This window comes from Chrysemys picta, chromosome 9 (genome assembly GCF_011386835.1).
Source record: "Chrysemys picta bellii isolate R12L10 chromosome 9, ASM1138683v2, whole genome shotgun sequence".
Taxonomy (NCBI): domain Eukaryota; kingdom Metazoa; phylum Chordata; order Testudines; family Emydidae; genus Chrysemys; species Chrysemys picta.
Window position 1 is genome coordinate 98083649 of NC_088799.1, and position 288358 is coordinate 98372006.

The 288358-nt window shown below is 43.9% G+C and overlaps 3 protein-coding genes and 2 long non-coding RNA genes across 19 annotated transcripts in view; 3 read left to right on the forward strand and 2 right to left on the reverse strand.

Moving 5' to 3' along the window:
- Nucleotides 1-1630: 1630 nt before the first annotated feature.
- Nucleotides 1631-17214, reverse strand: LOC122173801 (uncharacterized). The gene is made up of 3 exons (XR_006174667.2): nt 17098-17214; nt 3195-4979; nt 1631-2867 (listed from the first exon to the last, which is right to left on the reverse strand). It is a non-coding gene; the product is annotated as an uncharacterized LOC122173801 (long non-coding RNA).
- A 3649-nt stretch (nt 17215-20863) lies between these two features.
- Nucleotides 20864-42080, forward strand: LOC101935651 (uncharacterized). 3 transcript variants are annotated; one of them, XR_006174663.2, is made up of 4 exons: nt 20864-21045; nt 31043-31135; nt 39708-39843; nt 41378-42080. It is a non-coding gene; the product is annotated as an uncharacterized LOC101935651 (long non-coding RNA). The 3 variants fall into 3 exon arrangements; XR_006174662.2 differs by lacking the exon at nt 20864-21045 and adding an exon at nt 21051-21134 and having other exon boundaries at nt 41378-42079; XR_006174664.2 differs by lacking the exon at nt 20864-21045 and adding an exon at nt 22193-22324 and having other exon boundaries at nt 41378-42079.
- Nucleotides 42081-61925: 19845 nt separating this feature from the next.
- ATP11C (ATPase phospholipid transporting 11C) lies at nt 61926-179916 on the forward strand. 9 transcript variants are annotated; one of them, XR_010590302.1, is made up of 31 exons: nt 93078-93313; nt 106670-106789; nt 114000-114089; nt 125810-125890; nt 127017-127124; nt 130110-130238; nt 132592-132695; nt 133429-133479; nt 135781-135845; nt 137437-137518; nt 138117-138267; nt 139365-139562; nt 142335-142496; nt 143698-143852; nt 144780-144851; nt 146153-146226; nt 148837-148940; nt 149933-150114; nt 151898-152161; nt 153014-153188; nt 154651-154753; nt 156620-156765; nt 157239-157298; nt 158924-159051; nt 161828-161963; nt 163367-163432; nt 164816-164919; nt 169243-169396; nt 174792-174882; nt 176079-176192; nt 178874-179860. XR_010590302.1 is itself a non-coding variant. In XM_065556717.1 (30 exons), the coding sequence occupies exons 1-29, from the start codon at nt 62269-62271 to the stop codon at nt 174879-174881; spliced, it is 3381 nt and encodes a 1126-aa protein (XP_065412789.1). In that variant the 5' UTR covers nt 61926-62268; the 3' UTR covers nt 174882; nt 178874-179916. The 9 variants fall into 9 exon arrangements, 8 of the variants coding, with proteins under 8 accessions (XP_065412789.1, XP_005294663.3, XP_065412790.1 ...); XM_065556717.1 differs by lacking the exons at nt 93078-93313; nt 176079-176192 and adding an exon at nt 61926-62295 and having other exon boundaries at nt 178874-179916; XM_065556716.1 differs by lacking the exon at nt 176079-176192 and having other exon boundaries at nt 178874-179916.
- A 12621-nt stretch (nt 179917-192537) lies between these two features.
- The window catches only part of MCF2 (MCF.2 cell line derived transforming sequence), a 118702-nt gene continuing 22881 nt past the window's right edge, over nt 192538-288358 (forward strand). The window contains exons 1-31 of one of the 5 annotated variants that reach the window (XM_065556719.1): nt 192538-192781; nt 213757-213825; nt 214565-214679; nt 218769-218859; nt 231114-231233; nt 233963-234079; nt 236230-236379; nt 242314-242438; nt 242993-243107; nt 244093-244212; nt 246146-246337; nt 247845-248036; nt 248182-248353; nt 256060-256148; nt 257541-257629; nt 260415-260481; nt 262487-262602; nt 262714-262783; nt 263310-263402; nt 263909-264001; nt 265975-266100; nt 267101-267322; nt 270887-270979; nt 272525-272603; nt 272908-272949; nt 273243-273306; nt 274125-274231; nt 274361-274470; nt 276571-276683; nt 277737-277837; nt 283016-283928. In XM_065556719.1, the coding sequence (XP_065412791.1) occupies nt 192673-192781; nt 213757-213825; nt 214565-214679; nt 218769-218859; nt 231114-231233; nt 233963-234079; nt 236230-236379; nt 242314-242438; nt 242993-243107; nt 244093-244212; nt 246146-246337; nt 247845-248036; nt 248182-248353; nt 256060-256148; nt 257541-257629; nt 260415-260481; nt 262487-262602; nt 262714-262783; nt 263310-263402; nt 263909-264001; nt 265975-266100; nt 267101-267322; nt 270887-270979; nt 272525-272603; nt 272908-272949; nt 273243-273306; nt 274125-274231; nt 274361-274470; nt 276571-276683; nt 277737-277837; nt 283016-283056 (3402 nt within the window). In that variant the 5' untranslated portion in view covers nt 192538-192672 and the 3' untranslated portion in view covers nt 283057-283928. Of the gene's footprint in view, nt 192782-213756; nt 213826-214564; nt 214680-218768; nt 218860-223172; nt 223495-231113; nt 231234-233962; nt 234080-236229; nt 236380-242313; nt 242439-242992; nt 243108-244092; nt 244213-246145; nt 246338-247844; nt 248037-248181; nt 248354-256059; nt 256149-257540; nt 257630-260414; nt 260482-262486; nt 262603-262713; nt 262784-263309; nt 263403-263908; nt 264002-265974; nt 266101-267100; nt 267323-270886; nt 270980-272524; nt 272604-272907; nt 272950-273242; nt 273307-274124; nt 274232-274360; nt 274471-276570; nt 276684-277736; nt 277838-283015; nt 284970-288358 lie in introns of those variants that run through there. The other 4 variants (XM_065556720.1, XM_065556722.1, XM_065556723.1 and 1 more) reach the window with 4 other exon arrangements.
- LOC135973469 (coagulation factor IX-like) overlaps nt 287833-288358 on the reverse strand; it is a 22724-nt gene continuing 22198 nt past the window's right edge. The window contains exon 8 of the mRNA XM_065556725.1: nt 287833-288358. This exon is cut by the window's right edge and continues 151 nt beyond it. Within this exon, the coding sequence (XP_065412797.1) occupies nt 287965-288358 (394 nt within the window). The 3' untranslated portion in view covers nt 287833-287964.

The following is a 288358-nucleotide window of genomic DNA, read 5'->3' on the forward strand; positions in this document are numbered from 1 at the left end:
GAAGGAAAAGGTTCAAGGGAGCAGGTCAATTTCTTAAGGGACTGTATGATGTCTCGTGGATCTTGGACAGAGAAAAGAAGAAAAAGACGTTTAAGGGCCAGTGGAGGGAACAGGACTATGGGCATAAAAGTGGTAAAGCTACAATCTCAGATTGAAAGCAAATTGCCATTGCTTGATCCAAGGAGTCTGATGTGCCCAGATGGGGTACAAGCCCTACAAGATGAGATTGTAAAAGTCAGGGAAAGATCCTGAAGACTCTCAGAGGAACCTCCAGGTGAAACATTCCAGTCTGGTTTCTTTCATCCTTTCCCTGCGTTAGGCTGCCAGGCAGGAATTTTCAATGGCCTCTAAGGGAGTTAGGTTCACAAATCACACTGCAATTCAATGGCATCTGAGTGCTTAACTTCCTTAGCCCCTTTGCAAATCCCAGTTTGGCGGCTAACGGTTTGCATGCTGTGGCTATATAGGCACCCATCAGACCAGTCAATAACAGGACAAACTAAATAAAGCACTGTCTGCAGGACTCAGGCAGAGAGTTGTGAGATGGCTGTTGTGGCATATACACGTGTAACCACTGGGTACAGAAGTGAGTTTAGCTGGATGAGAAGTCTAGGAAAGCCAATATATATGTAAAAGATGGACATGAACACAATACGGCCCCTGAAAATGCTTTATCGGTTTTCTTTCGCAGAGAGAGCTCATACATCCTGTGAAAGTATTTTTCAGATCATGGGAGTACTTTTCAATATCCAAAAACAAACGCAGCAAGATGCCCTCAGTTATTTAAATTCTCGCAGCTCTCTAGAGGATAGAAATACTTGTGGTGTGAGAGAATGTTTCCCTGATCCTCTTTTCTTTGTCCACTGCACTTTAGAACAATGGAAGTTCACAATAGAAATGTTCAATTAACTGTTAAACACTCTCATCAATTCAGGGATCATTTCCACATCTGATGGATGAGTTCAAAATATTTAATTCATTATAACCATCAGGCGTAAAAACAGCCCAACTTCTGAGGAGAAAAAAGCAGATGAGCATTTAAATGAACTCACATATCTTCAAGTGGTATGGTGCAGAGGCGACACTGAGTTATAAATGTGCAAAGTTTCTGAGTGTGTACGGTGAGATGAATAATAATGGAGAATGTCTCAAGTTAAGTATTTTCTATTTGTAACTTAAGTTTGATACTATTAAAAAGCACTACAGTGTGCTATATATAAATGAGAAGTGACGTGTAATTATACACGTAGAATAGAATTACCTCTTACAATGGTAAAGAAAAAATCATAGTGAAATACAGAAAAGTTCAACTACGTACAAATAGCAGAGCCCAAGAGTGAGGACTAAAAGAGAAAAGAGAGAGGATATTATGTATCCTTAGTAAAACTGACTGGTTGGAGAACTTAAACAAAAAATGGCAATTTTCTGACGTTTTGCCATTTTTTTTTTGACCCCGGTTTCTGATCAGCTTTGATGCTTTGAGATGGAGACCGTTGAATCAAAGAATAGACTTTTTCTAGAGCTGTAAATTGTTACAGCCTGTGACTCATTCAGAAATGGATACCATCGGGTGAGTTCTCCATTTCAAAAAGATGATTCATTTGTTCGTAGCAATGCTCTTAGCATTTATATTTTCTGTTTTTGATCAATTAACAATAGGTTTATCTCAAATGCAAGTAAGTGTTGCAGGGTGCATTTTATTTAATTCTGTTACATTTTCCTCCAATTCTATGACATGTATTAATATTAGAGAGACAAGGTGGATGAGGTAATATCTTTTATTGGGCCAACTTCTGGTGACAGAGACAAGAGACAAGGCTGGGAGCTTAAATTCATAACTTTGCTAGACACTAAAAATCATGGATTCAATAAAGAGACTGGATTTATGGCTCATACAAAAATCTATAACCCACTAACTCGCCTTTGTCCTGCGAGTGCAGAGGTGTTAGCTGCCCACTTCACCTTGAATGGTCTCTTGCAACATGTGTTAATTTCTTACGCTTAACAACCTGTTCCTCCTTGTATTTAGCTGTGACACTCTGACCTTTCCCAGACCTGAAGAACAACACTGCGTCAGCTCAAAAGCTTGTCTCCTTCACCAATGAAGTTGGACCAATAAAAGATATTACCTTGTCTCTCTAATATCCTGGGACCAAGAGGGCTGCTACAGCACTGCAAACAACGTGTATTAATATGCTCACTTAATTATAACTCCACAAGATTTTAGACTCTGGTTTCAATAGTTACAATTAAAAATAAATTCTAAAGTTGCTATATTATGAATAATTCAACAACAACAAAATCAACAGATGATGTGATAGGGACACAGTCCTCTGTTGTATGTTAATGTCTCTACCCCATTATTTTGAAGTTTCCACAGCTGGAGTTATAATTGTGATAAGGTGAAGGATATAAATGGTCTGACCAGGAGAGAATAGAGCAGCGGTTCTCAAACTGGGGGTCGGGACCCCTCAGGGGGTCGTGAGGCTATTATGTGGGGGGTCACAAGATGTCAGCCTCCACCCCAAACCCCGCTTTGCCTCCAGCATTTTTAATGGTGTTAAATATATAAAAAAGTGTTTTTTATTTATAAGGAGGGGTCACACTCAGAGGCCTGCTGTGTGAAAGGGGGCACCAGTACAAAAGTTTGAGAATCCCTGGAATAGAGTATCTCTCAACAGCCCCCCAGTATTGCTTAAATTCACACTGCTTTGTGAACAAGGACAGTATCTCTTTGTTTGATATTTTTAATAATAATTTGTATCACAGAGTAGTACCTGGAGATCTTAGTCAAGAATGGGGCCAATTGTGCTAGCATTGCACATATGCATGCCCAGAGATTGTAAACTCATCAGCGCAGGGCCAATCTAAATAGAGAAGGCAAAATGTGGGAGACAGTCAGTATTATGAACTGAGAAACAGAGGGATTAAGTGATTCACCCACAGTCACACAGGAAGCAAGTGGCAAAACCCAGAACTGAATCCAAATCTCTTGAGTGCCAGTCCAGTGTCTTAGCCACTAGACCATCATTCCTACACCTAGAATGGCTCAAAAGTGATTTCAGCAGTCTCAATGTCTGGGTTATTTTGAAACTGTAAGAAGCTAATTGGTGAAAGGTACTAGAAGGGACAGTCCTGGAGGATGGGTCCCCATTTATCCATAGAACAAATAAAACAAGTGGTATTGAGTCTACCTTTTGGGCCAGTGCTCTGTTTCCATCCTAACCTAGGGAGGCCACTGATGGAGGTAAGGTGATAGTCCTTGGTGTCTCTGCTGAGACTGCTGATGTATACCACTGGTGGAAGATTGTCACCTAACTTCCACCTGCAACGGGCCTGATGCTACCAACGCTTTTACATACAGGTTCAGAAAACAGCTGGTAATGCCTTCTGGTCACTCCCAGCCTGGGCTGGGTTTGAACTGATGATCTAGAGGAGGAAGGCTGTGCATCCCAGTGCTGATCCCCTTAGTCATTCATCCTGCAAGAAAATTCAGAGATCAGATCATTCTGTTCTTAACACAGCCTTGTTGTGTCTTTGGGTATTGCAAAGGTCTGACAACATTTTGTGAGCTTGTGAGAATATCAATCCTATAATATCAGAACACAACGGTTTGAGTAATGGAGAGGGGTAGCCTCAGCTCTGAGTCGTGCTTGTCGGGGAAAGGTATAGTGCCGTGCGTGCTTTGACAAGACTCTGGTCGGTGCGTTAGGGTCTGTGGGCCAATCAAGAGATAGCGTTGTGGGGCGCAAACAAAGAAGAAGGTGAATGTTGGGCAACTGACATTGCCAATCCTAGCTTATTAATGGTGAAACTAACTTTCACCAGCACCCAGCACCCTGGGACAAAGTCTAAGTAAACAACAGGCTTTGTGTCAGGCATGGGAGAAGTCAATCCAGCCCACTGGAGCTCCCCTGTCCCTCTCTGAGGACCACTTAGATTGTCCAGGATCTAGCACGATGGGGTGCTCTGGCTCCCAGGTGCTGCAGTATTACTATTTACTGCGATAATACCATGGTAAATACTATGTCTAGAACCCAACCACTCCCTGTGCATAATTGTTGATCCTAAACCACTTCTCCCGATTGGGCTATGCACAGCTGGTGGAGATCCCCTTCCTGTGGTGGTCCTCTGTGGGCAGGAGGGGGGCGGTCCCTGTGCCTGCCATTTTGCAACCATCCACCCCCCGTGGTTCTGCTCCATTGGGGGCCTGCCTGAGGCCCAATACCACAGAGTTAATCTGATTCTGTGGGTACCTAATACGTCACCAATGCAACACTGACCACGTTTCCCATTATTGTTTGCCTGGTGTAAAATAATGTATGTGTTGGGGTATGTGGACACAACATACGTTGCCAGAGAATGGCAGTCATGTATCCTGTCTATATCATTTCCTGTGTCCTGCCTATACCATTTCTTGTTATTCGTCCCCTCTAAAAGGGAACAGAGTTCTTTTAATTCATCCAAATGTGAAGTACTAAAAATTAAAAAAAAACAAAGCAATTTGCTGATTCTTTACAGAATAAAAATCTCTGTCTTTGACAGAGCCTGATTTTCCATTTCCCTTGACACACTGACCCCTCTCTACTGGCCCCTTTATTAGTAACACTCACTTTGGGGAGATTGTAATGTTGCTGAAAGCACACAAAATACAATTCCCCTGGCCATTAATCCTTGTCTTGGTGCTACCTCCACAGTACAATGCTTCTCTATTTCCCCCTTTCCCTGCTTCTATTTACCAGGATGCAGCCACTCCAAGAAGTAATTCCCTTTGTGGTCAGAATGCCACAAACTAACTCCTATTTATGCTGGCTGCAATTTTCAATTACACACAAGAACTTAACTTTAGCCGTCGGTCCTACAGAATCCACAGGCTCACCAGCATCCAACACTTGGGAGTTGGATTCTCCTACCCAGCTTCGGACTTCGAAGTTAGGACGCACGTGAGAGTGTCGGCTTGGCTTATCTGGTAAAAGCATCTTTAAAATAAGAGGTTTCAAGCAGAAAACACATTAACATAAAGGCTCTGATTTGGGAAAAACAAGAACACGTGACCAGGGAGAAAAAACAATATCCTGAGTTATATGCAGGCCTGGCAGACAAGTTGACGAGTTACCGTTTGTACAGTACAATAGTGTCAGAGACGTAACAGAGCTCCTTTTTAAGAACAGCTTTTAGGTTTTCAATATAAAACAAATGTATGTTCTGTTCACTTCACACATAGTTCTTGTGAAAACAGTCAAAGGTTCTGTTAGCTTTTAAAAATAAATGGGTTACACTAGAAATTATAAACAGTCAGGCAGCAGAAACCATTTTAATATATGACACAAATCCCACAACTACAAACTTCATATTACACTCTATGTATATAGCAAAACAGCCGCGTAGATCTTGACATTTACTTTTATGTGTGAAAACTAGTGTGGTGTGTGTCATCTGTGTGCTCCCACATACATATATCTTATGAATACACAACTGCTCCTTTATAAAAACCATGCAAGATTTTGCTGGCTAAATGGAGTAATAAATAATGGAGTATCTTAAAATGTACAGGGGACAATCCTGTGTGTGTGATTTGTCCTATCAATCCCTCGTTAGCCCATTATTTGTCATTGGAAGACACTAAAATTTGCACATCACGTTTTACACATCAGCCACAACTAAAAAAACCCTTGCTTTTTAACATTTTCTTTCTCTGGAATTTTGTGCTTAGAATTTGTTGTGAAATACATACATAGCAAATGACATAAACCAATTAATGTCTAAAAATATTAATCCTCGGGAAATGTATTGTGCTATCTGTTTAACGTTTTATTTTTAATTTATTTTTAAAATGTTCAGGAAAAAAGCAATCCGGAAAGATTTAAAGCTGAATCAGCTTAACTACTTTTGACAAGTTTACACATGAGAGACACCAAGATTATGTGTGCTACTCGCTGCTTTAAGAAGTTTCATTCTGGCTTTCTATATAAGAAGTTCCAGCCAAAGTTAAATCAATCTACCCTTTGCTGATTTTCAACATTAGACAAGTCCCCAACTTTTTTTTTTTTTTTTAACCCTGCTTTCAGAGTGACTTTCTCCCAATTGAAATTCAGTCCCTCAATGGTTGGTTTTTTTTCCTTGCTTCTAAACTTTGATAAAAAAGGGTTTTCTTCACTCTCTCAATTTGATGTGACAGGGCCCTGACATGAATAATGGACGCGTTCCTTTCACAGGCAAATCAACTTAATTTAGCATGCCTTTCTACTTTCAATAGCTAAACCACAATCCCGTAAATTCCATGAGATCCTTTAGGTTTGCAGAAATCTTTACAATTAGCAGAAAATGTATAAAGTAAACAGCACTTATTTTGTCAAAATACTTGAATAACTTTTATGCAGGAGTTAGAGATGAATATATCACTTCCTGATCAGATCTTGATTTACAAGCAATTGGGGACGGACTGGCTAGCCTCAGTGAGTCATCCCAAAGCAGGGGGAAATAAATCATCACAAACACATTTAGTGGCACTAAAATGGCAAACTTTCTTCCTAGGCAAAAGGACAGGGATGGAGTTTTGGAGTAGGGTGCTTGTTTGGAGGAGGCCACCTAAGAAGATCCCAGTTCTGTGGCTCTCATATCAGAGATTCTCACTCTGGAGTGTGGATGGCTATCTCTATTGACAGGCTGCGTGAGCAGTCAGCCAGGAAGCAATGGAGAAGGAGGAAAATCAGTGCCACCGACCTACCAAAAACTGTAGGAGGGTGGAGATATGAAACTGGTTCTCTCTCACACTCACATACGCATGTACGTTTATGGCTTTACAGATTTACTGCATGATCTAGCTAGGATGTAATTATTCCTCTTATGTTTAGAGTAACAGCATTGTCTCTTGCTGTGTCACGGTTAAAAGATCAGAAAACGAAAAAAGGACAGGGTTGCAATAAGGAAGAATGTGCCTCCCTCTGCTGGCATGGCCTGCTATGTCCCATGGGGGATTTGCCTGAAGGAGGGCAGGCAGCAGCCCCATTGGCTACTCTCCTTGAGGTTTCCAAAAAGAGCTTTTAACTTCTACCTGGAGCTGCATAAGAACCCCACGGCTGCTGAGGGCATGGGCTAAATCGGTACATCCCTGACGTCCTTAACTAAGCCCCCTCTGCAGCCAGTGTTTGTTCAGTGCTAGGTCCCTCAGGTCTAAGAGGAAGGGAAGTTATAGCACTTTCCACCTCCACAAACCCCCCTCTGCCAGGATCAGTACTGGTGGAAGGCGACCTAGACCCAGGGTGAATATGCCCCAATAATGTTATCATGGAGAAATTGTTGTTGTTATTGAATCATAGAATGTCAGGCAGGAAGGGATATTGAGAAGTCATCAAGTCCAGATCTCTGCGCTGAGACAGGACCAAGTAAACCTAGACCAGGTGTTTGTCCAACCTACTTTTAAAAACCTCCAACAATGGACATTCCACAATCTCCCTTGGGAGCCTATTCTGGAACTTAACCACCCCTAGAGTTAGAAATTTTTCCTAAAATCTAACCTAAGTCTCCCTTGCTTCATAGTAGGCTCATTACTTCTTGTCTTACCTTCAGTAAACATGGAAAACAGTTGATCACCGTCCTCTTTACAACAACCCTTACTGTATTTGAAGCTTGTTATCAGGTCACCCCTCCTGTTAATACACCCATAATGATATTAGCCCTTTCTGCAACTGCAACACATTGTTGAGTCCTCTTCAATCTGTGATCTACTATAGCTCCCAGATCATTTTCTGCCGTACTACTGCCTAGCCACTTATTCCCAGTTTTGTAGTTGTGCATTTGATTTTTCCTTCCTGAGTGTAGTACTTTGCACTTGTCTTTATTGAATTTCATCTTGTTGATTTCAGACCAACTCTCCAATTTGTCAAAGACATTTGGAATTATACATTTTGGAAGACACAAGTCTTCCAGCTTGATGTCATCTGCAAATTTTATAGGCATACTCCATTATCCGAGTCATTAATTAAAATATTGACTAGTGCTGGACCCAGGACTGACCCCTGCGAGACCCCACCATATATGCACTCCTAGTTTGAAGTGAACAATCGAGAGCTACTCTTTGAGTAGGATCTTTGAACGAGTTGCGCACCCACCTTATAGTAATGTCTCTAAACCACATTTCCCTAGTGTGCCTGTGAGAATGTCATGTGGGACTGTGTCCAAAGCCTTACTAAAATCAAGATATATCAGATCTACTGCTTCCTCCCTCCCCTCATCCACTAGGCCAGTAACCCTGATGAAGAAGGAAATTAGGTTGGTTTGGCATGATTTATTCTTTACAAATCCATGCTGGCTACTCCTTATAACCCTATTATCCTCTAGGTGCTTACAAATTGGTTGGTTAACAATTTGTCCTAGTATCCTTCCATGTATCATTAATACTGTTGTTGTTGTTGTTGATGATTTTTATTACAGTAGTACCTAGGGGCTGTAAACTCTAGGTCAACAAATACTCATTCATTTATAGTGTTAATTCTTAACAGGGTTGTTTTTAGAATTAAGACTATAATTTCAGGTTATGCAAAAATCACAGTTGCTAGTGTGACGTCGTGCAGTCTATATGGTTTTATAAAAACATGATAATAAATGAATATAATGTAACTGGGATAGTTTTAGAAAAAATATGGTAATAAGTGAATATAACGTAACTGGGATATGCTTCATGCAAAAGGTCTCTTGTAAGGTATCATTACAAATTTTATAATCTACTGAGTATGATCATCTGATTTGTATAAATGTACCACTCTTGTATCTAAAACTAGAAATATGAAATATAACTCTGAGGGCCTATTGTAATTATGTAAAGTGTGGGCTATTAATGATGGTTTGGAATCTTGATGACTCCCATTAACAAGGACCATTGTCTGCAGATAGCTGTGTTTACCTGTGAGTCTTCCTGTATATGTGTGTGCTGGCAAGTGGGCAATGAAGTCTTGCAGTGACATGTGATCATGTCACCTGAACTGGAATCCATCTTTAACCTGGTGCTTTTCCAGTGAGGGGGGGTGGAAGCCCAGAGGGACAAAGGGTTCCTGCCTTATGCAAAAGATATATAAAGGGGTGGAAGAGAACAGAGAGGGAGAGAGGAGCCATCATGAAGAATCCCCTAGCTATCACCTGAGCTGGAACAAGAGCTGTACCAGGGGAAAGAATTGTGCCCAGGCCTGGAAGGTGTCCAGTCTGAGAAAAACTTACTGAAGCATCTCTAAGGGTGAGATTATCTGTATTTAGTTTGATTAGACATAGATTTGCGCATTTTATTTTATTTTGCTTGGTGACTTACTTTGTTCTGTCTGTTATTACTTGGAACCACTTAAATCCTACTGTCTGTATTTAATAAAATCACTTTTTATTTAGTAATTTACTCAGAGTATGTATTAATACCTGGGGGAGCAAACAACTGTGCATATCTCTCTATCAGTGTTATAGAGGGCGAACAATTTATGAGTTTACTCTGCATAAGCTTTATGCAGGGTAAAACGGATTTATCTGGGTTTAGACCCCAGTGGGAGGTGGGCATCTGAATGCTAAAGACAAGCACACTTCTGTGAGCTGTTTTCAGGTAAACCTGCAGCTTTGGGACAAGTGATTCAGACCCTGGGTCTGTGTTGCAGCAGACAGGAGTGTCTGGCTCAGCAAGACAGGGTGCTGGAGTCCTGAGCTGGCAGGGAAAACAGGAGCAGAGGTAGTCTTTTGCACATCAGGTGGCAGCTCCCAAGGGGGTTTCTGTGATCCAACCCATCACAGCTAGTGTTTACGTAACAATTTCTTGAATTAAGAAAGTCCCTACCCCTTTCCCTCTTTTGAAATAATTAACATAGCAGCTACACTAAACCGGAATCCTCTAAAACGTAAATGCAGCTTAAATTCCAACAGCTCAAATTCAAACGCATGAAACAACGAGTTATATAAACACTGCCATGTTCAGCATAGCTTCAGTAAGTTAAGTAAGGTTCCATGCTTAAAGGGACCCTACATACCTCCAGGTCTGCCTGTAATAAGCAGTTCATCAGCCAATTAGGGGAACCAACAATTACAAATTGGAAAGAGGAGAGAAAGGAAAGAAAAAGGAAATCAGTCAAGGTAGAACATAATCCCTTTGAAAGGGTTTCTAACATTAACCCCTAAAGAATTACTCTCTACCGTACCTTGACTGATTTCTTTTTTTCCCCCCACTTCCCTTTACTTGTTGGGTCAGTTAATTGGCTGATTAACTAGCAATTACTTCTAGGTCTGGCTCTATATAGGGTCCTTTTTACTCTAGAATTTTATTGACAAAGACAATAGATCAAATTCATCTCAGTGTAAGCTCACCAAAGTGAATGGGTTTACTACATCAAGAATGAATTTCACCCAACATGTCAAAGCAACTGTATCTAAGATTTAAAAAAACAAAACAAAAAAGCTTTGATTAGTTTTATCAATTAAAGTTTTATTGGGGATATTTTGGTAGGCTATAATATCAGCTCACATCCTGTTTCCTCACTTTGCAAGAAGAAAAACCTAGTCCTTAAGGGAAGGCTGTCTGGTAGCAGTGAACCAGCTGTAGTGTTGCCACAGGAAGTACCCTTCTCCAGTAATAGTGTGTGTGTAATGAGGTAACAACTACAAGCAGTGACACCCTGCTCTGCTACACATTCCTGCACAGGACTGGACATGAAGGCGGTTGTGTTATCCGTCTGTCACTATTGCTGTTTTGCAGACAGTGTGATTATTTGCTAGCATAGCAAATCATGAGTTATTGGCCCCAATTCTACTCTACTGCTATGTCCAAGCAGGGAGTGGTTATGGCTCCCTGGTCAGCAGCAGTGGGCATACTCCTAACTTCCACTGCTGGCAGAAAGCCCACAATGGACCTCATATTAATGGAGGATCAGATGCACCGGAGCTCCTGCTCTACCCCACCCCCTTCCACCCACTCTGCCTCAGAATAGCCCAACATGATCCTGTCCTCTGCTTACTCTGGGGGGATAGAAAGAATAGAAAGCAGCAGAGATTTTCCCCTGTACAAGAAGAGGGAAGAGACTGTCCAAGAACAGGCTGTTTTACGGCCATTTTGCACCATGGAAATCCCGCCCAATGTGTCTGCTCTAGAGCCGCTAAGCACAGGAAAGGCTAATTGTGGCATCCTGCTTATTGATATAAAAGTGTGTGTGTGTGTGTGTGTGTGTGTGTGTGTCTGCACGCACAATGTTCAGAAGGTTAGATCCATCAGGCACAGGATTGGCTTGGACAGGGATCTGGCAAATTCCCTAGAACAGTGGGACCTTGCAAGAAGAACATCTTGTCCAACATGAAAAGGGTACTCTGTTTCAAATACAAAGTGTGCCTGAGTTAAAAACAGGGGAAGACTAATAGTATATACTGGAGCAATATAGTTTGTACAAGAAACAATGGGGAAAACAATTTACTGTCCCCAAGATCTGCAAGGAGAGCATACTCCAGCTGGGGCACTTTTTCCTGGACAGGCACATGGACTGGTAAAAAATTGACCAGCAGATCCCTAGTGTCCAGACTGTTCAGAGTGCCAGAATTAATGATGCTTGTAGGGAACTTTGCAGATGAAAGGTGCTATATTCAGGCTAAGTTTTAGAAGACTGCAGACGTACAAGAGTTGTGCCTTTGCCAACAGCAGAGAGATTAGTCACAAGAATGGCAGCGGATATATTGGTGGTGGGGGGTGTGGGGGAGGGAGTCGGCAGGAACTAGTATCCAGATATACAAGATATAACTACATCCTGCTTGGCTGCAGCTATGTCACATGCTGTCCAGAATCACTTCCCTCTGAGGGGAACAACAAAGGTCACCAGGTGGTAGTTAAGTATCAGGGGGTAGCCGTGTTAGTCTGTATCTACAAAAACAACAAGGAGTCTGGTGGCACCTTAAAGACTAACAGATATATTTGGGCATAAGCTTTCATGAGTAAAAACCTCACTTCTTCGGATGCATCTTCACTCCGAAGAAGTGAGGTTTTTACTTATGAAAGCTTATGCCCAAATATATCAGGTGGTAGTTGCTTTCCTATAGCTCACTTCCTGGGTAGGAACTTCAGAGGATATCATTAATGACCAGAATTTTAATTCGTGTGGTTCCTCTATAAGTAGGGCCTACCAAATTCATGGTCCATTTTGGTCAAAGTCATAGGATTTTAAAAATCGTAAATTTCATTATTTCAGCTATTTAAATTTGAAATTTCACAGTGTTGCAATTGTAGGGGTCCTGACCCAAAAAGGAGTTGTAGGGGGAGGGAGGTCACAACGTTATTATGTGTGTGTGGGGGGGGAGGTTTGTGGTACTGCTACCCTTACTTCTGTGCTGTTGCGGGCGGCGGCGCTGCCTTCAGAACTGGGCGCCTGGCCAACAGCTGCTGCTTCCCGGCCACCCAGCTCTGAAGGCAACACAGAAGTAAGGGTAGCAATACTGTGACCCCCCCCCAAATAACCTTGTGACCCCCCTGCAACGCCCTTTTGGGTCAGGACCCCCAATTTGAGAAACACTGGTCTCCTCCCGTGAAATCTGTATAGTATAGGGTAAAAAGCACATAAAAGACCAGATTTCATGGGGGGAGACCAGATTTCATGGTCTGTGATGCATTTTTTATGGCTGTGAATTTGGTAGGGCCCTCTCTATAAGGAACTTGGGGTCAGGTGAATAAGAACTAAGACACTTAGGCACTTAAAAAATCCTAGCCCTCTTCTCTCAAGCTTCTGCATGGCTGGGAAGTCAGAGTTCCACCAGATGTAATAAGAGACCTGGGTTGAAGAAACAAGACCACTAGAAAGACAGTTCATGTACATTCTCAACATGGAAGAGAAGATCTGAGATTTGCCTTGGGTGCCCCTGGGAATCTCATTGGAAGAACAGTCTGGCATGATTAGTTTTCTTGCCCAAAGGAGTTACCACTGGGGCAGAAGGGATTTATTTTCCTATCATCTGAAGAGAGCAAACTTCTGTTACAATTAGCTAGTCTTCAGAAAGGTTTATGAGACAGAGAAGCCAATTGGGAACATCAGCAAACATGTTACAATTCCACAACACATTTCTGAGCCCAACGGGCCACTTGATGCCTGGGTTACATCCTTGGAAGAGGGATGGTACAACCCCATGTGAGGAAGGTTAGGGTGACAAAAGACGCTCTTCAAACCTGGACAAAAACAGCAAATATAGTCACTGTGGGGTTGTATTCATGGATTGACTACTACATGACTCATCCCACATCTTGCCATTTGGCAGTGCCTCTATTGGCTTTACGCACAATAACAAAATCATCAGGAGCACTGAGAACAGTCCTGTCCTTGCAGTTGTGAAGAGTTCCTGGTGCTAAGGAGGTTGGATATGGAGGGTTCAAACTACATTCTCCATGAGCAAGCTGGGAGGTGTTGCTCTTTTCTCTCTGGCAGTGAAGGCCTAAACCTACATAGTAGGGGGAGGTTCTTCCCTTTGGGGTTTTCTGTCAGTCTTCATACAAATGCTCCGTAGCATTCTTTGACCATGGGACGAGGGTGTGGATGGAATGACCTGAAGGCTCAGCAACATGTCCGAGGACTTGATAACCCCAATAGGTTCCCCCGGAAATCAAGAGGTTGCTTCCTTTCTTTAGCATACTAGAGGGGGTCATGTGGGTATTTTTATGTGGGTGGGCGAGCTTGATAGAAGACACCTATGGAAAGGTTTGTTAATCCTCCCTAGATGAGAAGACCAAATTAGGAAAATAAGGTGGGTTTTGTAAATTTGGGCCTGGTCTACACTTAAAAATTAGATTGACCTAGCTATGTGGCTCAGGGCTTGTGCTGTAGTTAGGTCAACCTAACCCCCAGTGTAGATGTGACTAGGTCGATGGAAGAATTCTTCTTTTGACCTAGCTACTGCCTCTCAGAGAGGCTGATTAACTACACTGACAGAGAAACCCGTTCCATCAGTGTCAGAAGCATCTAGACTACGGCACTACACTGGCACAACTGTAGCGGCGTAGCTGTAGTACTGTAACATAGACATACCTTTGGTAGTTAGCATGTTAACATGTTTTTAAATGTCCCTTAGCACTCAGTGTAGGCACACAGTGGGGTTCAAAAACATATTAGCTGATCATGGTCATAAGCACATTATAAATAAATGTGTAGGTAACAAGAAATAATAAAGTTCACACTTGTGAAATTTTGTTTTACACTTTTAAACAGCAGCTTCCTAAACTCTCCTCTATTATTCACTATGGACAAATTTGCCTAATTATTTTTGGTTTTAGTAATGGGAATCTGGGGGTGCTTGGCAGGATGTTTGAGCAACAAAGGAACGGTGCATCAGGTACGAGTTATCTATCAAATTATATGGAAGTCCTGAAAATTAATATCCACGTGCATGTATATTGTGTGTGTTGTTTTATTTATATGTGTGTGTATACATGTATATATAATAAATTAAAGGCAAATACTTTTTCAATCATATGCGGACTTCCCACTGACTAGACTCTCCAGCCAGCTAAATAGCCATCTTTTAATGCAAAAGCTTTTGGAGGTAGTTTATCCTAAGCTGTAAACATGACCAATTTTTCTCCAGTGATTTATATTTTGTTCATTGTGCATGTTCAGATTGGAGCGAACGCTTCTGCAGGACGCCAGTCTCCTTTTTCTCGCCATCCCTGAAGCTTGCCCTCCTTCTCCCATCCCCGCCAACCTGATTGCCCAGGAGGAAGACTCTTACCATCATTAGAAATTTAGATTTTTCATTTTGATTAGTACTTATTGTGATGCTTCAAACCCACCACCAATTTAATTTCAGCTCTCCGAGGCCAACATGGAAGTTTCCAGTTAGGCCTCTAAGCCCATGTCTGGGCATCTAGATGAAAGTGGCCTGATTTTCAGAGGTGTTGAGTGACTGCGGTGCCCTTTGAATTCAAGGGGGGAAATTCAGGCCACTTTTGTTTAGTTGCTTAAATATGGATTTGGGAGCCTAAAGTTAGAAAGCTTTAACATTATGGTCCTAATAATAGGAATAAAAATATGAGAAAATAGATCCCTAGAAAAAGATTAGGCTTTGCTCTTCAGTTAATCAATTGATCCACTCACTGGGTCCAATAATAACCGGGATGTCTACATCTCTCTGAGACAGACTTTTCCCCTCCCGCTGCCCCAGAGGGCAAGGGCAGTACATAGTGACACCAGGCAAAAGCAGGATAATGTTGTTGCTTTTTAAAATTACAAAAATCTATTTCTGTTTCTCCCATTTTCCTTCTCGTGCCCCGAGGCACCATTGTACGAGCTTTGAACAGACAAGCCCACTATTACAACGTTGTCAAGGCCCTGCTAGTTTTCTAGTTCAAATCCTTGTTCATGCTGTTTGCTAAGTACTTGTTCACGGTGACAGCTTTCAGCCAAACAGAACACACTGAATGCTTCATTCCATACAGCTCTGTCCTGCTGGGCTTCAAGTGAAACAAGCCCTTCAAACTCCATCATGTGAACTTTTCACAAGGAACAATCTCCTTTAGACAATTCCATTCAGAGATACTATCCGTGAAACTGGGACTTGGGTATGAGGTGACATCAGAGCCTTCCTCCTCTGGCCAGGGTCATGGCCACCAAAGTTGTATTTGTCAGGAAGCCCCCACATGGCATGGGGCATGATTTCCTTAATTACCTAAAGTTTCTCCATTAAAAAAAAAAAATCTTTAAAGTGTATTTGAATATGCATTCTTTAGAAAGGCAAAGCAAATGCTTCTGTGAGGACAGCCAAAGGTTGGGTTGGAAAAACAGAATTGTTTAGTGAGAACATAATTCGCAGGCAACTTAAAGTCACACGTGCCAAAACTGGTAGACCGAAAGTGAGAGATATCCGCTGCCCTTTGGTTTGCGAGTGTGTACACAATGTGCCGTCCCCCTTTGCTCTCTTCTCAGGAGCAGCCAAGGTATTGACATGTACACAGGTCTTGCTCTCCGAAGTGCCCAGACAAAGGGACGTGTGTATATTTCTCTACCCAGAACCACCTGATAGGCAGAGTGGTGTGCAGCAAGCACACAGCACGGGAACACACCCCTATGTTGTGTGAACCATAGTCACACAAACTCAACCCCCTGGTTCTCTTCTCATCACCTTGTCCAGAAGGGAAGTTAGAAATGTATCACTGCTGAACCTTTTTCCAGGAGCTGGAGGTCAAATAGATGGGATTTGGGATACCGGCTTTCCATCATCCCCTTTCTCCACCCTTCACACAACCCCCACCAAACTACCCTCCCCCAGTACAACCAATTACTCCGTCAAACATCCACAACTGCTAGCGCTGGGAGCGGGGGAAGTAAGTCAGTAGAGAGTTGTGTGCAGAAGGATGTAAGGGGGAAGAGTTAAAGTTGTAGTGTGTGGTGTATGGTAGCTATGGTGACCGTAAAGTGTGTGCCTGTGGATGAAGGAGTAGAAGGTTAGTGTGGTTAGGTGGCTTAACTTTTTATTCCTTGCTTTTTGAGAGTTTGTATCAGATATGATGTGTGTGTGTGTGTGTGTGTGTAGAGAGAGAGAATAATAACTGCTTCACAATAAAGCTTTTTTGTGCATAAATATATATGGGTGGGTATGCTTGTCCTTTTAGCACACTGTCACTTCTTATACCATTCACTGTGCATTCATTTTTGCTTGAAACCACGCTCAGTACCAAATTCTGACCTGTCACACCTGTGTAACCCCACTGAAGACCAAGAGGTTGTATGGCTGTAACTGAGGGCAGAATTTGACCTGTTGCTGGGAAAGAGGACTGTAATCCATGACTTTCAGAAGTAGGCCTCTAATTTTGGGTGTGTAATGGCAGCAGCTGCCATTGACTTCATTTGGAGTTGCAAGTGTGCAGCATCTCTGAAAATCGGGCCCTGGGTGTCTGAAATTGGGCCTCCAAAATTAGAGGCCACTTTTGAAAATGTGGGCTTACAAAAGTGAAAGCCGTGAATAGTGCGAGATGTGCTGGAGCACACCAAGCATTCTCATGTCAAGTCCGCTCTTGGATCTGGTGTAACTTGCATCTTTGTTTTTCTCCACAGCCTTCCTGCTCCTGTTCACTTCTACCAAAGATCTGGAAAAGAACTAATTGTTGTCACCTACCTTGGGAGGCTTGTTTGCTACAGAGAGACTGAAGTTGCAGATGAAACTAACGTCCACATTGCTATCCAACTCCACACCACAATGCAGAATGTTGATAGCTTTGAGCAGTCTGACCCTAAATGAAGAAACATGGGGAGGTAAATTGCAGATAAAAGATGACAGTGGGATTCTAGTTAAAATTAAGTAATCACTTCTATGTGCTGCATGTATGCCATGGGAATGATGTGAGGGATTGCTGGTAGTCCTATGAATATATATTCTGCTTTCTTGCCTCTCTTCTGTGAGAAAGAATTAGATAACTCGTGAATAAGTAAAGCATTACATACTGAGATTTTCTATAGTATGTTTTATGATGAGATCCAAAAGTCCATCAGTTGTTAAAGTACTGATCTACTGCACGGAATGTAGAGAACTTACACCCAAAAATGTACCCAACAAATGAGGAGGTATGAGCATAGGGTGGGTGGTCCACTGTTATACCAAACGATTGTGAGAAAACACAAGAACATGAACAGTATCCTTTTTAGGACTTCTCCACCATCCCCAGAAAACAACATAGGATAGCACGTTTTCAACCAGTGGTAAAGAAGTAGGAAGAAATTTCTCCATGGACATAATTTGTAGTCCTCCAAGCACTTCTAAAACTCAGACCCTAGGTGTCTTAAATGGAGCATCTAAAAATGGGCTTTTGAAAATGTCGTCCTAAACGCTTTGTTCCCATGTCCATGGCTGGGGGTAATAAAACATTTTTTTTAAAGGTCTAGTTCGTACATGGCATGAAATTCAAAGTAGTTTCTTCAAATAAAAGCAAATATAGAAAATAACAATCATAAATACCTAACTCTTATATCGCACTTTTCATCAGTTGATCTCACAGCGCTTTAGATAGAGAAATAATTGTATTTATAAAATGCCTTCTTCTGTTGAAGCTCTGGCACACACTGTATATCACAAGAAACCAATTTAAAAATGTATTACAAAGACTGGGAGGTGAGTCCATGCCAATGATTGGATAGTCAGGATCCGGGGATTCCTGGCTCCCAGCTCCATGCTCAGTCCTCTAGACTTACTTTACAGATAGATTTATCCCACCTAACAATGCTTTTCCCCTGCCATTCATTTGGTATAAAGCGGAAGTAGGTAATTATCATAGTTCAAAACTTTCAGATGATCTCAATATAGAATAAAAGCACATATGAAATGTACATACTGTACATGACACGGCTACATGCATCTAGGTATAATTTTGGCCAGTCCAAAACTTGAATCTGACTAATTCTGTTGCCGACCTAGAGTTACAAGGGATAAGGAAGGACTAAAATTCATTTTTGTAGTACTTTAAATGTGTTTTTCATTTATTTCTCCCACACACCAGAATCCCCTTAAAATCAATCCCCTCTACATCATCTGTGTCTTGGGGGCCAGGGAGCCCTCCCACAAACCGCTCCATGGCATTCAGGGGTGTAAACCCCCTTCCCCATACATGGCCCCCAAATCCCATTCTCTCCCAGGAGAGTTTGTCCCTTTATACATCATTACATCTGAACAGGGTGAGCGTAAAACGTCTTTGGAGAAATCTGTTTCACCCACATGGGACTAGAGAAACGTGAGTGATTTTCTCCTAATTTACTCAGATGGGAGAATGTCAGTTCCTATCCGTGAAACCACCAAGCAACTTCCCCTGTCACAACTTTAGCTACTGCTGCTGTGATTAAAGGGGGTACATGTTATCTGCCCGGCAAAGGAAAGGAATCTGACACTAATGCTAGGATTACACCTACCACAGAGTTTTGCAATCTCTCTGAGCAAGGTGCCCTGTTCGGTAGCATCTTTAAGAGGGAGACTCACCAAGCATGAACCTCCCAACAGATTGAGATTTGAGGATTTTGAGCTAGAAGGGGCCATTAAAAAATAAATAATGTTGTCTGACCTCCTATGTAACACAGGCTGTAGGATTTCATCCAGGGACTCCTGTAGTGAGCCCAATAACTTGCTTATCTTCCAGTAAGGCTTCCAGTCTCCATCTGAAGATGAAATAGATGGGAAGAGTTGAATTCCTCCCTCACCCCACCCCTAAGACTCAGTTCCAGAGTCCTAGATGCTCTTGACTTCCCCCTTCTGAGGATCCTATGGCACAGAGAGGACTCCTCGGTGGAAAACTGGTAGGGCAATAAAGAGCCGAGGTGACTTCATTGAGGGTCCCCATCCTCCTTCCCAGCACTTAAAGTGAGCTGAATTATAAAGCTGGACCAGGCAGTGGAACCTCAAGGTGGAGTTAATCACGCAGCTTCAGCAGGCCCAGATCTGCAGAGAGCCCCACCCTTGACTACCCTACTGTTCAGTGACCCGACCTGAGTGTGAGTGGGGTTTGTGGTGGGGGGGACTGATGGAAAGAGACCCTTGTTTTGCATATAGACTCAGAGTACGTGCAAGGGGCTGGGGTAGGGGGAGTTCTGCCTGCAACCAGAGGAGAATTTATTTATTTTCCCCAGAATTCTGGGTGAGGGCTTAAGCCAGTTTTGTTGTTCTTCAAGAGAGACCCTGAATATATTGAACCTGGCCCTTCTTGCTGCCATTAACAAACTGGCATAAGGGTTCTACCTCGTTAGTGCAATGAGGCTGATTTAGCCCAGAAGTCCTGGGAAATGCAAGATGTTGCAGGCTCATGACAACAAAACCAGGTGATACCTAGGGAACTGAATGTTCAGGTTTGGGGTTCACTCAAACCCAGAGGGGGCAAAGTAACAAAGGCAAATGTTCACTTCAGCCCAATGAATTGCTGAGTTACTCAGTCATTTCCATGCTGCAGATAATGGATTTACAAATCGGGTTTTCCAAGGTGGTAATCCAGGGTCACGTGGACACTTGGAAGATCTGTTCAGTATTCAGAACTCCTTTTAAAGCCTGTCCTCGGTACGTTACTCTAAGCGAGAGATGTCCAGCTGGAATCTGCGGTGCACTGCTCTATTGGTGTAAAACTTACTTGTCATTTTTAAGTTCACACGGGCACATATTGCTGATGATTTGGGATTTTGGAACTAAATGGCACCATTCTGTGGAAGTGCCTTTGAGGAGGGGGATAGTGGAATTCACAATGAACCATGCCCTCAGTGGGAAAGTCCCCTTGGGAAGAAGTGGAGGACACAAAGGTGTAGCCTCTCAGTCCCAGGATCATGTAAGTGTGGGAAGAAGGAAACTCTGAATCTTATATAGTGTGGCTTCCCCTCCTGAGAGAGCCCTGCGGCCTTGGTCTACCTCTCTACACTTGCAGAAAGCACTCTGCTGATTCAACAGAAGTATCCACTGCCCAGGAAGGGACGATGGTACTGACAACCAGTCTCTGTCCAGTTAGGGGCTCCTCCACTCACAGAAGCTAAAGGGACATTTGGGACCGTTTAGCTGATTTTTAAACATGATTTTGGCAGCTACGTTCAGATACTCGAATACTAAACTCAGCTACGAGTCACACTGGGTGCACCAGCTGGCGTTCCAGCCTGGGTCACCAGCAGTAAAACAAAAGGATTCTCTCCCCCATGCAGAAGTAACCCAGAATTTATTTCTGCAAAGCAGCAGGTCTTTATTTCTATTCCACATGCGGCCAATGAGTCTCATTCGCCACGACCGCTAAACATATGTGCCAGCTTCTTCAACTTCTTGAAATGTTCCAGTGTTTCAAAACTGGAGCAAGTTAGTAAGGGCTTGTCTATTGGAGGTACGCTGGAATAGCTATTCCACCTTAAATTCACAGCCTCCTTTAATCTGGAATAACTCTGAAGTGTAAACAAGCCCTAAGGCATGAAGAAATATTGGGGCTGATTTTTAAAGATGCTGAGCTACATGTAGATGCCATTGGTTGCAACTTGAAATGTGACTCCTCGGTACCTCTGACAATCAACCCCCCTTATTGTATTGGAAGAAGGGAGGCCACTGTCATCTGATCATATTCAGGTACATCTCTTCTCTCAGCTGAATATGTGCTTGCTAGCGGCTCCTGCTGCAGTCACTGGGAGCTGAGTGGCCCATTTTACCAACAGAAGGTAAAGAATCTTTAACCTCTGTCTGCTAGAAAAGGAAATTAACGAACTCCGTTGACATCTAAAACTTCCCAGACTGTTTGTAAAACTATTTATTATATATGTCCTGCTAAAGCATATTCACATAAAACAGATTTAATATTGAAAGCACTGTTTTATTTTACTCTAGTTCTCCCCAAAAAGTGTATCAGAGAACACACGTTATCTAAACATTAATTCACTTTTAGTAGACTGTGATCAACTGCTAATTTCAGAGCCAATTGGGCATGGAAGGTAATCATATAATTTGGACTGCTTAACCTATGAATCTACATTCTGGACTTTATAACCAATAATTAGCTTCCATTCACTCTGTGGTCTTTAAATTCACAAAATTCCTTTCTATTTATTTATATCTAATTTTGAAAGGACATACTTCTATCTTTTTTTGACTGGTATAACTCCAGACAGGAGAACTGAGCATAAAGAAGTAGTAACTTAATGTATTTCTTTAGGCTGTTTACAAGAACAGAAGTTACATGCTTAGCTATTTTTTCCCCTCCCAAGTACATTTCACAGATTTCAAGTGTGAACAATAATAAATGCAATAAAAGTTCTATTGGTTCAACTTTTTTTTCACGTTCATTTCTCCGTATTTTGTCATCACTCTCAAAATGAGAAATGCACATTTTTAAGTGCGTTTCAGGGGGGAGGGGAGATTGTGCTTTTTTCTATGCAATCCTTGCTTTTTTACGATTCATTAAACCTTTTATTTCCCCCCCAAGCCCCCGTGTGTAATTGGACCCCTCTCATTTACATGCATGAGGGATGCATAATTCTGAGAGAGGCGCAATCTGCCAAAAAAAAAAAGAGGAACCAGCACTTGGGCTGAGCTACAAGATATTCATATAGCCAAGGAAAACTGCAAGAACAAGCTCGTAACCTTGCAGTTCCAGACTAGCATCAACTTATTGCAGCACTAACAAGATCTGTTCTGTGGCCATTCGTAATAATTGTTCTGGGCTCTAGATAGAAAAAACTCACCCTAGAGGTACAAGCAGTTCCCATTTTTCAAATTCGTTTCTCTTATCATAAAAACTGGCACTGGCTTGACTTACAGTGGGACATCAGTCTTTTCTTTTAAAATGTATTTATTTCTGAACTGAAAACCTACAAGAAAGACTGCACTGTCTTTGAGATGGCAGAATGCTCTGGTAAGACTTTGCTTGTCTGTCGGAGAGCCTCTATTCAATTGGTTTCAGCAACTGATTAATTAGTTAATTAGTACCTTCGAGCAGACTAGTGGTGTTATGCAATTTTCATGGCCTACATGGTGAAATCTTGAATCTAGTCCTGAAATTTTAAAAAGGGAGGAGAAACACCATGATTTTTACCTCTGCCTTTTATAAAGACTGCATATAACTATTTGTTGATAAGGTACCTAGTCTGAACTTTTCTTGTAAGAGAGCGTTACACGTAACAGCCTGATTTCTTCCTTTGCATACTGATATAATTCCAGAGGGTGAAATATATTTTAATGAGTTTTCTACTTAATTAATTTCCATTCAGAAAATCACTTTGTATAAATGATATGAACTGCTTCTGATCTCACTCACACCAGTTTAACTCCACTGGGCCAGATCTTCAGTTGATGTAAATTGGTGTAGCTTCAATAAAGTCAATGGAGGTAGGCCGATTTACATCAGCTGAGAATCTGGCCTATTGACTTCCACGAATAACTCCTGATTTATACCAATACTATGGAGATCAGACTAAATGCTAGAAAATGAATAGCGAAATGATTTTTTAAGTTTAATTGACTGTTGCCATTCATTTATAATGCAATAAAAAAACTTGTCTGCATATTTTCAGGTTAAACATAAAAATAATTACTATAACATGCAATTCAAGTTAGCAAATAAGTCAGTAATACGCCCATCACACCAGTGTGTTTTACAAGTTTTTAAGAAATGGAACTTTATGCATTTAAAAAATTGGTCATTTTAAAATCCAGCGAGGAAAAAAACCCACAAATGTGATATTGTTTTATAGTATAATAAGTGAGGCTTTACTCATTGTTACAACCAGTCCTTATTTTAGTTGGGTGGGCAGCTTTGTGTGTGTGTGTGGTGTTCCTTCTTTTTATTCCTAGATAAATTAGTTAAATATGTGATGGTAGAAAAAAAACAAATATGTAGCAACTAATACTTGTTTTTTTAGGTTGCTGCTGCTGAGAGTAGCAAACTGGAATAATTTTAGGACTGAAAAAAAAATATTAAGCAATATTTCCTCTAAGCTCCTTCTGTGATTTTATATACTTGCACCAATTTTTTAGGTTCAAATGCTTTAAAAAATGTGGAAGTAACTTACGAAGGTCTTCGTAAAGTATAGCTGCACTTATGTATTTAAATGTCATTTCAAATAAGGCTTTGATTTTAAACCTTAACATTCATTGTTTTTAATCTGACGACAATCCCTATATATTAGTTGCACTCGCCTATAATTGTACGAGCTAAATAACACAAAACTGGATACACGGCCCTATAGGCTGGTAAATGGGGAGGACTGAAAGCAAAAATAAACACTAACCTTACAAAATAAAAGAAGTTAAAAGATAAGTGTTAAGGACCTTTTTCTTTTTGGAGAATAAAACAAGATTTAGTAGCTTTCCACTTAATTTAAATGAAAAGAATCACTACCTTACATATTGCACTGATAATGTAATGGAGAGAGAAAACAAAAACGTCTTTGTAGCAGTGACACCTCCTATAGTTGTTGTGAAGAAACTTTTCCCCTTGGTATCCGCTAACAAATTCTAATTAATGCTGCACATTCCTCCACTGAAATCATTTGATGCATAACAAGGGGGAAAAGAGAGAAGGGGGAAAAATAGAAGAAATTCTCAGTGCACATGATTGCCCTGTTAGACTTATGGGAGTGAAGGTCTGGGCCTCCTAACTTACTGTCTATTAAAGCAGAGCTTTGAAAGAGAAACACAACCTACAAAAGCTGTCAATCTTCCTTGCCCCTAAAGTCTGGGTTCACATGGATTCAAGTGACAGCCCTCCTCCCCCGCGCACAATACATCAATCTGTCTCTCCCACAAGCACCCACAGCCTATTGTGCCGGCCGCAGGTGCCTATTATGGCACCCATGGCTGCCTCCCACAGCTCCGCCCCTGAGAAACAGGAACTCCAGACAATAGGGCCCTGTGGGAAGATGGGAGGTGGGTGTTTTGAGGGGTAGCAGACAGATGGTAAAGGGTGCCGGGGGGTAAGGTATTTCCAAAACAACTGCGCAAGATTTTAACTTTCTCCACTTGCCTTCGTTTCAGTCAGGGGCTGCTCTCAACAGAGCTGTGCACCGGCCAGTAGGCATAGCTGGGTTTTATTATTTAGTTGTTTGTGTATGAAACCCTTGGCTCCCCAGGTATTCACAGGTTCCCCCACAGCTGCAGAGAGAATCACATTAGTCAAGAGTATTGCTTTTCCAAAGGTCCTTCCTGTGACAACCCACTTTGGTGGATAAGGAAGCACTGGGGATGTGGTGTCTGTAAAGAGTTCTGTGGAGACTTTCCTCCCAGTCATGGGCAAATTCTGTAGGCAGGGGTAAAGAGGATCTGTAGGTGATACAGCGTTTAGCAGTACATATCACTAAGTGCTGCTAAAGAAAATGGGCTTTGGTGAACATCGGTTTCCAGGCATTCCTAAAGGTAATCAATATTAACCATTTAATATTCAGCTTTGACTGAAACTCGGCACTGATCTAGGACTCCGGGCTCTGCCACAGACTTCCAGTGTGACCACGGGCAAATCCCTTAATATCTCTGTGCCTCTCGCTCTGACTCATTTCCCCACTATCTTTCGCCCACACTTTGTGTATCTTGTGTAGTTAGACTGTACGTTTTGGGGGGGGAATGTGTTTGTACAGCTCGAAGCACAATGGGGCCCCTGGAAGGGCCTCCAGGTGCTGCCATAATACAGATAAATAATAATGATGGTGAAGAAGAAGGAAATTATAGAGCTCTAAGTCATGGTGGAAGAGTTTGGGTGCTCATTTCTTCTGTGGGTTTCAGGTCCTTTCTGTCCCATTTATTCCCCTCCACTCTGTTAATTGGAGGTGAGTATTTGTACTCATAGGAAGAATGGGCAGATCTCATTGTATTTAAAGGGGACTTGCAAAGGGGGAAAATGAGTTTTGGCCATTTGATGCTTATAGAAATCCACGGGCTGAAAAGTTTTTATTATTTATTGGGAGATTTATGCTAGAAACTCAGGTCTTGTCTATCCTGGAAGGTCCAAAGGATGAGGGGAAAACCGGGTTATGATGCCAGAGAAACCATGTCAATAAAAGCTGAGCAGGGAGGTGATACTTGTTCAGACTATTTAAAATTCTGTGTGGCGTTTGTTTTTAACCCCTTTTCTGCTGCAGTGCTTGGGAGAACAGATCTCTTTGATAAGGATCACCCCGCTCCTTCAAAGAATGGCTAAGGAAGAACTCAATCCACCTAGGATTCTTACAAAACCAGAGGCGACAACACTTGTATTTCTAAAGTAAAAACAAGCAGAAACAAAAACTTCATTGGGGGGAACATGAGCCTTTCAGTCCTCTTTATACATCAGAAAAAGTCAGAAAAGGGCACAAGCCCACTTTTCAAAAATCTCCTCTGTTGGTCTTCTTTTAAAGAGGAAAGTTGTTTTGAAGATACTATATTATTTTTCCCCGCAGTTTGACCGATTTACTCTGAATGCAGCATATGTTTTATTTCTGAGACTGCAGTTAAAGTCAGCACCAATGAAATGATATTGTTGGTGGTTTCATCTCAGCCCTTCGGTGTGTAACTTTAAAAAAACCCACAAGAATAATTCGGTGTTGAATGACAGTCAGAGATCAGAGTGCTGAGTTTGCTCATTTGCACATAAACATGACAATAATATCTTTAGGCGAGGGCAGGATAAAAATGTCCAGTTCCCCTGGAGAAGCCGAGTGAGTTCCGCTTTGCTAGTCAAAAAAAGATCAGTTTCAGGTTTCTCTTCAGATGTGCATTTTAGAAAGGCAGACAGAAACTGAGGACTGACAACCCTGTACGACAGTCCGACCCGGTAGAGTGGTCCTAATTGGCAAAGCTGTTTGGACCCCACTAATTTAAATAAAGAGAAATCTCTGATATAGACGACAGCAGTCTTGCCTGAAACTGTCTGATCTTTTTTTTAAAAAAAGGTTTTTATTTTTATGTTCTTTCCCTTTAGACTAACCAAGCACCCATCTACCAGCTCTGTGAACCCCGCCAATAACTTTAAATGACAAAATCAAATACCAATTTCAAGCAGCCATCCCTTCTACCAAACAGCAGCTCTAAATAATCCATGTTCACACCCCAACACATTGCCCACTATGTCTATTTCCCCGAATTTTCGTTCATTACCAAGCAAAACAACTTGCCCTGAAGCTCTGACCTATTTCAGACAAGACCCGAAACAGAGCAAATTAGAAAATTCTGTCATTTTTAAAACCTTCCCAAAGTCACAAACATACTGTACGAATGACCTTTCTGAACCATAAAGGCCGGATCCAACTGCCATGGAAGTCGGCGGGAGTCTTCCATTGACTTCAGGATTTGCACCAATAGTTTGAATCAGTTGAAAAAAATGTATCTCCACAGACACAAATATGGAAGGCAGATTTTTAAACATTATCAAGCATACAAGGGAGGAATGTGAATAATTTAGTCTAGTCTAGTTTTAAAATTTTTAAACTGCCCAATTTCAGAGAGAGAACATTCTTGGGATAAATATTTTTCATACATAAATGTGTGTTGAAGGTTTTCATTTCTATCAGTACAAGAAACATTTTATTTTGTGTCTCCAGGGTATTGGCAGGAAACTTGTAAGCACCATCTGCCATTCCAGTTGCATCACAGGTCTGTAGTCTAGCTGTTTGTTTCATTAGATACTGGGTTGCTGATGGATGAGCAGGTAGCACAGTGGTCCCCAACGCAGCCCCCGCGGGCGCCCTGGCGCCCTCTGGGGCATCTATGCGCACCCACGTACTGTCCAGCAGACAAGCATCCGCCGAAATGCTGCCAAGGAGCAGCGTCATCCAGAGGCGTCGCCGCCCAAATGCCGCTCTGGGTGACGCTGCTCCTCGGCGGCATTTAGGTGGCGATGCCTATTGACATTGTCGCTTGTCGGCGACATTTCGGCGGATGCTCGTCCGCCGGCCACGGTCCTGGGTGGCTCGTCGTCCGGCGCCCGCCAGACGAAAAAGGTTGGGGACCACTGAGGTAGCAGTTCTGGCCAAGAGCATGTTTTTTTTTTCATTTGTGCCTGGCAAGAAGAGTTCATGGACTTTATCCATACAGTGCCACCTCAATATTAAATTAACGTACTATGTGAGCTGAAATCAAAAATGATGGGCATCTGTGGAAACATGCCCCTGGTGCAACCTTGGTTTACTTGAACAATGTGCACAATATGGTCACCCACTCCAATACCTTGCACAGTGAGTGCCTTACACTTGTGCTCCAGAATCTGCACTGGCTGCCAACAAGTTGCCACATGGAATTCAAGGGTTTGTTTTAGAGCCCGGTTCCCCAAGAGACCACCTCTCTTTTCTTGCAATATTAGCATCTCGGCAACCAGTGGAGCCCTGTTGCTTTACAAGGTCACTCATAGGAAGTTGGTCATGAAGGGTCCTTGAAGCTTTGGATAGCCCAATTTTTCTTTTTGGTATGTAAGGAAGGGAGGTGGGACAATAGGTTAGATCTGGGAATATTGTTAATTGGTAGGCTGGTTTCATTGTTGATGTCTAGTCACTTCTAAAGTATATTGAAAGTTCAAATTTTTGTATTAAATATTGTTAATTTTAATTTCTGTGAAATATCTAGGGCTTGATCCAAATCCCATTGCAGTCAATGGAAAGACTCCAAATCACGTCAGTGGCCTTTGGACCAGGTCCTTACTATATAAGACAGTTGCTATCAAAACACAAGCAATAAACAAAACCAGGGCCTTTCAGGACCGGCTCTAGGCACCAGCAAACCAAGCACGTGCGTGGGGCGACACAGTTTCAGGGGCGGCATTCTGGCCATTTTTTTTGTTTTGCTTCGGCAGTTGTGCTCTCAGAGTTGTTGTTGTGGTTGTTTTTTGCTTGGGGTGGCAAAAAACCTCGAGCCGGCCCTGGCCTCTCTGCAAAGTGCATCTCTGCCTTGTGTGATCAAATATGGAATACCGCATTCTAGAACGATTCAATACAACAAATAAAGACAACAGTCCCGAACAAAGTGTCTTACAATGCTGAAACTGTCCTCACTGAGGGTATGTCTACACTTAAAATGCTACAGTGACACGGCTGCAGTAGCACTTCAGTGTAGACACTACCTACGCTGACGGGAGGGGTTTTCTCATGGGCATAGTTAATCCACCTCCCTGAGAGGTGATAACTAAGTCAATGGAAGAATTTTTCCATCAACCTACCACTGCTAAACTGGGGGGTTAGTTCGGCATAACTACAGCTCTCAAGGGTGTCGATTTCTCACGCTCTGAGAGACGTAGTTATGCTGATGTAAATTTGCGGTGTTGGCCAGCTCTAAGTGTACTTAGCAGTAAGGGTATTTGGAATTTAACTGTGGTAGTGATTCATTAACCATATATTCAATTATTGCACTGTATTTGCAGACATTTATGATAGGCATTAATTACATGTATTATAATCACGTTCTAATGTTCATTAATGATAAACAATGTGTATTAATATCACTCAGACAAGAACTAAAGATTAAGGTGGAAACCTATTTGATGTAATGGCCATTAGTCAATTCAGAGTGATGCTTGGGAGCCTAATATGAATTGAGACAGTCAATATTTCATCAGGAAGATTCTCCCATCTTCTTGTGAAAAGTTCTTTGTCTTAAAAAAAAGTTACTTAATTAAAAATGCACATTTTAAAAGGATGTATTTTAAATGGTACTGTATTGTTCTATTGAAATATATGGGGCCAAATTCAGGCCTGATCTAACCACACTCCCGTTAGTAGAATTGAGTGCTTGTATCAATGCTGACTTTGGCCAGCGTCTCAAAGTTAACATTTTTAATCCATACAAAATATTTAGCTCCAGTATCATTTTTGAAACCCATCAATAAGAATAGGTCAGTCATGTAGGCTGTGGAGAATTCTCTCTTGATTGCAACTGACCGGTTGGAGTATTTACCTGTTCAGTCCTGATTAATGTTAATAAGATCCGACAGTGGTCCCACACCATGTGCAGTATAGTGAAATACACCACCTGCGTGAAAAGTTTTGTTCACCCTCTTCAGTGGCTAAACTATCAGCTTGCTCCCAGTGCAGACATTAGTTTCCCTCCTTGACATCACTTTGCAATGGCTTTGTTTAGAATGCAGAAGAAGTGTTAGATTGGCAGCCCTGGGTACTGAAATCCTCTCGTAATCTAAAGAATAGATACAGTCAATGGTGCTGGAACTAGGGATGCTGGGGGTGCCGCCGTACTCCCTGGATTGAAGTAGTAATAACAAACTTCAAATACGTGGTTTCCATCATCAGCACCCCCACTATGAAAATTGTTCCAGCATCCCTGGATATAGTTCAGCATGGGCAAAGGTTCCCCAAGTTTCCCCACCATCAATGTGCCTTAATCTTGAACAGAACAGTCACTTATTTGGGGTGGGGGCAGCAGAAGGTAAGTCATTTCCCGTGTCCATCCATTGCTTGTCCTCTCTCCTGAAGGGTGCTAATTATCGCTGGCTTGCAGTTACCCTAGAGATTACAGTAGAGGCATCGGCACTCTCATCACACAAAAAATCAAAACCAGGTTAGTTGAGGAGATTGAGCCAGTAGAAGCAGCCAGTCGGAAAGCCAAAAGAAGAGGACCATCTCCATCCAGCAGGGATGGCTTCCAGGGATTGAAGAGTGGTCAGAGCAAAGGGTGTTCTTCAGCTGTTTGTAGTTCCTTATCTGAAACATCAGGTTTAGCAAAGCTGAACAGCCACCAGGGGCAGAAATTGTGTTTCTCGACATACCAGTTGACCGGCAAGGAAGAGCATTAATAAAAATTGTGGATTATGTTTGTTGCCCCAAAGAATATGTAACTTGAAGGAATTCATTAATTGACTGAAATGAATGGGAGGTGTGCAGTATTTGGCCCGTACCTGGTTTTGGTGTCCTTGTTAGCTACATTAATATATTATTATATTTCTTGTATTGTCTTGGAAAGCAGGTAAGCAGAAGTTCAGACTGGAGAAGGTGAACAAGTGCAGTTAGTCATATAAATGCTGTAACTTTCTCACCAAAGAAGTTCTCTCATCTTGCGGCTGGCACTTGAAAAACCTCTAAAGTGCTGGTGCCTGATCTAATGCCCATTGAAGTCCATAAGAGAAGCCTGAAGAAGTTTATTGATTTTAATGGGGGTTGAACCAAACCCCAGATGCTTACTTAGTTATTTAATTTAGTTAAACACAAAGGGAGGTAGGGTCCAACTTACTTCTTTACCTTTTGCTTCTCTTGTTTAGAAATTTTGTTCAATGATTATAGCTCAATTGGTGACGGTGCTGGCAGCACAGTGGCAAATTTGGAGAAATGCTGGAAAATTGGCAAAATAAATTTGTGTAGACTTGCACATACTTTTGGCGGGGGGGCAGAGAACAGAATTCACACTCAAGATCCATTTTTCCCACTATACAAACTCCAGCTATTTCCTACAATTCAGATGGTAATCTTTGATGCGGTTCACCTGGAGAAGTGACTCCAACCAAATAGTAAAAGACAGTGTAACCCGCTCTCTCTGATTACAGAACATTCTTTTCTAAGCCTATATGTTCTTGGTGATACTTGGTACAAAGAGGACAACTGTCCTCACACTTTAGCTCATCTGTCATGTGTTCTTGTCAGCTCCAGTATATCCTTTTTCTTTTGTTAAGGGCTTCAGATGGGATACAGCAAAGCTGATCTATGCCTGCTACTGCAACAGGTCTACATGTGATTTTTCAGCAAGCTAAATTGCTAAATTTAAGGTAACCCATCTCATTTAACTATTCTAAAGGATTCATTAGCGGCTAGCCCCTGTTCTAGCAATATTCTACACTTGCTACTAATTATAACAGTTAGTCTTGCCTTTTTTTAATTTTTTTTTTTGCCAATGGTAGGAATCAGATTGCAATGTTATGGCTTTGTATAAATATTTTTTAATAATATGTTGCTGGCCATTGTGGGTGGCTGTGATAATGAGAAGGAAACCTATTTTCTACCTGTCTGTTTTTAGATTTGTGCCTGATTTGGGCTCGAGCAAGTTCTTCTAACATTGTTAATGGTGGAGCGCCACCTGCTGTATCCATGGTTATCTGAATGAGACATTTTTCTAGATAGCCTGAATGTCTAGAATAGAATTAGAATATGCTTAAAATTAAATTAACCCATTTGCAGTTACTGAATCCCAGGTAATATTTTCCATTGTACTAAATTGCTGGGGCCAATTTAATGCCCCCTTTGTATGTGACTGGCATACAGTTTGCCCCATGAACAGCAATATTTACAAATAGTAAGAAGAGAGCAGGAGTAGCAAAACATGATTGCCCCCTGGAAATCAATCATAGTGTAAAACCACTGAGATCAGAATGGGCACTAGAGGTCATTAGCTGGGAGCTGATTGGCAGTGTTGTCATCTTCACTTATAAGTTCTGATTCTCCTTTTCCATAACATCAGTTTTACACAGAGCAACTTCGTGGACACAGCAGCATGAAATCACAATCAGGTCGACAATCTTTGGGCTTAGGTTTCAGAGTAGCAGCCGTGTTCGTCTGTATCCGCAAAAAGAACAGGAGTACTTGTGGCACCTTAGAGACTAACAAATTTGTTAGAGCATAAGCTTTCGTGGGCTTTGGGCTTAGGGTGGACCTACAAGTCTCAGCAACTCTAGGAAACCTTCCAAACTGGGAAACAGCTCCCCCTGGTGCTCTCCTAAACATCTTTCAGTTTCCTACTAATTCCGAGTTGCACTTACTTGTCTGCAGGTCCTACAATTTAAAGATCAAAATATGCTGCTTATCTGTGTTGTGTGTGCAATAAACTTATTCCACAGTTCACATCAATTTGGGTGAAAGTCATTCCGTTCACATTGTTCTCTAGGCCTGGGTGATAGTAAAAAACATCAGATCAAATATGTGTTCTTTCATATAACAAAGGCTTCAGCCCTGCAGTCCTCCTCCAAGTAAAACTCCCACCATAGTCTGGGCCTGAGAATGCCTGCAAGATGAGGCTCAAAGCCTTTTTTGAGGCATCTTAACCAACAGGATTACTGTATCCACATTGTAGAGATGCTGTCAGTTCAGGTTAGGCTGGAACTATTGGGCCAGGAAGTCTTTGGACTGCAGGATTGATCCCTATGTTTAGGAAAAAGGGGTTTACACACCTTAATAGCAATGATCCCCAGATCCTTTATTAAAATACATGAAAATATGTTGGGGGAAGTAACCATTCTCCTTGCAACATGGCTCATATAGAGCATGAGAAAAGGAAAGCGAAACCAGCCAGTGAAACTATCCAGGCCAGCTTTGTTGTCTCAGCTGAATGAAATGCCAAAAGGAAACTGACTGCATAAATGGCAAGAAGTATATTAGATTTACACAATTAGTGCATTTTTCATACTCAACTAGTCTAAAATTAGTGACAGAGGAAAGGAAATCAAATAAATGTCAAAACCCAGAAACTTTGGGCTACATCCTCAGCTGATATAAATTGATGCAATTCGGCCCATCAAGGAGCCAACGCTGATTTACTCTGGCTGAGTATCTCACCATCATTTCAAAAGCATCCTGGTTGCTAAGTGACAACCACACACATACCATATCCGTAATCTATTATATTCAGTTTTCTTGAAGATTACGCTCGGCTTTGATGGAATTTAGGAAACAATAGGGATATAGTGGGGGAGGGTGAAGTGTGTGTGAAAGTGTTGGGGGACTGATGGATTTTAGAGGCTGGCTGAATGGTAATGACAGTCTGTGCTTGGTTCAGGGGGACTTGATCAGAATGACTCTACAGAAAGTCTATGACATCAAGTCTATAGGTCTGGATTGTACTCAGGAGATGCACATGCTGTTTCACCCTCTGTGTGCAGATCTCCTCTGTCCTGTGCAGAAATAGGGAGTCTGCTGTCTTGTTCCCTCCCATCTTAGCATCTGGATTTGATACTTTCTTGGAACTGGAGCTCTCAGACAGTCCCTATTAGTTTTTGCTTTTTGTTTACAGACACAGGGCTCCAGGTGCATGTGCATCTTCTAGAGATGAGGACTCTGTTGTGTACGGTGGAGAGGAGATCACAGCGGTCATCACGGGTTGAATGATCACCGTTGGTGACACAGTTCCAAAGATGAAACACAAATTCCTGGATCCACAGGTGGTTCCGTTAGTGAATGTTTTCTGCAGGGCGCAGAATCTCTGTGCCACTGTGATCTCCCACGGCAGCACAGGTGTTTTCATCTTCCAAGGGCTCTTTTGAGCACAATCTTCTGCAAGCAGCTGATTAATGTAAACCTGCTGTGTATGGCGTTACTTCCTCAGTATGCCTATGGCAAAGAACAGTGTTTACAGGTTAGGGGAATCAGGAGGACATATGCCAATAGAAATCATTTAATGTTGATAGCAATGTTTGCTAAGGGCAGTCTCCTTCCCTATCAAACTTTCCCACTCCTAGGTTATGGTTTTTCAAGGGGGCACCTTTATGGAGGAGGTGTTCTGGGAACTAGTGTCTTAAAAGATTTTTGCAGCTAGGAAGCCAAGTAGTTTCTTGTGCTAGGGGAGACAAGAGTGTTTTGCCTCTTTACATCCAGGCGGGTCATGTTGCGTTGCATGTAGTGTTGTATACTTGTGGAGTCAGAGGGAATACTAAAACATTTCAAAAACATACTGAAATATGTGGCTTTTCTTTTTTAAACTACATCCAAGCCATTTAGGTCTATAACCATTATGGAACAGTGACTAAAAAGAGAGTGAAGAAAAGACAATAAGTCACAATGCAATCAATTTAAAATGGTTTGACGGGGGCTGGTTCCACTTCCCAATGCAAGAACTAGTGAGAAGCTGAGTTCTGCTGTCTCCAGCTGCGATGCCGCATGTATGTATCTGAACGTGTGACGACTGTGTGACGACCGTTTTTATAACAAAGCAACTGGTATTTTAAATGATGCTTCAGGCCACTAGAAAATACTCCCCAATTATTACTACCTAGCTTAACACTTAAAGGGGAATATTAAAACACCTGAATACTTTCAGCCATATCACATGGAAATAATCTCTAATCACTGCACAAAGCTACAGTTTTAGGTTCAGCTGCAATGTTAATAGGATACAGAGGCTTGTGCTTTGCTCATGGGACAGATCGTGAAGTTTTTACTCGGACTGTCACTTGAAGCCAATGGGTGTTTTACTTGAGTAAGGAATGAGTGAAAATCCCCAGAGACCCTTAGGATTTGACCATAGATCTTAATATATGGGCTGATAGAAGTGGTGATGACAGCAGAGTAGCGTGTGTCCCTTCAAAAGTTAGGACCAAGGGAGAAGCTATGGAATAATGAGGATAGGGGCTAGAAGTCTAGTCCCCAAAGTTAGGACAATTAGTTGGAGGAAAATGCCCTATGAAGTATATTTGGTTTCTTACGTGAACCTTTATAAAGTTCCAGATATACTGTATATAAGGCTCCCACCTATTAATGTTGATCTTCCAAGACCAATTCATTTTATCCTGGTGCTTGACGCCTTGCGCTTGTCAAGCATAAATGTCCATGAGGCAACATCCCGCTACGGTGACGTGTTAACCCCACAGATATTTGGAGAACTGTTAATATCTGGCAGGCCAAGGTTGCAGGGTGCAGAAGAGCCCCCCCCTCGAATACAAACCATCAGCATTTGGCTGGCTGATAACACTACACACTACGGAGAGTCATTTGGAGGCTCTGGGTTTTTCGGGAGCAGTCCGGGGCTCTCTAGAACAATCCCTACTGGAAGGTGCCACTTTCTTATTTTATCCGGTGACCCAAAAAAAGTGACAGAAATAGTGTCTCCCTCCCACCACCTATGTAAAGGAAGGGTAAGGTTGGCACTTGCCGACATGCCTGCAAAGGAGAGTGAGGGAGCTAGAACTCCCCTTTATTGTCCTCTACTAGCTCCCCACATTGCAGGTCACAGCATCAGCAGGAGAGCAGCCTCCATAGGGCTCCTGCTCCCTGCCCTAGGCAGAAGGGTGTGGGCAAAGCCTGAGCATAGCCCGTGACTTCACTTTGCAATGTGCCAGCCAGCGTAGCTGAACTGACAGGGAGGGAGGAGTAAAGGGCTGGCACAGATTACTGCCCCCTAGTGCAAGGAGAGAAGCAGGGACTGAACTGTGACTTTCCAAATCACAATTCACGCCCTGGTCTGCTCCTGGGACAGCACAGCTAGACGCTGCCTTGACTCACAACACTCACTGTCACAGTGTAGCCCTGACTTTGGGTTTTCATCTGTCTTTGTTTATCTTTTATTGTCTGTCTCGGGTCTTACGCCTGGAGGAGAATGTGGGTGCCTTTCAGAGATCACTGCTATAAATGGAGAGTGGACAAATTTCCTCCCCACTTCCCTTCTTTCACTCATTTATTATGTATTCACACACACACACACACACACACACAAACGCAGCCCCTTGTGGGGTGTGACAATCAGAAATGGTGACTGCTTCTTGGAAACGATCACAGTCACAAGTGTACCAGAAAAGTAAAACAGAAAAATGAAAACTTGAGAGATCCGGCTCATAAAAGTTTCATGATTTTTAAAGCACAAGCAAGTGCTTGGTTGATCGGGTGACCAGATGTCCCGATTTTACAGGGACAGTCCTGATTTTGGGGTCTTTTTCTTATATAGGCTGCTATTACCCCCCACCCCCTGTCCCGATTTTTCACATTTGCTGTCTGGTCACCCTATTGGTTGAAGAAAGGGACGTCGCATACAACAAAAATAAGTATAATGTGCTAGAAATTGTTTTGTTTCTTTTTTTTTTAAAAGCTACTAAACAAAGGCAGTGTTTGAAGTAACAAAAATCAAACTGTTTTTAAGAGCAAATAAATGATAATATATCTTTATATTGGATCCCCTCCCACCTCCCAGCCCTACTGTCCTGGAGACCCTGCCCCTCCTCAACCAGCCCAACCCTCCCAAACCTCCTGCCTCCCCCCACCTCACCATCCAGAAGCCCCTAACTCCTTCCTACCCACCACTCTGACTATCCTGGAGCTCCTGCTTCCCCACCATCACCACCAGCTTGACCATCTTGGAGCCTTTGCCTTCCCCCTTCCATACCTGTCCTACCAGCCCAGAGCCCCTTCCTCCCCCTGCGACCCCCCCCCAAAAAAAACAACCCAACCATCTGAGAGCCCCGGTCTCCCCTCCCCTCACAGCCCAATTTGTCCCAGAGGCCCTCTCCCTGTCCACCCCCCCACCCACCAGCCCACCCATCCCAGAGCCCCTGTCTTGTGGAAAGGGGAAAGGACAGTTCTGACCAATCACAAGAACTGATAAATAATTCTTCCCTTGTGGCTTCAATGACGTTAAAATACCCTAGCGCCCCTGCCAATGATTCATAAAATTATAGGGCTTCCATTGAGTGCAGCGGGCATTTTCCAAGAGTAAAGAAGGAGTAAGGAGTGCAGGAACTGGCTCACATAAAAATAAGGTATAATATAATAGCAAATACCTCCTTCCCCCATCCTTTGTCTGTGTTGTCTAGTTAGACTGTGAACTGTAAATGGAAGGAATGGTCTTTTACTCTGTTTTTACAGCTAGCACAACGGGGGTCCCAGTCACAGAGGGGGATCTTTGAGTGCTCTTGGAATACAAGTTAGCAATAATCAGAACTAGATCATTTCCCTGCTGTATTAACATATATGTAAAAGGAAACTAACTATAGAATTTTTGTAGACAGAAAAAAATGAATGAAAATCAATAAACATATATATATATATTTGTTATGCTAAAGCTAGTATTGGAATGGTTTTTGTTTTACTTCTGAGATGTTGAATTTATTAATATCTCCAATTATTTGCTCCCTGGCACATCCAGGGTTTGAGCCTGCATAAGGAGATTATGCTGTCAGAATGTCTGTAAGAATACTAGGGATGTCATAAGAGTCTAACAGTGACATTAAGATGGTGGCAGTACACAGGATACAGTACATGAATAAACAAGTATGGCTGTTTATTCCATCATCTTTCTCCTCTCCATCTTAATTTCTGGTTGCGGAACAGTCAAGAAAAATGAAACTCCTTCGGAAGGTACAGTGCTCAGCGAACCTTATAACCCCAGGCTGAAGTCAGGCATTGTCTTTAGAGCAGAGTTTACTAACCCCATTTTTAAAGATGAGACATCATTTGATGTCACTGTCCGTAACGATATGATAAAGACCGAGCAAAATGTTCTAGGCCAGTTTGAAAGCTGGCAATTAGGTGGCTAAACTCAGCAAGGGGCAAAAGTAATGGTAGCAGAACTATGAATTTAGAGCACATGTGAGATTTACTAAGGTTGTATATTTTATCCCACTGGAGTCATGATAATATTCGAAGATTCTCAGAACCTCAGTCCATTTGACATCCAGGTACTTGATGTTTAAAACTGCGTCTTTAAAATGTTTTAGGACTGGTTCCGTCCAGGGATGCGTGAATCTCAAATGGTTTCATGCACCTTGAATAAGCCTCACAGAAGATGAAAGCTTATCTGGATTTATAAAAATTATTCTCTCTTTGCACCTTCTATTATTCTCCCTCCCACCAACTCATCCTTCCAGCTCACAATTTTCTTTCTTCACACTACAGCTATCCTCTCCTTGAACTCCAGGGAGTCTCATACATTTGGTGATATCTCACTGGTGTTTTATATCTGCCACTGTCTGGCCTAGGATACACCTGGCTGCTGGGTGCAGAATAGATTACTTCACAGCTTGCTAAATTTAGAGGTGATCCTGAATTACCATCTTACCTTGGGTCTTGTAGAAACTCAAAATAAGTTTAGAAGAAAAAAATTGAACCAGAAGAGACAGTCAGGCCTAGAAGATATGAAGCTTCAGCAGTGGCTTAGTGGCCTGTTGGTATCTGGGGAGAATGAAGGAGCTGGTCTGTCCTTGAAGGGCACCATAAATGTGTTTAATAGGGCTGGCTGAAAAGTTTCCATCAAAACTGGTTTTTGATATAAAATTGGGTTTTTGACTAATTTATCTGTTAGCTAAACAACAACAAAAGAACGCCCAATACTGAAATATTTTGGCCAGAAAAAAAAAATCCAATTTGGAAATGCTGTTGCAGTGTCTTATGGGAGTTGTAGTCTTCCATTCTCCTCTATGGGCTGGGCTTCCCCTCTCTTGGTGCACCATGGCCAAGGACTCCTCTCTCCAAAAGGGGAGGACCCTGGTTGCATTACAGCAGATGTAGTCCATTCACGTATCAGAGGGGTAGCCGTGTTAGTCTGGATCTGTAAAAAGCGACAAGGAGTCCTGTGGCACCTTATAGACTAACAGAAGAAGTATTGGAGCATAAGCTTTCGTGGGGGAATACCCACTTCGTCAGACATCTGACGGGACGGGACGGTGAGGCACCAGAACTACAACTCCCAGGAGTCACCACAGCAACATTTCCAAATCAAAAAATGTCAGTTTTTGAATTTCCGCTAACAATCCATCTTCCATCCCGCACTGCTGTTTAACATCCAACATACAAAGCACAAAGGACCGAATGAAAAGCTAGACTAGCAGGCACCAATTCACAGCTTCCAACCGCTCTGATTAGGTTTGCCCTCTAAACAGACAGTTATGTCTGCCATTCATCCAGTTTTTGGGGCAATCATCATCCCGCAGCTCTTCAGGGCTTTGCGTGAGCCTCTCCAGCACTCTGCGTGCTGCTCTGTAGTGTTTGTAGGTTTAATTAGTGCTTGACTGGCTTGCTCTGTCACTGAGGGAGAGCAACGTAGACCACAGGCAATCAGATGGGCCGGCAGTGTGGTGAGCAGTGCAGCGTGTGGTGGAGAAATTCAGCAGTGGGCTAGAAGCAGCTGTGAGGCAGTGGAAGGAAAAAGAACCCTAGAGATTCTTCTACACTCTCAGCATCAGCCCTAAAGGATAAGATGATGGAGGGAGAAGGAGAAAGGAGAAATGCCATTCCACGCCCTAGCGGGGCAGGGGAGAAAGACAGGAAAGAGCATCCCTCTTCAAGAAATGTGAGAGGCAGAGAGGTGAAACCTTCTCAGTCTCCCCCACTAATAGGGGAGGTTAGAGAGGAGACCCACACTAGAGAGGACAGGGCATAGAGGAGAGGGCTGAATGCAATCAGACAGGTGGTCCTTTCATTGAGAACACTGCACTGTCATTACGGTGTGGCCCCCCCGGGAAGCCATTCATTGCCAGAGTGACCCTTCGGCACCTAATGTTTGAGGAGCACTGGTGCAGCCATTGAAGCCCATGGAACTGGATATGTTCCCTTACAGTCAGGCAGGCCACTGATCGGGGACCACACCGGTGGATACAATGGTACATTTACATTGTTTTAGCTAATACTTTCTTTAAAAAAATGTTATAGGAAAAGAATCCCAGGAGAGTCAGAAGCATACACAAGACCTAATAATCGCTATAATGAGTGTCTTCTTGATAATCTCCCTCCTACTCATTCCGGGCTGCAGTTTCCTTTCTTACAAACTGATGACAAAGGACAACACGTAAGTTTTACAGCGTTCTGTAACCTCCATTCCACTGCATGGCGCATGCTTTGTGTATTGGGAACCTGGGTCCTTCGGGCAGGTTCAGACAGACCCTGCTCGTGGATCTGTTTGCAGCATTGGATGTAATTAATTAGGGGGTTATTTTTCTGGTGCTTTTCGGCACGGTGCTTCCAGGTCTCACTGAGGCCCTCACCCTACCTCTGAGCTTACTTTTAACATACATTATGGCTTCACCATGCTCAAAGGAGTCAATGAGCCAATCTGTATGTGTGTATTAAATTATAGAAAAAGTTAGTAGCACTGCTTATTATTAAGGTTGAATGACACTTCCCATTATAAGACCCTGTTTTCAGTTGTTTATAATTTTGCTAAACTTTACCCATTCAGGTTGAAGTACACGATGGGTGTCTGCCTCGGGCTAGATTTTTCTGAGAACAGTGCAGCTTTTTCTGAGAAGGAGGCTTGTGAAAAATACGTTGTTTGCCCATGCTAAAAAAAAAAAAATCAGATGAGCTTTCCTTTGAATAGCTTTAGTGCCCCCATGCTTTGAAACAGAGATTTGACATTTGGCACGGGGTGTTCTTGTGTCAGAGAGGTGCCTTTTGCTGTCCTCATGAAAATCTACCTGAATACGGGCAAGTTATAAGGCTTTGAGAACTTGCAGATTGCACATGCTCTTTAGAGAATCTTGATATGAGCAGTTGCATCTCTGAAGATTCCATCTTTGCTGTGCATGTTCGAGCCTTGTGCTGGGCCATCCCCACAGAGCAATTCAGCATGCTCCCTCAGGGCTACAGGGGTGAAGACAGACTTTTCTTATGGCTGCTTTGGGCTGGGCAGCTGATTCAAATGCAGCAGAAACAAAACCTGGAGGAGAGGGAGGGAAAGGAGGAGATTGGGACAAGGAGTCTCGGACTGGAGGTGGAGAGAGAGACTAGGACTGGGCTGGGCGAGGAGACTGGGACTGGAAGTGGGAGGAAAGTGGGAGAGGACTGGTTGCCGGCTGGCTGCGGGGGACTACTGATATCGGATGAGGAGCCGGGGGACGGGTAGACTGGGTCTGGCTGGACAAGAAGACAGGGACAAGGAGCCATGGATGGGAGAGCCTGGAGCAAGAAGCTCCGGGGGGTAGCTCAGCGGTTTGAGCATTGGCCTGCTAAACCCAGGGTTGTGAGTTCAATTCTTGAGGGGGCCACTTAGGGATCTGGGGTAAAATCAGTACTTGGTCCTGCTAGTGAAGGCAGGGGGCTGGACTCAATGACCTTTCAGGGTCCCTTCCAGTTCTATAAGCTAGGTATATCTCCATATATAAGGTTATAGCTCCACTCCTGCCTGGCTCTGCCCACATTCTCCCAGTTCTTTATGCCGCTTCCCTAATTAGTAAAGATAAACTGTTATTGCTAGGCTGAGATGACACTTCCTGTTTGATTCCTGCCTGGCATCCTCGCTTGGTCTCTCAAGCTCAATGAAGTTGTGGAGTGGGGGAGGGGGTTCAGCTTGAACTCAAATAGGTCTATTTTTTTTTTTTTAGGACTTTGAAGAAAGAAGTGAAATCTATCACCATCCAGTCTCACTTGCATCATGTTGAAACGAGGATTGTCCTATCTCCTTCCCAGCCTATGCAATTAGCTGCCCCCCAACAGAGGAGCTCCCAAGGAACCTCCCTCATACAAACATCACCGATTTATAAACAGCCTGGCGATGTGCCACCACTACGACCAGCCTCCAATGTATCTGCTGTCAGTTTTGCATACACTGATCCTAGCACTGTTTTCTCAGCACCCATACAAACATCACCGATTTATAAACAGCCTGGCGATGTGCCACCGCTACGACCAGCCTCCAATGTATCTGCTGTCAGTTTTGCATACACTGACCCTAGCACTGTTTTCTCAGCACCCAGGAACCATACTCCGGAAAGTTTTCTTTCTAACCTCTCAAAGTCAGGAAGCCTTTTTTCTATGGAACAACATGATCTCTTTTATGGGTCTTCCAGGAGTTCTTCCAGAGGGTCCATGGACAACCCTGGATACAAATATGAAGATGGAGAAGGAAGCGGTGATTCTGGGAGCAGCATTTGTCCCATTCATGTGACAGACGATCTACCTTTCACCAGACATTAATTATATTTAGGGTGACCAGATCACTGACAGGAAATATCGAGACCGGGGGGGAGCAAAAAAAACCAAAAAACAAACAAACAAAAAAAGTAAAAAAAAAAAAAAAAAAAAAAGCCGTTTTGCAGGTGCCGGGGGAATTAGCAGGCCGCGGCCCCGCCCCCCCTGAGGGCCCCGGGCACATGCGACACGTCCCACCACCCCGCGGGGAAGGAGCCGCTGGAGCTAGAGCCAGCCGGGGTCCACCCCGAGCCGATAAACTTTACATGGCCACTCGTGCGGCCCCGAGCCGCTCTCCCCTGCCGGGGTCCAGAGCCCCCCCCATCGCCCTCCTGGGGGAGCAGCCCCCTTGCCAGCCCGCCTGCCCTTCCAGAAACTGGAAGCCAGCCACCACCCCCTCCCTCCAGGCTTGCCACCATTACAGCAACAAGCCTGGGAGGGAGGAGGAATGCCTCCTTGGGTAAGAGGCAGGGCCAGGGCGGGGATTTGGGGAGGGAGCCAATGGGGGAAGAAGGGGGTGGAGTCGGGGGTGGGGGGTGGCGAGAGCCCTCCAGGGAGGGCAAAATTGCTTGTTTGTCCAGTGTCCCGACCGCACATCGGTCGGGACGCGAGACAAACAAGCAAATATCGGGACAGTCCCGATAATATTGGGACGTCTGGTCACCCTAATTATATTCCAAGTTGTTGTATCACCCAGGCAAGGTATTAACAAACTTGAACAGAACTTTATTTACAGTGGAAATCTCTTTACCAAGCTGTAACTGCACACTCTGTAACTCTCACTCAGCCCCCCCAACTCCTCCCCCCTCCTTCCTGTTTCCTGTCCTTTCAGACTCCCAACAGCCAGTGCTCCCAGTTCTAATAATCACATGTAGCATCTAAACACCACATTCCCTCCTCTCTTAAGAAACTTTCCAAATTAAAATAAACATTGTTGTTCTAACCCCAGGAACAAATATGAAACAAGACACTATACTGTTGGCAGGAATATTACACTGAAAACACTGTAGATACTACATAACATAGTCTTTAGTCCAGGCAGGTGGTCATCTGAGTCTGACAGGCCGTCTCTCAAGCCCCGGTTCCAGTGCAATGTCTTGTTGTATTGGTTCTACTGTGAAGTCATCCAGTGCAGACTAGGTGTTGGCATAATCTCCTCTTGCTGCATAGGCAGGTGCAAGATAAGAAGCATTCCATACCCGCACATCAGAAAGTCAATAGGTGTAAGGGCCCTTCTTCTCTATGATGTTAAGAGGATCTGTGAATTTATGGTCCCCTTTGCGTAAGATTCCAGGTTTTCGTATTCTAACAAAGGAACCACACTCAAACTTTGGTTCCTTAGCACCCCGCCGTTTGTCTGTGAAAGTTTTAGACTTTGCTTGGTTCTGTTCAACTGTCTTTCTCACATCATCCTTGTTTGGGGCACCAGGTCATGCCTTTAACAATCCAGCAATGTTCAGTTTAGTATTCAGCTGTTTCCCATGCAGTAACTCTGCGGGTGATCTTTGCGTTGTGGCATGTCGTGTAGCCCGGTATGCTTGCAAGAAATCAGTAGTGAAGGGTATCCACAATCGCCCTTCCAGTTTAGCTGTTTGCACACTCTCTTTCAAACTTCTGTTAAACCGTTCGATTTCTCCATTGGCTTGAGGGTAATATAGGGATGACCTCCTGTGTAAAATGTTCCTCTCTGCTAGAAAAGTTTCAAACTCCAGGGAAGTAAATTGACTACCATTATCTGAAACCAGTTCTTTGGAGTTACCTTCCCGGCTAAAAACTGAAGAGAGAAACTTAATTACTGTACCAGAAGAAATTTGCGATGTAAACACTGCCTCAGGCCATTTGCTGAAATAGTCTATTAAAGTGATGGCATAACGACAGTCAATTGGAGCAGTATCAAAGGGTCCTACAATGTCAATCGCCACTTTTTCCCATGCAGATTCAGGAAGAGGAACAGGCTGTAATGGAGGGGTACATGTCACTGCTGTCTTATCATGCATTTGGCAAGTGACACAGGATTTTATGAGTGCTTCAGTTTGAGAGTCCATCCCTGGCCACCAATACAGATCCCGTAGTCGTTGTTTGGTTCTGACAATTCCTTGATGAGTATCGTGTGGCAGGTGTATGAGTTTTGACTGTAATTCTTCTGGCACAAGTAGCCGGTGTGTACCTCGTAGCACAGCACATCGAGCAAAGAAAGTTCACCCCGAACTCTAAAATAAGGCAGCAAAACTGGGTCAAGGTTTTTAGGGTTACTGGGCCATCTCTTTGTCAGAAATTCCCGTAGTTTTTGTTGAATTGGACACGCTGAACAAGCAGCTTGAAATTGTTCTCTTGTAACTGCAGTAAGAGTGCTTGTATTAAGTGCAACTACTACATCCTCATCCTCTGGTGGACCATCTGGTGAAGGCAAAGGCAGGCGAGAAAGGCAATCAGCTACCACATTTTCATTTCCAGGCTAATATTCCAGTTCATAATTGAAAGAGAGTAGTCTTGCAGACCATCTAGCAATACGATATCCTGCTCTTCCCAGTCTTTTCGTGGCGAGCAACGTCGTCAAAGGGCTGTGGTCTGTGCACAACTTGAACGTGCGGCCCCACAGGTAAGTTCTCCATTTTTCAGTAGCCCAGACACAATCAAGTGCTTCTTTTTCAACTGTAGAATATTTTCTCTCAGCATTACTTAGTGTCCTTGAAGCAAATGCAACAGTCCTCTCAGTGTTGTCCTCATGAAGTTGTGTGAGGACAGCCCCAAGTCCATAATCAGAAGCATCAGTAGTTACAATTGTGGGCAATGCGGGACTGAACAGTGCAAGTACTGGACTATGTACAATCAAGTCTTTCACCCTTTCGAAACTAGCTTGTGCATCCGTTGTCCACACTAAGGTTGAACTTCTCCGTAGTAATTCTCATAACGGTTCAATGACAGAAGCATAATTGGGAATGAATTTTGCATACCAGGAGGTAAGACCCAAGAAGGAACGTAAGGTTTCCAAATCTGTTGGAGGAGGAGCATTTGAAATTGCCAGGACATGATCTGGATCAGGTTTTAGTCCAGCCTGTGAAATTGTATGCCCCAGAAAGGAGAGTTCAGTTTGTCTAAATTTGCATTTGGACCTATTGAGCTTGAGGCCTGCTTTGCTGATGTAGTCTAGTACAGACTGCAGGTTATTGTCATGCTCCTCAGTAGTATTTCCAAACACAATAATATCATCCAAATAGCACTGAACTCCATGATGATTCTTCAGAATCAATGACATCATTTTTGGAAGGCACTTGGGGCTGATGCGAGACCATATGGAACACGTTTAAAATGAAATAGTCCCTCATGTGTAATAAATGCTGTGAGGTCTCTGCTATCTTCATGCAACATAACCTGGTGGTATGCGCTCTGCAAATCAAGAGCAGAAAACATCTTTGCTCCACGGAGTTCTGCAAATACTTCTTCTATGTGAGGAAGAGGATGGCTGTCAATCACAATAGCTTTATTTGGCTCCCTTAAGTCCACACAAAGGCGAATGTCTCCACCCTTCTTCTGCGTCACTACTATAGGTGAAACCCATTCCGAGGAGTTAATCTCTTCAATAATGTCCTTTTGCACAAGTTTTCTAAGTTCCTCTGAAACAGCTTCCCTGACTGAAAATGGTAAGCGCCATAATTTCTTTTGTACAGGCATCACATTATTCTGCATTTTAACTTTATGCAGAAACCCATGAGCACAGCCGAGTTTCTCCTCAACCTGGAGTTGGGTCCCAGCTGAAACTGGTGTGTGTACCGCAAGAGTGCTTTGCTGAGGAAGATCAATTCGTCCATTAACTACCCTGAGATTAAAAGCAGCTAATAAATCTCTGCCAAGGATAGGAGTGCCTTTGTGGACAATGTAGAACTCTGCAGTTACACAGCGATCATCAAAAGTAACTATTTGATTAGGTAACTACAGGCAGCCATGTACTGGAATATGGTTTTTCAAATAGTATACCAAGTGAAGTTTGGGTTCAGTAAGAGGCACATCTTTAAAGTAACGAAAATAGATGGAATCAGGTTGTATAGATACTGCTGAGCCAGTGTCCAACATTAGCTGAATAGAGTGTGATTTGCCTGAGGGTATGGCAGAAACATTTACAGTGCACTTTATCTGTTCTGGAATATGTGCAGTAGTGATTTTGTCTACACTCAGCACAGTAACATCTGGTATTGTAACTGCATGCACCTGTTGATTGAACTGGCTACTGCGACATACTTTAGCAAAATGCCCAATCTTTTTGCAATGGTTGCACTGAGCTACTTTTGCTGGACATCCTGTGTAGCTTGCAAGATGTTGTGGGGATCCCCAGCGAAAGCATGCTTGTACTGTATTTTGCATTTGCTGATTCAGTGGCTTTTCATTAGTTTTCCTTTTGCAATTGTTTGTCTGCAGTGACAGTGAACTTTTCTGCAAAGGAGTCACAGCCTAGACTGGGCCTCCTGTACCCTGGCTCATTATTTTGGCTTCAGCTGTAGCTGACTCAATCTGAGTAGCAATGGTTATTGCTTTTTCTAGTGTAAGTTGTGGTTCTAGAAGTAAGCGTTCTCTTACACGAAGCATGGTTGTTTTCTCAATGAGCTAGTCTCTAATCATCTCATCTGCCATATTCCCAAAGACACAAGTTACAATCAGACTCCTCAGGGAAGCAATATACTGCATTATAGTCTCCCCTGGTTTCTGGTCACGCTGGCGAAATCTGTAGCGATTAGCTACTACATTCACTTTTGGCACAAAAAAGTTCTTTAATGCAGTGAGTGCAGTCTCATATTTATCATCTGCAAGGGGAAACGTGTAAAATATATGCTGTCCTTCTGCTCCAAGGCAGTGGATTAGCAGGGCACGCTTTCTTACTTCAGAAATCTCTGTAGCACTGATTGCAAGCAGATAAGTCTCAAACATATGGCTCCAGACAGTAAAAGCAATTGGAGGCTCACCTGGGTTTTGCAGAAAGGGTGCAGATGGGTTCAGAGGCGGAAGATCCATCCTCGTCGCCAAAATGTTGTTGTATCACCCAGGCAAGGTATTAACAAACTTGAACAGAACTTTATTTACAGTAGAAACCTCTTTACCAAGCTGTAGCTGCACACTCTGTAACTCTCACTCAGCCTCCCCAACTCCTTCCCCCTCCTTCCTGTTTCCTGTCCTTTCAGACTCCCAACAGCCAGTGCTCCCAGTTCTAATAATCACATGCAGCATCTAAACACCACACATGTGTATCTCTCTGCCGCACTATGTCTCTTTTAATGAAAAATTTAAATAGGAAAAACTTGAGTATTTTCTGAGCTATGTGTGAATGGAAGGCCACACAAAGAGTTGCCTCCCATCAATATCTTCAGTCTTTAAAATACGGAGATCTCCTTTGGAAGTGAACTTACTCCAGTCTTTCCCCAATCATGGTAAGGACTACAGGACCTAATGAATCAAGCTCTTTCCACAGTGAACAGATGGGCTGTACAAACTGACTGTCTGATGTCAGTTTCCAAGAGTACTTCAAATATTAGACTGGGATAAGAGGTTAACAATGAGACTGATCAGTTGTAGCTGTTATTTAAAGTCATGCGAGAAGAATAAAATCACGGAATAAGAGACAAACTTTTCTCAATGACATGGAAAAACCTGTGAATGTTCCATTGCTCATCTGCGAGCCTCCATCCAAACAAACCCCAAATTAGCAAAGGACCTGGTGTCAAATGTTCTTCAAGAGGCCCTTCCCCAAGAGATAAGACTTGTTTTAAAAACTGCCTTCAGTGTTAGGGATGTAATTAATGGAGAATGCAAGTGCTAGAAATTAAGGAGCTGATCTTCAGTGCCAAAAGCAACAACTCCCAATGAGTTGGGTGTCTCACTGCTACCCTTTATGCCTTTGAAAACATCCCCCTAAATGTTGAGCTATTAGATTGGCTACACAGGGTAGGTGGCTAGACATTTAGCTATTAGCAAATTGTGCCCACAGTTTTTTTGCATTTGCGGTTAATTCTTAGTCTGCTGCAATTATTCAGTACTCCATAGCTGAAATTTGAGCGATGTGGATTAGTTGATCACTTATGTGTTGGGGGAGGGAAGGAGGAGGGGCAGTTCTCTCCACATTCAGCTTGTGGGAGCCATTGCTTGAAAGCCTGATTATTATACGGATAGTCCCTCTCCCCATCTAAATCCTTGAACCACTTACTTGTCTCTGCCTTCTCTAGTACGCCTGAGCCCTATGAAATACACTGCCTGGGCCTCAGAAACCCCCTGGCTCGAAGGCCTTCCGAGCTCCCCCTACTCCTGATCTTGTTGCCCTAAACCAGGTGCCCAAACTTGCTGATTCACACCAGCTGAGGATCTCACCCACAGAGCACATCTCCTCGCCTTTCCTTGTGCAAGTTCTTCCGTAGTGTGGGAGATGGTGTGAGGGACAGGTGTGCTCTGTGGCACAGTTTGCTCTTCCAGGGCCGGCCTTAGGGGTGGGCCTCCCGGGCAATCGCCCAGAGCGCCATGGGGCATCATGCGGCAGTGCAGAGGTATGCACTGCTGGCGTAGTTAGAAACTGCTCCAGGCTGGCAGGGGAGCGCCAGGTGGGGGGCGCCCAGATTTCTCCCTGCTCCCTCCCGGTGGAGGAACATGGGGGCGGGGTTAGCAGCAATGACATACAGATACTGCTCACCCCCCCAACATTCCTACGTCCTCCCCTAGGCCACTGTGAGGGGGGAGCGAGGAACAACACCCGTGCGCTCCGTGCATCCAGGTCAGTTTCCCCATGTGGGTGCAGGAGGGGGTTCAGGGGAAATGGGGGGGGGTACCACACCCACGGGGGCCAAGGGCACCAAATACAAGTTCACCCAGGCCGCCATTTTCCCTAAGGCTGGCCCTGTGCTCCTCTGCCCATGCCGCTGGGGCTTTTGTGGGTAAGATGACGATGACCATGTCAAAATATACCAGCTTTTCCCTTCTGTGATGTGGAACCACTAGGGGAGAGGCTATGAGGTAGCGGCATGCGGTGTATTCCCTGAAAGCAGGGTACCGCTAAAGGAGCTTTTGCTGCGTCTGGAATTCATGTGCGGTTTGACCACAGTTCCCTGCAGCAGGGCCCATCACTTGAATGGAATCTTAGAACATAAAGCCAGCCCAGAACATCTCAGCATTTGCCGGATGATTCTGAGACATGTTCTGTATATTTTGTGGTTGGCATTTAATGGGTTGTAGTTGGATTTCAAAGTCAACCACATCTGTTACGGATTAAGAAGAATGGGAAGTGTTTGGATTGGATTTTACCTGCAAACACAAATGGTTTGACCTGATTGTTTAGGCTGCCATCTGTGAAACACGGAAAAGCAGGCCCCCTTCCTGAAATCAGTGGGGCTACTTGCAGAGTAAGGTTTTACTCGCCGCATATAAGGGAGTGTGGTGGGGCGGCTGCCCCACATAGGCAGAAAAAGGCTTAAGGCAGCCTTGGAGAGGCTGCGCAGAACCCAGCCAATCAGGAAAGGGCTCATTGGGAGAGCCAATCAAGAGAAGTCTTGCTGGAGCAGCCCATATATAAAGGGCTGCTCAGCAACAATAGTCTCTCCCTGGAGGGCAAGGGGGTAGGACTGTTTGCTGAGGAGCACGGGAGATACCGCAGTGCTGGGCAGGGTAGCGGAGCAATAGGGGAGCTCTTGGCTGACCCTGGTCAGACTGAGGCCCTGAAGTAAGGGCAGGGAAAGCGTTAGGGCTATGGGGAAAGTGGCCCAGGGGAAGTAGGAATAGGAGGAGGGGCAGTAAGCGGCTGCCAGCTATAGGATCCCTGGGCTGGGACCCAGAGTAGCCCTGGGTTCCACCCCCCATTACTCCTACGTGCCAATGATGAGAGTGACCTAAATCCAGACTACAATTTGCCCCTGAAGTCAGGGGCTAGACTAGAGACTACAGTTGGCTGCTGAGGCAAGTGGAAGGACTGAGGACCACCTGTACCCTGAAATGGGGGAGACAGTGGGGTGGGGCACAGCCAGAGGGCCGTGTCCCGAAGAGGGCGCCGTGGTTCAGGAGCAACACAGGTCCAGATGGTGGAGACAACGGAGGAAGTGGAAGTAACGGGGAGTGAGACACACCTAGTAAAAGGCAACCTGGTGGCCCAAAAGAGCTAATTCCCAGCATGACCAGCAGGAGATGCCACGGTCGTGGGTCTGTACCGCGACAGGGAGGAGCTGGGAAACTGGTATGGAGTAAGGAGGGGGCAAGGGAGATGATAGACGCAGTCATGAGGGAAGCTTGGACAGAGTGCAGGCTGCAGTCTGCATATAATGTTCTCTGCAGCCCTTATTGCAATTGTCAAAGCACTGTCTTATATCAAGATTGGCAGGAGAGGTACTCCTGCTCTTTTGTAACCTTTAAGCAGACTTTGTTTGTCTTTCATGTTTTGTTTTGTAAATTACCTAGGTTTTCTCCACCTCACCCTCTTCCTTGCAAAAAGCCTGTGTTGACCTAATGGTGAGAGTCATTGTACAAAGTATCTCACAGGTCAGACAGTGCTTAAATGTTTCCACTTACGTTATTTGAAGCCATTATTACAGGACTGCATTTCAGTGGGATTTTAACTGGGAGCCAAAGCGAAAGCCTCAAGGTATCTAGTGACAACAAAAGTTATTAGGAAGTCTGACAGCCGCAGTCGCTATTTGCAAAAGCTACTCTTCCCTTTCCATCCTCTTACCTAATATTAGGTGGAATTTTGCAATCCGCTGGCAGCTAGCTGACTATTCCTACAGTGCATGTTAGTTACAGGTTAGTAATCCAAACAATGAGAGATTTATGAAATTTATTTAAAAACCACCAGAACATTAAAAATCAGCATAGCCTTTACATTTCATGTGCTGAAATACAGAAAGCCAGCACCTGAGTGGGAGTAAATTAACATAGTTCCACTGATTTGGATGCAGATATGACTCTTTGCACCAGCTAAGGATCTGGCAAGAAACAGTCTGTTGTGGTTTTAAGGTTATATTTCAACACTTTGAAAAGATTCCCCTTTTTTGAGTTTTGAGAAAATGTTATAGATTTACACAACTTTAATGAAAGCAGAAAAAAAAATCTTCAAAAATCATTGGCTATTAAAAGTCACAACATACCAACCTAATATGTTCCAGGAGTTGATATAGCTGCATTAAAAGGGCCAATATCTCATCATATATTCTTCTACTGGCCACATGATGGCAGAACAAGCAAAGAACATTGCAAACTGAATTAATTAAAAAAAATCAATGTCTCTGCTAGTGTTTGTCTCTAGTTCTGATGGTGAAAATGTTCCCTTTTCTTATGCTGTGTTACTTACATACTTTGTAGAATAGGCTACTATATAAACCCAGAATAATAGTTCAAAGTCCACAACACTGTCAACATTAAAAAAAAGTTGCAGTAGATGAAGACTCTTTAATGGCCTATATAAAATGAGTTGATAGGCTCAGCCCAGTTCCTAAAATTGTCCACTTCACAAAAACTACCCTGAGTTAATGTTAAAATTATATAATACACAGGTTGGGAAAAGAGTGTCTGTACATCTGGGTATAGTGCTTGGATTATCCACAAATACAAACTTGGTTTTTAAAAGTCATATGGTACATATAGTACATAATCAGCAATAACCCAAATTTTGGTGAATACAGTTTAGATATTAGCATCCAAGTATTCGGGTACATCACTCATGAAAAGTTATACAGAGTTGGTTGGGGAAAGCAAAATATATCAATGAGTGAAGATTGTCCCTCAGTAATTGAGAATTAGAGTAGGTTGTCCATTTAGAAAAAACAATCCATCAGGGAAGTATTTCAGTTACTTTCCTCACTGCGCTTCTCATCTGCACTCCAGCTCATCCCTCCTGGCATTGGTGATGTGTTCTATGTAGATGTCCCTCGACCATCTGATAGCATCTGACACCATGAGTTACCACATTAGCTGAGGGTAGCATTGACCCATTCCACATTCCCACAACACTTGCTCGTTACACCCTAGTTAGCAGTTTCAGTAAAGGTCAATAACTATATTCATGTGAAGAATAAATTCTGTCTTGACCCTAGTTGAGGTTGTTCTAGGTCAAATGCTGTGTGACATTCTGCCCTGAGATCTCTTCCCACTGATTCCCATTGATGTTAGCGGGAGTCAAAAACACACATCGGAATGCAGAATTTGAATCACTGGGATGGTACTGTGCGGAAGCTTATCTTACTACTGCCTATACCATACGTGTTACTAAACTGAGGACTTTAGTTTCCAGGGTTATTAATCCAATGCCTTTTACCAATAACATTCACTTGCAAAAATAGACAAACAATAGAGATAGCAAATCTGAGTTCAAATCCTGCAGTTTGTTTCATGCTTAAGAACTCCCTCTGAAATTCATGCGAGTTCCGCTTGAATAGGTACTGCTGGATTTAACTCCTAATAATTAGGAATAATGGTTCCAATCTATGCCTGAACATCATGCCATAGATTCAGGTCATCTAGCTTTTCCTTTCTGCATAAGAGACAGTGTGAGGAGTTGGGCTCACCCCTGCGGCACCTCCTGCTGGTTGTCCTCGGGAATTAGCTTATCCCAGCTCTGGGGCGCCCTCTGCAGGCCGGTGATTCGCCTTACCTCACTCTGGCCCGATATCCCTCCCAGGACCCCGGTGCCCCTTCACTGGGTTTCTGCCCCCTTGCAGAACTGCTCAGTCTCATGGTCTCCCCACCCACTAACCCCACCTCACCTCAATGTATGGCTACTGCAGCCACCATCTAGCCCCACTCCCTGGGGCAGACTGCAGTATGTACCACTTATCACAGGCAAGGTTGGGCTGGACCTGCTGCCTCTCTCTATAGCTGGGCTGCCCCGGTACTGGTCTTAGGCCCTCAGCTAGGCCCACAGCCTGGGGGTTTTCCAGGCTAGAGCTCCCCAGCTCCTCTAGCCTCCCCACAACCCTGCTCCACTCCCAGTACCCTGCTCAGCTCCCTTGCAGCCAGGCCCTTCTCTCTCTACAAGCAGAGAGAGACTCTTGAGCTCCTGGCTCCCAGCCTCTTATATAGGGCCAGCTGAGGCCTGATTGGGGCATGGCCCAGATGCGGCTACTTCCCCAATCAGCCTAGCAGCTTTTTCCCTTCCAACAGCCCTCCCTCAGGGCTGTCTTTAAACCCCTCAGGGCAGGAGTGAGTAACCACCCCGCTACAGACAGTTTTTGTCGGGATATGCTTTTGTTGGTGTCACTAGGCATAGCTACCAGGTAACTCGGGGGAGTGGAAGGCCATAAGTGCCGATGAAACTCCTTTGCTCTGGGTCTAAGTGAACCACAGAAACGTAGTGATAAGACGGGGGAAGACTGCTGCACAGGCCTTGCAAGGCCAAAAGATAAGCAGGCAAAGGGAAAGTTTCTAACATGCACAATGTGTACCTGCCGTAACTGTTGTCTGGAAGGGAGGGGTAGGGGGAGAAATAGACAAAGGCTTGCACAGGAACTGCTTGGAATATAAAAGGGAAAACTTGCTTATATGTGCTGTGCTTGATTTGAGACGTGCCTGTCTCCCTGCACCACTTTGAGATCTCAAATAAACTTGGTTTGCTTCTCCACCCCTGGTGTGTCTATTAGTGCGGCGCAAACCGGGCAACGAACCCCGGTGTTACCCCCTCGGGGCCCTTTAGGCCGGGAACACTTTGATGATATTTTACTATCCTGAGCACTTTGTGAGCTTTTACTGAGGTAAGGAAGTAAATAAAGGTTTGATTGTAATGACAGTCTACGTATTGAAATATAAAGTTTTCTTTATTTCTGTGGAGAAGGCAATTCCTCTGGATATGGTTAGGAGAAGATAGATGGAGGCTTACTGCATCCTGCTCATTTTAAAAGATATGCTAAATGGCATTAGATTGTTTTTCTGCACTTCAACACATTGAGCCAAGTAGGCCCTTTGTTTAACTCCATGGCTAACATCTAGTTTCCTTAAGAAACAATTCAGACAGTGGTTTGTGGTTACTCTGTGTGTATTCCTAACTGTTATGAAAGAGGGCTCTTTCTTAGATGCCTATAGATAATTTTCTTTAAAATTGTTACTGACGATCACGGCCATCTTAAAATATCTAGCTTGGTATCAGAACCTAAAACTTGCGCTTTAGTCATGATACCAAAAACAATTCCAACCATTCATAAAATAACGTAACTTTGCCTGTTAAATTACAGTTAAAGTACTGTTCATGGAGTATATTTTATATAGCCCACCAATTATGAGACAGATTATTTTAAAATAAGACCTTTACCAATATACCGCCATATTTTATGATAAAGAAAAGTGTATGCTAGATTAACCTAATGTTAAAAATAACAAATGATTTATGAAATGCACAGTTTAAAATAACAAGATTTTTTATACCTTCAGTTTTACATGACTGATTAAATTATGCGGTTAGCAGTTATGTATGTATGTCAGTGATGTCATAATACTCATACAGTGATGCAAATGCAATGCTTATTGGCCAGCAAATAGAAACAGTATGAATAGCAAGCCTTGGACAAGGAAGAAAGCATGGCTGTTTACACCATTATTTTTCTGCTGTTCTCTTTTTTAATATGTGGTTGCTCCACAGCTAATAAGAGGGAAACAGTAGCTTCTTCTAAAGGTATGGTGCTCAACATGACAACCTGTAATCTAAGGCTGATGTTTGAAATGATTATAAGCATACAGTATAGGGTTACCATATTTCAACAATCAAAAAAGAGGATACGGGGTTCTCTAGCCCCGCCCCCTCCCACTTCCCGCCCCCCCTCAGAATTCCCCTACCCCCTACCTGTCCCCCCCCACCCTAACTGTCCCCAGGACCCCACCCCCTAGCTAAGTCTCCCTGTCCCTTGACTGCCCCAACCGCTCTCTACATCCCCTTCTCCTGACAGCCCCCCCAGAACCCCCGACCAATCTAACCCTCCCTGTTCCCTGTCCCTTACCTGCCCCAACCGCTCTCTACACCCCCTTCTCCTGACAGCCCCCCCAGAACCCCTGACCAATCTAACCCCCCCGTTCCCTGTCCCTTACCTGCCCCAACCGCTCTCTACACCCCCTTCTCCTGACAGCCCCCCCAGAACCCCTGACCAATCTAACCCCCCCATTCCCTGTCCCTTGCCTGCCCCCCCCCACCAGGTCGAGGGAGAGCTGCGGGCTCCACGTGCAGCCAAACAAATAAGGTGCTGCTCTGCGGGGGAAAAGGGAGCAGGGTAGGGGTAGGGACTCTGGTAAGAGAGCCACTTACCAGGGTACCAATAAAGGGGATTCTACTATACATGTTTTGTGCTTTCATAATCCAGCCCTGCCACTCCAATGATTTAACCCCATTTTAACCTGCTACATGCTGCATTAAAAAAAAAAAAAAAAACCTCTGGTAGCGATTTAACACTCTGTTTTTGTTTTTTTTTAGAAGGCTTCTCAGAAGATCAAGCAGAAGGGGATATTGGATTCATGAAGCGAGACCTAATCATTGCTGCCATGAGTGCTCTGTTGGTGGCTGTCTCTCTAATCCTGGCGTGTTGCTGTTTTCTTCAGTATAAGCTTGTGACCAAGGAAGAAAAGTAAATGTTAAAATTCACTTCCCTCATGAGCCTACGAGATCCTAAATACGGGTATTTTTCTACGTAAGCATTCAGGGACTGATTCAAAGCCCACTGAAGTGAATGGAAAGATTCCAACTGATTTCAGTTGTCTTTGGATCAGATCCATAGCAACGAACTTGCATGGTGGTATGAATGTACAGTTTATTAATTGGCCAACAAAATACTGAGCCCAGAACATTACAACAATGTGTGGCCCAGTGATTACTTTGTGATTACTTCAGGGGGGGAAATGTCTAAATCTAAATGGAAGAGGCCCCCACTTAGGGTCGTGAGCATTCTCATTCGTTAACAATTGTGTTTAAAAATAATTGACTTGATCTGCTGTCCATCTTCGTGTTATTGCTATTGTATTTCCATTCTGGAAGATAAGTAACAGTGTAATCCCAAAGAGAGTGCTTTAAAAAATGCATGAAGGATTCCAATTAGTGCCACCTTTATTTTAAATATGTAACAGAAGGGAGATATTCTAGTAAGGAGAAAGATTTCTGTCCATATAAAGGCAATAGATCTGACTAAAGGCTGCCAGGCTAAAAATGCTGCTTTTTCGTGCAGAGATTTTGCTTGGTTCATCTGCTCAGAGATTAACAGGTTGTAGTTTCTTATTGAAACGCCAAACCATAAATCCTGGCCATGCCAGTGCAGATGTGCAAGGCAGAAAAAAGGGAGCAAAACAGGGAGAACCAGTGCACTATGCAGCATGTGATCGCCAGAGGGATTCCTACTCATGGTACACACATGTCACTGGATGAGCCTATATCTAAAAAGAATGAGGGTGGAATAAAATCCAGAAAATATCCATATTGCCATCCAGAGTATGCATGATCTAGCAGTGAGAATGCAGCACATGCAAGAAGGTGCACCCCAGAGTGCAATATGCACGCAACCTGACCTAGCATGCTGCTAATATCCTGTACTGGTTCTGTGGCCTACCTCATTCACTGGATCTGTAAGGCACCTTACCTGCCCAAGCATTGCTGTTTTAGGCTCCATTTGGCTGTGAATGTCCAGGTGTGGTCCCTCCTGGTAAAGATCTCCGTTTGTAACACGGGCATTCTTAAGATTTCCTCTATTTTCATGTCATTTTATCATAGTGCAAGATTCAGATTTATTCCTTTTTGCTGTTGAGATATCTTATTGGGTAAAAGTTCCGGACAATTCCTGTTTAAATGGAGCAAATCTGACGGTTGGGGTATTTTTTAGATCAATACAGTATTATTCTTGCTTTAAAAAGTCAAATAAAAGTGATCTGTACATTTTTAGGATTTTGAAGAAAGAAGCTCAGGCTTTTGTCCTCCAGACTCACTCAGTTCACAATGAGATCTGTGTCGTCCTATCACCAGAACATAAAGCTCCTTCCAGGGTTATGCCATTAGAACCTTCCCAGCGTGAAAGATCAGCAATACAAAGCGTAGCGAGTGATTTGACATTACCAGCCTCCAGTGACGCTGTTGGGTTGGGCTATAAAAACAGGTGTTGGTCTAACAGCAGTGCCGATTCCACAGCCAGCCCCCGAGCATGTGAAACTTGCATTTCCACTCTCCCAAAGTCAAAAACACATTTGCAACATCACGAGGACTATTGTGTGTGCTCAATGAGTTCTTCTTCAGCATCTGAAAGCGCTGACGCCTGCACATGTGAAGCTGGAGAGACAAACTCTTACGAAGGACATAACTTCTAGCAAAGGCTATCCTTATGCCAATTAACAACGGCAATCCAGCAATGGAGACAGAGGAGTTGTTAAAGATATTTTTGTGAGGCTACATCTCACCTGATTCAAATATTGTCCCTGGTGTTGACTTGTGTAAGATAAGGGGAGGGTCATCTTCATGAAGACAAAGGCATGCAAGTATTTATTTTCTGCCTATGGAGAAAGCTGATGCTAGAGGAAGTCACACAACAACTGTAATATTTCAGAAAATCAGAGAACACATCTCCCACACTAACCATGTCTTCCCCAACCAGGAGGATGAAAAAAAGCTGAATTGCTCTCTTGCAACACATCTAGCGGAAGCTGACAGGATTATTTGCAGGTCCTGAGTTGCTGGGCTTAGAGCCTTGAGAAGTGGCCAGAATCCTTGTTCCCAGTGCTGGCAGTTTGCACTGTTGACTGCCATTGTGTAAGGGCTTGTCTATACTTACGCGCTGGTTCGGCGGCGGGCAATCGAACTTCTGGGTTTGATTTATCGCGTCTTGTCTGGACGCGATAAATCGAACCCAGAAGTGCTCCCCGTCGACTCCGGTAATCCTGCTCGCCGCGAGGAGTATGCGGAGTCGACGGGGGAGCCTGCCTGCCGCGTCTGGACCGTGGTAAGTTCGAACTAAGGTACGTCGACTTCAGCTACGTTATTCACGTAGCTGAAGTTGCGTACCTTAGTTCGATTTGGGGGGTTAGTGTAGACCAGGCCTAAGAGAGACAGACATAAGGAGTCAAAGGGCTCAGTGTCAGCACTGCCACTGGCCTAAGATGACTGACACCCAGAGCAAACGGAAGTGAAGGGGAAAGCGACTTGTGAACAAGCCCTTATGCCAAAGAACAACAAAACAGCCTCTCCCCAGCAAGCCACTAAAACTCCCTGCTATTGTAATCTCCAGACTCGCAGACTAGTTCATTCTGGGCCTAATGTTAGACAGAGAGACAAAGATGCGTCCTGTCAAATTCCAAAGCTTTAAGGGAAAACAGACCCTTTTGGGAAAGTGAATGCATCTCCTTCAGTCAATCTTTGCTTCCATTTGCAAAGGAATGGAAGCAGTAAGGAATGAAGGAACTAATACCTCAATCTGCATCCCCAATGGACAGGAAAAGACTGAGAGACACAATAAACCAAGACAAATGACCACTCCGGAGCCTGCAGGACTGTGAAAATGCTCAGGCAAAACTGAGCTGTTGCCTTGCTGATGACCACTTTATGCAGCAGAGAAAGACGATTGGATGAATTTTAACTGTGTTTGAAGGATGCTCCCTTAGCATATTTTTCAAATTTCGGAGGAAGGGTAATATGAAAAAGATATTGAAGTTCTGAAGACTTTAATTTTAAACATCAACATTCATACCACATGGTGCTTTAGGGCTGACTGTACGTCGGTGGCAATATGAGAATTTTTTTTTAAAAGGTGCCTGATTGCTACTAGCAATAAAACCTAAGTGTATGGTTGGAGTGAAAGTGAGATTGTATGTGGGCATCAGGGGACATATAAATCTAAGCTGGTGACCTGGGTCAACAGAGGCTGGATGAGAGGGAGAATTAATCCCTGATTCTGCAAAGCACTTCATCACGTACTTACCGTTAAGCATACTTAAGTGCCACTGAAGTCAATGTACGTGCTGAAGTGCTTTAGCTCCTGGGCCAGAATCATGTAAAAACAGCATTATTAGAAGAGATTCTGGCATGTGTATTATTCTATATGAGCGAAGATCTGAATAAATGTAATACTCGCAGCATACAATTATATACCAAAATACAAACCTACCTACTATAGTGGTGAGGTTCAGGAGCAATGTTCAGAGATGAGGGAGGACACCGTATTATTCATGCTGTCTAATCCAAATATAGCTTAAGGGAATGGAGCCTGAGCTCCCAGATTGTCTGTATGGTTGAGGTTTTCCCTACAACAATCCCAGTACCACCTTTGCTTTTACCCTAGTCCGTGATATGCCCAATCCCACACTCTGATTTCTGGGTGGGCCCATTCTCAAGGAACTTTCTCCCATTGCAATTTTCCCTCACAGGCCTGCCGACAGGGGGGGCAAAGGGGGCAATTGCCCAAAAAGAGCCAGAGGGCCCCTGGCTGCCGCTGCCGGCAGCACAGTGGGGCTTAGGCAGGCTTCCTGCCCGCCCTCGCTCCGTGCTGCTCCGACTCTGCAGCTTCCATTGGCTGGGAACTGTGTGGGAGGAGAGGTGGGGAGATTAGGAGCTGGGATAGGCAGGGCAGTGGAAGGGGGAGGATAGGAATTGGAGAACAGAAATGGGTGGGAACTGGGGACAGGGTGGCCGCAGTGAGGGTTTGGTGATAGATTAAGAAGGGAAAGGACGAGGCGGGAGCGAGGGCGGGGATGGAGGAGATGGTGGAGACGCAGCCAGGAGCTGGAGATGGGTAAAAGTTGGAGGAGGTGGGACAGCAGCTGGGAAGGAGGGCTAAATAGGAACAGAATGACAGCAGGGGTTATAAACACTGCAGCACACTGAACCAAGGGTTATTGGCTCTGAACATTCCTTTGAAATCTAGCAACCAGCTGGGTTCAGGCCTTGGCTACACTGGCAATTCACAGCGCTGCACTTGCTGCGCTCAGGGGTGTGAAAAAACACCCCCCCCGAGCACGCTCGCTCGCAGCACTGCAAGCTATTCCCCTCGGAGAGGTGGAGTACTTGCAGCGCTGCGAGAGAGCTCTCTCAGCGCTGGTGGCGCGACTACACTCGCGCTTCACGAAATCCGCGAGTGTAGCCAAGGCCTCAGTGTGTGTCTCATCCCTCTCTGGAGGCTGACCTATGATAGATAACAGCCTTCTACTGCTACCAGTTAGACTGTTAGGTCATGTAGGAATGTGCTGTGGCTCTAAAGATCCCAACTCTGCTGATTACCCAGGAGTTACTATATTTCCACATGATGGAAATTATGTTTCTTTGCTTTTTAAAAGACAGGATATTACACCCCAAAAAACTACCTTAAAAAAGTTACAGTTGCAAACTCAAGCACTCAGAACTTAGGAAACGCTAGAACTATGTTTGCCTGTGCAGCCTTACTTTGGCTTCCTTGTGTATATGCATTAGGATACAGTCTTTAATTACATGAGCCCATACTATTTTCCCACTGGGCTCTACACCCTGCATTTGTACATAATATGATTGTAGTTTATATTTTTACCAATAAGAGCAAAACAAATAATGAGAGGGCTTGATCCTGCAATCCTTTACTCACATACCAATACTATCATTATATAGCATTTTTCAGCAGTAGATCTCAAAGCAGGCCCGTATCATTATCTCCCTTTGATTGAGGCACAGAGAGGAAAAGTGACTTGCTCAAATTCACTCAGCAGGCCAGAGCCAGCAGTTAGAAACCAAGCTATCCTGAGTCTTAAGGCTGGGCTCTAACGACTACTAGGCCATACTGATAGCACATTAGAACCTCAGCGTTACAAACACCTCAGGAACGGAGGTTGGTTGTAACACTGGACAAAACATTGTGGTGGTTCTTTCAAAAGTTTACAAGTGAACATTGAATTAATACAACTTTGAAACTTTACTGTGAAGAAGAAACATGCTGCTTTCTCTTTTTTAAATTAGTTTACCTTTAAAACAGCACTGTACTGTATTTGCTTTTTGTGTGTGTGTGTGTGTCTCTGCTGCTGCCTGCTTGTGTACTTCTGGTTCCAAATGAGGTGTGTGGTTGACCAATCAGTTTGTAAGTCTGAATCTACTGTACTTAAGTATATGAAGAACACAGAACAGTTTACTTCTGGTAGTAAGTATTTTGCTATTTCCCTTAATCTTTTCCACTTTGTACTAGATAGTGCTGTGCCTCTTAATGTCAAATAGTCGATACAAGGGCTTGGCACGTCTGTCCAGCAGTGCTCATTTGTATGAATAATTTTTACCCATGTGTGTAGGCCCTTCAGAAGCATTTCTTGTGTGAGAAAAGCAAGCCAGAGGTGGCCCTAGAGACATGCAAAGAAACCCGTACAGCTACCATGTGTCCATACTGACCGGACTGAGGTTGCCAACATAGAGGGTTACAATAGAAAAAACAGATGATGTTGGTTTATTTGTATTTATTTTTCAAATAATCTAAAACTCAGGCGATCTGGTGGCTACCCCTGCCCTGCAGCAGCTGCTACGTTTCGGATGACCAGACAGCAAATGTGAAAAATCGGGACAGGGGGTGGGGAGGTAATAGGAGCCTATATAAGAAAAAGACCCTAAAATCGGGGCTGCCCCTATAAAATCGGGACATCTGGTCACCCGAGCTACGTTTTCTCCAGCGGTATCAGCTCTGCTGGAGAGCACGTTTAGAACCGGTATTTCAACCCCCTCCCAGGGCTGATCTGTTGCCCATGTTTACGAGCCGTGGGCGTAGCAGCCGCTGCTCTCAGGCTGGCGGTGAATACTACACATCCCAGGCTGCTCTAGGGAGGGTGGGGAAGGGGAAGGTCCCGCCCCCTGAGACATAAGCTCTAGGGGAGGTGCGTTTTACTCAGCAAAAGAAAGTGGAAGTAAGCGGGGAGGGGTGGCTGGGCGCAGGGGCGAAGCGAGGGGGGCTCGGAGGCGCTTTCAGTGCGGGAAGCCGCTTGCGCGCTGTGCGCCCTGAGCCTTGGAGAGGTGGGGGCGCTGCGCCCTAGCGCACGGGCCCCTCCCCAGCTCAGGCAGCAGGGCCCCGGGGTGGTATCCGGTGCCGCCGCCGCTCAGTCCCCGGCGCCGTCTCAGCGCCCTGGAGCCGAGCCGGTGGGTGGGGAGCCTGGCTATGGTGCCCGGCTCCCGGCTGCAGCGCCCGGGGAGAGCCTAGCGGCGGCGCCCCGGGAGGCGAAGGAGAGCCCGCAGCGCGGGGCGGCGATGCGGCTGAGAGCTGCGCGCCGGTGACCGTGGTGGGGCGGGGGGTGGGAAGTGGGAAGCTTGTGGCCGGCCCTGGCGCTGCTCCGCCCGCCGCAGTGGTTCCCTGCAGGGGCTTGTACCATCCGGCTGCCGGAATCCCTGAGCCTCAGCCGCCGCCTCGCAATGTTTCGCTGGAACATTAATCGCTTTGTAAGTACAACTCTCCCCCTCCCCCATGTTCTCTGGCGGGTGCTCGCTGTTCAGAGGCGCAGCGGGGGCAGGACCCGCTTCTGGGGCGCCTGCCCCCCAATCCCCGGGCCCAGTGCAGTGATGGGAAGGTACCTATCACGCAGCCCCCTTCGCCAGCCCCCCAGTGGAATGAAATGAAGGCACTGGGCATTGCCCCGGATTAGGGGCTGATCACTGGTCTCCTCCGGCCCCCCAAATGCGGTCCCGCCAAGGGACAGTGCATGGACTCAGCCCGGGAGCCGATAGCCCCTCCAGATGCACCAACCTGCAGGCACGGTGCAGGATGGAAAAAACAACAAAAAACAGGCTGCTTTCCCCTCCTCCTAAATGCTGATTGTAACCTACCAGGCTAGATGGGGGATTGGCAGGTGAATAATTCCTCCTGACCCTGCAGAAATAATCATCTGTCTTTTGATTGTCTGTGCCATCGCTTTCTTTTGTTCCCCCTGCCAGAAGCACATGGTCACCTCCAGTGGTCACTGATACTGAATACAAAGGCTTAATAAGGGGACTTTTCTGCATCTCTTTGAGGCTATGCCTGCAGGTATCACGGGGCTAATGGGAATAGGAACCAAGGCAACTAACTGCATGATGTATCAGAGGGGTAGCCGTGTTAGTCTGAATCTGTAAAAAGCAACAGAGGGTCCTGTGGCACCTTTGAGACTAACAGAAGTATTGGAGCATAAGCTTTCGTGGGTAAGAACCTCACTTCTTCAGATGCCAACTGCATGATGTATGTACATGCTGTACATCCCCTTTACAGGGCAGGCAAAGGACCCGAAGGTGTCCGGAATGGGAAACCTGTCTTAAGCAACCTCCCAACAAACCAGCAAAAATCGGTTGCCTGGTAGTGGAGGAATTTAAAGATCAAAGAAAATTGTGCCAGGAACCTTGGAGATAATTTACATGGTCATGTAAAACAGGGACTTGCCTCTTGGAGGTGGTCCTTAGCGTATGTTATACTGTGTGTCTCTCTGGTAGCGATCTAGGAATGTGGACAAGGATGCCGCAGGGGGACATTGCTCCTAACACCAGCTCCTGGTGTCCATGGGGGAAAAGCTGAGGTTTCAGAAGCTCGCAGTAGAACCTCTAGCATACCCTTGTGCTTGCACAGAAAAGGAACGGGGGTTACATTTACATGAAATGTAAAAGCAGAGTGCTGAGCTCAAAAGTGAGCAAGTTTGGAGCCAGTTTGCTAGAATACAGAGTAACATTGGAGCAAATTAGCCTTTGCAAGCTGTTTGACCAGGTAGTTTTTTTTGCAATAGCTGTTCCTTTCTGCAGAGTACAAATCCGTTATTAATTACACTCTGAAGTTGTGGGCAATTGGATTGTGATTCTTCCAATGATGTGAAAAGGACCTGAATTGGACACTATTTAAATCTTTATGGAAGAAAATTTCTGATTAGCTAACCATTTACAATACCTGATGTAAAGATCTGTTCAGGGTCTAGGGTGTTTTTTTTTTTTTTTTTTTTTACAGTTTACTTGTTATGAAAACATCTTGAAGCTATACTTAGATGATATATCTTCTTGAATATTGTGAATCTTTGCTGATCTTTGACAGAATTTCCATTGTTTTCTTGTTTTAGAACCCAGTAAAAGCCATTTACATCTGGCTAGAAGTCCTGCATCGCTATTTCATGGTTTCAGCATTAGATTGTCCTAGAACAGTGGTTCCCAAACTTTAACAGCCCGCAAACAACCCCTTTCACTAAATTGTGAAATCTCGTGAACCCCCTCCTAAAAATGAATATTTCCTGGGATTTAAGTTTAAATTTCCTCAGTGTGATGGATGCGCTTGCTTTGCTCTGCATAGCTCTTGGAAGTCCGTCCGGAACCACTGGAGAAAGATAAAGTCTCAGGTCTGGTTCGGCATCAAGTCTGTTTCTGAATTTGGTTTTCAGATTTGCATACGAGGAAAATGCTTTATCGCATACGTATGTTGTTGAAAATGGTAACAAAATTGCAGCAGCTTTTTCTGTCAGAAGGGGGTACTTGTTTCTTAAACTCAGCCAAAAGTTGATTGGAGCGCTGGAGTTCGGGCTGCGGGCTCCCTCGCTAATGAGGGCAGGGCTTGGGCTGCCAGCCCAAACTGCCCAGCCCCGCTCTCCTTGGGGCTTGGGCTGCCAGTCCCATGAGGAGCAATGGGGCTCGGGCTGCTGGCTCCCCCGCTGATGGGGGCAGGGCTCAGGCTGCCAGCCCAAACTGCCCAACTGCCGTACCCCACACTCCCTGGGGCTCGGGCTGTCTGCCCTGCAACCGGGTCCCACCTGCTGCCTCCAATGCCCGGGGTCCTCTGGCTGCCATTAGTGAAATTTTTCTGGTGAACCCCCTGTAACGTCTGCGAACCCCCAGGGGTTCGTGAACCCCATTTTGAGAACCACTGTCCTAGAATAACAGATAATACGAATTGAACTTTGTTAAAGAGGCGGTATGGTTTAAAGACTTATACAGAAAAAAATATTAGAAATGTGTAGTTACAAAATGAAACATTTGAAAGCCAAGAAATACTAAGTTAATGTTACAGTGGGATGTGGGGGACGGAGGGAGGGGGGTGTTAAAATGTCAGTGCGTGGAAAAGGTTCTATGGAGAATCTGAACTCTGACCCAGTATGTCCACCTCCTGTTGGAATTTATGATTTCCTTGTTTACATGGGTATCTGATATGGTAACATGATATGCTCAATGGTATGTTGTGTGGCGTGCTTGTACTTTCAGAAGCAAGGTGAGCATGTATCATAGTCTCTTTTCTTTTTTTCTTTTTTTGAAGTGCATTGGGGCGACATTGTGGGGTATTACAACCCCTGCATATATGAGAGGTCTGATCTAGATTGTGCTGCCTTGTTTATAGTAAAGGAGTTGATGGGGAAGAGGGATGTTTCTGGACTGAGTATTGAGGACGACAGATGACACTTTAGTGGGGGGTGGGGGGTGGGGTTTCACTGTCATTGTACCAGCAGCCGTTTCTTGGTCAGGGGCCTGTGTGCAGTGGGTGGGAGATAAGGTAGGTGTGCATTTTCAATATGGGGTTGAGAGGTTGTTTCATGTTGCAAATGCAGATCGGGTATTCTTTATTTGCAATATGGTGGTTCCCTGGGTCATTTTTCAGTGGTCAATGGACCTCTGCTTAAGAGAAGAAACTGAGTGAGGGAGGCAGTTGTAGAAAAAGCTGTTCTGTTTAATAGACACCGTCACAAAATGTGGACAATTACCAGAAGAGAGGCTCTAGAAGTTCTCTGACCTACTACCCAGCTGCCCTCTCCGGGCCTGAGTCGGTATTGTCCTGCACCTTGTCTAGCCATTTACATTGGTGTAAAGAGGGTGTGAAATGCTACCAAATCAAAACAGTAATATTTTGCATTTCCTGTACACCACTATTACATTAATACACAAGGTGAATGGTTCCTTCGGTCAAAACTGTCTGCACATACTCAGAAAGATTCTGCAAAGCTGCCTCTGCAGGTGGGTAGGGACATTAAACATACAGTACCCTATTTAAAGGGCTCAGATTCACCCAAATTTTAAAGGGGTGTTAATTTGTAGTTTCAGGATGGATGAGATTACAGGGTTGTTGGATGAGATTACAGTTAAGGTTGTTAGCAGGACCCGAACTGTGCATTTTTGTACTTTATAACAAGTCTTCATTACTTCATAGGAGAAAAGGTTTTAAAATAAGTCTTTCCGACTTTGTCATATTAAAAGCGTGTATATTTTAAAAAAAATCCTTGTGCATTCCTAATACATTGGGTCTTAAGACTGAATGGTGTTTTATGCTTGGGACTTCATTCTGCTTTGGCAATGAAACTAAGTCAATGAGTTTCGCCTTCTAATTCTTCTTCAGATGTCCAAGGCTGCAGTGTTTGCATTGTAAACATTAGTGCCTATAAACAACAAAAATAAGCTGACTTCATTTGACTTAAAACAACAAAAAACATTTCTATTTTTTTGAGGGGTTTATTTTTTGCATGTCTTTAATTACGGATAGGGTTGGCAAAATTCCATTTTTATTTTTTTTATAATTAACATTGGTTTAAATTTTCACAGTTGGGTCACATGGATTTTAAGCTTTTTTCCCCCAATGTTTAAGTTTTTATCAATGTATATTTTTACGGTGGCAGGAAATTAAGCGTGGGTGTCAGACAGTAATGTATTGACAGTAGACATTGATATTCAAAAAGTTAAAGCCTTATAACTGTTAAAACTCAAATTGTCAACATCGCATATCAAAATATATAAAGTAAATATCCTTAAATTAAATTAAACTCTAATAATTTCTCAAGTAGCATTTTTCTTAATGTGCCTATCTGTCAATTTCAGTTATCAATGGAAATATTTTTTTTTGTTGGTTTGTATGTGAACGGTGAAATTTACCTTTACTGACAAAAATCTAATCTTTTCAAGCCTAATTATGGTCAGAGCACACTAGGGTTCTTAAATGTATATGTTCCTAATCTGTGTCCAGACTTGGTGTCTGAATCTGAACAATTGTCACTACTAAGTTTTGACAGACCCCGTCTCATCTGTAAGAGCAGTTAGCTACTGATTAATCTCAAGAGCATGGACATACAGCTTAATTTAAAGCAGGTTGTAAAGGTGCCAACCAATAGGTCTGGTAAGTATGTCTTGTCTCCAAATACACCTCTACCCCGATATAACGCTGTCCTCGGGAGCCAAAAAATCTTAACGCGTTATAGGTGAAACCGCGTTATATCAAACTTGCTTTGACCCGCTGGAGCGCAAAGCCCTGCCCTCCTGGAGCGCTGCTTTACCGCGTTATATCCGAATTCATGTTATATTGGGTCGCGTTATATCGGGGTAGAGGTGTAGTATGTTAAAGACCTTCACAGTACCATTGAAACTGCTTTGAGATTTTCATTGTGACCTCATTGCTTGGGCTGAATTTTGTAATTGGTCATTTTTCCTGTGCAGCAGTAATTGGGTGGCGCCCAGAGTCTTAGCATTATTTCAGTAGACTATGCCCATTTATTTGGGAGTGTAATTTCTAGCACAGGGCAGAGCTAACAGAACCGATTGGGATTACATCAGGGTTTATATTCTTATACCCGTGTATTGTAGGACAACTGAAGAACTTCTGGAGGCCAAATTATACCTCTCAGCTATAGGTTACTTGGTTAGTAGTATAAAATTGTTCCAAAATTGTTGCTGTTGTATCACTGGACTTAATTACGTTTGAGAGAGAGTTGAGGGCTATATTTGAGGCATTGGTTTGACAAAGGTTTGGACTGAAGTGTGGCCGTAACGCAGCAGCTCTGAAAACAATAATGGCTAGTCTGCACATTTTTGTGGTCTATTTTAAATTTATGCCTGAGACATTGGGTTAACTTCATTGCGCAATAGAAAATACGGTTAGTGGTCACCTTTGATGTTTCAAAACTGTGGAGACAAAGCTGTCGGATCTAGTTGAAATGCACTGAAATATGTCTCCCAGACTTTGACTTGAATTTAACTCGGTCTTGTGCCAAATCTAGGAATACTTCTCTGCTGGCTCAACGCTTTTTTTTGTTTGGCCATATCAAGAAAACGTCTGCTGGAAGAAGTATCCCATCTGCCGCAGCTGAATTCAACTCAGGGGGCTTTTTATGTAATTCGTTAGCCCTTACGGAATATTCAGGCCAGGTCTGATGATTTCTTTTTTTTTTTCTTTTTCGGTGGTTGCTTGAGACTACAGTTCTGGAGTGAAAAGGCTTCTTTCAAGAACTGGCAGACTCGACAATTTCTGTATGAGTGTTGGAGTTGTGGTCAGGCAGACTAGCCATTGTTGTTTTTCAGAGCGGCTGTGTTATGGGCACACTTTAGTCAAACCAGTGCCTCAAATATAGCCCATAACTCTCTCTCAAACTAATTAAGTCCAGTGATCCAATAGCAACAGCTTTGAAACAATTTTATACTACTAACCAAGTAACCTATAGCTGAGAGGTTTAATTTGGCCTCCAGAAGTTCTTCAGTTTACAATACACCTGTATAAGAATATAAACCCCTATGTAATCCCAGTGGGTTCTGTTAGCTCTGCCCTGTGCTAGAAATTACACTCCTAAATAAATGGACACAGTCTATTGCAATAATGCTAAGACTCTCGGGGCTCCCGAGATCTATTCCTGCATTGTCACTGGAGGCTGACTTTTACACATTTGTCTTGTTTGTAGTTTATACCAAATAAATATTGTACTGCACTATTAAGCATTCTTTCGCTCCTCTGTGACCCAAATGGGCTGTAGTCCACGAAAGCTTATGCTCTAATAAATTTGTTAGTCTCTAAGGTGCCACAAGTCCTCCTGTTCTTCTTTTTTCAGAATGTCTAGTTTATTGACAACATTAAAGGTTTAAAAAAAACAACAACCTCTTCCTTCCCCCCCCTCGAATGCCCCCCCACACCACCTTTATAATACACTCTGTGTGAGATCTTCCAGGGATACTGAGATTCACCATCCGTAAGGACGGACTGTAATCTCTCCGACCGAGTGAATTTTTCATGAGTGCAACGTGTTAAATTTTTATAAGACGCTCTTAGCATGGTCTTGTTTTTAGTGCTTGGATTTAGGCAGTGTTAGCCGCAGCACTGGTGGATGTCTCAGGCTGCGCTGCAACCTCGAGCCTGAAATGACTGGAAGCTTCCTCTAAAGCACAAGGGGGGGAAAAGAATGATTGAAAATCCCGGAATGGAATTTTCTCTGATCTGCTTGGCTTGGGGCTCAGAAACGTGCCGGGTACCTACCAGCTGGAAGCTAAACTCTACTAGCTAGAGGCAGGTGTGAAAGATAAAGGTAGGAGAGGCTCCACCAAGGGCAGTGCGGTGGTGAGGCACCAGGTGTTGGGAAGGGTCTGGAGGCTGGAGTTTCTGCCAGGAAGATGTCCCTGGGCACTGATTGTGGGGACCTTCTCCATGTGCTGAATCAGTTTCTGGCTAGAAGGTGTGAGACCAATTTTAAAGCTCTCCCACTGCCCCCAGGTGCTGGAAGGATGAAGGTGCTTTCTCTCTTCTCTCCCAGTCTTCCCCACAGAGAAGGGGTTGAGAGTGGAGACTAGCTTCTTGGCTGTTGCTTTGCTGGCTGGGGTAGGGAGGTGGTGGTGGTTTGCCATTCTGTCTCCCAGCCTTCTTTCCTTTTGAGTTATCCTCTACGATGAGTAATTCCTGTATTTGCTTCTGCTACTGCTTTCAGTTTTGCCAAGTGGCATGAAACTGATTCTCTTGGTTCCCAGGGTTCCGAATAGCAGCAGTGCAACTGGCTGGAGTCTTGCTAGTTTACTCTGCTTGGCTAAGCAATGAGCAGCAGCAGCAGAGGCACTCGAACTGTCTGTGCAGGCTCAGGAAGGCAGCATGGCCATAAGAGAGAGACATTGGAAAATAAAAGCCTTGGGCTGCATTGTTCTCTTGAGGTTCTGGCTGCAACTGCAGCCAGATGGAGTCCCTATTAAGGAGTGAGGAAGGTTTCCAGAGCTGGTGTGGAGGTGCAGGGCTTCTGTCTAGTTGTGCCTAGTGCCTCAGGGATCCCAGGAAGTCTACTAGATTTGGAGGCAGTTCCTATAGCCTATTCCTGGAGGGAGCAACATGTGGGGATCTCTGCAAAGAGATCTTCAGAGAGACGCCTCTTCCGCTGCCCCATCCTGTGGGTTCTGGAAACGTTGGTCTTTCGAGAGACTTGCATGTCACGGCAGCAGCACTGCGGAAAAATTCAGTACCACTATTCAAATGGGAGGAAGATTGTCTGACATGAGGTTAAAGCTACTCTGACAGATGCTGTCGCTTCTCAACTAGATGGTTTCTGCCAGAGGCACATAAATGTCAATGAATATTAAAACCCCATTTTCACATGCATCTCACAGCTTATATATATAATAAGTGTTTCTTCCCTTCTCAACATTGAGATTATTGACCATTGAGATCATTGAACTTGGCTCAGTTTTTTTCCTGTAGGTCAGGCGTTCTCAAACTGGGGGTCGGGACTCCTCATGGAGTCGTGAGGTTATTACATGGGGGGGGGGGTCGTGAGCTGTCAGCCTCCACCCCAAACCCTGCTTTGCCTCCAGCATTTATAATGGTGTTAAATGTAGATTAAAAAAAGTGTTTTAACGTATAAGGGGGGGTCGCACTCAGAGGCTTGCTGTATGAAAGAGGTCACCAGTACAAAAGTCTGAGAACCCCTGCTGTAGATGTATTCTTATGTAAAGTTAAGAATGTTAGGAAATTAACTACCAGTAGCGGGAGAGGGTACAGTCAGAATACGTAGTTTATTTTGGAGCTGTTCCACTACTCTGTCTACATATAAGTAGAACATTTCAGGATTCTGATCTTCATTTCATAAGTGTAAATGTAAAGTGATTTTGCTGAAGTCAAGGACATCACCTTTGTTAGTAAGATCAGAATTGGGCCCAGTACACGGAGGAATCAGATGCACACAATTGTGAATCTACTTTAAGGGATACAGACAGCTTGAAATATAATCAGTTTTAAAAAGTGCATTTAAAAGCAGCTTCCAGTACTACACTGGAGTCTCCCTAGGAATGTTCTGTGGTCTTGCAATCATATTTTTCTTAAAACTTGTGTTGCTAGGAGAAAAGCCACAGAAACAAAGTGGGAAGGTGGCTGTCTATACAGTGAAAATAACAAAGTGCTGTCAAATGGAAGAATTAGAGAAATATTTTTTGTTTCTAAACGATAGTAATTTTAAGTGTTAGTGGTTAAAAAAAAAATAATAGGTCTAAAAAAAGAACAAGAAGTGTCCTTTGAAATAAATAGAGTTACACCACTTGTATGAATGAACTTGGACCATTCTCCTTTTATGGGCAAAACTTGTTCACCATATTCTTGAAATCAGTTAGGTAAATTGAATGAGTAAAATAAGCAGGATTGACCCATTGTCCAAATCAGATAACTTAAAATGAACTAATGCTGCACAGTGGTTAGGCTCTGTTAGCCATGTCCCCTCCGAAATCCTACAGCAACAGCAGTGTGTTTTCCAGTAAAAGATATTTCCTCACTCACCTATCCTGCGACCAACAAAACATATACTTAGGTCACTGTCTGATCTAAAAAAAGAACAGGAGTACTTGTGGCACCTTAGAGACTAACAAATTTATTAGAGCATAAGCTTTCGTGGACTACAGCCCACTTCTAGTCCACGAAAGCTTATGCTCTAATAAATTTGTTAGTCTCTAAGGTGCCACAAGTACTCCTGTTCTTTTTGCGGATACAGACTAACACGGCTGCTACTCTGAAACCTGTCTGATCTAACTGTCACAGGTGTGAATGTGGGCAAATTCCTTTGGCTTCAGTGTTATTTTTGACTTTACATCCTACAAATGAAGCTGGAATCTGGCTCCTGAAGTTTTTCTTACTATCCTTAAGAATGTGAAAGATCTAAAAGTACAGAAGTTGGCATACGCGTTTTAAATCGGCTACCGGCTGATTTGTCAGAATGGTGCTTGAATTAAAAAATAAGTGGACAGCAATTTACAACTATGGTTTATTTTGTCTTAAATTTCACTACCTTGAGTTTACTACCCTGGACTTCTTGGGCATGTTACACTTTGTTGTGTTTGTGCTATGAAGCTATTTCATTGTATAATACCAAATTGATTGGTTTAGTTAGATTGCCTTCTAGGAGTTTTGTTAGTAGTTTCAGAGGGGTAGCCAGGTTAGTCTGTATTAGCAAAAACCATGAGGAGTCCTTGCGGCACTTTAGTGACTGACAAATTTATTTGGGCATAAGCTTTCGTGGGCTATATCATGCTTCATCAGATGCATGGACTGAGGTACATCCGATGAAGTGGGTTCTAGCCCACGAAAGCTTATGCCCAAATAAATTTGTTAGTCTCTAAGATGCCACAAGGACTCCTTGTTGTTTTTGTTAGTAGTTGCGAGGCTTACATGCAGGGAACTGAGCTCAGAGTTTGACCATCTTAAAACCAGTGATACTGTAATGTAACTCCATCAACATCAGTGTGTCTTTTGTGATGTGGGTTGGTGGGAAGAACAGTCTCTGTGATTTACTTTCAAAAACATAGGAAAGAAATTAGTGTTTAGCACTAATGTCTTCAAAGAGCCCACAGATTTCCTTCTTAGCCCATGCTTTTATGTCCAGATGTGCCTCTTTTCTATAGTTTAGATGCCTTTGTTGTTTGAGTAATATTTGTGCCACTCGATTTAAAGCAGCAGCAAGCCCAACAGCTACCAACAAAACTTTCCTTCCCCCCCAAACCTGCTCCTCTCAGCCCCTTCTTAAAAGCCTCAGTAAATAGGCGTTGAAGCATGCCCTGAAGGTCAGCCGACTTGGGCTATTTTGAGCTAAGGCAGAAGCATAGTTCAGTTAAGTTTTCTGCTGTCCTTCAGGTTAAAAGCCCATATGCTGTCTCATTGTCTGCGCTCGGCAATAGATTATGTTCTAATAGATGTGGTTTTTTTTCTGGATGCTATAATAATGAATGTCCAGGAGTGATGCACTGGTGGTTCTCTGATATGTTGCGTGTCTTGCTCACCTTTGGCTGTCTTTTTATTGCCTTCTGATACCCTGTCGTTTCTTTCTTTCTTCTTCCAATTTCTTCACCGCCTCTCCCCTCATTCCCTTCTGCTTTCTATGTGCACGTAACAGATGGGAATTTTCCTGGAACTCTGTCAGATGTATGATTCACAGTGAGGCTGGCTTCACTTTGTCTGCACTAAGGAGTAAGTGAAGGTGGAGAGAGAGAAAATCAGGAATCCCTTTAAAAATAAAGGCAGTGGGGCATTCCAGGGTATGCATTATGACTTTTTGGGCTGCTGAAGGTCGGAGGCCCGTCAGAGCACCCTGGGAATGTAATTATGGCAAAGCAGGGCAGGGCAAGCACTGCTTTATTGCTTTTTGGGAATGCAGCTTTAGGCCGTTTGAGGTGGGAGGCAAAGCAAATCTTCACTTCAGATTAAAAGTGTAAACGTTCCAAGTCAGAGTATCTTAACATAAACACATGCGATTGAATAGGCAGGGATGTCCTCATTTATGGTCTGTTTGTCTTTGATTTTCAGAGGTTCTTAAGCTATAGTCAAGGGTTTATCTCAACTAAGCCCTGGTCTAACAGTGCAAATTTATGATCAGCATAACTACGTTGCTCAGGGGTGATGCAGTTATACTAACCAAACTCCTGGTGTAGACACTCCCGTCAATGGCATCTGCGGGAGGTGGAGTACGTACCCCAACGGGGAAAAGCTCTCCCATTGGCATAGGCAGCATGTGCAGCTGCAGCTCCTTAAGTGTAGACAAGCCCCTTAGTCTCATGCCTTGTCTTCACGCTCTCCTAATGCTCAACTAAAAACCAAACCCAAGTTCAGATCAAAGTTCTGCAACCGCTGAACATTACAACTTCAGACTTTGCATGTGGCAGACCTGCAGCAGAGGAGTGTCACTTTTTTTTTAAAAAACTTAGCTTTATAATATTTGCTTTTATGTATGTGCAGTAAACACTACAGGGTTTTAAGTTAATTATTCCCTCTGCTGGTGTGGGTTTGCATAACTCTGCACTGGGCCAAATTCTGTAGTCCTTATGCAAGCAAACTGCCCATTGACTTTGGTGGTTCTCTTGCTGGAGTAGGGAATGTTGTATTTGGCTATAGCCATTGGTTCCCAAGTGTGTGTGTGTGTGTGTGTGTGTGTGTGTGTGTGTGGCCCCCTCTTCTGTAGGTTCCAATCTCATCCTTTCCCCCACAACTTCCCCCATACTATGCCATGCTTGGTATAGTTACTATCTATTCCCGCCCTTTATGCATTTGCTCAGTGTTCATTGTTTTTCTTTTCTACGTCCTGTTTCCTTCCTTTTCTTATCCTCTGGTTTCTACCTGTACCCTGTTCCCCAGTCACTGCTGTTTGGTTTGTGTCCCGTGAGCCTGGGAGAATACGTGTTCTTGTGGCTGAGTTAGTACCGCTGGAGGGAAAAAGTTCGGTGTCGTTTCTCATACCGCAGTTCTCACCGTAGTATCTGAGAGCTTTTTAGTAGCCTGTTAAGCAACATGATTAACATTTATCCTCTCCCCAGGAAGTGCAGTGTGTGCAGGAGAGTGTCCTGGTTTGGATATTATATACTATAAAGACACACACACACACACACACACACACACACACACACACACACACACACACACACACACACACACACACACACACACACGCCTCTATGTTATAGCAGACGAGCTCAAAGAAAAGTGGTTTGCACTTAGAGTAGAAGGTGATGAGGTTAGTAGTAGTTTTTAGTTCCGTAGCCCACTGGCCCAAGCCTCCAGCCATGTATGTGCACATGAACTGCTCCCACACAGCCAACTGCATTAGGAGCGGCTGCAGGGCTGGAGTCAAGCAGATAACTCTGAAGCATATTTCGGTTGGGTGGGGTAGAGCTACAATCAAGCAGCTTTCCCCACCCGCACCACTCTTTTCTCCGTGCCTTACCCCCTCCTGCCTTACCCCCTCGGGACTTGTCTGGCATTCCCAGGTTGGGAAACACTGCCCTGGGCCGTTAAACACAAACTTGAATATATACTGGGCCAAATTGGAGGTGACACAGTGAGATCAAGCATGTAGATATGGCAGAATTTGGGCCACACAATCTGCCGTACTATTAACCTTTTGCATTAACCCTTTGCATTTCAGGACTTTTATCCGCAAGCTTGCATGAATGTTCTTGGTTTTAATTTATATGCAATACTACACACAACACTACGGTACAAGAACATTATTAAGGTTGCAAAGTCAAGCACTAGAAGGTTGGGAAATGTCAGATGTAAGGCCGCCTGCTTTAATTCAGTCCACTTGTGCATCTGCTTTCTGAGACTCTTTAATTACATGATCACATGGTATTTTATTGACAGCCTCGTTTAGTGCACAGGATGGACGGTGCTCCTGTAAATGGAAAACTGTTCAATATGTGGCTTTCTCATTGTTCAGTGTGTGGCCCTAGGACTTACCTGCTGCACAGTGTTCTAACCCTGCTCTGAAGGCAGAATTAGTAATTTCCAATGGGCTTTTCTATGGTGCTCATCACCACATTCGTGGATTTATTTTCATGACACCCCGGTGAGGTGAGGGGATGCGATTAGCCTCATTTTACAGAGGGGCGGGGCAAGTCACAGAGATCAAGGGAAAAATTTTACTAATTTTAGATGCCTAACCTGACATGACTAGGACTTGATTTTTCACAGTCCTTAGTTTTATATAGCACGTTAGATATTCAAAGCAGAGCTCCCCTTGAGTTGAGTGGCAGCTGTGAGCTCTCCGCACTTAAGGGTCTCAAGTTGGGCTAGGGTGACCAGATGTCCTGATTTTTATAGGGACAGTCTCGATTTTGGGGTCTTTTTCTTATATTGGCTCCTATTAACCCCGCATCCCGTGTCCTGATTTTTCACGTTTGCTGTCTGGGTACCCTAAGTTGGGCAGCCAGAAAATGAGAAATATGCTGTGACGGCAACAACCTGTGCAATGTTTGGTTTTAGTGACGTACTTGTCTAGCATCACCTAGGAACTCGGGGTCAGAGGCAGGGATAGAATCCGATTCTCCAGAGTAGCATTCAGCTACTTCCTCCATTCCCCCGCCTCGTTTATTACACGTCTTCCAACTTCTGCAGCAAATGAGGTAGGGATCCTATAGAAAACAGTCTCTTTTACTATACATTCCTAATTCATTTTGAGAGCAGGTCTGTCACGTGTATTAAATGAGGCAGGGGTCTGTGGAAAAAATATTGTGTGATCACGTAATTCAAGATTGTACTATAGTGCATACGTACAAGAGGTCTGAATTAAGGTTGCACAGGCAACCTTAATTCTGGCATATGCTAATTTCTGAGTGCTTGATTTTGCAACCTTAATAACGTTCTTTTAATGTAGTCTTTTGTGTAACTCCCTAGGAATTTTTTTTTAAATAAGCTCTTTTTTCAGCTTGAAATTCTGTCATGTGACATCATATTGACACCCGCATAGGACATCAGCAGGGTTGTAACCTTTAGATCCACCACCTAGACCTCTGCCACTTGAGATAATGGAGTAACTGATAGCTGTAGTTGGTTGTCCTCTTCTGTGTGGACCAGCACTAAAATGGGATGTGATGTGTTTTGCTAGTGGGTTTCAGAGGTATTTGCTGACAGCAAAGGAATGGTGAGACGTGGGAATCTTGGGTTCCATCCTGGGCTTTGGAGGTTTGTGTGTTCTAGTGGGCACAGACTCTTCTTCTCGCTTCCCCCCAAGCCTGGCCCCCCCCCCCTTCTGCCCTGTCCCCACAAACTCATTTCTGTCCCTGTTTCTCATCCCTGGCTCCTCCTCACAGTCCCATTCTCCTTGCCTACCCAGTCACCGCTCCTCAGGTTTCTCATCTTCACTCCAGTCTTCTTGCTCAACCACTCCACAACTCATCAGGTTGTCTGTCCACTCCTTTCCATCCCCCCAGTCTGGCTCTTTCTCACTCTGTATTTCAGCTGGATGGCTTACTCCTCCACGCTGCCTGGGCGCCAACAGAGAGGTCATTGAGAGTACTGGAGAGACAGGACCTCAGCTCTCAATTCATGTGCATGGCCCCACCCTGGCTGGGAGTGTTACAGGGAAGGTCCTTTTGAACACCTGTAGGTGTGTGCTGGAGCATGCTCGGTCGCCCTGTGGGGATTGTGCATGTTCAGTCTGATTGGCTTGAGGAGCTCCGAGGTGAGGGCACGTGATCCAGGACATGTGGAGATTTCAGCTGCTAAATTCTAAGAAGTTGCAAGCTACACTTCCTCTCCCACCTCTCCAAAAAAGAGAGAAGATTATAAGTTGGCTAAATTTCAGTGGATCCTTCTAGGACCGCAAAAGGCACATCCTTGGGATAAAGATGGTCTTTCTACCAAATTTTAAATATATGCCCCCAAGCATGGGGAAAACCTACGCTACTGGAAGACACCTTTTCTTTTAACATTGCGAAACAGCGTGTTGTTCCATAGCCTGATTATTTATTTAAATCAAAACCTGTTTTTCATTGTGGATCATCTGAAAAGTATGTGTTTTACTTTCCAAGGTGTGGGGTGGGGGGAAAAGGGAACGGTTTCTTGCCTGGCAGGTTTTGCTAGTGGCTTAGTTGGGTGAAAGAAACATAAAATTCCTCAGGGCCTTCTGCCCCCCTCTGCTGGGAGGGCATGGAGAGGAACAAGAAAGGAAAGGGGTTCTGATAAACCCCCTGTACAAGGCGCATGGTAAGTGCGTAGAGAGGTGGCAGTTCCCCAGCATGATTCTTCTCTTCCTCCCTCACTGTCCTGGAGACCGTGGAAGCCCTCCAAGGGGCCCAGGCATGGCTAGGTTGGATGAGGAGAGGATGGGCCTGAGAAGTGGCTGTTCGCTGCAATATTCTTGCCTCTCTTCTCTTCCCAAATATCCTGCTGTGCGGAGTTGACAGATCATGTAAGGACCATTTCAGCGTTATTTGGTGCTCGTTTCAGCAACCGGCACACTGGGGACCTGCCCAGGGAACCAATGGGAGCATGACTCTGCCATGGGGATGGGGTCAGGGTTTTCAGTGTAGTGCAGGGACCGGGCCTCTAAGGCTGCTTAATCCTGCAGCTCCTTTTAGGCAGGTGAGCGAAGGATTTCAATAGGAAGGAAGTTGCTCCTTTAGTGAAGAGGTTAATGACAATCCATCTGCCAAGGGATGTGTGTGTGTGTGTGTGTGTATACCCATACATGTACACTTGTCTCCATGGCACTCACTTCCTCCACTGCTACGTGTCTGGTTTAAGAACACGGTGAGAAGTATGTGATGGAGCAATCGTTGCAGCCAGGTGTATATAGTGTGCCTGCAAAAATATGGGGCTCCTGTTTCTCATGCTCAGTCAAGGTTTGCCCAGCACTGAATGTTTTTAAGCCATCGATCAGACAGTGATGAATGAGTACTGACCAGGAGGATGTAACGTTTATACCCTTTGACGTTGTTAGGAAGGGCTTTAGAGGTTCTGAGCTACAGTAGCAATTTTGCATCATCTTAATGTTTATCACTAAGACTTGGGAGGAGTCTTGAAAACTAATAAAACTGAAGAGCTAGTTTGCTGGAGTCTCTCTCTTTCTCCTCCCCTCCCTCAGGTTTCTTGAGGGTCAATCTACAGTAGGGGTTTTCAATCCTTTTCTTCCTGAGCCCCTTCCTCCCCTCACCCCCAACTTGTTATAAAAACTCCATGGCTGACTTATGGCACAACAACTGGTTTTCTGCAGATAAAAGCCAGGGCCATTGCCTGGGCCCCAATGTCACGGGGGGCCCGGAAAGTTAAGTGGCTCAGGCTTCGGCTTCAGCCCCAGGTATCAGGGCTCGGGGGTCCGGGCTTCAGCCCCGCATGGCGTGGCGGGGCTATGGCTTTTTCCTTGGGCCCCAGCGACTCTAATACTGGCCCTGTTTGGCAGATCTTCTGAAACCTGTTTGCGGCCCCCAGGCTGTGCTGCTAACCGGTGCGCGGTGTAGTTGCTGTTTGTCGGCAGGAGAGAGCTCTCCTGCTGACAAAAAAAGGTCCACCTCCAGCGAGCGGCATTTGCTTTGTCGGCAGGAGAGCGCTTCTGCTGACAAAGCACTGTTCATCCCGGCGCTTTTCATGGACAAAAGACATTGTCTTTCGGGGGGTGTTTTTTAACACCTCTGCACGACAAAAGTTTTGTTGTTCAGTTGCCAGTGTAGATAAAGCTTTAGAAGAGATCACCGGGGCAGTATAATAAATGTATGGTGGTTTCCTGGTATGGCCAGGTATGGATGTTTGGAGCTAGAGCTTCATAAAATAAGGTGAAGACATCATGTAATGCCTTCTTTGGTGTTTGAAATTGCTGTAATTTTTGCATGAAGTTGGTTTTTGAATGTGCAAATACCAAGGGGGCCCAGGCCTTGCTTTATGAACTTATCCCCTTCTGTTTGTTATAACCTTCTGCACATGCAGATACAATTGCAGGATTGGGACTTTTGAATTCTTTGAAAACTAGTTTGTATGTTTGTTTATTTATTTCAAATTTAAAAGTGCTTTGGTGTGCTTTCTCTACTTGTATCTGGCACTGGATCCGATAAAACATAGGAATCCTACATAATTTAGTTTTCTCTTACAGAGTGATATTGGATGCTATGATATTACTGCTGATGAAATCTGGATTTGTTTGCCCCAGTAAGATCTCTTTCTAACGAAGTAACACTAAGATCTCATCCAGTCCTTGTTAATGCATTCAGATCAGCTTGTAGTTTCTGGATCCATTCCCAGTACAATATAAGAAATCCAGATGCTTTAGGAAGGATTAGATTGTAATGTAACTCTGTGGGAAACCTAGGTGTTAAAACCGCACTGGGACTAACTCTTCTAACGAACTGGCTTAGTAAGGATTAGGAGCTCTGGCTTTGTTAAAGGTGGCCTGCAGAAAGAAAAGATAACATTAGCAAAATATTTTACAAAACATCTTTCCTATATTGTATTAAATACTTTCTTACCATTATAGCAACTTTATAGTCTTACAAACATTTTGGCTTACCTTAAAATGATCCTGAGTAGTTTGGCAACAGTCAGATAAATTCTGCTCTTGTACCTGTGTGATTGATTCTGTTTGATTCCAGTGGGGCTGCCTAGGAGTATTTATGAACAGAATTTGGTGATGTATTTTTAATCTTGTATTCAGATTTGTGGGAGATACCACTAATTGCCCAAAGCCAATTCATTCTGTTTTTTTTAAAAGCATTTTGAAATACTATCGGTATAAAAGATGATATACAAAATCAAAATCCACTGTTAGCACATGAGTATGCCTAAAACTATCAGGTGGTCTGTAGGAGGATCTAAATATGGTGCTCGCTGCCTTATTTTCTTGAATCTGCAAAAGCCTTACAACTATGAAAATGATCCGAAGAGCAGTTCTAATTTGAAAAGTGACTGCAAAAATTACACAGTGTGTCCCTGTTACTCCTGGTCATGCTTGCTCTGTGCAAACAAAGGTGGTATTTTATACCTGCTAGCTAAGGAAACTCAGCGTGAGACCTGAAAGTCAAAGTATGTTCTTTGTGACTCATGCATCATCACTAGAGAGATTCCGTCCTGTTTCTGCTTTGCAAACCTAGTGGCTTCAGATTGCAGAGTAACAGAACATATAATTTGGGCCTATAGTCAGAACTTTGGGCTGGTCTACACTAACCCCCCCAGTTCGAACTAAGATACGCAACTTCAGCTACGTGAATAACGTAGCTGAAGTCCAAGTATCTTAGTTCGAACTACAAGATACTTACCGCGGGTCCACACGCGGCAGGCAGGCTCCCCCGTCGACTCCGTGTACCCCTCTCGCAGAGCAGGAGTACCGGTGTCGAAGGCGAGCACTTCTGGGATCGATTTATCGTGTCTAGACAAGACGCGATAAATTGATCCCAAAAGATCGATTGCTTACCGCCTGAACATGGAGTTAAGTATAGACGTACCCTTTGCTTAACAAATCACTTCTTATTTTAGTGCTTGGACAGTGAAAAGAGTAGATACAGATATAATGGGGGGTGGGGGAAAGAACAAAGGACACACCTAAAGCTCTCACTTACTTATAGTGTTACTGGTTTTGCATTTCAGCTGGGAGTGTTTTGGGGGGGGTTTATTCTACAAATTTTTTTATTCACTGTATTGGTGTCACCTCAGAGTTTGATCTGCACTTTGAGTGGAAATGTTTATAGGCAGGCACTTTAAAAAATGTGCGTAAGCAACTTGTTAAGAGCTGTTAATGTTGTACTGTGGCTAACCTTTTAAAACTAGTTTGACCTTTCCGAATAGGAAATAGTGAATCAATGACAGCGATGCAGTTCATGAAGACTAAATTAGAAAGGCTTAACTTCTTAAAGAGGACAAAATGAATTATGCATGTTTGTCAGTGTAATATACTGGCTATTCTTGTATGAGGAAGTTCTCTGTTACTGAATAAAAAAACATTAAACTGCAGCCCAGAGGTTAAACTCTCCAAATCTATCTGTTACACTTGTGGATTTTTAAGAATGCTAGTAGCTTTAGTAAATAACTTTGCCTCCTCTTTGGGCAAAAGTCCTATTTTTGTCAATGGGAGTGTGTGTGTGTGTGTGTGTGTGTGTGTGTGTGTGCGCGCAACAAGAGTACAATTTGTCCTGCAAGCTGATTTGGTGTGAGTAATCCTTACACAAGCCTTCCTGTTGGTAACAGTGGCGACTACTTGCATGCACACAGGCTTGTAGAATTGGACCCAAATTGTGTAACTAATTTGCATCCCACTGAAACTGAGGCAACTATGGGAACAGAACTTTTTTAAAGGACTTCGTGTTTACTGGTCTCTCTCTTCGCTTCCTGGCTATTGCAGTAACTGCGTCCAGGTGTCTAACTGCACGATGGTAATTTTGTGGCCCCATGTGCTCTTGCAGTTCACATTATTTCCTTGTACTGTGGCACGAGAAATAAAAATCAACAAAGCATATCTTTAGGGAACTTAATACTAGACAGGTTAATACTAACAAGGCCAGGGTTCTCTTCTAGTTTTGCTGTCCAAAAGTAACAAAATTTGGTTGTCAAAAGTAAGTATGGCTGGGCACTGATTATACTGTTTTGGTTTAAGAAAAAACAATTCAGTGCTGAGAAATAATATAGAAAATACCCATTTTATAAATAATATTCTGAAAATATTTTTGATTATCCTGCTTATATAAAGGCTCTCTGCAGTGTTAGGACAAGGCCACGTTATTGCTTGCTTGTTAGGCCAAGCAGTGATGTTACATCTCAGAGTTGTACCTCTTGGGCTAAATCTTACTTTTCATTACAATTCCACTGATGTCAGAGGGTTACTTTAATTGCCTAGTATTTTACTGTAGAACTTTCACTCAGTAGCAGGCAAACTCTTAACAAGTTTGGTAAAGTCAAGTTGAAAATTCAGTATTGCTATTCTAGACATAGTTTGCTTTGTTGAGCATACCATATTTGTCTTCTTAGATTCATTGTTTTGTTTTTTTTCCCCTTCCCCTCTCCTCCCTCCCTTCAAGTGACCTTATCAATGTTCATTTAGGTGAATGTGTTGAAATTAGACCCTTTGTCCAGAGGTTTGTCCCATCTGAATTATCTGAAAATTACCTCATTTTCAGTACTTCCCGAAAGATTGTTTCCCTAAACTAAACTAAACTGAATTGATGGAAATGGAACTTTCCATTTATCAGCGAAATGTTCCAGTAATTTCAGATCTTACTAGAAGGGAAATCTGGTGTCAAGAAACTTGTCTTATGAATTGCGGGCCAAGAAATGCCTTATTCCCTTGCTAGAAAGATAAGCTTCAGCAAAGCTTGTGGGAGTGTCTGGAGATAGCTGACTATGCCATAGGGATTGATTCCTCTGGTATATCTCATCAAGTAAGCAGGGTCGTGGTAGATGGTTTGGCCATTTCTTTTCGGAGAGGTTCCCTGACCCTTGCTCTCCTTACAGGGGCACACATAAGACGAGAAATCCCCTTGCTTTTGCTGCAGTGAAAGGAGCTCTTAGGACCGTATAGGACTGAGGCCACTTGGTGGCAGCGGGGGTGGTGGTGGTAATTTTCATGTCCAAAGCATTTACACATGGTGCGGGTGGGAATAGTGCCTAGATTGGAAGCAGCCACTAGGTTATTGCCTTTAGACCGAGGCTAACACAGTCTTTAGGCTTCCTCCGAGTGGATTTATTTTCCTCTTTGGTGCAGTGTCTGTTCTTCGGCAGCTGCTTTTCTTCAGTGTGGTGGCTTTGTCGGTTTCTGGTGAGGCAGATGAGGTCATGTGTTTTCTCCTGGGCAAGGCTTACAGCTGCATTAGCCAGCCTGATAGGAACCGGAGCCCAAAGGATTTCCTGAGGATAAACAACGGGAGGTAGTGTGTGAGATTCCTCTCTTCCGACTGAGCTACTTCCAGTGTGCCATTGCCCTGATATGACTGCTTTTTACTAATATATTTGTGGCAGACTCGGGATATATCTGTAGGTCACTGCATGAGAACCCCAGTGAAACCCGTTGAGAGCCAACTGGGGAGGACGATTGATGGATGAGAGTAACTCTCGGAGGCCCACAGAAAGGAGACGTAGGAAAACCACTGCCTTAAATTATCGCTGGGGAAATGGGATGACGGGTGGAAGCTTGCTCTGCCGTTGCAACTGTCAGTGGGGGCTGACGGCTTCCTGTCTGATCTGAAAGAGGTCATGTTCACCTGACATGTGAAGAATTGAGGTTTCCCCTGAAATCTAGACCCCCCACCCCATCTTAAAAAAAAAAAAAGAAACAAAATAAATATTCAGAAGGAACTAGGAGACCTGTTTTTGAGAAGAAAAGCCCTGTGTCCTGGGAATAGGGTCATTGAGGGGATGGGAGAACATCTGCCATTATGTTTAGGGATTCTCTCTTGCACCACCATCCCAGACAGGAAGCTATGTATAGAGGTGGAGGAGATTCCATGACGTACACAAATGAAGTTAAACCCAGCGTGAGAAAAGTTAGACATAGCCACGTTTTGGGCCAATAATACAAATACTGGCCTCCACAGACAGCTACTGCTTTTGCCATAAACCTGCACCAAGCATCTCTAAAGAGACGCCTATAAAATAGCTCTTGCTGTATGTACAGAGGGCTTTCTGGATACTCAATATAGAGAAGTAATGATCCAGTGGATGAGAGCTGGGAGACTTGGATAATTTCCCTAGCCTTCCACAGGCTTGTTGCATGAATTTCAGCAAGTTACTTAGGCCAACTGCCACGGACAGGCTGGCTACCAGGTGGCTGAAGGACTGGCTAGAACAACATGAATGATTGTTGTGATCGGCGCCTTCTCTGTGAGGGCTGATGGACCGATCAATCAAAGTGACTTAGGCCAACCTTTTCAATCTGTCTTAATTGGGGGTTTCCAACTTCTGAGATGCTCAGGGCCAATGCTGAGCACAGACAACTTGTGTTGCCTTCAGCTGGAATTGTGGGGGCTCAGCGTTTCTGAAAAGTGGGTCCTCGTTTTCACATACGTACGGGTAAATAGACGGTTGGTCTACAGCTATACTAGAATGCTGTACTTTCAGACTGACTAAGCAGCAGGGGTTCCTGGGAGGGAGGTAGGTGTGTGTGTGGGTGGGGGGGTGGAGAGAAGGGTGGTTGGTATCTAGTAACAGGCTGGGTTTCCCCTTCCACTCTTCACTGGGCTTTGTACTGAAACTGCCTTTAAGCACGAGACTGGCCTTGTAAAATAAACTGCTTTGCATGGCAGCTAATAGATAAGAAATTTTGTTTGCTTAACAGGGGAAATAAATGGACTGTGACAAATTCAGGGCTGGGATAGGCAGGCACAAAATACATGGTCTCCGATAGGTGCCGACTTTGGCCCTTTGGCTGTGGGGAAATTATGAACAAAGAGTCAGTGTTTGGGGCTGGAGGGGTAGAAATGTTGTGGCTAGTGAACTAAAATGACTTTAACAAGTCCATGTTTTCTGGGATGTATTTGTTGTTTGTTTGTTTGTTTTTTTTTTTTTTCAATCAAGAAATTAACTGCTTAAATGCTGATTCCCGAGAACACCCTACCCTGCTTTGGTTAATGAAGTGAGCCATGTGCTACTGCAATGTGCTCATTTCTCAGTTGATTCATCCCAATTTGCGTTTGCACTGGGACTTCCCAGTCTCACAGCCCAAGGGTGAAAAGCGTCTCTTTTGTGTGTGGTGTTTTTGCAGTAAACTGAAACTTGGAACTAAATATATCAAGCTTGACCTGATACTGCTCGCACTTACATGGCTGTAACTTGGGCATGAATCCACTGATGCCACAAGAGTGGCACTGTTGGAGAACAGGTGTGAGGTCAGACTCAGGCCTCCTGTTTCACGGATTGAAAATGCTAATGAAATAAGATAATAAAATAGTGAACTTTTGAACCCAGGTATCTCTTCTGTTTCAGAAGGCAGCTGGTTTGAAGCTGTATTAAAAAAACAAAACATAACTTATGTACACCACGGATATAGAAGCTCTTTACACAAGGATGGACTACAAGCTGTCAGGAACAGTATCCCCGATGAGGCCTCCGCACACCTGGGGGCTGAGCTTAGTGACATTGTCCTAACCCACAACCATTTCAGATTTGGAGACAACTTATACCTTCAGGTCAGTGGCACTGCTATGGGTACCCGCATGGCCCCACAGTATGCCAACATTTTTATGGCTGACTTAGAACAGTGCTTCCTCAGCTCTTGTCCCCTAGCGCCCCTCCTCTACTTGCGCTACATTGATGACATCTTCATCATGTGGACCCACGGAAAGGAGGCCCTTGAAGAATTCCACCTGGATTTCAACAATTTCCACCCCACCATCAACCTCAGCCTGGACACTACAGTGCAAATAAGTGATGGTCACATAAACACCACCCTATACCAGAAACCTACTGACTGCTATACTTACCTACATGCCTCTAGCTTTCATCCAGACCACATCACATGATCCATTGTCTACAGCCAAGCTCTAAGATACAACCGAATTTGCTCCAGTCCCTCAGAGAGAGAGAGACAAACACCTACAAGATCTTTATCAAGCATTCTTAAAACTACAATCCCCACCTGGAGAAATGAGGAAACAGATTGACAGAACACGATTGGTACCCAGAAGTCACCTACTACAGGACAGGCCCAACAAAGAAAATAACAGAACACCACTAGCCATCACGTACAGCCCCCAGCTAAAACCTCTCCAGCACATCATCAACGATCTACAACCTATCCTGGAAAATGATCCCTCACTCACACAGACCTTGGGAGGCAGGCCAGTCCTCGCTTACAGACAGCCCCCCAACCTGAAGCAAATGGTCACCAGCAACTACACACCACACTACAGAAACACTAACCCAGGAACCAATTCCTGTAACAAACCTCGTTACCTACTCTGTCCCCATATCTACTCTAGCGACACCATCAGAGGACCCAACCACATGAGCCACACCATTGGGGGGGACTCATTCACCTGCACATCTACTAATGTGATATATGCTATCATGTGTCAGCAATGCCCCTCTGCCATGTACATTGGCCAAACTGGACAGTCTCTGCGTAAAAAAATAAATGGACACAAATCAGACATCAGGAATGGTAACATACAGAAGCCAGTAGGAGAACACTTCAATCTCCCTGGACATTCTATAACTGATTGAAAAGTAGCTATCCTTCAACAACAAAAATTCAAAAACAGACTTCAAAGAGAGACTACAGAACTAAAATTCATTTGCAAATTTAACACCATTAATTTGGGTGTGAATAAGGACTGGGAGTGGCTGACTCGTTACAAAAGCAGCATGCTCTCTCTTGGTATTGACACCTCCTAATCAATTATTGGGAGTGGACTACATCCACCCTTATTGATTTGCCCCTTTCAACTCTGGTTCTCCACTTGTAAGGTAACTCCCTTCTCTTCATGTATTATAATAATAATGTCTGAATCTGCAATTTTCACTCCATGCATCTGAAGTGGGTTTTTTTTACCCATGAAAGCTTATGCCCAAATAAATCTTAGTCTTTAAGGTGCCACTGGACTCCTCGTTGTTTTCATTGACCTCAGCGGCCTTCGGATCAAGCCCTTATATCAGGCAACAGATTACTGAGGAAAGTGCTTCTACTGCAGGTTGTCAGAGGCTCTGGAAATCAAGTCTCTCTTTACCAGCTGACTGACAGATCACAACCTTGCCTCTGGGTGGTGGAAGTGGTGACAAACAGAAAGAGAAGCTGCTTTCTAGGTGATGGGATATGGAGAAAACTGCTCCAGGTGATGAAACAAAGCTGGTTTCAAACCGCGTCCTGGGCAATGCAGATAGATTCCTGTTGGTTCAGATGCAGAGAAATCAAACAGGAGCAGTGGATGGCTGGAGATGGAAGAGTTTTGAGTAAAAACTGACCAGAACCCCATGCAGAATGTTTAGATTTTGTATTTTTATAGTTCAAGAACTCCAGGCTCTCAAAGAACTGGGAAGGGACTGAAAACCCAGCAGAGCATTGCCATTCCAGCTGACACAAACTAGTTAATGGCAAACTTGGAACCTTTCCCCCTCCTCTCCCCCACCAGCAACTTTGCATTCATTTTTGTTAGATCAAGTCACTGGATTTTCTTGGAAATGCTTATTTAGGGTTACCATACGTCCGGATTTTCCCGGACATGTCCAGTTTTTTGGGCTCCAAATCCCCGTCCGGGGGGAAATCCCAAAAAGCCGGACATGTCCGGGAAAATCGGGACCGGCGGGGCTGGGCTGGGGGTGCTGGGCCAGGGGTGCCGGGGGCCGAGCGCCGGCGGGGCCGGGGGCGCTGAGCGCCTGGGGCCGGCAGGGCCGGGGGGCGCCGAGCGGGCTGGGGATGCTCGGCCGGGGGCTGTGCCATGCCGAGCAGGCCGGGGGTGCTCGGCCGGGCCGGGGACCGGCAGTGCTGGGCGGGCCGGGGGTGCTCGGGCCCGGGGCTGGCACCCCAGGGCCCGAGCCGACCCAAGCTGGAGAGGCCGGGAGGGGGGCCAGACTGGGCCACGCCTCCTCCCCCCACAGCCCCATTACCTGCTTCAGGCTTCCCGCGAATCAAATGTTCGCGGGAAGCAGGGGAGGGGGCGGAGTTGGGGCGGGGCTGGGGGTGGGGCCGGGGCCCCGTGGAGTGTCCTCCTTTTGGAGGCTCAAAATATGGTAACCCTATGCTTATTGGATTTCCGAGAGCGCCTGCAAATGGCTGCAGTGGGAGATGTGAGCTGAGCGTGAAAGGGGGTTGGAGCTTTTGAAAAGGGAAGAGACCACATTAGATTTTCTTCATGACTTGTGTACATCCTCCACGACTGCTTTAAAACCCAGCGTCGGTTCTTGTCTCTCAAGTCATCTCGTGACACCGAGCTTCATATGCCGACAACACAGCGGTCAAACTTTTTAGTTTGTGCTGCCAAAAATAAAATAAAATAAAATGCTACTTGTATTGTGATGTAAATGATGGGCTTCACAAGCCAGCCAGCAGGGCAGGCGAAAGAATCCAAGTGTGTTCATTCAAAACGCCATGGCATCTGTGTCAGCATGAACAACATTTTCCATGTAACAGCAGGAATTAATGAAGAACATCCCAGTGTCTGCTCTGGGGACTGTGGCTGGTTTAGTGGTGACGGATGCGATGGGCTTTTGCAACACACAGCTGTCCTGACACTGCAGTTGTGGGCAGTGTGGCATGGTTGTTGGTGAAGAGCAGTTTCCCACTGTTGCTCTTTGACTGTTCTGTTAGTTCAGAGATGTTCCTTTGTTTCCTTATTTTCACATCTGTTGTGATACAAAACAGAGAAGTACACACGCTGCACTTCCTGCTCTTGCATTGCTGCGCTGTTCAGTCGCTCAAAATGCCTTGCGTGGAAGGAGTTGAGTTAAAAATACCTAGAGTTGGGCCTTGGGGCGTGTCTGCCTCAAGTGTCGTTTTGGGATCTGCAGGGAGCTTTGGCTTCACCCCTTTGGATTTGAGGGCATTTGCACAGGGTGGAAGTTCTGTGCTGCTCTCTTCAGTGACCGCTCGCTGCCTTGGTCTCCCTACTACACTGTGGAGCTGCAATTGCTCTAATAGTATGGAGCGGAAGTGAATCCTGCCCTCAATGGCATTTAGTGGCAGAAAACTCAGGTGGAAAGGGGCAGCTTTCCTGTCTCCACCACCCATGGAGCCCTGATGGTTTGCTTTTTGTAAGTGTTTTGAGAAGAGCATGTGCAATCGCATGACTTTCTGGTAACTTTTTAACAACTTGCTGAGCTCCCAGGATTGGATATAATCATGAGTGCTGTGACAGACCCAGACCAGTGGGGTACAGGAGTCTGGTAGAGGGCAAATATACTGGTCACTGGATGAGTAGTTTTCTGTTCCCTGAGTGACCAGAGAAGGGGCTGCACTAGAGTAATCAGGAACCTGCTAAAACCAGTTAAGGCAGACAGGCTAATTAGGACACCTAGAGCCAATTAAGAAGAAGCTGCTAGAATCAATTAAGGCAGGCTAATCAGGGCACCTGGGTTTTAAAAAGGAGGTCATTCCAGTTTGTGGTGCGAGGGTGAGGAGCTGGGAGCAAGAGGCGCAAGGAGCTGAGAGGGTGTGCTGCTGGAGGACTGAGGAGCACAAGCGTTATCAGACACCAGGACGAAGGTCCTCTGGTGAGAATAGGGAAGGTGTTTGGAGGAGGCCATGGGGAAGTAGCCCAGGGAGTTATAGCTGTCATGCAGCTGTTACAGGAGGCAGTATAGACAGCTGCAATCTATAGGGCCCTGGGCTGGAACCCGGAGTAGAGGGCAGGCCGGGGTTCCCCCAAAACCTCCCAATTGACCTGGACTGTGGGTTCTTCCAGAGGGGAAGGTCTCTGGGCTGTTCCCCAACCCACATGGTGAACCTCTGAGGCAAGAAAATCTGCCAGTAAGCACAGGACCCACCAAGATAGAGGAGGAACTTTGTCACAGTGCATAGAGACTGAATTTCAGTCTGAAGTTCCAGCATGTAGTGCATGGGACTATGCAGAGAGATGGGATGGTTCTAAACTTGACTAACGCTGGAGTTCTAAATCGAACAGTAAACAACAGTTCTGCAGAGGGAGACTGCCAGTCGTTGTCCTGAGCTGGGTTGATACCCAGATTGTGCTATTGCTAGGTCTTTGCTCCTGGGTATCACAGGCTTTGGAGGGCACATGCTCATCTTCCCTTGCTGCACCATTGACCAGTACAATCCACATAACGCAGAGATCCTGTCAGGTCACAGGTTTGCGCTCCGATCCCGCTTGGTACGTCGTGTCAGGGAAAACCCTTTTCATTCTCCTCACTGGTTGTGGGACTCCATCAGGGCAGCATTTAAAGACAGGACGTCTCTGAAATCGTTGTTCTGGGGCCAGAGTAGTGAAGAGGAAGGTGGTGCTGGTGGAGGCTTCATTGGTGAAGGTCCTTACCAGGGAAAGGAGCCCAGCCTCCCCACCACAGCTGCTGGTAAGTGGGAGGGGTGCTGGGATCTCTCCCAGGGCACTGTCCCTCGATCTTGCAGAAGAGAGGAGCATTTTCTTTTAGCCTGAGCTGCCCTCTCTATGTGCTGGCTGAGAAGTCTCTCTTCTTGCCCTCTCCAAAGATGTTTAGCTGCTGGGGTGGGGTTGAGTGATAGAACTAGAATAATTTCCACCTCTGTTTACCCTTGTTGTCTCTGAACTGGAGGGAGGAAGGAAGATCTCTATACTCCACTTCCTCATCTCTATCTCTCTTCCCCCCCCCCCCCCCCTTTCCAGGGCATGCTGGTGTGTGTAGTTTTTAAGCTCTGTATGACCTTATAGTTCTAAAGTGCTTTGGGATCCTTTGTGATTAGGTGGTTTACACAAATGTCCAATAAGACTGTGCCCCAGTGACCCTTCCTTCCACTGGGAGAGCTGAGGACCATTAGCCGTAGTCTCCTTTTCTGTGTCTAGTTGTCTTTGCAGCAGCTTGAATCAAAGGCTTTGTTGCTGCAGACTTTGTGATTGAGAGACTATTTCCAGGCACCTGGCCTGGATCACTTCCTCTTCCACTGCACGTATCAGCAGGGCCATCAGACGACCGAGCCAAACCCTCATGAAGAGGAAATCCGGTCTTCCTCCAAGTCACTGTGAAGTCTGCGAAGCGTAAGGCTGGTTCGTCATTTGCACACTCGCTGTTGATCCGAACACAGACTGCTCCCAGTGGGTTCATCTCCCCTGCTAGAGCCCGGCGAGGAGCTGATCCTTCTTGACTGAACACAACCCTTCCTGTTGCCAAGTTCTTTGTTCCAATTTTGTAGTTATTGTATCCCTGCCCTGCCCTCTAAGTAGTTTTGTTTTCCAAGTCAACTTTTCCTGGAATCTCAGGCTATTAAAAAACTCTTTTTTCCCCATGCAAAAGTCATCCTTTCTGAAAGAGAGAACAGCCCTTTCTTAAAGCATTTATTTATGAGGCAGCGTGGTCTAGTGGATAGAGCATTGGACTGGGACTCGGGAGCCCTGATTCTATTCCCGGCTCTGCCACTGGTTTGCTGGGTGACCTTGGGCAAGTTGCTTCACCTTTCCATGTCTCAGTTTCTCCAGCTATACAGTGGGGCCCTCCTTTGTAAAGTGTGTTGAAATCTACTGATGAAAAGCACTGGGTATTTGTTGTGTTGCCTGACATGTTGCACCAATCGCTCTATTCCCCTTTCCTTGTGTTATTCTAAGTCTGCAAATCTGCATGCATTTCCTCTGTTTGGATACTCATTGCCTTGTTTACTGGTGTGCGTTGTAACCTCTACAGGAGAGGGAGAGGCTATGCAGACATTCTAAGGACTAAGGACTTGCCCTGCATCCAGGCAGCTGAGGTGGTGTGACAGTAATGTCCCACTTTGGAGAACACTTGGGGAAAGGGCCCATCCTGTGAAAACAAAGGATGGGGATGGGGAGAGAAAAGCATGAGGACAATGGATGGGCCAAATTCATTCCTGGCTGTTACATCAATGGCACTGATGGAGTTGCACCAGGGATGAAGTTGGCTGAGTGTTTTAAGCCCCTGTGTGTGTGTGTGTGTGTGTGTGTTTCTAAACATCTTCAAAGTACTGACGGTTCATTAACTGCACTAAAAACCTGATGGCAAAAAGCACAGCATTTTGTTTTCGTTTGGTTTTCTCTGTTTCTCAGGCCAGTTCCCCCCGGCTCTGAAAAGAATCACTGATCCTTTCCTACCTACCCCCAGTATATCAGCCTTCTTCATGAGCCCTCCTCAAAGAGATCAAACCCAATGTCCCTCTCCTCCCCATGATCTCGGGGCACATTCCCTTCCCTGATACCTCTTGCTCACCTGTTGCAGCCAGTCTGATGATTTCCCTCGCTAATGCCTTCCTTGATTCCCCGGCAGAACCCTTCCCAGCCCCTGGGATCACCTGCCCTGGCTCACTGGCCTGTCAGCTGCTCCCAAAGTTTGGGTCAAGAATCCAGAGCAAGGAAAGTGGATCATACCTGAGGTTAGGTAGGGTTGGACAGTGGGCGGAGGAGGTGACCTGAAACTTGCTCCAGTTGAAGTCTGAACCATGCAGCACTTATTCCAAGCTGATTTCTTGGCCATGATAGCGGTTCCTTCTCCCTGCCTGATTGCACTGCTCGGGCAGCCTGTAAATGGCTGTTTACAGTTCAGCTGGATTCAGTTTCATGCACTAGCAGAAATGGACGTCCCTTCCAGATAAGCCTGGAACAGTCAGACGTTGAGGTTTTTATACCTTGAGGGCGATAAGGCCTGTTGGAATCCAGAGTGACACGGACTCTCAAAATCTGTGGAGTAACATCAGTTTGAAGGAGATTGCAAAGAGGCTCAGATTTTGCTAGCACAACATTATTGAGATCTATTTCACCATAAAAGCCATGTAAAAAAGTCCTCGTTAGCCTCACTCTGGGTAAGGAAATATAATTTCCCTGCTATATCTTATTGATCTATTTATTATGGTGGCTTATGATAACTGCATAACTAATTCTGACTGGTTTTTTTTTCCCCCCTCACCTGTGTTTTTTTAAAAAAAAGTTGATTCTGTATAATGCTGTTTGCTGTTGGTGTTACATTTGTTGCAACCTTGGCTATATTTTTCTGGCTGAAATTATGTGAAGAGCATAAGCCTGAATACAGGTGAAAGGATATTTGTTTTAAAACTGCAGCTTTGCTCTCCTAAAGCATTGGACTTCAACCTTCCAATTAGAATCTGCCATCAAAACACCCCATACCCTCCAATGAAAGTGAACAACTTTTCAACTTGTCCCTACTTCCCTAGTTAAATGACTCCTCCTCCTGGAAAGCATTTATTTTTGTTGGATGCGCTCCACTTCATACCACATTGATATTTGCTCAGCTTTTGTGTAGAGGTGGTTTTCCTTTTGATTTTTCTAGGGTTTTTTATATTTTAAAACCAATATTTTGCTTCCCTGGATTTTCACATTTTATCAAATGCCTCTTTGGTATAGAAGATAGATTGGTTTAAAAGTTATGGAATTCTGTATAAACCAGGAACTACTGCTAAGATTGTGGCCCATGTGGGTAAGACTAGTCTGTTTAGTTACTTAATTAGTAAATGTTTTGTAGAAGTGTTGCAGCCAGGTATTAATTTAAATGCCACTTCTGTGAATAGTAACTAACTGCAAACAGTCATGTAAAACACTGCTACAAGCATTATGATAAAAATGGGGGGATGTGGCAATAAAACTGACGCAGACAGAGAGCCTAGTTTGCTATAATGAGGAGTCCGGTGGCACCTTAAAGACTAACAGATTTATTTGGGCATAAGCTTTCGTGGGTGATAAACCCACATCCGAAGAAGAGAGGTTTTTTTTACCCACGAAAGCTTATGCCCAAATAAATTTGTTCTTCTTTAAGGTGCCACCGGACTCCTTGTTGTTTTTGTGGATACAGACTAACACAGCTACCCCTCTGATGCTTAGTTTGCTATAGATCTACTGACTTTTAAAATTGCCACAGACGTTAGAGGGGTGGGTGGGTGTGTGTGTTTTAATTATAGATCAGTTTTTTTCCCTTCTGCATCAGTTGGTAAATGGAACTATACAAGGGGGATTAGACTAAGGGCTTGTTTACACGTAGCGGGGGATCAATGCATCGGCGGTAGACCCGCTAAATCAACCGCAGATCACAGTCCCGTCAACTCCTGTACTCCACCTCGTCAAGAAGAGTAAGGGGGGTCGACGGGAGAGCATCTCCTGTTGACATTGCGTAGTGTGGACCCCGTGGTAGGTAGATCTAAGCTATGTCTATTTGACTCAAACTGTGTAGCTTAGATCAAATTTCCCCTGGAGTGTAGACAAGGCCAAAACCTGTTCTGTTACTTCAGAAGATCTAAGCTGAATAACTTGACTTAAGTATCAGGGGGTAGCCGTGTTAGTCTGTATCTACAAAAACAACAAGGAGTCTGGTGGCACCTTAAAGACTAACAGATTTATTTGGGCATAAGCTTTCGTGAGTAAAAACCTCACTGCATCCGAAGAAGTGAGGTTTTTACTCACGAAAGCTTATGCCCAAATAAATCTGTTAGTCTTTAAGGTGCCACCAGACAACTTGACTTAATATTTCCTAAGCTTTTTGGCTATATTTAGGGTAGGCTGTGACTCCCTTCAGTTGGGGAAAAGCTTTGTATTGTTGTATGCTCTGTAAGTATCTCCAGTTTTTAGCAGGTTTCACTTTCTAAAATGTCTGTGGGTTTTTTTTTTTTTTTTTTTTTTTTTTCCTTCATAGATCCTTTTCTAGGACAGCTGTTTGTGATTACTTTGTGGAGTGAAGAGACAGCTGTAGTGAATTTAGAAGTTGTTTTGATTTAGTTGGGCTGTTTCAAGTATACTCCCCATGTGGTTGTTTCTGTTGCTCGGAGCCTCAGGCTGGACATTTCTTGTTGTTTCTGTGAGAGTAGCACAGTGGTCCCCAAACTGTGTGTGTTTGACAGGCCTGGGCAAGCCCCCCGGGGGGTGGGGTGGGTGGGGAGGGATTGAACCTGGATCTCCTGAGTCCCGGTTCAGTGCCTCCATTGGCTGACGTAGCAATTGCTAATTTTCCATTTGTTATACATGTTATCTCTGTCATCAGCAACCACGCTTGATCCTTTGTCTTATGCAGGGAAAGAAACCCAACAACCCTTAAACGATTTAAAGAAAACCATCAGCCTGACATTTTGCTGTGCAGATGTCCTCCTCTCATAGGCTTACCAAAGGAGATGTGTGTTTGGAACTCAAAATTGGTTACTTTGTATAGTAAATCCATTACTTCCAGTTGCTTCATGCCTGAGCTGTAACTTATTGCAAAAGAGGGCACTTGGAACACAGCAGTAATCCTCTTTTAAAATATTTTTGTGAAGTTTAGGAAAAGGAAAGAGATATGTTTACAATGCTTATCTTGATTTGTACATGATGGAAACTGTGATATATTGCAGCAGTAGTGCTCTGGTGGTCTTGTAACATATACAGCTAAGTAATGCACATTCAAAGCAGGGCAAAAAATCACGTTGTTGAGTTATGGAAGTTGTGCACCTGTGCATGGCTTTGAAAATGTGCCTTTCACAGGCTGGATTTTGAAGGGCAGACTAACATAAAGACGCTTAGTGGAACCGCTTCAGCACACTCGTGACTTTTAAAATATAAAATGGAGAGTGAATAGTTAAAATACAGTTTGCATTTGTTTCTAGGCTGATGTTTTTAAAAGAAGCCCTTTGAACTCTAAATGTAGTTTAGATTTCAAGTTTTAAAGTTGATTAGCATGTCTATGAGCATAGAGTAAGACATCCAAATGGATTGATAGGCTTTTTAAAATAGGTTTAGAAGACAAGATAATTGTGTGGTAACATAGCTGAAATAGGTTCTAAGCTTTTGTTTCCTGTCTGACCTATTCCTGCATTTCCTGGTCTTGTGCACGATAGGGACTGTTGCTCCGTTGAGGTGAGGGGAACGTTGTATGTTGTGAGAGTGAGACCTAAGTGCTTGCTCTTCTTTCCCAGTTTCTCTTCCCTTTTCTGTCTTCACCTCCCATCTCATTTTCACATATTTCTGGTCCTTCTGTTACCTCATTATTATAGGACCAGCTTGCCCCTATCTGGAGGAAACCCTATGAGTGAATGAAACTCCGTAGGCTTGAGCTCAAGAGTTTCTTGTAAGTTTTCTCCTCAAGGGAGGTGGGTTTGGGGACATGGGGAGTTCATAAAGCCACTCTAACTGTGTCTTGATCTATGGAATCACAGCTCCTCCTTAATAGGAGGTGTCTGATTGTAGAAAATGATTACAACTATATCTAAAATTGTTTGAAAATTTACATAGCTTGAGTTCCAGTTCTGTCTCCCTTGTTTACCAGGAACAATCTCCTCTCTGGCATATGTGCTATAGCAGGTGGTGACATCTAGTGGCTGAATAATATACTGCAAGTCAGCGTAGGTATCATAACATGCGATCTATTTCCAACCCCTTGTACAGAGGCAGGAGCTGTCCAAATGGCATTGTAATAGCCAAAGGAGGAGGCTGGGGTAATTTGAGACCTACCATGTTGGCCTAATAACTCCTAATTATCCAGCCCCATTTGCAAGACTCTTGTGAAAGAGCTTTTGCTATATCAGAACCTGATTAAAAACCTCTAATAGCCTCAAAACCCACTGAGCATCGGCCTTGTGTGGAGCTCTGCAGCTCTGTGTTGGGCGGGGGGGAGAGCGGGTCCTGATCCCCAGCAGCTCAACTGTGAGGGCAGCTTTGTTGGAAGGTCTGCAGGTAGCAGCATAAGTCACAGGAGAGACTAATTGAATGTGGAGTGAGCGCAGGTGGTGGCCCTGAAACATCTCAAGAGGAAGTCGTACTCAGGTGAAGCAGGTAGGGTGTTTGATCTTCCTCATTTGCCAAGACACCCTTTCCCCTTGGTCAGTGGTGAGGTCCCATGGATTTCGGGGCATCCACAGATTGCTGGAACCCTTGTGCGGAGGCCCAGTACATCTGCATAGCCAGTGTATTCTGATCCTCCTGGCATCCAAGCATGCACAGTACCTCTGCATGCGCTCCCTGCTGGGTAGGTGTTTCCAGCAGGCAGGGAGAGAATGCATGTAATATCATGTCAACAGACAGACAGACCGCATAATCTTCTGCCCTAAGCTTTCTGCAGGGGATGATGAAGCAGTGAGTGACCACCCCCAGACTCCTTCCCTCCCCCCTCCCCCCCCCCACTTGATCAGGGCTTCCATGCTCTTTAGACCAAAATACATTTGATCTGCCACTGCTTACCTGTGCAAGCTAAATCTGAAAAATATTTGAGAGGTCTTGTTCCCTGACCTCTCCTGCAAACATCCAGCCACTTACAGAGGAGCGTGATAATGCAGCCTGTGGAAAAACTTAATTGTGTGATTCATCTCCTCTGTGGAGGAGCCTTGTGCCATGGGAAGCTATGACATCTCTTATAGTAACACCCATGCTGACTACTAGCCTTTCGTACATGGAAAAAGCACCTATATCCACCAGACAATGAGACTGACGCTTGACTCATTAATAAGCAATGTATTTTCTTTTTGGTTTTTATAGCAAAATCTAAATCTTGATTAAATACAGTAGAAAAATCCCTAAATCCTCTCTCTCTCTGCTAATATACACATATTAATATGTGTATATTACACATTAAAACGGCAGCCTCTGCTTTTAAATCGCTGAGAACACTGTAGTTAAGGTCTCCTTCAGCTTTCACAACCAATTAGTCAGTAACTTGTTACTGTGGTTTGTAAAAGGATGAAGTATTTAGTGCTGTTGTCAAAATAGCAACTTTCAGTTCCACAGCAAAATGAACAAATAACTTCTGTTAGTTATGTAGAAGATTTTGTATGTGCATTCGCTTACTTGCTAACTGGAAAATCAGAATAATTTATAGTGGGTCGCCCGACTGTTTGTGTGTCTTAATTGGTGTTGACATAGTATAGTGTCAGGTGCCTTAGAATTTCCTGGGATAGAGAGTGAGTTTCTAGTGCAGAAGATTACCAGAAAGTGGACAAAGCAGGACAAGTCAGGCTGGGAAGAGAAGGCTGGTTGGACCACATAACAGCAGAGCTTCTCCGCCTTGTGGCATTCTCTGTCCAGATCTCTGGGGTGCAGCAGGTTAGTCGGGGCTTTATGCTTGTACTAGCTGTTGCAGCTGAAGAAATGGAGGAGGAAAAGTAAAAGCAGAATTGAAGACTAAGGGCTTGGCTACTCTGGCGCTTTACAGCGCTGCAACTTTCTCGCTCAGGGGTGTGAAAAAACACCCCCCGAGCGCAGCAAGTTCCAGCGCAATAAAGCGCCAGTGTAAACAGTGCTCGAGCGCTGGGAGCTGTGTTCCCAGCGCTGTTAACTTAATCCCCTTGGGGAGGTGGAGTACCTGCAGTGCTGGGAGAGCTCTCACCCAGCGCTGGCGCGCGACCACACTCGCACTTCAAAGCGCTGCTGCGGGAACGCTCCCGCAGCAGCACTTTGAAGTTTCGAGTGTAGCCACGGCCTCATTACTGACGCTAGGGTGACCAGATGTCCCGATTTTATAGGGACAGTCCTGATTTTTGGGTCTTTTTTCTTATATAGGTTCCTATTACCCCCCACCCCCGTCCTGATTTTTCACATTTGCTGTCTGGTCACCCTAACTGACGCTAATGCAGAGTGACTGATGGAAGAGCAGATGTGAGGAAGAGGCAGGCCTGTCTAGCGGGTAGACCATGGTCTCTGTTATAACTAGAGAATTGTGTGCTTCGTACGTTATTCCTTCTTCGAACAAGGAAGGGCTATGCTTATGAAGTGAACCTCGTATGGTTCATAAAAATGTTAGTGGGATTTTTCCTTTTTTAAAATTGTTTCTTTTTCTGAATGGGGAAGTTTGCAACATCCTGGTTAGAGTTCCCTGAGTGCATTTCTGGCTGTGCTTTCATTTCCTCTCTCTTGAACTAGAGAGATGCTAGCAAACCACATTTGGCTCCAGTCCGCTGCCTCTTGGAGCCTTTAAAGGGATTGTGGGACTTGGTACTTGCTTCCTAATCTCCAGCATTCTTCTTCAGATTTAGAAGGCGTTGTGTGAATGGCTCTGCCTCTCGCTCCTGGATCTCAGGTTTGTGGTGCTTGCTGTTGCCTCATCAGTACAACAGACTTGTCTGTGGCCTTACTTTCTTCTCTAGTGTCAATGCAATAATCTTTACTTCCTGGCCTAACTGTCATGCTCCTGCTCTGCAGTCCGGAGAGGTCTGACAGCCGCAGCTCATGTTAGAGGTGGCTGCGCTGCATTGCACATGAAACTCGGAGTGGATAGTTGGTGACGTGCTTGTGGATGGAATGTACTATGTAACTGTAGAGATACTGCCTGCAGTCGTTGGCTTTTGCAAATCTGAAGGCGCTATATTGATCATTCTGTAAATGCTCCCTGGGCTCTGAAGTCAGGCTTGGGGCTTGTGTGCTGCCCTGGGTATTTTTGGAGCACGTTTCGCACAGCTCTTTCCTTCACAGAACGGCAGCCTGGATTGTTGGTTCATCTTGATCATTTAATGTGCATTCCAGCAGAGGTATGTGGGCACATCTGCCCATGTGAAAACCCACTTTTCTAAACTCCCATGGATCCCAGGTATAAGTAAGTTTTCATAGGCAGGGCAAAATCTCCCCCTCTGCTAGCATGGGGTGGGGCAACTTGAGGAACTGAGCAGGAGACTCCCAGAGCAGCGCTCTGACATCCTGGCCTTCCCCTGACTCCTGTAGGAGGTGGGGAGGTATTGGGGAATAAGTGGGGTGAGTGTGAGAGGGATCGCTGCTCTGAGACATACTTCACCCATGCTGCTCAGTGTGCATGGCTTGGCTTTTAAGTTAAATAAGAATGGCTATATACAGTCAGACCAGTGGTCCATTTAGCCTAGTATCCTGTCTTCCGACTGTGGCCAGTGCCAGATGCTTCCAAGGGAATGAACAGAACCGGGCAATCTGTCGAGTGATCCATCATCAGATGTCCTCCAGTCCCAGCGTCTGGACTGAATGACATGGAGGTTAAGGGCATCCAGAGCGTGTGGTTGCATCTCTGACCATCTTGGCTAATAGCCATTGGTTCGGCAAGCTTTCCTCAGATCCTAGCTAACGCTGGACGCTGCTAATCTAGCGTGAGTTTTCCAAGTGCCTTTTTTCTGCGTCTGGAATTTGTGTGCGGTTTGACAAGCATTTCCTGCAGCGGGGGTTTTTGAGCTGAATGGAATGTTAGGACATGAAGCCAGAGGGTGTTAGCTATGTACCACTGCAGCGGCAGCAACGCACACGTTTGCCAGACATTTGGCGCATGCTCAGCATAGTGCATTGTTGGGCTGAGTTTCAAAGCAAACAACCTAAACTGAGGATTAAAAAGAATGAGAGGAGTTTGTATGGTATCTTAGTGCTATATTAGTCTGTCTGGCTGTTAGTTCCTTCAAGAAAAAGTTGAAAACTTGACTCTATTGATTTAAAATCCAAGCCTTGAGTCTGGAAAATTCAGCAAAATCTGAGAAGTCCCTTTGTATACAGGCTATACACGTGAATGCCCTTAATTTTCTGTTTTAAAGTGGTCTAGACCTGTGACAGATACTGCATATGGTTGCACTATCTTTGGGGGAACATATCTTATTAAGTGCGTCTATCACTGTGAGCCAGGGATTTTATATATGATTGTGGCCTACTCCATAGGGGCGAGGTGGTTATCACAACTGTTTCAAGAACTAAAACAGTGGAAGGTGATTAAAGTGAATCACTTAGGACAGTGGTTCTCAGCCTTTCCAGACTACTGTACCCCTTTCAGGAATCTAATTTGTCTTGCGTACCCTCAAATTTCACCTCACTTAAAAACTACTTGCTTACAAAATCAGACCTAAAAGTACCAAAGCATCACAGCATACTTATTGCTGAAAAATTGCTGACTTTCTCATTTTTACCACAGAATTATGAAATAAACCACTTGGAATATAAAGATTGTACTTACATTTCAGTGTATAGTATATAGAGCAGTATAAACAAGTCGTTGGATGAAATTTTAGTTTGTACTGACTTCGCTAGTGGTTTTTATGGAGCCTGTTGTAAAACTAGGCAAATATCTAGATGAGTTGATGTACCCCGTGGAAGACCTCAGCGTACCCCTGCTTGAGAACCACTGACTTAGCTGGTAAACACCTCCAGAGATATACCACCCTCTGGGGGAACTTGCATAGACTGGTTCAGACTGTTTTTTCCAGAAACCAATAAACAAAGGGCTTTTGATGTAAAAAGGCTGGGTTTAAACTGACTCAGGGCCTTCTTTCTAATCCAGCAAATGGGCAGGACCTGCTGTCCAAAGGCCCTAACCCTTGTGGAAGGGTTGGAAAGACTTTGGCCTACCAGGACCCCCATAAGATCTGATGGGTGACGTCAGGTTAGCTTTTAGCATATATGGAGGAACTGTTATTGGTTTTAATGTTTTCTCTGTAACACTTTTGCCTTAAGAATAAAGGTGCTTGGTTAGAAGCAGCCGTGTGGCAACTTGTAACTGCTGGCAATACTGTGCTCATAGCCCTGAGAGGGAGAGCAATGTGCAGGCGCTGGCCTTTCGGCAGACTGCCTTGCTGGGGGCATTGCAGTGTAAGGCAGTGAGCTCTGTAGCTTTAAAATTCCGGGCTGGAGGAAGAGGGACCCAGGTCTCCACCCATGAGAGGTGGTGGCTGAGAGCCGGAAACCTTAAATAAGTGCCTTGGAGGGATCACGGCGGGGGAACACAGGTGTATTCAACCTGAAACACTGACAGCATCAAAAAAGCATTCTGCAGAATCAGACAAATCCCTACTGTTTAGAACAGGGGTGGGCAAACTTTTTGGCACATCTGGGTATGGAAATTGTATGGTGGGTCGTGAATGCTCATGAAATTGGGGATTGGAGTGTGGGAGGGGGTTTGGCTGAGGGTGCGGGCTCTGGGGTGGGGCTGGAGATGAGGGGTTGGGGGGTGCAGGAGGGTGCTCTGGGCTGGGACAGAGGGGGTTCGGAGGGTGGGAGGGGGATCAGGGCTGGAGCAGAGGGTTGGAGTGCAGGAGGGGGTCAGGCGTGCAGGCTCCAGGTGGCGCTTTCCTCAGGCAGCCCCTGGAAACCATGGCATGTCCTCCCTCCAGCTCCTAGGCAGAGGCACGGACAGGTAGGTCTGCGTGCTGCCCCATCTGCAGGCTCTCCACCTCTGCAGCTCCCATTGGCCACAGTTGCTGGCCGCAGTTGCTGGCCAATGGGAGCTGCGGGAGCAATGTGCGGATCCTCCTGGCTGCCCGTATGCATAGGAGGTGGAGGGGGGGCACATGCCGCTGCTTCTGGGAGCCGCATAGAGCCCTGGCATATGCGGAGCGGGGCAAGCCCCTGACCCTGCTCCCTGGCTGGAGCGGGGCAAGCCCCAGACCCCACTCCCCGGCTGGAGCTCAAGGGCCAGATTAAAATATGTGAAGGGCCAGATGTGGCCCCCGGGCCATAGTTTGCCCACCCCTGGTTTAGAGTCTGGTAGGCACATCAGTCTCTGGGCAAAGATGATACTTAATTTAATCTGCCAGACTGTTGGGAGTAGAAAACTAGTCTTCCTGTCTTGGTTACAGTTGGAGCTGCCCCGGTTTACAGCTTGAGGAGATTATTTTAGAAAAGCGGCTTCAAAGAAAATGTTGTTGCTTTTCTGAACACAACCGTGTTCTTCAACCAGTTTTAAAATTTCTAATACGTAGCATTAAGTACCAAGAAAGAGAGCCTCGGAGACCCCAAAGATAAACTGCCAGCTTAGTACCGCTGGGAACCGAATTCTCGGGGTCCGACAATTGTGAGTTTCTCAGTGTGGTGTGGTCAGTGAATGAAAATTTCACATGCAAGATAATAATTTAGAAAGGATCGGAACCTAATTAAGAAATTGTTGTTGTGGTTTGTTCTAAAATGGTCACTTTTAATCTGCCAGGAAGCTTGTGTGTGGTTGCCAATCAGAAGCCAGTGCAAATGTGTCAGCCCAACAATATACTGCACATCCAATGCTTTCCCCATTCAAGTAAAGAATTTCTGAGGGCTACAGGTTACTGCTTTCTTTTCATACAAACTAATACCCACTATATATCTGTATGGTAATAATGCATCAATCTAGCTGTCCAATATTAATTGCAAAATTGTAAAAGCCACTTTTCCTGCTATTGAATTGACTCAAGGTAATTTATAACAGGTTGGGATTGAACGTATAAGAGCTTTCCAAGTAGTGGTATTCTTCTCACTAAATGAGCTTTCAGGTTCCTTGCCTTTTCCATACGTTACCTTTAGTGCGTTCTTTGTTGCATTAAAAAGACTTGCATGTAGTTGCCTATTCCCTCAAGAACTTAAAACACTGAGTAAATTAAAGATCATGCCAGACTTGTCTCTACACTTGGAAAATGACCGCAATAGCTGTTCTGTACTAGCTATTCTAGAATAGCTCTCCGTGTGGAATAAGAGTGCCATTTGCTGGTTTAGCTTAATATGCTTTCAAAGCTGATTCAAACTATTCTGGAATGAGAGCCTCCACATGGGGAGCTGTTCTGGTCTAGCTATTGCAGTTTAAATTCACATCCTACTTTATTCTGGATTAATTTCCAAATGTGTACAAGACCTAAGAAAATGATCACGGAGTTATAGCTAACCCTCTGACTTTTTTCCTCCCAGCAGCAAATGTAAGGCAGTGGGAATCTTAAGTGTTTGATCTTGATTTATGCACAAATATTGCAGAATATGAAATGGGAAGCGGTTTGGCTGTCTCCTCATGCCGTTCTCACCACTAGACAAATGGCGCACATCTGCAAAGGAGATTGTAAAATCTTGAGAGGAAGGATCGTGCCTTCCTGTGGGGGCAGGGATAGCTCAGTGGTTTGAGCATTGGCCTGCTAAACACAGGGTTGTGAGTTCAATCCTTGAGGGGGCCACTCTAGGGATCTGGGGCAAAATCAGTACTTGGTCCTGCTAGTGAAGGCAGGAGGCCGGACTCAGTGACCTTTCAAGGTCCCTTCCAGTTCTATGAGATAGGTATATCTCCATATATTGTATTTATTATTATGTAGTTCTTATCACAGTGAGCCCTGATCCTGACTGGGGACTTAGAGCACCACTACAGTGCAAACAATTAGTATTAATATCCTGCTGGAAATGTGTTCATTTTTTTTTAATTTTTATTATTTTGGGGTCTTTTTGTGCTTCCAGGTGAAAATATTTTCCATCAGAGTTTTCTTTGTTTTGTTTGGTTAATGTGTGTGAGAGAGAGCGTGAGTGGAGAGAGAGAATGTAACAGGTCTGTTTTAATGACAAGAGAAATTCTTTTCATGTTTGACCCGGATCTCTGACATGTTTATAAATACCCTACGTCCTGTTGTTCTCTTTGCTATGAAGGTTATCTGGTCTTGGGGAATTAATTAAGGTGTGACCGTGGGTTATAATTCATTTGTAGCATCTCGCTCTGGTTTAAAAAAAGAAATCTGCCTGCCTGCCATATTTTAGCCTCTTGACATTGATGTAGAGCAGGGGTCGGCAATCTTTCAGAAGTGGTGTGCCGAGTCTTCATTTATTCACTCTCATTTAAGGTTTCGTGTGCCAGTAATACATTTGAACGTTTTTAGAAGGTCTCTTTCTATAAGTCTATAATTAATATATAACTAAACTATTGTTGTATATAATGTAAATAAGGTTTTTAAAATGTTTAAGAAGCTTCATTTAAAATTAAATTAAAGTGCAGAGCCCCCCGGACTGGTGGCCAGGACACGGGCAGTGTGAGTGCCACTGAAAATCAGCTCGCGTGCCGCCTTTGGCACGCGTACCATAGGTTGCCTACCCCGATGTAGAGCTTTAAAGTGCAACTATGGGATTACGTGAATCCTACAACTATCTGCATTAAACTGGGATTACTTGGGAGTGTTTCCAGATGACTACCTGAGCTGTTCTCCTATATAGTAGCAATTTCTGGCACCGGGGCTGGGAGCAGAATGGATTTTCCACATTCATGCGGGTTTGTCTCTGGGAAATGCAGTGTTTAAAGAGGAGAATAGCACAGATTGCCGTCAAGGAAAACATACTTCAGTTGGAATGGCACAGAGGGAGAGAAGTGCAGCTAGAGAGGAAACATGTGAGATGCTGAGAGCTGGAACTGAGAGGCCTGACAAGGGAAGTGTGGAAACACCCAGTATTGTAATAGGACGAGTCAGGTCTCAAAAATCATGATTGGCTTTAAAAAAAAAAAGGATTTTTTTTTAATTTACTTCTTGATTTTGAGCTTCCAGAGTTCCACGCTCTCAATCTTTCCTTTGAAAACGCGAAGGCTAGAAACGTATTTTATCTCTGCTTTCATTTTGTAATCACATGACACCGGGAGCTGTGACTTTAAGAGAAACCCCAAATATGCTGAGACTAGTGATTAAAAACTCAAGACTTGGCGGGATGGTTACTACCAGTTGGACTGGCCCTCCAGTGGCCTGATATCCCAGCTCATAGACGTGGGTATGATCCTCCCTGCCAGCAGATGGAGACTGTCAGATTTGTGATGCAGTCATTCACTTTGCCTACCACAGTGTGCCTCAATGGTTTCCACCTCCAAGGACTGGAAACAATATTTTTTTGTCTGCTAAGACTTTAGTTAAGATTAACGTTGCTTCCTAAAAATCTCCGTAATGAAACCTTTCCTTTTGAAACTGTGGAGGTCCCTTTTGGGTGTCTCTGCCTGTGCTCACCACCCAGCTGAAATGTTCTTGAGCACCTGAATGCTTAAATGAGAAGAAAAATAATTAATGTTCCTGACACTCTAATAACACAGCTAACACCTGCCTTTTTGGCACACTGCAGATGCTTCTACCTTGAGTAGATGAACGTGCACTAGGGGACTTTTAGTGCCCGGCAACAGAGTCCACGCAGGTGCCTAGTGTGCAGAGTAGATTTATCTTGCCGCAAACGGAAGTGTTTATGTAGACAAGCTCTAAGAAGAATTTTTCTTAAATATTCACACAATGGTGTTTTAGCGGAACATATGACGATTAAAAAGGAAACAACAAATCAAAATGTTTAGAATGACTCAGCCACAGATCAGAAGAGATTTCAAGGGCGGTGTAAAGATATGTTCAGAGATCAGAAGCTCAAAATAGCTCACACTGGGGAGCCCCAGGCAATGACTGACAAAGCCCTCAAAGGGTATTTTTTCCCCCCCTCCTGAAGCAGAAAGTGGAAAGGTTTCTCCTTAATAACAGTTTAAGGCAACTCGAGCAGATTGGAATATTTCCACTTGAGAGATGCCAGCCACTAATAGGAATGCTCAGACATAGAGGAAAACTTTGCTTTCTTACATATCTTATTTGCAGTGGTGTTGTGGCCATGTTGTCTCTCTATTCTGGAACCAAGGTGGGTGAGGCAGTACCTTTTGTTGGACCAACTTCTGTTGGTGAAAGAGTTCTTTGTAAGCTCAAAAGCTTGTATCTTTCACTAACAGAAGTTGGTCCAATAAAAGATTATTACCTCACCCACTTTGTCTCTCATATATATCTTCGGTTTCAGAGAGGTAGCCGCGTTAGTTTGTATCTGCGAGAACAACGAGGAGTCCTTGTGGCACCGTAGAGACTACCAGATTTATTTAGGCATTCGCAGTGGACCAGGAAAGGCTGATAAAGGTGTAAATGTGGTCTTCTGGTATTTGGAAAGGTAATTATTACCCCTTGTGTGAGATAGGAAGACCATGAATATAATCACTTCTGCACTGCATTCATTCTATTCAACACTGTAATAAGAGAGCCCAGGACAATGGAAGTTCAGAAAGGCTGTGAGGGAGCCATCAGAATCCGAAACATGTGGAACTCGTTATCTGGACACATGCATGGAAATGTGTGAACTTGAGAGCCAGGGACTTAACTTGTCTTTACCTTGTTATCTCTCACAGTGCGCTGGCGAAGAGAAACGAGTTGGGACACGCACCGTGTTTGTTGGCCACCGCCCTGTTTCAGAAACCGATGCTTACGTTGAGCAGAAATTCTGTGATAATAGAATTGTCTCATCCAAGGTAAGTTGGTTCTCTTATTCCGTGAGCTGTGGTCATTTAATCAACTGGAAAGTTTGCACGTTTCTGTTCCTGTTCCTCAACCTTATTGTATTTCATCATCAGTCATGGCTTCCTGACATTTAAAACCTCAGAAATCTATACTTGAGTAGATAAAATGCTCTTTGCAAGAAGAAATTGCCCCAGTGTTCAGCTGTTCCATTGCTGGTGCGGTAGGAGTTTTAATAAACAAGATTGTTAATCTAATAGGGCTGTGGGTTGTAGTCTAAAAGCATGTACCTTGTATTAAAGAGACTCTTCTCTCTGAATCCCTCTATTGAGAGGTAGGGGATGAAATGTTATGTTCTGCTCTCTAATTTTGCACAAAATGTCCCACTGGGGTTTAGGAGAGATGTGCAAATGGTATTAGAATTGCATTTGTTAATAACACAGGGGCATATTATGATACCTCCTTCTGAGTCTAATTTATGATCTTCCTGATGCAATCTGAAAGCAGCTTGGAAGCTCATTTTGCACCGAACCACTGGTTTGTATATACGCTTCCTTACTAATGCCCACTGAGTGAATGCACACATGAGTTCCCCCTCTGTGTATTGAATAATATTGAGGCACAAAGAGTAGGACCTGCTTCAATGTTTTCTGGGTCTCCATTGTTTGGAGAGTGAAAATATAAAGGCAAGACAATATTTGGTGATTGGTGACTTGCAAGGTTTTCGTTTGGGATTTGTTTGGTTATAAAATGAACAGATATCCAGAAGCACGACAGTTCTCATTTTTTTTTTTCTTTTCAAGTAGGACAAAAATAACTTAGTACAGTGTGTATTTTAACTCTTGGCCTTTCTGTTGGATAAAGAGGAAACCATGCAGTACTCTATTAAGATAGCATTTGTCTATTCTGAACACAATGTGATGACACCTATCTTCTGGTTGATCTTATTTTACTTGACATCTATCAAGCTATTTCAAAAGACTTGGAAAAACTGAAGTACAATGTCAGACAGCTGGCAACAGCTATTGTTAAGCTAGTTGGGTGAATGTATATTTAGCTTGTTACTAAGGTGGCTTTGGGGATGCCCAATATATAGTTACAGACTTTAGTCATACCATACTTATGATTTAAAGGTTACAGTGGGCATATTTTTTTTCTGCTCCAAACAATTCAAATGTCTGCTGCCTTTTATATACTTTTGCTGTCTGCATTAGAACCAGAACTGACTTTGTGATAGGGACCAGTTCCCGCAGGCTGACCTAGGTAAAACGCCATTTGACTTCTTTGCATTAGGTCTGCAAGATTGTGCCATTAGGGAATATCCATTTTTTTTCTTTAGTGAATAATTGAATTATTTTAAAAGCACTAATCTTGTGTAGAACTTCATTGATTTTTTTTTTTAAGTTATTTCCCTATTGATTTTTGACCTTTTTATATTTGGGAAGGAAGAGTCCATGCCTACCCTTCTCTCCTCCTCCTCCCCTTTTTTCCCTCCTGCCCCCTAGTCTTTAAAATGAAGCTGATGTGGATGTGGGTCTTTATTGTTTGCTTATTATCTGTGCACAAGCCTCATTAATGATGTCAGTATGACTCTGGGAAAAGGGACTTGTTATTTCAAAGGACACATCTATTTGACCTGTTTTGTTTCTTAAACTTGATTTTAAAGTTCATGTCGTTATTTTTTCCAAAACAAATGATCATGATCTTCTCCCTTTCTCACCCCTAAAAAAATAGATTCATAGATTCTAAGTCTGGAAGGGACCTCGAGAGGTCATCGAGTCCAGTCCCCTGCCTGCATGGCAGGACCAAATACTGTCTAGACCATCCCTGATAGACGTTTATCTAACCTACTCTTAAATATATCCAGAGATGGAGATTCCACAACCTTCCTAGGCAATTTATTCCAGTGTTTAACCATCCTGACAGTTAGGAACTTTTTCCTAATGTCCAACCTAGACCTCCCTTGCTGCAGTTTAAGCCCATTGCTTCTTGTCCTATTCTTAGAGGCTAAGGTGAACAAGTTTTCTCCCTCCTCCTTATGACACCCTTTTAGATACCTGAAAACTGCTATCATATCCCCTCTGTCTTCTCTTTTCCAAACTAAACAAACCCAATTCTTTCAGCCTTCCTTCATAGGTCATGTTCTCAAGACCTTTAATCATTCTTGTTGGTCTTCTCTGGACCCTTTCCAATTTCTCCACATCTTTCTTGAAATGTGGTGCCCAGAACTGGACACAATACTCCAGCCGAGGCCTAACCAGAGCAGAGTAGAGCGGAAGAATGACTTTTCATGTCTTGCTCACAACACACCTGTTAATACATCCCAGAATCATGTTTGGTTTTTTTGCAACAGCATCACACTGTTGACTCATATTTAGCTTGTGGTCCACTATAACCCCTAGATCCCTTTCTGCCATACTCCTTCCTAAACAGTCTCTTCCCATTCTTTATGTGTGAAAAGATTTTTTCTTCCTAAGTGGAGCACTTTGCATTTGTCTTTGTTAAACTTCATCCTGTTTAACTCAGACCATTTCTTCAATTTTTCCAGATCATTTTGAATTATGACCCTGTCCTCCAAAGTAGTTGCAATCCCTCCCAGTTTGGTATCATCCGCAAACTTAATAAGCCTACTTTCTATGCCAATATCTAAGTCGTTAATGAAGATATTGAACAGAGCTGGTCCCAAAACAGACCCCTGCGGTACCCCACTCGTTATGCCTTTCCAGCAGGATTGGGAACCATTAATAACAACTCTCTGAGTACGGTTATCCAGCCAGTTATGCACCCACCTTATAGTAGCCCCATCTAAATTGTATTTGCCTAGTTTATTGATAAGAATATCATGCGAGACCGTATCAAATGCCTTACTAAAGTTTAGGTATACCACATCCAAATGTGAGAAACCAAATTGCAAGCAAGGCAACAAGGCAGTGTTCCAATAGCAAACATATATGCAGTTCCTTTTATTTATTTATTTATTTTAAGAGAAAAAAGTGGGAGTATGGAGTCTCAAGATTTTAAGGGGTTATCTTCACAGCAGAGAGAAAAAAATTCATTATTTGAGCATTGTTTCCTTTTGATGTGTGGCATGCAGCACTAAAAGCTATTTACAGGTGGGAATCCCATTGATTTTTGTACTCTTTCCCCTAACCTCCTCCAATTGTTTATGTGGGGAGGAGGGGGGTGTCAAACTTGGGAATAATTGGTTTTTTTTTTTCATTAAAATCCAGACAATACTCCAGTTTATAAGTCAATGAAGGAAGCCAAAATTTAAAGTGCAAAGTTAGAAGAAGGAACATGGAGTTATGTTGCATATTGGTGTGTAATTGTATTTACTGAAGTGCAGAAACCCAGTGGGCCAGATCTTGAAGTTTGCAAAGTCAGCAGCACAAAGGGGACTTAAAGCTACGTCACTGAGGAGCCCTTTTCGTGGCTATGATCAATGAAGGGAGGCTCTGGGCCTGGTAACTTTAGTTAAAGACTTGCAGTTCTTCTGTTCATGCCCAGTGGCAAAATAGCACAACTGGACTGAGGGCACTTCCTGAGTGGTGCATTCATCTCCAGCTCTGGTAACTTGCAAGATATAAGACATCAACACTGATAACCTTCCCTTCCCTCCTGCTTCAGTGTTGCCTGATGCATGATGACTGCTTTCAATCTGTATTGCTAAAACTATTGTACATAATCTGGAAATACGGATCTCCACCTTCCAATGAGCATAACGCAGGGGTCGGCAACCTTTCAGAAGTGGTGTGCCGAATCTTCATTTATTCACTGTAATTTAAGGTTTCGCATGCCAGTAATACATTTGAACATTTTTAGAAGGTCTCTTTCTATAAGTCTATAATATATAATTAAACTATTGTTGTATATAACGTAAATAAGGTTTTTAAAAAGTTTAAGAAGCTTCATTTAAAATTAAATTAAAATGCAGAGCCCCCCGGACCAGTGGCCATGACCCGGGCAGTGTGAGTGCCACTGAAAATCAGCTTGCCTACCCATGCCATAACACGTGCCATAGGTTGCCTACCCCTGGCATAACACATTCACCTCTCACTGCAGGTGTTCGTGAGACTATTGGCATGTTCTCATGCTAGAATTAGAATGGTGGTTGGGTGAAGCATCACCATAATAGGAATAACCTGACTTTTTTGAAGCAGGTGTGTCAGCTAATGTTAGAAAAGCACCCCTCCTGCACCCCCCACCCATCCTTCAATTAATGTAGTGAAATCTCGACAGGTTTTTTTTTTTACTGTGATTCAGTCTCCCAGAACAATTGGAGAAGCGGTGTTCTGTGCGGCTGCTGACTTCACAAACTGTTTGTTTCCACCTGCAAGCTACAAAGGCCGAATAGAAAAAAGTAGAGGGGAAAAAATGGATTTTTTGAGGGGGCGGGTGGGGGAGTGGGGCAGAAGATGAAGGTGGATATTTTCTCAATTTAATTGCACAATTGGCACTGCTCTTGCATGTGGAAAGAGGAAGTTCAGTATAGGAGTCAAACAGCGTCTTAGGCTTTTCTGTGGGAAGGAATTGTAATGGGGGTGCAAATATTGACTTTTCAGCAAAGTCCCGGAAGTTTCACCCAGTCTGTTCTGTACCCAAGCTTTTAGTGCCAACGTTTTATGTTCTGTCAGAGCTAGACCTGTTCTGTTGAACCAGTTTAATTCTGAGTTTTTTCTAAGCAATAACCTTGGACTCAAGGTCGGGCAGCAAACAATCTGGTGGTTGTCAGTCGGCGCACATGTCTGTCTTCAGTCCCAGTGTGGGTCTTGGGGGCTGCCGTCCTATCACATTGCAGCCTTTTATGAGGATGTTAGTTGGCCTCACACTTACTTCACACTGGAGTGCAATTACAGGGAAGTTATTGCCCGTCGGAGGGACCATGTGCTTCACTTGACATGAGGGGAGGGGTGTGGATGGATAAAGGAAAGCATGTGGTCCGGAGTGTGGGTTTAATTTTTCCACCGACCTTGTAGATGTAGGTAGGGTGATCAGACAGCAAGTGTGAAAAATCGGGATGGGGTGGGGGGTAGTAGGGGCCTATATAAGACACAACCCCAGATATCAGGACTGTCCCTATAAAATCAGGACATCTGGTCACCCTAGATGTCTCTTCGGTTGTGTGGCAATAAGGCAAACTGCAGATGCTGCTTTAACTATTTCACTGCTACATCGGTTACTGTCTGTATCCTACAATCCCAAGCTTCTTCCATGGTCCAAAAGTCCCAGTAGCTGCCCATCCAGCTATGAAAACCTCCATTCCTCCTCTCTCTTCCCCCCACCAACTTCTACCATGCTGTGACCATTGTCAGTGCAAAAACTTGCAATACATACACAATCCAAAACTTAAGGTCAGCTGAAAAACGAGCTGATTTTAATATAAAATAAATCTCTCTGAGGGAACAGTGTTCTCGTTCATATTTAATTCAGATAAAACTTCCATTTTGGAATTTATCCAGATCTGCTACAGAATTTCCTCATCCGCCTTCCCATTTGTGATGGAGAATTCAAGTAGCTTTGTTGCGGAATACAGGGTGAGACTCTGTATGCTGCACCTCTAAGAGGAGATGCAGCCCAGAATTCATAGCCCAGGGGGTAAGTTGGATTTAACCGGCTGGTGGCACTGTTAGACACAGAGTTCCGAGTTCTTTCTTAATGCGCAAGCAGTCAGTCGGTCTTGGGCAGACACGTGGTGGTGCTGTCCTTTTTTTAGTGAGGTCTCTCTATAGAAACAGTGGTCCCAGGGGTGGGGTTGGAAGCTGTGTAAGCAGCAGGAGAGTTTTGCTGCTCTCTGTGAACCAGGCATTGATGTTGGTTTGAGATTCCTGAAAGGAGGCGTTGTCCTGCATGCTGTTTGACCGTCTTATTTCGGGACAGGTGTATGCGTGTTAATCTTAGGCCAGGTCTACACTACCCCCCTAATTCGAACTAAGGTACGCAACTTCAGCTACGTGAATAACGTAGCTGAAGTTCGAAGTACCTTAGTTCGAACTTACCTTGGTCCACACTCGGCAGGCAGGCTCCCCCGTCGACTCCGCGGTACTCCTCTCGCCGAGCTGGAGTACCGCAGTCGACGGCGAGCACTTCCGGGTTCGACTTATCGCGTCCAGACTAGACGCGATAAGTCGAACCCAGAAGTTCGATCGCTCGCCGCCGAACTACCGGGTAAGTGTAGCCAAGGCCTTAGAATATATCCACGCTCTGCACCACCGATTTCCTCTCCACTGGAAAACAGACCTGCAAGGCCCCAGACATCCACTCAGCAGAGCTGTGACGCATCTTTGTGGCCTCCCAATTCTGCAGGAGTCGAAGTGGCCCCAGAATAATTCTGACAGATCTGTGGATCTGGCCGAGTTACAGCAGCCTGTCCCCTACGGGTGGCAGTGCGGCCTAGACCCTCCACAGCAGTGCTACTTGCTGCAGCCCTGCCGCCAGCATCACACCCTGTGTTTCCTAGGCTGAGTTTAGAGAGGCAACCTGGAGCTGTTTTCCTCAGGCCTTGCCATGGGGGATTTCTCCCTTGGCTGAATCCAGGGCTTTTAGGGCACTTTTCTGCTGCTCTGCCAGTCCTTTTTATGCATCGCACGAGGGCTGGAGCAGGGTTAAGAATCCTTCATCCCTATTGCCACAGAACGTATGACCTTGGTGATGTCTGGTCTCTTTGAGAGAAACAATAGAGGAAGGCTCCTTGGGCTGTTTCCCCCTGTGCATTCATGTAGCAGCTACTCACAAAGTGCCCCCTTACTCTCAATATTTGATGCTAATGAGCCTACATACAATGGTGATAGGCACGTTAAAAATACACAGATAGTATGCCATTAGAATTGCTTAATGCTATTGTGAGTTTCTGAAGAGATATCCCATCTCCTAGAACTGGAAGGGACCTTGAAAGGTCATCGAGTCCAGCCCCCTGCCTTCACTAGCAGGACCAAGAGGCTCAATAATACGAGAACTAACACCCTGGGCCAAATCTATCCTGGGTATAACATCTGTGAAATTATACCAGGGATACATCTGTGCAATATAACTACTTGAACTTTTTTTTTTTTTTTTTTAAATGAAATCTTATTTCTTAGGAAACTTCTAAACATAAATTCCCTTTCTTTAACTCTCAATCCCTGGATAAATGTAGCTTCCTGTCGATCTTTGGTTCTATTGACATTCTGAAAATTTGTGTGCTGGTATTATTTGCACAGCTTATCTCTCTGTTCTTTCACCCTGCAGTACACTGTCTGGAATTTTCTTCCGAAGAATCTTTTTGAACAGTTCAGAAGAATTGCCAACTTTTATTTCCTTATCATTTTCCTTGTGCAGGTAAGGGCACTTTTAAATAGCAATGATGCAAAAAATATTATTATTTTTTGAAACCGATTGTTCGAAGCTTTAAACACAACTTGATAGAGGACTGAGACTGAAGACTGGCTCTTTACTGGTGCTTATGAAATCTTTTATTAGAAGCTATGTTTTTGTCTCCTGCACACGCATTCAAAATACCATAACTGGTAACATTTCTGGGGCCATCTCAGACATATTGTGATGACTATTGTTACAATTTAAGGGCCCTATTAACACTGTAAGCACCACGAGATCACTTATAAATGTGTCTACGTTGGAGCTGGAAGGTGTAATTTCCATCTCGAGGAGTCATATTGGTGCTAGTTCTGATCAAGCTAGCATGCTAACAATCGAAGTGTAGCTGCCACAGAGGGACGGGCTAGCTGCTCAGATACATACCTAGGGTCTCAGATGAGATCATACTTAGGAAGTCTAGCCCCTCCCACTGCTCATACTCCCGTAGTTACACGGTTATTTTAGTGCCCGAGCTCTAGTGTCGGTATCTTTCCTTGAAACTGGAAATTTCACCTCCAGCTCCTATGTAGACATACCCGGTGTGAGTAAAACATATGTTAACGGCTGCAGGATTGAAACCTAGCTTTTTTGTACTCTGTTGCTTCTCCCATCTAACCATACATTTTTTTCCATATAATAAGCGGCCTGGTAATATTATAGTTTGTGTGTAGATTTCCAGAAAACCAGAAGAGGTGCACAGTCCATCATTTGGATTGTTTTTTATATATTCAGATGAGCATTTACTAAGTGTGTACATTTGTGTAGGAGTTTGATTTTTGTAAAGAGATTTTATACATACTAAATTACAGACATACACATGTTGTAATAAGATTTGGTTTTTTTCCTGTGCTGATTTCTATGTAAAGAGGGCATTGATCTTGGGATTAGGGGAAATGCTGGTAGAGATGAGTGTTCATTTTCTGTTACATTAGCTGAAAAATCAGGGGAGTTCCCAAAATATGTTTGCAAAAGAAAGGTGGGGTGTGTGTGTGTGTGTGTGTGTGTGTGTGTGTGTGTGTGTTTGTAAAATGTGGATGAAACACAAGGAAGTATATTTTCCTCCTTTTATAACTGAACATTGGAGTTTTAAAAAAATACTCAACTGACTGGTTTGGCTTAACCAGACAGATAAAACTTCAGCCTATTCATCTAGTAAATGAAGTCTTAGATCTGTTACATACGGTAGTCTGCAATAAAGGCGTCCTTTGAGGGATTAAGTTGATTAATACCTCTATGCTTCACTTTTATTATTGTTATCTATAGACTCATAGAAATATAGACTGGAAGGGACCTCAGTAGGTCATCTAGTCCAGTCCCTTACACTGAGGCAGGACCTAAGTATTATCTAAACCAGGCGTGGCCAACCTGAGCCAGTTAAGGAGCCAGAATTTACCAATGTACATTGCCAAAGGGCCACAGTAATACGTCCGCTCCCCACCCCGGCTCCCAGTGCCTCCTGCCCACCGGCAGCCCTGCCGATCAGTGCCTCCCGCTCCGTCCCACACCTCCCGATCAGCTGTTTTGTGGTGTGCAGGAGGCTCTGGGGGGGAGAGGAAGGAGCGAGGACGTGTCAGGCTCAGGGGAGGGGGTGGGAAGGGGTGGAGTGGGGGCAGGGCCCATAGCAGAGCCAGGGGTTGAGCAGTGAGCACCCCCCGGCCCATTGGAAAGTTGGCGCCTGTAGCTCCAGCCCCGGAGTCGGTGCCTATACAAGGAGCCACATATTAACTTCTGAAGAGCCGCATGTGGCTCCGGAGCCAAAGGTTGGCCACCCCTGATCTAGACCATCCCTGACAGGTGTTTATCTAACCTGGTCTTGAAAACCTCCAGTGACAGAGATTCTACAACTACCCTTACAGCTAGGAAGTTTTTCCTAATAACTATCCTAAATTTCCTTTGCTGCAATTAAAGATTTACTGCTTGTCATGTCCTCCGTGGTTAAGGACAATTTATCACCTTCCTCTTTATAACAACCTTTTACATATATGAAGACTGTTATCATATCCCCCTCAGTCTTCTCTTGGCCTACTCTGTCCTTGGTTTTCCCATTGCTTTTAAAGTATTTGTACAATGTTTTATTGTTACCCTTTATGTCCCTAGTTAGTTTAAACTCATTTTGTGCCGTGGCCTTTCTAATTTTATCCCTACATGCTTGTGGTGTTGTTTTTATTATATATAGTACACATATATGTCATCCTTTGTAATTTGACCCAGATTCCACTTTTTGTATGACTGTTTTTTGAATTTCAGGTGGTTGAAGATCTCCTGGTTAATGCAGGGTGGTTTCTTACTATTCTTCCTATCTTTCCTACACCCTGGGATTGTTGGCTCTTGTGCTTTTAATAATGTCTCTTTAAAAAAATTACCAACTCTCCTGAAGTCGTCCCTCCCCCGTCCCCATTGGAGTTGCTTCCCAGAGGCTCTTACCTACCAATTCTCTGAGTTTGCTGAGGTCTAATTGTCTTTATTCTGCTGTTTTTCCTCCTACCATTCCTTAGAATCATTAATTCTGTTTCGTGGTCACTTCCACTCAGGCTGCCTTCCACCTTCAAATTCCCAACCCAAGTTCCCTATTTGTCAGAATCAAGTCTAGAACAACCTCTCCGCTAGTCACTTTCTCCACCTTCTGTAATAAAAAGTGCATTCCAAGAACTTGTGGGATAATCTGTGCCCTGCTGTCTTATTTTCCCAACAGATGTCTGGATAGTTGAAGTCCCCCATCACCACCAACTACTGTGTTTTCAATGATTTGATTAGTTGTTTAAAAAAAGATCCTTCCACGTCTTCCTCCTGGTCTATAATAGACCCCTACCATGACATCACCCTTGTTTTTTATCCCTTTTATCCTTATCCAGAGACTTTCAATGGGTCTGTTTTCCACTTCTATATCAACCTCCGTGCATGGGTAATGCATCTTTGCTATTCCTCCTCTTTTTACCCCCCTGCTCATCCTTCCTGAAGAAGCTGTTACCTTCTGTACCAGTATTCCAGTCATGGGAATTATCCCACCCACCAAGTCTCTGTGGTGCCAATTATGTCATAATTGTGATTATTCCTTAATATTTCTAGCTCTTTCTCTTCACTAGATTTCCCATCTGTATTCCCTCTTGTCTCTCCTTTGCTCCTGCTGTGATTGCCCACGTTCCTCCTCCCCACCCGCCACCCCCAGGATTTTGACCCTGCACCCCGGTCTCCATGTTCTGGACTTACCTGTGGGCTTTTCTCTCCTGCCCGCATCAAACCTAGATACTCTTCCTCTTTCCCTTCCTTGATCGGTGGACTCTTCTCAGCAGTCCTTTTCAGAACAGAAGCCAAAATCCTCCCAGTGACACCATCTGCGCAGCCAGGCATTAACCACCAGGATGTGTCCTCCTTTGCCTGAGCCCCCTACCCGTGACCGGAAGGTGACACCACCTGCGCCCCCAACTCCCTCACACTCCCTCCCAGAGTCCTGTAGTTACTTCCGATTTGCTCAGGGTCATATCACACGGTATAATTAGTGCCCACTTGGATGAGCAGCATGGGGTAGAAGTCAGAGGGCCAGATGATGCTCAGTAATCCTTCCGTAATGTCTCAGATAGGCAGCACACCTCGGGGGTGCCAGGTCAGGCCGGCAGATGGACACCTCTGTCCTCCATAGAAGGGAGTCATTGACCACCACCACCCTTCCTCTTGGGATTGATGGCCATGATCCTTCCAGCCTAGGGGGGACATGGCTTCTTCTCCTGCACCTTTGGGGGAAATTTCTCATCCCTTGTTGCCAGAGCAGCATATCTCTCTCTCTCTCTGTCACATTTAATCTCTATGGACAGTGGGTTGGGAGCAGGGGTGGAGTACTGCCTGCTACCAGAAGTAGCCATCAGCCAGCTTCCTCCTCGTGAAAGAGCCATTTCCTCCTCCCCGATGGTGCTATTGCAATCCTCTCCAGCTGGATTGCTCCCTCCATCTTGGAGGTCTCCAGAGGCATATTTACAATGAATTCCTTGTGTGAATGGATGCTCCTCAGCCTAGCCACCTCCTCCTGTAGCTCTCCTACCTGCCTCCCAAGTAGGCACCTCTCACCCTGGGTGGTCTCCCCAGCCTGGCTTTCTATGTTGAGGAAATGCAGGCCAGAGTCTCTGCAAACCCACACCAGCACCTGGGTAAAGGCGGGTTCTTTGTCTGGACACAGGTGCAGGTGGAGAAGCCAGGAGCACTGCTGGCACTGGCAGTGGGGCCTTTTCGATCCAGGGTGATTTTGTTCTTTCTTCCGCTTACAAACTCTGTCTCAAACTCCTATGTTTGCTGGCCCCTGTTTGCTGTCTCCCCTTGGTCACTTAGCATCTGGCTATGCTACAACTTAACAAAATTGGATGCCTAGTAAATTGTTATGGAGCATAATGCTCCACTTCAGCCATAAAGATTTCCATGACTGCTGCAGAAATAGGTGATCCCAACGTAATTCCTGTGGACTGTGCATAATGTTGCCTGCTTTACACAAAGGGACAAACTCACTTCTGGGGTTAGCTGATGCCAATGAAATCCAATGGAGTTATCCCATCTCCTAGAACTGGAAGGGACCTTGCAAGGTCATCGAGTCCAGCCCCCTGCCTTCACTAGCAGGACCAAGTACTGATTTTGCCCTAAATCCTTAAGTGGCCCCCTCAAGGATTGAACTCACAACCCTGGGTTTAGCAGGCCAATGCTGAGTTGCACCACTCCAGTTTGTCAGAAATGAACTTGGCCTGCGTATGTACCGAAGTAATGCGCTAAAATCAGGATGTCCCTCCAGGATACCTGATAGTCTGAAGTCACAGTATTACATCTTATCTTCTGCCCCTCTTAACGGAGTTTGGGGAGACTGGAATAACTGAATGTGTTACCTTACTGTACCCAGTCACCTAGCTGGGGGACATTGATATATTTCCTGGCAGTTCAGTTGCAGACTCATTTTAGACATAGACCTAGGGATCTAGCTATGAAATTGATTGTGTGCAGATGGATTAAAGAGCATTTTTCTTGTTTTTGGTTTTTATTCCAAAAACTGTGACCGTGTTTAAAGTAAGAAAACTACCCACATATTGAATTAGGGATAAAAACCACACCTGATGCTGTTAATACAGGTCACTAACAGACAGCTGCCAGGCACTTTTCATTCTGGAAGTACTGAAGATCTCACTTATCTTTAATAAGCCCTTAAGGCCATTCCATTCATTTAAAGTATCAAGGGGCTACCTTGACAAATGCCATTTATGGCCGAAATGTTGGTGTCGATCAAGTTAACGTATGTTAAATTAATGGACTTGCCCGAAGTGCTCCCTTATACGTGAAGGGTTCAGCAGACTCTTGACTGAGGAGTGCAGAGGAATTAGATGTTGAATTCAATCCTGTGTTGGGGTTGGTCCTGCTTCCATGTAGGCCTGGTGTCCAAAAGCCCATTGACTTCAGTGGCTCAGGGTCAAGTCCATGTTGGGGAGGGAATGTGTCTTTTCTTGAAAGCACACATGAAATATACATTCCTGAAAATACCTTTTAGTTGGTTGCTTGATTGATTAGTAAGGCATCCACTGGATTAATCTACTGAAACCATTAGCTAGACAATTGCTCCTCTGAAGCAACCTAACGCCTGCAAATAAAGCTGAGTTTGGATAAGTATAGTCAGCACCTTTTTACCGAAATGCGGAAATGAAGGAGATAGGCAGCTTAGGAAGTGGAAAATACTTTTGAGTGACAGAGGGAATGGTCTGGTGCTTCCTGAATCATGGAATTCAGTTGGGTAGAAACAACAGATGAACAGAAACCTTCATATACTAGCAGGACTCAGTTACTTTAAAATGAAGTCCGAGTATGCTGCTGTAGTCCTGGTCTAAATACAGATGCAGGTTGAGCTACCTGCTGCTTGTTGGATCCTTGTTATAAGGCAAGTGTCTTAGAAACAACTTCATAGTACGCTTACGCTATCTTGATTTTGCTGTGTTAGTCTCAAAAGTTGCCTGTGAGTTTCACAAAAGGGAAGACTGTACTACAGGGGATGAATATGGAATACGGTAATAATATGGAAATTCCCATATGAAGTATCTATATCCGGGGTGGGCAAACTACAGTGCATGGGCTAGATCTGACCCGCCAGCTGTTTTAATCCAGTCCTCGAGCTCCCGCTGTGAAGTGTGATCTGGGGCGTGCCCCGCTCCGGTGCTCTAGCTGGAGAGCGGGATCAGGGGCCACTCCATGCGGCTCCTGGAAGCAGAAGCCTGGCCCTCTTCCAGCTCTTACGTGTAGGGGCAGCCAGCGGGCTCCACTCTGAATGCTGCCCCCGCAACCCCTATTGGCTGGGAACTGCAGCCAATGGGAGCTGCAGGGGCAGTGCCTGCGGACGGGGCAGCATGCAGAGCGGCGCCCCCTGGCCACCCCTATGTGTAGGAGCCCAAGAAGGGACATGTTGCTGCTTGAGGTAAGCGCCACCCAGAGCCTGCACCCCTAAGCCTCCCCTCGTGCCCCATCCCCTACCCCAGCCCTGATCCCCCCCCTCCCACCCTCCGAACCCCTTAATCCCTGCCTAGAGCCCCCTCCCACACCCTGAACGCCTCATTTATGGTCCCAACCACAGCCCTCACCCCCTCCTGCACTCCAACCCCAATTTTGTGAGCATTCATGGCCCTCGGGCCAAAAAGTTTGCCCACCCCGATCTACATGAACAAACCTATAACCAGAATACTCTCATGTATGCATCATGGCAAGCTCTCTTGGCACAGTAGAGCCGCAGAGTTACAAACTGAGCAGTCAACCACACACCTCATTTCGAATCAGAAGTACGCAATCCGGCAGCAGTAGAGATCAAACAAACAAACCGAAAAAAGCAAATACAGGACAGTACTGCGTTCAATGTAAACTGCTAAAATAATAAAGGGAAGGCAGCGTTTATCTTCTGCATAGTAAAGTTTCAAAGCTGTATTAATTCAATGTTCAGTGGTAAACTTTTGAAAGAGCCACCGCAATGTTTTGTTCAGAGTTACGAACAACCTCCATTCCTGAGGTGTTTGGGACTCGGAGGTTCTACGGTAGGGGGCTCTGGGGATGGCAGAAGGCACGATACATGTATGTGTCCAAAGCTTTACCTCACGTGGCCTCAGTTTTACTAAAAATGACGCCACCGTGGTGCCTGGGGGCAGGCAGATGTTGAAAATTAACTCTCTGCGATAGGGGATGACCGGTTCCATAAATATGGTCATTTAGGGCCTGTCTACACAGTAAAAGCTGTGCTGAGCCACTTGAATCCAGCTAGTGCAGGTAACAGAAGCAGTGAAGACAGCACAGCATTGGCTTCAGCATAGGTAGTACAATCCTGTCACAGCCCCTAGGTACGCACTCGGCTCACTAGCCCACGCGGTGTTATCTTCCCTACAGTTTTTAGCTGGGCTAGCTGGATTCAAGCTAACAAAGTGAGCTAGTCCATACACAGCTTTTGCTGCGCAGACCTACCTTAGATGCATAACTGGCCATGTGTCCGTGCAAATACCCAATTGGAGCCCACACGTGCATTGCTTGCACACAGAGCTGAGTGCAACCATCTCTGAACGTCCCTAGCCATCTAGGATTTACCACTGTTGAATGTAAATACTTTAATGTGGTGTGAATTTGGCTTCTTACAAACGGGACCCTTTCTGACTCTCTGCTCTGTTTGTGGTGTTTTTGCATAAAGCAGTGCAAAAATCACAGTGTAAGGCCATTTCCAGGGATTAATATGTGCTGACTATCTCAAAACAGCTTCCTAGGGACAGATAAGAAACCTTTTGTGCATAATGTAGCTTTTTACAAAGAACTGAAAACAACACATACAGATTCTATTGTTCATGAGCGCTCCAGTGAAACACCAATAGATGTTGCAAAACAAAGGCCTTTTGTTTATATGAATACAAGGCATTTCTGGTAAACTTTCCTTGCGCTTTCCCTCTCCTCTATTACCCAGTACATCTGCCTCCATCCGTATTCCTGCCTCAACCCCCACCACAGTCGGCTGGATCCCTGAAGTAGGACAACACGCTTCCTGTATGCCAGTTTGGGATCTGTGTGACCGCAATGCAGTGGTCTGTCCAAGTATGCTTCCCCCTCCAGCCCCCGTCATTTTAAGGTCTTCTCTGGGGGATGTGTATTGGAGATTATGGTCTCTGACAGCGAGGGAGCTGTACAATATGCTCAGATTTATTTCTCTCTCTCATTCTAGAACTTGTTTGGTCTGAACTCCAAGCTCCATTTGGCTGTCTGATTGTGCCCCCATCACATCCAAAGGGAAACTGGTCCTTGGAAATTTTAGGATGGGGGTGAGGGGTGAAGCTCACCAGCAATGCATAGAAACTGCTCTGGCTAGTCTGTCAAACCAAAGGCTCTGCATAAAATATGTAACCAATGCGGTAACGCTGGATGCCAAATCTTAGTGTTGCTGTGGTTTTAGTTTTTCTGATTCCTTTAATTTCTTCTCATTAGGAACCTGTTTCAGTGACCACACACTTCCTATACCCTAAAAGCTGGGCTGAATCATGAGACGGTCAATAGAAATGGACAGTTCCCATTCTGTAGGGTCCCCCTATTGTTTAATTAAAGTCTCAAAGCTGGCCTGCTGTGTTCTTTCCTTGCTACGGGCATGTCTTCACTGCAGTGTCTTGAGGTACACGGGAGTGTTGTCCCATACCCAACTCCCGTGCACACCCACAAGTTAAGTCGTGTTTTATACTCCACTTAGCTGATCCAAGTACTGCTGACACGCAAGCTAATACTGTAGCAGGGAAACAGTTACTCTGTGCTGCTAATCCGAGCAGTGGGTGCCACCGTAGCATTTTGCAGTGCAGCTGCTCTCACTTTTAGAGCCCTCTGACCTTCTTTTTATTCTTCTATAATTGTTCATTTTATTTTTTGGGAATTTCTTGTTCTTTCATTTTGTTCATGAAAAAAAAAGATTTTGTTTTATTTCTTTTTATTACATTTACATGAATAAAATCCCTCAAATGACCATATGCAAACAAACACGGTGTAAAAATCCCAATTTGAATATATGACATGATTTTATGAGGCGTTATTCCATGGCGTTGAAAGGTTTCAGGAATTAAAAGCTGACATAAGAGTTCCCTACATTTTCTCTTTCCATGGCCTGTTGTCTTACAATCAATGTATACTTCGGGGGGGGGGAAAACTTGTCACAATCTACACCAGGGATAGCCAATTATTTTTTTGTCAGGGTCCAAATTTCTTGGTCAAGGTGTAGTCAAAGTCCAGACGCCAGAGAAAATAATGCAAAAGTAACAATAATGATAAGTAAATAAAAAGATTTTGTGGTCTGTTCAAAAGTGTTTGGCGGGCCACATGTGGCCCGCGGTCTACCTCTTGACTACTGACCTACGCTACCCTTGGCCTACACTAACCACAGGGTACATGAGCCACAAAATAATGGTATTGGATGAACTGGCATTCTGGGATCTGAGTCCAAACCTGCGTTGGTGACTGCACAATCTGTGACTTTCCACAAGATGTTGAACCACTCACAATATAAAGACGTGGGCAGGTGCAAATTCCCCATCCCCATTAGCCACCCCCAGGTTCTCTGGATAGCTACTTATGGTCCCCCCACCCTTGAAATGTACCCAATACTTCAGCCCCCAACTAACCCTCCCATCTCCATCTCCATTCAGTGCCACAAATCCCATGGGACATCACGGCTCTTCCCAACTGCTACTGCTTCCTTCTCCAACTCTCCCATGCCCTCTCTCCCATTGAATCTCACCCCCTCCAGTCCCCATTAGCCCTGATAACCATTAGTCCCAGGGACCCCTCCCCTATCTCTGTGTCCAACAGAACATGGTCATCTGCAAAGTCAAGATTGAAATTTTTCTTGATTCCACATAACTCCTGCAGCTTCCTTTCGTGTTGCTCTTTGCATCACATAAGCTATCACAGTGCAGAGAAGAGAGGTGCAACCCTGGCAAACTCTGCTGATGATCTTAAACCAATTGCTCTCTCCCCTTCTTGTCCTTACACAGCTTTTCGAACCTTCATACAGTCTTGTCCAGTCTCTTTCTAGGAAGCCCATAGAGTCAGAAGATCTATAGCAATTCTATGAATGTGGTGGCTGGGCCATGTATAGATTTTAGACTCTTCCACTGCATCTGAATTAATTGACCTGGTCTTGTGGATCTAGCATTAGAGACTTTTACGCCTTTAGAGCCAGAGGGCCTGGATTTAGTCCCCACGGATGACCCAGCCATTATGCATGCACTAAGCCTGAATGAGAAACCCCCGTGCTTCATACCCAAATCCATGCATATTTCACTCTCCCCCTCAATAAATCACACCCCGCCACTCCTTCCAAAGTTCAACTCTGACCCCCAAGTATAGCTCTATCCCACACAAAATCAAATTAATGTGGCCTACCCAGGCTTCCTGTAGGGCTTCACTGCTGCATCTGGCTCCCCATCCCATCCTCTGAAAGGAGCTGTGGGTTGGAGACAGTGGTGTAGTGGAGCCGGAACAGTGATCCGGTTCCATTATGTCCCACTCCTCTGCAGCTGGTCACTCTGCAGGGCTGGCTGGGCTCAGCTCCCCGTTGTGGGCATTTTGACGTGCCTTGCTTTGCCACTCCCACTCCATGCCTGACCCTCCTGCTCCGTTCCTCCCCTCTTGTTAAAGGAGCCAATCTCCTCTGTGCATTTGTCCTGCCCTGTGGGGAAGGAGTCAGTGGCGCTTTGCCCACTTGCCCCGACCATACATGTAGAACTCCCCAGAAACTTGGCCTCCCCTTGCAGATGACTGGATTTTGTGAACCAGCCAGTTAGACACCATCACAATAGGAGGAGCAAGGAAAAGGCATCTTAGTTCATTCTGGCAATTCTGGTTTGGGTTCTATTGATGATACTAGAGACTGGTCCATGGTGTGGTGGTTGAACATGGCACCCAGTGCTGGCCCTGCTGTTCAGTCTTCAGGGTGAGACTGACCATGTTTGGTGCAGTTTATACAGTGTGTGGGCAGGCAGGTGCATGGAAACTTTCTGGTTTGAACCCATAATGCCCCTTTCTTAGGCTGCACACCACAAAGGTGCGTGACTGAGACGCATTCTCTGAGCCCTGTTGGATACAGAAACTTGTTCAGCTGCCTCAGTCTGCTTCGGATCAAAACGTCATAGTCACTTAGGAGACTTTCCATTAACTTTCAGTGGGATTTGTATACCTCAGTTCTTAAGGTGCTTATGTAAATCTCCCTCCTACACTCCATGTGCCCACTCTTCCTGAGCATGCTCGTAGTTGGGGCTTGTATTACTTAATATAGCCCTGGTCTACACTGGGGGGAGGGCGGGGGGATCGATCTAAGTTACACAACGTCCGCTATGTGAATAACGTAGCTGAAGTCGACGTACTTAGATCGACTTACCGTGGTGTCTTCACCGCGGTGAGTCGACTGCTGCCGCTCCCCCATCGACTCTGCCTCCACCTCTCGCGGCGCTGGAGTACAGGAGTCGACGGGAGAGCGCTCGGGGGTCGATTTATCGCGTCTAGACTAGATGCGATAAATCGATCTCTGCTGGATGGATCGCTGCCCGCCGATCCAGCGGGTAGTGAAGACCTACCCACAGAATGTGTTGAATGAATCAACTCTAATGATAGCATTTGATAGCGACTCCCTAAAAAAAATTATAACACAAATTGTTGTTGTTTTTTTTCTGTAGGTCATAGTAGATACACCAACCAGTCCAGTAACCAGTGGACTTCCACTTTTCTTTGTGATTATTGTTACAGCTATCAAACAGGTAATGTTTTCGATTCATGAGGGCATGGGGGTGAGCAACAAATTGCTACAGTAGTGTGTGTGTGTATTTGCTTTGGGTTTTTAAGTATGTTCATGGCAGAATGAATGAGAGAGATTTGGCGTATAAAGACATATATACTTGACTCTACATATATTTGAAATAATAGAGGGCGAAGGTTAGAGGAACACTATAAATGTGAAATCTATTTAACTTAAAATTTGAAATAAAAAAGTAATTTTGGATACTATGCCGCACCTAAGTTCTCTGTCCAATTTTTGTAGATTTGACTGCATTTTCTCATTTTCAGTATGGCTTTTGTAATCTGTGTGTGTGTGTGTGTGTGTGTGTGTGTTTATTGAAAGTCATGTTGTGAGCTATTGCTGTTGATGGTTGCCTCTGAGTTCACTGTACTACTATAATTTATTTCTTCTGTTTTAAAAATGCACTTTGGGCCTGATTTGGAGGTTAAAGAAGCATGATATAAATCCAGTTTCTATTCTGCTCTGACGTCAATGGAAAAACAGGAATAGTTCTAGTCAAACAATATCTAGTCCTGAAAACTTGTAGACCTCTTTCATTGAGTAATGTTAAAAAAAAAAAATTTAACCGTACGCACCCCTTTTTTAAATTGCATTATTTGGTGTTTTTGTAAAGGGAATCAGTTGCGGAGCAGAAAGGAGTACTAGAGTTAAATCTGAATATGGCTTTTATATTCTTTAGCTGAGACTGAAGAGAGAGAAAGTCTTTTCCTGTGTTAGACTGGAAAAGTGAGAATAACGGGGCACTAAGCATATTATTCACATGATCAGCGTATTCTTGCCAATCTTGAGAATAATAGAAACATGTCACAGCAATTTAGATGCTCCTTGCATGCAGTGCCTAAAGATTAGTTTTGTGTGTGTTGTTTTAGTCTGTTCTGAATCTGTCAAATGGATATGTGAAGTTTTTAAAAATTAACTTGGTTCAGACGGAGCTATTCAGGTCGACGTTCTGGCGTGCATGAAGGAGCTCTGATAACTGTGTTTAACTTACTTGCTTTTTTATCTCCCTCTCTCTCACAACTTTATTTATTTATTTACTTCACTACCTGGGCTTGACTGTGTTACCTGTATATTGGTATGTCTAGGGCTATGAGGACTGGCTGAGACACAGAGCTGACAAGGAAGTAAATAAAAGCAGCGTCTTCATTGTTGAAAATGCAAAGCAAGTGAAAAAACACAGCGAAAAAATCAAGGTAACCATTAATAGAAAGAGAGAGAGATGCACCTGGGAGCCATTGGGAAAACTCCCATTGATGTGGTAGCAGAATCCGACGCTGTGGCTGAATACTTGAATATGCTAAGGGCCTAATTCTGCAGTTGTTACTTTTTGTCTTCCCATTCTCTTCCCTAAACCTCCGTTTGTTTTCAGACTGGAAACCTTACGAGCCATTCCAGTTAATAACTAGGTGCTTGCTTGGCTTTTGTCTGGTCACTTCTTTGAAAGGCTGCCATGCACTTTACTGGTGGGGCTCATGAGTAACTTACCTCTGATCATTTTTCATTTGGTGGCTGGAACAGGCAGTCCTTCCTTTATCCCGCGCTTCCCAAGGACATCTGGGAAGATGTCTGCTAGCAGAGATGCTGATTTATCACCTCTCACTGTAGAATGCTAGATGGCTGCTTTCTTTATACATTTTTATGTGAAATTGTAAGGATGTGTCTCTTATCCTAGTCTGCGGTCCTGCTGAGTTGGGCTGACCTCTCAGGCCAAGTCCTGCACTTGGATACAGGTGTGCAGCGCTGGTTGAAATCAGAAGGAGTTCTGGTTGTCGGAGGGCAGAACTGGCCCAGAGTGCCTGGGAGAGAATGGCCCTCAGTGCTTAGAAAGGGGCCCTAGCTAACAAGTTTAATTTACAGAGCTGGGATGGTTCGTTTAATCTGTGGTGGAGGTTTTCCCTTGTTGCTCTAATATTGGGATAGAATGCAACAGCGTTTGTAAGAACAAATACTTGCTAGTGGCTTGTTGTGACAGTTCTTGGGGTGCCCAGGGCTGAGTCACCTTGTTACCCCCAGACTCCAGCAAGAGGGAGTCTTGTGGTAGCTGGATGTCAGCTCCCTGATGCCATCAGCTCTTCAGCCCCTCTCCTCTGGGCTATGGCAGCCCTTGCTTTGCCTTGCAGATCACCAATAGGTGTCCCCTAGTCCCCAGGCCCCTTTGAAATGTCTCCCCGTAGCGTTCCGTTCCTTCTCCACCGAACACTCACAGGCTATGTCTGCACTACACAGCTTTGTCGCTACAGCCGTGCCGCTAAAAGTTGCGCAGCGCAGCCGCTGTTTGTCTGCTCTCCTGCCGACAAAAAACTTCCACCCCCAACGAGTGGGGTTAGCTTTGTTGGCAGCAAAGCGCTCCTGCCGACAAAGCGCTGTTCACTCCGGCGCTTGTCGTCAGCAAAACTTTTGTCTTTCGGGGTGTGTGTGTGTGTGTGTGTGGTTTTTAATACCTCTGAAAGACAAAAGTTTTGTTGTTTAATTGCCAGTGTAGACAAAACTACAGTAATACCAGGTAAGCTGTCCCCAGAGGAACAGAGTTCACACCAGCTTGTTTGGTTCCATGGAGGATGAGCTACTGAGATATATTTATAGTGAAAACAAGCCTAAGTTTATTATCAAAGGCTAAAATTTAAGAGATGGTGAGCAAGGATAATGGATTACATATAAAACAAAATCAGTACATGCTTTCTAGAGATTAAACTTAATTTAACCTCCAGTCTAGAAACAATCTTTTCTCACCCAAAGGTCCTTTACAGTGCTTCCAGCCAGGGCAGGTTGGGATCTCATTTTCATGAATGTAATCGCACTTCCTTAGGTACAGGATAAAGAGGTTTCCTTTTGCTTTTTCCTTTATAGCCCCAAAATTCATTGTTGGTCCCCCACGTCAGGATGACCCCCTGGGGGTTTATTCCTTGGTATACTGGACTTCGTATGCAAATGGAGCCTCCATTCTGTTGGCTTACAATGCTTAATTTACATGTGGACCGAGGGAGACAGGTGATTATACGTCCTTCGTCTGGCAGAACCCCGTTTATCAACCCCGTCTTGATTCAGACTTCTTTAGGAACGTATTTTCAGTTTATGTATACATAACTTCTTCCATGGCATTTGTACAGACATTTCACCTTAGTGTTAATGACCACTGTGAGCCTGGCTTTCATTAAAGACCTCACGTGACATTCTTTATGGAGAAATACTGTGAAAACAGGGTGCTGGGTGTAGTGAGTTTGTCAGGCCTGTCAAGAGTTACCGTGACAGCGCAGTGACCCCTTTGCTGGTTGGCATTGAGGGGCTCTTAAGGTCACACTTGTGTTTTCCTCTCGGGGCGGAGGGACGTGTGAGGCCTTTGATCAGAGGGTTCTGTTACACGTTGTCAAGAGCGTGGCTCGGGGTCCCTCAGCAGCAAATGAAGGAAGAAAAATCAAGAAAATATAAATGTAAAAAATGCTACTTATTTGGGTACTATCTTGAGTGTAAAGAAAACTTCACTCTGCTCCATCTCCTCACAGCAAGTGCCGTGTCCCCTCCATCCAGTAATGAGTGTTTTCCAAAGCTAGGTAGTGAGGGAACGTAGTGTATGTAGCGGCTGCTACGGAATAGTCCTAACTGAAGAAAAAGCTTTCCACTTGCAAGTCTAGTAGAAGGGTGTGTGTGTGAGCTACATATATGAACAAGGGCTATGGTGGGTAAATATCAAGCATACTGTCAGATAAAGGAGAAAAGATGTGGAGTCCGACGACATTACTACATTTCCACTCAATAGTGAAATAATTTCATAGCTTTGTTAAACCCCTTCCAAGGGCCCTCAAACTTCAAATTCTATTGTCCTGCGAACAATCACTGCACAGAGGTCCTACTGAAGTGGGTGAAAGTTGTTAAATATGGAACCATTGTAAGACAGAGTAAATGTGCAGGTACTGTGTTGCTATCGTTATGCAGTCTTGATAATTAGCTTTGAGCAACAGTTCTTGCATGTGGATGGCAAATCATGGGGGACAGTTACACAATTGCAGTACTTTTTTTGGTGGTAAGCTTAAAAAGCTCTTCAAATTCCCATGATCGGAGAGGATTTGTCCTCTTTCTTGTAGACTTGGATAAAAAAAGATAAACTGATTTAAACCTTTAATCATCTCCTTCAGGGCCTGATGAAATGAATCATTAAAAAACCACAGTTGCATTCTTTCCAGGTTGGCGACATCGTAGAAGTGAAAGCAGACGAAACCTTCCCCTGTGATCTGATCTTCTTGGCATCGAGTAATGACGATGGGATCTGTTACGTCACGACGGCAAGTCTGGATGGCGAGTCGAATTTCAAGGTAAGAAGAATGAAAACGCTTCAGGCAGGAGTCTAGAGTGCAGAGTCAATGCATTGCAGTGGCTCCTCTGTGCTCCGATTTTTTTGTTTTAGTTGCAACTGAAGTCAGCCTGGGTGTCTGTCAGTTCAGTTTGAGAACGCTTTGGGATCACACATTCTGATTGTGATTGGTTGTGTTTAGCTTTCATTTCCGTTTAACTCTCTCATCCAGTCACTCAACACTGAAGTGCTCTATGGATTTTGTGTGTGTGTGTGTGTGTGTGTGTGTGTGTGTGTGTGTGTGTGTGTGTGTGTGTTTTAAATAACTATTCCTAATGGCACTGTTCCAAACTGTGTTGGTCTTGACAGATATACCTGCATGCTGTATTATTTATCCTGCTAAAGCAGGTTAGCACTTTCATCTTCTTACCCATGTAGAAAGATCTAATGAATTAGTAAATAGATCACTGCAGTTTCAGCTTGTTTATTATAGGAGTCACCCGTAGTGCCCTTTGCAATTGAGATTTTATCAGGGCTTTCACTCTATAACTCCCTGCTTTCGCTCCCTCTGCACTTATGAGTAGTTGTCCCCTTTTTGTGACTGAAATTCTTCATGTTTGATATGAACTCATAGGTGAATTGTTCTGGATTGTTTTGCAGAAAAGGCCTACTAGTCATTTAAACTATACTCTGTTCCCATTGGCAGAAAATTTTAAGATGCATTTTTTCATACTCATGACTCAAAAGGGCTGAACTTTGAAATTTGAAATTGTACCAGTTGGGTAGGCCTCACTGAGGATGAATTCTTTCTCTAAGTTATTCCCTCTACCTTTCTCCCCCACCCCCCCAATTGAAACCCCCCCTCTAAGGATATGACAACTTGGTTTCATTCATGCACAGGAGTAATTTGTGCTAACATTGGTAGCTGTAGTACTAAGTGTGAAACAATGTTAGTAGTGTAGAATTCCTTCCAACTCCCACAGAAGTCAGTGGGCGTATGTATCTTCATTCGTTAAAAGGGTGTTGGATCAGGTACGTGGCTAATATCGATATTGATAGCCATTAGGTAATGTAGAAATGTATGCGTGGAAGCTGATTCTGTGTTGAAATATTTTTGATTGTATTGAGTTCACCAACTCTTTAGAAGTGAGCCTTTCTCCTGGGCATCTTATGAACTTCACAAGCCATGTAGCGCTGGGTCTGCAACCTAAGTGGATAGGTTAGCAGAGAGGAGTGGAGCTTTCAAGTTCCACAACCCTAAAGTACCCCTTCCTATATTAAAGCCGGTTTAAATGTATGCCATAAAATATACAAGGATGTGCAACACGGCTGAGTTAATTTCAGAACCGGAACTCGTTTCCTGACTTTGAGCATTTGACATGTGACACTAAAGTTCTACAATAAGTATCTTCTATTGTTTCTGCTTGGTCATTAGCGGTTGTCTCCTGAATGTTGATGTAACAAAGAAGAAGTTTGGGGGGCAGGGAGAAAGAGTGGGGAAAATGGCAGAACAGCGTAACTGAGGCTTACCTGTCCTGTGGGGGTGGAATTTTTGATGTAAGACACAGACATTCTACTACAAAATCATTCACCACTGGTATTCAAAATGCTGTTTATAATTTGTGTACTGTAGCTGTTTCTCCCATCAGTTTCAGGAAGAGGAATCCAAGGCTAAGAAGTGAGAGAGCTTTTTAGTGAATGTGTTTTTGGAGACCGATTAAGGCAATATATCTTGCTGACTGAAGTTTAGAACCGTTAAGTAGTTTCTATAAATAGAACTTTAAAAACAGCGAATTGGAGTCTTCCCAGGCTTTCCAATTAGTTCTGTGAGAAAGGAACTTTCACAGCAGTTGATGCTAAGAATAGCTCTTGGTTCGGTCAATACTGTTCCTGCTCCCCTGACAGCAGAGCTATCTTCTAATTACCTTCAGAAGCTGCACCGGGCAATTTCCTTAGAGGAGCTGAACACCTGTTGAGCGCTTGCAGCTATCTTTTGAAGTAAACCAGTGTTGCAGGAGTTCACCATGCCTTAGGACAGCCCTGAAGGAGGAGTATGTCTCATAATTTATTGGCAGGTACAAGAGACCTCCCTTATTAAGTAACCCTCTGTCTTACCAGACCAGTCCAAAGTATTTCCTAAGCATGTTAAATGCCAACCTGTTCTGCCTTTCATTAGAAGACCCTTCCCTCTCCTCCCGCTCCATCCTTAAACAACTGATGGGTTACTTGAGTGGTCGCTTAAGACAAGCCTCCTTATACATCAGTGTTTTTAAGTACTGAGCTATAACTACTCATTGGGTGAAGACCTTCTCTGTGCTTGTGCTTCAGTGGAGCGGTGTGACTCCGTAATAGCTCTTGCTGCTCCTTCCACCTAGACTCATTATGCAGTGCGGGATACGACTGAGCTCCGGACAGATGATGACATCGACTCCCTTACTGCCGCAATCGAGTGTGAGCAGCCTCAACCTGACCTCTACAAGTAAGTACGGGAACAGCCACGACTCCCGGTACTCAACTGATCCTGGTCGTTTGTCCATCACTTCGTGTCCTTTGACCGGGCAAACTAGTGAGCCGTTGGCACCCGTCTAACAAAGTAGTCGAAGGGAGCCGCTGAATTCTCGTTCCAGCTGAATAGGCTGCATGGAATTCAAAAAAGTGATTGTCTTCATGTTGTCCACAAGGAATGAAAGATTTTTTAAGGTAACACTCGCAGATGTTCTTGGGGAATTTACTGAGCTGTCCGGCAAAGCTCCCTGGAAATTGGACTTAGATGGCAAAGCATCTGCCCTGGGAGGTGCTAGTGCACCAAAGTGTCACTAGACCCATAGGCCTTTACAAACTTGGGTGTAGGCCTGCTTAGAAACATGGCTTTGTTACCTTTCTGAACAATTTTAAGGGTGGAAACCCATTGGCACCCTGGCCCCAATTCAGCAAGGTGCTGAAACACAAGAACAGCCTCATTCTAGTCAGCGGGGCTCCTTGCACGCTTAAAGCTTGGCATGTGCTTAAGTACTTTGTTGGATCCTGGCCTGCGTAATGTGTGCTTTCCAAAGCGCCTTCTCTCTGAGAGCATAAGACTCTGATGTCCTCTAACCGTCTCATTTCTTCCCACCTGCCTGTTGTGACGTTCCTTATGTTCGTGATGGCTCCTTGTAATTAAATATACAGCAAACATTAGTTAACCAATGTCCTCTTATATATTTTGATCACAGATTTGTTGGAAGAATTAACATCTACAGAAGTAACCAGGAGACTGTAGCCCGGTTAGTTCACTTGGCTCATTGTTACTCATTGCAGATGGTGTGTGTTTTCTTTATTGATAGTTCGTAGCGTCCTGCTTATCAAAGAGGACTTGTGGAGATTAATAGGCCTGAAATTTGAGCTTTCTTATCCTACCGTTTTTTTCTTTCATGTTGCAGTTTGGTTTTATGTGTTCTAGTGACTTGAGAAAATTTCAGTCATTCCGAATGAGGGATCACTTGATGATTACCTGTTCTGTTCATTCCCTCTGGGGCACCTGGCACCGGCCAGTCAGAAGACAGGATACTGGGCTGGATGGACCCTTGGTCTGACCCAGTATGGCCGTTCTTATGAGGGCAGCAAGCCCTCTTAAAAATCCCAGCTCTTCAGCTGTGACAATCTCCAACAAATGCCCCAGGATGTTGTGTGTTGGGTTTGCTGATGTGGGAGTTTACAGGATGTGAGCACATGTGCAACCCCTTCATCCTCTATCACCCCTGCTGGAATCATCCTTGTGAGCTGGCGGATAAATGAAACTGACAGGCTCCCTGCTCTCTGAGTTCTTGCAGGGCAGGATCCCCCGTCAGTTTCACTCCCACTGACCAGGACCAGAACCAGAAGAAGCAAAGAGTGATGTGCTGGGCATGTGCTCACAACATCTGCTCTCCAGCAAACCCAGCCTTTGCTTTGCTGAAGAGCTGGAGTTCTAATGAGGTGCAGCCTGTGTTTTGGGTGACCAGTACATTTTCTACATCAGTGGGACACAATAGAGGGTGGGTGAGAATGTAGATTTCCTGAGGGGAAGGTTTTTGGTTGTGGGCCTGTCAAATAGGCTGTTTCTGTGCACAAAATGTTTCCCCCCCCAAGCAGCGTATGTACATTAGTTTGCAAAACTGTTTTCCCTGTTGCTGTTTATTTAGTGAGTACAGCCATGTGCTCAGAGCGGTGTAAAACCTGAACACAAAGACAGTCGCTGCCTTAATAAGGTTACACTCTACAGACACAAAGAAAAAGACATCTTTGTATATATCACAGGAGAAAGCACCAATTCACCAACAATGCTGCAAAATTAATGGGCCAAATTTTAAAGTAAAGAAGAAAATCAAAGTGTAATCCAAGAAGCAGTGAAAGATAGATTTCAGATAGAAGTGGAAGCATGCATGTCCGTTAACCCAAGAGTTTTGGAATTCGAAGAGTTTTTGATTCCATGGCCATAAAGGACCTTTGTGACGATCTAATCTGACCACATATACAGCACAGAAAGTGACAGGAGGGCTTTGAAAACCAAATGGTCACCTCTCAGCCTGCATTTGTAGTGTTTGTGATGTTTCTCGCTGGTCAAGCAGAGATGCCAGCAGATGTGCCCCTCAGATTCTTAAGTTGAGAGACTAATGGTGGTCTCAAATACTAACTGCAATACAGAACTTTTGAGGGACCCTTGAAACCTGACAAATTGATTTTTGAGGATTTACACAAACTTTTCTCACCTTTAAAACTTCTGCCACCCGATTAGGATTAGAAGTGGAAATGGCAAGCGGTCATGAAGGGAAATAAGGAATTAATAGAACAGACAGAGCAACATGGGAGCAAAAAAATAAGTAAAACATTTTACAGCATCATCGATTTTTTTTTCGAAACGCTCCAGGGGGTTTAGCACTCTTGAAAATTAGTCCACTTATTTAGGTGCCTAAGTATAGGTTTTAGACTCTAGCATCAGGTACTTATTCTTGAAAATCTTGACTTGAATTCTAAAATGAGTTAGACAGTGGAGAGTCTGAATACCAGTAATACTTTGTGTGATAAGAGATAAGAAACCACAAATGTAAATATAGGTGTGAAGGCAAAAATACAGTCCCAGAATCAGGGCCGGCTTTAGGCCGATTCCCCGGAATCAGGCCCCGTGCCTAAGAGGGCCCCGCACCCGTGCCTAAGAGGGCCCCGCGCCTTAAGCACCTTTTTAATTTTTTAATTTTTTTTTACTCACCCAGCGGTGGTCTGCTCCAGGTCTTCGGCTGCACTTCGGCGGCGGGGGGTCCACTCCGGGTCTTCGGCGGCGGGGGGGGTCCTTCAGTGCCGTGGAAGACCCGGAGCCGAGTGAAGGACCCGCCACCGCCGAAGTGCCACCGGGTATTCGAATCGGGCCCCACAGGTCCTAAAGCCGGCCCTGGCCAAAATAAACAAATCCCCAGAATGAAGTGTATTTACAGTATTTGGGTTTAAAGGACTTCTGCTTTAGCTTTGTTTAACTCTGGGTATAAAATGTAAACACGTTGGAATGAAATTGTTTGTAAGCAATCTGATACTATAACTTTTTCTGTGTTTAGGTCTTTGGGTCCTGAAAACCTGCTGCTGAAGGGTTCTACTTTAAAAAATACAAAGAAGATTTATGGTGAACAGCTTTTTATTGGTAGTTCTGATGGATAACTGAATGAAGTTAGCAAACAAATCTAAATGTCTATCGTAGCGTCTAGTGATGGAAAACTCCTGTCTACACTGCTTCTTTCAGTGCGCTGTACATATCTCATGCTCATACACAAGTTAATGAATTAATTTTGAGAGTAAGATTTCACGAGCTACCGTGTCAGATGTTTAACTGAAATCTGAATATGTTGACCAGGATCTTCAGAAATTACTTGTGCTTTTTGAGAGCCCATCTTGAAACTAAAGCTGGGCGAATTTTTTTTGGCAAATAGAATTTTTGCTGAAAAAATGCTTTTTTTTCAGGGCGCCCGAACTTTTGAATTCTTTTTCAAATTTTAAAAAGAAAAAAAAAAGGGGGGGGGGGTGAAGAGGGCCAAATCGAAATGAAAATCCCCCCCATAAAAAGTCATTTTGAGTTGACCAAAATGTTTTTGAAGATTCAAAATAATTAAAAAATAATAATTTTGAATTGACCTGGAATGTTTTGGTCGATTAGAAATGATGATGATTTTTTTTTTTAGTTTGTGATGGACAAAATATTTCTGAAGAATGCTTTTGGTTAGAATCACAGCAGATTTTTTCAGCTCAGCTCCCAAACAAACAAACAAACAAACAAAATCAATTATTCACTCCGATCTATTTGTGACACCTTTAAAGAGGCCCAGCTCAGCACTTTCTGCCATGTAGGGACCCCTTTACAGTGTCTCAAGTTGCAAGTCCCTTTTGAAAATTATTGGCCATACACCCAGTACTTTATCTCCATCCACTAACACCTGTAAATCTGTCCAAAAAGCAGCAAAGTTTGTCTGGCAAAAATGTATCCCTTATCAGCTCCATACTGCTTACTGCTAAGGGTTCCACTATCCTTCAGGGAAATTAACTGAGCCGAGGTGTAAATGGCTGTAGCTCCATTGAAGTGAAGTGGATTTGCACCTGCTTACACCAGTTCTGAATTTGGTCTAGATTTTTCAGAGATTCTTTTTTCCCCCTTCCCCGTACTTGTTTCCTTTTACTTTTGGCAGGAGTTGGACTTACAGGATGCTAATTGTCAGTATCACATTCTGAGTGGCTCTTGTACTGTATCTGCTTTTCTCCTTACGTCTCCTGCTCTCCTTCCCCTCACTCAAGCCTTTTCAAAACAACAATCAGTAGTGCAATACATTTGTTTGCCAATTCCACGAATACCCTTGCATATATACACTTGTATGAAGCTATCTTTTTTCCCCGTCAGTTTGTACAAGCAATTGTGATAGATGAAAATGTTTGCTAAATTTAACAAACTTTGTACAGAAATAAATGTGTGCTCTGGGAAACTATTCGGGAGTTCACGCCTCTCATCAGCCTTCAGATGATTTATTGTGGCACTTGTGTTAGCATTATTCGATACCACTGGGGGTTCTTTGCTTAAATAACAATGCACAACACTTGGGCAATACCGCTGTCTGTGGATAATGAATCTAAAGCACTGTGCAAACGTTAATGTACCTCACTGACAAGTGAGAGGTAGGCTTGCAACTCAGAAAGGGAACGATTACAAGTGATGCTTTAATGTTCTGTAGGAGTTGCGGTTTATACTGGAATGGAAACAAAAATGGCTTTGAACTACCAAGGAAAATCACAAAAACGTTCAGCTGTAGAAAAGTAAGTGTGCTTCAGAAGGAGAAAAGTTTGTAAAAACTGTTCGTTTCTTTATGGGTTCATTTGTGCAGAAATAATCCCAGCATTTGCTGCCTTTTGTTTCCGATACACTCTGTGTAGAAAATCTGTATACAGGTCTGTCGCATCTTATGCACATTTAACATGCGCAATTTCAACTTTATGCGGTCGGCAAAAACAAAAAAAAGAGGAAAAACAACAATTTTAATACTGTACCTGTTGTGCGGGCGATTTCACCCGCCATTGAACTCAATGGGGTTTTGGCTATATGCGGTTTTCGCTTTACGCGCTAACCGCGGAACGGAATCCCCGCGTAAGATGAGACAGACCTGTATTGGGTTAAGCATGTCTCCTAAAAAGCTACAGCATTTAGTCGAACTTTTAAAAAGTATTACTCCAGGCTTATGCTTTACTGGGTGAGAAGTATTAAAAATCCTGGGTTTGACCCTAAAGATCAGGGCTGTCAAAAGCAGTAGTCTATAGAGTTTCCCTTTTAAAAATAAGAATAGTCTAACCCTGATTGCTTGCATGATTGAATATTAAAAATAGCTGCATGGATTTTAAAAATAAACCTATTTTTCAGATCAATCAACGCCTTCTTGATAGTATATTTATGCATCTTAGTGAGTAAAGCTACGGTGTGCACCACTCTGAAATACATCTGGCAGAGTAATCCATTTAATGATGAGCCATGGTATAACCAAAAGACAATAAAAGAAAGAGATACGTTCAAGGTAAATGGGGTTGTGTTTCAGGATCTCCTCCAGCCTTATTTATTCTGACAGTTTTGTTTAATCTGCCAACCCCTGTCTTCCCTGCATGTTGTTTGGAATACATACTAAGGAAAGTATTGTCAATCTCTTAGCTCCCTTTTCCCTTTTGCTTGTAATTATTTCCTGTCTCAGCCGCTCTGTGCCACTCTTGTTACTTATGTGCAAGATTGCTTGGGAGTGATTGGGCAAAACACGGCCGAGGAAGACTCGGATGCTAAAGCTCCTCACGTATTGGTGTTCTTCTCATATAGAACGTGTGTGCCAACTGTTTATGTTTCTAAATGGCTGCCTCTGATTTGCTGACAAAAGACAGATAAATAGAATTTTGGCCCCCGAGATATACTTAAACAGAGGAACACATGCTTGGTCCATATCTGAACTCCAGCCAGTTTTCAAACTCGAATATATAAATTTAGACTGGGGCCACTTTCATTAGGTGTCTAAATATGGATGTAGGTGTTTGAGGTTTTAAGTAGTCAGGCTTGAAAATGTTGGCCTGGTCTCAACTTACCTTATTTGCTATCAGAGTTTTAGGAGACCTCCTTGTGCTTTCGTTTACACCAGTTGTATGGTAGCGTAGCGCTCCTGACATCAAAGCAGTTTCTCCTGATTTAAACTTGTTTAAGTGAGATCAGAATCAGGCCTGTAGTATTTACAGAACGGTGTTTGGCTACAATGTTGATTAGTCCTTGTGGTTGTAAATAAAATGCCACCGTGAGCCCAATGCTCTTCAGTTATGCCTTTACAACTCCATGCGAGTCAGTGAGGTTGCCAAGATGTAGCTGTTTGTCCTGAAATTTCGCTCCGCTGGCAGTCACCCCCCCAGCCGATATTTTCTTCCTCTGATCTGGTCACCCTAGCAAGATGGAACTGAGAGCAGAATTTGGTCCATTAACCTTAGTTTTCTCAAGGGTTTTATTTTTCATACCGAGTTCTCTTTTCACCACTGAAGAATAAAATCTAAGTAGAACCTTGAATTTCTTGTTGATTATGTCTGTATCTGGCTGAATTGGATATCTGATTGGTACATGCTGCCTCTTTTTATTTTTCCTTTGCAGATCTTAAGAATGTTCACAGACTTCCTGTCATTTATGGTTCTGTTCAATTTCATTATCCCGGTCTCCATGTACGTTACTGTAGAAATGCAAAAATTCTTGGGCTCCTTCTTTATTGCTTGGGATAAGGAGATGTATGATGAAGAAATCAAGGAAGGAGCACTGGTGAATACCTCGGACCTCAACGAAGAACTCGGTCAGGTCAGAACATGCTCCCCATTTGTGCTAACTTAAAATTGGATGCATGGACAATGTAAAACTGTGCAATTCTTCCTTGGACTAAAACAGCTGTAGTGAAATCCCTCCTGTAGAACTTGTGGGCAGAACTTCAGCTATGAAGCTAATTTGGGCCATGGTGCTACAGTTTTGTGTCTGCTTTTAGTTTCATCTGGCTGCCTTCCATGGCCAGGGGCTGGTCTAGCAGCCAGGAATCACGGGAGCATAGAGGCATACTAGCCCTACCCCCATGACCGCAAAGGCCATGGGTAGAGTAGTTTCATCTTCTATCTGTGCTTTGCTTAGGAAACAATCGTCATTGATTGGCGCTTAGAGAGACAGATGGTGTTGTTTATTTTGCTTAGTTTCCTATTAGTAGGAAGCTCTGATGCAATATTTGTGGATTTAGATTTGTATATAATATGTAATTCCCTCCCTTCTGGTGGTCCTACTCACCATCCTAGAAACATCTACGTGCTTAGGGAAATACTCCAATATCCAAAACCTAGAGACATAAAAGCTCTGGAGTATTGATCCAAGTAGGGGATTTATGGCAGCGGTTCTCAGCCAGGGGTACGTGTGGGGGTTCTCCAGGGGGTACTTCAACTCATCTAGATATTTGCCTAGTTTTACAACAGGCTATATCAAAAGCTCTAGTGAAGTCAGTACAAACTAAAATTTCAAACAGTGACTTGTTTATACTGCTCTATATGCTAAACTCTGAAATGTAAGTACAATATTTATATTCCAATTGAGTTATTTTGTAATCATATGGTAAAAATGAGAAAGTCAGCAATCTTTCAGTAATCATGTACTGTGAAACTTGTATTTTTATGTCTGATTTTGTAAGCAAGTAGTTTTTAAGTGAGGTGAAACTTGGGGTACACGCAAGAGAAATCAGACTCCTGACAGGGGTACAGAAGTCTGGGAAGGTTGAGAGCCATTTTTATGGTTTACGTTACCATTAGGGGAAGTCTGTTAGAAGTGATATAATCATGCTCTGTTGTCACTGTACCAGATTAACATTAACTTTTTAATGAGAACATCTAAAGTAGAATTTAAAAACATTACTCTATAAATTAATTAAAACAAAGAGATGTCACACGTGGCTGTAGGGCAGGACAGAACATAAGAACGGCCATACTGGGTCAGACCAAAGGTCCATCTAGCCCGGTATCCTGTCTTTCGATAGTGGCCAATACCAGGTGCCCCAGAGGGAATGAACAGAATAGGGAATCATCAAGTGATCCATCCCGTGTTACCTGTTCCCAGCTTCTGGCAAACAGAGGCTAGGACACCATCCCTGCCTATCCTGGCTAATAGCCATTGATGAACCTATCCTCCATGAATTTATCTAGTTCTTTTTTGAACCCTGTTATAGTCTTGGCCTTAGAGAGAGACCTGATTGCTGTATTTGTGCCAGCACTGCAGCCTTCAGCAGCTCTGAAAAATTATTAGAAAGTCAGTGCTGCAGTAATTATCATTCTCCCTTATTAAAAACCTTTGTCTGTCTGCTAATCACTCGTCTGCCTGTCAAGATATAACTGTAACTATTTTTGATGGCAGTTTAGGTTGAGTGTGCTACTGTTTGCTTCTGAAAACCAGATGAGCTTATAAATTGCATGTACAATTTCTATTGTACATGCAATTTATCATGCAGTTTGTTTCCACATAGAAGAACGTCAAACCCTAACTGCATGTCAGTAATTTGTTTGCTTTCCCTGAATTAATTAAAAATTTAAAATTCTCTGTAAGCTTTCTCTGTGCAGGTTAGTGAGGAAAGTATAATTCTGGTAATCTTTCACTGCATGCATTTGATATGCAACTGCGTTACTACGGTTTTCTCTGCACTGCTGGGATTCTTAAGTAGCTAATGGTTCACTCTGCGCAGTGCAATTGATCGTACTGTAGTATACCCTACATTTGTTCCTGTAAAGAAAACATTTAATTTGAAACAACTATTAGCTAATTTAATTGCATTGTCAACATAAAACTCCCATAAAGCAAACAAATGGGTTTGTACTACAGCGCTGATTAAACAGCTGCCGTGCTTTTCAAAATATAGTTTACTTTGCCCGGTGTTATACTATGTGCTTCCTTGTTGCACTTTTCTCAGCTGGGACAGTGAAAATCAGTGAAATTAATTTCCATTTTCTTATATATAAAATCCCACTCATTTCCATGCTCTCAGACTTCCCCATTTGAGTTCAGGCATTGCAAAGGAATGTTTATTTGTTTAAAAGCAAGTGTTCAAAATGGAATATCTTTTCTTTGTTGGAAAAATGTATGGAAACTTTTTGTATTGATCAATAGGTTTGCTAAAAACTTTAAAAAAAATCGAAATTTTGGTCTTTTATATGTTGCTTTATTTGATTCAGTGCTAAGTACAGCACCGTCTGAGAAAGACCAGCTGGGGGAACAGATGGTTGAGGGGGAGTAACCAAGGGCCGTAAGACAGGTTCTCTGAGAGTTTTAAAAACTAAACAGGGCAATTGTGTAATGACTTGGAAGCAGAGGAGTTGTTCTGGGAATGGGTGCAATATTGTCTTTTCTTTGTATTAATATACCCTACTCCAAACTTTGAAGTCCAAGTTAAGCAAGTGCCAGTGGTTCTCTCCTGGATAAGGTTTTACTAGTTAAGTTGCCAGTTATTCTCCTATTTTCAGTGCCGCCTCAGCTTCTTTCTTTTAGACAACAATGAAAGCTGGGAGTGTAGCGAAGAAAAAGTACAGCAGTGACTTCCTCCCTTTCTTTTAGGTCGAGTATGTGTTCACAGACAAAACTGGAACCCTGACTGAAAACAGCATGAAGTTCATTGAGTGCTGCATAGATGGACACAAGTACAAAGAGGGCATTTCAGAGGTGGATGGGTTCTCTCACACGGACGGACCTTTGAAATATTATGGGAAAGCAGAAAAGGTAGAACTGGGCTTCGGTAACTTCTATATTTTCACTGTCGGCTCCAATTTTTTTTTTTTTTTTTTTTTTTTTAAATCATAGAATGTCAGGGTTGGAAGGGACCTCAGGAGATCATCTAGTCCAACCCGCTGCTCAAAGCAGGACCAATCCCCAGACAGATTTTTGCCCCCTCAAGGATTTAACTCACAACCCTGGGTTTAACAGGCCAATGCTCAAACCACTGAGCTATCACAATAACTAGAGCTGGGCACAAGTGTAAAAATTCAGACACCGATTTTGAACACCTCTAAGTTTGGCAGTGTTCAGAACCCACGTTTGGGTTCAGCCCCTTAGAGACACTTTGAAAATCTGGCTTCCTCTGTCCAATCTCTTCCATCTCCCAAGTTCAGGAGGGTTTGGATCTGAGAGTTTGGTTTAGGTTCTTTCTTTAGCTATTACTCTTGGACACTGTACCTTGAGTTTGTGTAGCAGTAATGTCAAGCGCAGGGGAGAGCACATATCCATTTTCAGGAATCGATCCCATCCTTTGTCTAATCAAGACCACGCTAAATAGAGTTGTAGCAGAAGTGTTCAGCTGCTTTGCTAAAGTGGCATCACAGCAGAGAACTAGAAGCATTGCACGTATTGCAATAAAATAAACGATTGAACCAGAGTGCTGATTTTTATTTTCTGCCTTGTTTGATCTTCATTTACCCCTGCATCCTGCTAAAATGAATTAGTGCTCCGTTACGTTTGAACACAGCTCCTTTCTGATTATGGGGCCATTAAAGATATCTGCCATGTTTTGCAAGAGTAGGGCTTTGCATCAGTGTCGTTGGCTCAGTTTCCCCTTCCGTCAGCTCTTGTGCTGTTTGGTTGCTACTCTCCATCTCTGAGGCAATTCAGTGGTGGTATATGCAGGTACATTTTCAAAGTACTGTGGGATGAAAGACACCATGTAAATGAAGTTCCCATTTAAGGGTGAGATGTTTCAAAGGTGGCTAACAGAGTTAGAATTCGGGTGCCGAACTTACATTGGTTCCTTTGAATAGTCCAACCTAAAAGATTGGTAATTCTGACCAAATCCCAGAAGTTACGATTCAGCAGCTTAACTAGAATAATAGTTATTTTTACTTTTCACTAAAAATTAATCCTGTCTGGTACCCCGGGCAGGAAAAGAAGCTGGTAACTAACTCATTTCCTGTATTTTGACTCTGCTTAGTGTCGAGAAGAGCTGTTCCTCCGTGCTTTGTGTCTGTGCCATACAGTTCAAATCAAAGAAGGAGACAACGTTGATGGATTGATAGTAAACCAGGAGCGCAGTACCTATATCGCCTCTTCACCAGATGAAATAGCTTTGGTAAAAGGCGCCAAAAAGTAAGGGCGTTGAGTCTGTTTTCAGAACTAAAGGTTTTTCTTACTCTTGTAACTAACTTGTGCCGTTGAGTGCGACTTAATGGAACCCAAAAGTTGCCCTATGAGTTTTTCATAATAAAATGTTCATAAGTCAGTAATTGACAAGGAGGACTGTAGAGTGTAGAAAGCACAATGGGAAAAACTCTTGTCTGGCCTGGTCCAGAGCCCACGGGAGTCAACAGGAGTCTTTCCATGGGTGGAATGAGTTTTGTTCCTCAGTGGGTTTTGGATCAGGCCCATAGCAGAGTTGTGCTTAATCAATATTTTTGCCTTTACTGAACAACTTCACAATAAGCAAAGGCTTGGTAATCAGAACTTGGACATCACAGTGTATTTTGGGGCTTCTCTTAAGTAGAATGGTGTCCCAAGTCGCTTGATTAAACAGAGCCGTACTGTATCCAAGTTCCCTGGGACGTTGGCGGGTTCTGCTGCATTGTAGACGACGCAGTCAATGAGTACTGCATGTGTATCAACGCAAAATTACTTTCTTTTTGTGCAGTGGCAAAAAACTCTAAGGAGACAAAGCAGCCCCATGAAGGCCACCTTTGTTAGCCCTTTCTGATGTACTTGCATTATCTTATTACTATTTGAAGGCATAATAGCAGACCAAGCAGATCTATTTTTGCCATGAATGTAACACAGTATGCACGTGTGTTAAGTCACATGGCCTATAGAGACCTCAGAGTTTTCTAGGATATGATCCACCTCTCTTTAAGATTGTAGAAATCGGGAAATGCAGAGAATAGCCTGGTGAACTACTGAAATACATGGACTGGATGCTGTAGCCCAGATCATGTTTCAGAATACGGAAATGAAAATGAGAATGTTACAAATGTAAATTCCGTAACAGTGTTTTCAATGTCTTTCTGTCCTCTTGTTTGTTGACAGGTATGGTTTCACTTTTCTAGGACATGAAGCTGGTTGCATGAAAGTACAAAACCAAAAGAATGAAATCGAAAAGTAAGCGCAGCTGCATTGTGGTGAGGAATATTGCTCACGCTAACTGAACATTCCCTGCCAAGTGCCAACTTGCACGTGGTTTTGATTAAACTCAGGAAAAATGGTAAATGCTGCAGGGTGGAAACAACGTAACAGGCTGTGTCAGACTGATAACTGCTCTGCATGAGAGCCGGTCCGAATTACAGAGCACCTGGCAGCAAAGAATTGGCTGAAAGATTAAATTGGTTGCCGCTTTTGCTGAATTACAAATCAATCAAAGCCTAAAACAAGGTGCTTTGACCATATCCTGCACCATGGTTTGAAACCTGGAAACTCTCTTGGGTCTGTGGATTGTTGTGATAACCTCCTAGGTGTTGAATGTATGAGAGCTGTTGCTACTATAAGCCTCAACCATACAAAGTTGAACCTTTGCGTAAACCTGCTCCAACCCGAACCCCTTCTTGGACTGAAAATAATTCGGCCTTACACTGCGGCAACTGCTCCTGTAAACCCCAAGGGATATATACCACTTGAAGGATAGAATACCTGGTCCGGCTGCCCTCCTAGATCTTGTCTTATTAGCAAGTTTAATTTCAAACTTCTCTTCATCTCCATAGAAAGGGAGGATGCGGAGTTCCTATTTGCTGCTCAACCAACCTGTTAGGCTGCTTGCCCTGATTGACAGCTGGGTAGTCCAGTCAGGACCTTCAGCCTCTGACCAGTCAGCTGGCTCAGGAAGGTCCTAACTAGTTTCTCCCACTTCCAGCCAACCTGGTGCTGTGTGGTTGCCAGCCACATACCTCAGAGCCGCAGCCAAGCATGATGCGATGTACCAAGCCTACATCTTGCTTGTTCACATCACCCTTGCATCAAGGAAATGGCCCATAAACAATTACTACAGGGAATCTCCAAACTCTGTGAATGCATGTGGAGCAGCTTTGTTAAATTGACAAGTATCTTGGAGTGGCGCTTGGTTTATCTTCAAGAAAATGAAAATAACATGTCCATGTGCATTCCTTTCAGGCAAACGCTAACTCAGCCCTGCTTTCCCTGAAATGCTCCAGCAGTTGTGTTGCTCTCTGTCTAATCACATGACTCTTCATGATGGTAGTGGGCATTGTTCACCTGTCATGTATAAATGACTTGTAGCTTGAATTCCTATACTATATCTTTAACAGCTGGCACCTGATACTTGCAATCTAGCATAGAGAGAGTTCTGCAGTTCATTCTTAGTATGTTCTTATGTCTTACAACCGTCTACTGAATATCATTTTTAATTTTTTTTTCTCAAATTTCTAAGTTCTGTTCTTTCCTTTTGAAAGGTATCAGCTTCTTCATGTACTAAACTTTGATCCTGTCCGCCGCCGGATGAGTGTTATTGTGAAAACCAGTACAGGTATTGTTAAAACAGTGGGTACCACTGTGGATCAAATCTATGTCTGCATTTACTCTTGTACTGCAAATGTATTAAAGATCTCGCATTGCAACACAGAAAAGCTAACCTGTTACATTTCATGGGCCTTAGCCTCACCTGCAAAATTCACTTGCACGCCACCCGAGTGTCCAAAAATCTCTCATTTGCACGTGCAAATCTGGTAACGGCATGTGCTTTTCATTGATTTGTACATGCACCCACTGCACTGGTGCATATTTTACAAGCTTAGAGGCACCTGCCCGTGAGAACTTGGCCCTTGAAGTGTGATAATGAGATCAGTGGTCATATTTCTGATAGACCTTTACTGTGCATGCCCAAGCTAACACTTCAGGAAAGCCCACGGCAGAGTCCTAGTGAGGCGGTTTTTCTGACATGCTTCTGATGCTCTATAAAAAAGATGTCAGTGTTGTTGGAATATGGCATTTGCCAGCATTTCCCTGGTAACATGACCATACAATTTTGTGCCATATTTGAGCCCAACCAAGGGATCTGAGCTAGGAAGGACACTTTTTTCTTTTCTTTTATGGATTTGAAAAATGATCCAATTGGTCATGTAAAAGAAAAATGTTTTTAGAGATCTAAAAGTGCCCAAAGAATTAGAAATTGGTGGCTCCAGATGCTTTTCTACATTCTAACTCCACCAGCTTTTTATTTTAAGCTGAAGTTGTGCTGGTTTTTAGGAGCTATGGCATAGCTTTGATCACTTTAGGGGAAGAATAATTACGAATGACAGCTCTTTCATTTAGAAGTGTGGTTTGCTTGCCACGCATGCTAACTTGGTTAAGACTTTCAATCCGTATGCCCATTGATGTGATGGACCAAATCTAGCCCTTGTGTAACCCTGATTTCAGTGATGTTACACCAGGCATGAATTTGTTGCAGTGTATTTGTGTGGCAACTAAATAATTCAAGGAATAATTGGGAACTGATTTGACTTGCTAGGCCATAGAAATGTGTCCTCAGAGCTGTTAATATCTTCTCTTTATAATATATGTGCATGCATCCGCCCACACCACAACTCAGAGACCTGAGTACATAGGATGTGGCATACTGTAATCCATTTGAAACAGCTGATAGATGGCAGGATCTAAAAGAATACGTTCCAAACAGTTTATAAGATGCTGAATTGAAGTATTTAGAAAGAATCTCTAATATAAACCACTGTAATTGGATATTCTTATGAGTGGATGCATCTATTTTTGCCCCTGTTTATTTTTCAGAATTGTAATTGATTGACCCAGTATGAGTGAATACAGAATTAATAATTTCCTCATGGGCTTTTCTATGGTGCTCATCGCTGAGTACCTGAGTGCTTCGCAAATATTAATGAATTTATTCTCACGACACCCCTGTGAGATGAGGGGATATATTAAGCCCATTTTACAGCTGCGGGGGCTGAGGCACAGAGAATATGGTCAAAAGTGTCCAATAATTTTGGGTGCCCGATTTGAAATGCATTGGGCCTCATTTTTCAGAACACTTAGCATTCTATAGCACATTATATGTTCAAAGCCCGGCTCCCATTAGTTTCAGTTGCAGCTGTGAGTTCTCAGCTCTTCTACAAATCAAGCGCAAGGATCTCAGATTGAGCATCTAGGAAATAAGCAACACATAATTTGTGACCACCTGTGAAAACCTTGGTTTAAGTGACTTGTTTAGTGTCACCTAGGACGATGGCAGAGGCGGGGTAGAGCCCAGTTCCCCAGGGCACTGTTAAAGCTCCTTAACCATGAGACCTTCTTGTCTCTTCCTGCAGTCCCTTGTCTCAGTCGCACACCTTCCAGCTGCTGCAACAAATGAAACAGGGAACCTACAAACAATAGCCTCCTTCACTACACAGCCCTGATTCATCCCCATAGTAGGGTCCCATGCACTGAATACAGATGGGGTCCTGTGGAAAAAATACGTGATCCTATAATTAAAGGCTGTATCATAATGCATACGCACAAGAGGGCCGAATTAAGGTGACCTAATTTGTCCCATTCCCTTTCCCCACCACGCCGTTGGCTCTTGTCCCCTCTGCATTCAAATAGGCAGCTTACTCCTCCATGCTGCCTAGATCCAGCAAGGGGGGGCTTTGAGAGCATCAGAAAGATGGGGTTCCCTGCTCTCACTGCTGGTACCTGGCATGGCCCACAGCAGCAGAGAGCTGCAATGGCAAGGAAGGTGGTGATGCTCAGCTCCAGGGGGAAGTGCGCCCAGCGCAAAAAGAATCTTTGGGGAAAGATTCTGTTCCCAAGGCACTAGAGCGTTCGTTCTCAGAAATGGCTGAAATATTCAAAAAATTCAGCAGACATCCACCGCCTGGAAAACTGCAACCCAAACGGATAGCGTTTGGAAAAGTTATAAGCAGCTGAAAGCATGGTCTTATACTGGGGCTTGTCGTCCTTAATAATAGGTGGCAACCTTGATAGGGTTACCAGGCATTACCAGCCCTGCCTGTAACAGCTCCATCTACAATCTTGCCATATGTCTTCTTTCCAGCTAAGTTTACGGCACATTGAAGACAATGGTCTTTAAATCTCGCTACACATTTTGAATGCTTCAATCTTCTTTTTAATTCTGTTTTAGGCAAGTTCCTCCTCTTCTGTAAAGGAGCAGACTCTTCTGTTTTTCCAAGGGTGCAACAAGATGAAATACAACAAACTAAAGTGCATGTAGAACGTAACGCAATGGTAAGCGTGTACACGAAACTAGGTTTGTGCTTGTTGGAAGGGAAGCCTTTCTCCGAAGATAAAGCTCTGACCTTGGGTTGAGGAAAATGTGAGCTTTAGTTCTTGTTGTTTTGAAGTCCATGTCTGACTTGTTTCCTTTTCTGTTCTTCTGGCTTCCAACTTTATTTAACTTCAGATCTACTTATTCGATCCTGATTCCTGTAGGATCTGATCATCTCCCAAGGAGTTAAAAACAGCAATAACAATAACATTTTCTGTCTTTTTTTTCCTTTCTAGCCTTGTAGAGAAATCCTTGAATCAGTTTCTAGTTTTGTTTTGTGTGTGTGCTGTTTTGAGAAGCATTTATCTAAATTGAGCTATATTGAGAAAAGAGGTTTATAGGTAGTTCTGAATGTGCTGAAGCTAGGGGCTTGTCTACACTACCGCGCAGTCGATCTAAGATATGCAACTTCAGCTACATGAATAGCGTAGCTGAAGTTGACTTACTTGGATCTACTTACCACGGTGTCTTCATTGCGGTAAATCGATAACTTAGGCTCTCCCATCGACTCTGCTTGCACTCTGTTGGAGTACTGGAGTCGACGGAAGAGCACTCAGTGGTTGATTCATCGCGTCTATACAAGACCCGATCTGGCGGGTAGTGTAGACAAGCCCTAGTATTCGTTCTTATCTCTTCTGGTTGGTCCTCTTCTTCTTATACTGCAATGCCTTGTTTTACAATTCCGTATTTCTCGTGACCTTATTACTGCTAAAGATGCTCAATTCCACAGCTTATAATACATATTGTAATATTCCATGTCCAAGGTTTGCCGTGTGTGGAGATTAATATATAAACAAAGAGGAAATGGTCCTTAAGATGTAGAATCACTTCTAACATTGGACCCAATCTTTGCAGGCACTGAGTGACCTATAGAAACAGAAAGTAAAAATTCTAAGGTAGGGGCTGTTTAAAAGGTGTTCTTTAGTGCACATATCCACTTCTTTGTTTCAAGGATGGATATCGAACTCTTTGTGTGGCCTTCAAAGAACTAACTCAAGAGGACTATAAAAAAATGGATGAACAGCTCAATGAAGCGAAAATGGCTCTACAGGACAGAGAAGAAAAGATGGCCAGGATTTTTGATGTCATAGAGACCGACATGCATTTGATAGGGGCTACTGCTGTGGAAGACAGGTAAGATGGTGGCAAGCAAGCAGATGAAATATGAATGCCGTAGCTGTTCAGAATGGCGTAGCCTTTATCTCCCTCGGTCTGAAATTACCCTGAGAGTAATTTCAGGACAATGAGGGAAGGGTGGGTGAATGACCAACGTGAGACCATTGAGCAGTAGTCTGTGCCGTGACAGTCCACCATGGTGCTTATTGAAAGCTGTGGGCTGATCCTAAGAAGACGCCAGAATGTCTAAAGCAATTATTTCATGGCACGTCCCACAACCAATTGCCTATTTGCTAAAAATATACTGGTTTAAACAGTAAGTACTCTTAACATTTTAATCGATAAATCCTACGTTTTCAGAAACGCATGCAGCATTGTGCCCCTAATTTATGTACCAAACTCATACCAATTCAGGTGCGGTCGCAGTAACTATATGTGTAAATTAGGCTGTCGTTTATTTTTCACTCTGCGTTTTATGGTGCTAGTCAAAGAGTTGGGTGAAGTGACTGAATGGAGCACTACATTGCAATCCTGGCTCTACCGCTAAATCCCTCTGGACACGCCTACACGGCAAAAAACCCCTCAGGGCAGCACATCTTGTGAGTCTGAGGGCTGGTCCACACTGGGGCGGGGGATCGATCTAGGAAACGCAACTTCAGCTACGAGAATAGTGTAGCTGAAGTCGACGTTTCCTAGATCGAAGTAAGTTTACTTACTACGGGTCCACGCGGCGCAGGCAAGCTCCCCCGTCAACAGCGCTTTCTCCTCTCGGCGAGCAGGAGTTCCGCAGTCGACGGGGGAGCGCTTCTGGGATCAATTTATCGCGTCCAGATGAGACGCGATAAATCGATCCCAGAAGATAGATCTCTACCCGCCAAATCGGGCGGGTAGTGTGGACCTACCCCGAGACTAGTCGGGCTTGTGCTATGGTGTTAAAAATAGCTGTGTAGACATTTGGGCTTTAGCTGGAGCTCTGGGTCTGAAACCCGCTCCCTTCCCCATGCTCTGAGACTCACTGCCTGGTTTTTTTTTTTGTTTTGTTTTGTTTTTTTGGAGAGGGGGTTGGGGGGGGGGGGTTGCCATATAGATGTAACCTCTGTGACCTAGAGCAAATAATTTAACATCTTTGCCTCGTCTTTCCTGAATGTAAAAAGAGAAAATCTGTCAGCCTAAAGAGCTTTTGTGGATTAAATGGTTAACGTTGGCTAAAATAAATAGGGTTAATTAAGTGAAAGGTATTGTTATTGGACCCGTTCCTGAAGCCCTTCCTGGGACTAACCACCCATCTGACTTTACCCCACACTCTGCCACAAAACTCCCATCTACTTTCCTGTAGGAATTTGTTCAATATAGTCAGACTTCTTTCAGTTTAAAGTTCATCTGAAAGCTGCCTTGCTGGGTGGGTTATTTTATTCAGCCATGTGCAAAGCGTGATACATAGCACTGGTGGTATTAACGTACGCTGGCAAAGTACTATGCTGGTTTCAGCTAGAGATGTCCCGGTTGGTACACAAGTCATTCTTTGGTAAATAGTATGTGGGTTTATTTGCTCCCAGTGGAAATTCTTAGCAATCTATAAGCCACACTCCTGTAATGTGGCACTTTTGTCCCCCTCTAGTAGCTAGGGTGGTTTGTCTGCTGCCGTCTCTAGGTCATTTATCTGAGGCAGTAAAGGCTGATGGTATTTAGACCTAGATCCTCCCGAACATTGTAACATGCACGAATCATTCTCCATGACTTCTGAGGGGAAATGGTATTTTTAAGGTAAATGAGATGGCTAATGTATTGCCTCAATGTACAGACTGCAGGAACACGCTGCGGAAACCATCGAGGCCCTGCAAACAGCAGGAATGAAGGTCTGGGTGCTTACTGGGGACAAGATGGAAACTGCAAAATCCACCTGCTATGCCTCCAGGCTCTTCCAGACAAACACTGAATTACTGGAGCTGACCACAAAAACGATGGGAGACAGCGACAGGAAAGAGGATCGATTACACGAGCTGTTGCTAGAGTATCATAAAAAGCTGCTGCCGGATTTCCCCAAAAATAGCGGAAAACTTAAAAGGTGCGAGAGAGCATGTGGGCAGTTTGTGTCTGGATAACTGCCCTCGGTGAAGATGCTTAAAAGGAAGGGAAATGATTTCGCTTCGGTCCTGCAATTCCATGTATGCAGGGGAAGAGCTCTGGATTTCAGGGGGACTGCTTGTGGGGATGAGTGTCCCCCACCTGAATCACATTGCAGGATTGGAGCCTCTCTGCCTATAAACAGTCCCCTGCTTTCCTATTTTGCAAACATAACTGTGCAGTACTTGGGCATGCCCTGTTATTCCTTTTATATCCAAGCTGTTTGAGTTAATTGAGCACTCGCGCACGCCGAGCACACGCACATTCACACACATTGAGCACACACGCATGTGCACACACACACACTTATGCACGCTGAGCACACACACACTCACGCACGCTGAGCATGTGCACGCACATGCACACTCATGCACGCTCACACTCATGCACGCTGAGCACGCACACATTCACACACGCTGAGCGCATGCCCACTGACACACGCACACTCACCTCTGGCAACCAGACCTGTTTTCGTTTAGAAAGTATTGGGGGTAGCTGGGTTAGTCTGGATCTGTAAAAAGTGACAGAGTCCTGTGGCACCTTATAGACTAGCAGACGTATTGGAGCATAAGCTTACTTCATCATGGGTGCATGCATCTGACGAAGTGGGTATTCACCCACGAAAGCTTATGCTCCAATACGTCTGTTAGTCTATAAGGTGCCACAGGACTCTTTGTTACTTTCGTTTAGAAACCATTTCTTTGTTGCCCAGATAACACAGAAATGACTAAATTGATTTCTTAGAAACTTAAGGCTCAGACTTTCAAGTCATCTTTTTCTGTTTATATTCTAGGAGCTGGACAGTGAGCCAAGAATATGGACTGATTATAGACGGCTCGACACTGTCGTTGATATTCAATCCTTCCCAGGATTCCAGTTCCAGTAACTACAAAAGCATTTTCCTACAGATTTGCCTGAAGTGTACTGCGGTTCTATGTTGTCGGATGGCTCCTTTGCAGAAAGCCCAGGTAGGTGCTGTCGGTACACTGATAGGGTCATTTTGCAGCAGCTACAGGCTGTTTTGAGTGTTACTTGCAGCACACTGCAGTAGCTAAAACAACTACTCCAAACTTTCCAATCTCCATGTGTACAGAGGGGCTCCAAAATCCATATTTAGGCATCTATACACGGTGGTTTGATTTTTTTTTTCAGAGGTGCTGGACACATGTTGCATGGGCTAGAAGTCAGTGTATAACTTGGCCCCTGGACCGGCTGCAAGCTGGGGCAGCGGCTGTCTTCCAATACCTAAGCACAGACAATGCTCCAGAATGTATTTCCTCTAGATGCAAAAGATTCCCACCAGAAACAAGGCTAAGTGGTTACTCTGCATGTGAGAAACAATTGTTCTGTACCTTAAAGTGAAGCTGTCTTGATGTAGACAAGTAAAACCTCTTAATTTAAAAAAAATAAAATAAAATAAAAGGGAAAATCATGTAAGTATGAAAAACATGTACCATGCAACTGGACCTTCAGCAAGTTCTATCTAATTTCCTTTTCCAAAGGACAGATGCTACCAGAGGTATTTCAGCAAGTCTATTATAAACCCTCTGATGACTTTGATTTAACAGACTGTCTCCTGAACCACGAAATTTAACAAAATTCACTCATCTGACTCTTTTTTATTTTATTTTTTGGCTGTGTAGGAGCCTTTTCCGTGCGTTGGTGTATTTGTGTCACAGTCTTGTCTTTCATAGAGGTTTCCTGGAACTATTTTTACAAGCACTTTGAAGTTCAACTCACCTATAAATAAAGGGACAGACTGATTGATCTATTTAATTCCATTCCAAGCTCTGAAAACAGGATTTTATGACTTTTCCGCAACAACTGATAGTATCGAAAAGGCCATAAACAATGTATTTCCTGCACTGCTCTAGGTACATAGGATGTGTCACATGAAACACATGGGAGTTGCATCCTTGTAACTGGGGGCAGAGTCTGACATTTGGAATGGAAGGAAGGGTACCGCTGATTTATATCCCGGCATTTCAGCTCTACAACATTAATTCCAGTGCTAGCTCTTGGTGATGACCATGATAAAACTCCCATTGGCCTCAGTGGGATTATTTCAGGCCTCGATCTTAAACGGCTTAAAAGAGAAAAGAGTTAAAAAATAGACCCGCTGCAGTTCGCGTGGCCGCAGTTTGATTGTGTTAACTGGAATTGGATCTAGTTGGGTGGGCTTTTAGGACAACTAGAAAATCCTCGCAGGATTTAAAATGAAGGCTGCACTGAATCTCAACCCTGTGTGAATTAGTTTGAATCACTTTGTTGAAAAGCCGACCTGATTTACTTTTTGTCAGCCAGAAAAAAACGTGTGAGTCTGTTGTCTCCTGGCCAGTACTGTATGTGCTGAGTTACTCAAGAATGCTTGAAAGAACAATTGACATTTGGACATTTCTGCTGACCTGTTGTGTATTTTAATTTTTGTAGATCGTTAGAATGGTGAAAAACACCAAGGGCAATCCAATAACACTATCAATAGGTGACGGTGCCAACGATGTTAGCATGATCTTGGAAGCACATGTCGGAATAGGTGAGAAATGTGTGGAAATCCTAATACCTCAGTCTAGTACAACTCTTTCCATCAATAGCTCTCAAAGCGCTTCACAAAGGAGGTCAGTATCATTAGCCCCTTTTTACAGATGGGGAAACTGAGGCACAGAGAAAGGATGTGACTTGCCCAAGGTCACCTAGCAGGCCAATGGCAGAGCTGGGAATAGACCCCAGGTCTCTGGAGTCCCTTTCCACTAGGCCACGCTGCCTCCTCATGAGAAGAAAATAAGTAAAATACAAAATAAATAGAATGTACTATGTCCTTTAAGCCTTGAAGTTGGGAAATAATGTATGGAAATGTAGAAGCTGATGGTTTCTTTACTTGATATATGGTAAATATACCATAGGCACTTCTGAACACTTTGCCCCAGTCTGTTTAGCTTGAAGACTTGCCTATTTATTGGTCAGTTGAGGGAGATGGTCAGTGAACACCTTTGCTTTCACAGGGCATGGCCTGACCTTGCTCCCATTACAGTCAACGACAAAACTTCCTCTGAATAAAGCAGGAGCCAAATCAGACCCATGAAGCATTAACACTAGATCCTTGATGCACTGTCTTTAACCACATGGCTCTACACTCTCAGTGCAGCACACAGGGATTTGCTAACTTGTGGTAACAGGGAGTGCCTGTCCAGTTTCCCACTGCTGGAAATATGAGAGAGTTGTGCAATAAAAGGTTTTTAACATGTTCTGCCTGAACCGTGTTCGCAAAACGAGAAATCAGTTCTTAAGGGTTTAGATTACAGGATTTTAAAATAGTAGTAAAATATAATAACTATTTCTGAATGCTAAGGGTTAAATTCTTGGCCCATTAGAGACAATGGGACTTTTGCCATTGACTTCAAAATAATCAGGATTTCTCCCTAAGAAAATATTTGCCTCTTTCTCAAGGTATATGGGGAACTTTTATTTAAAGCAAGATGCCGATTCATAAGTAAATAAGCTACATTTTCCATTCAGAAAATACAGGGCCCAATTCAGGGGTCATGCAAATTGCATGGATCACTTTGTCATACAGCAGATTTAAGGGGGAAAATAATGCTTTCACATCAATTTGGCAATCAGTATAAAATGAGCTCAATTTCAATGTCCGGTTGTTGCAAGGAGGGAATGTAGCAGTCAAAGCGATGAAGGTGTGAGATAATATCTGTTCATTCCCGCTTTCTTGCGCCTTCCTCTGGCTTTTCCTGTTGTATCCCACTCAAGCCTAGTTCTGTTCCCATTGAAATCAATGGAGATTTGCTGTTGATGGCAATGGAAACAGGACTGGGCACCAGGTTAAACCAAATGTTTCTCTACTCTTCTCATCATTGCTAGCTTTGGGCCTGAAAACGTAATTGGATTAGCACTGTCTTGAGCTCAGCTATAGAAGGGGGGATGGCTTAGTATTCTAAGTATCTGCAGTGAAATAACTAGAATGCATGGAACTACGTGTTTACGGGCTGGCAAGGATGCAGGCAAAACTCAACTCCCACTCTTTAACTGTTTGATAAACTGCATTCCTTGCAGTTTATTTTGTTAGGACCTGCTGGATGTGAACCTCAAAACAACAGACCTTATTGTTATGAAGGACAGTAATGATCCCATGGAGTGTTAGGATTTTGCTTCCTAGTTTAGCTGTCTGGGGCTCTCCGCCCCAGAATGGCACTGTTGTTTTGAATGGCAGTCTGCCTAGCACATTGGGATCCTTGGGGAGGTGACAAGTGCTTCCTTCATAAATCGGCAAGTCTTTTTTATATATTTATTGTAGCTTGGAAGGTTAAACTGTGTTGGCAAATCTAGTGGCTGGTCTGAATCTAAATTCCAGCACCCTGTAAATCGCTCACCGTATTTATGTGCCATTCAGGTATAAAGGGCAAAGAAGGTCGTCAGGCAGCAAGAAACAGTGACTATGCTGTTCCAAGGTTTAAGCATTTAAGAAAACTGCTACTAGCACATGGGCATTTATATTACGTGAGAATAGCACACCTTGTACAGTATTTCTTCTATAAGGTAAGAATTTACATTCAACTAACAAATGTCATTGAACACTATTCAGGCATTTTCCCCCTTTAATATTGACAAAGTCCACTAGAGTTTGTTCGTAATCCTTTTTTTGTAGTTCATTTTTCTTTGTAGTTTTAAAAGTATATATCATTAGTAGTATAGTTAGTAATAGATGTCTTACTGTTACGGGTTGTACACAATCCGTGTGTTAATCTTCTGCTGTAGGGCTTGTTCCAGTGCCCAGTGTAAATATTAAAGCTGGATTGTTTGTCTTTCCATAGCAACAAAAAGATGGTCCAAAGAGTTTACAATTCAGCTAGCATTAGCTTCATGTTTCATAGCCAGATTTTTAGCCCTAAATGTTTTCTATATGATAATACAGTAAATGTGAAGCATAATTCAGATTTATATTTAAAAATCAAACCGCTCTTAAGAACACAAGATGCTTCTCTACTAAAATCGGTCTCTAATTTTTCTAGAACCTTTGCTTCATTTTACCACAATTTTTATACCAGTTCTTCTGTGGATTCTCGCAACAGGTATGTTCCAATAACAAGTTGATAAAAACACGCTCTAAACTGTCAGAAAGTGAAGTTCCATAGTCGAGATTTGGTTTTGTTATCCTGCATGCTCTCCAACTAACTTTATCAAAGATGCCACTTAATGGAAACTGTAATCTAATTGCTAAGCAACAGATTTGGAACGTTAAATATTTGCGGTATAACTTTAAAAAAAAAAAGAAGTTCCAAACTGTTTTCCCTTTCTTCCCACCATGCACAGAGGGGCATTTTCCAAAAGTAACAAGAGAATGTTTTTAGAAAGTCTTGCTATTAACTCATGTTGATATCCCTTCCTCTGTTTTATAAAAGAACAAAGCCACACTATTGTATCTCCTTGTACTAAAAATGTCTCTCACAGGACTAGGTGGAGGAGCTTATTCCTTAACAATAAGCTTTAAAATAATGAACCCGTTGAGGATCTGTCCCAAATAAAACAATGAACCTATATTCGACCTAGTCCAAATGAGTGCCTCAGCTGTGTAGAACTTTGTGCCCAGCTGTGTAGAACTTTGTGACAGGTGGGATGATGTGGCCATTAAAACAAAAAGGTCTTGGAACAACAGTTTTGGGTTCCTGTGCTCATTTGTGGATTTGTTTGTTGTCTCTGGGTTGCCCCAGGAGCAATCAGAAGGAAGAGCAAAACCATTCAGGCAATTGGAAAATGACTTCCATTGAAACAAAAAGAGGCTTTTCTTGGCTGTAGTCCCTGTCTAACAAGGAATCTTTCAGAGAGCAGGTGCCGAGGACAGAACATGTGTGTTTGTTAAAGTGGTCTAGGAGGTCTCAACTGTATTAATTAGAATCCAAACAAGAGAGCAGCTGTTGACAAGGTAGGAAGTGACTGCTCTAAAATCACTTTGCCTCCTACCTTCCCATGCTGCACACCTAAAACAATGAGTCCAAGATTTTAAACAGGCCACTTCAACTTGTTAATCCCATGGGCTCAACTGCTCTTTAATTACAACCTAAAAAGGCTTGCCTGACTGACAAAGCCTCCCATGTATGCTCGCAAGCTCAACTTTCCAGTGGCCCCCATTGAACCTGAGCAAAAAGACTGGGAACATAATGAAAGTGGCTGAAAGACTGTATTACATTGATCGAAATTCAGCCACTGGTCTTTTTGAGATCCCTGCTTCTTGGTAATACTCAACCACATCACTCTTAGACTTCTTTTCGAGTTGCTTTTACACTAGACTTACCAGCTCCCATATTAAAGATGCAAAATGAGACTGCAGGGCGGGTGTTTGATTAACAGAAGGAACCTCATTTTAAATTTGGAATCTGAAAGTATCATTGGGCTTGATCCAGCAGCCATCGAGCTTGCTGGAAATTTGCCCTTTCACTTCAGTTTGGGCAGAAACAGGACTTTTGTCATTAAACTGTAACAGTGGTAAAGGCAACTACAACTTGCCTTTAACTCCGTTGCCCCCAAGCATGAATTGGGCTAAATTAGTCATTTGTTTGTTGCTTTGACAAGAATATGAACTGTCCTGTGTGTGTGGAGGGTAAGAATAGGAAAGCTTTTTATCTTTTTAGGGGAAAAGTTTTAAAGTAAACGGGGACTTTTCTATAAATATTATTCACCCCCTTCTGCTGTTTTTAAGCCTCTATATGATGCTGCTTACCTTACAATGTACAACATCTGCTTCACGTCACTACCTATCCTGGCCTACAGTCTACTGGAGCAGCATATTAACATTGAAACTCTGACCTCAGATCCAAGATTGTATATGTAAGTAACAAAGGGTTTTGCAAGTTCCCACCAGGCTCTTGCCGTTAACTTTCTAGCAGAGATTAAGGCTTGTTAGTAAGATTAATTTTGCAGCGTTTGCTACTGTTGATCTCCAGACACTCCGGTCCCGCCTCTGTGAAGTGGCAGGAGTGAACGGAAGAGTAGCGAAAACGCTCAGGTCCTTCTGTCTCTTGAGTGGAGTCTTGGAACTAGCGTGCTACTTTGAGGTCCTATGGCTTATTTGTAGTCATTTTGAAGGGGGCTTTATAGATTGGAGAATGCTACAGTGAATAAACAAGGCAGTGGCTCATTGCCGTATCCGTGCAAAGGTGTGCCATGCCATGACTGCAATTTCACTTTCCGCGGGAAAGGGAAAGTTAGGGAGCGTGCCCCTCTACTGCCGTGTCTTGTACAAAATGGGAATTATTCCTGAGTCAGCTAGTGACACGCGAGCAGGTGATGGGAGGGTGGAAGGCATGTCCTCATGATGAGAGAAGAGATGCACTCACTTACAAAGAGATGCATATTTCTGAGAGTCTGGCATGCAGAGAGCTAGATCCTTAGTTGGTGTAACTTTATTCCTCATCCTTCCCATGTCTCCCTAGACTTCCCTCAACAAGGCTTTAAGCTGAAGACTGTGCTGTGCTATCAGGAGTCCCACAGTAACTTTCAAGAGCAAAGTATAAACATTGCTAGGGGAAAGTGCTGTTTAATAGACGTCTCTCTTTCCAGGGGGGTTGCCACCTAGTAAAGGCTATCAGAGAGCATGTTTTTTCATGGGAGACCAAATGTATAGATTCTCCAATCTTCTCTCCCTCTCTCCCGCCCCATTAGCCACTGGTGTGTACACACACACCTGGCACAATCCCTTTATCACCAGCTAAAGGAGGCACTTTTTTCTCGGACTCTCTTATTAACATACTGGCAGCACACAACTGATCCCAGTTTTCCTGTTGCCCACGCCCGCAAGTAAGCTGTAGAGATTACTATCCGCATTTAGAGCACCAGCAGTGAAACAAATTCAGGGTTGCTCCGTTCTTTTCTGTTTGGGTTCTTACACTGTGTCTATCACAGTGGGATTGGTGCACCTTCCTGCAGTGCATTAAGCTGTATGGCTGGCATCTGTCATGGTAGCAGTGACCTGTTCAAGCCAAGAGCCCTGGCCCAGAGAGGAGCCAGCTATCACTATTCACCAGGCACTAGTATGGAGTCGGAATGTAATCTGCCTTAGATAGCTAAAAGGTAGCATATGCAATGGACTTTGCCTGCTTTTGAAATGGGCACTCAAATGTCCTCTGCTACCCTCCTTCCATTTGGCAAAAGACCACGGCATGTTTTTAGACTCTTGCTGAATCCTGTGTAGCAAATGCACTCTCCTGGCTGGCTAGAGAATGGTGAGAATACAAAGGGAGGCGAGCCTAAGAAAAACAAATGAATTTGACAAGACGCTGGCTCCAATTGAATCCTCCTGACTTTGCATGTGTGGCTGACTAAATGGACATAAATGCAAAGACCAAACAAAATGTGCAGGAAAGAAGCGCTGATGATTTTCCTGACCCCAAGCGTTAGCCCTGTTTATGATACAACCTTGTCTCAGAAACACACATTACAGAACGTCTTCCTCCTTCGGCTTATTATAGCATTGCCTTTGCCACATCATAATTGGACTTAAGTAAGCCTCTGTATTATAAACTATAATTATAGTTCAGTGCCACAGCTGTTTGCAGAATCCAGCCTGCTGGAAATTGAAGTAATCCCTTTTTAGTTATAAGGGAAGAGGGGGGGAAGTTGCTGTTTTTCACTTAGATGCTGTTTTCCCCCCCTAGCTCTAGCTAACCCCCAAATCCCAGCAATAATAATAAAATAAAAAGACTATAAAAGCTTCTCTTGAATGAGGGGTATATACTTCCTAGAGATTTTGGGAGAACCTGCTTTTTTCTGCCCACCCACCGTTACTTATAGATGGCAGCAATCAAAGCCTGCAATGCTTGGTATCTCTCCATTCCTAGTATATGTGCATTGTTCTGGGATCCTTTGGAAATGGACAAGAAGGAACAGAAGAAATGGTACCCTGAGCTATTCCACCAGAGGGCGCTCATTTCTACAACATCATCAGCAGAGCCTTCTGTGAAAGTGTCCCAGAGCCTGTAACTACTGTTGTTTAAGTGCCAGATCTTGTATCTAAATTAACCCCGTCCCAGAAAATTCAGCAAAACCCCCCATCTTCATGTACATTTTGCAAACAGTTCAGCAGGTTACTGTCAGCCCGAGCATTTTCCTTAACAAAGGAAAGGCGCTAGCTCCGCAATATCTAGGATTCATGTTTCTGAACTTGAAGAAATTTACATTTTGAAAAATACAGAGTAGGCAGAAGCAAATGGAGAGGGGCAAGCAGTTAATTTGATCATGGCAATGACTCCTTTATTACTGTCCTCTTTTAAAATGGAGCTGCTGGAATTTACAGGTGCTAAGTTGTGTAGTAGTTTGGTAAACACAGGGCTAGAACAATAATGCAACCCGCTGTCTTCCGCTTGGACTGCGCCAGGATTTGAAGCTACTTCTCTAGAAGTGAAAGGGGAATGCATTAATCTCCTGAGCCACAGCGGTCATAGATTTCTGACGTCATTTGTGCTCTCTCTCTATAGTGAGGGATTTACTTTTGTGTCGCACGGATCTCACCACCAAAATGCAGGGCCTGGTTCAAACCCCATTGAAGTGAGTGGAAAGACTCTGAAAAAGTGAAAGTGATTTTTCTTGTCACTCTGTTTCTTGACAGGAAAATTTCGGATAATGCCATGTTACAGTGGAAGCCTTTCTTATACTGGACCTTTCTGGGCGCCTTTGAAGGACTTGTGTTTTTCTATGGAGTTTACTTTCTTTTTCAAAATTCAACATTAGAAGATAATGGAAAGGTAAAAGAAAATAAAAATAAACCCATTGAGTATATTAGTGTGTGTGTGTTTCTGTACACTTTGTATAATATGTGTATGTATCAGTCAGTGAAATGTGTCTAGAGTCTTGTCTTATGATGTAGTCACGAGTTCCCCTTAGTAGAGCAGGAATAATTTGAGATCTGTAAACCAAATTAGGAAAGATTTTTTTTTTTTTTATTCTCTGTATGTGAAGCCTCTTCCAGCTTGCCATGTAAACCGTTTAGAAATGGTTCTGTTGTCTAGGTACAACGACCCCATATACAAATGTGACTGCAGTCAAAACCATGAGACAATCTCGTACCTTAGGCTTCACACAAAACTTTTAGGGGGAGTTCTGTGTGCAGAATGATAGCAGGATGAGGCCCATCAACTTCAAACCTTCTGGTTTGTAGTGACACCTAACCTTGCCAAACTTCGAAAGTTGATATTCGGAGAGAAGCTATTGAAATGTGGGTTGATTTCATGTAGATATAAAACACGTATGCATGGAATGTTTGGAAAAGTTTTATAAGGTCCATTTTATAACACAATTAACCCATTGTACTGTGTTTACAACACCCTTACGTACTTCAAGGGTGGCTTTCTATAATCATTCTGGTTCTGTTCAAATGAATTTGATTTGCGCTAGTATGCTATGTAAATGATTTGAGAGGCTGAGTCTGCGTGACACTCTGAAAACGAGCTATGTGGCTTTGTCTTGTTTTGTAACTACTTAGAACTGTAAGGACTGCTACCAGCAATTAATCATAATATCCATGTATGTTTGATTGAATCCTTTTTCGCTCCTATTAACTTTAATTTTTTTGCATTTTTTAAAACTTTTGCATTTCACTTTCTGTTTTAATGTATGCATCCAGATCTTGACAGCCTGTGGTAAGCATCTGTCCCATTCATTGCCGTCATTTGGATAAATATGCAGTATCCGCTTTTCTCTGTTGTGCGTAGTCACTAGTATCTGCAAACAAGCAAACTCAGAATATTCTAGTTTGAAAATATCAATCCGTATGTTCAGCAAATGGAACAAAGTTACACGAAAAGTGCAGCTACTGTGATGCTTTCCCTGTTATAAGAAAGCACAAACTGAGGAAATCCCCTAAATACAGGTGGTCCAAGTGACTTACATTCTTGATAAACATGGATGTCGGTAGAAGATTTTGTTACTGTCACAACAAGTTAATTGTTTGTATGGTACTGCATGGCATAGGAGTATTGTAATGGACAGCAAGCTTTACAAGAGCATATGGTGGTGCATATCTTTGTATAGTTGACTCTAAAATAAATCACTCCATTGAATTTTACCCATTGTAGTTACTAAGTGTGTAGTTGGTTTTGTTTTTCCAACAAGACAAAGAGATACATGTGGTGATTAACGTGTTTTTCAGGTTTTTGGGAACTGGACCTTTGGAACTATTGTTTTTACTGTATTAGTGTTCACCGTCACTCTGAAGGTTAGAAATTTCCTTTATTTTCAATATGCCATTGAAAGATTATAGCAGAAATAAATTGTGTGTACTGTAGTGTAAAATTATACACTTTATGCTAGAATGTATCAGTGACATTTATTTCCTGTAGGGTTTTGGATCTTTGATCCTTTTGTATATTTAAAATGTCCATCATTTCTTTACCGTACAATGTAGCTCTCACAATTTATAGTCTCATCTAGATTTTTCATGTGTGGGTGTGTTCTCTCCCCTAGTACTTGTGAATTTGGTCTATTGCCTTTTCTTCCCTACCTTCACCTCTTGGGTTTTCAGCTCAGGAAAGGAGAGAGGGACAACCGAAAAATTTTCTTTACCCAGTCTTGGCTCCAGTGCTTTTCAATGAGTTGGAGCTCTGTCATAAAAATACACTTGCCAGATCATAATTTTAATAATTTGCATTGCAGTAGATCCCAAAGGCCTTACCAAGGATCCAGGGTGCGGTGAGCTGTGTGTTATATACAGCCTACGTTGGCAAAGGGTCAGTCTTTGTCCCCTTGTAGTGGTTAGATCAGGGGTAGGCAACCTATGGCACGCATGCCAAAGGCGGCACACAAGCTGATTTTCAGTGGCACTCACTCTGCCTGGGTCCTGGCCACCGATCCGGGGGGCTCTGCATTTTAATTTAATTTTAAATGAAGCTTCTTAAGCATTTTAAAAAACGTATTTACTTTACATACAACAATAGTTTAGTTATATATTCTAGACTTATAGAAAGAGACCTTCTAAAAACATTAAAATGTATGACTGGCACACGAAACCTTAAATGAGAGTGAATAAATGAAGACTCGGCACACCACTTCTGAAAGGTTGCCGACCCCTGGGTTAGATTATGTATAGAGCTTTGAGTCTGCTACTGCCTGCTGGTTCATTACCTCAAGCAGGAAAGCATCATGTTGTTAGATCCAGCGGTCCCCGGTTTGTTCCCCACAGAATTCCCAGGCATCATTACAAATACTAGAACATAAGAAGATGCAGCCCCTTCACCAAAGACCTTACAAGAGTTTTCTGACCTATCGTTCAGAATAGCAAGTGGAGCGTGTGGGAAGAATATACTCACAACACAGTCATTTCCCGGATGAAGTATTGAGTGGTGTCAAGCTTTTTCAGTGAAGCCTTTCAGTGATGACTTACAGCTCATCAGGGAAGGTCTTTTGTTGATGTTGTGCCAATGTGCAAATCAAGTATTCTCATTGTCAAACCTTTGCTAAGAGACAATTGACTAGTGAATTTAGACAGGTACATGAATGGAAGGAGAATCTCTACTGCATGTGAAGGAAATTTGTGATATAAATGGCACTGGAGACACTTTGTAACTAACTACTATTCCATTTGTTGTTTTCACCTATATAGCTAGCGTTAGATACTCGATTCTGGACCTGGATGAACCACTTTGTGATTTGGGGCTCCTTAGCCTTTTATGTCTTTTTCTCATTCTTTTGGGGAGGAATCATATGGCAAGTATCTTTCTTCTTTCAGTGATGTTTTTGTTTTGTCTTTAGGTGAATGTGCAGTGCTTGCATTGTGTGAAAGAGACGGACAAATTCATGGGTGTGATGGGACTGCAGGAATCCAGGGATTGGGGGTTCTGTTGTTAATCTAAAATGGTAGATCCCTAAAATCAGTAAATAGTTTTAGTATTAGATGCTGATTAATATACAACAAATAGTGCAAACTGCATGGAAGAAAATCATCAAGAAGCAGACTGAGATTGAAGTTGGTACTTCTGTTAATGTGAAACTGTCTTATTCTTTGTTTCATGGCAACTGCAGTAATATCTAACTGCTGGGGATGTTTTTTGTTTTCTGTTTTGTTTTGTGGTGGTGGAATTAGTGATTCATTATCCTTTGAGATAAGTCAAGGATAAGTCAAGGAACTCTTTCACTGTTTATTAGCCGAGCTTGTAAAATCAACTTGCTTGTGGTGATAGTACTTGCTTGGAACAGCTGTCTATCAACCTGTACAGAAGCAAAGCCTACCTTTAAAAACAAAAATGGAGTTTCTAGCCCCTATGGCAGTAAAGATAACCTTTCACATGAGCTATGATGCAGAGCTGTCTTCCTCAGTCTTCAGACAGACTATTCCAATGCTGCTGCTGTTCATGGCTTTCCCAGGCTGTAACCAAGTGGAAATTGATGCTGAATCTTGTCAGTTTTCACTGCTGCTACTGTGAGTTCCCTGTGGGAAACAGGGTCACTTAAGAGACCCCGATTAATTTCCCTACTCCTTAGGGAAAGCTAAGAGCAGCCGTGGAGGCTGGTACTTGGGTTTCTGACTGAGGAGAAGCCAGGAGAAGGGTAGGTTAGTGGAGACCACTATTATTTGAGCAGCAACCAGGAAGCTGTGGGTCATGTGTAGTGGGGTAGGGGAGGTGAAGGAATGGGGGCCTTCCTCTTCCAGTGGCCAGAAGAATTTGGGGGCTTTGGATTGATCAGACACCTATTAGCTGGGGTCTACAAAAGATCTTGCAAACAAACGACACCTTGGTGTGAATCCAACAGCTTTGGTGAAGAAGGGGGGTTTGGTTTCTTACCTGGGGGTATTCTTGGATATTAAGGCCACCGTCTTAATTTGTCCTGGTAAATATTTCAAACTCTGGGTGGGTGGATGGGTGACCTGGAGGGGGAGAGAGAGAGAAAATGTAAGTGAAGCACACACTGTGGGAAAGATGCTAGTGGAGTGGGAAAGAGAACAGAGGAAGCAGACAATGAAAATAATGCAGGAATTGATACTCTGTGATACTTCGTAAGGGAGGGAAGAAGTGGAATGAAGTCAGGAAGAGACAGGCCTGTCTCCCATTGACTGCGGTGGGGCCAGGAGTTTACCCAGCATGTCTAACAAAAGCAGGTGAACCATAGTAAACTAAACTCGTTAGGCAATGTTCTGCAGATTGATTCCCCCTGCAATAAACAGCACTCAGCCATTGTATTCCTTTGTTTGGCAGGGACAGCACCCTGAGTTGTAGGCTTTGCCCACAAGCCAGTAGGTGCTGGGTCCATTTTTCAGTCCCTGTCTGCTAATAAACAAGCTCAAGTAACTAAACTAGCTTTATTCAGGGCCACAGGCTGCGTTTGCTCCGGACTCTAAGAGTTAAACAGATGTTTGTCTGTAATCTTACCAGCTATCTCATTACACTGCAATTCATGGATTTTCCACTGGAGTGTTTACTTTGCATAGCTAAATGCATAGCTAAATACTTAGCTCATTTATGTATGAGGCTTCCTTCCATGCATCTGTCAGTTCCCCTCTGTCATCAGGGGAGGTGGAAAGATACAGATAACCCTTTGGGGGCTTTGAGTCTCTGGACTTTCACCAGTAAAAACCATCTCAGAAAGCTCTACTTGAGTCCAAGTTCAAAGTAAAATGATGTATTTGGGATAACTTTTTCTCAATAATAGTTTCCTTAATATGAATGCTCTGTGCATTTTACTGTGCAGACTAGACAAGGTAAAACCTCATTTCAGAAGACCATGTTTGTCTTTGCTTCTTAGGGCTTGTCTACACTTATATTTTATAGCGCTCTGATTTGCTGGCTCAGGGGGGTGAAAAATCAGCCCCCTGAGTGCAGCAAGTCTGAGCGCTTTAAAGCACCAGTGTAAACAGGCTCCGGACACTGGGAGCCACGCTCCCAGCACTCGGAGCTAATCCCCTCGTGGAGGTGGATTACCAGGCTGGGAGCTCTTCCAGCGCTCGCGCACGACCACACTCGCACTTGAAAGCGCTGCCGCGGGAGCGTTCCCATGTAGCCATGCCCTAAGAGATGGCCTCAAAACTCCTTGCTCTTCGTATTTAGGGATTAAGATCATAACAAATGTTAATGACAGAGAAATAGTGAGGAGATAACATATGGGGGAAGCCTTAAAAGCAGCGAAAGTTGATCTGGTCTCCTGGAGATCCGGGTAAAATTTTCAAAAATTTCCTTTTCAAAATGATATCGGCTCGTTAGATCCTACGTTTAATTGAAAGACTTAGGCTCCCATGTGCCTTTTGAAAATGAGACTTGGGCACTTTTGAAAATTCTCTCCCCCCCAGTCAAAAATGAGACAGAAAATAAGGGACATGGGGTAGGAGAGAAAAAACAGGCAGGAAAAATGAAGAGATGACTCTCCGAAGAGTCTAATTATTACACACGCACTGCTGTTTAGTTAGGTAATTGAGAATGTCGTCAAAGAGAAGCTGAAGCAAACATGTTTTGAAAATGCATGTGACGATTGCAATGTAAGATGAAACGCTGTGTGTTTACAGGGCAGTAATCCCTGCCTGGGGGGCGTTTTCCAACAAGCAGTTGGAATAGATTCAGGATTAACTCTTTTTATATAATCCCAGAGTTTCTGGCCAGCTGCAAAAAAATACCGTTCTGACACCAGCACAGTCTGAATGTAACATGCGGAACTAACAGAGAAATGGCAGAGTATTGCAAGGAAAGCCCGGATACAAGTATGTAGCTGAGACGTAGATGGATACAAAAAGGACATCTAAGGTGGAAGGGGGCCAGAGTAGTAAAAATCATGATTGCTGAGGTGCAGACAGTAGCGTAGCTGAGAAGAGCCTTGGAGGACTGGATGAGGAACTGGTAGCTGAAGATGAAGGGCAGGCGATGAAGGGATTTGAAGGTAGGAATGATGTGGTCAGAGTAGCAGAGAAATGACCTAGCAGCAGCGTTTTGGCTGGCTTGGTGGGGAGTAGGACAAAAGGTGGGGAGATCATGGATTGCAGGAGTCAAAGAGGAAGGTGTGATACTGAATGCCTGGACAAGGGCTTCAGCTGCAGGGTGGAGAGGGAAGGGCTGCACCTAGAATTGTGGTTTTAGGGGGAAAACAGACATGGTTAGGTGGCCTATCTTAGTGGAGCAGAGGAAGGAGTTTGAATAAGGGCTCATCTACACAAAGATTTAGTTTATGGCAAGCTGGGCTGTGAATCTACCCCCATATCAGCCTATCTTATGCAAGCGCAATAACGCTTTATTAATGAGCTTTTATCTGCTTCTCTTACAAAGAGGACTAGATCAAAGGGCACTAATGAACTGTTAATGTGCATCAGCAACTACATAGGCAGTTGGAGTGCGGGAAGCTAGTGCAGAGCAGATTCAAACCCCAGCTTGCCAGGGACTCCGTGTTTGTGTAGACAAACCCCAAAACATCACATTCCAGGGACAGCGATGTGTCTGCCTATGATTGAGAGAGGAGGGGGAGGCTGTGCCCTTTTGAATGTGGGTCCGCACAGGGTGGCCAGCAGGAGGTATGGGACTGTCAGAGGTGGGAGACTGTATAGCAAGGGAGGTTTGGGAACCATCAGCATGGATAATGGTGATTGACACTACATCAAGTAGGGGCAAAGGCTGATGGTCTGAAGGACACACAGCGGCAGAGCAGAGGAGGAGTTGCTGATGCTGATGTAGAAGTAAGAGGAGAAGAAGCAGGAGAGAATTCAAGGATGGAGCAGAGGAGTGGGGACAAACAGTGTCTGGCTTGGAGGATGACATTGGAAAAGAGGCTCTGAGCCTTTGCTAGGAGGGAGCTGCTATTTGCTTTTAGAGCAGTTTCAGTAGATTGCGGAGCAGCCAGATGAGAATTAGAAGAGAGAGTGAAATAAAAGCAGCAGGAACAGGTATCTTTGCAGGCACAAGTGCTGCCCTCTTTACACATGCAAACATCCCCCTTCCTCCTCCATATGAAAATTTGTCCCATGAAAGTGCTAGTCTTAATTTGAATCTCACCTCGCTGGAAAACTGCAGTGGCCCGTTGTATTGTCTGAGTCTGTTTGTGTCCCTTCTCTTTCAGGCCTTTCTTGAAGCAGCAACGAATGTATTTTGTATTTGCTCATATGGTGACGTCCGTATCAACCTGGCTGGCCATAGTTCTCCTTATCTTTATCAGCCTTTTCCCGGAGATTCTTCTAGTAGTTTTTAAAAATGCGAAAAGGAAAAACCATCAGGTAAGGAATGAGAGAATATACCACTACACTTCCCTTGTTTGGAAGAGGCGCTTCCGTTCTTCTGAACACCTGACAGACTTTGGGGTAGCCATGCACCATTTGCACCTAGTGAGAGGCTGCCTGCCTCTCATTGTGTCATTCCTTCATGTGCCAAAAAAGGTCAAAAAGTGTTAACCAGAAGTACTGCCCTGATCCGCGGAAGCAGCCGCATCAGCAGTGCCTTTTCAGTCAGCGTTTGATGTCTGTATAGAGTGTAACTGCTTCTCCTTCTAGAAAGTATATCTTGCAAATCACATTGGACTTCATTCTGCTCAGTTTCACTGCTCCAACCCATTACTAGTCTTAATTGACTGTCAAAACTTGCAAATTTGACCTAATCAATCATCTAAGGGGAGTTCTTGGGGATTTTGCTTTTTGGGAGATTTAATGATTTTTTGATGGATAAGATATCTTTAGTTTTTTTCATTATCTTCCTCATTCTCATCATAAGGGTGGAAAAGTGGATTTTGCACCTGAGTTGCTAAATTTTCACAGTGAATTTGCAAGGGACTTGACAGCTAGTTCAAATACAGTCAAAAATAGCCTTGCCCCACAGTCCCTGTTACCATAGTATTGGGAAACCTCACAATCACTTATGCCTTTATTATCCTGCGAGGTAGGGAAGCAGTACATAGAATCATAGAAGATTAGGGTTGGAAGAGACCTCAGGAAGTCATCTAGTCCAACCCCCTGCTCAAAGCAGGACCAACCCCAACTAAATCATCCCAGCCAGGGCTTTGTCAAGACTGGCCTTAAAAACCTCTACGAACGGAGATTCCACCACCTCCCTAGGTGACCCATTCCAGTGCTTCACCACCCTCCTAGTGAAATAGTGTTTCCTAATATCCAACCTAGACCTCCCTCACTGCAACTTGAGACCATTGTTTCTTGTTCTGTCACCACTGAGAACAGCCTAGCTCCATGCCCTTAGGAATACCCCTTCAGGTAGTTGAAGGCTGCTGTCAAATCCCCCTTCACTCGTCTCTTCTGCAGACTAAATAATCTCCGTTCCCTCAGCCTCTCCTCATAAGTCACGTGCCCCAGCCCCCTGATCATTTTTGTTGCCCTCCACTGGACTCTCTCCAATTTGTCCACAACCCTTCTGTAGTGGGGGGCCCAAAACTGGACGCCCTACTCCAGATGTAGCCTCACCAGTGCCGAATAGAGGGGAATAATCACTTCCCTCAATCTGCTGACATTGCCCCTACTAATACAGCCCGCTATGCCGTTGGCCTTCTTGGCAACAAGGGCACACTGCTGACTCATATCCAGCTTCTTGTCCACTGTAATCCCCAGGTCCTGGGGAATTGAGACACAGTGGCTAATTGACTTGTCCCGAGATCACATAGGAAGTTTGTGGTGGACCTGGGATTAGAACCCAGTTTTCTAGGGTCCCAGCGTAGAGCCCTAACCACCAGGCTGTCCTCTTTCTTTATCACTCCCGGTCAAGAAAGACACTGGATTTTCCCATGCATGATGCAGTGTTTCCTGAAGGCCAGTCTCACTCTGCTAAAAGAAGGGGAGGAGTGGTGGGAGGGGCTGTTTTTAAAATAGAAATTATCTGCTGCAAGCTTTAATGGTGGTAACTGTCTTTGAATGTTGGTGATAAGCACCAGTTTACTTTTGCCTATTTCCCCAACGTTGAAAGCCAGCACAGCTGTGGTTAGAAAGTGTCTGGAAGATGGTGCAAGAAGGAACAATCAGTTGCACGCATACAAAACGCGAAATGACTGCCTAGGAAGGAGTACTGCGGAAAGGGATCTGGGGGTCGTAAGCTAAATGAGTCAACAGTGTAACGCTGTTGCAAATAAAGCAAACATCATTCTGGGATGTATTAGCCGGAGTGTTGTAAGCAAGACACAAGAAGTAATTCTTCCACTCTACTCCGCGCTGATTAGGCCTCAACTGAAGTATTGTGTCCAGTTCTGGGTGCTACATTTCAGAAAAGAGGTGGACAAATTGGAGAAAGTCCAGAGAAGAGCATCAAAAATGATCAAAGGTCTAGAAAACATGACCTATGAGGGAAGATTGAAAAAATTGGGTTTGTTTAGTCTGGAAAAGAGAAGACTGAGAGGAGACATAACAGTTTTCAAGTACATAAAAGGTGGTTACAAGGAGGAGGGAGAAGAATTGTTCTTCTTAATCTCTGAGGATAGGACAAGAAGCAATGGGCTTAAATTGCAGCAAGGGAGGTTTAGGTTGGACATTAGGAAAAACTTCCTAACTGTCAGGGTGGTTAAGCACTGGAATAAATTGCCTAGGGAGGTTGTGAAATCTCCATCATTGGAGATTTTAAAGAGCAGGTTAGACCAACGCCTGTCAGGGATGGTCTAGATAATACTTAGGCCTTGGCTACACTTACCCGCTAGTTCGACGGCTGGAAATCAAACTTCTGGGTTCGACTTATCGCGTCTAGTCTGGACGCGATAAGTCGAACCCGGAAGTGCTCGCCGTCGACTGCGGTACTCCAGCTCGGCGAGAGGAGTACCGCGGAGTCGACGGGGGAGCCTTCCTGCCGAGTGTGGACCAAGGTAAGTTCGAACTAATTCGAACTAAGGTACTTCGAACTTCAGCTACGTTATTCACGTAGCTGAAGTTGCGTACCTTAGTTCGAATTAGGGGGGTAGTGTAGACCAAGCCTTAGTCCTGCCATGCATGCTGGGGACTGGACTAGATGACTTCTCGAGGTCCGTTCCAGTCCTATGATTCTATGTTAACGAAAATGAAAAGTTCCTGTTCCCTGCTATGTGCTTCTCCAGTTGTTCAAAACATCTCTGCAACATCACATCAGAGCTCTTAGCCCCATCCTTCTCCACCGCCACCACCTCCTCCTCCTCTACTGGCACCTGCTAATGCTCCGCTACTTTAGCCTATCCTTCTATGTTCCTCCCATAGCTAGTGTATTTATTTTCAGATGGGGTAGATTAGCGATTTAGGTTCAACGTACTGTTTGCACATCTCTAAGCAGCAGGTTACTAAGCTGTCGTTTTGTGCCATTTTGATAATGTAGTTTCTAGGCAAGGTGCGACCCGAAATGTAAAAGAATTTTAATGTAACCATTTCTGTTTTAAATGACACTAAGTTTCATCGGAATTTGTGTTCAATGAAATTGTAAAATTACTTTCAAATACTGAAGTTTAGGAAGAAGAGATTTTTCTCATGGTGCTCTGGTATCCTGTATGACTTTACTGTAAGCTCTGTGCATTTCTTTCAGGGTAATTTTTTTCTCTGGCCTCTGTATTTTGACCAAAAATTGGTATTTAATTAGATATAAAAACATTGAAGTCTTAAAGATGTTTCCTTAGAACACTTGCTAGATTCCCTTGGCACAATATTGATAGTGCAATCCATGTGCCTATGAAATAACAAAATCTGTGAAACCAATTATTAGTGTTCAATTTTATAAGCAATGAAAACTTTTGGAATCTTTGTTATGTTTATCAGACAGGTTTCAACAGCCTACCACTTCCAGCGTAAAAGGCTGTGTTTGTTTTCCTTTTAACTCTTTATTACGTTGGTTCTAAGAACATTAATGGGTCAGAACGAAAAAGAGAAACCCAGTATTTGACTCTTCTTTAAAAATCTGTCCTCATCCTGTGTTCCCTTTGGTTTATAAGGAAGGCTAACCAGCTTGGTGGGTGGTAGGTGATGTCCAATTCTTAAGACCTTGAGTCGCCATGTTAGAATTTTTCTTTTCTTTTTCGGTTTTTGTTTAAGACGTTAAAAATGTAACCTAATGGCTTCTAGGAAGTTAGACTAGCCAATTTCAAAGGAAAAGAATGGTTTGCGCTCAGCAGTGGTGGTGAGGAAGTTTCCTCAAGGTGGGAGAAATGTGGTATAAAGAGTCGGGTGATTGAAAAGTCACTCGGGTCTAAAACCTGATCCCATTGACTTTAGTGGGAGCAAGATTTGGATCTTGCAGAAACTTAGGCGACGGCATCTAGTAGATCAGCAGTCTGGTGCCAAGATTTCCTTCTGGGGCCGCATTGGCTGGGTAGAGTTTGGGGGGCTTTGTTCCAGCTTTCCATTGTGTCCCAAAAGTTAGTCATTGTGCTTAAAAAGTGTGTCCTTGACCAATCTGTGGCCGGGCCGCTAGTTGATTTGGCTAGAACTTCCTCACCAGGGGTGAAATCCTGACCCCTCTGAAGTCATTGGGAGTTCTGGTGTTGACTTCTTTTGGGTGTGTTACAGTGCACGCTAAGCCTGGGATTGTGAACTAGGTGTATCCAAGCCTTTGCTTTAACACCCACCCTGCATTGTAACCTGGGTTTACAGTTGCTGGTCTCACAGCTGTGCTAACACATCCATATGGCACTAGGCAGCCCTTCTGACTTGGGTCTGCAGCCTGACTTGTGTCCACACTGCAAAATGACAGGGTTTGGACCCGGATCACACCGGGACTTGGACTCTGGGTCAGAGGACCTGGGTTCTGACTGCTTGCTGACCTGCGTCAGACCGATTTGGGTGTGGATGGCAGGGGAGCTTGGTCTCAAATCCAAGTCAGGGCCCAGGCTTAGAGTGTGTAGTGTAGACGTACCCACTGGGGCCAGGATTTCATCCCTGGTGCTCACACAGACAAGCAAGACGCCTACCATCCAACAGAGTAGTTTGGTGGTTCCCTCCTTCAGCAGGAGCGGGGCTGAAACCTTGAGCCCCGGCAGCTGTGCTCCGGCTCTCGAGTTGCTGAAGATGGTCATTATGTGGCTTGGAGGGCTAGTAAGTTTGGTTACCCTGGTGTGTATATACATAAAAAACACAAGATGAGGGTTTCAAGATGTTATGTTTCAAGTAGCAATACTAAAATAGTAGTCAAGAGTTTCGGACATGGGTGTCTAAAGTTAGATGCCTGTGTCCGTAATTAGACGCCTAAGCAAGTGGCCTGATTTTCAAAGGTGTTGAGGAACCACAGCCTCCACTGATTTCAGTGGAAAATTCCAGACTTGGCCACTTATTCAGGTGTCTAAACTTCCAAAGTGCTGGCTAAGGTTTCAAAAGCCTGCGTATGACTAGCAAGAGCAGTGTCTGCTGTCTCTCCTTTCAAAAACAGCGGGTGAAATCCTGACCCCATCAACCCCACGTGATTTTTGCCCTTGACTTCAGTGAGGCTGGGATTTCACCTGGAGCGGTCCCATTTTCTAACGTTTCCCTTCAGTGCACTGCTGTTCGCTCGGCCTGTATTTGTCAATGTTTCTATGTGCAAGTGTTTTGAACTGCAAAATGCATTCATGTTTTCTTTTGGTTTCTGCATTTCTCTCTCTCTCTCTCTCTCTCTCTCTCTCTCTCTCTCTCTCTCTCTCTCTCTCTCTCTCTCTCTTTCTGCTGCCATTTTCCACCTTTGTGTGCTGTTGCGAACTAGGTAACGAAACGCCTTCCTTCCTCAGGAACATCCACTATCTTCATGCTCTCTCAAACTTCCAGCAATCACAGCTTTTCTTGGAATGAATAAGGTGATTTCCTTGCTTAATCAGTACAAGTTTGCTTGTGCTGCTGTTTTTTTCCTTCTCCGAATGCATCACCGCTGATAACCTGTGGTTTTTAGATCGGCTTGTGCAATAAATGGTTTTTTAAAGGTACCTTTTCATTTAAATGTATTTTGTCTACCCCGTTCACTTCGTTGTCGCTATCCCGTTATTTAAAGCTTCACAACAACTTGCTGCCCATCAACTCAGCGGTGCTTGTTGCATGCATCCTCATTATTTAGTACGGCCCGTAGATGTGCATGGTGCTTGACAGACAGACAGACATAAGACAGGTTACACCATCAGGGGACTTACAATCTGCATTTTGGACCAGATTGCCAGCTAGTGTAAACCGGTGCACCTCCATGGAAATCCGTGGAGTTGTGAGAAATTACACCAGCTGTGGATCTTGCCCTGTCTTTACCTACTCTCTTTCCCCCCTGTAGAGCCTGTTTGAGTGCACTGGATAAAGCTGTCTTTGAACCATGGAAACAACAATCTGCTTTATTTTGACTGTGCTCCCAGTTACTTGATGTGTGTGCAAACAGACCATCTCGCACTTGGCCAATTCCGTAGGCTAGCAGTAGCTTCTCGAACACATTCCTTTGGCTAACAAAACAAGATTTTACTCACGTTACAGTAAAGAATGTATTTTGCTAGTCGTAAATGCTATAAAGTTTCGAAAAAATAAACAAAGATTTTTGTACCAGTTATGCTGAGTGCAATTCTCAATTGCAGCTGCTCTCTATGGGGATGGTAAGATACCAGAGCATTTTATGCATGTTCCTAGTTGGTTTCATTTTCACCTTGCTGTGTTTGCCACATACTTCTCAGTGTCCAAAAATATTACCGCAGAGGGTGATGGATTCTTTCCCTCTCCTAGAAACTTCCAAACTTTGATGCCCGAAATTGAGCATCTAAATAAGCGGGGGTGATCTTCAGAGTTGTAGTGCACACCACCCATGTTCACCAAAGGTGCCTAACTCTTTGGCACTCATACTTGAAAAATTTGGCCAATATTTCCTAATATTGGCATTTATAAATCATGTCTTCATTAGTCTTTTTGATTATTTAACTTGAAGTTTTCTTACAGAATGATTCAGTAAGTCTTTTCTTATTTGTTACACCACTGGGTAGATGAACATGTCTCATGTGCTTTAAGTATTTTTGCCTCACTATTACAGAAAAAACTGAGCAGTAGGAAGGAATCTGATTCACTGTCGTCCAGACCTTCTGTCAGGTCGTCCAGACCTCTTCTTTTAAGAACATTCTCAGACGAGTCTAATGTATAGTAACAGGTACCCTATTCAAAAGAATTGGGATGGTTTTAAAGGCACAAATTAACCAAATCTTCCAAAAATCAATTAAAATATAGTTCTTATCATCTTCTCAGTTGGTGGTGTGGGGCACCTGTCTTTGCAAAACATAAAGGTGCAATGCTTGGCATACATTTTAATCTTTGGAGCTATCCATACAACTTTTTCAGAACCTCCGTAGATGTGTGCAGATTCTTTAGAGTTCCAAGATCCTACTGTAGTAAATGAAAATGTACAGTATAGTTGGCATAAGCCAAGTTTATTTGAGTAATATTGAGACAACTGAGACTGAACATATTGTCATTAAATTATGTTAACAGTGATCATAAAACTTTAATACTCATGTATTTCTAATGAAATGTCCAAATCCCAATGATTAAAATTATTCCATTATTGCATCTGGATCAATTCAAAGGTTATGGGTTTGGTTTTTTGTAAGTGCATGCTTTTCTGTCAGAATTATACAAAGAAACGTTAATGTATGTGAACAGAATTGAATCTAAACGTGTCATGTATTTGATTATATGTACAGCATACTTGTGTTTGTGTGTGTGTATAGACATATAATTACTATACTACATGTTTGGCTTTTTAATGATCATGTTTAGAATCACTCTCTATGCTTCTAGCTGTAGAAATGGATAAAAGTGCCAAATTTCATTCACGCTTAGAAGAAAAAGCTGCAGCCGTGCTACAAATGTCTTATTGTTCCTCCTAAGGTATTTGTATATAAATTTGCAAGTAAGGGAGCCATTGAGGCAAATCAATTCCAGGTTAAAAAGCCCACTTTTCCTGGTCTTGGTTAGTAAATATGTGTGCTAGCCTGGATGTCCATATTCCCAAGTATTAACCCTGCTGCTCCTTAGTGTAACAATTCTGTAGTGAAACAAGGAGGGGGGGGGGTCTTGTCATGAATGAAAGATTGCTTATGTATAAGTCTACCAGTGGGCTAAGAACGGAGGGTGCTGCCCGTTATCCAGTGCCCTTATTAACCGAGCCCTAAGTATCGCTTAGAATAAAAATGTCACTTCCATTTAACTCCATGATTGTTCTACCCTCCTGTTCTTTAGGTGATGCTGCATACTGTTATTTTCAAGCAGTCTGATTCATTTGGCTCAGTTGCTGTCTTTAGTTTTCTCCTCTTTTGACAGACCACGGCACTGGTCAGTGTACCAGATGAAATAAATAGACCTGCAAATGGCCCGCCTCCTCTGACAGGGCTATAGGCTGTTCTGGGGTGGGGTTTTCAGATGTGATAGGCCTGGAGCTCTGCTGATCCCATTGCCAGTCAGTTGGAATCCCATTGCACCCCTGAGTGTTCTCTGAATTGCAGTGGTGAGTGGAGAAAAGTCACAGGGGCTGAATTTTGCAGGAAATGTATCCCCATTTGGGGCAGTTCTCTGCACCCAGATTTTTGTTTTGCTCAAGGTTCCATAGAGATGGCTAGGTTTTTAAATCTTATCACGGTTTTGAGGCACAGAAAAATGCACCCTATGTCCACTCCAAAAATTCTCAGAGTGAAATTCTTAGTGAAAACAGGCTGTTTCCACATTTGCAGCAATCCATGAAAAACACATGATATTTCTTGTTCCAAATAATTTGCCCATCTTTGTGTGGACGCCCTGAGGCATACAGCCTCTGCAGAAGGTCTGCGCTCCCCACTCACCTGGGGGCAGTGCAGGAACACCAAAGCAGTGATGGCAACCCTGATATTCCAGTAGCCCCTGTCCCATCAGAGCACCAGCGTGTTGCAGACACCCAGCAGCCGAATGATGGCTTGATCATCTGAGCCTCACGTTTTGCATTGTTGGTTGCTCTAAGAATCCTGTTAGCAAGATGTAGGCTACTTGGAAGCCCAGTTCCCAATCCCAGAAGACTGTGGTTGTTAAATTGTATGCCACACTGCTTACTTCGGGGGAAGTCTTATGGAAGAAAGGTGTTATGTGCATGTCAAATATTTATGCCTGTGGCCAGCTTCACCATCTGATCACTCAGATCTGACTGAGGATCTTTCCAGAAAGCAATTACCTGCTTCTTCAGTAGTTAAATGCTGCAGTAATTTTTCCATCTGGGAAGCATATTGCTTCCTAAATGTTCTGCTTTCCAGGTCTCTCTCACACTAGCCAGTGAGTTTTCCATGCCTTATTCTACACTTCTTGATGGGTATCCTCTTCTTTCACCTCCTATGCAACTGGAGCTATGCATTCTGTGCACATAGGTGCATTGAATGATTGAAAAATTTAATGTTAGACCGGAAGCAGCAAGAAAATAAATCAACTTTAAAAAAGAGGAACTTCCCCCTAGTCATTAAGTGCTATTAGTTGGGAAAGATCCCATCCTTCCTAGATTTCAGGAGTTTCTCTTGGTAAATATTTAATTCCTGCATTAACATCACTGAATTAATATGAGAATCACAGGGGAGAGCAAGTCAGAAGTTAATCCTTGACCTAATGTAGCATTTTGAAAACCGTGCAAATTCATTTGTCACCCTGCTCTCTCCCCTTCACTGTGAATGCAGTTTGGCATTTTTATCACTGTCTTTTTATCACCATTTCTGTTATCCTCCTAGCAAATTCTAATACTTGGCTGCCTAGAATAACACAACTATGATTTTTGGAATGTAAAGATTAAAGTAAATGATCTTTTTCCTTCTAATTTTACAGACTGTACCCTTTAATTTGCCTATGCTATTGTCCTACAAACCTATGGAGAATGGTTACACCTCTGAAATGAAGATCGAAGATGCTGTTACTAACTTGACACAAAGATGCCATCTCAGGATACCTCAAATGCAACAACTTTAAATACTGCACCTTGTCGTGCTGCAGGACAAGACGTGTGTTTGAACTCTCAGTTCTCTTTAAGACGACCCATGTATTGTAAGCAGCCTTGCTGACTAAGCAGCTGTGGAGACACTGGCCCTCATTTTTTCAAAGTCTGAAAATGGAAAAGTCTGGGACGTAAAAAGTCCGTGGAATCGGGAGTGGAGAAAAGAACATCTAGAATTCCATAAAAATGGAACAATAAAAACTTTAGAGACACATGGCTGCTCCTTATGCCCACTGACTGGAAGGAGGCTCCTCCATTACAGATTCATCCAACAGCAATGAATGGCCGCTAAAGTCTTATTCTTTTGCCTGACCAAAGAAGTAGCACAGCCTTTCTGCTTAATCGCGGTCTTGTCCAATTCCCATGGAAGACATTGGAAAGGCTCCCATCACGGAAGTAGGGTTGGACCCTAAATTAAAACCACGGTCTGTCATCTTGCACGGCTCCCGTTGCAGCTAATGAGAGTTGTGCACCAGCAGCTGAAGCCAGGATGTGATGGTTAGAAAAGTTCAGCTTTCAAATCCACGCAGCAGAAATACTTGAAAATAGTGAAGGACTGAGCTGTTGATGGCGTGAAATGTCCAGTGGCATCCCCTCTCCATTGCAAACAGCAGGGTTAGCCTGTTAACTGGTCTCTGTTTATTAAAATGCAGAAGTGTGTCAGCCTGAACATTTCTGAGGAGCCGATCAAAATATTGGAAGAGTTTTCATGGGGCCAGACTTCTTTTCCACATTACCAAATTTGATCCTGGAACAGGAGGAAGACATAATGACTAACCCTTTCCCCTTATGTATTGAAAATACACAGAATTCTTTTATTACTCATGAAAATCTTCTTAGTCAGGAAAGAATCTTAAATAAAAGTTGTGTTGTGCCAGGTTTTCAGCCCAAGCTTAACGGGGCCTCTGTGGTTATGCTCACACTCCTGTGAATGTAATTGCAGTTGTTTGGACACCTTAAAGACTTGAATGGCAGTCACAATCAGCCCCTTAAGTGACCCATTGGCATTGATTGTGCTTGCAAATAATACCAGATAAATCTGCAACCTTCATTATCTGCATCAACAGGAAGGGAGGTCAGTTTAAAAATAAGTGACTAAATACATCTGGTTCTATGAGTAACATTTTACTTGGTTCTAAAATCAGCAGATTTTTAAAAAAAAATCTGTGTCTATCAAGATGTTGCGAGTTAAGATGTTGATTTAACAATGCCACGTGTGCAGAGCATAAAGGTAAAATGCTCGACAACCAACTTCTATTTGCTTTTTATTATGCAAGAAAACAATACTACTTTGATTATAAAAAATCCTGAGTGAGCACGGATTAAGTGCAATTGGCATTTTATTTTTTTAATAATATTTTTCCACTAGGTTGACTTCCCCTTCATCCTGTATGGCCCAGGTTTCCTTGTGCCAGATAAAGCAAAAAAAAAAAAAAAAAAACCTTGGGGTAAAAAGTTTCAAAGTATCTAAGTCCCATTTCCTTAGCCTCCCAAGTCTTATTGCAGGTCAATGAGACAGCCTCCTAAGTCACTCGGGCACTTTTGAAAATTTTACCTTTAGGCTTTGCTTTGCTCATGCACAAAGGGACTAGAAGTTAGGGCTGGACAGAAAATACCCATCTCCATGAAATTTCGATGAACAACAGAAAATAATTTTCCATTCCTTCCCTTCAAAAAGTTTGGAAACTCTAAAACTGTAAAGGAATTGGCGCTACTGTTATCAGAAAGCCGTGCACCTGATTTTATGCCTGCTAATAGACTTGGTTTTAAAAAACACTGACAGGGTTGTTCAGTCTCTAGGCCTCTCTCCTGCTGCCTCTGAAGTTGTTGGGATGTTTCCTTAAGGAAAGTTGGATCAGGCTCTCCTGCCCCCCCACTAATGGCAGGCAAATCCTCACCTATATATAAGCAGTCACACAAAGCCTGCCGTTCATGGAAAGCGAGGGAAAGGAGCAGAAACTGCATGCAAGAGGCCTCTGTCACCCCTGCATGTCATGACTGCTTTATGCTACTCAACATGGGGCGGGGGGAAATGTGAGCAGGACTAGTGGGTTGGACACCCCACAGCTCCTAAGACCCAGCATGGACAGGAGGGTGGTCACCCCCATTCACTGCACTGCACCTTACCTAGCAGGAGTGGCCACGGCGCAGCCACTCCTTGCTGAGCACAGGGGGGTGGATTGCATTCCCCTTCATAGTCCCTATAAGCAAGGGCCTTTTTCCTTTGGCTCGTCCCCTGGGACTACAATGGAGCCTTAGATCTTGTCTGATCACCAGTGTTGATGGCTAACGTTGTGCCAACACATTGGAGCACGAGGGGCACATCCGACTGCTACACTGACAATACGGTCTGTACGCCAACTCTGATCTTTCAGCTTCAACGCACAGTTCTGTTTGCTTGTATGTTTACATAATCTTCAAAATGTGGGCACTGAAAGGCAAACTTCCAATGATCTGAGACCATTCCAAGTCTGACGCGGACCGCCTCCTTCCTGGTTTGTTTTGTGTAGCATTCTACGTTGTTGGGATCCAATTCTGCTCCGGCTGATGCCAGCTGAATTTTTCCTTTTGGCTTCAGTGAGAGCAGGATTGTGGTATATTCTCAGGAGTATTGATGGGGTGGGGGGGAAAGGGAGGCATAACTATCATGCATTTTAAGAGTAAGCTTGATTGGAACCAAATTTTTCTCTTTCCATCTCCAAATAATTAGTATTGGTGTAGAGTGAACCATTCACTGTAGACGTACATCTGAAACCAAAACTGATGTGAGGATCCACAAGGATGGGCTGGAATTAACACCAAACATCTAGCAGACCAGCTGTAGAGTGTTGGAAATTCTTGGGCAAACACTCTTGGCTAGCATATTGGTGCAGCTCCACTGAGTTCAGCAGAGCTATTCTGATGTACAGCAGCTAAAGCAGGGGTAGGCAAACATTTTGGCCCGAGGGTCACGTTGGGGTTGCAAAACTGTATGGAGGGCCTGGTAGGGAAGACTGTGCCTCCCCAAACAGCCTGGCCCCTGCCCCCTCCAACTTCCCACCCCCTGACTGCCCCCCTCAGAACCCCTGACCCATTCAACCCCCCTGCTCCTTGTCCCCTGTCAGCCCTCTCCTGGGACCCCCTGCCCCTAACCGCCCCCTGGGACTCCACCCCCTATTCAACCCCTCCCCCCCTGCTCCCAGGCCCCTGACTGCCCCGACCCCTATCCACACCCCTGCCCCCTGACAGGCCCACTGGGAGTCCACGCCTATCCAACCCCCCCGTTCCCCGTCCCCTAACCGCCTCCTCCCAGGATCCCCCACACCTAACTGCCCCCCCGTTCCCTGACTGCCCCAACCCCTATCCACACCCCCGCCCCCTGACAGGCCCCCTGGGACTCCCACGCCTATCCAACCCCCCGTTCCCCATCCCTTGACCGCCCCCCCCGACTGCCCCATTCAACTGCCCCCTGCTTCCTGTCCCCTGACTACCTTTCAAGGCCCCCTGCCCCTTATACAACCCCCTGGCCGCGGCCCACTTACTACGCCGAGCTGAGCATGCAGAGCAGCATGTGTGGCTGCCACGCCGGCCGGAGCCAGACACGCTGTCACTCTGTTCAGCAGAAGCACGCAGCTCCATCACCCAGAGCGCTGCCTGCGCGGCGGCGTGGCTCTGCGGGGGAGGGGCCAGGGGCTAGCCTCCCCGGCTGGGAGCTCAGAAGTTGGGCAGGACAGTCCCGCGGGCCGGATGTGGCCCGCGGGCCGTAGTTTGCCCACCTCTGAGCTAAAGGTATGACCCTCCGGATTCAAAACTAGCAAACCCCAAATCTATTGCTTCCTGAGGACCTGCGGTATAAGAGAGAACAGAAGAATTAATTCTGGAATTTAAGGAGGTCCTGCAGCTGAGGTCCTACCAGAGATCAGATAGCTCAGAATGGCAATAATTTGACAGTAACACAGTAATACTGTGATTGTTGTTCATATAAAATAATACAAGTTGTATTGTTACAGCACATTTCAGTAATGAGCTAAAAGGTCAGTAGGAGCTTATAGGTGGAAAATCTTGAAAGAAACTGGACAGTGTTTCTAACAATTCCCTGCAGATTAATCACACTGATTCGTGACCCAGAAAGTTTAAAAAAAAAAGTAACTAGACTCGCTCGAAGTACTAGTGAAAAGTTTCATAAACTCAATCTGTTTTTCCAAACTAATCTTTGTATGAGGATAGTATAAATTGTCAGGAATTACGTGCAAATTTGCATACCTTCCTACCAGTGGAAGATATAATTAATATCACTGTTGCGCCACTCATCCAATTTCTCAGCTATGGGATTTTTTAAAATAACATAGCATATAAAAAGGTGTAAATTATACACAGTTGATGAGAAGAAACATTTTTCAGCTTCTTTTAAAAAAATGGGACTGCAAACTTACCTTTCCCCCTTCCCCACTTAAAATGCAATTTTATACATGTGTTGCTTTATATAACAGATATTGAATGTGAATGTTACCTTTTATGAATGCAACTTGCCCTTTTTCATTACAGAAACTTCTGTTTGAAGTAATCAATAAACTTTGGTATGTTGTTCTGATTAATATTTTTGCCTCGTCTGTCACTTGGGATGCTCCTAAACCTCATTTGCAGGAGCAAGTAAACTGTTTATCATAGACGCATAAGATGGAGTTCTTAATGGAGGAGGTAAATGGGAGAGGTGTGGTCTGTTGCATGTTATACACAGTGCTTCATTCCTCACATAGAGCCTGATCCAAACCCCTTGGGAGTCTGTGGAAGGACTCCCATTATCTTCAATGGGACTGGATTGGGTCGATAGAGCCATACGTAATTCTCCATGGGCAACTCCCACTGCTGTCAACAAGAATTACACACAAGGGACGAATATGGTAGCCTCTACCTTCTCAGCAAATCAGACCACTTAGTTAAGCACCAAGTGTGAAAATGTTGGTCCTGATGCACAATATTATATACTGGGTACTTGGGTAACGAGTAACTGAAACAATCAGCTGTTTTTCAGCTCCAAGCAATCTTGCCTTCCGTTCCACAAACACAGCAGAGAAGATCAGAGCCCCAGCTCTAAGCTGCCTGGAGTTGATGAAATGCAGGTTAGGATTTGTGCTAATGAAATTCAGTGTCGTTACAAATTGTTGGAGCAATTCACATGCTGTGTGTGTTTATTTTTAAGACGAGTGTCTCTGACTCAAAATGTTTGCCCAAAAAAAAAAAACAGTTTGAGAAATTCTGTTTCTGCCTCTTTAATTATTAAGCTCCTGTGAACCATCACAGGACAGATGGCTGAGCTATTTAAAACTAAAGTTAACCTTTACGGAGTAGCATGTACTATTGGAAACCAAATATACACGTTGAGAATCTTAATAGTCTATTGTACTGTATATTATACTGTACTGAGTGATAGGTAAAGTGATCTGAACAATTGCAAAGGCTTTTTTATCTGAATTGGCTATAAAGAGTGGCAGGAACAGAGTGGGAGCAAAGTTAGTGATGTGAAACTTATGTGGATTGCCAAATACTTCAGAAAGCTCTGAACCATCGCAGTAACCTTTAAAATATCTATTTAGCTAAGGCGGGCCAGTGGTACTGAGTGTTCTCTCCCTCAGGTGCTTGGCTGGCTGGTTGCTGCTCACATGCTCAGGGTCTAACTGCTCACCATATGTGGAGTCGGGAAGGAATTTTCCTCCAGGTCAGATTGGCAGGGACCCTGCGGGGGTTTCACCTTCCTTTGCATCGCGTGGGTGCAGGTCACTTGCCAGGATTCTCTGGGTGTATCTCATTTAATCCTTTCTCCGCTTCTGCGGGGGCCTCAGCCACTGGTGCACCTCAGTCCCTCCCATGCACATGGGATGACCAGACAGCAAATATGAAAACTTGTGTGTGTGTGTGTGTGTGTGTGTGTGTGTGTGTGTGTAGGGTAATAGGAGCTTATATAAGAAACTTGGGACTGTGTGTGTATATGTGTGTGTGTGTGTGTAGGGTAATAGGCGCCTATATAAGAAAAAGACCCAAAAATTGGGACTGACCCTATAAAATCGGGACATCTGGTCACCCTACATGCACATAATAGTCTAGTCTCTTGTGGGTCTCATTTATTTTGGTCTTATTTCTGGTGTTGGGTTTAGTGTTGGGGTGGTGTGGGTGGGTTGTGTGATACAGGAGGTCGGACCAGATGATCTAGTGGTCTCTCTGGCCTTAAATTTTGACTCGATGAATTGGAGAAGTATTAGAAATGAGAAGTATTGGTCATTTCCTAACATTCAGACCTTTTTTTTTTTTTTTTTTTTTTAAATAAGGACTTTTAAGGTCAAGTTTTCAAAACATCAAAGCCCGCATGCATGTACTCATTCCGTATTTGTGTGTTTCAGTGCAGTAACGGCAAAACCAGATGCATCTGCACCTCCGTGTGTATGAGAGAGAGAGAGAAACGGTGGCCTTCCTACGGCTGCTTGTGGAAATATTAAAATCTGATTTCAGCCTCACTTTGAACCTTTTGAAATAGTGGGATATAAAGTGGTGAGCTGACTCTGTAGCAGAAGACTTTGCCGACTGCAACAGCATATTGGCCCCCCCACCCCCTCTCGTGTGCTAGTATTTATAACAAGAAAGTAAAGTAAGTGAACGTAAGCAGGGTTCCAACTCAGCCCTCGGGCATGGAATCCAACCCCCCCAAAAGTGTTAGTCTCCCCTCTTTACATCAGGCTGCCCCAAGCCGCAGATGGCTGATACGGTTTAAAGCATGGCAGTTCCCATAGCCACTGGTACGCAAGGGAGGGATGTTACGGGCATCACATCCAATTGCCTTTGACTTCCCTAACCCTATTGACCAGGTACCTTTTTACATCTGGATGAACTGGAGCATATGCGATTTGAGGGAAGATGAACTGACGTTAACCCCTTGTTCACTGGGGACTAGGTAGTGTCCCTGTCCCCTGACTTATTACTGAGATACTGGTAAACTGTAGACAAGTGAGCTTACGTATCTGAGGCACTTTAAACTGCTGAAATTGCTGGGTATATAAAAGGTAGTTCATCCCTGGTATAAGCTCTTTGATGTCAATATACTTATACCAGCAATGAACGTATCCCTTTCACTTCGTGTTAGTTCCAAACTAAATTTAGCTAAACCTGTTTTTCCCGTTTCCAGGATGGCTTAAAATATAAACTCTTAGCTCTGGCTCTGGGCGTGAAAGTACTAGATTGTCCGGCCGCGCTCTGGGGCCATTAGTGCTTGCAGATATTTTCCCAGGGAGCACCAGCATCAAATGAACCATCATCTGTATGTGCATCCCAGGGCCTTAAACCCACTGATACTCACCTGGGGAAGGCCTTGAGTTGGGGTTTGGCCAGAGACCAATGTACAGAATAGGGTTGTGGATGAGATGGCGGGAGGAGGGTGATAAACAGGGATGTAGCAACGGAATTCCTGAATTATGTGAATGTGCTGGCTGAAAACCAGGGTAGAGGGACTGTAGCTGGACCTTCCTAAACTTCAGCAGCTGTTACAGTAAGGGCACAAGATGGGATTGAGGTGTCAGTTTCCACCACTACTACATAGGTCACTGTGACCCAAAGGCCGTGGATGCCAACTGGCAGAGGGCACAGGACTCCTGGGTTCACCAAAGGAATGTCATGGAAGGACTCTAATGAAAGCCTGTGTCCCATTGGTCGTCATAATCATGGCAAAACGGGTGTTGTATAAGGAGTTATGTGTATACACTGAAAATTATGTTCTTAAGGTCTGTGACGAGACTGGTCACCTGAAAGGTAAAAAGTTGGTTTTCTTTCAGGCAAGATTGCTTTTCTAGCTGCCTGCTTCCATGTAAATTAAATATTGTCTGGTTCACAATGGGCCTCCAGTTACTATATGACCCGCCTGCTAATGAAGGATTGTGATATCTTCAAAGAGAGGAAATGTACAGGCAGAAGTGACCAGCAGAGGAGAGAGAGCCCAGTTTACACAGTGAACTTTTGGGGATACAACTCAATAGTACAGAGGCACACCCTCATTCCTTCCATCTGTCAAGACAAGCGGCCAGCAGGCTTGATCTCATAAGAAGGGACTGCAGCCAAACTGGTTGAAAATGCTGGGGAAATGACAGAGGTAAGCTACCTTGTAGGAGATTGGGGAATGCCTTGTTGTTTACGTGTAGGCTCTAGAAAGCGTGTTACGATTTTGTTTTATATATCACCACTTGGTTCCAGGATTCTCTCTCTCTCTCTCTCTTTCACTTGAATCTCTGTTCTTTGATGATAAACTTGTTCTTCTTGTCTCTATAAAGTGCTATGCATTAAGTGACCTGGTGAACCTGAGTTGAATCTTACAAGCTGGTGTGGACTGCACCTCTGGGAATAGCAGATCTGAGAGTTCGGTGACAGGGACCTGAGCACACTCGGGGGATGCTCGGAGGACTTGGGGGTGAGAGGTTGCCTTTCGCTATCCCTTACAAAGAGAGTCAGGTCTAGTGGAGACTGAACGGGTGATCAGCCCGGTGCATGACAGCCGTGCAATGACCTGTGCTGTACTGGGACCAGTGCTGTGTGTAGAAGCAGTGGTGAGTTACCAGCATGCTAGGGGAATCCGCTCAGTGATAACCATGCCAAAATTCCCTGGGCCAGGCGAAGCTGTAGGCTGCCAGTTGCAGATGAGGGAAATGCTGAGAGTTCAGCCAATTGATTTCTTCCTTAGGTGCAGGCATTTCTCCGGGCCTAACAGGGCAGCTTCTGACAGAGCAGAAGGGCTGGGGCAGTTGAAAGGAAACGCCGCCTCTGACTGCCTGGCTTTTCAGCCTGGCCACACAGTTGAAAGGAGCAGCAGTCAGAAGCGGGAGAAATAAAAACTCAAGCCTTTCCAAGAGGGAGAATGGCTGTTGCTCCAAAATGGAGCTATGCTGGGCAACGGTGTCTGGTTCTTCAGATCAGCCGCAGAAGGAGCTTACGGTGGGCCGGAGAGTTACAGGTCTGGGTTTGTTTAAAAGGCAACCTGAAAAGAGCGACTTGTTTGATTGACCAGGGATTTCTGCTGTGTTTTTTCACCAAATAGCACGGTCCCATACAGGCCATGTCGACCTTTGTCAGAACTGAGGGTTTTACTGAACATGAGTTGAAATTATCAGATTAATTGGGAAATTCTCCCCCCCGCCCCCTAAGGCCTGTTGCTAACTGTCAGCCTACATGGAATAAAACTCAGAAAATAGAGGGGTCTGGTGGAAACTCTAACACAACCTTTCCAAGGGAATGAGATCTCTCCTGCTCCCTGTGGAGCCTTGTTCCCTTCCAGGGCAGTTGAAGAACATCATCCAGTGGGTCCCATCTTGCAAGGTGCCGAGCACTATCTTGCTAAGCATGTTGTGGGCTCATGCCCTGGGATGGAGAGCCTCTTCAGCCAGCAGGACAGGACCGGTAGCTTCTGTTTAAGTGTCCATCCATCAGCCAGTGCAAAATCGGATCAACCCCGACTTTGCCTCCTCTGGAAATCCATCACTGCCGCAGCACGCTGGAGAGATGGCAAGTGTGTGGAGGGATTGAAAAATAACTACGTAAAAGAGAAGGTTTCACTGTAATGCAGCAATCTGAGGGAATATTGTTGAGGAACGCTGTACCTGGGTGTACTTTGACCTATGCATAAGTGGTTTCCCTCTGTCGGAAACTGGCTTATGGTTTTTTTGTGCCAATTGTGTCTGAACAGGGCTATATTGCTATGGCTGCAGTGGGGGTGTAGCTACCTATGCGACACCTAAACACTAAATCCTTAATGGGCAAACCTTGCCTTCTGTTTCACCGGAAACCCCCCTGGACACTGTAAGGAAGTTACGCCCAGTGTTTTCTTTCATGCTTTGCATCGGTCATTTGTATCTGGCTGCTGACATCTTCTGGGGTGGTGCAAAGGTAACTTTGTTCTGATTATTTTTTTGGTCTGTATCTAATAGAAAAGAGCCGTGCCTGGGGGCTCAGGCTTGGAAGATCTTCCTATTATTGGGCTTTCTAATTTGAGTTTGATGGCAGCAGAGCTTGTCAATAACAAAGTCGCAATGTGCCTGTGTAACTAAACGCTGGCCATAGACACCAAGACATTTGTAGCATCTCACAAAATACTGGATGTCAGTGCAGGAGAACTCCTTGGTGCTACTGCGCCAGTCAAGGCATGTCCTGTTGCTCCCACTTGGCAGAGAGCCACCTTCTGTAGCGAAGTAGAAGGAACATCACCCAGCCAGGGGCTGCTGCTAGTCTCTGCATCAACTGAGGTGGTGTGGAAGTGGGGAAAGGGCTTTACGGCAATCAGTTACTGATCTACAGCTCCTTGGCTATTCCACCGCTGTACTATGCCTGAGTCCCTGGCTTTGCACCCGTTGACTATTTTTAATCTCTCTCCGCTCTGCACTTGCTCGGGTTGCTTGAGTAGAGGTGAGTGTACGTGAACAGACGTCTTTATCCTCTCCTCGAAGGTCCTGAAGAACATAAACAGATCCAGCACTCCACAGCCAGCCAGAAGTCTCCATTCATCGAACTACTGTGTTGGCGTCCGCTGTCAGTCGCATCAGTGTTAAAAACTAAGTACAATTACACAATATACTGAACTGGAGAGGGGCGCTTCCCAGCTTCTGATTTACTGTGAAATATCAGCCTCTGCACTGCAAAAAAAAAGAACAGAAATATGGCTCAGCCGTTAATTTCCCAGGGAAAACACTAAAGCATCACTGAAAACATCCTTAATAAGACAGTGGTCTTATAACCTTGTTGTACGAGAGAGAATCTGACTCAGTGACTAGATTGCCTGTCAGATCTGCATTTTGAACCCACATGGGAAATGTTCCTTCATTTGGAATGCCTTAGCACGTTGGAAAGATATTTTTAAGTGGGAAACCCAGCGTGGAGGCCCAAGATTAGAGCAAACATCCTATTACCTGAAGGCTCTTGGATTCTAAATCTCTCTCCTTTTAAATTAGATACTATTCGTTCACAAACAACTGCGCATACTCACCCAAAAGCCCCTTTGAAATTGAAGGCCTTACCCAAGGTATTAATTTAACCCTTGCTGGAGCCTGACATTCCCATTTTATTTGCATAGCATACAGCGGCTGTGCAAGCAGCACCAGACTGACCTACTGCTACAGCTCGGTGCAGACCTACAGGGACTGCTCTAGGAAGGGAACATGGATTCTTCTCCATGCTCATTTAATCTATGGCCTCTCTGCTGAGACCTGCCACTAAAGAGCAAATTGATGTCAAATAGGAGTGTTTTGTATGTGATTGCGTCAATTTTGGAACTGTACTGAGACCATCAACTCTTAGCCCCACCCCATCCCCAATCAGTAGCTGCTAAGATTGTATATCTCTAGCAACCGAGGCAGGATTTCAACGGATGAATCTCCCATTAATTGTTTTCTGATCCACCAAATCCCTGTTAATTTTTATAACAAACCTATTTTGGTAGGTCCTACACAAACCCCATGCATTGCACTCTTTCTGCTTGTCAGGCAGCACTGTTGCTAGAATTGTGCACAGTCCTGACCTCAGTGAGGATACCTTTACCCAAACACAGAGAAAGAAGAGACAGCCAGGCTGGCAGCTGCTGTGTTAGAAACAAGGAGAAAGCATTGGTTGAACTGGTAACTATACGACGACATTTGTGGGGAAATTTTTCTTATAAAATTAGACAAATGTTAAGCAACCCCGGAAGCACTGTACATACGACTCTTGCCAGAGTTCACACCCTAATCTAATAGCCTGTCTAAATGATGACTAGCCCTGAATGCTGGAAGGCAAAGGGCCAGGCTACCGCTGGTTTTATGTGAAAGCAACATAATTAAAAACAGCTGTTTTGCGGCTGAGTTTCCCCTCACAGTAGCCTCTGATCTGCATGAGCTGCCATTGACATCTGATAACCGAGGCTGACAGGGGTCAGCCCTAACTGCTAGAGCACACTGCAGCTGCTCCACCAGCCCAAGTCACGCTCCAGCCTGGTTTAACACGCTGCTGGGCCCAAACAATTCTGCGCCGGCTTTGTTTCAGGAAACTGCTGGAGCTCTGCTAGCAAACACGAAAAGACTTTGGTTTTAACCAGAGCTGCACAAAATTCTAGCACAAATCTAACATGGTGCTTTGAAAATGTAGATAGGAAGGAGCAGCAAGGGATGGAATAGTATTATTTGTATTGTCCATGAACTGACCCTGACCCTTCCAGCAGCTGAGATACTTCTGCAAAGTTTAACTTAAAAGGGCCCAACTTGGGGCATCAGGTGTGGATGATTTCACACAGTGGCAAGTAGATCATTCTTGGGCCAATGGCCTTAACAGGGAAGAGGTACTTCAAGCCTGAGCTGACCAAGTGACTGTGCAGGGTTCCAGGCAGCAGTGGGGGGAAGTGCAAGGTTTGCTTTCAGATGCAGTGGGTGGTATGACATAGCTTTGATGCTGGTGGCCAGGTGGCAACTGGCTTTCTGGCTGACGGCCTCAGCTGAGAACCAGAAGGAAGAGTTAGGGTGAGGTGACTCAACTACCTTCTCAGACCCAAAGGCTCTCTCTAGGAAGGGCTGAGGCCCATTGAGGCAGGTCAGGGCAGCTGTGGCCATCAACCAAATCCTGTTGTGTTATTTTCCAGGAGACTTAAGTTTACTGGACATTTAGCGCACACACCCTTCTTCCAATAACCAAGCTCATAACCGAGCTAGGGGGCTTGGTATTAAAGGCTGGTGGCTAGCAGCAGGCTGTGAAGTTTCACAGGACATTAGCACTCGGAGGTGCACGCTCTTAGCCCACCCGGACAGCAGAGTCCCCTCACAGGCAATAGCTTTGATAAAGCCGTGGGGTGAACTGCTGGCCCCTCTAAAGCCACTAGCAAAACTCCCCCTGATTTCACCCTTGGGGGAACTTGCCTAGTTTAGAGCAGGGGCAAGAACCAGCCGCTGGCTGGGAAGCCAGTGCTCGCTGCCAGGCGAGGAATAGCTGGTGTGGAGGGCATGTCCCTGCTGCCTTCTACCCTCTGCAGAGAGAGGGGGGTCCCCATCCTTGGCGATGGCACAGCTTGGCTCGCGTACCAGACTCTCCCCTTCCCGCTGGGCGGTACACGGGGAAGGCTGCTCCCCACCCGGCCACCCCGTGCGCGCAGAGCCCCGTTGCGCCCTGAGCGCAGCAGCGAGCCAGGGAGGCAGCGCCAGAGCAGGGCTGGGGTCCGGGCTTAGCCCCCTGCCCCTCCGGGAGGCGCCGGGGAAGGAGGAACGGCACCCTCCCCAGCCGCTGGAGCAGCCGGGCGAGGTGTGCCCGAGCCGCCCCCAGCCAAGGTCCCGTGCGCTCGGGCTGGAGGGAGCGGCCCTGCCGGGCTAGCAGGGCAGCCGGCGGCTCCGCAGTGCTGGGCGTGCAGGCCAGGCTGCCCGGAGCGCAGGAGGAGCGGCTCGGCCCGGGGCTGGCGCTGCCCGCTGCGGAGGCGAGGGGCCAGGCTGAGCCGGGGAGCGACTCTCAGGGGCGATCCCGGCTTTCTCCTGGCTCCCGGCTGGGGAGGAGCATGGGGAGCCCAGCCCGGCGCTAGCAGGGAGACCGGGTGGCTGGCAGCGGGGACCAAGTCACCTGCCTCCCCTCCCCGCAGAGCTTGGCCCTGGCGCACCCCGCGCCGGAGCGCCCGGCCTCGGGCATGGCCCTGGCGCGCCCCGCGCCGGAGCGCACCCGGATCTCCGAGGTGGAAATGGAGCGTTATTACTGCCTGCTGCAAGCCGCCGCCCGCCTCCACTCCAGCGTCGCCGGTAAGTGACCCGCTCCCCTTCCCCGGCTCTCCCGCACCCGCCGGGGGATCCCTGCTTCTCCTCAGCCCCCCGAGGAGCCGACTGCTCTTCCCTGCGCCCCAGCCCCGTGCGGGGTAGGCTGGGGTCCCGCCTGGCAAAAAAAAGTTCCCTGGGGTGGCCGGGGTCATGGGGCTGTTGCTGCTGGAGGCGAGTCCCTCGCTGCCCGGTTTGTTCGCTCCTTACACCCAGGGATTGAAGCAGTCCAAGCCCAAACCTGGCAGGAGCTTTAATACCACTCATGGGGATTGCTTATGTGACTGTTTGGGGTGCTGGCACCGGGGGAGCCTGACCTTCCCTGACGGGCAGGGGGCTTGGAGAGGGGAGGTGTGAAAACATCGGGGGGGGGGGAGGGTATATTGTTAAACTCCAATGAAAAGAGGGTGTTTTAAAAATATATATTTTGTAAAGAGAACCAGAAATAACCATCTTCATATTGGAAGCCCAACCCCACCCGCAGCCCACAGTCTCCTTGCCCCAGCCTGTTTTTTCTTCCTCACCTAGTTCTTCTGTCCAGCAGCAATTTTCCTGCCTAATTTAGAGCATGCCTTCAAACATGCATCATAAAGATTGATTTTAACTGATTTTTTTTACCAAGCAGAAGAGACAAACTTCTGCATCTTCACCTTGCTGACAAATAAATGTATTGCAGCCTTATGCCTTCCAAATACCCTGCTCCTTGCACCCAGTGGATCTATGGAGGTGCCACTTCAGAAACAGGTGTGCGATGTAATTGCTGACAGAATGTTTGCAACTGTACAAGTTGCCAGGGGGAAATAGCTGGGGCCTTGTACTCTAAAGCCAGGATCCTGAATACACCTATGTACGTGCTTAACTTTATTCAGATGCATAATGTCAAACACGTGTAGCTCTTTACAGAACTGGGACCTAAATACTAGGCAGACAGATCACTAAAGTAAATTCTTGTTAGAAGTCTCCAGTAGGTTTCATTGTAAGTGCTGTATGGTTGTTGTTTAAGACACTGAATCACACTTGCTTTGATGGATTGCACTATGCATGTAGAAGGGTGTCTTATTTTTAAAGTAATCTTTGCTTCCCGTTGTGCCCCTGACATGCCCTCTCTTGTTGCGGGAACACTGTCGGAAAGGAATACAAAGTATTCCGGTTCCTTTTAATAAGCGAAAGCGTGTGATCGGATGCTAGCCACTTTGTCGGGTTTCCATTGGCCAGTATTGCTGCGGTATGCCTCTTGTTAGTACTTGCAGTACCCAGCCTTATGCTTCTGGTGGGCGTCGGGGGTATAAATCAGGCTGCAGTTTATTTGCTAGTAGAACCCGTGATGGTCAGAAAGTTATGACTTGTATTGGAACCTCTGTGACTGGCGGCGATGTGCCATGCCAAACCTCACATTGATTATGCAGGCTCCGAGTCATTTGCATGTTTGGCGTAGTCACGTAATAGGAGCCATCAGCATTTTACAAATTGCTGCACCGAACCTTCAGAATGGTTCCAGGTCAGCCAGTTATTGATGGGTAGGTTGAACGGCAGCTGGGCATGATCAACTCTTGATTGATCTATTTACAGTATTTTAAAAAAAGCAGCAGATGTGTATAAAATTGTGTACGATTGCTTGTTTTCCTTGCTTGTTGCCCTTCCTGAGTCACTTAGGCCTGGTCTCCATTCAAGAATGTACTGGTCTGACTACATCGATGATGTTACACCAGTGCAAACCTGTAATGTGGACATGCTACACTGATGAAAAGCAGGTGTGACTTGACCCAGTAACTTTAGGCCATGGGTTTCCTTTGTGCCTTTACAGAACTCCCTTTGACAGCTCTAGTTATTTTGTAGTCCTGCACTGAGTGCAGGGGACTGGACTAGATGATTTACTGAGGTCCCTTCCAGTCCTACGCTTTTGTGATTGTATAATCTGCTAATAAACCTTCCACGGGTTTGCTTAAGGGGGAGATTTTATTTCTTTTCAGCATAATCCTTTAATGGCTACCCAGGGGAAAGGGTCAGGGCCTATGGGCACTGCTTTCCCCGTGAGTGACACACAGAACACCTAGTCCCAGAACTGAAGGCACATGTTATTCATTATCGCTTAAGGGCCATCTCTGTGCTTGGAGCCATGCCTGGCACATAAGAAGACACTCTAACACAAGGATCTAACCGTCTAATTCTGATGGTCTCGACTCCTTTGCATAACGTAGCTGAATTTATGATGCTGGATTTTTGTATTGGAGAACATAGGGACAGATGATTAGGTTCTGTAGGAGAAGTTTGGTTGGTGCTGCAAAGGAACACTTGCATGAGCAAGGAAAGGATGCTGTTTGTGGGAATGTGCAATGAAAACAGAACAGTTCTATAGAGTCTGATCCTGTTCCTGTTGAGTCAATGACAAAACTTCTATTTTCTTGAAGCCAGAGCAGGACTGGGCTTTAGACAGGCAGCGTGAGTATAAGGGCATGAGTGCAGCGGTGATGCATAAATTCTCCACGCTATGTACATGAAGTCTGGGGAAACTGGACAGATCGCTCTCCGGTAACACGGGTCCCAATCCTGCATTCCGCTCTGTGCAGCCGGACCTTTACACCTGCTTTTGGAAAGTCAGTGGGACGCGACACAGGACCAAGGATGAATTTGTGTGGGTCCAGTTGCAGGTCTGGGGCCATGATTTGGGCAGTATTGCCTGCTCTCAGTGTTAAAACAATCGTGTCAGCCTCCACTCCAGATCATGAGATTTCTAAAAAGATAATAAATGTGGGATTCTTCCCCACCCCATAATTTCTGAGGTTTTTTAGCCTGGCCTTGGGATACATTTTAAGCACTTTTCCCCAACCACAAGGGCTAGCAACTTTTAAAAAAAATTAAAACTGAGATTCTCACATAATTGCTTGACTGCAAGTGCTGAGGTTTCAAGGAAAACATCCAATATCATGAGACTTGTGATAAAATCATGAGGATTGGCAACATTGCGTGTATATACAACACACACACACAAATGTCCTTTCGGTCTTTTTAGGGCGTAACGCAGTGGTTCTCAAACTTTTGTACTGGTGACCCCTTTCACATAGCAAGCCTCTGAGTGCGACCCCCCCCTATAAATTAAAACCACATTTTTATATATTGAACACTATTATAAATGCTGGAGGAAACACAGGGTTTGGGGTGGAGGTTGACAGCTGGCGACCCCCCAGGTAATAACCTCATGACCCCCTGAGGGGTCCCGACCCTCAGTGTGAGAACCCTGGCGTAACGTGTTTACAGCCATGTTTATAGGAGATATTATTTGAGAACTGTTAGAATACAAGCTTACTATGTAATGACCTCCAGAAAATGAATATTATCATCACTCGAAGCCATTCAAGGAGCTGCAGCCCCAACGAGGACCACAGGAGAAATAGTTGTGCAGGAATCTTAAACAGTACATAGGATGCATTCCGTTCGCATAAAGCACAGTTTCTATACCTGCAATTTCATGATTTATCAGTCGTTTACCATAAGAAAAGTGAAATGACAGCAGGGCTGTGTGGGAAGGAGGTAATCTGAAATATAAAGTGGAATGGGGGAGGGTAATTGACTTAAGTATTGTCAGAGTCTACCTTTGCCTCTAATCTGCATGATGCTCTGAAACAGGGAGCTTCCACTGTTTCTCATGGAAAACGTTGCCTCTACTTTTTCTGCTGTGTTTGCTTCTTGAGTCAGAGTAACAGACTAATGCCGCATTTTTAACCAGGGCTTTAAGATTACTTTATTCCCCAGCTCCAGAGTTTGATACAGAATTGGGTTCCAGTGCCCCTTCCTTTTTTAAATAGAGTTGTTTCTGGCCCTTGCGGTTCAGAAGAAAGCCCTACAACAACACAGCGTAAACTGATGTAGCATTGTCTGCAGACAATGTCTGTAGACAGCCTGAAACAATGCTGAAAGTGGTGGATTCTCAGGTGTTTCAGCGAGTTAACTCTGAAACCGCAAGATGACAAATGTCAACACTGCTAATTATTTCAAAATTGTCCTAAATTGTCTTCTCAAGGGTCACCTACTTAATTGCCCAAGCCTCCAAATTCTTCCCTGACAATTTCTGTAATGTTGTACGTGATCAGTTAAATTTTCAATACCCTGCAGATTTTTTAGGAGTTGCGCGAAGGAAGTCAGTTCAGTGTGAAAACCCTGCACCGACTCTATTGTCGTGGTGGGAGTCACCATTTGGCTCTGCTACGCAGTCTTTCAAGTTCCTTTTCTTAGTGTGTAAGTAGTGTTCAGTCTCTGAAGAAATGCTTGTATTTTTGTGTGTGAGATATAATTGTTTGGGAGCGCTGTGGCAAGCATCAAGGAAGTTTCCTTCTGCCTTAACCTCTCTAACTAGAGGTAGAGTTGCTTTGTGCAAACCGGACATTGGTGTTTTGGCAGAGATTCCAATTGGCCGTGGGGTGTTTGTCACTACTTCTGTTCAAGGGCTATATGATGTAAAATAAACAAGTAACACAAGACTATACCCAGACGCCACGTCTGATTCCTCCTTCAGCAGGAAACTAACCTAAGATGTCCTGACATCTGCTACTGCTCAGCAAGGGGTGATGGTATTCCTCATTTTCAATTCAATAAAAACCTCTGCTTTTGAATTTATCCTAATCTGCTGTGGAATTTCCACGTTGCCCCAGAAACTGGGGGCCTTGCTGCAGAATTGAGTTTCCCATTATTACAGGGTACATGGGCTAAGGGCAGGGAATTCATCACTCCATCGACTTCGACGCTGCTGCTCCCAAGTTTGCAAGTGAATTAGGCTCCAGGATTTATCCTTAAACCCTCTGCCTTGCATCTGCATCTCCCACTGAGGTTGTTACCTGTACATATGCAAAGCTGGAATTTGGCCTAAAAGAAGAAAGATTTGCAAGAGATTGAAGAAGATGTGAAAAGTTATTGATGTTTGTTCGCTCTTCTTTGGTTCTGCAGCCCTCTTTTAAATTACCTTGTGGTGAATTTGATTTGCTTTGGAAGCTGATAATTTGGCTATAATGGTGCATGGTGAGGGCAGATGCTAAGCATATTCCCCAAAGCCTGTTTGGAAATACAGCTGTATGCTGATTGGGAAAACATCTTTAGTCTCACTCCTGGGTCTTTCCTAAGCACAGACCGACTGAAGTTGGAAATTGAGGAAAGTTAAAAGCTGGCTGAAGCTCAGACCTTGATTTAAGCTTAATGTAAAAAACTCAGTACAAGTTTTTTTAATGCCCCCACTATTTACTGGGGGTGAGTATGAATGTGCACTGTGGGAGTTGAGAAACTTTTATTGCATTTCTTTTGTTAAACATAAATCCATACCTGGCTGACTTGGCTTTTAACGTTCCCAATTTTCAGCTGGCGTTAGGGTGGGTGCAGACAGAGAGCTAGTCTGGTTAGACACACATAGATCAGCGTGTTGGATGTTGCTCTAACAGAAGAGGTCTAGGAATCAATGCATGACTCACCCACTGGAAGACTGCCAGTGTTTACGCTTGAATTCTTACTTCTGCTTTCTCTCATGTTCACTAACACAAGTATAAATTCTAGCCTCGACAGGGCACAGAAGCTTATCGTCAGTTCTACTGAACCCCAGGTTGCAACCTGGGAATGATTAGCGAGAAGTATTTGTGTCCAGGAACAAATGTTCATATTGCGTCTACACTAGAATTTCCAACCAGCTTAGTGAACAGCTGTTAAAACACAACAACAATGTCAAGTGTTAGACCGGTGCTGGGTGGCCTGGAGAAATCACTTAATTTCTCTGCCTCAGTTTCCCACTCTGTAAAAAGGTGATAATGCTTTCCTTCCTCACAGGGCTGTTGTGAGGCTTATTCAGGAATGTGAGGTGCCTTGCTATCCATGGATGAAAGGCTGTAAGAGTGCAAAGTATTATTAGAAGTTACCATTTACTTCAGGCACTGCGTCCTACAGAGGTTGGTGCCCTTATACGTGAAACCATGGTATGGCTCCCCATCTGTGTGAAAATGATGTGCTGTCTGTTCCCCAGATGTCTTGGTGATCTAGACATCAGGGCATGGGAGGTAGGATGAACAGCTAGGAGGACGAAGTATTCATAGGTGAAGGTGCAGTATTCTGCTGTGTCTTGTGGAGGTGCATTTGCAGTGGAGAAAGGAGCCAGGGAGTTCTTTTCCCCCCACAATGCCCCTGCATAGGGATGGGGCAAAATGCCGTTGCTATTGTTCTGATGGCGAGGTGGCTGGTTGAGCTGGTGCTACTTCATGGCCTCAAGGGGATATGGCCAGCAGGAGGCTCCTCCGAGCTCTCCCTCCGTGCCACTTCTTGGAGGCAAACACCGCAGGGAGTGCCTTTCCGCAGAGAATGTAAGGAATGCTGCCCTCTTCAGTCCTCGCACGGGCGCTGTGTGCCCTGCAGGGTGCTTCGGTGGTAATCGGGGTGGCTTTATGGACTGCGACTGGACCACCTCAGAATGATGGACTGCCTGCTGCCATCCTAAGGCTGGGTCTGCCTGGGAAGCCGGCACGCTTTACTGAGGCTGTTTTGCTGCTGGTATTTTTGCATTTGTTGGAGAACCTAAGTCCTAGTGAGCACCCCGTGCTCAGCTGCTACAACTCTGCAGGCCTTGTCTGACTCCCAGCGCCCCACAGAACTCAGCATCCCATGGAAAGCTGATGACCGGTGAGGCGTTGCCAACGTTTCAGTAAGGGGCTCCCTCAGTAAACATCTACCTCAGTCGGAGACACATCCCTGTGTGCCACGCACTTCCCCGCCCTGCGGCCCTTGAGCCACCTTGTTACTCCACTGTGTGCTTCCCTACCTAGCAGCAGGTCTTTGGCAGCAGAAAGGGTGGCAGACAGGTTGTCTTATGGTCTCGTCTGTCAGCAGTGAGGACAGCAGGCCATCTTCTGCTCTTTTGGCTGGAGGTGACTGGTTGGGTGGTGAGCAGGTCCTCTTTGGTAATGGGCCTGGATTGGGTCTCCTTGTCTTGATAGTAGCTCTCTCCTAATTGCTGGAGGCTAACATGAGGGGTGGAGAGGAGGGCAACTGGTTGACCAGTGACTCTCTCCTAGCTGGTGGGTGTGGGTAATAATGGCTCCTGGCTGGGTACGCAGCCATGGTGGGAGAGGTAGGCTGTGGTGGATACTAGACTCCCACTCGGTGCAGTAAAAGCTCTGCCCCATCTTGCCATCAATGCCGTCAATTAGGGGCTACTTGGTAGAGGCCAATTTATATGCTCCGGGATGGCATCACCGATTAAGCCAATGGGAGCCACGTGGTGAAAAGCCCCTTGCGCGGCATTTGAAAACCTGATTTTCCTCAGCAGCTACATGCATACAACCGTGTGAGCGTGGTTTTAACTTCAGCGGGGCGGTGGGCGGGGAACCATGAGCACAATCTGGCCCATTAGAAAGTAGTGTCTAGACTGACTTGGAAGGTGCGGGGCGTGTGTTAACCTTTCCTGGGGGTTGATTTGCCTGAACATTGTGTGGTTGCAGAGTAGATTATGAGCCAGTTTTCTTTTGTCAGCGATTCCTGAGTTTTACGGATCTTCCTCTTCAATTAGTGTGTGACAGATGGCGGTTTGCTGTGGTATTTTTGACAGAACCAGCCGATGGTGCTTGTTGGCTTTCCCAGCATTGATGAAGTATATCTTTAATATCCAAAATCATTTTTTCTAATTTATCTAATTGCTAATCTTTGCCTGCTAATGAAAATCTGGTTTTAATTTGCTATAATTAGGCTTTCAGACTCAAGACTGGAAATTCTTTTTGAATGTTACTTGCAAGGGTTACAGATGTTATATAGCCTGGGGCACTGCAGCCTGCGAACTGTAAACGCAGGTAGAGACGGCTATAGCAGGATCTGCTATCAGGCAGGCAGTGTTTTCAGCATTCAGAGCTACTGAGACCGTGTCATCAATATTTTACCATATATTTTGTGCTACTGTAGTTTGGTAAAGAGAACGGCTGCGATACTTTGGAATAAAATAGCAGCCGTTGAATTTCTGATCACTTCTGAATTAAATAGCAATAATTGTTCTCATATTCTTTTTTTTTTTAATGGATATATAAGACTTCTCCTTAATGCGTTAGGACCCCGTTCCTGTGCGGATTTATTCAGCTGTGTAGCCCCAGTGACTTTAGTGGGGTTAGCTGTGTGTGTGGGAAGTTAAGCAGGTGTGTACGTTTTTGCAGGATTGGGGCTTAGGTGAGCCACTGTGCATCTTGTTTGGTGCCTATTTGTGCATGCGTTTACTGCAAGTGGATGCGTAGCTCAGGTAACTGCTGTTGCAAATGGCTCATTACAGTAATTGTATGCAACGACAATTGTGCGTGCAAACAGGCCCACAATTGTGGGTGCCAAACTTGTGTAATAATCCCCTTTTCACTGTAGGTAAGAGAGGGATCTGCTTAATAAAATCCATGCCTTTCTCGGGTGTCCATCCCTGTCGTATGTGTGTGTGCATTACGTGGGGTGAAGCGGCCCAGAGTTTTAAAGCTCTGTGGCCAGACTACGATCCCAATTACACTGGTGTAAATCCAGGGTAAGGCTATTGACACCAAGTTGCTCTGGGTGAATTCAGTGTAACTAAAATCAAAACATGGTTCTTTGGGAGACTCCCCAAGCTCCTCCCACCATGAGTTCCTGCCTAGCATCCCAAAGGTCACTTGTTCCATGCCACCCCGTCTCTCTCTTCTGCTGCTGTCACAGAACCCCCGTGAGCCATCTTGCTTCCAACTTGGTAGAAACATTCTCTCTCCACCCCAGACCTCACCTACTGATTTGGAGGCTAATGTTCCCATTTGTTTGTGGATTTTAGGGAGTTCATAATGCAAACTCAGTTGCAGCCTTAACTGTGGAGTTCCTTCTGCCTCCCCACAATAAGGATGCTGTATACGTTGGATGCCAATGCAGATTAGACGTACACCCTTTAAGGAGTGAAGGGAGATCCTAATCAAGGAGTTGAGATAGTTTCCCTGCTGGACATAAGGCTGGAGCACAGATCTGGCCAGACCGCAGCTTTGAGCTCTGAAGTCCTTTGCCAGCTACAGACAAACAGGTCTGGTGGGTTAAGGAAACCTGTTTGTATCCAATTGCCCAGAAGAGTCTAATGTAATTTTATTTCACACCTGTGTTCTAAGCACAGACCTTTTGATTGAAACTCTGACAGGGCCCATCATCCTACACGTTCACGAACCCGCATAGTCCATGCCTGCCTGATGGCTGGAGGTTGGGCTGTTTTAAAACTTGAGGGTCTTTTGGGGCTAAGACAGCACTGTGTCAGAAATAGAATGTCAAGCAACCTCCCTGAGAGGCCTGGGATTGTTCCACTTTACAAATGGGGAAACCGAAGCAGCGAAGACAAGTGATCTGCCTCATGGTCACAAAGGAAGTCAGTCTCAGAGCTAGGGATGACGGAGTTCCTGGCTACCAGCCATGTGCTCAGGTCACTAGCCTACACCCTATTGTAAATAAGATAGGTCCCATATTCCAAGGAGTATTAATAAAAACAGAATATTAAAATAGAGAGTTTAGGCCTTGAAAATAAGATGCCTATGGAAATATGGGCAGCTTTCTGCCCTCCTCCTGCATGATGATAACCAGGGCACACGTCCTGCTCACACCTGTTTGACAGGAGTGTCATTGAAGCATATGCCATGTGTGTGTTTATTTCTATAGTTCTTCAAGGGTCCCTGCCACAGCAGGTACCTGAACTACTGCACATGCATCTAGCCCAAACAAGCCTGGTGCAGGAGATTAAACGCAGGAAAGTGCCCCAAAAGTGAGGTGGTCAGCTTAGTAATACAGTTGCGTTTCAAGGAACAGAGTGGACCTAGTTCCAACCATAAGGTTGGGGTGGAAGCAGCCGCATGGCCAGGAGTGGGAGAAGATGGAGGCAGAGGAGGTGCAGGCAGAACTGACATCTAGGCAGTGGGTGTCGGTGCGTTCTGAGCCTCCAGGGCACTGTGTGCGTGTTGTGTTCTTCACAAAGTTTAGTACCACCGTGGTTCAAAGTTTGAGCCTGGAGTACATGGCAGTAGAAACAGCTGCCTGCTTGTGTTAGCACGCCTGCATCATGGGTTCCCTGCAGGCTAGGAAAAGAACTGCTCTCCTATTTAACACAGTACGTTTTTAACATCCTGCGTAGATTTTCTCAATCGTGTGCAATTCAGTGTAGGACGTTGCATAGATTGTCTAGATAGTATATAGTTTAAAATAACTAGCTTCTGCCTTGCACGCTGGGCAAAATGCATAGTCTTTTCTGGCAGGCGCATTGCCTTTGAAGCAATAATATTTTGCATGTGCATAGTATCATTCATGTGGTGGCCTCAAAGCACTTTCTAGACATCAGTAACTTCACAGGAGCCTTCTGAGGCAGGGAAGGCTTACAGATGACTAAACTACGGCAGAGCATGGTTAATTAAGTGGCTGGCCCAAGCTGATACAGTGAGAGAAGGGGTAATAGGATGCAATGATCCCATTTCCCGGGCTCCTCTGACCACCAGACAAATATTCCCTCTTCAGAGCAGGCACAAGCAGGGAATGATCAAGGAGTTATCTTCATGGTTTAATGTCTCTCTATTATAGCTTCCCACAGTGTTGCAGCAGCCTTCAAATAAAACACGGTTCTACTCCTTTCCAATTAAATACATTTAGAGCTGGCTTGGTTGTTCCAAAGAACGCTTGATCAATATCATAAACCTGTAATGAGTTACTGTGTCAGCCTGGCAGGTGTGTGGGGCAGCTGCTGTTTACAGATGGTGTGGGCTACAGCGAAGTTCAGAAAGGAAAGAAAACAATGGGAGAGGGAACCCTTTAAAAAGGATATTAATGAAGCCAGAGGGCCTATGTATGTGAACAGAGAGAGTTAAGGCTCAGAAGCTAGCTCCTTATTAACCGTGTAGTTTGCTTTAAGTACCTGGACAGATGGACTTTGATCATCCTGAAAAGAAAGATTTCTAAGAATGGGCATCGTTCTCACAGCCTTGATTTGTACAAATCCTAAAATCCAGCCCGGGGTACAGTCAAAAGGGAAGAGGACTCAGCCGAAGATTCTGGGCTGCACAAAACCAACCAGCTAGGACAGAAATAGATTCAACAGTGTTCTCTTAACTACGGATTCATATTTTCTCTCTCTCTCTCTCTCTCTCTCCGGCTGAGGAGTAAAGGCTCAATCCCGCCCCCCCCCCTGCCGTGCTCCCCTTCCTTCCCCCGCCTGACTTCACACATTCTCAGAAACCCTGTGTTGTAGCAACAATCCTGTTGGCAGAGGAATCTTTCAGCTTCTGTTCCTTGAATGCAGCAATGGCTCCAGAGCGATTTTGTATATGTTCAGCTGGGTATGCATATAAAAATGAAGAGTAAAATGTTATTACAGGCAATCTACCCTCCAGTTCTGAGTAAGTTTTTAGATGCTACCTTAAAAGTGGAAGTCATACCTGCTTGGTATGGACGTCAGTCTGGTGTGTAAAACCGTGTGAGATACGACAGGATAAAGGATTCTACTAGGTGGTATTGTTTTTAGGTTCAGTTTTGTATCTGCACTGCTCTGATACGGTCCATCTGAGAGCAGATGTCTACCTGGTGTGGTTTAGGCAGGGTGAATTGGGTGCCAGGCCTTTATTTTTCCTAGTATTTGCCCAGGAAGGTGAATGTGGTGAGGAATGCAAACTGAGTGAGAGAGGGAAGCTGGCGATGTGACAACTGCAATGGGAATGTGATCGTTAAGTTGTTATGCTTTGACCTTTACCAAAAGGGTGGTGTTCTCATTTGTATATTTTTTTGTCTAGCCATTGACTTCCCTTAACCCTTAAGGCTCTGCAAGGGAGTGTACTCCCATAAGTGCCTAACGCTTAGCTGCCAAGATTTTCAAGAGTAACTGGTTTTGGGTGGTCAAGTTGAGACACCTTAAAATGGCCTGATTGTCAGAAAGCGCTGAGTACCCGCCCTCTGGCAGTGAGGCGCCTTTGAGGTGTCTTGAGTGGGAAACCCAAAAATGCTAGTCACTTCTGAAAATCTGGGCCTCCAGCACTGTCAGTCGCTGAGCCTACCCCCAACCCTGACTCCTAAGCATGAGTCGCAACTCAAACTCCCTCCCAGCCATTGAATCTTCAGCTCTAGGGCCCTTCTCGTCTGCTGTCCTTTCCCACAGCTGCCGGACACTCAACAAAATCCCTGATTCTTCTCCCCATCTCCCTAACTTTCCCACAAGTGATTCTGCTGCTGCTTGTCCTTGGCTACGCTGAGCCAAGGTGGGAGAGGCACTCTCTTTCGTGCAGCGTTGGTGTAGCCGTTGGTTACGCTAGCTGTTAGTGAGTTCAGCTGCCCCCATGGACAGCGAGGAGTAGCTTTTGTCCTGTAAACAGACTTAACATGTAAGTGAATAAAGTGTTGCTGGAGAGGAAGGCAAGGTGTTAGCGAGGAACTGCTGAGTTCCAAACCTGGCTCTGACAAAGATTCCCTATCCTTAGTGTCATATGTGGTGGGTATAATAAGCCAGGGGAGGCTAAGCCTGCTGCCATATACCTGGACTGTGGTGGCCCTGCCTGCCCTCTGCCTCTTCCCATCCCTGCTCCACCCCTTCCCCAAGGCCCCCACCACCTGCCGCTGCCTGGTGAGTCCCTCCTCTTCTCCACTCCACTCCCCCCTCCGGAGGTCCCTGTGGCTGGCCGCGACTCTCCTCTTCTCCACTCCACTCCCAGAAGGCCCCGCTGCCTGCTACTCTTGCCATATCCCTCCTCTCCTCCGCCCCTCTCCCCCACGAGGCCACCCATACTTTTGTGTATGTGGCTTTAAGTGGTCACTTAAGTTGTATCTCCGAGAGTGTTGTGAAGATTGATTGGTTAGTGTCTGCACAATGCTTTGAAGGTAAAAAGTGGCTTTCAACTTATTGGCAATGTGGTCCAGTGGGTAGGGCACTGACGTGGGGGGCAGAAGTTGTAGGTTCTAGTCCCACCTCTGACTCTAGGGAACTCTTTCTCTTACCACTGTTGGTCTGACTCGTGTATTTAGGTTGTAAACTGTTTGGGTCAAGGATGGTCTCTTAGTATGTGTTTGTACAGTGCCTAGCACGACAGCGTTGTAAGCTCATTTGGGACTGGAAGGCCCTACAGTAATACAAGCCCCTAGTGCTAAATAGCCTTCATTATCAGGGATTGTGGTTTAAAATAGATGTTTTTTTCTCCAGTTACTGTCCTGTAGCATAGCTGATCTTTAGGAGGCTGGCAGGTGGGAAAGGCACAAGAGTGGGCAGGCTGGCACCTGCTAACAGTACAGCTGCTGGTGAACCATGCGCTTTTCAGATAACAGATATTTCTCTTGGAGGCAGAGCTGGCCTTAGGGGTAGGCCTCCCGGGTAACTGCCCAGAGGCGCTATGGTCAAGGGGGTGTCATATGGCAGTGCAGAGGCACTGCCGGCGTAGTTAGTGAGAAACTGCTCCTGTCTGGCAGGGGAGCGCCGCGTGGGGGGCATCCAGATTTCTCTCTACCCCCTCCTGGTGGAGAAACATGGGGGGGGGCAAGTGATGACATACAGATGCTGCTTACCCCTCGCCCCCAACATTCCTCCATGCTCCCCCAGGGGGCTGTGAGTGGGGAGCGAGGAGCAGCACTATGTGCTCCAAGCATCCAGGTCAGTTTCCCCATGTGGGCGCAGGAGGGGGTGCAGGGATTGGGGTAATGGGGACACAGTGCAGGAGTTGGGGGGAGCAGATTGAGGATCCCATGGGAGGCTGGGGCAATGCGGGGGGTCACCGTGCCCACGGGGGCCAAAGGCGCCAAAATACAAGTTTGCCCGGGCTGCCATTTTCCCTAAGGTCAGCCCTGCTTGGAGGAAAAGAACAATCTAAATGTCAGTGGGAATAGAGCTGTGCAAATCTTGGCTGAATCGGGGGGGGGGGGGGGGGGGGGGGAGAGGAGTTGCAGTTTGATCCAAAATATATATACATATTTTTAAATTTTCTGGCAAAACTAGGAAGTTTACCATTTTGGGTCACATGAAAAGTTTCATTTGGTTCTGAAGTTTTTAAACTTTTTTTTATTTAAGTGGAAGTAAAATTCAAAACGAAAAGTTGTTTTGAAGAAAAAAATCAAAACCTTTAATTTAGAACATGTAGCAAAATGTTTCAGAGTTTCAGAATTCTTTTTTCCCCTTCTTTTTGACCAAAACAATTTGGTGAATTTGACACGAACTCACCAGAATGTTTTGGTTGCCCAAATATGCATTTTCAGTGAAAAAAATTCTCAAGAAAATTTGCACAACTCAAAGTGGGAAGGAGCGAGTTGCTTCATCCACTGTAACCTGTCTCTACTCTGGTAAGAATGCAAACTGATAAATAAGTTCCTTCCTATTAAACATTGACTTGGAAAGACGGTTTTTTTTTTTTAAAATAAGTGCTTTCATTACCACCCTAAGGTTAACTCCCCATTGCTAAACAGTGTTCTCTGCGAGCTATTAATAAATCACCCTTTCTGCCCCTATTCCTAAATGCAGGCAAACAAAGGGTGCATTTATTGTAAATCTTTTGGTGCTTTCTATTTTATTGTCACAGTCGTTTATTCTGTGGGCCAGTTTTTCACACAATGTCCTTTGCAGGGGCGGCTCCAGGCACCAGCGCAGCAAGCGCGTGCCTGGGGTGGCAAGCCGCGGGGGGTGGCAGTCAGGTTGCCTTCAGTGGCATGCCTGCGGAGGTCCCCCGGTCCCGCGGTTTCGGCAGCAATTCAGTGGCGGGGACACCAAAGGCGTGGGTCCGGTGGACCTCCCGCAGGCATGCCGCTGAAACCGTGTTACCAGCAGCCCTCCCGCAGGCATGCCACCGAATCTGCATTACCAGCGGACCTCCCACAGGCATGCCGCCGAAAGCCGCCTGACTGCTGTGCTTGGGGTGACAAAATACATAGAGCCGCCCCCGGTCCTTTGGCTATGTCTTTACTGCGAAAAAGGCAATCCCTAGGTGTGGGGTATAGGGTTGACCCTGACTAGCTACAGTGAGGTAAAAATGACCTGTGCTTTGTCTCCATTAGACTTTTATAGCAAATTAGCTATCTTGGTGGGAAAATGCATCTTTTTGACAGTGAAGACAGCCCGTAACTGTGAGTGCACACACAAGTCCTGCATTTGTATTTACTGATGTCATTAGGCAGGCAAACGCTGCATTCATTTATCTGCATGTGCCTTGCCTAACAAGGGGTCCTGTTAGGCAAGGGTCCTGTGGGGTCCTGATCCCTGTACATGTGGATCTGACTGTACTATCGAGGCCTTTGACTGTAAACTCTTTGGGAAAGGGACAGAGTCTTTTTACAGTCACTCACATTTATATAAAGTGATCCTGGGTGACAAGAGTGCAAAGCAACAACGCCCTTCTGCCATGTACATTGGCCAAAGCGGACAGTCTTTACACAAAAGAATAAATGGACACAAATCAAGAATTATAACATTCAAAAACCAGTAGGAGAGCACTTCAATCTCCCTGGACACTCAGTACCAGACTTAAAAGTGGCCATTCTTCAACAAAAAAAACTTCAAAAACAGACTCCAAGGGGAAAGTGCAGAACTGGAATTAATTTGCAAACTGGACACCATCAGATTAGGCCTGACTAAAGACTGGGAGTGGCTGGGTCACTACAAAAAAGTAATTTCCCCTCTGTTGATATTCACACCTTCTTGTCAACTGTTGGGAATGGGCCACATCCATCCTCGTTAGCACTGCAAAAAGTAATTTCCCCTCTGTTGATATTCACCCCTTCTTGCCAACTGTTGGGAATAGGCTACATTCACCCTGTTTGAATTGGCCTCATTAGCACCGACCCCCCACTTGGAAAGGTAACTCCCATCTTTTCATGTGCTGTAATATATATACCTGCCTACTGTATTTTTCACTCCATGCATCTGATGAAGTGGGTTTTAGCCCACAAAAGTTTATGCCCAAATAAATTTGTTAGTCTCTCCTCGTTATTTTTGCTGATACAGACTAACCCGGCTACCCCTCTGAAACCCATTGCTTGTAATGTACTTCTGGGTGAAAAGACTAATGGGGAACAAAATACAAGTTGGGGAACAAATGATAAAGTTCTGGAGGCTTGTGGGTAGTGAAGTTAATCTCAGATTGAAGGATGAGGTTCTGCGGAAGTTGGACAATGACCAAATCGACCAGTGATACCAACGAGGCTTTGGGGGGAAATACCCACGTGTATTACAGCTTGGCCACAGGCATCTTGTGCACTAATGAAAGAAGGGAAATTTCATGGCAAGGCAACATGGCGGTGATCCAGTGATGTGCTGACGGCAGTGAAGGAGGAGCAGGAAAGCTTTAAATGATGGCAGAGAACAAGAATGGACTGCAAGCTGGTAAAGAAAATGGTCAAAAGAGCGGTGGCAAAAACGGAGGGTCAGGCATTGAAAGTATTATGTGCAGGACCACTTAAGAAGGAGCGGGAGAAAGGAGTATATAGATTAGCTAAGATTAGGCAAAGAACCACAGAGGATTTGGAAGCTGTGAAGCTTATGACAGAGTGCCTAGAGAATTGTTCTGGTGACGCCTGGGGTCATGCCGTCTGCCGGAGACGTACACTGAGACTATCACGCACGTGTACGAGGGTAGCACACGGTAGTGAGAAGCAGCTGCTGCTGCAGGGAGTCATTCGCTGCCAGGGTAGCTCTATATCAAGGATTGGCGATTCCTATTTGTGATTAGAAAGGGCATATTGATGCAGGAGATTAGGAGATCATCTCCGTAGAGCACGCTTTGCGCCCAGGACATTATGTTGTGCTGTGACGAGAAATATGAACTGGACAAGGACCTAGAACTATGGAAGGCGGCATTAGAGGGAAATAGCTTATGAATCAGCTGACAAAAGGCTGAATACCCGCAATGCTTCATTGAGAGGGACAGCGAGAAGTCAGTAAAATAGGCTGGCATCGAGTTGAAGTCTATGCAACAATTTAAATGCCTCAGTTCAGGGTTGAGGCATGATGGGAATGTGGATGCGGACGTTAGGAGCCGCATGAAGAGCATTTGGTGTAAATGGAGGGAGCTGATGGGAATTCTCTGTGGTAAGAATATGCCAAGTAAACTAAAGAGCAAAGTATATAAGATCATGACTAGGCCAGCCATAATGTATGGGTCAGAATGATCGCCAATGAGGAAGAGAGAACAACCGTGACTTCAGACTGCTAAAGTGGACGCTGGGTAAGACGAAAGCTACCCAATGAAATGGTACGAGCCATGATGCAGCTATCCCCTGTCACAGAAAAGCTGAGGGCATATCGATTGACATGGCTGGGTCATGTGAGACAAGATGTGGGGTATGTTGGCCAGAGAGAACAAGAGCTAGTAGTCAAGGGACAAAGACCATGAGGAAGACCTAGAAAATGGTGGTTTGAAATGGTGAAGGAGGACATGAAGAAGGTTGGCCTCAGGTTGGACGACACAGTTGGCAAGAACGCGTGGAGATGAAGAACAAGAGCTGCTGACCTTGATTGATGGGTCAAAGTGAAGGCAAAGAAGAAGAAAGGCAATCTGGCACCCCTGTCATTAAGTACATCAGGGTAGCTGAGAGGGCTAGTTGAGTTGAGCTAAAGGAAGTTGATTAACGACTCCTGGGGAAATTCTGCACCATTGCACAGCAGCAGAAAAATGCTGACTCCCCCACCCCCAGAGATTCCCTTTGCTTCCTTGCAGAAAATGGTTTCTGTGGGGGTGGGGAAGCAAAGAGAAGCTACACCAGTGTTCACTCACCCCTCCCCAGCAGCTCAGATGTGTCTGTTTGGGCAGTCGGGGGAGAGGTAAATCAATGGGGGGAGAAGGAGATCTGGGCTGCCCTGGCTGCCCAGGGATGTTAGTTTTGGCTGGGCGGGGTGGTGGTGGGGGGAGGAGGAGGATGGAGATGGAGTTCCCCCTCCCCCTTCCCATCCTGCACAGAGCAGCTGGGGCTGGTTCAGATCAATCCCCAGAAACTTCCTCTGGCTGCAGGAAGCTCTGCACTGCAGGAGGGGCTTGGTAGGGAGAGTTCTGAGTGTGGGGGGGGGATGAAGCTCAGCGGGGGGGTTGGGTGTAGGGGGATCTGGATGCAAGGGGATATGGTGGACGGGGGAGCAGCTCCCTGTAAGTAACCCGTCCCACACCCGCACACTGGAACTCCCCCACCGAGCCCCCCACTAAACCTCCCTAACCCCCAGCCCACTGAGCCTCACCCCATGCATCAGGAGCCCCCCACCCCACTGAGCCCCAACCAGCTGCACCTTGATCCCTCCCCACCCCACTGAGCCCTAACCACCTTCACCTGGGCTCTCCTGCACCCAGAACCCCTCACCGAGCCCCTGTGCACCTAGATGCCTCCCCCCGCACCCAGACTCTCCATCGAGCTGCCTGCACTCAGATTGCACCAGCCAGAACCCTGGTACTCTTGAGGGAATTCAGCACCAAAAAAATAAAAATTTTCAACTTTTGCATATTTTACTTGTCAAAATAACACAGAAACACACTAACAATATAATCACACCATTTTCAATTCTTTTGGTAAGTCATTTCAAATTCTTGTTAGCAAATAATTGAAAATGGTGTGATTGTATTGTGTTATTTTGACAAATAAAATGTGCAGAATTTAAAAATATTGTGCGCAGAATTCCCTCAGAAGAAAAATTAACTCTGTAGAGTAAGCAAGAGGAATAGGGCTAAATCTGGGTCTCCTTGAAATAAGTAGTTTTACGACTGACATGTAAGTGAATGGGAGTGAAAATCGCAAGGTGTGCAACTGAATGCTGGGGAAACACTCAAATAAAAAACCATAAGCAATGGTTGCGGCCAGAAAAGGGATTAGAGTAAGAAATGATCCCGGTGTGCCAAGGAGGTAGTGGAATGCGACAAAATGTCAGGACTTCAGGCAGCCAAGAGAATAATCCCTGAAATCAGAGTTTTATCGAAGAGTTAAGCTTAACTGTCAAAAAGCACAAAGACTTAATGGCAGGTAGGTGTGTTTAAAATCATCATATTTACACTATCAAGGACATACATTATATAGTAATATTAGTTTCCAGTACCTTCAGTCAGTGTAAATTGAGTGATTTTATTTTGAAGCTATCACAAATTATACATTGTGGGATAATAGTCTAATGGACACAAACCCTTGTTCATTCTCTCTGTCTCTCTCACGCTCTCTGTTATAAAATTCTGCTGAGGTGTAGAAAGGGCCCCCACGGGGTCATGGTACACTACAGATGGCTTATAGCAGTTTTTTTTCTATTATTTAATTTTAGAAATCTAATCATCGTGCATCAGAACCCTAATCTTCCTAATGTGTTTTGTGCAAACAGCTTGGCTGACTGCAGAGTTTTATTTGCTTTGGGCGTACGTTCATTTTTCCAGAATTAAGAAACATGACATTATAAAATGCCCTGTATGTTTCACAATATACCATTCTCTGACACGGCTGCTGCCAACAGAAACATGCAGCCCACTGTGCTGGGAAGTACCAGGGGATGCTGCAGATGAGGGAACTGTGACGGGTTGGATCACAGAAACCCCCTTGGGAGCTGCCACCCGAAGTGCAAAGACTACCTCTGCTCCTGTTTTCCCTGCCAGCTCAGGACTCCAGCACCCTGTCTTGTTGAGCCAGACACTCCCGTCTGCTCCAACACAGACCCACGGTCTGAATCACTTGCCCCAAAGCTGCAAGTTTACCTGAAAACAGCTCACAGAAGTTTGCTTGTCTTTAGCACTCAGATGCCCAACTCCCACTGGGGTCTAAACCCAAATAAATCCGTTTTACCCTGCATAAAGCTTGTGCAGAGCAAACTCATAAATTGTTCGCCCTCTATAACACTGATAGAGAGATATGCACAGTTGTTTGCTCCCCCAGGTATTAATACATACTCTGAGTAAGTTACTAAATAAAAAGTGATTTTATTAAATACAGACAGTAGGATTTAAGTGGTTCCAAGTAGTAACAGACAGAACAAAGTAAGTCACCAAGTAAAATAAAATAAAATGCACAAATCTATGTCTAATCAAACTAAATACAGATAAGTTCCTCACCAGTTCCAGAATACTCCCTTTTACAGGCTAATCTCCTTTTAGCCTGGGTCCAGCAATCACTCACACCCCCTGTAGTTACTGTTGTTTGTTCCAGTTCCCTTCAAGTATCCTGGGGGGGGTGGAGAGGCTCCTTCCTTAGCCAGCTGAAGACAAAATGGAGGGTCTCCCATGGGTTTAAATAGACTCTCTCTTGTGGGTAGAGACCCCCCCTCCTCCCTCCTATGCAAAGTCCAGCTCCAAGATGGAGTTCTGGAGTCACCTGGGCAAGTCACATGTCCCTGCATGACTCAGTCTTTACAGGCCGAAGCCATTGTCCACATGGTATCTTGCCTGTCTCCAGGAAGACTTCTTATGTGGATTGGAGCATTCCAAGATGCATTGTTCCCCAAGTGTTTCCTGATCAGGTACTTAACCTGGTGAATTCCTTCCTAAAGAAGCTGACCAAATGCCTCCCAAAGCTTACTTAGAAACCAAGCCAGCATACAGCCCATATTCTTAACCTCAAGTAGAAAATGATATATGTGTACAGGTAGGATGAATAGATATAGTAGACCATAACCTTTATGGAGATGTATTACATGGCACAGGCAGCACAAAACATATTCCAGTTATGTCATACCTACATTTATAAGCACCCCCCATAAAGCCTTATGGGGTACACTGTCACAGGAACTGTAACTGTAGCTTATTTAAAAAACAAACAAAAAACCATTCCGAATGTCCCCTACGTCCTGCAGAATACAGGCATTAGCACACCCTCACATGTCATCTTTAACATAATTAATACACCTGATAGTTACTGCTGTATTGTGGCATTTGATCCGCTTGATGAGTTAAGAAATGTATATACCTAGGCATATTGCATTCTTAGGTATGACCTTTTAAATATTTAGTTTAGTGGAGTAGTGATAAGCCTCCACTAATGGATGCATTTTGTTGTTTTGTTGTTGCTATTTTTGCTAGAAACCACAGTTCCCATTTGTGCAAAGGACATCAGTGACGATCTGAGGAAAAAGTTTGCGTTTCTTTCTGGTGAGTATGGTAAACTTTCCCCATGTTCTCTGTGTAAAGTAATTTAATTCTCTGTGTGAACCTATGTACTGTTTGGCAAAATGATACTATACACAGGAGAATATTCATCAGGTCATCACCGGTGCCACTAGCAGTGTTGTTAATAAAACATTGTGGCAGTTTGAAAGACCAGCTTAGGTTTCTTTCTCAAGCCATGCTACAAAATATTCCACTTTTCAAACATTTAGAGTATTATCAAGTATGGTGCTTTGAAATAGAATATATTTCTATAGGCTTGTGGCCAGTTTACAAGTATTAACCCTTTTTTCCCCCGACTTCTTTGCCGTCACATCCTAAGTATGCTGATATGGTTAACCCTCCCCTCCCCCAGCATCTAATACTTTTGATAGATCTAACTCTTATGTGGGAAATGAGCATTTGAAACCCAAGGTAGAATTTGGCCCATAATACTGAAATGTTTTAGGGGCCAGTTCCCAGGTCCTTTCCTCAGGAAGGATCAGATGAAAAACTAAGAACGTTCCTGCCTGAAGAGAGGTACCACTGAAAATAGTACCCCTTATGTCCCATTTTCAAAAGTGATTTTAGGGTATGTCCACACTGGAATAAGAGACCTGGGGCTGGCCAGGGTCAGCTTACTTGGGCTTATGGGACTGCGTGTTTTGTTTTAAATTGGGGCTTTTACGGCTTGGCGTGGTTTCTGGACAAACTGTTCAGACAAGCACTGTTCTTTTACTTGTAGGTGGCCGAGGGAAAGACAACGGTTGGATCATCACGTTTCCTGAAAACTCCCATTTCCATGAAGCATCAGAGGAGGTTCTAATGAAAGTCTTAACATACTTAACTTCGGTCCCAAGGTACGGTGCTGCCTTCCGGCTTTCATGCTTCGTTGGCAGAGGCTCCCATCTGATCTGGTGTCGGACACGTGAGCTGCGGTACAATTGTCTCATTGTGAATGAAGCTAGTTAGAGAAGGAGGAAATTACCTGCAAAGCCTCATGTTGTTAAGCCAGAGTGTTACACTGGTATTTCTTATACCAATAATTACATAATAAAAAGTCAATTTTTGTCCCTATTGGCTGCTGGTTTCATAAACCTACCGATGACAATAATAATTAATGGAATCACTTGGCTTAATCTTAGATGGGTGTCAGCACTCAAAAATGATATGCCACCGGCAAATAATTTGGGATATATTTTGCACGTGGAAGTGGAGAGTATGTTAATTTGGAAAAAGAGAGCAAGACCTTGAGAAGTAAAATAACTAAAGGAACGAGAGCCATTTGGTTGAATACTTTCCCATATCATTATGCTTGCTCTCCTGGTGCTGTACTACGTTTTCCAGTACTGTTTTTCTGTAGCAACATTTACTCGCTGACAGTCTACCAGTCCCACAAGGTAGTTATGCTAGGATTAATGGATCTGAACAATTTCTTCTTCCTGAGCCTGGTGGGTTGAAGTTACCTGGAATGCTTAATCTCTTTTTAACTCTCTCTCACCTAGTTTGGCAAATTGCTTGCTACAGAGTGAGCAGGGTGAAGACAGCTAGGTGGCCATCAACCCCTGTGCTGGAAAAGTGCCATGTGTTTTCTCACAAACTCAAGGACAAAGAATTGCTGGGTTCTTGTGGCCTATTTAATTCTTGAGTGACTTGCATTCTACATCTACCCTCATCACAGTTGTGCTGATAGAGCAAAACTCCCAGTGCAGCTAGGTTGCATACAGTGTTGTTATAGTTGTGTGGGTCCCGGGATATTAGGTGGCACTCCCAGTGTGGTGCCAGCTGGCCACCAGTTCCTCCAAGAGAGGGCTTGTGTCAGCACATCCTTTCTAGTAGAGTTGGGCATGTGCAAACAGACCTTGCAGTCTCTGGTTGTGAACCAGCCGCTGCAAGTTCATTGGAGGCTCCATTTCCATCTCTAGTCATTTCTCTTCTGCTATTTCCCTTACTTGCCGCTTCTTCCTGCTTTACTTCCCCACCCGACTCCTCTTCTCTCCTCATTGACTTTCCTTCATATCCTTTCACCTCCCGTTCCCTTTTCCTGTCTTTCTTCCTCCTCTCTCTCTCTCTCAAACTTTGCTCAGATTTTTCTGTCTTCACTTCACAGACTGCCAGGCAGTTTCATATCAGGCGATGGTTGAAACTTGGCATTCATGGAAACCATGTCACAGCAAGATGTTTTTTCTGGGTCTGTTGAAAGTAGCAGTAATGCTTCTCTGGTCGGTAGGGGGTGTGACATGTGACTATATGAGACCACTACTCAACCTTGTTGATTTCCACAGAATTTTATACCGAATGCAACATCTGCTGTTCTATACTATTATTGCAAATACATACAATGTTATAAAATTACATTTAATATGATGTATTTTTGACCTATTCCATGTGAAGCCCTGTTGAGGGCTATAAGACTGATGATGATTCAAACATAAAGTTGGCACTTTATTTGCAGTGAGTCACACTACCTGCTTCTCTTCTCTTCCTACGGTTCTAAGAGCCTCTTTTGATTTTTAACTTTAGTAATAGTATGCTTTGTATCCCGAGGGAATCTAAAACGTTGTGATTAGGGCTGTCAAGCGATTAAAAAAATTAATCATGATTAATCGCACAGTTAAACCATAATAGAATACCATTTATTTAAATATTTTTGGATGTTTTCTACATTTTCAAATATATTGATTTCAGTTACAACACAGAATACAAAGTGTACAGTGCTCACTTTATATTTATTTTTTATTACAAATATTTGCGCTGAAAAAACCAGAAGAAATAGTATTTTCAATTCACCTAATATAAGTGCTGTAGTGCAATCTCTTGATCATGAAAGTTGAACTCACAAATGTCAAATTATGTACAAAAAATAACTGCATTCAAAAATAAAACAATGTAAAACTTTAGCGCCTACAAGTCCACTCAGTCCTACTTCAGCCAGTCACTCAGACAAACAAGTTTGGTTACATTTGCAGGAGATAATGCTGCCCGCTTCTCGTTTACAATGTCACCTGAAAATGAGAACAGGCATTCGCATGGCACTGTTGTAAACAGCGTCACGAGGTATTTACGTGCCAGATGCGCTAAAGATTCATATGTCCCTTCATGGTTTCACTACCATTCCAGAGGACATGCTTTCACGCTGATGGCAAGTTCTGCTCAATAACGATCCAAAGCAGAGCAGACCGATGCATGTTCATTTTCATCATCTGAGTCAGATGCCACCAGCAGAAGGTTGATTTTCTTTTTTGGTGGTTCGGGTTCTGTAGTTTCCGCATAAGAGTGCTGCTCTTTTAAGACTTCTGAAAATATGTGCCACACTTCATCCCTCTCAGATTTTGGAAGGCACTTCAGATTCTTAAATTGTGTCGAGTGCTGTAGCTATTTTTAGAACTCTCACATTGGTAACTTCTTTGTATTTTGTCAAATCTGCAGTGACAGTGTTCGTAAATCAAACATGCTGGGTCATCATCCGAGACTGCTATAACATGAAATATATGGCAGAATTCGGGTAAAACAGAGCAGGGGACATACAATTCTCCCCCAAGGAGTTCAGTCACAAATTTAATTAATGCACTATTTTTTTAACGAACATCATCAGCATGGAAGCATGTCCCCTGGAATGGTGGCTGAAGCATGAAGGGGCATACAAATGTTTAACATATCTGGCATGTAAATATCTTGCAACGCCCACTACAAAAGTGCCATGCGAACACCTGTTCTCACTTTCAGGTGACATTGTAAACAAGAAGCAGGCAGCACCATCTCCTGTAAATGTAACCAAACTTGTTTGTCTGATTGACTGGCTGAAGTAGGACTGAGTGGACTTGTAGGCTCTAAAGTTTTACATTGTTTTGTTTTTGAGTGCAGTTCTGTAACAAAAAAAAAAATCTACATTTGTAAGTTACACTTTCACCATAGAGATTGCACTACAGTACTTGTATTGAGGTGAATTGAAAAATGCTATTTCTTTTATCATTTTTACAGTGCAAATATTTGTAATAAGAATAATATAAAGTGAGCACTTTGTATTCTGTGTAGTAATAAAAATCAATATATTTGAAAATGTAGAAAAACATCCAAAAATATTTAATACATTTCAGTTGGTATTCTATTGTTTAACGGTGCAATTAATTGCAATTAATTTTTTAATTGCAGTTAATTTTTTTGAGTATAAAGGTAACTAATATGACTGCACTTTGGATACATGAAGGCTGCCCTCATTTAATAGTACTACATGAAGATGTGCTCACAGGAAAGACTTATCTGGCTACACTAGTGATAAGGGGAGGGAGGAACGGATATAAAACGATAACCTTGCCAAATATTGACAGTCATGTGGTAGTAATAAATGATTAGTCTTGGAATGAGTATACAGCTTCTTATGCCCCATGCTAGCTAGATTAACGCTAATCCAGGTATGCCTACCCACTTTTCAAAACAGACGTACTCTTAAAGAGTTGTAACCAGATTCCTTAATATGGTTGTACTTGTATCGTAGACAGGGACTCATCTGAACACATGTTATCCCCCAGTGTGTAGAACTAGAATACTGCTCAGTTATCTATTAGGGTTGGGATTTTCTAAAGAATTTAAGGGAGTTCTTAGGCTCCTTTGCAAATTCCAGCTCCGAAGTAATGTGGATTTGTAAGGAATTTTCCAAACTGCACACACAGCGCGCTCAAGTGCAAATAAAATTCCCATTGAACAGGAGCAACTTTGCATGTTTCTAACGTCAAACTTGCTGTCAAATAATAGTGAGATAGGTTGTTGAGTTTATTTCTGGAACCAACTGTAGAAAATAGTTTCAAATGGAATTTTAATGTTTACGAAAGGTGCCAGAGGTATTGTGTTCTGGGTATTTATGAGAACTTTGTGTGTTTGTTTTTTACTGGGACTGAAATGGCTTGCTCTCAAAATGTTACCTAGCTACTTGGTATTTTCTTGTCTTGTAGTCAACATGAATCTGACACAAAATTTATCCTAATCTTGGATAGAAGATTGGATACATGGACGTCTGTCAAAATGACTCTCCAAAGGATAGCAGTAAGCCCTTGTTATTGTTAAATGTTTTGTTACGGTACTGAGTCATCATGTACATTGTTTCAGATTTTGAAAACATCTGTATCCCAGACCTGTTCAACTAGTCTCTCTTTCAAGGCATTTCTATGACCCTTTTCACCACAGTAAATGCAGGTATTGTGATGTACCTAATTTGTATGCATATTTTAGCAGTTTGGATATCCAACTGATCATTTGCCTGTGCTCATGCAAATTAGTCACACAGCTGTGTACACATTTTTGTGCCCTGCTCTGGGCATTTGATGTTTAGACAATCCATCTCGGCATATATTCTACGTGTAGGTTCTGATTTTTAGTAGCAGATGATTATTTTACCCTTAATTGGGCAAAGTTTTATTTACTGCAAAATAGCCTTCACCATAATTTTTATACATAAAAAATCAGGGGAAAACTACTTTGAAGTTTACATGTGGTCATTCCTGGGGCCGGTTTTGTTCAATATCTTCATTAATGATCTGGAGGATGGCGTGGACTGCACCCTCAGCAAGTTTGCAGATGACACTAAACTGGGAGGAGTGGTAGATACGCTGGAGGGTAGGGATAGGATACAGAGAGACCTAGACAAATTAGAGGATTGGGCCAAAATAAACTGATGAGGTTCAACAAGGACAAGTGCAGAGTCCTGCACTTAGGACAGAAGAATCCCATGCACCGCTACAGACTAGGGACCGAATGGCTAGGGCTGCAGTTCTGCAGAAAAGGACCTAGGGGTTACAGTGGACAAGAAGCTGGATATGAGTCAACAGTGTGCCCTTGTTGCCAAGAAGGCTAACGGCATTTTGGGCTGTATAAGTAGGGGGGGCATTGCCAGCAGATCGAGGGACGTGATCATTCCCCTCTATTTGACATTGGTGCGGCCTCATCTGGAGTACTATGTCCAGTTCTGGGCCCCACACTACAAGAAGGATGTGGAAAAATTGGAAAGAGTCCAGCGGAGGGCAACAAGAATGATTAGGGGGCTGGAGCACATGACTTATGAGGAGAGGCTGAGGGAACTGGGGTTGTTCAGTCTGCAGAAGAGAAGAATGAGGGGGGATTTGATAGCTGCTTTCAACTGCCTGAAAGGGGGTTCCAAAGAGGATGGATCTAGACTGTTCTCAATGGTACCAGGTGACAGAACAAGGAGTAATGGTCTCGAGTTGCAGTGGGGGAGGTTTAGGTTGGATATTAGGAAAAACCTTTTCACGAGGAGGGTGGTGAAGCACTGGAATGGATTACCTAGGGAGGTGGTGGAATCTCCTTCCTTAGAGGTTTTTAAGGTCAGGTTTGACAAAGCCTTGGCTGGGATGATTTAGTTGGGAATTGGTCCTGCTTTGAGCAGGGGGTTGAACTAGATGACCTCCTGAGGTCCCTTCCAACCCTGATATTCTATGATTCTGTGATATGTGCGTGCCCATATATGTAATAGGGTTAACTGTAGACTGTATCTAAAATGGTACAGGGATTGGGACCCAGACTTCAGAGCAGACACAGCTCTTAGTCCTGCATGGATCAGCCTCAGAAACAACTACTGAGCATGCCTAGTAACTTCCATGCTCTGTTCTGGATGTTTTTCGGTTCTTCTAGCTGACTTGCCCTGCCCGCTCTCTGTGAGTGTGGGGAGATGTTATATCCAGCTAAGATCCATGCCTCCTTCCTGCTGCTTCTCTCCTTCTCCTCTGGAGAAACATAGTCAAATGCTGCCATATAAAGCAAGTGGGTACAGATATATGTATATAAAATGTGTCTCTCTTAATTAACTAGAGCAGATGTACCCTCAGATGCAGAACAAATCTCACAAGTAACACTTCCCTCCTCTCCCCCTGCTAGTCAACAGTACGTGGTCTTTTGAAAAAATTAAAATGTAGTCTAAAAGTGCTACACTGGTGTATATAAAAAATCACTTTTATAATGAATGGAGTCTGTACTAAAAAGCTGGCAGTGAAAGGCTAGTTCTAAACTGACCTTGCTACACTGGAAGGGGAAAAGAAATGTTCTGAAAAGGTCACAATCATCACCGTCACCTCCTCCTGTAATACAGGGCAAGTCTGCACCACTTCACTACATCCGCGTAGCTGCACCCTTCTGGTGAGGATGCACCATGTCCACGGGAGAGCGCTCTCCTGTCGGCATAATTACTCCGCCTTGGTGAGAAGCAGCAGCTCAGTCAGTGGGAGTGTGTCTCTGGCCAACATAGTGCTGATGTGGACAGCGCAAAACTTGCATTTCTGGATGGGGGGTTTTCACACCCCTGAGCGATGGGGGGGGGGGGCTTTTTCACACCCCTGAGTGACATAAGTTATATCGACTTAGGTGGTGGTGTACACCTGCCCGCAAAGAGACACTTCAGATGAAGAGTTGGATATGCAAACTCAGCTGATAGAGAATGAGGCAAAGAGAGTTTATCGAGAGGAGTGTGTAACTTAGACCACTTTGTACCAAAATCTCGTTGGGCTAGCTGATGCCCTGTCAGGTCAGATCTTAAGTATTAACGAGTGTTCGACCATTAACCATTGCTGAACATGGCATTAAGGACATTTTTGCTGATAGGCATCTAGTGGCAGTAATGGTATTTTTTGATAGTTAAAATAAGTCATGACTGTCAGAGCCTGGTCCTGTTGCCTTTACACGGGCAATGCTTGCATTGATCCCAATGGGAGCTTTTTCTGGCCCTTGAATGACATTTTCCATTCAAATAGCTTGAAACCATTTTTTTAGAATGAGAGCTCTACTTGCCTGTCCTGATGTAGCTTTCACCAAAGTGCCTGCCCTTTACAGTTCATTTTAAATGATACATGAGCATGTGATCTCATAAGATATGTGCTGTGCATTTCCTTTTGCATCCACAGACAGAGGTGACTCTCTCACTGTATATCTGAGTACTTAAGGCAGTGCTGTGTGCAAACAATCCAGAGACACCCAATGCAACTAAGAATGAAAGACAGAAAAATCTGTGTACACAAAGTTGTAAGACTTGAGTTCTGCCTGTGAAAAGACAGTAGTAGGATCAGACCTTAAGATGCCTCTCTCAGACCCATGTAACTGGGCAAGGGAACTAACCAGTTTTAAGATGGAGCTTGATAAGTTTATGAATGTGATTGTGACGGGGTTGCTTGTGATAGCAGGGGACTGATTTCAATGACCCTGGAGGTCCATTCCAGCTTTATGGTCTATGTTCCCATGTAATACCTTATTACCCTTTGCTTTGTGTGTGGGGTGGGGGTGGGGGAAGAAGAGGCAAGACAAGGAAGAATAGAGACTCGATTACTTTTCCAATGATCAGTCATAATATTGGACTTGACCGAAGTTTGGAGTCAGACATTTTCTGTTCTCTGATATGATGAAGTAAAATAACTACCACATAAGTTGAATTCAAAATGCACAGGGCCTGATTTTTCTGAAGTGTGCATGTGCAAAAATCTGGCTGCAATGGCAGATCTGACCAGGTATAGCGAGACAAGGCGGGTGACATAATATCTTTTATCGGGCTAACTTCTGTTGGCGCGGGAGGCAAGCTTTCGAGTTTACATCGAGTTTTTCTTCAGGTATGTGTCTAACTGCAGACATGGGGTATGCAGCGTTGTTGGAGCCATGTTGGTCCCAAGGTATTAGAGAGCCAAGGTGGGTGAGGCAATATCTTTTATGGGACCAATTTCTGTGGGTGAGAGAGACAAGCTTCCCAGCTTATTCGGCAGAGCTCTGTGACCTAAAGAAGAATTCTGTGTACGCTCCAAAGCTTGTGCCTCACCAACACAAGTTGGTCCAATAAAAGATAACACCTCTTTCCCCCCCCCCCCCATTTGCAGATGTAAGTATCCTCCTTGTGACAAGAAGAACAGGAGTACTTGTGGCACCTTAGAGACTAACAAATTTATTAGAGCATAAGCTTTCGTGGACTACAGCCCACTTCTTCGGATGCATATAGAATGGAACATATATTGAGGAGATATATATACACACATACAGAGAGCATAAACTGGTGACAGTATGCATGTGCAATGTATGTGCATATTGGTACCATCCCGTTTAGAAAGTCAGGCCCTACCTGTACGTCCCAGGCTTTAGGATTGGACAGGCTTGGCTTTTCTAGCTTTTTTCTGTAGCATAATTGGGGCATATCCTTTAAAAATACATATTTCAGGCCCCACTAATGCAAGAACTACGGTCTTTCCCCAGGTACAGGGATGGAGTTGTGCTTTCTTAAGGGTTCCCAGCAGAGCGCCCAAATAAATGAACTACCCCTAACTCGAGGAAGATTTTTGGCATTCCACCTTAAAAAGAAAAAGGGAGCCCTTCACGGAGGGAGCAGGCACGAGTCAATCGCCGGCCCCGCACGCCTGGTCCGCTCCAGCAGCCGACACCGGATGGTCCCCCCCGGGTTGAACGGGGATGAGGCGTGCGGGACCCTAGGGAATCAGTGCGGCGCGCGGGGGCCGGAGGCTGCTTGCAGGGCTGCGATGGGAGCCGCTGCGGCCGCTTTGCGGGAAGCCGGCTGGCGGCTGGGATTTTCCAGCCCCTCCTGAGAAGCGGCTCCCCCCAGGCCGGGCTGCCAGGCGCGGGAGAAAGGCGATGGCCGAGGCGGCCCCCGCCGGAGGTATGCTGAGGCGCCGGAGGAATGCGGTAAGGGCGCTCCGCCTGCAGTCCTGCCAACTGCACAGCCCAAGTTCAAGTGCAAGGCTGCTGCAGCGCGGGGCTCTAGCACACAACTGCTGCTGAACGGGGGGGACCCGGGGAGAGCCCTGCGTTTGCATGTCCTGCATGCGACCACCCGTCTGCCTCTTGCATGGGCAGCCCGAGAGCGGTGGGAAAAGGGAAATACTCTCAGGTGATGATTTCATCCCAGGGAGTATTTTTAGTAACGTCTCTTTTAGAGAGAGGCGTCGGATACTCCGGAAATCTCTCTGCAGCATTGTCCTCAGGGCTTAGGTTACAGTCAACCAAAATATCGAGCCAAAGGTTTTAGGGGCTGCTTTCACCGTAAACACAACGCATTCCTGGGGCAAGGCCTAGGGGTACATCTACACTACGGGGGGAGTCGATTTAAGATACGCAAATTCAGCTACGAGAATAGCGTAGCTGAATTCGACGTATTGCAGCCGACTTACCCCGTTGTGAGGACGGCGGCAAAATCGACTTCTGGGGCTTTTTGTCGGCGGCGCTTACTACCACCTCCGCTGGTGGCGTTAGAGCGCCGATTCGGGGATCGATTGTCGCGTCCCGACGGGATGCGATAAATCGATCCCCGAGAGGTCGATTTCTACCCGCCGATTCAGGCAGGTAGTATAGACCAGACCTAAGAGAGCGTGCTCTCCTGCGGTTGTAGCAGCAACCGGGCAAATCGCTTTTGTGGTTAACTGTGCAGCCGGCTCACAAGAGTAAAATAAAGCCATCAGAACAGGGTGTAGCTTGGTTAGCTTCAGCAGAAGTAGAAGCCGAGCGAAAACAGTCCCAGCGTTTGGTTGCCTGACTTTGCTCTCCAAGGAGAGAAGAAAGTCACTAACTTTGCAATCTGTGTATTGATCAGTTTCCTGTGTCCAGGATCAAACTTAACTGGTGGATTTTCCTTTCCTCTTGGTCTGTTCTTCTTTCCCTGGGTGCAGGGAAGTCCCAGGGGAAGGTTGTCTATTCAAGGGGAGATTATACTTTTAAATGTAATTCCTAGAAAAGATGGTAAATGCTTTTTGTGTAGAAAATTAAGTAAATAATGGCCATGTTCCTTCCAACCTATGTGACATCCTAATTTAGTCACAAAACAGTGTGTATTTAAGACAATAGGATGCTTCACTTGCTAAAAGTGGATTGCCCCTTATGGGCATAATTTTTTATGTCCTTCGAACTTTAGGATCATTTTTTTTAAAAAACACGAATTATTGTGCTACTAAATTAGGAAGACTATTAAAATATTAGCAGCTGGTTGATTTTTTTTTAATTGTACAGATTACTTCAAATTCTTTTCTAACTCTCGCATTATAGAGAATACTAGAAGCTGGAGAAAGGGAAGTTGAGTATCAAGGGTTCATGAGTCTTTTTACCAGGTTTTATCAAGTGACAATGATTCTCGTTAGTATAATAAATAGTAGGACTGGAAGTTCAGCTGGGTTAAGTTACTTCCTCTTTTAGCTTTTTGGAACATAAGGTGTGAAAGCCCCACGTGTTCATTCTCTGTCATATTGTAGCATGACACATTTTCTTGCCTTGGCTAATACTAGAGTTAAGCGCAAAGGTGCTGGCTAACTTCAGTTAAGGTGTAGAGTAGTGCGATGATTGTAAAGGGCCGGGATTTGTTTTTAGTCCCTTCATAAATGTTAACTTCGAATAATTGTTAAACCAGCTGATTTTTTTTTATTTTTATTTATTTTTATCTATCATCTTTGCCCTTAAGTTAATACTACACAGAGGACACCTTTCTGCTGGTAGCAGACTTAAAGCAAGGTTTTTTTCCATATGTAGTCCATACTAGATATTGATCTGCAAAAGGTACATTTCTTTGTCAAGTACGTATCACCTTTTTGCTCCTCATTAAGTGGTGACCTTGATTGTACATTGATAAAATCACCTTTCATGCAGGAAAATCTTAAAATGCTTTCTAAACACTAGGAATCATGTTTCCTGTTCTGGAAATGCAGCTACCTCTGGGGTGAAACGTGACACGTGTTTAATAGCAAACAGATCCTCTTACATAAATTTAGGATACAACATTAAAAATACCATATCAGACTGGAATTTGCCTGTATCCCAGATGTGACAGACTGGGATAAATCTGTGCCAGATTATGAACTCTCTCTTGTAGTACGTGTGAAAATGCTGGGAACTATGATGGCATACCCCCAGACATGCCCAAAGGCAATCTATTGTAACTTCATCCCAATGAATTGCCATACTTGGAGAAGATGTTTGACACCTTGTTGAAGGACTAACACTAAGGCTTATGTCTACACAAGCACTTTTGTCGGTAAAACTTCGCAAAAAGTTCACCGACAAAAGCGCCGGTGTGGACAACGCTATGTCAGTGGGAGATGCTCTTCTGCCGACATAGCTACTGCCGCTCGTTAGGGGTGATTTAATTATGCCGGCAGGAGAGCTCTCTCCTGCCAGCAAAGAGCAGCTACATGGGCAACCTTACAGCAGCACAACTGTGTCTCTGTAAAGTCCGTAGTGTAGATGTGGCCTAAGAGCCGTCACAGAGAAATTTGGGGCCCTGGTCGCTGATTGTGTCTCATTTACAGGCCTAGCCCCCCATGGAACAGTGGCATTTCTACACAACACCCTGTACAGGGGAAGGAGTGGGGAGGGGGAGCATAATTGATGGATCGGTAGTTTCACTTTCTGAGCAAAAAGCTCAGAGACAGGGTTCCTATTTAAGAGAAGGATTCTCTTCTATCCAAGGGGGCGAGGGGACCGATCATTGTCACACGTAAGAAAGAGTTGCAGGAGGAATTCTTCCCAGTCTGAAATGTTGACAAACCTCAGCCTCGCAGGGAGGGTGCCTTTCAGGACTTTGGTTGTTTTCAAAGATCTGTAACGTTTTGTGCTTTGAGTAAACTCATCCTGGTTAAGAAATTCCTTTGTCAAGCCAATGTTTCTTGCTATCCTGATATCTTGTCCCTAAAGGGTTTAAATTAGACGTCCAGAGAGCCTCTAGTTGGAGCGCTGGATGAGCACATGTAGGAGACTGGGGGCTTTTGATTTTGGGGTCTAGGGCAGCAGCACCCGATGTCCCAAGGAAGGGCATCAGACAAGGTCTGAGCCAAGGAGAGTGCCCTGTAGACCTACAACTTAGATTTTACCCAGACGGCCTGGGAGCACACGGGAGCTAGGAGTGGGTCCACTCGCAACAGACAGTTGACTGCCGAGAGGCACAGGGCCAGAGTTTAACACAACAGCTGCATGAAAGCTTCCCAGTTTGTTCACAGGTCAAGCTGTGAGGTCTGCCAGAACTACCACGTTTGGAAGTGGCGGTGGGCCTGGTCACGGGCTTGTTCGTGTCAGTTTGGGCCACTGACTTGATTGGGTGCGGGAGTTGGGAGGAATATCGGCTGTGCCTGTCCAGTCGCAGCTTGCTGTGGCCCCTGGATGGAGCCCTGCAACCTCCTTGGTGGCTTCTGCTGCCCTGACTGGTTTTCAGAGGAACGTCTGCTGTCGAAATTGCTATGTTGTGAGGTGAGACCAATAAACAAAGAGTAAAGTGGTTTTAAGGCTGAGGGTAAACTAGGGAATGTCATGTGATAGGAATGCAGCTCCAGGGCAGCATACATGCTCTGCCAGTAGTATATAGGCACAGAGACCTCATGGGGGGACGCCCAATGATTTCCCTGAGCCTCCTGAGTTCATGGGGGCAGGCCAATCTAATGACCAGGAGAGATGCCGTGTGACCAACCGTGTGGCTTGCAACAAATGTCCAACCACCTCAGAATCTATCTATTATCAGGGAGAACCAGACAGCACAACCTTCTTGAAACAAACCCCTGTGTGTTAGCAGAGGAAGCTCTGACTTGGGAGAAGAAAAAATGGCAAAAAAAAACCCCACCTTAATTTGGAGTGTTGCAGACTTTCAAGTTGGAGATTTCCCACTCTGCCAGTTAACACTACTCTTGGCAAAAGGAAAATGAGGCTTGTTCTTTGTTTCTGACCTTTTGAGGACGGTTGCGTTCCTTGTCAGCAAACTGTCTGAACTTAACACACAATGGGGTGAGATAAAATTGGTCTCTGGTTCTGTAACTGTACTTAAATCCTTCTAAACTTGGCATGTCAGGTTCACTCCCTCCGAGGATTGCGTTGAGATGCTCAGATGAAACCACCAGGCTTTGCTTGGGTCAATGAAAACCTCCTGGGAAATACTGGTGTCTTGACATTATCAAAATGTGAAGTTGAAGACCTCCCCTCTCCCAGAAAACCCACCTCTCTCCAGACCTACCTTGTCTAGGGTGGGAGCTTAGAGGTTGGCAACACCCCTCTGGTTGAGGGTAGTACTTTGCATGGGAGTGAGCTTCTTCCCAGACCTTCCTCCCACCAGTTTCACAGCATCAGTCCTATAAACGTGTGGCAGCTCACCCTATAACTGCTGCCTCACCCTATAACTGGACTTGACCTTAGTCTAGGGTCTGACACCTTCCCTTTCCCCCAAACCCTGCCAGAATGCACCACTGTGTTAGAGCATGCTGACTGACGCCTGTGTTTAATTCTTGCCAATAATGGATACACGCCTCCCTCCCCTCACCTGTTTTGGGGACTCCCTAGCACTGCTGTGCATTGTGGGGTGCATCAGAGCTCAGAAAGACATAACAGGCCAGCCATGAACCAACCATGGGACCGTCAGCAGCAGCATTTGGAGTCCCACTGATTGCCACACAGAGGGGTGGACAGGCAGCTTGCTTCTCTGGACCATATGGGAGGGGGCTTTCCTTCCCTACTGACCCACATAGAAGATGGAGAGCTCCAGTCAGCCTGACTGCTCGGAAATATCAGGAGTGTGTTAGGTGCCGTCTCGTTGGGAGAGAGACCTGCAGGCCGCCCGGCTCCCAGCAGGTTTGCCAAAGGGAGATTCTGAGCCTGTTGGAAGAAGGGAGTAATAGCCAGTCTTAGAACCAGATTTGCAAAGCTTTCTATGACCGGGACCAGGTTTCGATTGGTAACAAGCCCAGACACGGGTTCGGCCTGGTGGGAGGTTTCATTGTGCAAGGTTCACAGAGCTCTAGACTGGCAAACGTTTTACTAACCAACATTCGGCATCAAAGCAATAGCGTACAAATATTGGCAAGGAAAGGGTAGGCACCCAGGATTTGAGTCGGAGATGACAATGTCACTGGCCATTTAGTGGTTTGCTCTTGCTGTCAGAGCCAAATCTCGAACCCTGGCAAAATTCCCATTGAATGGGAACTTAGTTTGTGTTCATTTATTTTTTCACTCCCGTTTAAAATTGCTACATTTATGTGGCTCTTGTGATGCTAAAGAGCACTGACCATTTCTAAGAGGAATATAATCCACAATCAGTTTTTTAAAAAAAAAAATTTTAATAAGAAAAACACAAGCGTGGTCATATTGGCTCAAACTAGCCCGTCTTGTCAGTATCCTGTCTTCTGACAGTGGCCAGTGTCAGATGCTTCAGAGGGAATGAACAGAACAGGGTGATTATTGCATGATCCATCCCGACGTCCAGTCCCAGCTTCTAGCACTCAGAGGTTTAGGGACACCCCTGGGGTTGCATCCCCTGATCATTTTGGCTAATAGCCATTGGTGGACTCATCCTGCATGAACGTATCTAATTCTTTTTTTAACCCAGTTATACTTTAAGCCTTCACAACGTCCCCTTGCAACGAGTTCCACAGGTTGACCGTGCCTTGTGTGAAGACCGTGCCTTTTGTTTGTTTTAACCTGCTGCTACTAATTTTCATTGGATGACCCCTGGTTCTTGTGTTATGTGGTGGAGTAAATAATGCTTTCTTATTCACTTTCTCCACAGCTTTGATGATTTAATATATCTCTAGCATATCCCCCCCTTAGTTGTCTCCTTTCTAAGATGAACTGTCCCCGACTTCATAGAATCATAGAATATAGAATATCAGGGTTGGAAGGGACCTCAGGAGGTCATCTAGTCCAACCCCCTGCCCAAAGCGGGACTATCCCCAGTCAGATTTTTGCCCCAGATCCCTAAAACGGCCCCCTCAAGGATTGAACTCACAACCTTGGGTTTAGCAGGCCAATGCTCAAACCACTGAGCTATCCCTCCCCCCGTCTTTTAATGTTTCCTCATATGGAAGCTGTTCCATACCCCATATCATTTTCACTGCCCCTCTCTGCACCTTTTCCAATTCTGATATGTCTTTTTTGAGATCGTGCAGTTCTGGTTGCCCTCATATTCAAAGTATGGGTGTACTATGGATTTACATAGTGGTGTTACGATATTTTCTGCCTTATTATCTATCCCTTTCCTAATGGTTCCTAACATTCTGATAGCTTTTTTTGACTGCCGCTCTGCATTGAGTGGATATTTTTGGAGAATTATCCATGATGACGCCAAGCTACTCTTGAGTAGTAACAGCTAATATAGACCCCATGATATTGTATGTATAGTTGGGATTATGTTTTCCAATATGCGTTACTTTGCACTTATCAACATTGAATTTTATCTGCCATTTTGTTGCCCAGTCAGTCAGTTCTGTGAGATCTCTTTGTAACTCTTTGCAATTTGTTTTGGACTTAACTGTCTCGAGTAATTTTGTATCATGTGCAAACTTTGCCACAGTGTAATTTGTGGGTGTCAAGTCTCAACTGTAAATTATGGCTTCTTTGAACAGTACATAATTGGATGTTTATGGAACCAAAGCATAGATTTGTGTGTTTTGTGTGCATAGATATACAGACACTTGTATTCTTCTTAACTAGAGTGTAGATTCTTATGTGAAAGTCATCTTCCCCCCGCCCACCAGTTGTACACATTTCCCCCTTGAAAAATGGGCTAGTGAATATTTTATAGTAGGGTTTTTTTTATTGCCCCTCAGTGAAAACTTCATTTAATGTAGATTTAACAGGTAGTATCAGGACTCTTCTATCATTTAAAATCACGTAAATAAAATGGTAATTTACGCTCGATAAAGGATTCACATGTTTATGCTGACAAGTTAACATGTGCCTTTGATACTTTTAAAGTTCTCAAGAGACAGTAAGAAAACTTATATATGAGATAATATATGGAGCTAGTTTGGCACAATTGGATTTTAGAGAAATATCATAAATCTTAATTAACTGGGTTCCTTCTGTCATTTACTTATCTGTGATTTCAAGTTATTTTTCTTGGCTCCATTAAAATATTCAATGTTCTTTTCAGTGATTCACATACAACTCTCTACTGCTGTGTTTGAAATACGGAAATGATATTTGTGCCACAAATTAAACATTGCCCATAATTACCAAGGACAAGCAGGTTCATTTCGATACACTTCTGAGGAATACATACAAGTACATTACATAATGAATCACTGAGCTAAATTACGGCTACTTCACAGCTATGACTCATTTCTTGGTAGAACACTTTCTGGAATGTTTCAAATCCAGCATTTTCATCTGCCAAAGAGCAACAGTTAAAGTAAGGAGGGATGTGTGAATCATGGAGGAGCACAAAGAAATAGTAAGAATTGCTTGAAAAGTAGGCTTTGAATTTTGACCCACTTTTGCAATTGGGTCTTGTCTGAATTTTCACCAGTTGAATGCCCATGTTGATCATCTGCCATGTTTTCCTGCAGGAGTCCTTCCCGGGAAACCTGCAGTTAGTGATGGTTCTACGTCCCACTGGGTTTTTCCAGCGCACTTTCACTGACATTGGATTTCGCTTCAGTCAGGAGGATTTTCTACTCAAATTACCGGTATGAGTATATCAGCTGTGCATTATGCTCATGTCCTCCTAAATACTGATTTGGTTCCATGCTGCTGTGTCAGGGCCGTGTCCTCATTCAATGCCTGGTCATGAAAAATAAATGGGGCTTTTCTTTTAACGATGCAGTATTTCAAACAATTGTAGCTTTTCCGAAGCGTTGGGTTTTCCTGCGGCATGGTATTGTGAAAAGTGCACATGGATACGGTTTTTCCTTTGGAAGAGAATTTGGTCAGTGTTTGAAGGTGCTGGATTGACAGCCCTATCGTGTAAAGTTTGCTATCTGCAGAAGTAGTATTGTCCTGGGCAGTGGCAGGACAGGCTGAACTATGTGACTGCCCCATATGCCTCCCCCGTGAGCTGGGGGGCGAAAAGGTAGCTCATTATTTAATAACCATTTAACATTTAGCATGTGTGAAGAGACTTCCAATGCAAGTACTGCGGTTGATGCCAAATCCGTCACGTTAACCTCAGTGTAAAAATCCTGTTGATATCAGCGCCCTGTTTTTATTTATTTTCAAATAGTTTGTATTCTCAATGGGATACGTTTTAGAGAGGCTCAACAATCTCCCTCTACACTGCTGGCCTGTCTCCCCAGCCTAGGAAGTCTTGACACCATGCACAGAGGCTGCTTCAGGTCCTATTCTCAGGGCCTCAGCTTTATTTCTTCCACATAAAACTAGTACAGCATATCAGCTGTTCCTTCCCCCTAACCCACGGTCTTCTGCTGGAGACAATCTATTTCCTACAGGTTTCCACTCAGTGCCTGAGAGTCTGCCACAGACGCTGTGCTTTTCCCTCCAGGAGCCAACCTAACTCCCTCTCCTGCCACAGGGTCTCTCACAAGAGCCTTCTTGCTCCCTGCGGCCCTCTACCCCAACTGAGCCACTTGCTGGCTTTGATCCCAAGCTGATCAGCCTCCCATCACTGGGGAGACTGGGACCAGCTCTGCTTAAAGGGCCAGCCACCCTGTGTCACACCCAATCAGTGAAATCACGGGACATTTGGGGACCAGGACCAATGGAGAGTGGTTAAAAGAAGAAATGCATTAATAGAACTTGAGTCTGAAAGACTTCATTGTAACCCCCTCCCCAATAATATGTGAATTTATTGCTCTATTATTTTTGCTTAAAAATCAGATTTTGCAGTTTTTGCACGGAATGTACATTTTTCACTCAATTCTGTTTTCAACAACAAAACAAAACAAAACAAACAGCCCCCCTCCGCTCCCAAGGAATCCAAACACCCTGCTGCAAAAACCAAAACCCTGCAGCATCTTTGAAAATTCAAAATTCACTCAGGAAAAAGGTCAGTGTTTGCATCAGAACAGGTAAAAATGCATAGTTCGCATATTTCTGTGTGAAACTGGCCAAATACGGCTGTGCAATGCCCTGTCGGAATGTTAAGAATATATTTTTTTCCACATGAAATTTAACCCTCTCCTCTCCCCACCAATCGCATCACTGCTGTTTACACATCTTGCCATTTTGTCCATGATGCTGCAATTGGAGCCATGTGGGTGACTCCCCGCATTCGTGATCTGTGTGGTACTTCACTGGGGTGTTGCTGGGATTTACCTGGATGGATCTTATTGCAGAATCTCAGGGCCTTTGTAAGTACGCAGTTTCTCTTTAGGCCCTGACCTTATGAAGACTCTCACGTGTGCTCAACTGAACACTGCATGATTACTTCCATTGACTTCTATGAGACTGCTCACTGGGCCCAGAATGAAATCTGTGCAAGAGTTTTTGCAGGGCTTCTACCTTATTCTGTGTTTTTCAGCACCTATGGGGCCCCGATTCAGACTGGGGCTTGTACGTGCTACTGAAAGATAAATAACTAGAAGACACAGAAGATCTGGAGTTCAGAGTTATCTTGTAACTGAATAGTCTAGGAAAAATCCTAATATCCAAAAGTCTGTTCAGATAAATGAAATCTAATCACTTCTACCTGCCCAAGCAGCTTCTGATCTGCACACAGGAAATCCGGGTGTGTTACTAATTTGTCCATCCAACTGAGACTGAAAATGGAGAATATTCTTTCCCTTAAATGTCAATGAAAGGCAGAAGAAATGGCCTATTTGCCATCCAGCTTCCTGCTTGCAAAGTCCTTCCTCTGGCTTCACCCACTCAGCACTGCACTTTGGGTGGCTGGCAGCTGACTAGTTCTGTCTGGCTCAGAAAAAGTTGGGTCAACTCATTTTAAGTGAACAAAAGTGAATATCTGTATATTATAAAATAAGTGTATGAGTTGTATAGCCTGTAATCGATAAATACAAATTTGACCTCAGATACGTGTAAAATGAAGGTGTGTCATAAAGAAATAATTGGTGCAAAAGCCAATTTTGTAAATACGGTAGAGTCTCGGTTTTAAGAATACCAATCTAATGAATGACAAGGTAGCTGAACCATTTTTTCCTGACACAAAAATAAAGGAGCACATAATGAAAGTACTGTCAGTGAAGAACAAATCAACCTCCCTTCACATTCTGATGCCTGGAAATCGCTTTGCAGGGGTTTGAAAGATGAGAAGAAATTTGGTGCAGTGTACAATGCTGCAACTTATGCACAGTACTTACTGTGATATTGAGATGTTCAATTTTATAAGACTCTTCTATCCCCAATTAGTTTGTAAAATAGAGATTAGTACATGAAATATTGCAGGCAAGTTAATTGTGAAGAAGCTGCGATGAATCAATTCATGATGTTTCTTTGTTCCTAGGTGGTGATGCTGAGCTCGGTCAGTGATTTGTTGATGTATATTGATGAGAAGCAGTTAACCCCGGAGTTCGGGGGCACCTTGGAGTACCGTCATAGCGAATGGGTTATCTTCAGAACTGTACGTAGCGCTGCTTATGTGGTGTTACTCAAGCAGGGCCCGATTCTACAAAGTGCTGAGAGCTGCCGCCCCCACTAAACCCCGCCTGGGAGGTGATGAACACCCTCGAGTCCCTAGTTAGCACCTTGCAAGATCAAGACCTTTGTGTAGCTCAAGTTATTGTCAGTGTTGAAAGGGATCTGAAAGAAGGGGGACTGTCTATCATTGACCCCTCATCGACCTGTCCCTCTGACCCATCCCTCCATCCATTTCCATCCCCCATTCGCCCCCCACCTCACCTCTGCTCTTCCTGCAGCTTAGGTGTTGTTCATCCCCTTCCCCCAGGTCAGCAGGCTCCTCTCTGTCCCTTCCCAGTGAGGGACAGGAGCAGAGGAGCCGTCCTGTTGCCGAGAGGAGGGAGCCAGACCTGCCTTGAACTGCTGGTCCTCCCTGCTCCCCTCCTGTGTGAATGGCGTCAGCTTCTGAGGGGCGGGGGTCAGAGTTCCACAGTGGCTCTGATTGGCTGCTCTTGCCTCGGTGGTATTCAAGTGAGGAAAGCAGCCAATCAGAGAGGTTTGCCCCCCTCAGGCGATACAACAAACACGCGCCCCTCAGCGACCCAACTGGCTTCTTAAGTTGTTATTTCCCAGGTACATGACCCGGTGCACTTTAAGCATTGCTTATTGACTAGGCTTTTCAAAGGAGTCCCAGGGAGTTAGGTGCTGAATTCCTATAGGAGATGGGCAACTAACGCCCTTAGGCCCCTCATCGCTTTAAGACCATTTAAAAATTCATCTCCTTTTGTCCCATTGGTTTAAAATGACAAATACACCTCTACCCCGATATCCTTGGGAGCCAAAAAATCTTACCGCGTTATAGGTGAAACCGCGTTATATCGAACTTGCTTTGATCCGCCGGAGCGCGCAGCCCTGCCCCCCCCGGAGCGCTGCTTTACCCTGTTATATCCGAATTCGTGTTATATCGGGTCGCACTATATCGGGGTAAAGATGTATCGTATGTTTTTCTTTGCATGTGGAGTAACGTGATTGAATAACGGTGTTTGTTCCTTGCACATGCTACTCTTTCATATTGCCAGGTTTCTATGACTCTGGCCTCCAGGCTTTCTCCTAACTATATTCTGCCATCAATTTCTATGCAACACCCTTTGATTTCAATGGATTTCACTTTCTGCTCAGAGAGCAATGGTAGGCTCTTCTGCTAATTATTATCCAGACAGCTCAAAACACTAATGAAAACTGCATGGAATTATTGCTTAAGGCTATAATCCTGGAATGAGCGCCACAAGGCAGACCTCTGTATCTGCATGGAGCTCATTGCTGGATCGGGGCCACAAGCATCTCTTTCGAGTTCTGAACCTGGCATTAAGAATTACCGAGAGCACATTATAAACACCTTTTTGCTTAACAATGTAATACACTGAACGTAATTTAAAAAACGAGTCTGAGAAAAGGTTGAGAAAATGGTGGGGGGGAATGAAAACATGTTGAATATTTCTGCTTGTTATGGCATTCACAAGGGCGATTCAGCTTAGATTCATTGGATGGCTTAAAGTAGCAGTTCTCAAACTGTGCGTCGGGATCCCAATGTGGATCGCAACCCCATTTTAATGGGGTCACCAGGGCTGGCTTAGACTTGCTGGGGCTCAGGGCCCAAGACAAAGCCCAAGGGATTCAGCCCTGAGCGCGAGGCTCAGGTTACAGGCTCCTTGGCTGGGACTGAACCATTGGGCTTTGGTTTTGACCCCTTCTCCATCGAGGTGGTGGGACTCGGGCAGGCTCAGGCTTTGGTCCCCCCTCCTGGGGTCATGTAGTAATTTTTGTTGTCAGACAGGGGTCAGAATGCAATGAAGCTTGAGAAACCCTGGTTTAAATTTTACTCTTGTACAAGGATTAAAATACACTAACTTCCCAGCTACTTTGAAGCTAATGGCAAAACTCCCATTGACTCTAATACGAGCAGGGTTTGAGCTGGGGTTTTCAAATGAGCTTTAAGGAGTTAACTGCCCAACTCCCCTTGAATTTCAATGGGTTGGGTGTGCCTAACTCCCTTAGGCTCATCTGAAAAGCTCAGCATTGGCCCTTAGTGCATTTTTTGATGAGCTCTTAGAATATCCTGACTACTGAGCTGATGAAATAATTGTCTTCCACCAGGCTATCGAGAGTTTTGCACTAACAGTGAAGGAAATTGCGCAGATGTTACAATCTTTCGGCACGGAGCTGGCAGAAACAGAGCTACCAGATGACATGTATTCAATTGAGCGCATCCTGGCTTTGCGCACAGAAAAGTATTGTCAGCTCAAGGTATGCTACTCAGAAACTCAGCTCTATGTTAAGTCAGTGTCCTACTGCAGGTAGGACTTCTATGGTTTGATTGACTCTATGTTCTCTCTCTCTCCCTCTTCCCCCATATGCATGTGTTTCTATTATGACAGTTAAAATAAAACATACCTATTTCTGTATGTTACATCTATATTTGCCTTTCACCCATTCAAACAATTGTCATGCCAACATCCAGGAAACTGTCTCTGCTGCTAGTTGCTTATTTGATAGCCATGTAGCTGTCAGAGCTCGAGAAACAAAGCAATTCTTGCCCATTCTTGAATGTGCATCACGTTCTTCTCCTACAACGTGTCTTCCAGGGAAGAACCATGAAAAGCTTTGTCAACTCCAAGTGCAATGCTTCCCTCATGGATCTGCTTGTTAGGACCCACATCTGGCATATGTAGAGTGAACAGAACACCAATCTCCCACTAACATCAATGGGAGTTTTGCACATATAAAGAGTGCAGAAAAGTGTGGTAGATTTGAAGGATAATTTTGCCCCAAAGCTCCATGCGTCTTATGAATGTGGTTGCATATTCACAGATACTATGGGGCAAATTCTCTTCTCCCAGTGACTTCAGGAAGGGTCCATTGGTTTGAGAGGAGGCAGTGAATGCATTGGTGTAAATCTATTGAGAGAATATACTATGTATTTTTTTACCCATGATGTGAGCTTTATCTTAATGTGAGCCCCTTTGTTTTATATAAATCAAATGGGAGTGCGGAGCCGGTGCTGGGGGCAGGAGCAGCGCGTGGAGCCCCATGGCCCCTCCCCCGGCCTAGGAGCCAGACCTGCTGGCTGCTTTCAGGGTGCAGTGTAGTCCCAGGACAGGTAGGGACTAGCCTGCCTTAGCCCCGCAGCACCGCCGACCGGACTTTTAATGGCCTAGTTGGCAGTGCTGACCGGAGCCACCAGGGTCCCTTTTCGACCGGGTCTTCGGGTCGAAAACTGGACACCTGGTCACCCTACCGTCAAACAACTGTGTCCCCTCAGCTCTCCAGCCTGAGATGCCTTTTACACTGCTTTGCTCGTAAACAGCCACCCCTCTAGGCTTTTCCCACACCCAGCCTCGAATATGTAACCTGCTCCCAGTATACATTATTGAGTGCCACTAGCTCTTCCCTCCACTGCCGCAATGGAACATTCTTTAAACTTCTTCCATTCTTCCTCCCCAGACTTAGTTGGCATTGGCAAAGCACGAAAGCCTTCCTCTACTTTTTGGCAGAACTCTCCTTTCTTGTTTAATATTTAAAGATATATTTTACTGATTTGAGATTATGATTAAAATATTAGATGCTTAAAGATGGATTTTTGGTACAGCAGCTGCCAACCAAGCTGTTGTTTTTGATACTGCTGCATATGTGAGAGACCAGACTGGGTATAGTTCTGAAATCCTTCAGTTCAGAGATTCGGAGGCCAGAAGGGACCACTGTGATCATCTAGCCTGATAACACAGGCCAGAGAACATGCTCAAAAGAATTCCTAGAACAGATCTTTTAGAAAAATATCCAATCTTGATATAAAACTTGTTGATGGAGAATCCACCATGACCCATAGTAAGTTGTTCTAATGGTTATTTACTATCACCATTACAATTTGTGCTTGCAGAGTAATTGGCCAAATGCTCCTGTGGATTTGAACTCACAACCTACCTCTAGCACTGGAGGTAGAAGCCTCAGACCAATGCCAACAACCTGCCTGTTAGATTGCTCATGCATTCAGTGGGGCTACTAATACATAGTGTAGGATGAGGTCCTGTATTTGCACTAGAGTGTAATGGGTTAATCCAGTAAAGTTTGTATATTTTTTATATATAACATGCTATTTCATTCCTATGGCATTGTCTTATAGAAAGCTCCCAATTAGAAATACACACGATGGCAACCAAAACGTGCTCTGTGTATGTATGCATAGGTGCATATAAATATATACAGCATAGGAAAATATTGCGGTATTTTTAGAAACTATGCCAGCTATGCATTGTCATTCATGTCTGATTTAACCTTTGTGCTGAGGAACAAATCCTTAGACAATGAAGCAAGTGTCAGTTACAAATGTGCTAGTAAATAGAGACATGTCAGTGACGCCTGCTTTTTTTGTGGTGAAATCAAAAATACCATGAGTTTTCGTTTGCATTTAAAATATTGGACTGTTCCTTTAGATTAATCATTCAGTAGAAATCATCTGTTGTTGTTTTTTAAATGTCTCATTCATTAGTTTAAAAGGCTGTTGAGTTTTTGAACAAAATGTAGCCTAGTTGTGTGTGTGTGTTTTCAAGAACATGAAAGATTAAGCTAGATAAGAAATTGTGCACAGATTGCAGTAATAAAGATACAAGATTCTTGTATTGCTGTCATGGCAACTGAAAGATTGGGGCAGGAGATTTCTGAATACATAAGAACTATCACATACATTTGCGCATTTGTGTAGCTGTGATACTGAACAGAAGCCAGTTGTAAAGGTAATGAGAAAAAGACAAGCTAATTAAGCACACTAAGAAATTAACCCCTTTGATATACTGAAAGGGGAAAAATCATATTTAACACCTGTTCAGTTGCCTTTGATGTGCTTAGGTTACAGCATCTTCCCGTGTAATGGAATTGTCTGAAACAAAAGGAGACTTTAGGTCTCTGGAGAGCTAAACATGAGAGGGTAAAGTAGCAGCCATCTTTTGCCTAAAACATACAGCGTAATTCCTCTTCCCTTCTGTGTTTCCTGGATTAATGAAGTATCAAACATGGACAGAACTTTTGTCCTAGGTCACATCAATCAAGAGCCAATTGATACTAACACATTCCAACAGTTTGCACTTCATGTGTTCTGATTGGCTGTTTGGTCCAACCCTCCACCTGCCCCTCCCTCATGGTCTCTTCAGCTCAATATCACTCCACACCTGCCCCTCTTACTCTCTGGTGCCTTGGCCTGGCCCCCTCACTCTCCTTCCCTACCCTTTTCTTTCCATTTAGCTGATTCCCTCCTAAGTAACCCTTCCCCTTCCCCTCAGCCCCCCTGAAAAAAAAAGTGGAACTACCAAGACATTTGCCACTCTCACAGTGTTCACCCTGCTTGTGTGTTTTACCGCTTCCCCTACCGGTGATGCCTACTCTATTTAAATTGTAAGCTCCTTGAGGCAGGGATCCTCTGGCACACTGTCTCTGTACAGCACCTAGCACAATGGGGTTCTGGTCCATGACTGGAGCCCCTAGGCAATACAATAATATAAATAGTAAGTGTGGAAGAAAGCATGGGGTACATAATCAAATCTGTTATGTTCTTTTAACATAGTAAGGCCAGTGAAATGCACAGAATCAAATAATAGATCTGCCCCCACCCTCCATAAATAAACCAGTCCCTTGAGATACTTTAACTTGCTGGCTATGTATATGCTAATCCGGCCAGGCATACTTCTGAAGGAAGGGTGAGACTAGCTGCTTTTTAATCTCCTCCCTCCCTCCCATGATGCTCCTGGTGCTCCTTCCTATAGAAAGAAGAAATATCCAGGAGCACCACACGCAACTGGGTGCTGTCTGCGGTGTGCAACGGCACTGTTCTCATGCCCCGGGCCTTCCCACTAATCAACAAACACAGCCGCATGGGTTGGCCTGACAGTACCAGGTGGGACTTTGCGTTGCCACGGCAAGGGGGCAAGACGGGGGCCAGTCACAGCCGTGAAAGGCTCTTTCTTGGACAAGACTTGGCCTTCAGAGGGAAGTCGCCTGTTGCGATATTCCCAACCAAATGCCTTTGGTGAAATAATTGGGTCATAGCTAGAAGGGCAGAAGGTAAATGGGCCTGGTGCATAACTCTACTGTGGCAGAACCTTGTGCACCCGTAGTTACTGAGCCTAGTGATTTAAAACTTTACCCTGGACGCTTTTTGAGGCAGGGACTAGCTTGCCCTTTGTGTACGTACAGCTCCTAGAGCAACGAAGCCCCGATGTCAGGGTGGGAGTATGTCCATGCTATGAATGCTGCAGCGACACATCGACCAAGCTGTGTCGACGGTGGGGGTTAGAGTGACCTAACTACCCCGCACAGGGCATGAAGGTTTTCACGGCGTTGAGCGACGTCGCTAGGTCGTCGACCTAAGTTCTAGGTGCGGACCGGGTCGGAGGTGCCACTCTAGATGTGGGTATGGTTTTAAGAGGAAAGGGAGGGAGGAATCTCCTCCCAACCTCTAACTTGGATGGAAACCCCTGTTCTTTCTTCCCTTCCCCTACCCCCTTTCAGCCCCTCCGTGGAGGGGAGGGCAGAGAGGGATGCAGCAGGATGGTGGGGAGAAGGTATCCATCTGAGTTCATTGCTTACTGCAGCTTGGCACTCTTTTCTTGCCTCTGCCACTTGGGGCTGCTCTGTTGGGGAGACCAGAGGCTGATTTCTGGAGCTGCAGCCCCCATCCTGCCTGCCTGCAACAAGCTCTGTATACAGAGCAGGGGGATTGGCAAGCAGACAAGCCCTGGCCCCTGTCCACCTTCATTTCCCCCCACACTCCTCATGGAGCTGAGGGGAAGGAGGAATCAGCCAGGGGACAGCCTTCGGAGGACACAAGATGGAAGAGGGGGGGTCCCTGGGGCGGGGAATTGTGGGGAGTGACCGGCTGAGGGGAGAAGTGTGGTGATGGACCTAGACTTGAGTGGCTCAGTCTTGGCTGTGGGAAGATGCAGGCTCAGGGATGGGTCTTGGGAGAGAGGAAGATGAGGGTTTTTTGGGGGAGGAAAGGGTATTAGTGGGGGGGGGGAAGGAGCTGAGGGATGTGGTGGGAGAGGGAGTGAAGCTGGTATCTGGGGAAGCGCCAGTGAGTGAATGATTTGAGGAGCGTGAGGTATTGAGACCCGTATTGGTAGCAGGGCATAGGAGGAAGGAGGCACTTGCACTGCAGGGGGATGGGGAGGGTTTGTAGCAGTAGGAAAGTCTGTATCCCCCTCAACTTTGCTGGCAACATTACTCCACCGGTCAGAGAAGTAATATGGAGTAATATTGATAAACAGGAGAAACCCACTGCAATGCATGCTCATGCCACACGTAAAGGAGTTGCCGGCAGAGCGTGTGGGTGAGAGCCCATTAGCTCTGGGATGTACTGCTCCCCACTTGGTCTGCTGGAGCCCACCGTTGTTAGCAGGATAGCTTACCCTGCAGAGCTGAGAGTCCCTTTTATTTCAGACTAGTGTGTCCACATGGCAGTTATACCAGCATAGCTATAGCCATTTAATTATCCCTCTGGAGTTCTGCCAGACAGTTTCCCCATGTTGACTAGCCCATCTTCCGGTTTCTCTTTTGCTTCCTGAGATGCGTCATTCAGCCCAGTTCAACACCCACAGCAGTTTTTCTACTCTCTTCGCATCACCAACCCTGCTCCAAACTGTCGCTTGCCATGGAAAATAAACGAAGAAAACACTTGCTCTGGGGCTGAACCTGATGTAGAGTGATTTTTTTCCGCCGAAACTCAACTGCCAATTTTTTAGTTTGAATCCACTTCCAATGAGTTTATAATGAAAACGCTGGCAAACCTTTGGTTGTAGAGATTCTGGCGCATGCGGTCGTATGATCGCGGTCTCAGGATCAGTGCACAATCAGCACATAGTGGGTGGACGTTTGTTCTTCCTGTGAAATGCAACATACTAACTGGAGCAATATTAATTCAGCACACCAGCTGTTTATACCTAGTCTATCTAATATCTTGCTCTATATAATCTTTATTAACCACTATATAATAACACTTCTATCGTGCTTTCCCATCCAACGCTCTTAAAGCATTACTCCCCTGCGAGGTAGGTATAGTAGGTGCTAACATCCCCATTTTACAGATGGGGACACGAAGACCCAGAGAAATGAATTGACTTGCGCAAGCAGATCACTGTGGAGCCTGACAGTGTCTGAAAATAAACTAACCAGTAGTGTCCTACATTTGTGCAGGGAGATATTACAATAGTAACAAAAGAAGGAAACGTGCTGTTAAGTAGTTTAGAAGAGCCCGATGCCAACGAACGTAGTCAGAAACAACACCGCGACAGACCTGGAGACTGGGAAACTGTGAATCGGTGAGTGCAACGTGCTACTTGTTTGATTTGGAATGGGAACTCGCAAGATAGTCAGACTAAAATAAGACTTTAAATGTATTAAGCCATGCGTGTACTTTCCATGGCAGCCGTGGTCAATACAGGGAAAGAGACAATGATACCGTCATGGGTTCTGTTCCGATCTGTGCCACTGACTTGCTTTTGCAAGTGATTTAACCTTGCTGTGATTCTGTTTCCCCATCATAAAATGGGAGGATGGGGCTTAGCGTCTTCAGTGGCAAGTCCCTTAGACATCATAAATTAGAAAGATAAAATAGAAGCAGTTTTATACTTACCTCACATGGGTGTTATCAGCCTTAATGATGGTTGTAAGGTTCTTTTGAGATCTGCACGCAGTCATTTAAATCCACATCTAATGAGTTATCATCAGAGATGGGCCCTGAACTGAAAGCCCAGATTCAAAACACCACAAAGTAGAGTGGACTCTGGGTCAGAACTTTGCCGTGTGGTCCCATCTCCCATAGTCCTGTATTGCCCAACTCTTTTTTGTCTCGTCCTTTTTCATTTTTGTTCAGGTTACTCGCTCAGTTGCATGAGATGGAAACTGCTTTTGATGGCTTCTGGGAAAAACATCAACTAAAAATGGAGCAGTATTTACAACTGTGGAAGTTTGAGCAAAGTTTTCAAGAGGTATGCGGAGACTGATCCTTCCCCCCGCACAAATGGGAGTCCTGAAAAGAGATTTCAGGCACTATACTATTGTCCTGTCAGGCACAACCATGGTTGCTGCCTTCCATTCAGAATAAATGGAAAGAAGCCATTGTAATCAGGCGGCTGAAACAATGACAGTAGCACCCAAAACAACAGGCACATGGCAATGCTGAGTAGAAGCTGAATCCTGTAACCCAAGGGTTTTAAAATGCAGGGGCTGGGGCTTTGATTGGTAGAACATTTTTGTGTGTGCGTGCGTGCTTGCAAGCACCAGAGAGAGAGAGACAAGACAAGCTGAAGTAAGACAGATTGGGAGACAGCCTGGACAAGCACAGAACCCAGAAGAAGCCAGAGAAGGGGCTTCTGGGTCCTGTGCTGGCTAAAGAGGACTGGGGCTGTAAGCAAAGAAAATATCTCCTTTCGGCTTTAGATCCTCCTGCATTCAGAGAAGTAGGATTTTGTACATCCCTTGTAAATAAACAAGACAGAAAATACCAGACTCTGGTCAATTCTGTCTCCAAACCGGAACACTCTCAGACCTCCAAACTTTGCCGCTTGAAGCAAAAAGGGATGATACTGTATAATACCTAGGCCACACCCCTGAGTGACCTAATCTCCTGTGTAGCTAGTGCTATGTTGGCAAGAGAGCTTCTCCCACTGACACAGCTACCGCCTCTTGGAGAAGTGGATTAATTATGCCAATGGGAGAAGCTCCCCCATCGGTGCTGGAGCGTCTTCGCTTGGTGCAGCTGTGCCGATTCAGCATCTTAGGTGTAGATCTGCCATTAGATAGACTTAACTGATGATTTCCAGACTTTGGGATGATTTTTTTAACTCTAACGTTCTTGCAGTTTGAGATGTCTCACTTAGCAACCTTAACTATAACGGGATGAGCTTTTGGCTTGAGACTAATTTTGTGCTTATAACTTGTATCCTTTTGCAATTGTCATCTTCTTATATTTAGCTCCAGAGTGCCACTGAATTTTTAATGGGCCAGCAAGCAGAACTGCCTGACACTGGAGATAGTGTGGCTGAAGTGAAACAAAGGCTCAAAGACTTGGGTAATTTAGATGGAATGGCTCAGGTGAGATAATCTTTCAAATACTAGGTGTACCAATGAAACATTATAGGCGCTTTCTGAGGGTGCCAGAACTATCTCTCTGAAATGACCTGACTTTCGCGTAACTCATCAGTAGGTGGCTACAAGCTAGTGTTGATTTCACGAGTCTTTCACCTCTGTGGAACTTCATTCAGAGCACATTGAAAACCCTAGAGCAATGAATTTGGTTCTCCTAGACCAAAAAAAAAAAAAAAATCACTGAACCAACACAAAATCCAGCACAGATAAGTCTGTCCATAGAGAAGACCAGGGGGCTGCATATCTGGGGAAGAGTTATTTATTTAATAAATGCCATTATTTGGTAACCCGTGTTCCATAGGTGCTCACTTACCGGTGAAGAGGCAAGACAAGTCCCCGGCTTGAAGTGTTGGCAATCGAAGTGGGCAACATATAGGTGAAGAGTAGGAGATGTGACAAAAAGGAAAGGGATGGGAGTGTTGAAGTTTTCTGGGAGTCTTGCTGATTGCATGATTTTTGTATAGCAATATATAATGTGCGTGATAGGCATGCATGGATACATACATATATGTTGGGTGGGATTTTCAAAGGCATGTAAGAGAAGTGGGTTCCTAACTCTCGGTTAATATGACTGTGTGGCAGGGCCACCCAGAGGATTCAGGGGGCCTGGGACAAAGCAATTTCGGGGGCCCCTTCCATAAAAAAAAGTTGCAATACTCTAGTAACATGTATTTGGAAATGTAAAAAATAACCAATGAAATACATTCAAAAATTAATTTTTAATAATTTGAAAATACATGAAATACATTATTTATAAACATTAAATGCTTTAATGGTATGTATACATTTGCAATTACATAATGGGCTGTTGCTGGGTGATGGTGATGGTTGGTGCCAATGGGCTGTCGCTGCCTGGGGGTGGTGCTGCTGTTGCCCAGGGCTGGGTGGGGAGCTGGGCTCTGGGTCGGGGGGGGGTCCCCGCTCAGAGGGGCTGGGCTCGGAGCTGGGGGTTGAGGGGTGCCCGGCTCAGAGGGGCTTACCATGCCACCTCCCCCCTCTCCCAGAGCCTCAGCGAGCCGCGTCCAGGAGCTTCTGCTGCTCGGCCCGCCGGAGCTCGCAGCCCCGCCCCCTTTCCACGCAGCTCCGAGCAGGAGGACCTCAGGCCCCGCCCAAGCCACGCCGCTGCAGCGCTGACCAGGGCCGCTCCTGGACGCGGTGCTCTGAGGTGCTGGGGGATGGGGGAAGGCGGAGGCAGGGGGAAGCCTCTGACATTCTCGTGGGGGCCCCTGTGGGGCCCGGGGCCTGGGGCAAATTCCCCCATTTTCCCCCCGTCCCCCCCGGGAGGCCCTGCTGTGTGGAAAGGCCTAGGGCTTATGGGCCATTTGAAAGAAGGGATGTTCTTAAGCTGAAGCTTGAAGGAATAAAATGAGACATGGCAGACAGGGAATGTTGGGGGACGGGTCCCTGGGTAGAGCCCGCATGGGAGACGGCAGAACAGTTGCATTGGCATAGCTGCCAAGCTTGACGACGAACAAGGTGGTTAATTCTTCCTCCACATTATCATCCGGAGAACAAGCCAAAGCTGGCTGTTTACCACATTTGAGGGTAATATTTCTGGAAATGATGGTACAGTATCCTAGGCAGCTCCGGCCATGCACTCGAAGGCCAGCCAGGTTGTGGTGGTGATTTGTTGCTTTTCCTTTTGAATGGTACCAACACATTAAAAGCGGCCCATCCCCGGTTGCGGGTGCCCAGTTTTCAGAGGTGGATGCTGCATGCTGAACCTCTTTTACCCATTTCAAATGGTATGGATTTGGTAGGTGCAATCAGATGAAATTGTTAGGTACAAGTTATTACTGAGAAATGTTTCCATGTTTCATTGTGATGGCACGATCCAAACAAGCGTGTAATCCCCTCCATTGTTTTGTCTTTACGAAAGGACCTGGCAGGGAAAGCACAGGTGGTGATATTACATGGGCACCAGCTAGCAGCAAATCATCATTACGCGCTCAGCTTAATCTGTCAGCAATGCAATGAGCTGCGGCACCATTCTGACGTCCTGTCGGAGGAGATCAAGAGGAAGCACGTACGACTCCGGATGACCTTAGATCTGCACACCCGCCTGCAGCAGGTAACAGTCAGAACTATGATGCACCGGGAAGTGGCTGTTTAACCTCTCGGTGTGGATCTCCTGCAGACTGGACATCCTGGCTACAAGTATCCTGCATGCAATGCACATCTTGTGGTGGCGATACTCTGTTCTATAGCTCACACTGGGACAGCGCTCCTCTTTGTCCTCCTCTAGGGGCTGTGTCACACAAGGCGTTAACACATCTGCTACCATGGTTAGCTCAGGCAGATGAGGCCTATGATTTTAGGGTTGAAGGTCCCAGGTTCTTGAGTACTTGAGTCTCCTCTGTGGCAGCCCCCTCTAATCACTCCCGATTTGATCTCCACATGTGGTGCTTAGTGTTGTTTCTGATGGTCCATGTCGCGCTGTCTGGAGTGGCTCACGAGTGAGAATACCAACCTCAGGGCAGACTGTTAGGAAGCAAGGCACAAACTCCAAAGTGGTTGTGAGTTCTATACTTAAAGTTCATCAACCCAGTAACAAGTGTAAATTCCTCAGGCACTGTACAGCCTTAACATGGAGTCACAGACTGTCCCCTTTTGCCTTCCGATCTATCTTGTCTCCCAGGCAAGCTTGACTCTGTGATAAGCCGTCACTTTACGCCAAAATCACAAGATATTCTGGTTACCTGCAGTCCCAAAGAACCAGTCACTTACCCCAGGCTGATTTGCACTTAGATCTCACACCAGAGCCAATGCTTGTAGCCAATCTTATAGTAAAGTAGGGATATATTAACTAAAGGAAAGAAATGAGAATTATTTACAAGGTTAAAGTTTCTAGCTAATCCCTCAGTTAGAGGTTGGCTTCTGCCCTTGTTTTCTAAGTGCTTATTAAAGTAATTCTGGACCATCTCATTGACTATATAGAAGTCTGATCCTTTTAAAAACCCTATTCTGTTCTCGGTCATTGCAATATCACCTTGTGGCAATGAGTTCCACAGTTTAATTATGGTAATTGAGTGGCATGCATAGAACTTTCAGATGTTATTGATATAATATTATAGATATAAAACTGTAAACTATTGGTATTTAAGTACCTTGTTATAAAAATATGGACACAATGATGTCAGTTATTCATCACAACTCAAACTCTGTCGAGCCCAACTAATTAGTCACTAAACACATTAATGGCTGATCTTCTTGTTCATTTTGTCACGTTTACTTTCAGAGCAAGATAAATAATACGGGAGGAGTTATGTACCAAATTCTACTTTTATGTCAGTGGCATATGAGTGATTTTGCACCAGTGTAGCTGAGAGCAGAATTTGGCCGGCAATGTTAGCCATTCTACGGAAATTTAAAGCCCTACTTCCCTATTATCAGAATGCAAGAGAGTTGATTGAACTTCTCATAAAGCTAATTAGCTTTCTGGTTTTCTCCAAATTGAAAAGCAGATTAAGTGAATGCTAAATTAATGGGTGATAAATATTTTTCATTTATACGTTGGTTAACTGGAGGTTTCGGCTCACTGATCTGTTTACTCCTCATTTGTGTTACACTTTTATCAGGCCCTCGAGTGCTGTGATGAAGGGGCTAATCTTCTCGCTAATCAGCCAATGGATAGATGCCAATCTAAAGAAGGTGCTGAGAAAGCTCTTCAGGATATAGACAAATTTCTTGAAAGTTCTTTGCCGTACTTAAGCTATGATCCCCAAGTCCTGTGCTATGACTTTGAATCTGTTTTAACTCCTGAAATAAAGGTAAGATACCTCACTGTCCTCTTTTAAAAATAATAATAATACAATTACAATACAGTTGCAATATCACCAGCCTTTCTATTGTCTCTGTTATAGTGACAAATAATAATAGTAATTTGCTTACCGTTGTCTTATTCGCACTTCGCAGGGCCAGATACAGTCAGTCCAGATCAAGCTTGAAAACGTTCGAAGTATGTTTGAGAATCGGCAAACTTGCTTCAAAAAGCTTGTGGATAAACAAGTGCGGCCTGTTCAGTTAGTAGCCCCTCGACCAGAAAACCCACCAAGATCGAAATCTCCTTTATTCTCTCCCAAACACGGTAAAAGTATTTTAAAGTTTCTGTCACCTTAAAACGTTCAGCTTTGTTAATTTTTCTCTGAGCTGTGAAAGAATAAGTCTAAGTGTAGTTTTGAGAAGTAAACTAGAATTTATGGGCTGATGTAAAATTGCTAGATCAGTGTTAAATGCTTAGGAGATTACCACCTCTCAAGTTTTGGGCTCGAGACTCCGATTAATGGGTAAGTAACGTATGTTTCGAAGTCTCCCATGTGGTGCATAGATGGGACAAAGATCCCTGTCGTATTTAAGTTTATGTTGGTCTCTGCTACTGTATGGAATGTTTTTAGCTTCATAAGCAGAATATAGTTATAAGAAGAGAGGTGAGTTATTGAAAATTCTTGAGCTCTTTGAAGTTTTGAGGCCTTCAAGTTTTGAGTTTTTATTTCGGTTGTGAAAAGGTTGCATGAGAATGGGTGCAATATTTTCTCCACTGTCTGTGTAGACAAGCCAATGCAGTTTTTCTATGTTCATTTTTGAGGCTGGGATTGGTTGCATGGTATTTATCCCGAAAGACACAGTGCAAAGTTCCCCCGCGCTGTCCCACCTGACAGCCTGCAGTGCTAAATTGGAAGTGAAATTAGGGTTACATGGGAAAAGGACAAGAACCTATTAAAACGTATGAACGTATTTATTTTCTATATCAAGAAGTCCTCACTTAGCAATCTCATCCGTATACTTAGAGCCGCAGCTGACACAGATTTTGGCTGACATTTTGCAGGAGCCTAAGGAAATTAGTCACCCAGATCCCACTGAACTTGAAAGGAAGTAGGGCGCTTAACTTCCTTAGACTCACTTAAAAACTCCCCTCTTAAGCCCTTATTATGAAATAACATATGTTCCTAAAAAGCCAAATCCTGGGAAATAAAGGTCCATGGATGTTCTGCCCAGAACAGTATTTGGCCCGATGTTTGTTTAAATGATGAAATTAAACTTTTTTTCCTTAACACGTATTTATATACCAGTATAAACAAGTTGTCCAAGGTAACGCTCAGTGGCTTGACTATGTAAGGCAATTAATTTATGATCTACATGAGGATTCTTGTAGCATATGCACAACGTGACCAGGATTCATCACCGAATTTGGTCCGCTGGTTGGCTCATTAGCTTCCCCGGCCCAGGCCGGTTAGTGACGGGGACGCTGATCCATGATCGTTAATTATTTATTATGATATTAGGTATGTTATGCAGTGCCTTAGAGCCCTCAGCTGAGATCAGAACCCCGTTGGGCTAGGCTTTATACATGCACATGTTAAGAAATGCTCCCCACTCTGGAGAGTTTATACAGTAAATAAACAAGGCAGGCAAAGATGGGAGAGGAAACACAGTAAGAGAGAGGTGAAGTGACGTGCCCAAGGTCGCACACATGTCAGCGTTGAGAAAAGCCCCAAGTCTCCTGACCCCTGTCCGGTCCCTTTTCAAGCATTTCCTCTGAAGCATTACTCATCAACAGTATTGTGATGGCTTTTTAAAATCAAAGCGTTGTGGCTATTTCGTAATGTTTCGTCGTCGGCATTTCAGAAACAGAAAAGTGATAAAGAGAGAACTTTGCCGTAAAGATTCGGGCAAATGGTGTAGCCTGTCGCTGTCTGTGATGATTTGGGATTATCCACACCGGTAAGGGGTTCTGTCACCGCCTGTCCGGTAACCTTGGGTACTTGGATACTATTCTGCGGCGGTTCACAGCCCTGACATCAGGAGCCAGCCCATAATCATAAAGCTCTCATCCTGGCTTCCACTAGCCTACTTAGTCCTGGCAGAGTGACCCCAGCCGCCCCTTCAGTTCCAAGTCTCCCCAAATCCATCATCCTGAGTCCCTAATGACCAGCCACGTAGACTTTTCCTCTCTGGTTTGTCAACCATGAAGGTGTGAAACCAGTCCGCTTGCTTTGGCACACAAACTCCACACAGTTTGCACACCAGGGACCTGCTTGGGGTAAAACTAAACAAGAAGTTTATTTAATAGAAAAAATCATGGATTCGAAGATGAAATAGCAAGGGAAGCAAACACGTACAAGCTACACGGACAATAAACATAAAGATGCATCTTCAGGATGTACCCTTTCAAATGAGAGAAAAATCCCTTTTCTAACACATCTATTGGCTTTGAACTGGTTCTCAGCATACTCCCTAACTGTAGGGGGATCCAGGGTTCATAGACTGCTTCCCACTTCGATGTTGTCCCTCAGTCTCTGAATAGGTTTCACTTCAAACCCCTTCCCCCTTTAAAAAGGATTTTCAGGGTTTTTTCCCCTTCAGTCACTGTAGAAATTCAAAGTGGGGAACCCCCTTTCCCCCCCCCCCACGCCTTCCTTAGTTTTCCAGGACTGGGGGTTTCTTTTCAGTTTCAAGTTGTTTCAGTATTTTCCCATGAACTGTAGTGCCCATCATTTGTCTTTTCCTGGGTTATACAGTGGTAGGTGCTTAGGGCTCATCTCATCTGGTGGGGGAGGCAGCCCCCCCCGCCTGACCACTTACCGCCCTGCTGTTAGAGGGAACTAAAAGCTGCAGCACAAATAAATAAATTCATATATACATATAAATACATAACCACAGTCTGTTTGAATAGCTCATAATGACCATCAAGTTCAGAACGTTACAGGCTTTTATAAAAGACCTTATTCAACATATTTTTATAGCATAGTAACATTGTATACAGCTTATTCTTTGGGGTTCTACCCTGGGGATGCCTGGACCCTGAATGTCACACCATCACAGTGGCTATCTGACTGGATGTATTTGATGCTGTTCCCTTAAACATTGTACATTTTAAAGGCATGAGATCAGTCGTAACGGGCAGGTACCCTGCATTAATCTTAACCCTGAAAGACGCGAACAAGCATCTGGAAATGAGCACAGCCAGCAAAGGGTGAAAAGATGAAAGGCATTTCTTTTGGAAAGGTCTCCATTTCACACTGAAACATCGAAATGGCTTGATCTGAACTGGTGGGATATCTTGTGTCAAAGATCCATCCTGGGATGCACTGAGTGTGCTTTGAGTTCTGCAGACACTAGGGCACAGATTGAAAGCAAGCTACCGAGAAGCACGCTTTTTTGTGCTCTTTTCTTTTTTTTTTTTTTTTTTTTTAAGAGGGTAGGGACTTCCTCCTTTCATCTGTGCCCTGGGTTTGAACTTCTCTGTTGGGGGGCAGGTCTATTTTTAAAACTACTTTTGAAAAAATGTAAACCATAAAATAATGTAGTACCGTATACTGAAGTGCAGTAAAGTGCAATAATGTTATGGCTCTATAATAAAGTAACGTTAACGGCTGTATTTTCAAACTTTGCCACCTGAGTCGCAGACACAGAATACAGGATGATCCCGAGATCCTGAGCACCTTCCAGTCTCAGTGAAGTCTCTCATGCTGTCAATGAGAGTTGAGGTTGCTCAGTGCTATATAGGCAATACTCACGTACGTGCATCTGACGTTCCTGCAAAATGTGTACGAAAGAGTCTTTGCTTATGTAAAGGGGATGGATATACCCACAAGAACCATGCAGACATGCAAATATATGTCGTGCACATGCAGATATGTGCTTTGTAGGCACAGCTGAGGAAGACACATTTTACAACTGCAGTTTAGGAATGAAGATTTCAAAATGTAGCCAGTCAAGGGTGTGTCTCAAACAAAGCAAGGTAAGGTAAAGTTAAGGACAACATTTCCAACTTATTGTACAGGTACAGAGGAGGAGCCACCAGGATGGAATTTTATCATCAAACTGCAATGAGGTTTTTCATTTATGGCTTTCGACCAGCTCCTTTTAAAGTGCAGTTCAAGTTTGAAAATTACCAATCTAACCATGACAACTAAACACACTCAATTCATTAATTCCTTGTGTATATTCAGTCATATCTGCTAAACCTAATGACAAAAATCAGTTTGACTGTGATTCTCTCCTGATAGTCCTGCTGAAGCAACACAACTAAGAGGGCAGGAACGGGATTCTTTTCCCTCTCGTGCACCATCAACAATTGTTGACGTAGTTCCAATCAGTTACAGCTGTCTAGCTGGTTAACACTGGTGTTACAGAGGGCATGATATGAAGATAGTGGAGATGCACAGATGTCACATGTGCCATGGGATGTAATTTGGCCTACAGGACCTTTTGTGAAGCAGTAAAGGATCCAGCTTGATTCTCAGTGCTGGCTGAATTTGCAGGGCTGGCAGTTCGGGAAGAAAAAGCTTGACTTGTAGAAAGAGCATCTAAGATATGGAAACCGTTGAGAGACAAATAAGTTTAGAGCGCCACAGGGCCATTCTTACGTTTGCTCTTCACTGCCGAGCCTCGCTTCTAAAAGCGAAGGGATGTTCACCCTGGCTTGCCAGTGGCATTTGTGGGCTGCATTACAGTGGCTAAGCCACAGGCCAGGAGAATGGCAAGAAGATGATAATGGGCTTCTGACCAACAGGAATCACTGGAGGGGCCTTCTTGCTGACTTCTAATGTTCTGGTTGTCTGTAACTGTACAAGCGACTGTCCTCTTTGTACGTATCAATCCAAATAACACTGAGAGACAGAAAGTTTCCTATTTTAAAAAGTAGGAATTTTGCTGAATGTGTTACAGTAATTTCTGCCTTTTCATTCTGAAATACATGAGTGTAAATACACAGGCTCGATTGCTGGAGAATGATCCCCCCCCCCTGTAAATTCAGCAAAAGGGAACCAGTGTTTAAAATACTTTTCTTGCACCTTCATTGCCCCATTTTTAAATTGCAACACAATATTACCATTGGAGGATATTTTTTTCTTCCAGTGACTTGCGTCAGAACATCTGTGTTCAATCAGTGTCGTTTGTTTTTAAATATCGTCACTGATCTTTTATTTCAATGGAAGTCTCAACAATGAGACAGGTCCTTTGGTCAACCATACTTATGAATGGCTCTATTGTTAACTTTTTTGATGCTTCAAATATGTATTCCCCACCTTCTCTCCAGCAGTCACCCTTTGCGGTTGAAGTCTTTTTCAATCTAACTGGTATGTAAGGCATCACTGGAATAATAATTTCTAATCATTTTATTTTGTAACAGCACATTTTGAAGACGAGACGCCTTCTCTCCATATCTGTTTCCATTCCTCTGCATCAATTTTTTCTCCCTGCATCTTTTGCTCATTGCTTCACAAAAGGTGGTTCTTTTGTATAAATACTATTCAAAATTTTAAATAACCTAGTTCCAGTTCCTTTTCGGCCTCTCATCTGCAGCAATGCATTTTTCCCCATTGAAAAGAATCTTTCATTAACGTTGCTTTATTTTTGCCTGTGCTGACTTATTCTTTGATTTTTAACGAGTGTGAAGATTACAAGTCTTAGGAATTTTTATTTTAATTTGTCTCAAAATTGCGTACAGTCCTTCTTATAACAAGTCACACAATGATCAAGTAACTGCTTTCCCCCAGACATCAACATTTCCTCTTACTAGTGAGAGACTTTAAAATCGTCATTTCATATATTGGTCATTATGAATTATTTGTATTCAGGTAGGGGACCCCAAGTGAGATTGAGGCCCTATTGTGACGTGCACCATATGCATAGTTAAGAGAGGCCTTGTCCCAAACAGCTTCCAATCTAAATGGCCAAAGGGTGGGGGAAAAGGGCAGTATTATCTTCCTCATTTTGTTTTTGGGAAAGGAGGCACAGAGGGTATGTCCACACTGTGTTTTTGGAGCGAGCGGGAGCGTGGTTGCAGCCTGGGTCAACAGACTAAGCTGGCAGGGCTCACGCTAGTGCTCTAAAAAGAGCTGTGTGGACAGTGCTTTCAAGCTGAGACTTTGGCTGGAGCTCAGGCTGTGAAACCCACCCACTGCCCTAGGTTTCAGAGCTGTCTAGACACCTTTTTTTAGAGCGTACCAAGTCTGTCAACCCAGGCTGGGAGGTTGGCTTCCGCTCGCTCCAAAATGTGATGTAGACATAGCCAGAGAGGTTTTAGTGTCTCCCCCAATGACAGAGAGTCAGGAATGGAGTCCATATCTCCCGTGACCACAAGACTATGCTTCCTGTCATACTGGTGATAGATGAGATAGAAAATGATTCCATTCCTCTGAGACAAAAGTTCCATCATTGTATATTGACTTTAGTAGTAGAAGCCTTGGTAGCACTGTGCCCCACTCTGAGAGAGCTTGAGGGCAGGGTGGCCAGCAGGATGGGTGGGGCAGAGATGTAGCTTTCTGTGGCACTCTCCTTTTATCTATTTTGCTCAGAATGTGGGCAGTAGGTAATGCAGCTCAGAGTTTCAATACCTTCTGTGGCTGCTACTCCGCAGGCTTGGTGGGATCCAGCCTGTAGTAATGCAGCTCTTGCTGCAAGGGGGAAATGGGATGGCAGTAGAGTCTGGAGTTATCCATTAGCCCAGCTCATATCTCATTGCATAAGAGAATGCTGTTACTGTCTACAGAGGACCCCAAGGGCTGGGAGGCAACACAACTTCAAAAATCCACTGCTCCTAAGTCCCTTCCACCACAGATGCTGTTTCAAATCCCCTCCTCCTATGTCTTCTTGCCAGTGAGATGGGGAGAGTTGGTCCTTAGTCACTTTTAATTGCTCTGATATTCCTTACTTTAGATGCAAGTAAACTCGCTTGGTTCCTGTGTGTGTCTCTCATCTGCTTCCATTTGAACATTCTTCTGATGACATAAATAGCCCACAGGCCCTCAATTCTTCCAAATGTGGTTCAATTCCAGTTTTTTCTATTGCCATTTCAAGGAATCTCCATTCAACCCTATCAAATGCTTTAATGATGCTAAAACACAAAGGGTGAAATCCTGGCTCCACTGAAGTTAATGGGAGTTTAAAAGCATGTCTAACATATATCTCACAAAGCCTATGGAAGTAAATGGAAAGACTTGGTGTATTTTTTTTTAGTAATCAAGAAAAAATAACAGTACCTTAACCAGCCATTTATCCTTGTGGTTTAAAAACATTATAGGTCTATAAGCATCACATCATGAAAGATTTTCCCCACGCTTGAGGATGACCAGCATAATAGAGTCTGGAGCTGTCCATTAACTCTGCTCGTATCAAAGGAACAGGCCCTGTGTGATTTAAGTACCAGTTGTGTCAATTGATGGAGCCAGGAATCTCTTTTTAAAGATTTTGTAAGACTCAGCAGGACAACTGTCTGGCATCCTTCATGTTATTCATCTTCAAACTTATCTCTTCAGACAAAGTTGTCTGAATCTTGGTTATAAACGAATATTGTGGGTCAGTACTACAGCTGGTGTGAATCAACATAGCTACATTAGAGACAATGGAGACAACTTACAGCAGATGAGCCTCAGGCCCTATTGTTGTAAATAGGGCTTTTGTAATATAATCACAGGAGGTGGTATTTCTTCAGACAGGTTATTAGAGAGGTATAGCTCCTTATAATTTGCAGAGGCTTCACTGAGTTTGTTCGTTTGAGTTACAGTATCCCCTACCTGGAGAGATGTTTCTTTGTACCCAATGAGCTTTTATTTTATGTCCTAATAATCTATTGCTTTTATTCCTCTTTTCATAACAAAATTGTTTGATATGTCTAAGGTATTTTTTTTTCAATTAGGAGTGTATTCAGTTTGCCTTTAGCTTTAATTAACTGATTATACACTCTCTGGACCATTTTTGCTTATGCAGGTGATCTAATTTTTTAATCTCTTCCTGCAATGCTTCCTTGGTTAGTTATACATTGTGTAATTATGCATTTTTCTATCTAAGGCATGGATTTTAATTCCAGTTTAAAGTTTTCATTTGACATCTCTCTCCCTGGGAAGAAAACGTCAAGAAAATCTCACAATGCTCGTAAGGTAAAAATTGTTAGTGAACCGTGAATGGGTTTTACATGGCAAGATCTGAAATCATATTTTTCCAGGGATTGATAGAACTTAGATTCTGGGTTTTTTGGGTGAGATGTCTTGCATCCTTTTTACTCACACCCTGATTGACTTCATTGGGACAATTCATACTTAAAAGTTAAGTACATGCCAAAGAGTTTTCCTGGACTGGGGCCAAAATCACTTTTCTTTATCGATTTCCTGTTTTAGGCCTGGTATAACAATGACATCAATTAAGGAAATAATCCTTCCTTCAGGAATCTTCAATGCTTTGAAGACTAGAAACAAAATTCTAACTCCTCCCCCTCCCCAATATCAATAGTGGAGACTCTCTTAAGAGTTGGAAAAACTAATGTAATTTGGATCTTTCTTTTTAATTCTGCAATTGGCTTTATCCAAGAAGGATGCATAAAGCACGCTTGTCAAGGATTTGGATTTTTAAATAATTTAACATTTGAAGGTTTGAAGCCTGTTGCTTGTGTCCTTACCAGAAAGATAATATTATAAAAGAGAGAGGGAGGGAAATAAACGAATGGAGTTTCTTGTTTTGCTTAATAGCAGAAATAATATTGAAATAAATAAGTTAGGTATGTATTACCAGTATGCAACATACTGTTGCAATTCTTACTTCATTTGACACTTGTAATTCTAGCTACTATGTAATTATTACTTTAATATGTAGTCTATTTATGTAGCTAGAAATTTATCTGATTTTTCATTTACTTTACAACTGATAGTTACCTATGGCCTTTGCACATATATGGCACCTAATAAATGTTGTACAATTGTATTACAATATCCTGATCATTTACCTGTATTTATCTAAATTACTCATGAAATAGGAAATTCAAAATTAGTCACCACTAAGGCCCCAATTCAGCAAAGTGCTTAAGCATGTGTCCAAGTCCCTTTAAAGTTAAGCACAATCAGGCCACCACTGTGACTCTGAAATTCTCTCATAATGCCCTTACATATTTATTTGTAGACTATGAAATTGAGCATTATTATTTGTATTATCATAGAACCTAGAGACCCAGTCATGGGCCAGGAACTTCTTGTGCTCACCACTGTAGAGACACAGAACAAAAAAGACAACCCCATTCCCAAAAAGCATGTAACCGATATTTTTAGACAGTAACCTCGCCGAGGAATTTCTGGGAGAAAGTTTGTCAGGACCTTACGCAGTATGCCATTTTTAATTTTAGCTCTCGTATACTGCAAGGAAGTTCCGCGGTTCAGCATATCTTATCCAGGACACCTTCCCCAGATGGTTCTTGTGTTTATTTCAGAAACTGACCTGATTGGTATTGGCTCAAGCATATCCATCTCTTGAGTTCTCTCTAATACGTACCATTTCCATTCTAGATTGAAGTAATGCATGACTATCAAGAAAAAAGGAATTCCTTGCAGTCTTTTATTTCAGAAAGTGAAGACAACTTAGATATACTAAAAGGGTATGTTTTGTTTCCTATATTATCCTAGTAGAACCTCATGTAGAATATCCTGTGTTCAGAAGATCTGCTTAATGCAAAATCAGAACCTCTGTTGGTAGCATCACAAAAGAAAGAAGACTATAGTAATTATTAGTTGACTCTTATCCTCAGAATGCACTCTCTATCAATGGAAAAGGAATGTTCAGTGCAACAATTCTCTTGGCTGGTGTGTAAAAATCAAAACTCATCAATAAAGTTCCTGTGCCAATGTAGCTTAAATAAATATGTGAAAACAGTGATTAAGAGGGGACTTACGGAGTTCTTTGTAAAAGATTATTTCATGGCAAGGGAGAGCAAAGGGAAGGTCTGTGAATAGAACACAAGTGCAGGTTTTCACATCTGAGTAAAACACTTGAACAATGTCCTGAAATAAAAGCACGGTATTCTTAACAATTTGATCTTTCTGTTAGATCCACCATCAAAGCTAAAACTCCACAGTTTGGCTTCGTTGTAGGGGTCTGACCTAGAATGAGACAGACAAGCAGTCTCAAGTTTGCTGCTGTACGAACAATGAACCTCCACTAATATGACACGTCTGTCCATTCAAGCAGCTGAGCTGAGACGGCCCAGGAATGCTGAGGACATTGTTAAATGTCTCTGTTCCCTGTATGATCTGGTGCATGTTCGGGATGGGGGCTGGGCCAAGGCTGGAACATGTTTTTATTCTTTCTTTATCTGTCCACACCTCAGTGCGTCCACCAGTTTTCACCATTTATTTTGGTCGCGTGCTGGTTTGTTCAGGCTTCTGTGTGTCTTGTTCATAGAGTTGGCTTCTAATTTTTTTTTATTGCCCATGTGAAAATGATTAGGGCAAGTCAGTTTATATATACTACTTAAGCGTGCATCACGTTGACAGACTCTTGAGGCTAGTAGCATAACTGGAAGAGTCCTAGGGAATAGGCAAGAGTTTAAAGTTACTAAAATATACCAAGCTGTTCTTTGGATGTGAGCACAGACTTAGTGCTTTTAAAGAATTTGAAGGAGCTGTTGACATGGAAAAGTGCTGTCCTTTCACTGCATGTCCAAAGCATTTTTGAGGCTGACAACATCCATCCCGTTGAATGAGTCTAGAGAACACATACATAGAGTAGCAGTCACTGTAGCACCTTCCAAGGGTCAACCTCAGAGCTAGTCTTCACTACCACACACCACTGTAGCGTGTCTGGTGAAGACGCGCTATGCCAACAGGAGAGCGCTCTCCCATCAGCATAATTACTCCACCTCAGTGAAAGGCGGAAGTTATGTCAGCGGGAGAGTGTCTCGTGTTGACTTAGCGTTGGCATGGACGATGCGTAGGTCGATGTAACTTGCATCACTCAGGGAGGTGGCTTTTTCACACTTCTGAGCAACGTAAGTTACATCGATTTAAGGGGTAGCGTGGACAAGCCCTCCGTGTTGTCTTCTGTAAACCCTTGCTATTCACCATGTTCTGAATGCGGTCTTTTGAGAATGCACTACGTTTGCCTCACTTTGAGAGAGATCCTTTTTGGCCAAGATTTTGTTGGTGCTCAGAAGAACTGGGAACATGCAACATTTAGGGAAACATGGGGAGAGAGCCTAAGAAGTTCAAAATCCTTTTTCAAGGCTAAAACATAGTGCTATTTTTTTAAGCTTAAATGAACCATGTCTCATAGACTCATAGACGTTAAGGTCAGAAGGGACCATTATGATCGTCTAGTCTGACCTCCTGCACAACGCAGGCCACAGAATCTCACCCACCCACTCCTGTAACAACCCCCTAACCTATGTCTGAGTTATTGAAGTCCTCAAATCGTGGTTTAAAGACCTCAAGGTGCAGAGAATCCTCCAGCAAGTGACCCATGCCCCACTCTGCAGAGGAAGGCGAAAAACCCCCAGGGCCTCTGCCAACCTCCCCTGGAGGAAAATTCCTTCCCGATCCCAAATATGGTGATCAGCTAAACCCTGAGCATGTGGTAAAGACTCACTAGCCAGCACCCAGGAAAGAATTCTCTGTAGTAACTCAAATCCCACCCCATCTAACATCCCATCCCATCCCATCCCATCCCATTCCCAATTCTGAATTTTAACATAGTAATTCCCCTCAAAATACAGTTCAGAAAATGATCCTTTAGTGAAATTTGTTAAGAACAGCCAATTTTTTGATGTGTAGTGAGTAGTGCTGTGTAGTGGGGGGAGGGATAGCTCAGTGGCTTGAGCATTGGCCTGCTAAACCCAGGGTTATGAGTTCAATCCTTGAGGGGGCCACTTAGGGATCTGGGGCAAAATCAGTACTTGGTCCTGCAGGGGGCTGGACTCGATGACCTTTCAAGGTCCCTGCCAGTTCTAGGAGATAGGATATCCCCATCAATCAATTAATTAATTAATTAATTTTATTTTAATCTGTTTGGGTGTTATACTATATTGATAGAAAATGGACACATTAAAATTAATGGTTTGTTACACAACCAAGTTGGTCTTTACAATAAAATACAGGCATGCAGGCGGTTAAATGGTCACTCGGAATTCACCAAGTATAAATAAAGTGCACATAAAGAGCAAAGGGCCCAAACAAAACCCTTAATTCCGCATTTAAGGTGCATATGGCCCTCTGATCTGAGATGGATTTAATCTATTACTCATTACCTGTCCTACTGCATCTGTACTCATTCTGCCCCTAATTGTTAGAGTGTGGCTAATTTCAGGCATATTTACCGTGAAATTGAAATGCAATGGCTCAACCCTGCAAACATAGATGGAGCATTTCTGATTGTTTTTTTTATTTCAGCCATGTCATAAATGAGCTAATAGAAACAGAGAGAGTGTACGTAGAGGAACTGTTCACTGTTTTGATGGTGAGTTACTTACAAATTCCTCGTGACTGCTCTCTGATGTGTTTTCTGAAAAGCATCTGGCCAATTAAACAAAAATGTGATTTGGTCAATTTCTACTTTGCTGTCATATCCTGGGTGATCTTGAATTTTTCTCCCATCATTTTGATTCAGACGACATGGGCACAGTATGTGTCAGTACAAGCTTTTAATCTATCATTTGTGTGAAACCTTCTGTTCACAAACGCATGTCTTGGTAACTAATTTTATCAATGGTTGGAGAGGAAATATACAAAATAAGCTGCAATTTGATCATATGCACAAATACATGAATGTATATGTATGTGTATAGAATATAATACACCGGCTTGATAGATTGAAATCCCCTCTCTCTCCTCCCAGCCCCGAGCTTTTCTGCAAACATCCATTTCTTCCCGAGACATGGCATTTTATATAGCTAGGCCCGGTAATGGTGACTAAAACTGAAATGATTGATTTCCACTAAGCTGACTCAAGATTTATGTTCCCGCTGCATCTTAAAGTCAGTAGTAAATTCATATTTAATGTAAGATATGCCAGCATTGCTAATAAGCAGTTGTGCAAAAGACACACATTTCAAAGCTGATGTAGGTGAAGTTATATATTACTGAATTCATTACTCCTAACTGGTTGACTAGATCCATTATATGGGCCACATTTTGTCATCAGTTGTGTGAAGCATGCATTGAATTCTGTGGAAGCCACATGTGTCTGCACCCGTAGTTAGAAACTGTCCCTGAGACTGGCTACTTGTTATCTTTTTCACAAAAAAATTATATACCAAGCTTAGAGACAATAACAGGGACAGTCCAAAGCTCTGCCCAGTCCTGGTTCATTTTTCCTGAGCCGTTTATTCTTTTGTGTTAGTTCTCCTTGAAGTTATTGTCTCTTTCCAGGGATGACACAATTGGTAAATATTTTTTGCAATGGTGTTCTAATGTGACCTTAACGTAGAGTGCTGTACTTTTAATTTACTAATAAAATATAACTATTTACAGTACAATAATATCCCTTATGCCACTGTCAGGTTACTTAGCGCAGATTCCCTTTTGGAAAATGCAGTTGATTTCAAGGATCAGATGCTGTAACAGAGGGGAAAAAAAACCTTAGGCAGCAAGAATCAAGGAGAAAGGGATCTGGTGTTCCGAGAGTGTATTGTTGAACAGCAAAAAAGCCCATTGATGTTATTTGATATCTAGCAGTCTTTTGCTTTGTTACAAATTTCCCACCGCATCAGACCTTGCGAGAGTATCTTTAATTGTTTTCCATTTAACAAGTTGTCAGCGATGTGTCTTGCAGTCATAACAGCAGATGTGTAACCAAGACAACTATTCCTCCAGGACCTCTCCCTCCATTGTGCTGTAGAGAGATGCCAATGAAAGTTTGTCTTATCAAAATACAGCATGTCTCCGAATAAATGGTGTTTTAATGGGCGTGTCTGTGTGTACTTTCCTTATCCCATTGTAGATCTAAAAGTTTCTGAAATCAACTGTTACATAATGTGTAAACACAGACCAAAGCCATTCATGTGTATATGTAGATGAGAGGGCAACCTGGATCCCTAACAGTAGAGCAATTTTCTTCCGTGTGAGAGCTCTGAATTCTGTTCCCAGATTTGGTCCTGGTCTCCTTGCCCTGTCACATACAGGGAATGATGCTGAGCGGAAGCATCATATTCAACCCCTAGGTGCAGGAACATCTCATGTTGCTCTGTAGCTACTTCCTCGTGCTGTCTGATGAAATGTGAAGCCCTCCCCATCAGACAAATGTCACTAATACTCAACCTCTGAGGGCGAGGGAAATTCAAAGAAAAAGATCGGGGAAATCGAGAAGATGTGGGGACTAAAAAAAGAAAGAAAAGAAAAGTAGCATTTTGTAACAACGTACATTTTATTGAACCGATAGTCATGTTTCTTTCCATCTAGTCTTTAATGTGGCAATAAACCAGGCTTATACAGGCCTAATCATGACTACCTGCTGTGTTCTACAGGGCTACAGGGCTGAAATGGATAATCCAGCGATGGTCATTCTCATGCCGCCTGCCCTGAGAAACAGAGAGGATGTTCTCTTTGGGAATATGCCAGAGATATATGACTTCCATAACAAGTAGGTAACTAGCTGTATATTCCCTTTCTTTATGAGATCCCCTTACAAACAGACTGCTCAGGTGCTGTGGCATTCACAGTCACATTGTATCTCTCCCTTAACCTCTTTCAGAATTTTCCTACACAATCTGGAAAGCTGTGTTGGAGCACCAGAGCGAGTGGGGCTTTGTTTCCTGGAAAGGGTTAGTGAATCAATTGTTGTATTTAGAACAGACTTTGTAAACTGCATTTTCCCCCTGATACTTAGCATTCCTCAACTTGATGCTTTCTATATAAAATAGCTACCGCCGGACACTGTATTTATGGGAGAGAGACAAGGTAGGTGAAGTAATATCTTTTACTTGGCCAGCGTGGGTTGGTGGAAGGTACACACTTTTGAGCTACACAGAGCTCTTCAGGTCTGGGGGAGCAAACAGAGCATCTGAGCTAAAAACTGTATTGTGCTCACATGTCCAGCAACATATGGGGAAAAGCAGCCGGCTTGGCAATAGACCTGTCTACTGTGTAAGAATCTCCTAGTTTTAGGGAGTGACTCTTATTTCCCATCTATCTGGTTGTTTTTTTAAAATATGTATTCTTCCAATTTGCAAGTGAAATAGAAGCTAAGAAGAGCATTTGGTGCTCACCTTATTCTGCCTTACAGTTGTCATAAGTAAGACGTTCTAGAGTGCGTATGTTTTAAAATTGATTTATTTATTCTTCTTGCAGCGAGAAGATTTTCAGATGTATGAGAAATATTGTCAGAACAAACCTCGGTCAGAATCTCTGTGGAGGCAGTGTTCAGAAAGCACCTTCTTTCAGGTATGCTAATTATTCATGTGCAAAGCATACTTCAGCGTACGTGAATTATTTTTGCAAAATGCAGCATTCATGTCCTTAGCATTGCAACCTTATTCACCATTCTATACGTGTCGGAAATCCCCCATTAATATCAACCACAGTTACTTGAACATAGGGCGTGTAGCATAGTAAATTATTGTGCATCCTATTCATAGATTTCAAGGCTGGATAGAACCATTGTGATCATACGGTCTGACCTCCTGTGTAACACAGGCCAGAGAACTTCACTACAATAATTCCTGTTTGAACTAGAGCCTATCTTTAAAAAATCCAATTTTGATTGAAAACTTACCAATGACGGAGAATCCTGCACAATCCTTGGTAACTTGTCCCAATGGTTGATTCCCCTCACTATTAAAAAATTGCGCCTTATTTCCCGTCCAAATTTGGCTGGTTTCAACTTTCAACCGTTGGATCTTGTTATACATTTGTCTGCATGTTTACTTTATACTATTTCTTTGTTACAGGAATGCCAAAGAAAATTAGAACACAGACTTGGGCTGGATTCCTATTTGCTCAAACCAGTACAACGTTTGACAAAATACCAGTTGCTTTTGAAGGTATTCATATGTCTTTTTTTAAAGCATAGGGAACGGAGGGGAGGTCTAGACTAATGGATATTCACTAGCCATCTCCAGGAATGCTTAGGCCTTAAATCTGGGACATTGCTGGTGGCTGTTCGAGAGTTTTAAAATTCTCTTTGATGTCTGGTGTATACTGAGGGCAACACTCAAAGTCTTGCATCTGAAGAAGTGAGGTTCTTACTCACGAAAGCTTATGCTCCCAGTACTTCTGTTAGTCTCAAAGGTGCCACAGGACACTCAAAGTACTGTACTACTGAAGTCTGAGAATGTCTTGTTATTACTGCACCTCTTAGCAACTTCCCCAGGAACAGAATTGCAGACTTGTTTGCTGTTCTCTTCACTCACGTGGCTGGTGACTTACTGGATCATTCTTAAAATTGCAGCAGTCATTAAGCCCTTATGCAGAGCACTGTTATGATGTCTGAAGAAGGCCTGACTATTTGAATAAAGGGGGAGGAGTTGCTTAGGTTTTTTTAACCTTAGAAATATCAGGAATATCAAGTCTTACCTTCCTTATTTTTGTTGGATGACCTAGAAGTGTAGACTGGGATCTTTTTCAGCCCTGAGTTGAACAGATATAAATTCAGAATATTTAATAAAGCGAGCTTTTTGGCCAAGTGTTCTTTACTAAATAATGTTAAAACTGACACCTCCTTTTAACGAATCAGGTTTCGCTTCCTTGGTATATTAGTTCTTCAGCTTTCCAAGGTAGACAAGACCTGACTTTCTAAATCAGAAACAAGGAAAAAAAACCCAAATACCTGTATTTATTTTACTGTCAGGAATGCTTTACACAGCGTGAACAAAGCCACCCATCCAATATCTCCCTCTCCCTCTCCCCATCCCCTTAACCTTTACCTTTAAACCTGTGATAGGCTCGTCTGAATACGGCTTAGCCTTGGCTTCAAAACTGAGAAATTCTATGGGGAGAAAAAATTGCATATTGGAGGAGGAAACAAGTATTTGTAACAAGTTATTTTTAGGAGGGAAAAGGTTGTTTGAATCTGCTCAGTGATATGGAATAAATGAATCCTGCAGGAAATGGAACTATGAGTAGATACGATGGTCAAAGGAGCATGATAAATGCAATTTACCACATTGGCATGTCTACTTTTTCTTAGGTATTTCTATGACAGCCATCACCATCCTAGCTGAGTGCCTCACAGACTTTAGTGTATTTGTTCTTGCAACGCTCCTGTGACATAGGGAAAGGCCGTGGTCCCTATTTTACAGAAGGGGAACCGAGGCACAGAGACACTAAGTGACTTATCCATGGTCACACGGGAAGTCTATGGAAGAGCAGGCAAATGAACCCAAGTCTCCCAAGGGCCACGCTAGCACCCTAACCACTGGACTATCCTTCCTCTCAGGTGGAGGGATGTACATACAAAGTTATAACTGAGAGAGAGAAAGAGATCGGCTATATAATGTAACTTTGTATGTGTATATATTATGGATAATACAATTTCTAAACACTGACACCTTGGTTACTCACTTACTGCCTCTGTCCATTGTTTTCATCTATAGTTATCTGGGGTCTCCCACTGTTAGGATAGTCTTCTGTTTGGTATCTTATTTTAGCCGCTGTTCTATGACTCTCTTTTCCTAGAATATTATTCTCTGATGTGTGAAACCTATTGTCTCGGTTGCATGTCCTTTATTTATCACAGCAGCAATATCTTCAAAGAACTCTGGGAGGATAGTTGAATCTGACCTCCCCTGAACCAACACTGACTGTCTTTAATGAAGCCAAGAAAAATGCTGTGTGTGAATGTGGTGCTTATGTGACACATTTTCCTTACAACAGTGAATGTATTTCAAATGTCCCATTTCCCCCAAGATACAAAATAAAGGATACACTGGCTTCTGAATTATTGCAATTTCATGGGCAATGGAGAAAATGTGTTACACTCAAGTAAAAACACATAGCCTTTGATTTCTAATTACAGGAGTTGCTAAAATACAGCACAAGCTGTGATGGAGTTAAAGAGTTGCAAGAAGCTCTGGTTGCAATGTTGGATTTACTAAAATCAGTCAATGACTCTATGCATCAAATTTCAATAACAGGATATGATGTAAGTACATCTGGGTAATGAAAAACCTTTTACTCCAAAGTTCTGGGCATCTCAGTGGGAATGTCCAAACAGACAGGGAATGAATAAGAATCAGGGGGTAGCCGTCTTAGTCTGTATCTACAAAAACAACAAGGTTTTTAAGGTGCCACCAGACTCCTTGTTGTTTTAGGGAATGAATAGAATCTAAAGTGAATAAATATGACGTTAAAAAGTATAGTAGACAAGACAATTACAAAATGAATAGGATGAGAAAACTCTTCCGGGTGTCGATCTTTCCTCTAATTGCATTAGTTGGGTAAACACTTCCTTTTTTTGTTTTCATGCAAAGGGCAAGTTGCAGGTGCAGTCCCAGAGCAAAGCCACTTTGTGGCACAATCTCCGTTTCCCTCCTGGTTCACCCAATAACTCACCCACTGTCAGGGCTTTTTCATAGAATTTCCCTCTTGGGGTCTAATTTATTAAATCCTCTTGAAACACCATTCCTTTGGACATTTCCGGGCTCAAACCCTTGTCCTTCCTGAGGCTTCAGGTCATGGTTTCTTGTTCCCCCTAAGCAGGGAAGCTCTGCTGGTCCCACTCCAGACCCTGGCTTCTCCAGAAAGTCCTTCCCCTTGGATATTTCCTAGGTTCAAATTGGGTTCAAATTACTCCCCCCGTGAACTTGGAACAGGGTATTCACAGCCCTCTCTCCTCAGCTGTGTATCACTCCTGATAAGTTTCCACAGCTTCCAAATTCTTCCCCCAGTGGACCTCTTCTCCTTGGAACAGGGTAACTACAGCCCTCCTTCCTTGTTCTGTGCATCACTTCTGGCAATTGGCCTCCATTTCCAGCTTGGTCTGCTGATCCTTCCAGGGAGACTTATTCTCAGAGCAACCAGGCCTTGGGACAGGGTTGGCTGGCCCTGGGCCCCACCTGCCCTTAAAGGGGACAGACCACCCTGTTACAGTGCATATTTTAAATTTTTAACTGGTGATTATTTATTTGCTGTGTTATTACCAGGGGGACTTGAGTGAACTTGGAAAAGTATTGATGCAAGGATCGTTCAGTGTTTGGGCAGGACACCGGAAAGGCCCTACAAAAATGAAGGATCTTGCCAGGTTCAAACCAATGCAGAGGCACCTCTTCCTGTATGACAAAGCCCTGGTGTTTTGTAAGAAGAGAGAGGAGCATGGAGATGGATATGATAAAACCTCTTCGTACAGTTTTAAGCATTTTTTGAAAGTAAGGAAAACCTAGTAACGACGGGAAATTGCATTTATGTAATAAACAGGCAGCTTTCAGAATTGGGAAAGTATTATTTATCTAGACAATAGTTCTCAGCTATTAATAGTCACGATGTGCATACCATTACTGCCAGCCTAATGAAATAATCTTTTCTGATTAAGCCACAACGTCCCTTGTTCTCCAAGTACACAATGGGCAACACCCCAAATTAGAATCACAGACAAATCTTTCATTTCAAAGATCAGATGACACTTGTCAGTGAAATCATGTCCTGGGCAAGCCATGCATGAGGGACAGGGATGTGCTTTTGGGAAACACGAGTCTGCTCCTTCCCTTAAGGATCAGGGAAATTGTAGTCCAGCCATGTGATTCTGCTGAATTAAAGCTCGGTCTGAAAGCCAATGGGGATAATGAGGCATCATCTCAAGCTTCTCAATCACTGCCAAGGCTTTGAGGCCTCCTGGTAAGACCAGTCCCTGCTGAGGCAAGAAGACAGCAAGGCCAGGCTGTCTCTGGAACCCGTTCTTAGGCCAGAGCAAGGCACCCTGTTCTTGCACCCTCTGATTCCTGGAAATGTCTGAGCAACGGCTGCTAATCACCTGACTTCCCAGTTGTCTGTGTAGTTGGGTCGGTAAGTAGATGACCCCTCTTCCTCTCTCGCTACCCTCCCTCCTTTGGCAAGGATTAGTTGCTACTAAAAAGGTAAGTTTCAATAAGAAATAGCATAGAACAGAACTCAAGGGGTGTAAACAGCTATCCCAAGGCACCTACAGACCCTGCTGTCAGCAAAGGTCAGAGAAACCCCAATCTATCATTCTCCTGTTTCCTGCCTTTCTTAGGGCCCATTGTGCGCCAGCTTCCACAATGCCCACAAGTGCTAACCATTATCAGTGAAAATGCTATCGCTCTCCCATTATACTGAAAAGCGCCCACCCCGTTAAGATGGACCCTTTCCACAGGCCTCCCAGTGCATTCCATGTGCTAAGCTCCTCCAGGCAGGGGCCATGTTCTCCTCTGGGCCAGCACAGTGCCCAGCCTCTCGTGACTAATAATAATAATAATAATGTGTGTGTGTGTGTGTGTGTGTGTGTGTGTGTTTTAGAGCCGAACAAATCTGTATTTAGAGGATGAGCCTCCATGTAAGGAACTCCCACTGACTTGGATGGGCTTGGAGAGTTAGGCCTTCACTCTATTCAGAATCTCTTTAAATATGTTCTGCTCTCTCAAGTCTGTTCAGCTCATCGGCACATTAGCAAATGCAATGGGAGACCAATAAATACCGGGCCATTTATTTCAATATTTGTTTGTTTTTCCAAACATCATCTTTTTGTTTCTTGAGAGCTTCTCTTTCCTTGTAGGAAAAGTTCCTAAGTGCTTTTATAGATTCCAGAGTGGCTGCATGGGGAATCTTTGTTCAGAAGAGAAAATCCAGGGTTCAGCCAGTCTTAACATTTGTCTGGGTCTGCATCACTTTCCAGCTGTTGTGCTGCAGAGCCGAGTGATTTGTGATAAAAGAATTATTTTCTTTTCCGTATTGGTGGCATGAGGGGCAGAAATGTGTTTCTGGAGCCCTGGATTTGTTTGATTAGTGATTGTATCGAATCATTTTTTTGCTCAGGAAGAATGTTTTTCAGGGAGGTCTAGTTTAGGAAATCTATTTAGTGGAAGCTGTGGAACTGAGAAATCTATCAGAATAACTTCATTTGAGAGCTGTATATCTGTAAGACTTGGGATAATATTTTAAGTACTTTTCTGAGAAGAGTTGGTTTAAGACTATTACAGTAACTTACTCCTGGCTACTTTATTCCTGATTCCAGTAGTATATAATCTTCTAGACCATCACTTGTGGCATCTGAATGATATTTGGGTAACACTGAGAACATTCGTTTAAAAAAAAAGAGAGAAAAATTAAAAAAACAACCTTGCAAATCCCTATGCCAAAATATGCACAAATAATAGAAATTGAATCATTTGGGGGGGAAATTTCTCAGCTCTTGTAGTATTTAATTATAAAAAAATGGAGCTAGATCTGGCTTTTTGCAGCATTCTGGCACTGTATGGGTTTCTGTTTATCTCTGTGTGCACTGAGAGTACTAACTCCGGTGCAGCAGGTTTTAGTGGGCACAGTTCTTGAACACGGGTATTTTTATATACACACAGTTGTAGGGGAGCAAATGGAGGCTGGGTTGAGGCACCTTTGAAAACTTGACCCTGTTCTTCAGTGCAGGCATCAGAATTTTGTAAAACATCAATTTGCAAGTCCAGTTTGCCACCGAGCCAGTGGAATAGACCCAGAAAAGAAACATTAGCTAAGACGTGTTCACTGATATTCCTTTTCTGCATCCAGGGGTAAATGCTTTCTCTGAAGTTTGCGGTGAACTCTGGGTATTTATACCCAAAAGTGTTTGGAAATTACCTGCAGAAACGAAGGAAGCTAATTAGCAACTTCCTGTTTCCTTGAAGACATCTTTCATAGTTACGGATAATGGTGCCAACATTTTAAAAACAGATAGAACAGAAGGTTTACCCAGGTGGCCTAATTTGTATACTGTCTCTTTCATTCAGACAGAAAGCTCTGTGTGTGTATGTGTGACGTATGCAACAAAATACATCATTACTAGAGCTGGTTTGAAACACTACATTGCAATAATGTTTGCCCTTTTTGGACCATCTAATTATTAGCTGTCAATTCCTAGCTCCTTGTGCTGTAAAAGCCATCAAGAAGCATGTAAATGCACTGGAGAGGAATAAGCCCGGTATTAAAATATTGCTTAGTATCCGTTGCTGGTGAGGCAGGAATCTGGTGGTACGTTTAAGAGGTAGGGCAAAGTCTTCCTTGGCGGCTAGACCTCTCTCGGGTTTTAATCCTAGTTGAGTCACTGGCTCTGTTTGTCTTTGTACAAGCCACATGATCTCTTTGTGCCTTGGTCACTTCCAGCCAAATTACCAAAAGTGGTTTTGGTTTTGGGTACCCAGCTTTCGGCCTGATTTCCAGAGTTGCTGAGTTCTCCCGGCTGGAGATTTTGAAGCCTGCTGCCCAAGGTAGCTCAAGGTGTACATCTCTCCCCCCCCCCCCCCCCCCTCAGAAATGTTGGCCTTTAATGGTAGACCTGGGTGAAAAGCAGAACTGCGCTGAAACTTGGATGCTGTGTCTGAAATGAGAAGAGGGTTGGGGTTATTTTTTAAATCTTCTCCTCAGTGAGAAGTTGATGCACAAACTGTGGAGAAGGCCTGAGAGTCAGGCCTATGATCCCTCTTCTAAATCACTCCCACTGATCCATGAATGTTCTGGAAAGTCCCCAGAGGGGCACTGGTAGCTCCAAGAAACCTTCTATAGATGTTACAGACAGTCAAAGCAAAACGCTCAGTGTGAACAACTGTAGATAACCACTTTCAGTCACTGCTGAAAATAAACATTTTTGGTGAACTTTGTTAATTTGGGGTGGAGTGGGGGAACAAGGGGACTGTTTAAGATGAACACAATGTGTGAATTCATGGTAAAGGTCTGAAAGACATTCAGTTTTCAGATTAGACTAAAAGGACGTGATTCTTTTAAAACAGATGAATGCAGTTGGAATCACTGAAAATGTGAAGGGGGATCACCGAAAATTTGAGATCTGGTACAGCGGACGAGAAGAGGTGTACGTTGTTCAGGTGTGTGATTTTTAAAATGCCATGTTTTATTTTTATATCCTCATAGTGCTGTTTAAAATGGTGGATATTCAGCTAAGAATTGCCTGTCTCTTTGTGAACTGGGAACTCTGGCTGACAAATATGTGTGGACCGTTTCTGTTCAGCTCCCTCGCTGCTCTATTAGACTGATAATGGTCCAGTAGATTAATATAATAGGTTCTTATGCTGCCTTTGTTTAGTGGCATCTGCAGTGGGCCATGCTTAAGATTAAGAACATAAACTGCATAGTATAATGGTAAGAAAATCCTCCTGTGCTAAAGGAATATTGTGGAAACTGTAACTTAAATCAATAAACATTGATACTAGTGTTGGTCTTGAACCGGCTTGCAGCCCTGGTTCCCAAGCTCCTTCGGATCTTGCCAGACAGGCTGCCTTGGAGCTAAGGTTCCCAGGGAGTGTGTTTCCCAGCCACCTTTAATTGACACCGCTTCCAAAACACACGGTCGCACTGAAATGTCACTGCAGGATGTGACACATGTTTCTTCCAAACTTTTGATCTGTATTTTAAGAGAATTTTATTAACTCTCTGGGTGAAATCCTGGCTCCATTGAAGTCAATGGCAAAACTCCCAATGTTTTCATAGGATTTTAACCTATATTTCCGGCTGTATATCTCTGGGTGTGTAAGTCGAGTAGTGGAGACAACATATGCAGGTTGTTGTGTCTGATCACAGGCAGCAAATCCATAGTTATTAAAGTACTCTAAGAAGAGGACTGGATTGCTAACTGGAAACAGAGCCTTTCGTTCCTGTTCAAATCCAGCGTTGGACATTAGTTAATCTATTCAGTAGCTTTTATGAACGAGGTCATGGAACGGCTACATTATTTAATAAATGTGTGAGAAATGCACCATTGCTGTTAGGTAACAGAACTGCTTTCCATGTTAGGTGTTAGGCTGTGGCGTTGATTGCACCAGAAATTGCTATTTTCAGAAGCTTACAGCTCATCTATAAAACAAGCGCTCCTGGCCTGACCACATCTCTTCCTAGATATTTTGGGTTTTTTTCTGGCCATTTTTTAAACAACAATGTTGAAAGAAAATGTTTGGTTGGCTTTATATTTACTTGAAAATCCAGTTGTAAAACCACTGAAGCTTGGTATTTTGAATGTGTGTGGTGTTGCCTTAGAATTCTGAACCAGCTCCATTTTTCACATTGAAAAGTGGGAGTTGATTATTCATAGGCAGGTTTTGCCTTTGGGTGTTTTAGAAAAAGCGTCAATGGGACATGCCCACGTACTTTTGACTGCACCCCTTGTGTTGTGATGAGCTCTACATGATTTCCATTTACAGTACAACTGTTGCTATCTGAATGTGATGGAGAACTTTAAATAATTTTGGAGAGTCAGGAACATTTTCAATATAATGAATAGTCATCAGAGGCTATAACCTTGCTCTGGATAATAGGGATTTTTGGACAATTACAGTTTAGATAACTGAGGCTCAACTCAATTTTAGAACGGGGGATTCATAAAAGCCACCGAATTTCAAATCGTTCTCCTCTTTCAGGCCCCAACAGTAGATGTGAAGATGGCGTGGTTAAGTGAAATGAGAAAAATTTTGTTCAAGCAGCAGGAGCTTATAAAAGGTACGTTTGAACCATTTCCTGCTGGTGTTCACTACAGCAGAACCTTTCTGATGCTCACATTGCTAATCTGCAAACCCAAGAGAAATAGCAGCTTCACTCCACTTTTCACAAAAGATTAAATAGCTGACGTCTCCTATTACTGATACTTCATTACTTTTAAGAACAATATTATAGTGCATATAGGAGCATAACAGGCAGTATTATTATAAGTAAAGGCAGATTACCCTTGTCGAAAATAAATCAGCATTATCCTTTTTTGAGGTCAGCATCTTGATATTTTTAAATTTCATATTTGTTCTCTTAGGCCCTTATTCAGCAAGGTACGTCAGCACCTGCCTTATTTTAGGTACATGAGTAATCCCTTGACTTTAATGGACTTACTTGCATGCTTATAGTTGGGGTGCCTACTAACAGACCATGCTGAATCAAAGACTAACTCCCCAATTTGCAAAAGTTGGGAATCCAACTAATCTGCAGTTATTCGTGCCAATGAATGAGGTTCTACTTTGCCTTAAAAAACTGATTTGTGCAAAAAAGGCTGATGTTTGAAGTCACGCTTTGTCTGTTTGGAGTGGGTGACGGCTCTGAGTGATTTAACAAACCACGTTAACTAACACAATATTTGCAACCTACTCACAGTTGAGAAGAAACCATCCGGTGTGTTTACAGACCAGATCCAACTTTCCCCGCAGCTGAGTGATGGGTAAGTCAGATGAGCTCGACAGATTTGAAAAACAAAAATAATTATCTAGGTTCACGATTTAACATACATCTGCAAATCCAGAGCCTTTCGGGCACTCTCTGGGTGAGCTCTACACCCCCACTCTGGTCCCCTTATGCCATGCAGAAGGGCTGGAAAAGTGGAGAGGGGCCTTAAGAGCCCCATATCCAGCCGGAGAGGATTCCACTGGTGCAGCACTGTGAAAAAGAGCTGTAAGACTGCCTCTGGAAGGAGCTCCTTGCACGCCCTGGCATAGGAACACAGCTGGCGGCAGGAGGGGCATGTTGAGGATGAAGCTACAGCATGCAGTGCTGAGGTGGTGCTGGGCAGGGCTGAAGAAGCTGCCATAGCTTAGAAAGGACCCAGAGTGGCTTAAAGCCAACCTCCTCCCCTGAGCTGTGAATTCTGTGCTGTGCTTCTTAGAGGCACAGCATAGAATCTCACCCTCTGTTTAAAACCTCCACAGGAAGTCCATATTGATTGGTGCACAGAACTCCCATACAAACAGCTCTGAGTTTTGCATGCATAAGGACATTTCCTATAATCTCAGCAGTAGGGTGTAGTCAGAAGAAATCTACAACTAATATGGTGCTTGCGCCTGGAGAAGCAATTGCTTTAGCAGTGTCTGTCCCGTCCCCCTGCCGAACCAATACAGACATCGAGATTATATGCCACTATAGTCATTGATGTATTCAAAAGCACCTTGAAGTACCTGCTTAGATCCTTGGCTTGCCAAACTGAACAGACTTCACCAATATTTGAAAATTAAAACAATGACATATTTCTTTTATACGTTTCAGAAAGCAGCATAGAGCCTCCATAAGCTCAGAAGAAAATGATTCTGAACGCACCAGTCCTGTAATGTTGGATAGTATCAGCTCATCACCACAAAACAAGCCAAACCAAAGTATGTACAAGTTTGCAAGATCTTTCTGTGTGCATAATATTACACTGCAGTGTGTTATATTCCAAACCAACAGCTGAAAAATATATCAGTTATTTAAACTAAGGCACTAAGTAACATATTTTCTTGCAGGTTGGTCTAAAATGTCACACTCTGTGGAAATCTGTGAAGGGCTTGAGGACTGGTCCAGCAATTACCTTTCTAATTGCTCAGACACAGAAGAAGAAGATGGGAGCCAGTTGGTTAGTGATGCATATAAAAATGGTTTATTTCAAAGGCACTAAATAGTGTGTCTGAGGTTATCCACTGTAAGACTTCTCTTTTTGTTAAAATCTGTATTTGCTTATGCCTTTTGTGTATTGGTGTATGCAGTGTTGTAGCCGGGGTGGGCCCAGGATATTAGAGACACAAGGTGGGCGAGGTCATATCTTTTATCTGTTGGTGACCTGAAGAAGAGTTCTGGGTAGCTTGAAAGCTTGTCTCTCTCCCCAACAGAAGTTGGTCTAATAAAAGATATTACCTCACCCACCTTGTCTCTGTATATTGAATACATTTTGGTTAAGCTAGCTCTTGAAAATGCCCCCCTAAATGTTACATGTGCATATGAACCCTAAGTGGGATGTGGCAAACAAGACAAAGGATTTCTGGGGAAAATGGACACGGTTGTGCAGAAAGTGATAAAGAATGAAAAGTCGTAATTGGAGCTGACTTTAATGGTCACTGGGGAGAGACAGTAAATGCTTCTAAATGTACCAGAGCAGCCATGGATTTGGCCGTAAGAACAAGGAAGGGGAAACTAGCTTACAGTGCACCCAGACGTGATTTGGTCTGAGTCATGAATGCACTTTTCACTAAGAAGGAAGAACATTTGATTATCTATAAGAGTGAAAGGCTGAGGGTGCAGGTAGTTTACTTCCTGATAAGCCAAGCTGAGCTGAAGAACATCAAAAACCTGTCAGGTCATCTTAAGGGAAAACATTGCAGCTCAGCATAGACTTGCTGGTTCTTGACTCTGGAAACGTCTCATACACGAGAAGAAAATAGTCCGAAGCAATACAGCAAACCAGAGGTGGAAGCTTAACGAAGTTAGCAAGGAGTTTAAAATGAACGTGTTGGAAAAGATCTCTTTAGAAGGGCTAAGAGAAAATATGACTCAATGGCAGAATCATATTGCAAGCAAAACTCAAGAATGTGCAAAAGCAGGAGTCATTTTCTCCAGTTAGATCTGGTGGTGGAATGAGAAAGTTCGAGAGGGCATCCAGGAGAAAAAAGTGTTTAAACAATGTCAAGCAACGCTCCAACAGCAGGATTTTCAAGAGTATGAAATGAAGAAAGAGCTGACAGCCACTGTGGCTAAAGCTGTGGAAGGCTGATATGCCCATCTTGAAACAAAGCAGGGTGAGAGAGAAATATACAGACTGGCAATAAGAGAAGTAAAGATATTGGTGAGATCAAGTCACTAGAGATGAACGTGGAAATATGTTAATCAATGAGACCAAATTAAGGAATGGCAGAGAAATTACTTTGAAAGATTTCTGAATGAAGAGAATCCAAGAGAACCATCCTGGTGATAAAACCAAACCAGGATCTGATGGCACCAGTCCTTGAAGAAGTAGTTGAGGAAGCATTGGACAAAGTGAAAAATAAGAAAGCTCTTGGTCCTGTTGGCATACCAGCAGAAGCATGAAAGCGCCTAGGGTGTAAACATGTCCCTGCTTGTCTCCTCTACTGGTCCCCAGTTTCAAACAATTTTGAGGGATTTTTTTTCCAAGCAGCACTGGGGTGGGAGGATTCAATCTGACCTCAGTAATTTTTTCCCTATTAATATTTGTTGTTATTGTGTGAGTGCTAGCCAAGGGGAACAGAGCACCGCCTGAGATCAGGACCGCTACCTGCATCAATATCTAAAGCACATTCGAGCGCTCTCTACAACTTGCAGCACTAGCGCCATAAATGTTCACTTGATGTATATAAAAAAAATAAGACATGGAAGTCACAACAGTACCAGACGAGAAAAGCATCATTTTTCTTCTAGCTTCTATCTGGATTCAGGAAGAAGAAGAAAAGTAGTTCTCAGCACCACTTAATTTGATTTTAATAGCATGTTATCAGTTGCTGCATGTATTACAGTAATTGTCTTTTGTAGATAAAAATGTGTTTATAGAAAGCAGGTTGCATGTGAATACTTATCTCCAACATTGTTGCATGATTGCTTATTATTATACATCAGCCAAGAAGGGTACCACTTTCCCCACAGCAGCCAGGAATAAAGACTGTTCAAAAATTAATTACACCGTGTTGTGGAACAGAGTTCTTGTGAAGTAATTTTTTTTTAATGTTAGTCTCCAGGAAAATATAAAGCCCTAGCAGACTGCAAGAAAAGAGGCTCGGAGGACCTGCTGGTTAAAAACGGGGATGTAATTCAACTTCTGCAGGAGGACGGGGAAGGGCAATGGTAAGTATTTTAGATTTCTTTTACCTTACCTCCAGGAACCTACAAGGTAACTATGCTCAATCCAATTTAACTCCGAATAGATCTGCTGTACCTTTGTTAGTGTGTGTACTCTACTGGAAAGCTACAGAATTAGCACAGGTCTGAACTGCAATCGTGAGGAGCTACTGCAGCTTGACTAGACGTTTAGATTAGTGAAGCCGCCTGAGTAATTACCCAGAGTTCTGTGGGGCAGGGGGACTCGTACAGTGTGCTTTGAAGTCCATGCTGTCGCGGCCTCGCTGCTCTGATATCTGAGCTAGCTAGATTAGAGCGAGCTCGGCTATGTCTACCTGAGCTGCAGCCACACCCATTGACTGCAGGATAGCCAGACCCTTAGCCTCCTTACAAACGGTGTATTCCATTCTTCTTGACCTGGAAACTGTGATTGGGTTTCCCTTCCCTTCCCAGCTTGAATGAATCACGTTAAAATCAAACACGTTGCGAGAAAGACCTTTTTAAACACCTGATGTTTCTGTTTGATGCCTTGGTTTGAAGGATGCTCTTTGCCTTTGTCCTCTCCCTGTCCTCTGCAGCTCAGCTCTGGGTCTTGTTCCTCTGGGGCAATTAATAATAGCACTTAGCAATTACAAGGCGTTTTTCTTCTTCAAATTGCTTTGCAAGTGTTAACCAATGAGCAGCGAGAGCGTCATCTTTTGGCTTTATTTAAAGCAGTGGCTTGCAAAGCCAGTCGGACGTGATGCCGATCACATCACTCCCATATGTACGGTTGGCTACGAAACCGATGTGCCTTAAGCATTTCAGCCCAATGAGCCATTGGCTCGGGGAGACTGATGGTGGGTGCTTTACTTCAGACACCCAGATCCTGATTCAGCAAAGTACTTTAAGCACATGCTTAAGTCCCATTGACTTGCTTTGGCGAATCAAGGCCACTGATTTGAATGTATTGTCTATGTTCTGTAACTTTTCAAAATGAATAATGAACATTGTGTGTAATAGGACCCTTGCTGATATAAAGCTGTCCATGTTTTCCACTAATACATTTATCATTCAAAGGTTGGTGAAAAACCTGAACAGAAGAAAAGAAGGCTGGATTCCTGTCAACAGTTTGCAGATAGTAATCGGCGACTGTAGGTTTCGGACTGCCAAAGTCGCAGGTATCATACGATAAACATATATGAAATATTTTCAGAACTGGAATCAGATTTTTATAAACCATGGCTTGCATTTTATTTTGTGTATCAAATTTGACTATGTAAAACTCAACAGAAAAAAGCAATTAATCATATGAAAGCAGTTCCTCCCAAAAGCTTACAAAAGTAGTACATGAAGCTGATGCTCTATTTTGTTGACATTTTAAGAATTTGTTGTGATTTTTAAGACGAAGGCACTGGCAAAATAATGCCAAATATTTTAAAACGTAGATAATGCAAGAGCACTTGGTACTGTATGATGGGCGAAGAGATGGAGTACAGCCATTGAGGGATTTCCATGGCTGTTTTGTCTGCACATTGCTGCAAGTTTGGTCCCCTGGGTGAATATAATATCACCTAGGCAAAATCATGTCACTCTCTAAAAAGATATTCATGCCTGATCCAAAATCCTGTGAAGGGCGTCTTTCCATTTACTTTACTGGACTTTGGACTAGCCCGGATACAGCTTTGATAGGCCTCACCACTTTAATCATAGCTGACTGCTGGCTTACTGGTTAACGTTTATTGATGATAGACTGGGTTTCTGTGAAAGACTCATAGATTCTAAAATGTATTTTCCCCCATGATCGTTCTTGGTATAAATCCAGACCTAGAGGGGAGACAGAGGATACAAGAAAACACCTTTACAACCACTTGGCATTCCTGCACATTTTGTCTTACTACCCAGGTATAACGTCGTCTTACCATGCTGCAGAGTTGGAAGTGTGTGACTGAGGGTTATAAGCAGAACTGCTTAAAAAAAAAAAGGAAAAATTTTCACACGCATTTATCCAGGTTTTTTTTACTGTTTTTCATAGAAAATTTAAAATGTGAAAGCTTTCGAACAGATTTTATCAGAACCTGAGAGAGAAATATCCATATTTCTCTACTTTCTTTACAGTTGAAACCACAGAGGGGACGTCTACACTAAAAACGCCTCAGTGGTATCACTGCACCGGCCCTGCATCCGCAGACTATGTCTAAGATTTCCAAAGGGGTCCTAACCTCCATTTGAAATTTTTTAGGGGTCTGCAAGGGTGCGGTAGCTAGGGCGATGGAAGAATTCTCCCTTTGGCCTAGTGGTGTCTACCTCAGGGCTGACGTCGGTTTAATTACATCACACAGGGCTTGAAATGTTGCCCAGCCATGAGCAGAGTAGTTAAGCTGACTTAACTGTGTCACCCAGAGTTTCATGATCAAACCATGGGAGATTCTGAGACCTTACAATTTCAGTGCAAAATCATGCTCAGGAACACTCAAAACTGAATGAGAAAAGCAAGGTTTTATGCCTTAAAAGTCCATCTCGGAATTATCGGTAGGGATCTTCTGAGCGCTATCCCAAAGCTCCTCCCAGACTTCAACATCAAGATTCACCCTGGCAGCCTCGCCCCAGATTCAGTCGGAGATTAAAAGTCAAGCAAACTAAAACACCATCTCAAAATAAGAAATCCGGCCAGAACCTTTCCAAGTTCTCTCTGGGCCTGGTTATTTATTTAGAGGACCAATGCAAAGTGAGGCTCTTTCATAAAGGGCCTCAGGCTGGTTATTTAAACATGGATCCCACTGCAAAATAAGCAAAACAGAAGTACTTACATTTGTATCACTCACCCAGGGAGTGGGGAGAGGTTTCTCCTAGGAGACTGCCCTCTGTGTTGGGTTCTTTGTTGTGTAGGTCCTGCCTATTTCCCCTGAGCTCCTGCTTTGTCATAGCTTTGCAACTCCTGGGCAGATGGTGCTGTCCTCCATTAAGGAATCTGGATCTTGAAGGTGTCATGACCACAAGGATCCCAACGAATGCACAGTGCCCATTGGAAGAAAGGGGATTTTTTTTTCTTCAAAGCACTTTATAGGCTAATGAAGTTATGGGACATTTCTTTCCAAGTACAGACCAACCAATACTGTATTTGGCGACTAACCCACCGTGCTGTGGACCAGTACTGGTTATGGCATTCACTTTAAATATGCCAGACCCAGCAAAGAGAGAGAGACTATACTCAAAAGGGAGCTTGCAGTAGCCAGACTAATCCAGTGGTCACCAGGTTCTTTTCATTCCTTTACATAACAATCATAGAATATCAGGGTTGGAAGGGACCTCAGGAGGCCATCTAGTCCAAAATGCCAGACTTGTAACCTGTCTATAGTACAAGGTAAAGCAGATATTTCAAGCCCAGTCTTTCTAGAGCCCAGACAAAGATGGAGAAAGATTTATTAAGTACCTTACAAGCCTTACCCAGATATAAAATAGAAGATTTGGGAAAATCAGTTACTAGCCTGGGGGGCCGTTCGGAAGACTAATCCTTCACTCTCGTGAACTAGAGTTTGGTACAGCTCTGTAACTCACTGTAATTTCTGAAGCAAGCCCGTGCCTGCTTTTGGGAAGTCACTTTAATTCCTGTACTACGGGGTACATTCTACCATATTGGAAATTCATGGCGGGATTTGCAAGTCGTCTGTGGATTTCTGCATTAAAGGGCAGCAAATCACTCTGTAGTGCCGGTGTTAATGTGCAGCTTTCACAGTGAAAGGGGTTTTAGACAGACATGTCCATAAAATACCAGCATTCAAGCACTAACTTCCCCATAGATTTAAACATGTACTGTTGGGTTAAGGTGCCTTGTTCTAGCTATCAGATATTACATGGTCACATAAAAACGTTCCTCACTAAGGATCTGAAGATCATTTCGATGTGTGCTGGAAGGTCAGTAGATAATCCAAACTACTATTCCACAATGGACCATCAAATAACATATTCTCTGAAAATCTCATCGGTAGCTAATATGCCAAAGGTCATGTAAGTCCTGTGAATCTTGCATCCATCTCCCGGCATGTCATCCCATGGCTTTCCAAATAAGAAAAAGGGGAAAATAAAGAAAATTCTCTATTTTAATTATATGTAATAATAAGGTTGTTTTTTAAATAGTAATCTGATTTTAAAGTTGTGTCCCTTTAAATAGCAGGAAACAGGGTAGAGTTATATCTGATTCCAAATGCCAGAGTATGTAATGGAAGTCTTTCCTATCAAATTCACATGCTCTTCTATTGCTTAGGGACACCTACATGGTTGCAAGACCCAGAGGTAGGATTTTCAGAAGTGCCAAGTGAGTGAAAGTCAATGGGAACTGGGCTCCTAACTCCTCTAGATGCTTCTGAAAAATCCTACCACTGATCCGGAAATAGTTCCATGTAGGTGGAGATCCTGCTGCCTGTATGGAGCACCACTGAAGTGAACAGGGGGTGCGTGTTGCTGTAGGGGATCTATCTGTGAGGATCTTCTTGCTAGTTTGAGGGCTTGTGTGTGAAAATAAATATATCCAGTTGTCTCCCTAGAGGCTGCAGACCTGATTTCCTTTTGACATACACTGTTCTCACACCAGTGTAGCTCTACTGGGGTCTCTTGATTTACACGGATGTTGATGAGATCAGAACCAGGCCCTCCATGAGTAAGGAAGCATGGCTGCACCCGTGATGTGTTTGTAGATATTCAAAGAAGAAAATAGACAAAGGCTGGGAGATTGTCAATAGTTTTCCATGTAGGCCTAACTCAGCTTCCATTGAAGTCGGTGGTAACTCTTCCATTGACAGCAGTGGAAGCAAAATTAGGTCAACCCTGCGTGCTTTTAAAGCGTGCTTCCTCCTCCTCCAATGCACAGGAAAAATATTTGATAGCTCAAAAATAATGTATGCTCAATAAGATTGCATTTATAGATGTTTGATTATCAATGCATAATCATAGAATAAAAAAGGAAATAACAAATGACATGGGGATGTGATATAACAGATGAAGAGAGAAATTTCTTGGGTGCCGGAGCATCGAGTATTTTATAGTGGACATCACACACTCTTTAACCTGATGAACATATTTAGATGCCCTGTACCAGTGTAACTGTTCTGTTAGAACTCGTAAAAAATTCCCCCGATGGGCAAAGCCTTAGACATTTACTTTCATTACCTCTTGTTTGGACCCAGAGACCAGGCAATGAGATGTTTTATACCAGGTATACCAGTGGTGCGTTAATGGTGCCATTTTTTGTGGGCATAACACTGTGCCAGCAAAATGAGAAAACGGGCAGAGTCCTCTCGAAAAACTAGACTCTAAAAATACTAAAGAGCAGCAAGTCAAGAGACTTCTTTCCACGGTTCGATCTCACGCTGCAATGAGTGGACCCCCGTTTATTTTAATGAGGCTCCACAACGCCAGTCCCTGAGAGCTCTTGGCAGGATCCAGCCTATAGTTACTTTTACATTTACTTAAATAGCATTTTAACAACACCAAGTGTGTTCATGATTTTGATTAGTGATGTTGCCCCAATTAACCCCTTCAGTTCCCCCTGGGTGCATGATGCATCCAACAAAGTGTGTTCTCGTACGACAGTGAAGCTCTGGACATTCATTTGTCCTCTTGTTCTACTGAAATCAGTAACACATAATGGCCCACCATGGCCTATCGGTATGCATTCTTGGCTTGTCCAGTGCTTATTGGAGTCAGTGGGAGTCTTTCTGTTCACTTCAATGGCCTTGGGTTAGACCCATGTGTGGCACTCTGGGGAATATTAATGACAGCAGCCCACTTGCTTTGAGAGAGTTCTGTACTTTGGTTTAAATGTCGACCTCTCGCAAGCTTACCTGAGCATGTTTGCTAACATTAGCAAGTATACTGTAAATAATTCAATTGAAAATCTCGCCGTTTTGCAAATATAACGAAGCAGTTTGCACTAGTACGCACTTTAATGACTTCAGTCACAAGCTTTGTCATTTATGCAAGCAGAATTATTTATGCAGGGTCTATTAAATCCCATGTTGTTTTTTTGCCTTTGAAACAGAAAGCAGACCCCACTTTTTTACAAGTGGATATTCTCGTCAGCTCCATGCAGTAGATCTTTTGTTATTATGTAAAGAACATTTGAGCGTCACAGCAAAATAAATGCAGAGAAGATACTATCAAACTGGTTGTGCTAGTCAACGGGTAGATTACTGAATTAAGTCAAATTCTGTGGTCCTTGCTTGGACAAGACTCCCACTCAAGCTAGTGGGAGTTTGTTTTTAGTGAAGACCACAGTTCTGAGGCATTGTTGCATTATTACAGGAACCAATGTATTCTTCAAATAAGATGCTTTAATGTTATCGTTCTTCATTACTTTATAGATGCTGCCCTGTGTAACACAAGAAAGTTTAGTTCCCCCTGAATTAAAGGTGAACTAGTAGCATCCTATTTTTGATGCTCCTTTGGAGACTTTGAACTAGGTGTTACAGAGAAACAGCACCATAGCTGGAATTACCCTGTACTATTCATCACATTCACAGAATTTCACAGCTTCATCTGCACGGACCGGGACTGCAGTTTGTCACAGTCATAAACAGTTTGTCATAGTCATAAAGGAAGACATTCTTTGCAACTTCATTCTCCCCTCTCCCCCCCCCGCGGAAAGCACAGTATTTTATTTTTGCCTGCTGTTTTTCCATGACATCCATTAAGTTTCATCAGAGAAGTAAATCGACAGTGTCCTGACACTTCATTTAGGTGCCTGAAATTGAATTTACAGGTTGAAAGCTTTACCTATTTATTTGTTGTGGTCGATTGCAAATGAAAGAATTCAGTTTTAGTAAACCAAAAAAATAAAAAAAGCCACCTTTTCTAGTGAATTCATCGTATGGAATGGATTTAGATATATTGCAGCTGTGTGAATGTAATGTACAGTAAGATCATCTTCTGGCTGGGTCATATGATGATGATGATGCAATAATGCTAAAGAATTTCCTTTTGCACTAAATAGCTGATTCAAAGCCCATTGTAGTCAGTAGAAAGACTCCTGTTGATTTCAATGGGCTGGGGATCAGGCCCACGGACTGACAACTCAGGGTTGTCAAGAATCACTTAGAGTTCCAGGGGTAACACCTGTATCTAGCAAGTTTACATGTAATGTATTGTCCTTCTGGAACATGTGCCATAACTATAAATTACATGTCCACATTTGCACTACAGATGTTCTTCTTCTAAGACTGTACTTGTCAGCATCTTTATTGAGAACTTACCTTGTGAATTTTTGAAAAAAAAAAAGAATATTACAATGTTTCATAATTTATTTTGTCTGTCTAGTTTTCTTTTTGTAATACATATGTACAGGTGGTTTGACTTTTAAACAGGGCTGTATAAAGATAATTCTGATTGCATTGAAAACAGGGTTAGTGGTATGCATGCAATATCGAATTTACACACTCTCATTGGATTGAAATGTTTTATACTGTGGATTAATGAGGGACCCTTTTGATGTGAATTTGATTTGTGAACCAGGAATTCTGAGTTGTAGTGTAAAGTTGTTGTATAAAACATCATTTTTATTTTCCAGTGCCCGTTTTTGTACAAAGGAATTGCTGAGATACTGTATGACTGTCATTGGAATTGTACGGTCCATTTCATAGCATGGTAGTACACAGAACTGATGCTGGTTGGGACGTCTCTGACATAACATTACTCATCCAGCCTCAAAAATATGAAACTTGTACAGTAGATCAGCTGCATTTGAATTAAGGATCACGGCAAATACTAGAGATCCCAATATTGTCCAATTACTGGCATTCTTAATGAACAGATTTGAAATCATCCAAATACATTTCTACCTATTTTAAATAGGATCACAGAGCACTTGTTAAGAGTAAAAATAAGATTCTGTTCAATTACTATTGGGGCTACTTATAGTAGTAACAATTCTTGTGGTAAAAAGTACACATTTTTGAGGTACAAGTCTAAATAGCAATGTCTCAATCATAGCATACATTGCATATTAAAATGGTTTGAATTTTCTCTCTCTTCTATAGTCTTGAATCTAAGCTTTGACTAATTTATGAGACTGATTAGTTCTGCAAATCTAACTGTACAATCTTAGACTTTTTACATTTGGACCTTTGCACAATAAGTGTTACGTTACCTTAAGTATCTGGTTTAATGAGGGTGTTCATGTATATGGTACTATCCAGCAGAGGGTTTTCTCTGTCTGCAAATTTAAATGAGCTATATTGTATATGTACTTGTAAAAATGTGTTAAATCTATATTTAAAAAAATTTAAACATTGTTAAATAAATTCATATGAGAACACTTAATTCTGTCTAACGAGTGCTGAACTTTTACTTGACAAAAATAGTTTTCATTTTGTTGACTGTATTTCCTTTCTTCATAGCAGCCATAAAGCCCTCATACATATTTTGACATAAAATAATACATGTCGATATTATAAATGAATTGATTTGTTTAGTGGTGGAAAAACTGGTGATAAGAGGGACAGAGGTCTCAGTGCTATAATGCTAAATATAAATCTTTTGTCCTTAATCTTGAAATCTTTAGTGAGCATTGATCTGTATCACAAAACTACCAGACAATTTGGCACATCTGAAGCTTAGCCAAGAGGGTCCTAGGACTGGAATAGTAAAGGTATTGCAGTTCAGAGTGGAAGAATTTTTGGAAGAGTTGTTTGGAGAAGCTTGGATAGCCCTGGCCTGCAGTATGGATACCCCGGATTCAGGAAAACACTGGAGCATATACTTGATTCCTATTGACTTCAATGGAATTAAGCACATGTTTAAGTTAAGCATGAGGATAGTGATTCCCTGAATTGGGGCCCATATCTGGCCCAAACTAGTGTCTATTAAAACAACAAGGAGTCCGGTGGCACCTTAAAGACTAACAGATTTATTTGGGCATAAGCTTTCGTGGGTAAAAAACCTCACGTCTTCAGATGCAACTTTACCCACGAAAGCTTATGCCCAAATAAATCTGTTAGTCTTTAAGGTGCCACCGGACTCCTTGTTGTTTTTGTGGATACAGACGAACACGGCTACCCCGTGATACTTAGTGTCTATTAGTAGCTCATTTGCATGTAACGCCACTGATGTTTGCAGCATTTCATAGATGCAGCAGGCCAAAATTCCAGTGACTGGTGCTTTTCAGAAACGAGGCTAAAATTAGCTCAGTTTAGAGAAATACAGCAGCTGCATTTAAAGAATAGCTGGAGGAAATATTTTGCTTTCTGCCATAGCGTGGAGCGATGGTTACCCCATATGAAGTATTCATTGGTTTCATCCGCTCCAGCATAGTTGTGTCATGCTGCTGTCAGTGACAAGAAGGTGGCAGTCAAGGCTCTGTTTACTTTAGCTCCATCAGTTCCTAAAGCAAATCTCTCTCTGCCTCCTATGGGAAGGGGGCACCCTTGATGGACTCATGAGGCCTTCTACAGGACCCAGGAAAGCTACGGCCATTTCCGCTGTCCAGGGAGAAGAGAGCTGTGAAGGGACACCGTGGAGCTGAGGTGAGCAGGTCAGGAAGGTGGCCAGTTGACGTACAAACAACATGGGGGTTGGTGGGTCCTGTAGCCCAAAGCAACACAAAGATAGGAGCAGCAGGTTGCATCCACCAATGTACCACCCACCATGGAATGGCTTTGCTACTGTTACGACTTAAGCTCTGTCCTCTCTGAATGTGCAGTAGCGCCCTTTCACTGAATCAAGTATTAGTTTAGATATCTAAACTACCAAGAAAACGATGCAAAACCTCTGGATGCATTCATCCCACATCTCAACTCAGTGCGAGTTCTTTAGGGGATGGTTTTGCTACAACTGAAATGTGCTGCCACACCAAAGATTTCAGCCCTAATGATAGAGTTGTATTTAGTTCCTGTAACCATAAGCAACTAATACTTCCAGCAAAAATTGAATCCCATACTTAGAATGTGCATTACTTTGTTAGACCAGTACTTGCTCAACACAAGGCTTTGTTTTATTCTAACAGCCAGTGACTCGGCAGCATTTGTCTGCTTTTTCCAGTTAAGTAGCTAAGGATATTCTGAGAGCAATGAGGAGGTGAATCTGGAGGCTACAAAAGTGGGGGGAACTTGGTAAATTGTTACCCAAATGTTCACTTTCTCTTCTTATGGCTGAGCGTACGATGCTTCAAAATTTCAGAGTTTAAAGGACAATATTTTTACCCCTCTTAGGTATTCCATCGTCAGGTTTATCTATTAATGCTTTTAGTGTTAGAATTAACCAATGATGCCCAAAGCACAATAATGTCTTAATAATGTAAGTGCCTTGAGTCAGGGGAAGATCAAAGGGATATGACACAAGACTGGACAAAGGTGTTTATGTTGCATGAATAGATTGAGTGTGTTGTGCAAGAGCCTGATTGATTCGAGTGGCAAAGCTATCATTCATTTTAATAGGAACAGCAACAGACCATACAGACCTAGTCCACTGCCCCCTGGAATAACTAGAGGACTCCTACTAGGGGGCTGTAAAGCCCAGATCCTCAGAGGCACCTAACTCCCATTGTTTTCAATAGGCGTTAGGTGCCTAAATACCTCTGAGACCCTGGGCCTTAGTGAATTAAAATGTTTTTAGGGTTAAAATCCCATTGAATACAAAGTCCAGATTACTTGCTTTCCCATTGGAATGACATCTATTCTCAAATACTTACAATCCTCCTTGTTCTATCACTTATGGGTATGAGCTTTAAAACTATCAGGCCAGTTCTTCCCATGGTATAAATAAGTGTGCATGGGTCCATTGAAGTTAATGGAGTGACATCAGTCTACACTAGCAGAGGATCTGGTCGCTAGTTTTAATTAACTCTGAATAATACAATGAATGTTAAGTTATGGAGATAGAGGCTATACAATGATCTTTTCATAACCTTGAATCAAGTCTCAGCAGAATTCAGTATCACAAATCCTGCAGCTACTTTCACGTGAGTTTAATAGGTCAGTGCTTCAGGTTATTTTACATCATGAGAACCAGTGTTACACGTTAATAAATCTCCTCTGCTACAAACAGGCGACACTCAGTGACTTCGAAGGTAGTGGCATGCTCATGAATGAGGGTAGAATTTGGCCATTTACAATGAATGCATTTTTTTCCTTTTTAACCACACGTACTCTCAACTCCCTGTGTAAATATTTATCTTCAAAGAGAAAAATTGATTCTATGAAAATTGTTTATTAAAATGCAACATTTTAAGACAAACAAATTACGTTTTTTTTACACTTGCCAACATCTCCTAATCAGGCAATCCACAGAAAAGCAATAGAAAGGTTTAGCTCTATGTTGATTAACCTCTTGTTCTATCTTTTATCCATCTGACGTACTCTGATACTTTGGTGTAGATACCATATTTGCCGTCCTTTGCACACTCTTCCCCCCAGCTGGTTATTCCAGTTAGAAACCAGGTACCTTCTATTTCTGTGGTATGAGGGCCCCCGCTGTCCCCTTCACAGGTATCTTTAGCCTCTGAATGGTAACCAGCACAGAACATATTCTGTAAGATAGAAAACGTGCTGCTTCTCATGCACGTTGCACGGTCAACGAATGGGACTTTCAGAACCTGTAGGACTGTGGCCACCCTTCCCCGGAACAGCTGGCTCCCCCAGCCACTCACGGTGCCAGTTCCATGTTTGAGGAGGCTGTTGGTGAATTCCTTGCTGGCGATGCAAATGGGGGTGACG

Coding starts and splice junctions, on each gene's coding strand:
- ATP11C (XM_042851125.2), top strand. CDS start 93,263: ATGGAATTCTGTATAAACCAGGAACTACTGCTAAGATTGTGGCCCATG. Junction 114,090..125,809: donor TTATCATTTTCCTTGTGCAG/GTAAGGGCACTT, acceptor TTTTTTCTGTAG/GTCATAGTAGATACACCAAC. Junction 156,766..157,238: donor TACAGTATTTCTTCTATAAG/GTAAGAATTTAC, acceptor TAATTTTTCTAG/AACCTTTGCTTCATTTTACC.